The sequence below is a fragment of the Panthera pardus genome, unplaced genomic scaffold (genome assembly GCF_024362965.1).
Source record: "Panthera pardus isolate Hobbes unplaced genomic scaffold, ASM2436296v1 HiC_scaffold_4, whole genome shotgun sequence".
Lineage (NCBI taxonomy): Eukaryota > Metazoa > Chordata > Mammalia > Carnivora > Felidae > Panthera > Panthera pardus.
This window is the reverse complement of record NW_026526969.1, coordinates 20,528,982-20,765,126: the sequence shown is the minus strand read 5'-3', so window position 1 is coordinate 20,765,126 and position 236,145 is coordinate 20,528,982. Positions and strand designations below refer to the sequence as shown.

General features: G+C 50.0%; 10 protein-coding genes, 1 long non-coding RNA gene and 1 other non-coding gene across 39 annotated transcripts; 7 read left to right on the top strand and 5 right to left on the bottom strand.

Annotated features, from left to right (window-relative positions):
- Positions 1-9,951: 9,951 nt before the first annotated feature.
- LOC109278284 (uncharacterized) lies at positions 9,952-14,294 on the bottom strand. Its single transcript, XR_002085578.2, has 3 exons — positions 14,127-14,294; positions 13,358-13,622; positions 9,952-13,081 (listed from the first exon to the last, which is right to left on the bottom strand). It is a non-coding gene; the product is annotated as an uncharacterized LOC109278284 (long non-coding RNA).
- Positions 14,295-15,650: 1,356 nt separating this feature from the next.
- On the top strand, positions 15,651-61,854 carry PPL (periplakin). 2 transcript variants are annotated; one of them, XM_053894016.1, is made up of 22 exons: positions 15,651-15,921; positions 37,045-37,144; positions 42,474-42,628; positions 43,361-43,481; positions 44,026-44,151; positions 44,246-44,284; positions 45,795-45,956; positions 46,064-46,171; positions 47,717-47,812; positions 49,697-49,819; positions 49,920-50,066; positions 50,608-50,759; positions 51,659-51,756; positions 51,949-52,106; positions 52,797-52,975; positions 53,059-53,197; positions 54,003-54,196; positions 55,371-55,521; positions 56,270-56,353; positions 57,022-57,138; positions 57,622-57,714; positions 58,359-61,854. In XM_053894016.1, exons 1-22 carry the CDS (start codon positions 15,860-15,862, stop codon positions 61,017-61,019), a joined length of 5,265 nt encoding a protein of 1,754 aa, XP_053749991.1. In that variant the 5' UTR covers positions 15,651-15,859; the 3' UTR covers positions 61,020-61,854. The 2 variants fall into 2 exon arrangements, with proteins under 2 accessions (XP_053749991.1, XP_053749990.1); XM_053894015.1 differs by having other exon boundaries at positions 15,653-15,921; positions 58,356-61,854.
- A 998-nt stretch (positions 61,855-62,852) lies between these two features.
- On the bottom strand, positions 62,853-101,198 carry UBN1 (ubinuclein 1). Of its 6 annotated transcripts, none has more exons than XM_019468512.2 (18): positions 100,480-101,197; positions 95,900-96,187; positions 92,128-92,214; positions 91,474-91,569; positions 90,981-91,115; positions 90,164-90,267; positions 89,012-89,450; positions 82,579-82,649; positions 80,976-81,105; positions 80,690-80,808; positions 80,290-80,418; positions 79,958-80,104; positions 71,397-71,447; positions 71,260-71,302; positions 68,778-70,100; positions 66,893-67,136; positions 66,521-66,610; positions 62,853-64,220 (listed from the first exon to the last, which is right to left on the bottom strand). In XM_019468512.2, the coding sequence occupies exons 2-18, from the start codon at positions 96,146-96,148 to the stop codon at positions 64,171-64,173; spliced, it is 3,507 nt and encodes a 1,168-aa protein (XP_019324057.2). In that variant the 5' UTR covers positions 96,149-96,187; positions 100,480-101,197; the 3' UTR covers positions 62,853-64,170. The 6 variants fall into 6 exon arrangements, 5 of the variants coding, with proteins under 5 accessions (XP_019324057.2, XP_019324060.2, XP_019324059.2 ...); XM_019468515.2 differs by having other exon boundaries at positions 68,877-70,100; positions 100,480-101,196; XR_002085577.2 differs by having other exon boundaries at positions 64,196-64,220; positions 68,783-70,100.
- Positions 101,199-101,317: 119 nt separating this feature from the next.
- GLYR1 (glyoxylate reductase 1 homolog) lies at positions 101,318-135,227 on the top strand. Of its 2 annotated transcripts, none has more exons than XM_053894017.1 (16): positions 101,318-101,414; positions 102,454-102,490; positions 103,727-103,806; positions 112,373-112,511; positions 113,046-113,288; positions 118,004-118,090; positions 119,011-119,067; positions 119,822-119,872; positions 119,965-120,038; positions 122,575-122,674; positions 126,382-126,474; positions 127,114-127,215; positions 127,841-128,003; positions 128,321-128,500; positions 128,816-128,940; positions 133,056-135,227. In XM_053894017.1, the coding sequence occupies exons 1-16, from the start codon at positions 101,377-101,379 to the stop codon at positions 133,128-133,130; spliced, it is 1,644 nt and encodes a 547-aa protein (XP_053749992.1). In that variant the 5' UTR covers positions 101,318-101,376; the 3' UTR covers positions 133,131-135,227. The 2 variants fall into 2 exon arrangements, with proteins under 2 accessions (XP_053749992.1, XP_019324063.1); XM_019468518.2 differs by having other exon boundaries at positions 126,364-126,474.
- LOC128774772 (U6 spliceosomal RNA) lies at positions 121,477-121,583 on the top strand. Its single transcript, XR_008419240.1, has one exon. It is a non-coding gene; the product is annotated as a U6 spliceosomal RNA (small nuclear RNA).
- A 381-nt stretch (positions 135,228-135,608) lies between the features above and the next one.
- On the top strand, positions 135,609-142,235 carry ROGDI (rogdi atypical leucine zipper). The gene is made up of 11 exons (XM_019468506.2): positions 135,609-135,892; positions 135,969-136,040; positions 137,097-137,185; positions 137,377-137,431; positions 138,127-138,207; positions 139,048-139,143; positions 140,398-140,496; positions 140,852-140,965; positions 141,060-141,109; positions 141,225-141,351; positions 141,670-142,235. Exons 1-11 carry the CDS (start codon positions 135,848-135,850, stop codon positions 141,709-141,711), a joined length of 870 nt encoding a protein of 289 aa, XP_019324051.1. The 5' UTR covers positions 135,609-135,847; the 3' UTR covers positions 141,712-142,235.
- Positions 142,236-142,585: 350 nt separating this feature from the next.
- Positions 142,586-143,524, bottom strand: SMIM22 (small integral membrane protein 22). 3 transcript variants are annotated; one of them, XM_019468507.2, is made up of 4 exons: positions 143,400-143,524; positions 143,068-143,215; positions 142,850-142,950; positions 142,586-142,700 (listed from the first exon to the last, which is right to left on the bottom strand). In XM_019468507.2, exons 2-4 carry the CDS (start codon positions 143,198-143,200, stop codon positions 142,659-142,661), a joined length of 276 nt encoding a protein of 91 aa, XP_019324052.1. In that variant the 5' UTR covers positions 143,201-143,215; positions 143,400-143,524; the 3' UTR covers positions 142,586-142,658. The 3 variants fall into 3 exon arrangements, with proteins under 3 accessions (XP_019324052.1, XP_019324054.1, XP_019324053.1); XM_019468509.2 differs by having other exon boundaries at positions 142,865-142,950; positions 143,400-143,523; XM_019468508.2 differs by having other exon boundaries at positions 143,068-143,212; positions 143,400-143,490.
- Positions 143,525-149,185: 5,661 nt separating this feature from the next.
- Positions 149,186-159,447, top strand: SEPTIN12 (septin 12). Of its 3 annotated transcripts, XM_019468503.2 has the most exons (10): positions 149,194-149,311; positions 149,678-149,869; positions 152,583-152,708; positions 152,794-152,875; positions 154,547-154,684; positions 154,826-154,943; positions 155,032-155,127; positions 157,925-158,021; positions 158,931-158,982; positions 159,056-159,447. In XM_019468503.2, exons 2-10 carry the CDS (start codon positions 149,707-149,709, stop codon positions 159,264-159,266), a joined length of 1,083 nt encoding a protein of 360 aa, XP_019324048.2. In that variant the 5' UTR covers positions 149,194-149,311; positions 149,678-149,706; the 3' UTR covers positions 159,267-159,447. The 3 variants fall into 3 exon arrangements, with proteins under 3 accessions (XP_019324050.2, XP_053750007.1, XP_019324048.2); XM_053894032.1 differs by lacking the exons at positions 158,931-158,982; positions 159,056-159,447 and adding an exon at positions 158,122-158,258 and having other exon boundaries at positions 149,193-149,311; XM_019468505.2 differs by lacking the exons at positions 157,925-158,021; positions 158,931-158,982; positions 159,056-159,447 and adding an exon at positions 155,233-155,423 and having other exon boundaries at positions 149,186-149,311.
- A 13,747-nt stretch (positions 159,448-173,194) lies between these two features.
- Positions 173,195-184,285, top strand: ZNF500 (zinc finger protein 500). Of its 5 annotated transcripts, none has more exons than XM_019468499.2 (6): positions 173,195-173,505; positions 176,852-177,350; positions 178,982-179,165; positions 179,382-179,446; positions 180,459-180,570; positions 182,337-184,285. In XM_019468499.2, exons 2-6 carry the CDS (start codon positions 176,949-176,951, stop codon positions 183,020-183,022), a joined length of 1,449 nt encoding a protein of 482 aa, XP_019324044.2. In that variant the 5' UTR covers positions 173,195-173,505; positions 176,852-176,948; the 3' UTR covers positions 183,023-184,285. The 5 variants fall into 5 exon arrangements, with proteins under 5 accessions (XP_019324044.2, XP_019324046.2, XP_019324045.2 ...); XM_019468501.2 differs by lacking the exon at positions 173,195-173,505 and adding an exon at positions 176,012-176,194 and having other exon boundaries at positions 176,852-177,288; positions 179,025-179,165; XM_019468500.2 differs by lacking the exon at positions 173,195-173,505 and adding an exon at positions 176,013-176,194 and having other exon boundaries at positions 180,462-180,570.
- A 1,436-nt stretch (positions 184,286-185,721) lies between these two features.
- DNAAF8 (dynein axonemal assembly factor 8) lies at positions 185,722-199,281 on the bottom strand. 4 transcript variants are annotated; one of them, XM_053894010.1, is made up of 12 exons: positions 198,932-199,281; positions 198,577-198,681; positions 198,296-198,399; positions 196,243-196,416; positions 194,938-195,066; positions 192,380-192,889; positions 190,490-190,604; positions 189,040-189,178; positions 187,655-187,798; positions 187,185-187,283; positions 186,214-186,405; positions 185,722-185,937 (listed from the first exon to the last, which is right to left on the bottom strand). In XM_053894010.1, the coding sequence occupies exons 3-12, from the start codon at positions 198,359-198,361 to the stop codon at positions 185,760-185,762; spliced, it is 1,746 nt and encodes a 581-aa protein (XP_053749985.1). In that variant the 5' UTR covers positions 198,362-198,399; positions 198,577-198,681; positions 198,932-199,281; the 3' UTR covers positions 185,722-185,759. The 4 variants fall into 4 exon arrangements, with proteins under 4 accessions (XP_053749985.1, XP_053749984.1, XP_019324039.2 ...); XM_053894009.1 differs by lacking the exon at positions 198,577-198,681 and having other exon boundaries at positions 198,932-199,280; XM_019468494.2 differs by lacking the exons at positions 198,296-198,399; positions 198,577-198,681 and having other exon boundaries at positions 198,932-199,279.
- Positions 199,282-199,353: 72 nt separating this feature from the next.
- Positions 199,354-232,917, top strand: ANKS3 (ankyrin repeat and sterile alpha motif domain containing 3). 8 transcript variants are annotated; one of them, XM_019468481.2, is made up of 18 exons: positions 199,363-199,479; positions 199,610-199,726; positions 202,514-202,685; positions 205,112-205,310; positions 205,506-205,627; positions 207,650-207,731; positions 218,170-218,305; positions 223,907-224,065; positions 226,367-226,504; positions 227,056-227,165; positions 227,448-227,624; positions 229,782-229,906; positions 230,456-230,597; positions 231,062-231,234; positions 231,580-231,665; positions 232,123-232,206; positions 232,407-232,498; positions 232,591-232,917. In XM_019468481.2, the coding sequence occupies exons 2-17, from the start codon at positions 199,633-199,635 to the stop codon at positions 232,484-232,486; spliced, it is 2,079 nt and encodes a 692-aa protein (XP_019324026.2). In that variant the 5' UTR covers positions 199,363-199,479; positions 199,610-199,632; the 3' UTR covers positions 232,487-232,498; positions 232,591-232,917. The 8 variants fall into 8 exon arrangements, with proteins under 8 accessions (XP_019324030.2, XP_019324026.2, XP_019324027.2 ...); XM_019468482.2 differs by having other exon boundaries at positions 232,571-232,917; XM_019468484.2 differs by lacking the exon at positions 232,407-232,498.
- A 271-nt stretch (positions 232,918-233,188) lies between these two features.
- Positions 233,189-235,925, bottom strand: NUDT16L1 (nudix hydrolase 16 like 1). Of its 3 annotated transcripts, none has more exons than XR_002085572.2 (4): positions 235,634-235,925; positions 235,227-235,557; positions 234,350-234,572; positions 233,189-233,477 (listed from the first exon to the last, which is right to left on the bottom strand). XR_002085572.2 is itself a non-coding variant. In XM_019468502.2 (4 exons), the coding sequence occupies exons 1-3, from the start codon at positions 235,781-235,783 to the stop codon at positions 234,351-234,353; spliced, it is 633 nt and encodes a 210-aa protein (XP_019324047.1). In that variant the 5' UTR covers positions 235,784-235,851; the 3' UTR covers positions 233,189-233,477; position 234,350. The 3 variants fall into 3 exon arrangements, 2 of the variants coding, with proteins under 2 accessions (XP_019324047.1, XP_053749989.1); XM_019468502.2 differs by having other exon boundaries at positions 235,297-235,557; positions 235,634-235,851; XM_053894014.1 differs by lacking the exon at positions 235,227-235,557 and having other exon boundaries at positions 235,634-235,872.
- Between the last annotated feature and the right edge of the window lie 220 nt (positions 235,926-236,145).

Below are 236,145 nucleotides of genomic sequence, written 5' to 3'. Positions count from 1 at the left end.
GCCCCTCCCAGCCCCTCCCTTCTCCGTAAGATTTACCTCCAACCCCATCCAGACCTGGTTGCCTAGTCTCAGAGCCCCGCGCCTCCCATGGGCCACACCTAGAGACCTTCTGGTTCTGCCCCAAGCCCCGCCCATGCATCATTCATTCACTCTGTGTGCGTTTACAAAGCACCTGCTAAGTGTCAGGTTCTTACAAGTGCTGGAGAGTCGTAAGTGAACAAAACACAAAAATCCTTGCCCTCCCGGAGTTTACATTCCTGGGGGCCGGACGTGAGGTAAATAAGGCAAATATACAGTATGTGAGATGGTGAAAAACACCAAGGACAAAAAAAAAAAAAAAAATAAGCAGGGAAGGGGTCCAAGAAGTGAACGGAGCGAGTGTACAATTTAAGACAGGGTGGATTGGCGCCTCCCAGGGAGGGTGACATTTGGCTCACACCCAAACCGTCTAGCCCTCCCAAGATCCCTAGAGAACCCAGCCTCCCTTCCAAAGCCCTCCCTTCCCGCTCCCCATCTGTTCGGCCTGGAAGAGCCAACAAGCTGGCTCTGGACAGCCTTATAACCCATGTATTCATTCACTGGACACTTACTGAGCACCTACTATGTGTCAGCACTGGGTGACTTCACCCATCACAAGGGGGAATCAACAGATTCGCCTGCCCTCGCGTGGCCCACAGTCCTGGGCAGGGAAAAAGTGTGCAGGGAGACAGACAGTGCTCTGTTTAGCAAATACATAGGTCTTTGCATCCTATGATAACCAGCCCTTGTTTGTTTCCTTTCTAGCCACACTCTGTAATCATTTATTCACGCATTTTATTTATTTGTGCGTTATTAAATATCCCGGGAGCTGTGAGCTCCGTGACACAGGGACTGTGTCTGTCTTATTCATCTGCCCCCCTGGTCCCCATGATCTTACTAGGTACCGGGCACACAATAGTTAGTGTGCAGTGCATTTTCTCAATTAAGATGAACAAGAATGGACGTGGAGCACAAAGTTGCTATCTCTGCCACAAGGTGGCAGCAAACGACAATCCACGGCTCCAGGGTCTGCACACCGAGGGGAATTTTCGGGGGAGATGGGGTCCAGAAATGTTTCGCTGTACCTCGCACTCAGCAAGGAAACCAGCATGCTTGTCCTGGGCTTCAGTGCCGGGCGCGTAGTGAGCCTTAGCACGTAGTTGTTACAGAACGGAAAGCGTTAAGTGGGCATTAAGTATTCATAGAGTGGGATGCTTGCACCTGGAAGGATGGGGCCGAGCAGTCTGTCCCAAACTTTCCAGCTCCTAAGACTCCTTACAGCAGAGTGCACGTTAAAAGGCAGATTCCCGGGCATCGCTCAGAGGAGTCTAGGAATGTACCTGCTTAACAAGTTCCCCAAGCGATTGTTCAAAGTCGACAGGTCTGGCAGTGCTGACTGGCAGATCTTGGAGTTGGGCGGGGGCGGGGGGGGGGTGTCCTTCCAAGTGCTTAGGTATACCAGAGGGCTCGGACTAAAATGTCAACCCTGAGGGGGAGGTGGTGCGCTCAAAAGCGGGGGCGGTCCGCTCGCCAGAGCTCCTCCCAGACGTGGGCGTGTTTCCACTCCAATTCACTCCCTTCCGTTCTGCCAGAATCTTCCCGGCTACCCACCCACACACGTGTCTCCTTTGCCACAGAAGGTGACAGCTTGGGGGAGCAGGAGCGGGCGTGGGAGATGCAGGGAGCGGGCCAGGAAGAGCCACAGGAGCAGAGGGAAGGCCCTGAGACTGCGGGGGAGACCCCAAGTTTCCTTGCTACCATGAGCGCCTCCCCTGCCTCCAATCGGTGAGCGAGCATGGGACTTTGAGCCCGGGGTGGGGGACAACCGACAGCCCAGCCGGCTGGGTACGGAGAGCTCAAAGTGGAAAATGCTGCCCAAAGTGGAGTGAGAACCTAACTCCCTCCTCCTCCAGCTCAAGGGAAGAGAATTAATTAATAATAGCACCTCCCAGCACGTGTTACCTGTTGTGAGCACTGTTTACTAATTATTCCTACCATCTATCGAGCACTTATTTGGCACGGGCTGTTCCAGGCACCGTTCTAAGGCTTTACAAACATTAGATCTTCAAAAACAACCTCTGTAGTGATGAAAATGCTTTGGAACTCCATAGAGGTGGTGGTTGCACTAAATGCCACTGAATTGTTTGCATCAAAATGGTTAATGTTAAGTTAAAATGGTTAATGGTTATGTTATATGACTATCACCTAATTTTTTAATCTTTTTTTTAAGTTTTATTTATGTAAGTAATCTCTATACCCAAGGCGGGGCTTGAACTCAGGACCACAAGATCAAGAGTCACATGCTCTGAGCCAGCCAGCCACCTCACCTAAATTTTTTTTGAAAGAACCTTTAAGGGGCACCTGGGTGGCTCAGTCGGTTGAGCGTCAGACTTCCACTCAGGTCATGATCTTACGGTTTGTGAGTTCAAGCCCCACATCAGGCCCTGTGCTGACAACTCAGAGCCTGGAGCCTGCTTCAGACTCTGTGTCTCCCTCTCACTCTCTGCCCCTCCCACACTCACTCTCTGTCTTGGGGATAAATAAACATTAAATTTTTTTAATTTATTTTTTATTTTAAATTTTTAAATTTTATATTTTTTAATGTTTTTATTTAGTTTTGAGACAAAGAGACACAGAGCATGAGCAGGGGAGGGGCAGAGAGAGAGGGAGACACAGAATCTGAAGCAGGTTCCAGGCTCCGAGCTGTCAGCACAGAGCCCGACGCAGGGCTTGAACTCACAGACTGTGAGATCATGCCTTGAGCTGAAGTCGGATGCTCAACCGACTGAGCCACCCGGGCACCCCGATAAATAAACGTTAATTTAAAAATAAAAAAAAAAAACTTTTAAGATCAAAACTATTTTAATCTTCCTTTTAAAGACAAGGAAATTTTGGCACAGAGAGACTGAGTAACTTGCCTGAGGTCACACAGCTACTAAGGACTTCAGACCCAGGATTCTGGTTCTCCCATGCCTTCTTCTGCCGGGGACTATAGCTGAATTACCCAGAAGATATGGTTTTCCAGCCTGAATTGCAAAGATATCCAGGCATCTGGCTCTGGACTAAGGGGGTACCAGAAGGCTGGACTGATTCCATGGAAGTTCTGAGAAGTTAGTCTCAGGGACAGGAGCTTCAGCCTCTATCAGCTGCTTCCTACCAAAGCTGCCTTTTGTGAGGTAATTTTTTTTTTTTTTTTTAATTTTTTAACGTTTATTTATTTTTGAGACAGAGAGAGACAGAGCATGAACGGGGGAGGGTCACAGAGAGAGGGAGACACAGAATCTGAAACAGGCTCCAGGCTCTGAGCTGTCAGCACAGAGCCCAACATGGGGCTCGAACCCACAGACCGTGAGATCATGACCTGAGCCGAAGTCGGACGCTTAACCGACCGAGCCACCCAGGCGCCCCCTGTGAGGTAATTTTTGAAGATGTCAGAAACCACCTCACAACTCTGAATATCTCCCCCACAGATAGGCCACTGCCACAGGAAATTCAACCATTAGTAATGCATTTATTTGAGTAAAAAAAAACACTGGGCTCAATTGCAGATGTCCTCAGAATGCATCCTATAGGGAAATGTCCTCAGTTGAATAGCTCAGTAAGACACCAAGAACAGGTGGGGTGAGAAGGGGATTGGGAGTGAGAGGGTCCAAGGTCTAGACCCTTGTGGGGACACATGTGGCCCTTGATCTGGGCCCTGGAATACATAAGGGCCCCGGGACAATGCTGAAGCTGGAGACGGTGGGGCATTTTGTTTTTTTTATTGTGGTAAATACACATAACATAAAAGTTACCATCCTAACCATTTTTAAGTGTACAGTTCAGTGGTTTTTAGTACATTCACAAGTTTGTGCAACTATCCACCACTATCTAGTTCCAGAACATTTTCATCATCCCCTCAAGTTGTCACTCCTCCTTTCTGCCTCCCTCAGCCCCTGGCCACCCCCAATCTGCTTTCTGCACCACATCTCTTTTGTCCCGGGGCTGCCTCTAAGTTCCTTCTCCCTCCTCAGAGTGGAGCTCAGGAACCTCCTGGATTTGGTAATCTCGAGGGCCACAGGGGCCCTTGGCAGGGCGGCCATGTACAGGTGTGCAGGTTGTAACCTGCACAACTCTTTGCAGCGGTCTCTGTCTTTGGGCAATTTTGATGGAACAAGAGGCTGAGTCTGGAGGGGCCTGATCCTGGAGGCTACACAGCCAGACCCTGCCCACCTAGACCCTCCAACCCTGCCCCCAGGTCTAGTCACTTCCACACAAGCTTTGGGACTCCACCATGCTCTAAAGGTGGGGCCAAGGTCCAAAGGTGAGTAAAAGGATATCTGAGCCCCAGGAGCTTTCAGTGAGGGGCCGGGAGAGGGAGCAAAGGTAGGGTGCGCTGGGAGTCAGTGCAGTGCTTGGAAGGGGGCTGGGTGGCAGAGTGGTGAGCAGTGGGTGCTGGGGTCAGGTCAGCCTGGGTGTGAGTTCTGGCCCTGCTACCTTGTAGTGTCCCTGCAGTGTATATAACGACAGTGTCCCTTCCTCTAAAGTGGGGATCACATGGGGGCGCCTGGGTGGCTCAGTCGGTTAAGCAACCGACTCTCGATTTCAGCTCAGCTCATGATCTCACAGTTCATGGGATCCATCCCTGCACGGGGCTCTGTGCTGACAGCTCGGAGCCTGCTTGGGATTCTCTCTCCACTCCCCGTCTCTTCTCAAAATACATAACTCAACTTAAAATAATAAAGTGGGGATAATGCAGGCATTGTTAGGCCTTAAAAAGAAAGTCTGCCACATGCTACAATGTAGATAAACCTTGAAGATGTGATGCTCAGTGAAAGAAACCAGTCACAAAAGGACAAATACTGTTTGAGTCCAGTTATACGAAGTGCCCACAGTCCTCAAATTCATAGAGCCAGAAAGTGGATGGGTGGGGGTGGGGGTGGGGGTGGAGGAGGGGGTATGGGGAGTTAATGTTTAATGGGGACAGAGTTTCAGTTTTGCAAGATGAGAAAGAAGGTTGTGGGGACAGATGGTGGTGAGGGCAGCACAACATCGTGAACGTACTTAATGGCACTGAAATGTACACTTAAAAATGGTTAAAATGGTACATTTTTTTCAAGTTTTTATTTTAATTCCAGTTAGTAAAATGTAAGGTGTTTTTTGTGTGTGGTGTTTTTTTTTTTAAGGTTATTTATTTTGAGAGAGAGGCTTGAACCCACGAACTGTGAGATCATGATTTGAGCCACGATCAAGAGTCAGACGCTTAACCGACTGAGCCACCCAGATGCCACTGTAAGTTTTTATTATGTATATCTGACCTTAATAATTAAAGAAATCAAATTGGAGGGGTGCCTGGGAGACTCAGTCAGTTAAGCGTCTGACTCTTGATTTTGGCTGAGATCATGATCTCACAGTTTGTGGGTTCGAGACCCACATCAGACACTGTGCTGATAGTGTGGAGCCTGCTTGGGATTCTCTGCTTGCACACACATGCTCTCTCTCTCTCTCTCTCTCTCTCTCTCTCAACATAAATATGTAAACATTTAAAACAAAATCACATTGGAAAAGTTAAAAAAAAAAGGGGGGGTGGGTAAATCATGTCAGAAGAGAAGGACCATTTTCCATGGAACGTTTTTGAGAGGGGTGGCATTTGAGAGAGTGCAATGTAGGAAAATGATAACTCTGCTTTATTAAAACATAATTCTCGCACCATATAGTACACCCACTTACAGCATACAAGTCAGTGGCTTTTAATATATTCACAGAATGGTGCAACAACCACCACCAATTTTTAGAACATTTCCTCACCCCAAAAGAAATCCCATAACTTTTAGCAGTCACTCCCCATTCCCCACCCCCACTAACTTACCCTGGCGACCACTGATTGGCTTTATGTCTCTATGGATTCACTTATTCTGGACATTGCATATAAATGGAATCATACGCAACATGGCCTTTTGTGCCTAGCTTGCTTCACCGAGCATGATGTCGTCAAGATTCCTCTGCGTTGTGGCAGGCGTCGGTATGGCTGAACTGTTTTTAGTCACGACGCTTCTGACACCAAATGTGGGGGGCCGGGGGGGTTTCTGCTCAACAACCAGTTCTCCGAATCTCTGGACACCAATTGGGTGTCCTATAATTCAACTCGATTCGGATACTAACTGCCTGGACACATCACAAGTCAGGAAGTATTGTGCAAGAAATTCTCCCTGGGCCTGCATCGCCTTGTTGGCCTGTGGGAGGCCACCAGCAGGCTGCCCTATGCTATGGGTCACTAAGATGGGAGAGTGTCCAGGGTGGACGTGCCTGGGAGTGGAGGGGGCGGAGTGGGCACTCCCCAGCCCCTACTCTCCTGCCTTCACCCATGACCTTCCATAGGCCCCAACTTACCTTGCTGGCAGCACAAAGTCCCCCTGTGGGGCTGGGAAGAAGGAAACTTCTGTGTTGATTTCCCACTACTGCTCTATCAAATTACCACACACTTAGTGGCTTTTAAAAACCCACAAGTTGGGGCACCTGGGTGACTCGGTCAGTTAAGCAACCGACTCTTGGTTTCAGCTCAAGTCACGATCTCACAGTTTTGTGAGTTTGAGCCCCACGTCGGGCTCTGTGCTGGTAGCACTGCCTTTCTTTTATAAGGACATCTGTCATTGGATGCAGGGCCCACCCTAAATCCAGGAAATCTCATCTTGAGATCTTAACTTAATTACGTCTATAAAGAACTTTTTCCAAATAAGATCACATTCCTAGGTTGCAGGGGGTTAGGACTCGCACTTCTCTTTTTTGAGGGGCCACCATTGAACCCACGGTAGGGCCCACCTTGTGACCGCACCTTTGGTTGGTTTGCCTCTTCCTTGTGCATTTTCCTTCTTGTCCCTGTTTCCGTGGCCTGAGGTCACTGCAAAAGTAAAGTCCCTGCACCCAGGGTCTGTGCACCCAAACTCTGGTTGGGGGGTCAGGACCAAGACAGCTATGGTCTCTGACTCCTCTCTTTTGGAAGGAGGATGCATTCCCATTGCCTTTCAGCAATTTAAGTGTAACACCATCCCTTCATCCTAGGTTCCTCTGGAACAGTGCAGGGGGAGGGCAGGGATGGGGAGAGAGAGAGGTGGGGCTGTGATGTGGTCAGCCAGATCTGAGAGAGGTTGGACCATGGCGCTGGAGCTGGGCACCCCAATATTAAGGGGTTGGCTCAGGTCATGATTCTGCCTGCCAGGCTGGGGTCAGACCAAAGAGCTAGACGGGTGGAAGGGTAGTCACAGGCACCAAAACCTAGTTTGGCTCTATCAACAGAGCAGACCCCAAGGGACTCCCCTCCATGCCCAGTTCAGTCTCTGAGGCCCCAGTTGACCCACCAGTGCCTCCCCAAGCTCGCCCTGCCTGGGGGAGAAAGCCAGCGTCCTGAGCTGCCCACTCATCCTCTGTACCTGGGCCCAATCTGACTCTCTGGAGCCGCTCAAAGCAATAGCCACCAACCACATGCAGCTGTTTAAATTAATCGCGTGGATATTAACATATCATATTTATATAAATATGAGCGATAAAATTAAAAACTCACTCACACTAGCCTCATTTTAACTGCTCAGTAGCCACATGTGGCTTGTGCCTGCCATATATAGGGAATATTTCCATCATCTCAGGAAGTTCCATCGAACATGGCTTCTCCAGAGTCGGCCCTGGACCAGCAGAGGCTGGGCGCTTTCCGGAGAACAGGATGGACTGAAGGGGGGATAAAAAGGGGGGGAGTGTTTGTCCAGAGCCAACTGGTGTTGACTCATCAGTCTCCGAGGCCTGGGCCCGGGCAAGGGATTAAGCCTGAGCCAGTGACCAGAGAATGGCCTGGGAGGGCAGCGCATGGGGGCTTGGCCACCCAGCTCCCTGGCAGGAATGTTAGACCTCAGCAGAGAGAGTGGACAAAGAGCCCAGGCGAACTCAGACTAGGCAGGCAGGCAGGAGGGATACAGGGGGTCAGCTCTATTTTACATCACAAATGGCAAAAATGGAACAGTGGTGGGTCAGTGTCTTTTTTCACTTAATGCACCCTCCGTTTCCCTCCCTGTGAGGCTACGGGAGCCCCCTCCCCCCGCCCATGTGTGTGTCCTCTTCCACCCAAATGTCCTGTCCATCTCAGCATTGATCAGCCATACCCTCTATCTTTTTCCTTTCTCAGGCTGGGAATGTGTGCATTGTATCTTGTTAGCTGCTGTATTCCCAGGGCTAGGCATACAATAGGGGCCGAATAAATGGATGGGTGAATGTATAGGAGGCACTGTGGAGGCAAGAAGTCAAGATCCTCCCCTGAGGGGTTAGGGGGAGCCTGATATTTCTGGAAATGTCAGTGATGCTTGGGAGGCAGTATGATGAAGGAACCAGGGTCCCTGCAAGCAAGGATCTCCCTCCCCTTCCTTGCCAGGGCTCCAACCACCCTCATCCTTGGGTCTGACTGCTTTCCTCACAGTGTCTCCAGGCCCCTCCTCCACAACTTTGTCTGTCTGGGGTACCCCATCACTGGGGACACAGGACAGGTGTCATCATCCACACACAGGTGGCATTAAACTTACACCATCCCCCATCCCCACCCCTCTGCAGTGAGCTCCCTGACGACAGGAACCTGAATATGTTGTACTTGACCTTGTATCCTGAGTGCTTAAAACAGGCCTTGTCACATAGTAGGTGCTTAATAAATATTTGATGAACGAACGCTTTCTGTTCATCTGAACACCTTTTGTATACCATAGTTCTCACTCAGGACCTACTCACCTTTGGTTGGACCCCCTCTGTGGACCTTCCCTGCGAACACTATCATGCATTGACCCTCTCATTCATTCATTTGTTCATTCAATAATGACATTGAGCGCCTACACTGTCCCAGGCACGCTGCTGAATGGTGGCAGAGGTGGGGGACAAGGGCCCTGGCTCAGATTGCAGGGTTTATTTTTTTTAATGTTTATTTTATTTAAAAAAATTTTTTTAACCTTTATTTATTATTGAGACACCGAGAGAGACAGAGCATGAGCATGGAAAGGGCAAAGAGAGGGGAGACACAGAATCTGAAGCAGGCTCCAGGCTCTGAGCTGTCAGGACAGAGTCCAACATGGGGCTCGAACTCACAAACCACAAGATCATGACCTGAGCCGGAGTCGGATGCTTAACCGACAGCTACCCAGCCTCCCCATTAATGTTTATTTTTGAGAGAGAGTGAGAGAAAGAGAGAGAGAGAGAGAGAGAGACCAAGTGAGAGTGGTGGAGGGGCAGAGAGAGGAGGAGACTTAGAATCCGAAGCAGGCTCCCAGCTGTCAGGAGACACAGAATCTGAAGCAGGCTCCAGGCTCCAAGCTGTCAGCAGAGTCCGATGTGAGGCTCGAACTCACAAACATCGAGATCACGACCTGAGCCGAAGTCAGACACTTAAACGACTGAGCCATGCATGCGCCCCTCACTTTGCAGGGTTTAAATCCTGAGTTCCTTCCTGACCACCTTGAGTAGGCACTTAACATCTTGGAGCCTTGGTTTCCACATGTGAAAAATGGGGAGAGGAAGGAGGGCCAGTTCATCATCTTTGTTGTGGCCATAATTTTACCATTGGTTGCTGACGTCAAAATCCACTGGATGGTATACTTTAAATATATACACTTTATTATATGGCTGTCACACGTCAATTAAGCTGGAATACATAGGCCAACTCCCTAACCCAAGCACTTAGCACAGGGCCTAGCACATAGTGCAGCAAAAGTTGTGATTGTTAATATTACATGTCTTACTTCACTGAATCTTTTCAAGACCCTATGGAGCAGATGCCAGAATATTCCCACTTTTCAGGTGGAGAAACTGAGGCTCAGAGAGGTGAAGACATTTCCCCAGGGTCACATAGCTGGGTACCTGGCAGAGTCAGGATTCAAACCCAGCTTGGCTTCAAGCTAAAACCTGATTGGATTTTGTGTTCTGCCCCTCGTGGCCTAGCTTGTCCATCACTCAGGCCCCCAGACTCTGGAGGAAATGGGGTTCTGACCTTCTGACCTGGCCATTCCCAGGGGCTGTCACACCCTGGACACTGGCCCCAGAAATGCAGCCCTACCGGTCTGGGCAGCATGAGCCCTGGCAGGGCCCCGCAAGGCGGGGTAGAAGGAAGAAAGGCTGGGTGTTTAGGGGAGGATAGCAGTTTTGGGGTAGGGTTGGGCAGCCTGTCCTGCGGGGATCTCAGGCCTGGCAGAGCCTGTCTGGTCCCACCCAGCTCCGCTCTCTGCCCTGATGGCGTGACCTCCTCACTGGGAGGCCCTTACAGCCTGGCTGAGAGGCCCAGGGATGGGCTGGAAATGAAGTGTCTGGAGAGAGGGAGCAGGTTGTACTGGAAAGCAATCCAGGGTTCGGTATGAGGCCTGGATCTGCAAGAGGGACTGAGGGGATAGTAATGCTGGGTCAGAGTGGGTCCCAGCCTGTGGGTGGGGCAGGGGCTGAGAGGTCCCCTGCAGAGCCAAGGGTTAACCCCTCAGTGACTGGGTCCTGAGGGGGAAGGGCCAGGGCTGCCAAGGGACACCAGGGCCTCAGAGTGGCCACTACTCAACCACTGTCAGGAGCTGTTTCAATAGTTGGACAATAGACACGGCTGTTATAGGTATACACCTGCATCCAGAGAGGGCTGGCAGGATGGTCATCTGAGCAATGGCTCTCTGGGAGGGCAGTAGGGTGGGGCTGCCTGGCAGGCAGTGGGGAGGTGGCCAGGATGGGGCAGTCTGCCAGGAGCCCCCAGCGGGTAGGGGCCGGAGGCACATTCTTGGGGGATGACTCAAGGGGCAGGCAGAGTGGGTGACTCACCATGGACCCTCTCCTGCCTCTGCTGCCAGGGTCCAACCTCCCATCTGGCCCCAAGGGCTTTGTGGGGAGCTCACCAGGCCCCCAGCCCAGGACTGAGTGTGAGTCAGCCCATCTGGGCTGGAGAGCCAGCGTGATTTTTCCATCCCTTGCATTGTTCTGCAAGAAAAGTAAATACATGTTACAAAACACAGGGTGAAGCCGGGCCATTCCCCTCTTGTCCCCTTGAAGAGTGGGGAGAAGAGGGGATCCCATGCCAGGTGCTTGGCACGCATCATGGCACCCTGGCTCTTCCCCATTTTACAGATGGGGAAACCAAGATTCCAGAAGGGTAAGCCACCTCTGAAAGGACACACAGGTGGATGTGGCAGAGTCAGGATTCAAACCCAGTTTGGCTTCAAGCTACAGCCTGTGGGCTCTTCCCAGGTGGGTGTAGACCAGGGCCTGAGCATGTACCACATCTTTCTATTCACAGCTGTTTCTCAGGGTGGCCCAGAAACCACCCGCTTCAGTAACCTGGGGGTAGTTGTTTGTTAACATGCAGATTCCGTGGCCCTTCCAGACCCGCCCAACAAGGGGACTCTAGAATCTGCATTTTTAAATGCTCCTCAGGTGGAGGTGAGGTCATACAGTTGGAGACAGGAGATGGCTGTCCACGGGAGGATGGGAGGAGAAGGGGTTGTGGTAAGGAACAGGCTGCTGGGCCATCACACCCCTCTTTCTGGGGCTGGGGGAATGTTGCCCTTCTTGTTTCAGACTGGTTCGCAGGAACACCCCAAACCAGTGAGTGAGTGAGTGAACACCTCTCCAGCTGCTGGGGAAACAATGACCGAAAACAAGGAGGGGGTGGGTGACCCTTCAGAAGGTAGTGGCCTCCGGGGGTCAGCAGCCTAGCCCAGCTGCAGAGAGGGGACAGGCTTCAGGGGCCGAGGGTGGCCTGGTTGCCAGAGAACTGGATGGCCGCGCAGGTGCCCTCTCCGTGGGTTTAACCATCAAGCAAACCCGAGGAAAGCAAACACCCTCCCCCGAAGCCCCCACCCCCGGTCGGCAGAGGGATGAGTCACTTGGCATACGAGGGCTCTGCGGAACCAAACAAATCCCATCTGCCCAGAGGAGGATGCACGGGGCCAGAACACAGCTCCCACCCCATCCGGCCTGCCCACAAGCCAGTGTCGTGCACACGTGTGTACGCGTGTGCACGCACACAGAGCTGCACCAGCTTGGAGCCCAGCTTGGAGAGAATGGAGGGGGAGGATGGTGAAGCACAGCCCAAATTCCTCCCTGAATCTACTAATTCTCCCCGAAGCTCCTGGGCCTGACCCAGCTGAGTCAGCGGGAGGCTGGGAGGGTGGAGGTGGGTGGGGGTCCGAGCTCAGGGCTGGAGCAGGCTCACCCAGGAACCAGCCCCGCTGTGCACTGGGCCTCGCAGGGTCTCGATGCTCTTTCCTGGAACAGGAGATAAGAGAGCTTTGCCCCAGGTGGGGAGGACTGGTCTCCCCCCCCCCCACCCCCAGCTTCACCCCGTGGGGGTCCGTGGGGGAGAAGGAATCAGCTGAGGCATTTTGGGCACATGCCATGTTGCCTGGCACAGAGTCCATCCTCAATAAATGAGACACGGCATTAATATAATCAGTGTCATGACTGTTACTCAGCAGCTGAGCTACAAGCAGGCTAACCGGGAAGCACCCCCAGCCCAGTTTCCTCCCCAAAGCCGACCTTCACCTTTCTAAGAAGTATGGGGAAAGGAGATTCAGAAATTGGGAGAAGTCTAGAGTTTTGACACCGCTTGGAGTTCCTGTAGCTGCTTGTACCCCTCAGTGCCACAAGCATCCAGCCTCCAGCTATGGATGTAACGTCCTCCCATTTGTTGAGCCATCACTAGAGACAGAGGGTGTGCTAAGTGGGTGACAACCCATGGGGTCTCGCTCTCTGAGGTTGATGCTATCATTGTGTGGCCATTTCACAGATGAGGACAACTGAGGCAGAGAAAGGCAAGATGACTTGCCCACGCCCACACAGCTGACAGAGACCAAGCGAGGACCCCAACCCAGGTCTCCCAGGCTGCTCTTCCCCATCTTTGGAGCTCTGATAAGGCTCTTCTTCCTCCCAGACTCATCCAGGTGAACTTGGCAGGTGTATCTTTGTCTCAGCTCTTAGACTATCAGCAACTTGAGGGGAGAGCAGCTTCCTGCTTCAGCACAGGGTCTTTTTTCCCCCAAGTTTCCTATCTTTCATGATCTTTACTCCTCAGTATCTCCTGGTCCAGTAACAAAGTCTGAAAAGGAAAGAGGTTACTTCACTAGAGCGTGGTGGTGGGTGAAGCAGAAGAGGGTCATCAGGGAAGGCTCTGGGAGGAGGGAATGCCAGACTTCAGTCGTTTTTAAACAAGTTTTTAAAAAGTAACTGAAAAGGCAATTCAAACACATATAAAAAAAATAAAATCAAGAGACATTTAAAAATAAAAATAGATAAAAAATAAAATCCAAATACTGTAAAAGGGGATACAATGAAAATTCAGATTTCTCTGTCATCCCCCCCTAAGGGGACTCACAGCTTGTGGATCCTTCCAGAAGCTTTCTGTGCATATACATATGTATATTCTCTTCCTCGCACCGTACTTCTGGTGCCTGGCTAAGTGTGTCCACATCAGGCCCTCATTCTTTTCCAGATGCATAGTTTCGTAGTGTGGATACACCGTGGATTATTTAACCACTTTCTCCCCATGACCATCAGGTTGTCTCCGGAGCTTTCTCCATAGCAACAGTGCTTCCATGAACATCCCTTAAGGCATGCTGAGCTCCCATGTGAGAGCCACCCTGTGGGGATAGGCAAGAGAGAGAAGTAAGGAAAGAGTTTACAGGCAGAGTTGCCACATGGGCAAAAGCAGAGGGATCAACAAGGTTTCCTCTTGAGGCCCCGGCTAAGGCCCACTTGGGACCTGGCGAAGGGGTTGTGGGCGGGTAAACTCTGCTGAGTTAGTGTTCAGGCCCCAAGTCCACCCGCCTCCACCCACACCTGTAATCTGAAACCTTGGCTTCTCCCTGACACCTGTTCCCAATGTTAGCTGGCTGGACCTGAGTTCTTTGGTGCCCCGCAGGCCCCATCCCTTAAGAGAAAGGCCCTTTGCTGTGTTTTGTCTTTTCCCCTTTCTTATCTTGTAGTGGAACCAGGCAGCCACAGCTGGAAGAGTGTTACTGAGTATCGGCTGGATGAGTGAAGGAAGGAACTCGCTGAAAGCAGTAGGCCCTCCCCAAGAAAAATGCACAAATGGGCACATTTTGAAAGAAGCTATAAGGATGCACAGACCCTCCTAAGCTCACCCACAGATGCCTCATTAAGAATAAGGTTTTCCAGGGTGCCTGGTGGCTCAATCGGTTGAGCGTCCAACTTTGGCTCAGGTCATGATCTCACGACTAGTGAGTTGGAGCCCCGCGTCAGGCTCTCTGCTGTCCGTGCAGAGCCTGCTTCAGATCCTCTGTCCTCTCTCTCTCTCTCTCTGCCCCTCCCCCCTCTCAAAAATAAATAAACATTAACAAACAAAAAAGAGTTAGTTTTTCCTAGCGTCTCTGTAACACTTCAAAACTGAAGTCTTTAAATGGTAGGGACAAGAGATGGCCTAAAGGAACCTGTGTTTCTCAGATGCTCTGAGGTCTGGGGCAGTAAAAGCCCTTGGGGATCAACATCCCCACCAACGTCCTTATTTTATAAAGAAAAACATCTGGGGAAGGGACTAGCCTGAGGACTCTGGATCCCCAGTGGGGGATCCTGCCTCCCTGCCCTGCAGACCTCATTGCTTCTCCTTACCAGCTGGGCTCAGACCCCACCCCCAGCACCCTCTAAAGTGGCGCTGAACCTTCCTTCCCAGCTGTCTGGGCCCCATGTGAGCTCACTGCCAGACTGTTTACGGCCCAACTGCAGGCTTCTCGAGTAGCACATGCCTAACCTGGGTGCACAGACGCCCACTGTCTAACCCAGGCACACGGTGGCACACAATTTAACCTGGGTACATGCTGGCAGAATTGTGTAACATGGCTATTTTGAACCAGAACCCAGCTGCTTTTATGACCAGCCACGAAGTGGTTCCATCATGCCAGGGCCTGGAGTTATTCAAGTTTCAAAGGACTTTTTGTCCATCAAGATGGCTTGATAATGACGGCCACACTTCCTGCACATTTGGGCCAGGCACCGTGTTACATACTCTGTGTGAAATCTCAGCAGGACTCTCCTACTAACCTTTTTTGGGCTGGGGGCAGTTGTTATCACTGTTTGGCAAATAAGGAAACTGAGGCTGGGAGCGGTCAGCAGCCTTGCCAGGTGTCAGCTGACCGTTTGTGGCGGAAGTCTTGGGGGATTTGATGCGCGACAGGTGCGTGCTTTTCTCAATCGTCATCGACACTATTACCACCTGAGTGTCATTCACGAGCTATCCAAGGCACAGAGACCCGTCAGGTCTTTGCCACACCTGGCTGGGCGGGGGTGGGGGTGGGGGGAACACCTGGGTGTGAGCCAAGGAGAGGGGAGCGTTGCGCGCCAGGGGCAGCCGGGAGCCAGGTGAAGGCCCTCAGCCAGGGGGCGCGCCGGGGCCCCTGGGGAAGGGGTGTGAGGGTGGGGCTGGGTGTGCGCGGGAAAGCTGGCCGAGCGCCCCTGCCCACCTGCCAGCCACAAGCGTGCGGGGGCCGGGGAGGGTGGGAGGTGTCCGGATAGGACCGCGTGTCCCACCCCCAGCCCTGGCCTGGCACCCCACTCGCTCGCACCAGGCCTAGGGCGCGCGCCCGAGGGGGCTGGAAGCCCCGCCCGCCCGGTGGCCCCTCCTCCGGGAAGGTAAGCGCCACCTTCTCGGGGAGCGGCCGGGACAGCCGGAGGCCAGCGGGCGCCCCGCCCCCCGTGAGTAGTGACCGGTCGCCCGCGCCGCGCCGCACTAGGGGCTCCCGCGCCGCCGCTCGCTCACCTGTGTCCGCTGCCTGCGCCTCGGTGCGCGCCGGGCCCGCCCGCCGCCCACTGCCAGCCCGGCGCCGCGACCCGCCGCCCCCGCCCGCGCACCCCGAGCGCCACCATGAACTCGCTCTTCAGGAAGAGAAACAAAGGCAAATACAGCCCCACCGTGCAGACCCGGAGGTGAGGAGGCGCCGCATGGCGCTCCCGGGACGCCCTCGGGAAACCCGCGCGCCGTGGGGAGCCCTGGGCGGGGAAGCACTTCCCGGAGCGCGGGGGGGAACGGCCGGGCCTGGACAGCTGCCGGGGGCCCAGAAAGCACGGCCCAGGGGGCGGGGAGCTGAGCGGGGAGTGCGCGATGTGCGGGAACGCGGCTCCCGAGGGACCCCCTCCTTGAGCTGGGAAGCACTGCCAGGGTGGGGATGGCTATCGGTTGGGGGCGACCGAAGAAAGACGCGATACTTGGCCCCGGGGAGTTGCAGGAGCCCCGAGGAGCACTCAGTTGGACACCTAGAGGGCGGGGAACTGAGCTGGAAGTAGAGGGGACCTCCGTGTCCCAGGGTCGCCCTTGCGCTGGGGGTTCTCCTGCGACGGGGAAGCACCGCGGGGGTGGGTAATGGTGTGTCCGAGAACCCTACACCCAAGGTAGGGGTGCCACAGGGACTCAGGAAGCTTCGTCTAGGGGCTCACGGGGGAAGGGAAATTGAGTTGGACGGGGGCTGGCGGGCGTCACTAGCGCTTCTTGGAGAACGGGCAGGTGCTTCTGGCTTGGGGGTGGCGGGACAGTGGGGGGGGGGGGGGGGTGGTGGTCTGTGTGCTACCTCCCGCAGCAGTTGCCGGTGTCTGCCACCCGGCCCTCCCGAGATTCAGCACGAAAAACCGGTGTGTGTGGGGTCAGTGGATGGGGGGCACAGGCTGAGGCACCCCTTTTTCCTCCCCGCTCTCTGGCAGCCGTGCTGCGGTCTGCGCGGTGGCTGGGCGGCGTCGGGGCCTCCTTCGCAGATGCATGACTTCTCAGGGGTGTGCCCCACCCCCACCCCCCCAGCCCAGAAACTGGCGGCGTCTCTGAGCCGCTGGTTCCCAGGGCGGCCTGGGAAGGGTATGACCTGTCTTGATGTGTTTGCGTTGAGCCTGCAGCCCACGTCCGTTTTGATAAGCCTGATGTATTCACTTAATAACGGTTTAGGGAAGCCTCTTGGAGATGCTGAGATTGAGAGAAGGGGCGGGACTTTGACCCCTGCCTCTTCCCTTCTCTAGCAAATATGAGGTGGGGGCTCCTGGCTTGGAAGGTACACTTCACCAAGCTTCTCCTGACAAAGGGCTTCATTCAGGTGGGAGACTCCAAACTGCCCAGCCCCCCTGCCTGGGACTATCCACCCCAAGGTATCCTCACCCCCTTCCAGGACCAGCTAAAGGTGAGAAGACTCTGGTCAGGGCTGTCACAGTACCCCTGTGGTCCAGCCCAGGCAGACCCTTAAGACAGGTGCAGGCAGGCCTGGGCACTGGCAGGGGAGTGTGGGCAGTCCGTTGTTTTGAGTTCCAGCCTTTTCAGAAGCTGCACCGCCCTGTGATCTCAGGGTCCCCATCTCTCCTATGTTCTGCTTCAAGCTCGGAGACATTTATTTTCTCCCCTTCCAAAGTCCCCCACTCCCCAGCCTCCCCAGACTTTCACAACCCCAGAGATTGGGCAGGGCCCTGCATGCTGTTTCTCTATGTCTAGGTCCAGCTGGCTCTCAAACCTCGCCGGGGTCCCGTCCAGTCCCCGAGCTGTCCTCTGGGGCATTGCACAATCGCATACTCTGTGCCAGCCACGGAGGACTGTTCTGTTCTCCCCCCACTAAGACTTGGGCCCCTCCAATCCTTCACACATGCACACACCCACACACCAGGAGACGGGCCAGGCCTCACCCTGCCCTCTGCCTCTTCCATCTCTCCGGACCCCAATCCCTCCAGCCCTCTGTCTGGTGCCCCTAATAGAAGGTTGGGCCTAACAAGGTTAGGATGAATTCATACACACTGGGAAGGGCTTGGCTTTCCCAACAGAGGATAGGAAGGAAGGAATTCCCATCCTTTAGAGCTGCTTGGACTCTGAGGGCCTGGGGTGGCAAGGATTCAGTCCTACCTCTCTGTCCCCCACCCTGTCCCCCTCCCCGCATGCTTCTGGCCCAAAGCAGCCACCCTCTGCCCTTGGCTGACAGCCATTGATCCCAGATGTCAGCTTTGAGGTTTCTTTCTCCAGGAAGCCCTCCTGATTCTCTCCCCAGGATGGGATGGAGAGACTCTGCCTTTGGGTTCCATGGCCTGGAAGAGACACAGTCCTGAGTAGGGGCCAGGTGCTTCCGTACATGGTCTCACCAGACCAGTGCATCCCCTCTGCCCCTTCCCATTCATGGGGACAAGTTCATGGACTGAGTTGTGGGCTGGGAGACGGTCTCTTGCCCCGTTGTCTCAGCAAGAATCTTTGAGTGTTACCTGGTGCCTGGCACTCTCCTTGTAGCTCTCAGATGTGGTCACTGGTCATGGGGCACTGACCCTCAAGTTACTCTTTCACCCTGAGTTTTTGGGGGGCCTCCTTTGAGGGAAGATGGGGCTGCCAGCAAAATTCAGCATGGAAAAGTGTGTGGCAGCTCTCGCCCTGAGAGCAGAATGCCTCCCTTGTGATCCCAGCTCAGCTACAGCTGCCGTGGCAAATCGGGGAACCTCTGAGCCTCAGTTTCCTCATCTGCAAAGCAGGGATGGTGCAACTAAGTGTCTGTTGCATGGGGCCCTAGGGGGAGCAAATGTGACAATAGACAGAATGCCCTTGGCACGTAGGAAGTACCAGACAGGGGCTCAGCATCACCGCTGCCAGCTGAGGGGACCCAGGACCAAGAAGCCAGGAGTTGTGACCTTCACACCCAGGCAGTCACAGAAGAGCCCTCCTGGAGAAAACCCGCCCCTCCCTGTTTGTCAGCCTTTTAGCGTCTGAAACTGGGGAGGGCCAGGACGGGGGAACCCCGCTGCTCCTGTCACCCTGGTTCCTAATAACAGGTGTGGGAGCTGATGTTCACACCTGAGCTAATGACAGGGTCAGACCTGATGGTGCAGGTCGCTGAGGATGGGTATCCAGCCCAGTAGGGAAGGTGTGAGGGGACCTGCTCCCACTGTCCTGAACCCTGGTTGAGAGTGCAGCCCCTACCAGCTGCCCCTTCCTGGTTATGCAATCTGGGGTGAGCTGCTTGGCCTCAGAGTCAGTGTTTGCTCACCTGTAGAATGGGCATAAGCATAGGTCCTGCCTGATGATATCATTAGCATGAAGATTAAGTGAAATGACACAGGGAAAGAGTTGAAAGGTGTAGGAGGCCTCAATGTACCATAGCTGTGGTGATTTTAACTATTGAGCAAGTGCAGATAAGGCACCTACCGTGTGCTTGGGATTGAACTGGATGCTGATGGACAGGCTGTGCACTTCACAACTCTAGGTCTGCCATTCCTGGCGGGGGTGGGGTGGGGCGGGGCGGGGCCGTGGAGGAGATGTTGACATTCTTCCTGTACCTGATGGAGTTAAGCTTAATTACAAGTGTGCCTTACCGGACCATGTCTTCGTGGTGGGACAGAAAGCTGGATGTACGAGGTCTGTAGCCTATCGGCTCTGGTGCCCCTGATGGGTCTGAAGTAAGAGCTGTCAGCATTAGGGTGGAGACCTGGGAGATCTGGCAGGACTTCCTGGGGAGGTGTCTGACCTGTCATGGGGAGGAGTGGAATAGTTAAGATTCAGCTCTGGAGTTAAACTGAATTCTGCCTCTGTTTGATTTTGGCAAAGAAATTTACCTTCACTGAGCCTCACCTTCTTCATCTGTAAAATGGGACTAATTTTGCCCCTCCACCCAGACCTGTGTCCCAGTAAGCACCCAGCAGCCTGGCCTTGCTTCTCAACCTCACCGGGGCTGCATCTGGTTTTAAAGGGGAGGTCCCTGTGTGGGAGGCAGGGCCCCAGGCTTTAAAGGCTGCTGAAAGGGGTGCATGCCCTCCTGGAAACTGGCTACGGTGCCCTGAGTCTCTTTGTGGTTAAGAGCACGGAGTCTATTGTCAGCCAGATGTGACTTCAAACCTTAGTTTTGCCCCTTGTGTCTGTGTGACCTTGGACAGGTCACTTAACATCTCTGTCTTAGTTTCTTCATCTGTGAAATGGGATTGATGATAGCAACCCCCAGCTGGTGAAGTTCCTGGGTGCCCTGCCCCAGACCTGACTCACAGTGAGCACTCAATAATACAATACACACTTTTAAGGGTAAGGACAGTGTTGAGCCCATGCAACTAACTGGTCTCCTCTCCCTGGGTGGGGCAGGCGCTCAGCTGACTGTCATCCAGTCCCCTTAACATTCACGTGACCCCCACTTCAAGCAGACGCCTGGAGACACACATGCACACCTTGATCAGTGACAGCTGGAAAGCCTGGAGCCATTTGGAGAGGGTTCTGTCAGAAAAGCTCACCTCCAACCATGTGGGAGACTTGTACTGGAGTGATCTGCCCAGCCATTTCTCAAGCACCTACTGTGTGCCCCACACGGCCATGGGTATTATAGCCTCTCATTCTGACACCGTGACAGCCAGGCTGGTGTTTGTGGCTCCTTTCACAAAGGATGACACTGAGGCCAAGAGTAAAGGCGCTCATCTTGGGCTCATAGTTCACAGGTGGCTGATGCTGGGGGGCCCAGGGGACCCTGGGAAGGGAAACTGGGTCTTCCCACCCACACCTGGGTCTGGTGGCAGCTGTCTCCAGGGACTGCCCCAGGCCAGATGGTGGAGTCACTGGCTTTTGTATTCCCTGACTCCGCCCCAGCAACCCTGTCACACCTCTCCTTTCTCTGGCTTTGCCCTCACTTGCCCAGTCTTTTTTCTTGGCAGAGGGAAGGAGACCTGATAAATTAGATTCAGAACAGAACAGCAGTGAACGTTTAGAATGGCTGCTGTGGCGTTTCAAGCATTGTCAGGGGCAACCATCTAGGGACAGGAAGTTTTGGGGGAGAGGCTTAGCTCAATTCATACCATTTAGGCAACACCCTAAGGAGGGGTGAGGGGCACCCAGAAGGCCCCCAGGAGAAGAAGCTGCATTTCAAAGCAAGGACCTGGGATTCCCAGCTCCTTTTACTCCAGGCAAGGCTACCTGCCAGTCTCCCAGCCTGCCTGCCCCAGCCTGTCTCTGGAGGGGGAAGAAGGAAGTGGCCTCTGGTCTTTGTTCTCTCTGCTTTTGGTGGTCCTGCGTTTGGCCTCCTGAGCCTGGGAAGGGAGTCCCCTGGGCCCCAGGCAGGAGGCTGCTGGGCCAGCCCTGCACTTTCATCCACTTGGCCTGCCAGCGTAGCTGGAAGCCCAGGCCCTCTTGCCTGGCGTACTTGGAGTGGTAGCCTCTTCATAGTTTGTGCTTCCACTCTGACACCTCAGTCCCTTCTCCCCATGGCTGCCAGGGAGCTCTTGGCGATATGCAAATCTGATCTTGTCCCCTGTAGCTTAATCCTTGCCCCAGGCTTCCCTTTGCTCCCAGGCCTTGGTTGCTGCAGCCCTGCATAGCACAAATGTGTGCCCTTCACCCTGTCCTTTCCACACTGCATCCAGCCACATGGCCTTTGCCCACACTCTTCCTCCTGCCTGGAATGTCCTTCCCACCCCTTTTGGCTCATTTCTCTTCCTCTCTCTTGGTTGGTCTCTGTTCCTTAGGGAAGCCCTCCCTAACTTTTTGTCTTGCCCATCTCCTGGGTCTTATCTCAGTAGCCATTTGACCCTGCGCCTTTGGGCAGATGGGAATGAAGCTCTGTCTCCTTCCCCTCCTCGTGTCCCCCCTCCCCGAGACTGGCTGGTGCAGCACATGTCCTGAATGCATGATTGAGGGTGAGCCATGGGGGACTGCTAAGATTCTCTCCCTCCTTAAACCTGTCACAGAGCACACAGTGGCGTGTGCATGCACACACTCACTGACCAAGAAAGTCAGGGGGGGAACAGAATGAGGGCCTGGATAGAGCACAGCTCTGACTGTGGTCCCTGTCCAGACACCTTCTGTGTGCTCCGTAAACAGGCAGCAGCAACAATGCACGGTGGTAAGTGCTAAGATAGTGAAGGCAGAGGGGCCCTGGCCCAGCCAGTGGGTTTCTGGAAGATCCCCCAGGAGGTAGGTGGAACAGGAGACACCGGGGAGAGGGGTGAGGATGCGGCAGAGGAGGTATGCATCCACTCCCACTCGCGTAAGCATGAAAAGTCATCAGTGGATAAAGTTAATGAAGGATACAAAGAGTATGTTTGTGTACATTTTAAAAAACATTCATGCAAAGCAATGTAATGTTTCTGGATGCAGACACAGATATGTAGTGAAAGCCTAAAACAGGCTTAGGAGGAAACCAGCAGCTTTAAAATGACCCTACCCCAGAGGAGGGGGCTGAAGGGATAAGAGGTGATCACATCATATTTCTTTGTAAACAAAACCCAGAGCAAATAGGGTAGTGTGGGAACATCAGCTAAGACTTGGCGGTAGGATTCTCTTCTGTACTTCTCTGTGTGTTTGAGCTAGACCATGAATGTTCAGGTCTTTTATTTTTTTATTTATTTATATTTTTTAATGTTTATTTATTTTTGAGACAGAGAGAGACAGAGCATGAATGGGGGAGGGGCAGAGAGAGAGGGAGACACAGAATCTGAAGCAGGCTCCAGGCTCTGAGCTGTCAGCACAGAGCCCGACGCGGGGCTCGAAGTCACGGACCGCGAGGTCATGACCTGAGTCGAAGTCAGACGCTCAACCGACCGAGCCACCCAGGCGCCCCAGTTCAGGTCTTTTAAAGTGAGGTGTGAGAGCGTCTCAGAGTCCAGTCAATAGTGGGAGAAGGGGTCTCAGGGAAGAGCAGGAGGTACCTCAGGAGGGACAGGTGCTGAGGCCAGAGGAGCGAGAATGGAGAGCAAGCAGGATGGTTCTGGATGGGGAGACACAAATGGAAAGTCTCAGGAAGTGGGGAGGGTACTTTGTTCACTGGTGACCTTTCAGGCTTATGCACGTGATGCCTCACCCTTCCCCACCCCCCCCCCCCACCGTCCCCCACCTTCCCCCCACAAGTGGGAACATACAAGAGGCTCTGGGGTTGAGCTGCTCTAAATTATGATCATGTGTTTCTGAGGTAATAGTACCCAGATCTCTGTCTTCCAGGTGAGGCTCAGAGTTTCAGTAGCTGCCTGAAGATATGAGCTGCTCTAACACGGGCATTCTGAGCTGGGAGCAGTGCTGGAGTGTGCCAGCTGGCTGCCCACCCTTTGCTGGGCGAGGGGTGTGTCAGGTCTAACTTCGCGCCCGGCTGCTCACTGGCTAGCAGCCCCACCTGCTGTCTGCTGACCCTGAAAGGCTGCGTGGCTGCAGGGAAGCAGTCCTGTGCAGAATTCCTTGCTGTCCCAGCAGCCCGGGCTCAGATTTCAGACTCATAACTTTTATGGTTTCCACCCTCCATCCTGGGCACAGGGACATTGTGGTTCCAACTGAAAGTTGAGGAAGCATTCAGAGTTTGTGCCAAGAACTGAGAGGGCTGCCCCAGATAAGCAGCTTGACTCTTCCCAAGTATAAAATGGGCAGCCAATGCCCCCTTGTTCCTGAGGGGGAAGCTGAGGCCCATGGGCAGGGACAGAAGGCATGGTGAGTAGAGTAGAAAGAACCTGAGTTTGGGAGCCGCAGACCTGCCCTTTAGGCCTGGGTGTGCTGCTTGTCAGCTGTGCCGCTGGCCACATTCCCGCCCCTCTCTGGGCTTGATGAAGGCAGTCACTTCATGCTGTACAGTCACTCCATACCCCCCAAGAACGGTGTCAACCACATAGTAGGTATTCAGTAAACGGTGGTGGAAGGTCTGTTTTGAGTCTGAATTGTAGGAGTGTAACACTGTGGAGAGGATTGGCATGTAGTCGGTGCTTAATAAATGGAGACTGGTACTCCTTGACCACTGGTCTTGAACCCAGAGTGATGTCCTGACACCTGGGTGGAATCTGACACCAGATTCCCTGGAGCCCTGTTTAAACCTTGCAAAAATCTTCAAGACTTGCCTTGGTATTACCTGCGGCAGCTTGAACTTCTGCACATGTGGGGTTATGAGAGCCTGAAAGCACATGCCTGACATGGGCCTGGAGGTAGGGTGGCCTTCACTGGGTGGAAACAGATTGGGTCACCAAGAAAGGGAACCACAGTTACTATACCAGCAATCTTCTCAGCTTAGGATATACTTCCCCAGGATTAATAGATGGGTGTATAGGATTTTACTGTCTAATTACCATGGCAGTTTCTAGTAAGGAGAGTATCAGTCAATTGACCAATCAATCTGGTATTTACTGGATGTTTCCTGTGTACTGCTTTCTTACAAGACTTCCTTCCTATAGAGATCTGGGGATTCTAACTCAATCTGCTCCCCTTAACGCTGCGACACAATGCTGTGGTTTGTTTCCTGGTTCCCAGCCCTGGCTGCACATTAGAATCATCGCGGGAGCTTTTAAAAGTGATGTCCAGGCCGTGTCGCAAACTGATGAAGTCAGAATCTCTGGGGTGGAGCTCGCACTTCAGTCTTCTGTTGGGTAGCCAGGGGCACAAACCACACATTTACACTGATTACTTCCACCCCTCTTGTCCTTGAGGTATGCACACCTTGCTTTCCTTTGCCTTTTCAGTAGCAGCTGCCTGGTCTGTTGTGCTGTATTCTTTTACTCTCAAACTTCCTGCATCTTTCCGTTTCAGGTGTGTGTTTTGTAAAATGGCACAGAACTGCTTTTGTTTTGTTTTGTTTTTTGTTGTTGTTGTTTTTTGTATTCTCACCCAAGAGTCTTCTATTTTAATAGGAGAGTTTAACTCATTCATGTTTATTGTAATGACTGATGTGTTTGGACCTATCCCTGCCATGTTAGTTTGTATTTCCTATTTATCATGCTTTCTCTTTGTTTCTTTTTGGCCCTTCTCTGCATTTTATTGGATCAAGCTATATTTTCACAATTAAGATAGGATAGAAGACCTGAATGGGACAGAGTGGATGAAAATACCCTGGCCCAGACAATTATAGTCATCAGGGTGTTTTTTCTAATCATGCCTATTAAGTTATAAAACTTTGAGCTTACATATCTTTTGGGGGGTGGGATGGCTTAATTCAAGGCCTTGCATAGGTTTGGGGTTCAATAAATAAGTATTGAATTGAGCAGATGTTTGATAGCATGCTAATAATTCCTGTCTCAGGGGCTGGTAATGGAGAAGGGCCTATTTGGGGGTGGAGAGATGACAAGGAGTTGGGAGGGGGTGGTGAAAGTTTATTCAGCAATGACTGATTCCCTGGAAAACTGACTGGGGTCACAGTAGTCACCAGTTTGGATTCTTACTAGCCCAGTGGCCCCAGGCAAGTTGCCCCTCCTCCCTAGGCTCAGTCTATACACTGGGAGCAATTGCACTTAGTACCAATCTTGAGGGGTTGTTAGGAGAATCAGAGTGGAAACGTGTGTCAGGCACTGGGGTAGGGTGTGGCCCAGGGAGGTGTTCCTTCTGCGCCAATTCCTTCCTCCCAAAAGGCCTGCTCAGAGAGACAGACTGGGATCCCCTCGTGGTGGCATCTTGGGAGAAGTTCTCAGACTCATTTGCCACCACTGTTACTCAACCAGCAGGATTCATTGTATCAAGGAAGACGCCAACGAGATGTAAATCACTAGGCCTCCCCTGAGTGGTGAACACCTTGTTGATTCATCCTAGATCCCCAGTGTCTCCCTGTCATTTTGTGGTTTGGTATTGATGTCCCCCTTGTTCTGAGAAGGTCGCTCTGGAGTCTATTCAAATCTAGGCACTGCTACTTCCCAGCTGTGTGATGTCGGGTGGGTTTCTCATCCTCTCCAAGCCTCCATCATCTTCATCTGGAAAATGGGGGTGTAGGAATTGCGGCCATGCAATAACACATCTGCTCAATTCAATACCTATTTATTGAGCCCAAGCCTATGCAAGGCTTGGAATTAAGGGCAACAAAGGGCCCCCCAAAAGGTGACTACATTCTTTCTGTCCAAAAGTTTATAGCCTAATGGGCAGGATTTTTTTTTTTTTAATGTTTATTTTTGAGAGAGTGCACGCACAGAGGAGGTGGGGGAGGACAGAGGATCTGAAGCGGGCTCAGGGCTGACAGCACAGAGCCTGATGTGGGGCTCAAACCCACAAACTGACATCATGATCTGAACTGAAGTTGGTGGCTTAGCCGACTGAGCCACCCAGGTGCCTCAATCAGCCAGGCAGTGTTTAAAGAAAACGGGAGCTGAAGGACACCCAGCACCGGAAATAAGCCTTCCACCAGGACTGGATGTTCCTAGGGAGCTGCTTATGCCCTGGCTGGCCCTAGAGGCAGGCAGGACCCAGGCGAGGATGACCCTGGCCAACAGGCAGCCAGGTAACTTCTCTGGGCTCTGGGATGGGTGAGGCTGGTTCTGGGGAGAGGTGTGCACTCCTATGCATTCCAGACATTCCAAAGCTGATGCCTCCTGCCTACCCTTCCCGTACTCCTGTGCACACCCACTGAGACAGAATTAACCCCAAAAGGGAGGGACAGTAGACGTGATCAAGGGGAACATGGGGGGCTGACTTCGGGCTGGAAGACAAGGTGGTCCTGGCCAAGAAAGGAGGGCAGTTCCCACTAGATGTGACCTGTGCCTACCACATCCCATCTCTACACACAGAAAGAGAAAGTTGGGTTGTGACCAGTGGGGGACAGAGCAGTTATAGGCAGGCAGGGACAGCTGGGGCAGGGGCTTATGGCAGGGCTGTGGCACTTCTTGTCTCTGGGGATGTGATCTATTCCCAGAGTGGCAGGTCATGAAAGAGGCCAGGACAGGAAAGAGGCCTGCCTGAAGGGAGGGATGGCTAGGAAGCTAGCCAAATGCCCCTGACTCTGACTTGTGGCCTATGGCCAAGGATGCTGCAGCTCTGGGGGCCTGGAAGGGGCATTGGGCTGTGGTTTATGTGCCCTGGCACTCTACACCCAGGTGCCATGCTCTGCTGGGTACAGCTGGGAGCCCTGGATTGTTTTGAAGTCAGACAGCCAGGAACCTGTAGATAAGGCCTGGCCTTGGGACAGGTGCCTGGGCAGCCCGAGTTGGTCTGGTGGGATAGTGGCAGAGAGCAAAGGGAATGATAATTTACTAAGTGTCCCGAGGTACCAGGCTCTGAGCAGGACCACTAGATGTCCTGAGCTTTATTATGGAAGAACTGACGGGCTTAGAGCCAAGTGGTCCGGAAGGCACAGAATCACCTAAAATTGCACCGTCCTCCTTGGGAACCACTGCCCACATGAAGTGTGCTTAGAACTAGCTCAGATGTGCTGCAGGTTAAGACTACATGCTGGGCTTTGGAAGACATGATATGAAAAAGGCTTGTAAAATATCACATTAATAATGTTCTGGGGTGCTTGGGTGGCTCAGTTGGTTAAGCCTCTGACTCTTAATTTCGGCTCAGGTCGTGATCTCATGGTCGTGAGATCAAGCCCCATGTCAGACTCTGCTTGGTGTTCTCTCTCTCTCTCTCTCTCTCTCTCTCTCTCTCTCTCTCTCTCTCTCTCTCTCCCTCCCTGCCTCTACCCTGCTCGCACACTCTTTCTCTCTCAAAATAAATGAACATTAAAAAAAAAATTATGTTCTGTCGACTACCTATCAAAATAATTTTTTAGATATATTAGGTTAAATAAAATATTGTGTAAACATTAAGTTCACCTATTTCTTTTGACTTTTTTCATGTGGCTGTGAGAAAAATTTACAAACATGGCTCGCAGCCTATTTCTATTACACAGCAGTGCCCTTGAACGCAAAGGGACATAGTACCAAACCCTCTCTTGGGGGCGTTTCCTACCTATTAAGTGTGTCTTTCCGTTTGCCACTCTGCTAGTAGATACCATAACCCTGTTTATGGATGAGGAAATTGAAGTGGGCAGAGGAAACGGCACGTTGAGTTTCGCCAGACGCTGGCACAGCTCATGGACGCGTTGCTGGGACCAGCATTGTGTTGAGACCTGTACACATGGCAATGGACAAAACAGACCAAAGCCCAGAAATTCTGAGCCATTCCCATGGTGCTTTACAGGGATTGTCTCCTTGAAGTGTCTCAACCCTCTGGGGTGGGACCGAGTCTTAGCTCCATTTCACAGAAAACAGGTACAGGGAGGCTAAGGAGCCCCCCACCAGGTCAGACCAACACCAGAGTCCATGTTTGTTTCCCTGCATCAAAATGACTCAGTCTTCCTCCCTGCAGGCAGGATAGAGAGGAAAATGGGCCCGCTGGTTCAGCGTGACTTGGGCACAGAGGGCTGAAGGCGGCAAGGGTGGCTGTCACTGCTAGCTGGAGGGTTGGTCATTCGCAGTGTCCTTGGAGGGCCTGGGTCTCTCGTGGAGGGCGGAGGCTGGGAAGCAGGCTCGGGAAGGAGATAGAGAGGCTGAGCCTGTAGCCAGTAAACCAATGGGCCTGTAGCCAGTAAACCAAGTCTTAGCCAGGATGGTCCCGGAGGAGATCTAGGGACAGAGACCCATAGAAGGCACAGCCGCTGCAAAAGCCCTGAGGAAGAAAAAGCTGGGCACAGGTTGAGGGCTGAGGGTCCTGTAGGCTGTGGGCAGGAGCGTGAGCTCTGGTCTCAGAGCATTTGGGCGCCCTGGCAAGTTGGAGGCCGGACAGTGGTGAGATCTGGTTGCATTGTTGAAATGCACTGACGCTGGCTCGGGAGACAGTTGGGCGTGGACAGTGGTCCAGGTGAGCGACAGCAGCCTTGATCAGGTTGAGACCGTGGAGCACAGGGAGGGTGGAGGCACAGGAGATTGGTTCCCAGGAGGAACCAGGGGAGGGGAAGGCGGGCATCTGGGGTTCTGCTTGAACAACCAGGTAGACAGGCCCATCTTGCCGCTTGTGTGGTTTCCCTCCTGCAGACAGGGGAAAGTCTTGAGAACAACAGAAACCCTCTGGTGGAAACACCCACGGCCTTCAAATCCCACATCTGATTCTAAGCCCAATCCCAAGATAGTTCGGCCCCACCAGGCCTGGGACCCACACCCTCCCAGCAGCCTCACTGCCCGTATATGCACACCAGCCTCTCCCTGCATGGACTGGGGGACACATGTCCAAATGTTGAAGTTACCTGAGAAGCTCCCGTGCCTGGGTGAGGCGACATCCTCAAGGAGGAGCCAGAGCATGTCTTGGCTTGTACAAGGATCAGTGTGAATGGCACGGTAGCTTTCTTTAGCTTCCCGGTGCCAGCGGGTTCTGACATTGGGACTGGGCTGCTGGCTTTTATCAGCTCCTTAAAAGGAGCCCAGGTCTCTGGACAGTGACCCCAAGTGGAAGCAGAGAGCCCGGGCTGTCCCATGCAGCAGCATTTTCTCATTTAACCCCTGGCCCAGCTCGGTGGCATGCGTTTTGTGATGACCCCCACTGACAGATGGGGAAACTGAGGCTCAGAGTAGTGTAGTAAGGACTACAGTGTAGTAAGGACTGAGACAGGATTCAAATCCAGGCCAGCTGCCTTCTTTCTGGGTGCTTTAATCATTAGGCCATACTACCCCTTGAGCTGTGGAAAAGGGTGAGGGACACCTGCACAGAATTAAAGTGGGAAGAGGGGCCTAGCGGTGGGGGGGTGGGGGTGGGGGGGGGTGGGGGGTGGATGAGTGTCTCCTGAGATGCCTGTGTTCTCTTTTCCTGCCCATGTACTCCATCTATGGTGTCTAGATGATCTGGGTGCCACCTCTGTCCCCATTTCTCTGGACAGCACCCCTGCTGGCCAGCTGACCAGCTCCCCACATTGCTGCTGACCTACTGGGCTGTGAGTGGCCACCTGTAAAGCAGGTTGGACTGTGGTTATTGAGTTTCTAACTCCTGGTGAGAGAATGGAGTACCTGATGCCATTTAAGGCTCTCACACTCTCTCCCTGCAGTTCTAATTCTCTGAGTACATCCTGGACACAAAGAGGTACCTGTTCCAGGCTGGCGCCTGCGGCTCAGACCCAAAAAGCCCTTGTTTGTCCCTCAACGTGTCCTCAAACCTGGCCCAGGGCTCTGAGGACATGTCAGGTAGCCCCCTGACCAGCCTGCCCCCCATTTTTCCTTCCTTGTGCCAGGAGTCTCATTCGCAGGCGAGGCCACATAAATGGGGCACCTTGGACAGGACCCTCGCCCTCCTGGGCCCTTGCCAGACTCTGGCTTCCTCAGCCCAGGTGAAGAAAATGAGGGCCCATTCTCTGGAGAAATGGGCCCCAATCTGCCGGTGACCCCCACCTGCTTGTGCAGCCCTCACAGCAGCACCTGGGCTGGGCTGAGGGGGCTGTTGTGGAGACAGCTGTATCCTGAGTCCCACCAGCCTTTACCAGGTGGGGTCTTGGGCCACGGCACCCCACCTCCTCTCTGCCTATCCATAGGGGATTGTCCCGGATGCCATTCCTGTCACCAAGAAGCATCCGCTCCTGTAGGGGTTTGCCGGAAAACCCAGAAATCTGGAAGGAAACTTTTCTTTAAAAACTAAACTATAGACTAGGGGTGCCTGGGTGGCTCAGTCAGGTCAGGCCCGTGGGTTTGGGCCCCATGTCAGGCTCTGTGCTGATGGTGCAGAGCCTGCTTGGGATCCTCTCTCTCCTTCTCTCTCTGCCCCTCCCCTGCTCACACCACACTGTCTCTGTCTCTCTCAAAAATGAATAAATAAACTTAAAAAAAAAAAGCTGAACTATAGACTCATTTCTGACTCCCCAGTTTTCCCCTAATGTCCTTTTTCTGTTCCAGGACCTCACACTGCATTTAGCAGAATCACATCTCCTTGACTCCTCCGGGCTAACACTTCCTCGGTCTTGTCTTTCGTTACCTTGATGCTTTTGAAGAGGGCTGGTCAGGTGTTTTGTAGACCGTCCCGCAGTCTGGGCTTGTCTGCTGGCTCCCCGCCATGAGGTGGAGGTCATATATTGGAAAGGGTTCCTTGGAAGCAATCTTGTGTCCTCCTTGGTACCCAGTGTCGGGAGTTCTACCCTGTCGACATGGCCTCTGTCCTTTCCACTGTGAACTTACTGATTTTTCAGAAGGAACCTGTTCTACAGAACCAAGTGCCACTGGCAGCAGGAGTCTGTGTGCACAGCTCGGGGAGTGGTGTGAGGGCTCAGGAGCATTGTGACTGGCACCCCCACCGTGGGGAGTACAAGTGCAATGAACACGTGTTGTGTGAATGAATGGTCATCCTCACCATTCGTGAGGCCCCTGCGATGTGCTGGATAATTTGAGTTCCTTCACTGAACGAGTACTGTTTAAACGTCTCCTAGGCACCAGATACTGATTAGGCGCTGGTGAAACCAGGGACACCCCACTCGTGCACCTAAATGATCTCTGATCTGCTTTGGGGACTCCAGAGGCTTCCCTGAACCTCTAGCTCGGTCCATGAACCCCAAAATGGTCTTTGAAACTCAATTCAGGTGTTTCTAGAAATGTTCCTGACCCTCCCCCACCCACCTCACTCAGCTAGGGAGGATGGACTATTCCCATTTTACAGATGGTGAAACAGAGGTTCGGGAACATCAAGCAGTTTCTCCAAGGTTATACCAATGGTTGGCACAGTCAGGATTTGAACCCTACCTGGCTCCAGATACCGGCCACCTCCTCTATGAGTTTGGGTAGGGGCCTTTGCTTCCGAGGGCCATGGTTTGCTCGTCTGTGTAATGAGCAGGTGGGGCTGGATGGCTTCCCAGACACCTTCTAGTGCCAAAGGCCACTGCCCTGAGAACCTGTGTCCATGTTAAACTTCTGAGTAAGTAGAAGGAGGCTGGGTGTGTCCCTCTCTAAGCCTGTCACTCAGACCTGCCTGCCTTTTCCGGGGTGGGGGCACCTCAGCTTTCCTGGCTCAGCTGGTGATTGTCATCTCTGTGGGTGCAACAGGACTGGACGGGGGTGGTGGGGAAGGGCTGTATCTTGGTCTCCATCAGTCAGGCTGATGCCCCATCTGGCTGCCCCGGTGGGGCTTATTAGTGAGATGAAAAGCTGGACCTGCCAGGCCAGTTCCCAGCCCTTTGGGGATCTGTGCCCCCTCCCTGCAAGTTCCTGACCTGCCCACATTCCTGCACTCCTGGCAGGAGGCTTTGAGCTCTCAGAAGAACAGTGCCCTGGGCTCTCCTGGCCAAAATGCAGGATCTTATGGGGCTTCTCATTCAGGATCCAAACCCACAAGGCAAAAGTGCTAGGACTGTGTTCCAGAGGCCTGGCTTAGAACCCCAGCTCTCCTTGTTTTCTGGCAATCAGACTGTGGCCAAGTTATTGAATCACTTTGTGCCTCAGTTTCCCCATCTGTAAAATTGGAGAACATTGCTACTGCAGGCTCTGGTAGGATTAAAGAAACGAATCTGTATGTGACTTGCTTAGCACTGATGGGCAAGTGGTGGACTCTGTGTGTTAACTAGCATCTTCCACACAGCTGAGCATAGCCTGGAACTGGTCTAGCTTTCATGGAAAACAGGATAAAAGGCAGGAGGGCTCAGAGGTTGGCAGAAGAAGAAACACGTCCCTATCACTTAAAAATGGCACTTGACAATATTTTTGTTTTCAGTTTTATTTATTTACTTATTTATTTTTCAATGTTTATTTTTGAGAGCATGCAAGAGTGGGGGAGGGACAGAGAGACAAGAGGGGAGGGACAGAGAGAAAGGGGGACAGAGGATCTAAAGCGGGCTCTGTGCTGACAGCAGAGAGGCCGATGCGGGGCTCAAACTCATGAGCCGTGTGATCATGACCTGAGCCAAAGTTGGACCCTTAACCAGCTAAGCCACCCAGTGCCCTGGTATCAGCTTTATTGAGAGATAACCCACATACTGTACCATTTACTCGTTTAAGGTGTACATTTAAGTGGTTTTTAATTACACAACTATCACCACAACCAGCTTTAGAATATTTTCATCACCCCAAAAAGATACCCCATAACCCTTCAGAGCTTATTTGACGGCCCTCCTGCCCACCCCCTCGCCCCCACTCAGCCTGGGCAGCCACTAATACGCTTTCTGCTTCTATGGATTGGCCTATTCTAGATACTTCATATAGATGGAGTCATACTGTATGTGACATTTTGTGTCTATCTCCTATCAGTGTGATGGTTTTGCAGTTCATCCACGCTCTAGCAGGTGTCAGTTTGTGCCTCCTTTTTATGCTAAGTACTATTCCATTGTATGAATCTTCCACATTTTGTGTATCCATTCATCAGTTGATGAACATTTGTGTTTTTTCCATTTGGGGGCTCTTGTCAATAGTGCTATTATGAACATTTGTGTTTGATTCAAGTTTTCATGTGGACCTATGTTTTAATTTCTTTTGGGAAGATACTTAGGAATGGAATTGCTGGGTCATGTGGCAACTTTATGTTTAACTTTTGTTTTCGTTTTGTTTTTTAAATTTTTTTAACGATTATTTATTTTTTGAGAGACAGAGCATGACCGGGGGAGGGGAAGATAAAGAGAGGGAGACAGAGAATCGGAAGTAGGCTCCAGGCTCCAAGCAGTCAGCACAGAGCCTGACACGGGGATCGAACTCACAAACCGTGAGATCATGATCTCATCCAAAGTCGGATGCTCAACTGACTGAGCCACCCAGGCGCCCATAGGTTTAACTTTTTGAGGGAGCAACTTCCAGAATTTCCAAAGCAGCCCCACCATTTTACAGTTCCCACGAGCTGTGAGCAAGGGTTCTGATTTCTCTGTATCCTTGTCACCAAATCGTTACGGTCTTTTTGATTATTACCTTTTTAGTGGGTGAGAAGTGATATCCCATTGTGGCCTAGGGCACTTGGCATTGTAAGTTCATCTGTTACATGCCTAGGATGTGCTGGCAGTCCTGTAGGATTGTCACATGGGGTCATTAAAGGCATCGACTTGGGGGCCTGCCTGGGTTGGAATCCTGGCTCTAACACTTAATTACTGTGTGACTTTAGGAAAGTTACTGAAACTCGTTGGTCCTCAGATTCCACACCTGCAAAGTGGGGATAATAAGATGATTACCCACTGGGCCAACACTTACCTCCCAGAGTTGTCATGAAAATTAAGTAAGAAATGAGTGGAGAGCCTGGCGTGTGGAAAGTAAATCTGAGCTCGTAGTATTTTGGGGACAGCAGTTGTTGCTGGAGGTTGGCTTGTGACTTTTTTCCCAGTGCCCCTGTGAGGAACTGTGAGCCCAGTGTTTGACAAAGTGGCCTGTGGAGCAAGACTGCCTGAGAAGAGAGTCTGGGAGCCTCATTCACAAGCTGTGTAACGCTGGGCAAGCACCTTGACATCTCTGAACCTTGGTTTCCTATAACCTATCCATAAAGTGTCACACAAACCTTCCCAGGGGCTTGGGGTGAGGGTGTTGTCGAGGCGGTGCCTGTGAACATGCCTGATGTCTGGTGAAGCATGTGCATCGTCACATTACCGTGATGCCTTGGTGGTCATCTCCTGTTAACAGATGGGTAAACTGAGGCACCTCGAGGGAAAGGCGCTTGCCTGAGATGGTCCAAGCAGAAAATGCCCTCTCTGGACTTGGAACTCATGCCTGTCTGGCCAGAAGCTCCCACTGAACCCTCCTCTCTTCTCTGCCAGGAACACCAGGTTCCCGGGACTGGCTGTTCGACCCCCTCCTTTGTCCCCTTGTGGTGCTGGGCTTTGGCTGGGTCCAGGCAGGGCCCAAGGCAGGGTCCAGGAGGCGCTTTCCTCACACTGCCCAGTCAATGAAGGGCCTGGTTTGGGAGCTGGCCGCATGTCCTGAGGTGGGGCTGGGCCAGGCCGAAGGCTCCCACCTACTCCACATTGCACCTTCCCCATGCTGGCTCGAGCAGTCATGGGTTAACTCTTTGGGTTCAGATTCACTCCATCTGAGTGCAGCAGGCCAGGCTGAGGATCAGTGGTTCTATGTGGGGAGGGGCCTGGAAATGCTCATGTTCCCCACGTGGTCTGACAAGCCAGGCCGTGGGGGTTCTGGGCTCAGCCCATGACCTGGTAGCCCTTCCTTACTGGGATCCTCTACACATACTCCTTTCTTCTCAGCCTTCCTTGCCTTCTCCGCTGAATACCACCTTTCTGTGCTGCAGGACTGCTCAGAGCCTTTACTGGCTCATGGACTTCTAGAGGGGCCAGGTTTTCCTAACTGCCTTGACTGACAAAGCCTTTGTTCTAGGAGTGATTTACAGGACTGGGGTTTCTGGGACCCTACTTTAGGAAAGGCTGCCTCCTTGATTGACTTAGCAGAGGGTGCAGCCTGGGTCTTGTTTCTTTCCCCTGGTTCCTGTGTGTCCAGGCCTGGCACAGAGCAGGCTCTCAGGCAGGGTTTGAGGCATGGATGGACAGGCTCACAGGTTTTGTTTCCTGTGCCAGTCTCTGACCCCCTCCTCGGCTCTCCCCCCACCCGTACCAGTAATACCTGCAGTGGTGGACCCTGAAATCTGGGGGTATCAGTGTCCCCTGGAGAACCTGTATAAGCAAAAGCAGTAATACACCTTCCCGGGCCCAGCTCTGGAGATGCAGATTCAGAGGGTCTGGGTTAGGGCTTGGGAATCTGAATGTTTCATGCCACAGTAGGTGGGTCCCAGGCCTTGATTTGGAAATTCCACTCTGAAGAGGGGGTGGCCTGACCTGCCCTGGGCTGACCCACCTCGAGGGACATGCCTAGACCCCAAACTCTTCCTCATTCTTCAGAACCTAGCCCCCATACCTCTTTCAGGAAGCCTTCAGTGACCAGTCCCATCCCCACCCACCAGCCAGGAGGCTCCTCTGAGCATCCCTAGCCCTCTATCTCAATCTTGTGACTATTTTTGTAAATGCTGATTTCCTCCCCATCTAGCGGGGTGACCTCTCAGAGGGTGAGGCTTTGTCTGTGTGCAGTGCTGGGCCTGGCATACAGTAGGCGCTTAATGTGTGCAGGTGGAATGAAACTTCTGGGTTCTGGGCTGCCTGGGCTCCTCTGTGGAGTCATTACAAAAGGGTTTTCAATGGAGATTGGGGAATTAAGTGCTAATCTTGACCATTACTGACTGGCTGGGTGACATTGGCCAAGTTGCATTCCCTCTCTGTTTTTTGTTTCTTCCTTTGTTTTTTTCTTAAATTTTTTTTTTTTTAACGTTTATTTATTTTTGAGACAGAGAGAGACAGGGCATGAACGGGGGAGGGGCATAGACAGAGGGAGACACAGAATCGGAAACAGGCTCCAGGCTCTGAGCCATCTGCCCAGAGCCTGACGCGGGGCTCGAACCCACGGACCGCGAGATCGTGACCTGAGCCGAAGTCGGACACTTAACCGACTGAGCCACCCAGGCGCCCCTGTTTCTTTCTTTGTTGAAGGAAAACAACAATAGAGGCGGGGCTGCGTACACATCAGTAACGCTCCTTAACAACTATAACCACAAACGTTTGGGACCGAATAGGTGCCCAGCTCTTTGCCTGCACAACCTCCCTCCCGTTCTAACACCCCACCCAGAAAGCTATGTGGAATCAGAAAACTCTTCTGATTTCAAGTCTCAGTTTGGTGCTAACCCAGCTCTGACTTGATCATGATACATGCCAAGGCCCGCTTTTCAGCAAGAGAGGGCAGGGTTAGGCTTTGATGTGTGCAGGCGACCAAGTGTCCAGGTAGAACGTAATGTCATTGTGTTTCCGTAGAGTTTATTCTGAGTGCATAGATTGAAAGTGCCAGATAATTAATCCTCAATAGCTTGCATGAAAACTTGGGTCGGAATGTTCACAGCAGCATGATTCCTAATGGCCAAAAGGTGGAAACAACTCAAATGTCCATCAACTGAGGACTAGATAAACAAAATGTGATCTATTCATGCAGTGGAACCTTATTCAGCCATAAAAAGGAATGTCATGTGCTATAACCTGAATGAACCTCAGAAATACCATGCTAAGTAAAAGAAGCCAGATACATTATACGATCGCATTTGTGTGAGATGTCTAGAAGAGGCAAATCTATAGGGATAGAAAGTAGAGTAGTGGGGGCTGGGGGGAGAGACAATGGGGAGTGGCTGCTAATGGGGTTTCTTTTGGGGTGACAAAAATGTTCTGGAACTAGATAGCGATGATAGCTGTGTAACCTTGTGAGTACGCTAAAACCCACTGAATTAGAGGTTTTGAAAGGTTGAATTTTATGGTATGTGAATTCTATCTCAGTAAAAAACGGGGAAAAAAGAACACAGTGAGGGTGTTCTGCCAACATGGAAAAATAGAAGCCCTTGCCCCATGCTGCCTCATCTCTGTGGCTTTAGTGATGTCACCCCAGGGCGGGGGTGGGGGAGCTCCCTCTGAGGCTGGTGGGGACCCTGGCCCACCTCCTGTCTTGTGCCCACAGCATCTCTAACAAGGAGCTGTCCGATCTGATCGAGCAGTTGCAGAAAAATGCCGACCAGGTGGAGAAGAACATCGTGGACACGGAGGCCAAGATGCAGAGTGTGAGTGCCCCCCTGTGCCCCCCTGTGTCCCCCTGTGCCGCCAGTCTCGTCTGATCCAGTGGTTCTCACCAGGGGGTGGGGGTGGGGTGGATTCTGTCCCCCCCCCCCCCCCCCCCCCCCCGGAGAACACGCGGACATATCTGGAGACATTTTTAGCCGTCACAACTTGGGGAGTGTGGTGGTTGGGCATCTAGTGGGTGGGGGCCAGGGATGCCGATAAACACCCTACAGGGCACAGGACGGCCCCCCACACAGAGTGATCAAACCCCAAATGTCAGTAGTGCTGAGATGGAGAAACGTCATTATTGCTGTTGATAATGGGCACCCATCAGTGCCCCCAACCCTGGGGGCCAAGTTCCTGCAGTTTATGAACCCTATCTGGAGGAGAATCGTGGTCTCAGGAGCCAGGCCCTGCTTGGGATCCCAGCTTTGCCACTTACTGTGTGACCTTGGGCAAGTCACGTTACCTCTCTGTGCATGTGATTCCCTCTGAGAGGGTAAGAGGGATCATCCCCACCTCCGGGCTGCTGTAAAGATTCGATGAGATTAAACAGGTGTACTTCAGGGCTCAATATTATCATCATATCCTTATTCTTCTTATACTACACCTGCCACTCCTTAGTTGCGTGCTATCCTCCTCTTGCAGAGGAGAGAAAGCTGGGAAAATCATGTTCCCTGTCTATGTCTCAGTTTCCTCGTCTGTGACATGGGCTAACAACTGCTCTGAGCCATACTCTTCTGAGGAGTCTGTACTGTGTGGGACATTGGAGCTGCCCCCACACCTGTGAGCTGCCAAGATGATCATCTTCTCTCTTTTTTTTTTTAATTTTTTAATGTTTATTTATTTTTGAGACAGAGAGACACAGAGCATGAATGGGGGAGGGTCAGAGAGAGAGGGAGACACAGAATCTAAAGCAGGCTCCAAGCTCTGAGCTGTCAGCACAGAGCCCAACGCGGGGCTCGAACTCACGGACCGTGAGATCATGGCCTGAGCCGAAGTCGGACGCTTAACCGACTGAGCCACCCAGGCGCCCCTCTGTCTCTCTTTTTTAAGTTTATTTATTTTGAGAGGGAGAGAGAGGGAATCCCAAGCAGGTTCCATGCTGTCAACACAGAGCCCGATATGGGGTTTGATCCCCAAAACCCTGGGATCATGAACTGAACCGAAATCAAGAGTTGGACGCTCAGCCGACTTAGCCACCCAGGCGCCCCCAATCATCTTCTCTTTGAGCCCCCCACCAGCCCAGTGTGGTTGAGCCTATACCCATTTTGTAGCTGGAGAAACTGAGGTTCAGAGAGGGCGAGGGTGACCAGTCAGTGACAGAGCTAGCCCAAGAAGCATCCCAGAGGTCTGGTTGCCAGATTTAGAAAACAAGAATACTGAACATCCAGTTAAATTTGACTTTGAGAACACTATGGGATATACTTATAATACAAAGTTATCCATCATTTATCTGGAATATGAACTTAACTGGATGGTCTGTATTTCATCTGCATTCCTACCCAGGAGCGTGACCAAGAGGCGGTTCCAGCGGAGTTGGGGATGGAAGGTGGACAGGTCACGGGGGAGCTGTCCCTCCCTGTGACCATGCAGGTGTCCACCCTCCCCCGCTGCTAGCTTTTTGTTCAGGCCGCAGCTCTGTCCCAGCTCCTCTGTAGTTTTGTTTTTTTTTTTTAATTTTTTTCCCCTTTTGTTTTATTTTTGAGAGAGAGAGACAGAGAGACAGAGAGAGAGAGAGAGAGACGGCATTAGCAGGGTTGGGGCAGAGAGAGGGAGCCACAGCTAGAACTCTTCAGACACTTAATAGTTTGAGCCACCCAGATGCCCCTTAATCTTTTTTTTTTTAAGCTTATCTATTTATTTTGACAGAGCAGGGGAGGGACAGAGGGGGAGAGGGGAGAGAGAGAATCCCAAGCAGGCTCCACACTGTCAACACCAGAGCCCGATATGGGGCTTGAACTCAGGACCCTGAGATTATGACCTGAGCCGAAGTCAGACACTTAACCAATGAGCCACCCAGGCATCCCAGGAATCTTTACTCCTCTCTTCATATGGTGTCGTGCTATTTTATTTCCTAAATGAAAACAGCTTTTTGGGTGTGTCCTAATTTTGTCCTAATAAAAGGAATATGGGTTTGTTACAAATATTTCAGAACCAACAAACAAGTATAACAAAGCAAATTAAAATCATGTATAATTCCACCACCAGAGAAATTGATCAGCTATTAACATTTTGGTGTATCTTTTGACCTTTTCCCATGCGTGCACGCAGGCGTGCGTGTGTGAATAGGAGGGTCTAGTGCTCTGATTTTATTTGCTTAATGACTCATGGTAACAAGGATGTGCCTGGGGAATAATTTTGAACTGTTTTTTAACTTCAAATGAACACACCTGATAAAAGAAACTGTGTTCTGATGACCATAGGAACTAATCTTTTTCTTTCTTCTTTCCTTCCTTCCTATCATTTCTCAGAAGAAAACATCACTGTTTAATTACCCAAAAATTCTCTTGAATTTTCCTGTTTTCTTAAATTGAAGTGAGAGTCACATAACATAAAATTAACCATTTAAAGGATATAAGTCAGTGGTATTTGGACCCCTACCACGTCTGTCTGTTTCTAAGACATTTCTGTTCCCCCAAAGGGAATCCCATACCCAAAGCAGTCGCTCCCTGTTCCCCTTCCCTGCAGCCCCCAGAAACCCTAATCTGCTTTCTGTGTCTATGGATTTACTTCTGTATATTTCATATAAACAGAATCGTACAACATGACCACATGTGACCTTTTATGCCAAACTTTTAAAAGTGGAGGAAGTTGAAAGAGTTTCACAGAGAGCATCCATATCTCTCCTCCCCAGATTCCACCAGTAACATCTGCTAGATTTGCTTTATCACTCATCTGACCATCAGCACGTGTATAATTTTTTTTAATAAAAAATTTTTTTTAACATTTATTTATTTTCGACAGAGGCAGAGCATGAGCAGGGGAGGGGCAGAGAGGGAGAGACAGACAGAATCTCAAGCAGGCTCTGCACTTGTCAGCACAGAGCCCAACATGGGGCTTGAACTCAGGAACACTGAGATCGCGACCTGAGCCGAATCAAGAGTTAGATGCTTAACCGACTGAGACACCCAGGCGCCCTGTGTCATTTATTAGATACATCAGTCCGTATAATTTGTTTTTACTTGTAAAAACCTTTTACTTGAGCTATACATTCTGTAAGGTATATAGAAAGTAACCGTGTGACCACTGCTCAGGTGAAGATAGAGAACATGTCCGGAGAGCTGGCTTGTGACCTTCCCAATCCACATCCCCCAGAGGTAACCACCAGGCTGACCCCTATCACCATCGATCTGTTTTGCCCGACTGTGAACTCTTGAACTCCTACATGGCATCTCTCAGCTAGATGTTCTCTTTCTCATCCCAGCTGCCATGTTTCAAGCAGGCCTGCATTCCCACACAGCACTTGCATGAATGAGGTAATGATTAATTTACTTCCCCCTTTTGCAAAATTAATCTTTGACACTGTAAGTGCCCAGGAGAGCTGCAGGTCTGCTGCAAATGATAGAGTGGATAAAATTCCATCCGAGCCAAGAACCGTGATGTTTTGTTGTATTTTTTTTTTTTTTTTAACTGGCCAGACTCAAGCCCCTCCGGGCGCCTGGCCCCACTCGCCCCTCCGTCTTCCTGGAGTTGGGCGGGGACGCATGGGCTGAACACCTTTTCTTCCTTCCTCCGAGGGCTCTCTGGACCAGGCACCACATCACCTCCACTCACTTTTGCTTCTGTAACAGGCTGATCTGAGGCGGAGTTTACATGTCAAAATGCTCTCGCTCCAGGTTTACGATGCATCGATTTTTAGTAACTTCACTGAGTGGTGCGGCCGTTTCCATAAACGGGTTTTAGAACATTTTCACCCCCAAATAAGATCCCTTGTGCTCATTTACTGTTAGTTCCTGTTTCCACCTGAGCCACTGGCAACCGCTCATCTACTCTGTCTCTATGGATTAGCCGATCCAGGACAGTTCACACAAGCACAGCCCCACACCATGTGGCCTTTGGCTTCTCTTGCTTTGCAGTCCCCAAGGCTCATCCCTGACAGAGCCTGTCGGTGGATCCATCTTTTTAGAGGTGAGAAATTCCTCAGTTCACTTGGACGCCTCTCCCTTATCCCCGTGGCAGCAACGGGGGCCCTGAGGCCCAGCTGGGGAGGGCACTGGCTCCTCTGGGGGCCCCCCCGTGTTACTTCCGGTAACTCAACAGCGCAGGCGTTCCCGCTGGCCTGGGGTCCCTGGAGCCCCACACAGCATGTGGCTGGGCTTCAGGAATGTTGACTAAGTGAATTCATAGGCTATGTTTAGACACCTGCTGTCCTGACTGCCAGTTCGTTATTCTTCCCTAAACAAGCAGAGACCCTGGGCTCATCGGCGACACTGATTGTACCTTCCAAATATCCACCCTTTGTTTACTCTCACCATTTCTGCAGATGCCACCCCAGCATCGGCCACCCTCAGCTCCCACCTGGCCCTGTCACAACTCCTGACTGCCTGACTTCTGACTTCACTGCCCTCTTAGGCTCCGCTCCTACCCTGTAGAGCCCTAAGGCTTTGCCTTTAAGGACACAGAGGGGCCTTTTTGCTTGGTGCCCTTCCCACTTCCTCCTCCGGCCTGCCTTCCAGCCATGTGCTTGCCCTTTCCTGCCTCAGAGCCTTTGCACAGGCTGTTCCCTCTGCCTAGAACACTCTTTTCTTTCATCCTTAGTTCTTAGCTGGTGTCATAACCTCCCAGGAGGCTCACTGACCATTGGATCTTAAAGTAGGTCCCCAGGGCACCTGGTGGCTCAGTCAGTTAAGTTTCTGATTCTTGATTTCAGCTCAGGTCATGATATCACGGTCATGAGATGGAGCCCCACATGGGGCTCTGAGCTGAATGTAGATTGCTCTGCCCTTCCCCCGTGTGCACATGTGTGGTCTCTTTCTCTGTCTCGCAAAAATAAAACTAAAAAACAAATAAAAGCAGGTCCCCGCTATTCAACCTCTGGTGTGTTTACTTGGGAAACACTGACATGTTCGAACTTGTAGTCACCTTTGTGAGGCTTATCTCTTGACCTGGTGGTCTCCCTGACGGGGCTGAGCAAGGCTGTGCCTCTTCATTTGCAGCTATGTGTCAGAGCCCCCAAAAGTGGGCACTTGGGCTGTTTGTTGAGAGGCAGAGGAGAGGCGAGGCAGGACCAGGGGGCCCCGTGCTGGCTGTCTCCTCCTTATCCTCCCACCCCCACCACACCCACTGAATCCCCATCTGCTGTCTGCCTCTCTGTCTTGACTGTCACAGGACCTGGCCCGGCTGCAGGAGGGCAGACAGCCTGAGCACCGGGACACGACCCTGCAGAAGGTGTCGGATTCCGAGAAGCTACTGTACGTGCTGGAGGCAGACGCGGCCATCGCCAAGCACATGAAGCATCCCCAAGGAGACATGATTGCCGAAGAGTAGGTCCCCTCCGCTTTGCGTTCCTGACACAGGGCAGGAGGACTGCAGGCTTGCTCAGCATCCCAGAGCCCAAGTCAGGGTTTACTGAGGGCTAAGTGGATGCCACACACATGCCAAACACTTCGTGTTATCCTCATGACAACCCATTTTGTAGTCAGGGAAACTGAGGCCCAGGCTGTTCTGGTCATAGTGTGACCACAGCTCCCTGACCACCATGCTGTCTAACCTCCAAGCTCTTGAGCACTCTGTCACACTGCCTGACGCCCCAGCCAGCTTCCCGTGCTCATGGCTCTCCCCTCAGTACAGATGTGGATAGGTCGGCACCCACGGTGCCTCCCACCTTGTTCTGCACTCCCCACCCTGGCAGGAGCAAGGGTCTCTTGATGCCCCCACAACCCCCTGTGCTGTTCCTGTCACGGTCCACACCACCCCTGTGGTTCCCGCTCGCTGGGAGGCTCCAGAGAGCAGTGAACCTGATCATTTCTTCCAGAACCTTCTATGGTTCTGGGCACACTGTAGGCCCTGGGGAAATGCTGATAGGGGAAGGAAGGATGAGGGAGGGTATCAGTGACTGGAACCCAAGGCTGCCGGGTCATCCTGTGCCTCCAGGCCACTAAGCAGAAAGCCCCAGGCTGGGGTCTGGGGTATGAGGCCCCTGTTGGGGGAAGGGACATGGGCAGAGGGCCTACCAACTGGCCCCACTGACTAGCATGGCCATTCTTCCCACTCAGCATCCGTCAGCTGAAGGAGCGTGTGACCAACCTCCGCGGGAAACACAAGCAGATATACAACCTGGTGGTGAAGGAGGTAGACCCCCAGGTCAACTGGGCGGCGCTGGTGGATGAAAAGCTGGTACGGCCCAGGCTTCAGCTGTGGGCGGGGTGGACCCCGCCATGTAATGGGTACCACGGTCCTGCCTCTGAGTGTGGTGTTCCTGATGTTTCCCGACATCTGTATCGGGGAAAAGGGCAAGGCTCAGAGAGGTGTAGCGTCTCGCCCAGGGTCACCCAGCAGAAGTGGTGGAGATGGGGACCGTCCTGCAATTGTCCTCCAGCTCTGGTCGTTGGGGTCCTGGCTGGCTAGAAGGAGCGGCCGGCTGCTGTCCTTCCTATGCCCTCCGCCACGGAGAAGCGTGGCTGCTGGAGCCAGTGGTCTTCTCTCAGTGGCCTGACCTGGGCCAGGCCTCTGTTTCCCCACGTGTGCAATGGAAACAACCGTGTGGGCCTCAGAGGTGACAGTGAGATTCAGTGAGAGGACACTGTGGTAAAGGGGACAGTGTCTCCCTGCATCTCTCCCAGGGACCCTTGGCTCCCTCCTTGGTTCTTGGTGGGGGAGGGGGGGGCTGTGAGTCCCCCGGCCCTCGCCCACCCTCTGCCGGTCCTCTCCACCCTCCCAGGACAAACTGAGCAGCCAGAACTTTGGGACAGACCTGCCGCTGGTTGATCAGCAGGTGGAGCACCACAATATCTTCCACAATGAGGTCAAGGCCATCGGGCCCCACCTGGCCAAGGACGGGGGCAAGGTGTGCACAGTGGTGGAGCGGGCCTGGACCTGGGGAGGGAGGGGCTCACGCCTGCGGCCCCCACCTCAACCCATTCGCTCGACTCTGTCCGCAGGAGAACAGCGACCTCCAGGCCAAGTACCAGAAACTGCTGGTGAGCGAGGCCCCCAGGGAATGGGGAGGGAGGAGGGCTGGGCAGTCAGGGCTGTGGACACAGGAGGCGTGGGCAGTAAACGTTTCAAACAGAACAAGAGGGGTAAGTGGGAAGGAGGTGGTACCCTGAGTCCCTACCTGAGAAGCATCCCACCTTGCTCTGTGCTCACGGAAAACCCTGATGGAGCCCACGGATATGGCCCGTCCTACAATCTGCTGCTTTATCTCTTTATTAAGCACCTTCTCTGTCCACCAAGTATGATGCCATGTGCTTGAGAAAAAGTTTTCTGTTTCCCACTTCAAAATCCTTAAGGAATGTGCTTTTTATTTTTTAATGTTTATTTTGAGAGAGAGCGAGCATGCATGTGAGCAAGCGGGAGAGGGGCAGAGAGAGGAGAGAGAACCCCAAGCAGCCTCTGCACTGTTAGCACAGAGCCTGATGCGGGTCTCGAACCCGAACTGTGGGATCATGACCTGAGCTGAAATCAAGAGTCAGACATTCAACCGACTGATCCACCCAGGCTTCCCAAGAATGTGTTCTTTTTAAAACTGCACAAGTTAGGGCACCTGGGTGGTTCAGTCGGTTAAGTGTCTGACTTCAGTCCAGGTCATGATCTTGAAGTTTGTGAGTTATAGCCCCACATCGGGCTCTGCCATCAGCGTGGAGCCTACTTTGCACCTTTTGTCTCCCTCTCTCTGCCCCTCCCCTGCTCGTGCCCATTCTCTCTGTCTCAAAAAAAAAAAAAAAAATTAAAAAAATTGAAATAAAACTGCACAAGTGATGCATAAATCCTTCCTTGCTGCAAGGGTTCAGACACCTCAGATGTGAGGATGCCGGGGCTCTGGGGCAGACGCTTCCATCCCGTGTTGGTGGGGACACTTGGAGAGAGCTACTTAGCCTCTTGGAGCCTCGGTTTCCTCACGTGTACAAAAACGGAGTTCCTTTGAGCCCTTGTCTCCTAGGAGGGCCTCAGCTGGGGAGAAGGCCCTACCACAGTCCTGCCACAGGGCGGGCCCCATGGACATGTTAGCTACTGTCCCTGTTTGCTGAGCAAACATCCCTCCCCCTTACCTCTCCTCCCGGCCCCACACCCACCCCTTCTCACGTGGAAAGTGGTGGCAGTTTGCTACTGTCCTCCCAGCCTTCTGTACGGGGATCGTGACAGACAAAAGTGGAAGCTGCTAATGCTCACATTTATTGAGCACCAACCGTTTGACAGTCTTTGTGTCCTACGAGATCAGTGCAGCCGTTATCCCCATTTTGTAGGTGAGGAAATTGAGGCTCCCGGAAAAATGTCAGCTTCGTTCACTACTGTGAACGGCATGTAGCACGTGCCCCACAGACGTTTGCTGAGTGCATGAATGCATTCTGGAGGGTCAAGTGACCGGTCCGAGGGGGTCCGGCCGGGAAGCGTCGAGCCAGGCTTCTCTGCTCGCTGGCCAGAGCTGGGCCCTGGGGGAGGTGCAGAGGGAGGCTCAGCCCCGTCCTTGTCCCCCACCCCCTGCCGCAGGCGGCGTCGCAGGCACGGCAGCAGCACCTGAGCACGCTGCGAGACTACATGCAGCGCTGCACCAACGAGCTGTACTGGCTGGACCAGCAGGCCAAGGGCCGCATGCAGTATGACTGGAGTGACCGCAACCTCGACTACCCCAGCCGCAGGCGCCAGTACGAGGTGGGCCCAGCGGCCTGGGGCGTCTGGGGAGGGGCTGGGAGGGGGCGCAGGGCTGCCGGCCGGGCCCTGAGTGCCGCCCACCCTCCCCCCACCACCCCCCCATGCAGAATTTCATCAACCGTAACCTGGAGGCCAAAGAGGAGAGAATTAACAAGCTGCACAGCGAGGGGGACCAGCTGCTGGCCGCCGAGCACCCTGGGAGGAACTCCATTGAGGTGCGTGTGCCCTGGGAGGGGGTGCTTCCTCCAGGGTGGCCTCAGGCAGCCCCCAAGATGAGGGTCCTGAATCCTGTGTCTCTATTGCTCTGTCGTGCTGTCTTTACTTGCTCGGTCTGACCATGTTTGGTCTCATTGTCTTCCCCTTTACCACGTCCTGCCCTTGGCCCCTGGACTTCTCAAGCCCATGCAGTGTGCCTTGTACTAGCTTCCTGGGGCTGCCCTAACAAATGACCACAAACTGGGTGGCTTTAAATGACAGAAACTGGGGCTCCCGGCTGGTTCAGTCAGAAGAGCGTGCAACGCTTGATCTCAGGGTTATGAGTTCAAGCCCCACGTTGGGTGTACAGATTACTGAAAAAAAAAAAAAAAAAAACTTTAAAAAGAATAGACAACAGAAACCTATGGTCTCACAGTCTGAAGGCCAGAAGTTTGAAGTCAAGGTGTTGGCAAGCAGCTTGTCCCTTCTGGAAGCTCAAGGACAGACTCCTCTTGTGTCTCTCCTTGCTTCCAGTGCTTGCTGGAAGTCCTTGGGGTTCCTTGGCCTGGGGCTGTTTCACTCATATCTCTGCTTCTGTAGTCACATAACTGTTTCCCTTGTGTGTCTGTATATCCTTTTCTTTTTTTTTTTAATATTTTTTGAACATTTATTCATTTTTGAGAGACAGAGTGTAAGTGGGGGAGGGACAGAAAGAATGGGACACAAATCAAAGCAGGTTCCAGGCTCTGAGCTGTCAGCACAGAGCCCCACGCAGGGCTTGAACTCACAGACCACGAGATCGTGACCAGAGCTGACGTCAGACGCTTAACCCACGGAGCCACCCAGGCTCCCCTCATCTCCTTTCCTTTACTTTTTTTTTTTAAAAAAAATTTTTTTATGTTTATTTTTGAGAGAGAGAGAAACAGACAGACAGAACACAAGTGGGGAAGGGGGAGAGAGAGGGAGACAACAGTATCTGAAGCAGGCTCCAGGTTCCGAGCCAACAGCACAGAGCCCGCCTTGGGGCTTGAACTCACAAACCGTGATATCATGACCTGAGGCGAGGTTGGACGCTTAACTGCTGAGCCACTCAGGAGCCCCTCATCTCCTTTTCTTACAAGGACACCAGTCATTGAACTTGGGGCCCACCCTAAATCTAGCATGACTTCATCTTGAGATCCTTCATTAGTTACACCTGCAAAGACCCTATTTCCAAATAAAGTCACATTCTGAGTTCTGGGTGGACATGAATTTGGGGAGGGGAGGGACACCATTCAATTTTCTACAGTGCCTTTGTGAGAATTTTTAAGAGCACCACTTTGGGAAGATGCACGCCCTACTTATTCCTTGTGCAGTAAACAGCCCAAGTACCCGAACACTGCAACCCTGCTTGGCTCCTCACCATGTCCCCTCTCCTCCCATGCCCAAGAAGAAGCTAGGTGCCTCTGTGGGAGCCACATCCAGGGAGATGCCCCCTTCCCCACCCTTCTCTGGTCCAGAACCCTGCCAAGCAGTGACCTGTCCCCCCCCCACCCCCCCCCCCACCCCCCGCCTTGTCTTGGCAGGCGCACATGGAGGCTGTGCACGCAGATTGGAAGGAGTACCTGAACCTGCTCATCTGTGAGGAGAGTCACCTGAAATACATGGAAGACTACCACCAGGTACCCCGCCAGCCCTGAAGCACCATTGCTGGGAGCACTCAGTGCCTACCTGGCTTACTTGTGGCCTCGGCTCTGATTCCTCCGGGAGCCTCCCAGTGCCCTTGCTTTTGATGGCATACGTGGGTGTGCCCCCGAGCTTGCTGGGCCCTGGTCTGTCTTCCCTGGCGGACAGGGCTGGAGAATGTGATTGACCAGCTCAGGAATGAGTGTGGGGTTTTCATTTTGATGAAATATATATAATGTGAAATTTGCCATCTTAGCCGCTTTTAAGCACACAGTCCAGTGGCTTAACATTCAGAGTGTTGTGCAGCCTTCACCTTGGAAAGGTTTCCAGAACCCCCAGACAAGAAGTCTGCACCCATGAAACAACCCCTCCGTTCTCCCTCCTCCAGCCCCCTTGCTCTTTCTCTCTGAATTTTCCTAGTCTACATTTTGTGAAACTAGACTCACATGTTATGTGGACTTTGGTGTCTTTGGCTTCTTTCGCTTGAACCTCATGTTTTCGAGGGTCATCGATGTCATGGCATGAATCATAACTTCATTCCCTTTTATGGCTGAATTGTATTCCATTGTATAGGCAGACCACACTGTGTTTGCCCCATTCCTCGTTGGTGGATACTGTCTGATTTCCATAGGAATGTGGTTTTTTTTATTACATTTTATTATTGAGAGACAGACACAGAGCGTGAGCAGGGGAGGGGTAGACAGAGGGGGAGACACAGAATCCAAAGCAGGCTCGACGTGGGGCTCGAACTCAAACTGTGAGATCATGACCTGAGCTGAAATCGGTCTCCTAACCAACTGAGCCACCCAGGTGTCCTAGGAATGTGTATTTTTAACAAGAGCTGGTCACCTGATTCTGAGGACTGGGGACTCTGGAACTCAGGTGGCATTCCTGTAACTCCTGGTTCAGTGTCTAGACTCCCACTGGGCTGTGAGCTTCACAGGGATCCCTAAGTCCTGTTCGTGGTCACATCCCAGAGGACAGCTGACCAGGAGCGGTTTCAGAGTGGATGGACTGGAAAATGGACAGGAGAAATTTCTAGAGCAAAGTGGCAAGGCTTGTCTTCTGTGTATCGGGACTTTAAAAAGTGTAGCAATATAGGGGCACTTGTACCCCAATGTTTATAGCAGCACTCTCAACAATAGCCAAATTACGGAAAGAGCCTAAATGTCCATCAACTGATGAATGGATAAAGAAATTGTGGTTTATATACACAATGGAATACTACATGGCAATGAGAAAGAATGAAATATGGCCTTTTGTAGCAACGTGGATGGAACTGGAGAGTGTGATGCTAAGTGAAATAAGCCATACAGAGAAAGACAGATACCATATGGTTTCACTCTTATGTGGATCCTGAGAAACTTAACAGAAACCCATGGGGGAGGGGAAGGAAAAAAAAAAAAAAAAAAAGAGGTTAGAGTGGGAGAGAGCCAAAGCATAAGAGACTGTTAAAAACTGAGAACAAACTGAGGGTTGATGGGGGGTGGGAGGGAGGGGAGGGCGGGTGATGGGTATTGAGGAGGGCACCTTTTGGGATGAGCACTGGGTGTTGTATGGAAACCAATTTGACAAATTTCATATATTAAAAAAAAAAAAAGTGTAGCATTTAAGTCAGGGTGTCCCTAGCCCAAAGAGAGGAATGGAACAGAAAAGAACCGAAAGCTTAACGGTATGTATATATGAAAACTTAGTACGTCCTGGAGGTGGCCTCATGGGGGTTGGTGGGAGGGGCCCTGGTCCAAGAGGCCACCCGGAAGCCGACTGGGGGAGGGGGGTCTCTGAGCTGTGGAGAGTGGGGCAGGGACGGCCCTGCCTGGGGGTGAGCTTGCAGCCATAGCCGGATTGTGTCCGTAAGAGGGCCATCTGGTGTCCCCTAGTTCCACAGGGACGTGAAGGCTGCTCAGGAGCTGCTGTGCAAGGTGGACTCAGACCTGAACCAGAAATACAGCCCCGACTTCAAGGACCAGTACCAGATTGAGCTGCTGCTGCGGGAGCTGGACGTGAGTGACGGGCCCAGCGAGGGCGTCCCCACACCCCTCCCTGCACCTCCGGCCTGGGGAAGGCCGTGTCTCACCCCAGCCCTCCCCCTGCTGCATTCAGGACCAGGAGAAGGCTCTGGACAAGTACGAGCATGTGGTGCGGGGCCTGCAGAAGCGAGGGCAGCAGGTGGTGCCGCTCAAGTACCGCCGGGAGACGCCGCTCAAGCCCATCCCCGTGGAGGCGCTCTGTGACTTTGAGGGCGACCAGGTGAGCTGCTGCACAGGTGCCCCTGGAGCCCTGGGCGGGCTGGGCCCAGAGCTGCCCCTTTCGTGTCACTGAAAGGTCTTAGGAGTTGTAAGGCTGGATTCAGGGCCTCACACCAGTGTTTTCTAGGAACCTGTGTCCATCTCTGTGGTTGGGGTCACTCTACCAGTCCCCCGCAGAACCCCACCAGTTGCCCTGGTCTTCTGTTCTACCAGCTTTAAGTCCTGCGTCCTGCCTAAACCAATCACTGTGGCTGGCAGGTGCCATTCTCTCATTGGCCAGGCCTGAGCCACATGTCCAGCCTGAGTAGTCGGGGACTATGGGAAGGGGGGTTCCCCAAAGGGAAACCCAGGCAGATGTTGAGACAGCAAATTTAACACATCCCCGTGCAGCTGCACCCTCCCTAGTCTCTATGCTGAAATGTCTTGGGGAGGGCCACAGAGATGGGCTAAGACCCGGGTGGTGGGGCAAGATGGCAAATGGGCCCCTGGTCACTGGCCAGGGCAGGTCTCTCCATGCCTTCTGACTGGCCTGCCCCTGCCAGGGCCTCATCTCACGGGGCTACAGCTACACCCTGCAGAGCAACAACGGGGAGAGCTGGGACCTCACGGACAGCACAGGCAACAAGCTGACCGCCCCCGCCGTCTGCTTCGTGATCCCCCCGACTGACCCTGAGGCCCTGGCTCTGGCCGAGAGGTAACAAGGCCAAGCGGGGAATGAGCGTGGACTGGCCCCACCCTCTGGGCCCCTCAGGCCCCGTTCACAGCCCTGGCATCCTGACTCAGCCTCAGGAGGCAACTACCACCCCCCACCTGCACCTCCTTGGGGGCTCAAGTGGGACAGGAGCAGACCCCTTTGGCCAGGCTGACCTGCCACATGTGAACGTCAGGCTGTAGGCGGCATAGCCAGTGAGCAGTTTCTCTGCAGGTGCCTCTGGGCCTTTGCATATGCTGTTCCCTCTGCCCAGACACCTGCTCGAGGTCTGGTTGGCTCAGGCCTCTTGAATTAAGACAGCTCCTTGGTTACCTCTTCTGTGAAGAGCTTACTCCCCTCCACCCTGGCCCCAGGAAAAGCGTTGCCAACTCTTGGGTCCAGCACCTTCTCCCACTGCACATTCTGCCCCTTATCATCACCCTGTCAGTCTCATGTGGGGAGGGGCTCCTGGGGACTTAACTGTCTCTAGGGCCTCGTTCAGTACATGGTGCATGCAAAGTATGTACCCACGAACCCTTTGTTAAATGAGTGATTCAGGAATGCCTTCATCTATCCATTCGGCACGTATTTACTGAGCACCTACTGTGTACTTCTACCTCAGGAGTAATGTCTTGGTGGGGAAGACAAAGGAACAAATGATGACTTTAGGTAGTAAAACCTGGTATGAAGAAAAGAGGCTGAGTCACGATGCCAGGCCTCCAGAAGCAAAGAGCCGCATTATAGCAAATTTTCCATGTCTGCTGGGTTTTAGCTTTTCAAACCACTTCCACGAGCCTCGTGACTCCTCTGGGCCACACCCAGCCACAACCTGGAGTCCCGGGTCTGTAAGCACAGGGGGCAGTGGGCTGCCCCAGGCCCCCAGCCCATGTTTGCACCCACAGCTTGGGCAGCCAGTACCGGAGCGTGCGGCAGAAGGCGGCCAGGAGCAGGAACGCACTCCAGCAGCGGCATGAGGTGCTGAAGGCAGAGAGCCCTGGAGGTGGGTGCCAGGGCCACTGTCCCAGGCTCTGGGCGGTCTGTGCTGCAGTTGGAAGGGCAGGGGACAGGCAAGGCAGGGGTGAGGGAGGCTGGGGCAGCCCCAGAAGGCCCCACTTGGTCTCCTAGGCCCTGTCCCTGCACCTTGCTCCCCCCAACCCCCCGCTGCCACCTGACTGCGATTTCCTTCCGGCAGATGCCTCTGACCAGCAGGGGCGGCATCTGTTGGCTGGCTTGGACAAGGTGGCCAGAGATCTGGACCGGCAGGAGAAGGCTATCACGGGGATCCTCCGGCCGCCGCTGGAGCAGGGCCGGGCTGTGCAGGACAGCGCTGAACGGGCCAAGGACCTGAAGGTACTGCCAGACTGGTCTCATCCCCACGGGGGCCTTGGTGCTCCACGGGGACCACCTGCCACATGTCACCAGAAGTCCTGAGTGATGGCGGTGAGGGGTGCTGTGCTAGGCTGATGACCGAGGAGGTGCCAGAGCCCTGGTGCCCCAGACACCACCCCAGGAGAAAGGGCAGGCGAGGTTCACGCTGCCCCCACACAGCTTGCCGCTCGTGGGCTTGTGGCAGTGTTGATGACACTAGTGACCGGCCCCAGCTGCACGGGGCCACACGCCACTTCGGAGTTCCGGAGCCGCGTGCTGGTTGCTTGACCGCAGACCTGCTATTCAAGCCCAGGCCTCAGTTTCCTCAGAGACAGTCAAGGCCAGAGGACGACGGGCACGGGGTAGGGGCGTGGCCATGTCATGCCGCATCCCTTCCTAAGCGGTCATAGGGTCACCTGTGAATGGGGAGAGAAAAAGCACCCCACCTCATGGGGTCGCCCCCAAAGATGGATGAAATCATCCCCGTGACGTGCATGGAACAGGAGGTCTGTTGTCACACACCCTGCGTCACAATTCCCCGGGGTGCTCATTACGGGCTGGCTCCCCAGAGAGGGCTCAGGCTTCCTCAGCTGCTTCCTTTGTCCCACAAGGCCCCTGGAGGGAAGGGGGCTGCTGGGCTGTGGCCAACTTCAGGGGCTCTGGTCCCCACAGAACATCACCAATGAGCTGCTGCGGATCGAGCCCGAGAAGGCACGCAGCACGGCTGAGTGCCAGGACTTCATGCAGGCCCTCCCGGGCAGCGGAAGCGTACCTCTGCTGAGGACCCGGGTCGACGACACCAACCGCAAATACGAGCGCCTGGTGCAGCTGCTGGACTTGGCCCAGGAGAAGTGTGTGGTGGGCGGGTGGCGGGCAGGTCGGGTGGGACCGTGGAGCCAGATGGGCACCCCTCACTCCTGACCCGTGTTGTCAGGGTGGACGTGGCCAACCGCCTGGAGATGAGCCTGCGGCAGGGCTGGGAGGCGCTGGCCGAGTATGAGACCCGGCTGACCCAAGACGACACGGTGCCCGAGGGCAGCCGGGCCCTAGACAGCAAGAGGCAGGAGCTGGTGGTGAGTATGGGGACAGGGGCCTCGGGAGCCTTTCTCTCCAGGTGGCCCCGGCCTGCCAGCTCTGAACAGATGGGGACGGAGGCCCCGAGTCTCAGGGCAGTGAGTCCCCAGGTTTTGAAAGGCTGCGGTGTGCCAAGTCAGAAGTTGCGGCTGGAGAGCTGTGGCATAAATCCCAGCTACTCCTGGGACCTGCGTGGCTTGTGGAAATCAGGGGCCAGTATCTGCATAATCCGCCCAGATTTCCAGGATCTGTGGGAGAGCAGATCCAGCCTGCGGGGCCCGCATGCTCTGGGAGCGCCTGGCTCCCCCCACCCCCAGCGTCTACTTTACCTGCACAGTTGCCACGGGGCCACTTCACATGTCTGCCTGACTCCTGAGGGCACACAGGTCCGTGGGCCCTTAGGAGGCTGCTTATTCACACACCAGTCCACAGAATCCTCGCTCTGTGCTGACATTCTCACCTCAGGGCCAAGGAAACTGGCTCAGACAGAAAGCCTCTGCCCAGGCCTTAAAGCTGGAAAGCAGCTGGCCACTCTCGTCCTGGGCACATGCTGCTTCCTGCAGGGTTTTTACACGTTAGTTTTTCCGGCTTGTGTTCCCGGCGACGGAACAGAACGTTGCAGAGATGACCACCACGTTTAATGAGAAACACAGAGGCAAAACCCCCGTCCTTCTCCTCCCCACCCCCCACCCAGGCTTCCCACCCCCAAAGCCAGAGGCCTCAGGCAGTTTGGGTGGTGCTGCCCTGACCCCCACCCCGGGGCTCTGACCACAGCGCCCACCTTCTGCCTCTCCGCCCCGACAGGCCCTGGCCTCCGCGCTGCAGGCCCAGGAGTCCCTGCTCGGTGATGTGGAGCAGAACCTGCAGGCAGTCAAGCGCTGCTCCAGCTCCCTGGCCAGCCGCTTCCAGGAGCACTGCCCGGACCTGGAGCGCCAGGAGGCCGAGGCGCACAGGCTGGCCCAGCGCTCTGACAACCTCCGCCAGCAGGTGGAGCTCAGGTGAGCAGCCGTGGCCAGGCAGCAGCCTCCGCTGAGCTCGTGTGCTGTGAGGCTGCTGCAAGTGGTTTGCTTTCTCGATTTTCTCATTTTGGAAAAAGCAATCCATCTGCACAGTAAAAACCTCAAGGTGATTACAACGACCAGCCCCGACCCCAAGGCAGGCATGGGTACCATTTTGTGTACACTTCCAGAAATGTTCTTGAGGAGCTGGCGGGCAGGGGGTGGGGGCGGTGACATCAGTGACAACACAGCACATACACCGCGTCTTGCTTGTTCCTGTCCTACGTCCTGTTGGTCTCAGGAGTCCCTAAGTGTGACCTCCTCTTGTGTCTCCCGGAAGAGCTCCTGTAGAACAGATCCTGCTCCCGCTTCTTTCGGTGCTGGGTACAGTTCACCAGGGGAGCAGCCATGCAGGCCTGCAAGCGGCTTTTGTGTGTCGCATGTTAACTACAAATTCAGCCTCTTTAATTGGTATTGGACTTTTCTGGGCCATCTGCCCTGGGAGGCATGTCCAGTAGCTTGTGTCTTTCGAGGAACTTGTCCATCTCATCACGTAGTTGAATTTAGTGGCATAAAATTGTCCTTAATATTGTCTGATTTTTTGAGGGGATGTCCCCCGCCCCCATTCCTGATGTTGTACCTTTCCTCATTCTATTTGTATATACATCCTCTCTTTCCTTCCTAATTCTTCTGAGGTCTATCAATTCACTGCTCTCTGTTGCTCTTCTCTTTCATGGGCATCTGTTCGTTATTTCCTACTGCTGCTTAGGTTTGCTCTTCTCTTTTTTTAAAAAAATATTTTTTTAATGTTATTTTTGAGAGAGAGAGAGAGAGAGAGAGAGGGAGAGAGACAGAATGAGAGTGGGTTGGGGCAGAGAGAGAGGGAGGCACAGAATCTGAAGCAGGCTCCAGGCTCTGAGCTGTCAGCACAGAGCCCGACGTGAGGCTGGAACTCAGGAATGGTGAGATCATGACCTGAGCCAAAGTGGGACGCCCAACCGGCTGAGCCACCTAGGTGCCTCAACTGCTCTCTTTTCGAGCAATGTTTAGGTTATTTTATTAGGTTATATTTGATCCCTCCTGCTTTTAAAACATGAGCAAAGAGGACTTCTTTAAAAAGAGACAGGAGGCATCTTCTGACTGCGGCAGAGGCCTGACAGGCTTTCCTCCGCAGGGCCCAGAGCCTGCAGAACGCCAGGGCCGCGTATGACGACTACCGCAGCAGCTACGACCACGTGCTCCAGTTCTTGTCCCACATCCCCAGCTATGAGCCCCAGGAGACAGACACCCTCAGCCAGATGGAGACCAAGCTGAAGAATCAGAAGGTAAGGCGGTTGCCTCCGTGTTCACAGGTCTACAGTGGCATGGGGGCTGCTGGAGATCGGCAAGGTCCCTTAAGACCTTGGCCCTGTTTGGCTGCCAGCACCTAACTCTGAGAACAAGAATGGCCTCGCTCCTGCCTCAGTGCCCAGCACAGGGCCTGGCCCAGAGTGGACAGTCCACATAGGCTGGCTGAATGAGCAAATGGCTACAGCAACACATGAGGAGCCCTCGTGGTTAAAAAAAAAAAAAAAAAAAAAAATCCCGTTTCCAAAGTTCAGAGTCCTGGTTGGCTGGAAGGCAGCAGTGTCTTGGGAGTGAGGGACACAGGACCCCAACAGCCTAGATTCAAACTCAGGTTCCAACCCTAATGGCCATGTCCTTGTGGGCAAGTCACTGAAGGTGACTATGCCTCAATTTCATTACTCGTAGACTGGAGATAATGATAGCACTTACCTCACAGGACAACTTCAAGATAAAATGAGATCGAAGATATTAGAAGAGTGCCTGACATTTTGAAGCACTCCGTAAATACTGGTTTCCTGGCAAAGACAATGATCTTCCTGGCCCTTCTTCACAGGGTCAGAGAATTGCCTTTTGTGACAAACAACTGTACACAAGGAAGCCGTTCATGAAACTTTGTACTACAGAAGTTGAATTTCAGATTCTGAGGAATCCAGCTACTCTGTCAAGGGTTGTTTTTGTTGGTTTGTTTCTTAATTTTTTATTTTAAAAGTCTCTGTTGTTTTACAGAACCTGCTAGATGAGATAGCAAGAAGGGAAGAGGAAGTCCAGAAAGTCTGCACCTCCTCCCAGCAGTACCAGCAAGCTGTCAAGGTGAGCCGGGAAGCTCCTGCTGAGTGCAAGACAGCAGGGCCTCGTCCTGTCAGGAGGGCTGGACAGAGAAGGGCTAGGCCTGGCGGGGGGGGGGGGGGGGGGGGGTTCGTCCTCGGGCACTGCAGGCAGCCCTGGGAGCGGGCACAGCCCTTTAGGAAAACAGTGTGTCCCAGACGCTGAACACCAGAGAAGGGATTGCTACTGCTTGAAGCAGTAAACAGGGAGAATTTATCCCAGAAGGAAAACAAAACAACAATGGAGGATAAATAAAAATCTTCGTAGCAGCAGCTATTATTCACAATAGCAAAAGAAAAAAACTAGAAATACCCTACACGGCCGATGGATTACGGAGTCAGGAAAGGAATAAAGGGGATCCGAGGCAGCAGGAGAACCGGCTCAAGTGCTGTGGGGAGAGAGCAGAGCGCCACACTCGGGGCCCGGAGGGGGCTCCATCTGGGGCGGGAGGGCACTGCGCGCCTTTCTGTCATGTCCTGGGTTGTTGAGGGACACAGCTCTGGACAGCCGGCATGTAGATGGTTGTCAGCACCTCCTGGCCGTTACTACAGTACGCAGCCGTGCAGACCTCCGCAGTCCGCTACTAGGGGCAGAAGAACACTTCTGTCTCTACTGCGGTTGTCTGCCCTCCACCATGTCTCTCTCTCACCCAGGACTATGAGTTAGAAGCAGAGAAACTAAGGTCCCTTCTTGACTTGGAGAATGGAAGGAGTAGCCACGTCACCAAGAGAGCCAGGCTCCAGTCCCCCGCTGCCAAAGTGAGGGAAGAGGTGAGCGGTGCAGGCGGGCCCTGGGGGAGGCAAGGCACACAGGCCTCTGAGATGCACCCCAACAGGGAAACGGGGCCGAGAGCCCTCCTGGGTGCTCGGTAAGGTAAGACAGGTTTGGTAAGAACAGATGGTAGACTTGTTCTCGGGCAAATGATGAGGATATACCTGGAAAGACAGCCTGCTGCAGGGATCTGGGAGGCTCCCACAGGACTCCTCCTAAGTAAGTACACGTGGAGAGCTGGGGTTACTTCCTTCCGCGTATGAGTAAGTGAAGGCTCCGAGAGGAAGAGCTGCTCAGGGTCATGCAGACTTTCGCCTTCATGCTCTAAATCCAGTTCCTCCACCAGCTGAGACTATAGTTCAACTCCAGGTAGCAAGAGACCAGAAGCTACCCTCTATCCCCAAATGCCAGACTTTTCAAACACGGTCCAGCTCGCTCCCGCTCAGCCTGTTGACTCCTGTTTGCTGACTGCTCTCCCGTAGGAAGCGGCTCTTGCTGCCAAGTTCACTGAAGTTAACGCCATCAACAGACAGAGGCTTCACAATCTGGAGTTTGCCCTGAGTCTCCTGAGACAGGTAATGGATCTCCTACAGGTCAGACATTCTACTTCCAACTATTCCAGCAGGTAAGAAATGAGGCTCATTCTGCTCCCACAAAACAGTCCGTGAACTGGTGGCAGTGTCCCTGGCTATCGGACGGCACCAGCGCAGGTAGTGGCCCAGCCAGTGCTTCCGTGAGCACGAGAGCAGCACGTATTCCATCCAGCAAATATTTGCTGGGTCCCCAGGGCAGGTAGCTTGTTTTCAGAAGCCCAGGTCTGTCCGTCCATACAGTGGAAAATGAAGCAGGGCCACCGTGGAAGCCTCTGTCTGTACTGAGTGCACCAAGCAGGGTGCAGAACAGGGGAGGACCGCTTGTGTAGAAAAAGAAACATGTGGCATGCACTCAAAAGGTACGTCTCAAAGACGACAGCCTCTGGGAACAGGACCGGAGGTGGGATGCTCTGCCGTGGTCGTCAACTACTTTACTGTTCAAAAAAACCTAAACTATTTGTTTCACCATCTTCTAAAGTAACCCAGGAACTCAGTGAACTCGACACCAAGGGAGCCTCGGGCGTCACAGGGTCTGACCTTTCCATGGGGGACTGAGGTGCGCCCCGACCAGGTGGGAACAGGCCAGGCCGCGCGTTAACCATGCACTGTCTTCTCCTTCTCAGCAGCCGGAGGTGGGAGCGAGCCACGAGACCCCGCAAGGTAGCACCCCGGGCTCCGCGGTGGAGGAGACGTGGAAGGTACAGAAGGAGCTGGAGGAGGAGACTGAGCGGAGGCAGCAGCTGGAGAAGGAGGTCAAGAGCGCCCAGGAGGAGATCCAGACCCTGCAGAATCGGAGCCCGCAGGAAGCGGTAGTACAGAAGGAAGTGCTGAAGAAGGTGCCGGACCCCGCACTCGAGGAGAGCTTCCAGCAGATGCAGCGGACCCTGGTGGAGGAGCGGCACAAGAACCAGCTGCTGCAGGAGGAGCTGGAGGGGCTGCGGCTGCGGCTGCGTGCCCTGGAGCAGGAGACCAGGGATGGGGGGCAGGAGTACGTGGTCAAGGAGGTCCTGCGCATCGAGCCGGACCGAGCCCGGGCGGACGAGGTCCTGAAGCTGAGGGAGGAGCTGGAGGAGCTGAGGCGGCAGAAGGGCACCCGGGAAGCAGAGGCAGCCCTCCTGCAGCAGCGCATCGCGGCCCTGGCCGAGGAGAAGGAGCGGGCCCAGGAGAGGGTCACCGAGAAGGAGGTGGTGAAACTGCAGAACGACCCCCAGCTGGAGGCAGAGTACCGGCAGCTGCAGGAGGCCCGGCAGCAGGAGGGCAAGCGCAGGGAGGAGCACGAAGAGGAGCTGAGCTTCCTCCAGGACAAGCTGAAGAGGCTGGAGAAGGAGCGGGCCATGGCAGAGGGGAAGATCACAGTGAAGGAGGTACTCAAGGTGGAAAGGGATGTGGCGACCGAGAGGGAGGTCGGTGACCTCAAGCGCCAGTGTGAGGACGAGGCTGCCAAGGCTCGCACCAACCAGAGGGAGAAGACTGAGCTGCTTCGCAAGATTTGGGCCCTGGAGGAGGAAAATGCCCGAGTGCTGGTACAGGAGAAAGTGCGGGAGATTGTCCGGCCGGACCCCGAGGCAGAGAGGGAAGTGGCCAACCTCCGCCTGGAGCTCGTGGAGCAGGAACGCAAGTACCGGGGGGCCGAGGAGCAGCTGAAGAGCTACCAGAGTGAGCTGGAGGCGCTCAGGAGGAGGGGCCCCCAGGTAGAGGTCAAAGAGGTGACCAAGGAAGTCATCAAGTACAAGACTGACCCCGAGATGGAGAAAGAGCTCCGGAGGCTCAGGGAGGAGATCGTGGACAAGACGAGACTTATTGAAAGGTGCGACTTAGAAATCTACCAGTTAAAGCAAGAGATCCAGTCCCTGAAAGACACCAAACCCCAGGTGCAGACCAAGGAGGTGGTCCAGGAGATCCTCCAGTTCCAGGAAGACCCCCAAACCAAGGAGGAAGTGGAGTCTCTGCGGGCCAGGCTCTCAGAGGAACAGAAGAAGCAAGTGGATCTGCAAAGAGAGCGAGCCTCCCAGGAGGAGAAGATCAGGCAGAAAGAGGAGGAGCTGTCCCAGGTGAAGGAAAAGGTGGTCCAGCAGGAGGTGGTCAGGTACGAGGAGGAGCCCAGCCTGCGCGCCGAGGTGAACGCCTTCACCGAGAGCATCGAGGTGGAGCTGCGGCAGATCGACAGCCTCCGTGGGGAGCTGCGGCGGCTGCAGCGCCGGCGCGCAGAGCTGGAGCGCCAGCTCGAGGAGCTGGACCGCGAGCGGCAGGCGCGCAGGGAGGCCGAGCTGGAGGTGCAGCGCCTGAAGCAGCGGCTGGCCAACCTGGAGAAGGAGGAGGCGGAGGCCCGGGAGAAGGTGACCCTCAAGCAGAAGGTGGTGCTGCAGCAGGACCCGCAGCAGGCCCGGGAGCACTCTCTGCTCAAAGTCCAGCTGGAGGAAGAAAGGCACCGGCGGCAGGTCCTGGAGAGTGAGCTCGAGACCCTGAAGCAGCAGCTCGTCAACCTGGAGAAGATGGAGGTCAAGGAGAAGGTGGTCTTCTCTGAAAGCGTCCAGGTGGAGAAGGGCGACACTGAACAAGAGATCCAGAAGCTCAGGAGCAGCCTGGAGGAGGAGAGCCGGAGCAAGAGGGAACTGGATGCAGAAGTGAGTCGGCTGGAAGCCAAGCTGTCGGAGCTGGAGTTCTGTAACTCCAAGTCGTCCAAGGAGCTGGACTTCCTCAGGGAGGAAAACCACAGGCTGCAGCTGGAGCGGCAGAGCCTGCAGCTCGAGACCCGGAGGCTCCAGTCAGAAATGGAAATGGCAGCAACAGAATCCCGAGACCTGAGAACCACCAGCACGGCGGACTCGGGGACGAACCTGGACTCCAGGCTGTGGTCCCTGGAGAGAGAGCTGGACGACCTCAAGAGGCTCTCCAAAGACAAAGACCTGGAGATCGACGAGCTGCAGAAGCGCCTGGGCTCCGTGGCTGTCAAGAGGGAGCAGAGAGAGAACCACCTGCGGCGCTCCATCGTGGTCATCGACCCCGACACGGGCCGGGAGCTGTCCCCAGAGGAAGCCCATCGGGCCGGCCTCATCGACTGGAACATGTTCGTGAAACTCAGGAGCCAGGAGTGTGACTGGGAGGAAATCTCGGTGAAGGGTCCCAGCGGGGAGTCCTCCGTGATCCACGACAGGAAGTCTGGCAGGAAGTTCTCCATTGAAGAGGCGCTGCAGAAAGGACGGCTGACCCAGGCTCAGTACGAGCGCTACGTCAACAAGGATATGTCCATCCAGGAGCTGGCCGTCCTGGTGTCCGGGCAGAAGTAGGCCCAGCCCGGCCCTCCACCTTCTTGGAAGCAGCCAGCTGGCCAGCTGGCTCCCACCCAGAACCACTGGGTCTTCTCCTCCGTGGCCCTGTGCGGGCTCTGAACCTGTGCGGAGCTGAGCCCGTCACCCAAGCCCGTCACCCAAGCCCTTCTCATGGTCATGCACCCTGGGTGAGGGACCCGCTTCATCCTCTGATGATCGGACAACCACAATGCCCCTCTTCTGTCCCTTTTCCCACACATTTCCATCAGTAGACTCTTCGTGTGACACCTGGAAACGACCCAAAAAACTAAAGCCATGACGACCGAGGCGGACGAGCCACTCCATGCTCCGGCCTTCACACCCCACGTGGAGGCGCCCCAGGGCAGAAAGGCCTCCCTTCCACACACGTGTAGGTATACCAACGGACTGGGCCCCTCAGGGCTGCCAACCTGTACTCGTGGCCCCCCCCAGGATTCTGGCTGAGAGCCCACTTTCTGTCAGAAGCCTCCTGGTGACAGAGATCTGGGCTCTGTGCCAGAAGAGGCGCAAAGAAACCAGAACAGTGTATGGCCTTCGGTGCTAGAGTGAAGGTTAACTGTCAGCCAGACTGTCCACCATCAGAAAATGTATTGTGGTTCTCAAAATATTTTCATGATGGACTGTGTTGCTGTTAGCCTTAGTTTCAGTGCCTTACAAGTCTTGTGTGTTAGCTCACTGGTATTTGGGTATGCTACACATTTGATTCTTCACCAGATGAATTTTATGTTCTGTGTTATCTCACGTATTATGGAAGAAAATGGGATTAGGGATTCTATTTCTAGTGCAAAATAAACACCTGGGTGGCTTGATTCTATCTTCATGGCGTTTCTTCTTTTGCATGCGAAGCTTAATTATTTCCCCTGCTCCTCTTGGCTTTTGGCCAAAAGGGATATTCCACATACACCAGCTCTTAGGGGAGGAAAAATTGGCTCAAATATGGTAAAAAGAAGGAGAAATGATGTTTTGGAAACCTTGAAACAATTTATTGAGTTGCTTTATACAAGATTAACAATTTTCACACCACCCCCCAACACCAACATCGTCGCGCCGCACAAAAGCCACAGCCCCTCTCACACCTAAGGAACGGCTGCTCCAAGGAAAGCCCCGCAGCGCCGCAGCCCCAGACCCCGGGGAGCCCGCTCTGCCAGCCCGTCTGCCCAGCCATGGCTGTTTAGGTCATTCACTCTTTCATTACCACAAATAAAGCATAAAGAAGAAAAAGAAATCTCGTAAACTCCCCATCAAAGAAACGTTTCCCTGAGGCAAGAGGCATCACTAGATTCCTAAAAATGAGGGTTTTCAGCTCCAGCTGCACACTCAATGGTACGTGGGGAGGAGGGTGCGAGCGCTGCAGGGAAGGGACCCTGGGTGTTCTTGGGCCGAGAAGCCTGGAGAGTTCCCACTGCTCAGTGTTCACGGAAGGCCTCTGCACGGCTCTGAGCTCAGCGATACAAATCTCTTCTTTGGCTCTTTTGCTACTACCTAAGACTACTCTGTAAACAAACTGGAAACCCAAGTTGCAAAAAAAAAAAAAAAAAAAAATATAATGAAGGGATAAGGAATCCACTTATCCACTTTAGCCAGATGTGAAACACGTTGGTTCTTACATTAAAAAAAAAAAAAAAAAAAAAAAATGCAGAGGCCTAGCCGGATAACTGAGTGAGGTCTTGCCCCGCTGGAAACGGGGCAAACCTCTGCATAACTGTGAGTTACTGAGCACTGTACCCTGGAAGGCAGGAACCAAGAGAGCTGCCTGTGTCTCCACACAGGTGTACATTCTGAGGAGGCTGTTGACTCTTAACATATTTGCAATCACTTAGCTGAAGCAGTCAGTTCAGATAGGCCTTGTGGGACACACTTCACAGGACAGGCAAGTGCCCTAGACATCCGTGTGAAGCAGCCGCTGGCTGAATGCGCTCCAGGGCCGCTGTCCTGGCCTGTCTCCGGCGCGCTCTCCCAGCTCATCAGCGCACCGCCCTCAAGTCCGCGCACAGCCCTGCTGCCCGGAGAGCCCCAGGACGTCAAGGCCTGTTTCTACATGGCAGATGCTTCACAGGGGCCTGTTCCTGCAGCTCTGCCTGAGAATGGTTTCTAAATAAAACAAACTGGAATGTCTTTGACTTGGAGCCCCTCATATCCTTGGCCCTCAGAGATGAAGGGCTTTGGGGCTCTTCAGTCCACCTGAATGAACTCTGAAAAAACAAAACGGGGGCCCTGGCTATACTGGGACCTGGGGTCTGGGGGCCCAGATGACCTTCAAGTCAGGATGGCAGATTAGGATGTGCAACTGTAAAAAACTCAAACTGGCTATGTCTTAAATACAGACATATCTTTTAAAAAAGTCTTCATCTGAAATCCACTCAGAAGGCCGAATGGACGTGTGTCTAATTCTGCTCCACCATAAAGGCACTGGAATTATGTCTTACTAGAATATGACATGCATTCTATCCAATGCATTAATGGTAATGATGAAATCTGGACCAAAATAAGTGTCTTTAAAAATCCTGTCACAACTGTTGAATCTACAAAAGTCTTTTCTCTGAAAGAGCTTCATTGTCATGTTCAGCAGAGAAGCTGGCCCCCAACACAATGAGCACACGTTAGGTGTTCTGAGTATTTTTCAAAAAGACAAGGTAAGTCTCCCAGCTGTGTGTCAGCCTGGGTTTTTGTCCTGTTGAGCACACAGCCTGAGGATGGGACGGACACCATGACCATCGGGGATCCCACTGTGGCCAGGGGTCCCTGATCAGTAGGGCACCAGGAGGTACTCTGACCAAATGCCAGGGGGTCAGGCAGGTTTCAAACAGGTGCGCCCTGCTCTGCCCTGACACCACAGCTTCGTACAAGACCCACCACGCGCCCCAGCCCAGAGCTGCCCCTCCAACGATTGTCCATGACAGAGCCACGGGGCCCGGGGCACCAGGCCAGTCAGTGCCTCCACAGAGAAGCCCAGGGTTGCTCCCCTCACTGAAGGCACATCACAGTGCCAAGAGACGCTCCACTCAGCACTCACACCTTCGCCAGAAGGAAACCAATTGGCAGAAAGAGCATAGTGATTATCCAGTTTCTGAGACCTACTTGGTCAGCTTCCACCCAGACCTAAGTGAGTCGGGCCTTTCCTCTGCAGAGGTCACAATTTCCGTGGTACACCAGGCCCTTTTCCATGAAGCTGAGAAGCATCTGGAAAAAAATAAGCAAAAACAACACAAGTCTTTCAGGATCTTGGATTCCCTTAAGGCGCCAACAACAAAAATTCAAGGGGATCACTTAACTAGCAAAAGCCCCTGAAAGCTGAGTGTTCCAAGGCTCAGACGAACGCAAAAACCCTTGATGGAGGCTGAGTGCACTGCTGCTTGCAGTAGCCTGCAGTGTGCACGGCACTCGGAGCACCAGAAGGCAGGGGCCCGACGCATGCCTGCCACGGGAGTGCGTGTGTTCTCGGCCGCCACCAAAGTCCCCTGGCGGGCTAGGCTCTGTGTGAGGTCCCAAGACTGTGCTGCACTCAAACAGCTATGAGACTCTCTCACCATCAGAATCCTCAGGTCCTACGAAACCAGCTCAAGGGGCTAAGAAGCTAGCGTTCCGAGTCTGCACGGGAAAGAGAGCAAAAAGCAGACGCAGTCACACAGCTTTCCATTTACAACCACTCAATGGAATCCTCCAACCTGAAGAAGGTGTAAAGGAGACAGAAATGGAGAAATGGTACAAAAAAGCACTTTCCCTTTTTTTTTTTTTTTTGGCACTGAAAATACCACAGGCCAACAGTCATGTTTCCAATGGCTCTTAAATTATTTTCTTTGTTTCAAAGTGTGACGTTCCTGAAAGCAAGCAGAGGCAGGACTATCTTTCAAACCTAGGTCTTGCCTAGGTGGTTCTGTGACCCCGCATTACCCTGTTAGCTACAGTAGCAGCCACCAGTTTGTGAGGTGAGTCCCCTGCAGCTACCGCTTCCCTAGAGGAAAACAGAGCCCTTGTTCACACAGGCTTAGCCCCTCAGTTCTTTTCTCTAAAGAAGCAAAATTTCCACCTTACAAATCTTCAATCCATTCTTACAGGCAAAAGCCTCCAGCATTCACTAGGAATATGTCAGCCTCGGGCCAGGGGGTCAGGGACCCACAGCAAACGTGGAGGAGCTTACACTCAGAAACATCAGGCCACAGGCATGCCCAGCCAGGCAGCTCCCTAACTCCCACCCCGGTACCCGCACACCAGGGCTACCCCAGCCTCAGCATCCTGCAGAATGGCTCTCGCCTGACCGGTGCAGCCTCCCTGGTCCCCTCTGGAGCAGGTCTAGCATAATAAGAGCAGGAAGCCAAAACCAAGACCTGGTGAGCCTGCGCACCAGGGTCCCATGAGGTGTACTCAAGAATCAGGTTCCAGCTGCCTTCTCACAGCAATACCACACCCTTTTCTGAAAACCACTGCTCTATGGAGATGAAAAGCAGGAAAAGAAAAGGAACACTGCCCAGATGTGTTCCTGAATGTCTGCTTTCACCCCTGAACTCAACCGAAGGCTGCTCCCTTGGGCACACTTTGTGGCAGCACAGGTAAGGGTCCCTCCTAAAACCTCACCATTGGACTCTCCCTTTCACATAAAGCTTTAAGCACTTTTTACGGTGCCTGGGTGGCTCAGTCAGTTAAGAGTCCAACTCTTTTTAATTTTTTTTAATTTATTTTTGAGAGCGAGTGAGAGAGTGAGCCCACGTTGGGGAGGCGCAGAAGTGGACAGAGAGAATCTGAAGCAGGTTCCACACCATCATCACAAAGCCTGATGCAGGGCTCAAACTCACTAACCATGAGATCATGACCTGGGCCAAAACCAAAAAGGGAGATGCGTAACTGACTGAGCCACCTAGGCACCCCATTAAGCCTCTGATGCCTGATTTCAGCTCAGGTCATGATCTCAGGGTTCATGGGATCAAGCCCCGCATCTGGTTCCATGCTGACAGCAAAGAGCCTGCTTGGGATTCTCTCTGTCCCTCTCTCTCTGCCCTTCCCCCAGGTGACTTTCTCACCCTCACACTCTCCCTCCCTCCCTCTCTCTCTCTCTAAACAAACAAGCAAATAAAGCCTTGAGAGCTTTCTGTTAGCTGCAGCACCTGGAAGGTAGAGCAACTTAACTGAACACTTTTCAGTTCCCCAATTAACCCTTGGAAATGAGCACCAACGTAAGCACCAAGTTTCGCTAAGGGAATTCCCCTGCTTTGAATACAGGCCATCACTGCCTCCCCTGTGAGCACACAGGGTAAGGCCGACCCAGTGGCAATCCCAAGTGGAGAATGAGGGGAAATTCCAAAGTGGAAGCCTATGTTGATCTCTTGGGAGTCCCCAAAGAGCCAGAGCCTTCAAGGACAAACCAGGACAACACAGTGACAACAAGTAGAAGACACTGAACTCCCTGGCAGCAGACAAGGCATCTGAACGAGTGGAGAGCAGAATGCCGCGTGGTGCGTGTGGCACTCTGACCACCTGGCAATTACCTGGCAGACTCTGCGGGACGTGAGTGGACACGGCAGCGTGTGGGAGAGGCGCTGCACGGGGCGGGCTGGAGTGCAAGCCAGCCAGGAGACCTGAGAGAAAACAGGAGGGGAGAAAAGAACAAAACACACACATTGAAGACAGGAACAGAAAAGATGCTTCAGTGGTCGAGAGCCCAGACAACCTACTGGACTGGTTCTGGGTCAGAACCCCAAGGGGAGGGGGCTCAGCACGGTTCCCAGGAACGCTGCCCAGGGTCACACACCAGACAAACACAGGAACCCAGCACACAACAACAGAACTCATCAATCAGCACAGGCAGTGGGGAACCTTCTGTCCATCCAGCACAAGGAGACAAGGAGAGAAGCACTTACTATGGTTGAGGCCGTGATGGAACGTCCCAGGGGCAGGACCCGTGACGATGGCATCCTTGGAAACCCCTGCTTTGGCAGAGGACTCGGCGCTGAAGGATACCACATGGAGAGGAAACTGGGAGATGATCCCTAGGGAGTTGGAGTTCATGGCCCCAGGCAGCTTCGGGCTGCCAGACTTGTAGGACGCAGACAGCAGATTTAAGGGCGAGGAGCTGGCCAGCAGCACAGCCCCACTCGTTCCTTTCTGGGGAGGAAACACAGCACGGTCAGAGCACCAGCACTGTTCAAAGCTCACTCACAAACCAAAGCTGGGGATGGACGTGCAGGGCAGGGACCCGCTTGTACACCACCCCTTGTGAAGGCAGCCCCTGCACTGCTGCCCTCAAAGGAAGGAAGAGGATGGACTCTAAACTGGCACGGAGAGGAGCACCTGGGTGGCTCAGTCAGTTACGGGTCCGACTTCGGCTCAGGTCATGATCTCACGATTCGTGGGTTCGAGCCCCGCGTCGGGCTCTGTGCTGACAGATCAGAGCCTGGAGCCTGCTTCAGGTTGTGTCCCCCCCTCTCCCTGCCCCTCCCCCACTCGTACTCAGTCTCTCTCAAAAATAAATTAAAAAAAAACTGGCATGGAATGGCTCCCAGGACCATGTTCATTTAAAAAACCAAGTATAGGGGCGCCTGGGTGGCTCAGTTGGTTAAGCGTCCGACTTCAGCTCAGGTCATGATCTCACAGTCTGTGAGTTCGAGCCCCGCATCGGGCTTTGTGCTGACAGTGCAGAGCCTGGAGCCTGTTTCGGATTCTGTGTCTCCCTCTCTCTCTCTGACCCTCCCCCACTCATGCTCTGTCTCTGTCTCAAAAATAAATAAACGTTAAAAAAAAAAAAAATTTTAAAAACCAAGTATAAATTACTCCTTTGTGTAAGAAAGGAAGACCACCTTACGCAAACATCCACAGATGTAGGTACACACAAACACCAGTGTGTTCGTATGTATGTACATTAAACATACACACATACATATTTGTATGTTTTGACCTTTGTCTTTATAAAGAGATGGGAAAACCCTGGAAACTAAGGAACACAGCTAAGCAACACAGCTTGCAGGGGTGGTGCCAGGGTAGAGGTAGGTGAGATCCTGCTGTACATACCTTTCTATAGTTTTGTCTTTGTAACAACAGAGTCATTTTCTATGTTGGAAACATGAAAACAATTGCTCTCTCATTTCCCCAGCCTGCATCCAAACTTCCTGTAATTACCTACCGGCAAGCCTCATCAACCATTGGACTCTGTCAAACTGCCTTTATCTGACCTGCAGAGTCCTTTAAAATCCAACCAAAAGGGGGGCGCCTGGGTGGCTCAGTCGGTTAAGCATCCGACTTCAGCTCAGGTCATGATCTCGCGGTCTGTGAGTTCAAGCCCCGCGTCAGGCTCTGTGCTGACAGCTCAGAGCCTGGAGCCTGTTTCAGATTCTGTGTCTCCCTCTCTCTCTGCCCCTCCCCCATTCATGCTCTGTCTCTCTCTGTCTCAAAAATAAATAAACGTTAAAAAAAAAAATTTAAAATCCAACCAAAAGGGAATCACTCTTACAAGTTACTGATTTCCTGGGGCATGAACATCTCCACAAAACTGATGAGTTGAGAGATGATGCCATTTTCATTTACTTGTTTTGAGAGATAGACAAATAGGAGGCTATGAAATGTGAAAGGAGTTTTGTGGCTCATTCTGTGCCACCCAGGATCATAGCACCTCTGGCAAACCAGTCCTTTCCCTCTGCTCATCCTCAGGAGAAGTTTCCAGCTCTCCCGGGATTCCTACCACTAGAAAAGCAAAAACCCACAAACAGGAAGCCCAGGCCTCCTTCCAGTTTCCGGGCTCACTATTCCTACCTGACCTTCAGTGTCGGATCTCTCTCTCCGACCAGGGCAAGGCAAGCGGCCCTGTCCACAAGACCCACGAGGGGCGGACTGCTGTGCCAGGACACTCACTGGCAAGGAGGTAGACGATGTCATGCTGCTAACTGCGCTGGACTTCAGGGAGGAGGTCAGTAGCTTTGCCACTCCCTGGGTCCCACCACTGGAGTCTCCATTTGGACCACCCGGAGGGGCCACCAGGGTCAGCTTTTGGGAAACGGGTGGTTTTTTCACTGCAGAGGCTGGGACGGGTCTGCTGGCAGACTGTCCTGCGGAGGGAGGCTGTACGCCAGGGAGCAGGTTCCCGGAAGTAGAGGTCTGGACTGGTGTTCCTCCAGAGGAAGAGCTGCTGCCAGAAGAAACCCCATGTTTAGAGACAGAGCTGGCAAAGGGACTATTCTTGTAAGACGGCCCTGAAGAGCCAGCGGAGTGCTGTTTTGCTGGATGGCTTGGGGCAGTGGAGGATGAGACTGGGGTCTTATGAGAGGTGCTGCTGGAGACCGGGGGGCCTCCTGAAGAGGCCGGCGTGGAGGGATGGAAGCTCTGGCCTTTGGTTGCTGTCTTCACAAGCTGGAGGAGGGAACGATGGCACTGTGGGGAGGAAGGCTTTGGGCCCTGGAGCTTATTGACAAAAGGAGCTGGGGGGGTGAAGCTCTTCTGCTGTTGAGCACCCGCGTGAAACACTTTCACCTGGGGGCCGGGCACAGGAGCTGCCGCCTGGGGTGTGTGAGACGTCCGTGGCAAGCCGTGGTGCTTTGCTTTGGACTGGTGCGCTTCCGGCAGGCCCTTGCTGAGAGCAGCCTGACAGGACAGCTCTTTGTAGCCAGAACTCTCCGGTTTTTTCTCCTGAGAGGACTGCCCCAGTGCCAAAGCCTGTTCAGCTAGAAAATTGAGGGGAGACTGCAGAGAACTAGAAGGCGATGGGGCGGAAGGGTTGGGCTTCGGAAAGTTCCTCTTCTCGTCTGTACATACGACGCCTACGATCTTCTCTGTGGGTGCTTTCGAGGGTGCAGGCAATGTGAACTCAGAGCTCCCAGTTGCTCTGCTATTCAGCACAGCCAGTTCCTTGGACACAACCTCCAATGAGGAGGCTGAATTACGGATCAAGTCTCCGTCCAACGAGTCCTCAAGGTTGATAGGAGCAGGATTAGCAAGGCTGCCAGATGCCTGGGATGAGAGCTCCCTGTTTGTGGTCCCAATGCTCAGGCCTCCTCCCGCGTGTTCTGAAGGCAAAGCCAGGGGGCCACCAATCTGACCTGATGGGACGGAAACCTTTTTGTCAGGCTTAGAAGAGGATTCCTAAAGGAAAGTAGAAATTTCCAATGGTTAGAAATGTCCAAAGATGCCAATGCTGGCCCTGTGGTGAGGATGCAAATGTAAGAGCACCACAGGCCCCCAAAACTCAGGCTTTCCTGCACGGTCACAAAACAGGGGAGGAGCAGAGTAGCTGCCATGCCTGCTTGCACTTGAAAATGCTGCTACCCCTTCGTCCTCTCTGGCTCATGTCTGGCTGGCTGGGTCTGGCTTACCAAGCATGCTTTCTTGTTAAGTACACATCCATCCACAAAGAAACTCTTATTCTGTTTCTGAAAAAGTGTAACACTTGAGCAAGAGATGCTCTCTCCCTGTTGGCCTCACATGGTCTCAGAGTGCTCCCAGCTGCACTCAGAAAATGAGGCATGGCATGAGAATTGCCTTGAATTAGCTTTCTCTTCCTCCCTGATCTTCTCTAGCACCTGTCTCTTCAGCTGGGCGCAAAGGAAAAGTCCTGTCACGGGAGCAGGAACAGTGTCTACCTCATTAATGCCACATCCTGAGTGCTTATTGCCATGTGTCTGAGACACCGAAGGAGCTCAACAGATACTTGGGAATACAGAATCTGCACAGCTTACTCCCGTGGACTAGGTGTGTTAAGGGCACAGGAACTGATAAAAATTTTGGCACAATAGCAATTTTTACTACACTGAGAGGTTTCTGCAATGCCTGAGATGGTTCTCGGTCTCTGCTCTCTACCCACCGTACTTCCCTCCATCTCTGCCAGGCAAATGCAACAAAGCCAGCTTCCTCCAGGCTCACCACTTAGCTGGCAGTGTTCTTCCATGAAAAATCTACCACCATGCTGCAAGACCTGAGCATCTGCAGGGGCTTTTCACTCCTCAGAGGGCGGTCAGGAGACCTCACTAAATCTCACCACCACCCCCAGGAACTGGCCAGGTGGGTATGATCTCTTAGAACTAAGGCAGGAAGATATTATGTGGCCCAGCTCAGGTCTCTAGCCTGCCAACCTCCGGCACCTGTAGTGGGGCAGGCTGCCTCTTGGTATAACCTCAAGAATGCCATCCTGGAGAGTTGCCTCCCAGTCCAGCAAAGCTCGACAAGTTGCTATGGTCAACTGACAGGTTTCACGTGCATGGCTGGAGGATGGAGAATGGTACATGACCAGAGCAGGCTGACTCACCTTCATCTTGATTTTGGATGAGGCCATTACTTTCTTCTTGGCCCTAGTAAAAGGAATGAACACAGAAAAGGTTTAGAGGAGATCCACAAAGGAGATGAAAATAATAGTAGTCCTGGGAAGAGAAAACACGGACTCACAGGATTGATGTCAGGTGCCCATGGCCTCGTCTGCTCTCCTTAAACAGAGTCCTGAAATAGAGAACACTGGATGGTTTGCTCAAGCTCCCTGAAAGCAGGCACTCTTCTTCTAGAGCTTTCCTACCACCCCTGGTACTCAGTGGCTATTATGCCTTAAATATCAGTGGACCGGGGAGCTTGATTCCTAGTGAGAGAATCTAAAGTAGCCGCACTGGCCATTCAAAAGCGAAGAGTCTAGGAGTGACCCAAAAAAGCTATGGCTCTGCCCCAATATTTCTCATAGGATTTTTCCCCTAGACACAGCAGTGCTTTCCTTATTGCTGAGTCTTACCCCTTCCAAAGGTCAAATGTGGAGTGACCCACAGCATGTCTTTTCCCAGGAAAACACAACAAAATTTTCTTTGTGACCCTCCCTATGCGCTTTCACAGGGATGCCTAGGTGGCTCAGTAGGTTAAGCATCAGACTTTATGGATCATGAGTGACCTTGGCTTGTAAGTTCAAGGCCCACATCAGGCTCTCTGCTGTCAGCACACAAACCCCATTTAGGATCCTTTGTCTTCCTCTCTCTGCCCCTTCCCTGCATATGCACACGCTCTCTCAAAAATAAACATTAAAAAAAAAAAAAAGAAAAGAAAAGAAAGAAATTCAATCTGTAAAGAGAGAAGAGCAATTCCACCTAAAGAAGGTACAGAGACAAGGAGAGGAAGTTCCATGACTTGAACTCTGGGAAGGTGGTGGAGTAGGAAGCGCCAGAAACTGTCTACCCTCCTGGACAGCAACTGCACTAATAATACAATCTGTCTAAAGGAACTATTTGGGAACGCTAGAGTGTGTTGAAGGCTTACCATGGGGGGCTGGGAGGGGGGGGGGGGGAGGGGACGGGAAAGGCCTGGAGGGTAAACTGCTGTCAATTTCAGCCCTTAGCACAGATGCAGCCTCCTGACCCCAACCCCACGGCAGGGAGGTATACACATGTTCCTGCAGCAGCTTGCACGCAGCTTGTGGGAAGTAGGGCAGGCAAAAAGGACCCTGTCCTTCAACTAATGGCGAAATCTCTGCTTCGGCTGCTAATTGCTGCTTTTCATCACAGAGGTGCAAAGAGGTGGGCAGCCACTGCTGTCCCCTTCTACCAACCATTGTTGCACGCCCCTGCCCCTCTGGCTGAGGTGACTTCCAGGGGATTTGAAAAACCAGTGCCCTTTGTCCCCGCTTCACTTATTCACTTTCCCACTTTTAGGAGACAGACATTAAAAACCAGAACATTCAAAACAACTGCATATATGGGGAAAAATGAGAAAGTGACTATACAAGTCCAAGGAAGGGTTTGGCCAAGACCTGGGAAGAAAGTTCACACCGCAGGCTGCTCCCTGGCACCGAGACCACCCACAACATTCACAAAAATAAAATCAATAAACAGAAAAGTGACCACAGTTACCAATACTGAATTGTAAATTTGAAAGTTGCCGAGTTGATCTTATAAGAGTTCTCGAGAGTCCAAGAAAAGAAAAGAAGAATTGTTACTATGTGAGGTGATGCATGTTCCCAAGAAATTAAAAAAAGGATGTGTGAACAAAATGGAAATAAAGAGATGGAAAACCTAAAAAGAAATCAAAAAGAGATTTTGGAGCTTTAAAGTGTAATAACTGAAACAAAAAATTCCCTGGAGATGTTCAAACACAGATGTGAGCAGGCAGAAGAAAAAATTCACAAATTTGAATAGAGGACAATGGAAATCGCCAAGGCTGAGGAACAGAGAGAAAAAAGACTGAAGAAAAGTGAACAGGGCGTAGGAGACGTGTGGGACACCATCACTTGGAGAAGAATGCACACCACACACTGTACAAGTCCCAGAAGAAGAAGAGGGAGCAAAGGGCAGAGAGAATAGTGGACAAAAACTGGCTAAAAACTCCCAAAATCTCATGAAAGAGATGAACATAAAAATCCAAGAAGCTCGAAGAACTCCAAGATGAACCCCACACAAAGCAATATAATCAAACTTTTTTTTCTAAAGTTTTATTTATTTCGAAAGAGAGAGAGAGAGCGCCTGCGCATGAGCAGGGGAGGGGCAGAGAGAGAGAGGGAAAGAGAGAAGCCCAAGCAACAGCCATGATGTCAGTGCAGAGCCCTATGAGGGGGCTCAATGTCCTGAACCATGAGATCATGACGTGAGCCAAAATCAAGAGTTGACACTTAACTAAGCCACCCAGGCGCCCCTATAATTGAACTTTTAAAACACAAAGACAGAATCTTCAAAACCCATAGAGAGAAGTAAATCATCATTTAAATTATCAACAGATTTCTCAGCATAAACTTGGGAGTCCAGAAGAGAGTGAGCTAATATATTCAAAGTGCTAAAAGAGGGGGCGCCTGAGTGGCTCAGTTGGTTAAGCGTCGACTTCAGCTCAGGTCATGATCTCGCGGTTTGTGAGTTCGAGCCCCGCGTCAGACTCTGGGCTGACAGCTCAAAGCCTGGAGCCCCTTCAGATTCTGTGTCTCCCTCTGTCTGCCCCTCCGCTGCTTGCACTCTGTCTCTCGAATTGTCCTAAAAATAAAAATAAACATCAAAGTGCTAAAAGAGAAGGTCAGACCAGAATCCAAATCCAGTAAAGCTGTCCTTCAAAAGTGGGAGAAATACTAAGATACTCCCAGATGGGGATGCCTGCGTGGCTCAGTTGGTTAAGCATCCAACTCTTGATTTCAGCTCAGGTCACAATCTCACAGTCATGAGATTGAGCCCTGCATCAGGCTCCATGGAGCCTGCTGGAGATTCTCTGTCTCCTGTTCTCTCTCTGCCCCTCCCCCTGCTTATGCGCACGCGCGCGCTCTCTCTCTCTCTCTCAAAATAAACAAAGATTTTAAAATATATATATATATACATATATATATACGTATACATATATATGTACATATGTATACGTGTATACGTATATATATATATATATATATATACGTGTATATATATATATGTATATATATATATATATATTAAAAAAAAAAAAAAAAAAGGTACTCCCAGATGAATAAGAGCTGAAGAAAATCCTGAGCACTAGACTACCCTGAAGGAAATGCTCCAGGGCGCCCTGTGAGGTCAAATAAAAGAACAACCGACAGTAGTTCAAAGCCATGCAAAGAAATAAGGATCTCAGAAATGGAAATACAAGGGCAATTATAACAGCTAGTATTCTCATGAAAATGGTTTGTCACTGTGCTTTTTATTTTCTACATGACTTAAGAGACTAAAACTTTAAGGAAAAAAAGTAATTATTAGTATAAAAGCTAGCATTACTATCAGTTTGGTTTGTAACTCCAAATCTTGTTTTCTACCTAATTTAACACACTAATGTATCTCTAAGAATTATCAGCTTATGTTTTAGAGCACATAATGTATAAAAATGTAATTTTGTGACATCAACAACCAAAAGAGGTGAGGACAGAACTGTAGGGGAGCAGAGTTCACAGGTCGATGAATTTATAGAAGCAAGCCCTTCCTTCCATTAATTACTTTAAATACGAATGGATCAAACTTTCCAATCAAAACACTGAGATTAGCAGAATGGATAAACAACTCAACGCTGTCTACAAGAAACTCACTTAAGATCCAAAGGCAAAAACAAGTTGAAGGTGAAAAGGTGGAAGAATATATTCCACACCAAGAGTAACCAGAGAGAGCAAGGAGGGCTGTGCTGACATCAGGTAAGAGAGACTTTAAATCAAGAAACATTACAAGACAAAAAAGGTCATTATGTAGTAATAAACACCTCAATACAGCAGGAAGATATAATACTCATAAACATTCCTGCAACTGAGGCAAAAACTGACAGAACTAGAGGGAAAAGCAGACAATTTTACATTAAGAGTTGGAGACTTCAGCACCCCACTCACACTAATGGATAGAACAACTAGAAACAAGACAAATAAGACAACAGAAGACTTAACACATAAACCAGCTAGATATAGCAGACATACACAGAACACTCTACCCCACAACAGAATACATATTCTTCTCAAGTGTACATGACACACTTCCCAGGACAGAGGCCACAAATTAAGTCTCAAGACATTTAAAAAGATAGACATTATACAGAGTATCTTCTCTGACCACAAGAGGCTACAGCTACGAATCAATGACAGAAGGAAAACTGACAAATTCACAAAATTGTGGAAATCAGAAAACATACTTTTTAAACAGGCAATGGAGCAAAGAAAAAAATCACAAAGGAAATTAGAAAATACTTGAAAGACAGATGAAAAGGAAAATACAACATACCAAAACTTACAGACACACCCAAAAGGATGTTAAGAGAGTACTTACAGCTATAAACATTTAAAAACAAGAAAAATCCCAAATCAACAACCTAACTTTACAACTTAAGGAACTGGTAAAAGAACAAATTAAACCTAAAGCCAACAGGAAGGAAGCAAACACTGGAGATCAGAGCATAAATAAATAAAACAGAGAATAGAGAAAAATCAGATCAACACAACGGACAAATCTTTAGCTTGATGGGCTAAGAAACGAGAGGAGACTCAAATTACCAAAATCAGGAATGAAAGTGGGGACATTACTACTGATTCTACCAATAAAAAGGACTGTAAGAGAGGCTATGAATAACTGCACACCAACAAACTGGATTACCTACTTAAAATGGACAAATTCCTAGAAACCCAAAACCTACCAAGTAATTCCCAAAGAAATAAAAATTCTGACTAGAGCTAAACTAGCAAGGGGACTGAGTCTGTGATCAAAAATCTCCCAACAAAAGAAAGGCCCAGACCTGATGGCTTCATGGGTGGATTCTACCAAGTATTTTAAGCACTACCAACCCTTCTCAAACTTTTCCAAAACTGAAGAAGAGGGAATACATACAAATTCATTCTATGAAGCCAGCGTTACCCTGATACCAAAGCCAGGCAAAGACACTGTAAGAAAACTACAGACAAATATCCCCAATTAATACCGATGCAAAACTCCCCAACAAAATACTAGTAAAGAGAATTCAGAAGCAGATTAAGAAGATTATACATCATGACCAAGTGAGATTTGTGCCTGGAATGCAAGGGTGGTTCCATATACAAAAACTGACCAGTGTGACACGCCCCATCAACAGAATGAAGGAATAAAGCCCCACGTGAACATCTCAATGGATGGAGAAAAGACGCAGGACAAAATTCAACACCCTTTCATGATAAAAACACTCTACTAGGAATAGAAGAAAACTACCTCCACATAATAAAAGCCATGTATGAAATCCCACCCAACCCCGCTGCCACCCCCAGTGAACACAATAGTCAATGGTGAAAGGCTAAAAGCGTTTCCTCTGAGATCACGAACAAGGTAAGAATGGCTGCTTTCACCACTCCTATTCAACATAGTACTAGGAGTTCTAGCCAGAGCAGTTAGTCAAGAAAGAGAAACAAAAGGCATCCAAATTGGAAAGGAAGAAGTAAGCTTATCTCTGCAGATGATATGATCTTTTATGTAGAGAACTCTAAAGATTCCAAAAAATTTTCAGAATAAATTTTGCAAAGTAGCAGGATATAAAATCAACATAACACAAAAATCAGCTCCATTTCTGTACACAAAAAATGAACAATCTAAAAAAGAAATTACAAAAATAATTCCATTCACAACAGCATCTGAAAACAAAACAAAAACCAGGAATTAACCTCACTAGGCACGTAAGAGACTTGCACAATGAAAATGACAAAATATTGCTAAAAGAAATTAAAGACAGAAATAAATGGAAACACATCCCACCATGGATTGGACTTAATATTACTAAAATATCAATACTACCCAAAGCAATCTACAGATTCAATGCAATCCCTAGCAAAATCCCAACGACTGTTTTTTGCAGAAGTAGAAAAACCCATCCTAAAATTTATAGGGAATTTCAAAGGACCCTGCACAGTCAAAATTATCTTGAAAAAGAATAAAGCTGGAGAATCACACTTCTTGATTTCAAAACTTACTACAAAGCTACAGTAATCCAAACAGTGTGCAACTGGCATAAAGGCAGACACATGAACCAATGGAAGAGAACAGAGAGCCCAGAAATAAGCCCTCACAAATATGGTCAAATGATTTTTCAACAAAGGTGCAAAGACCGATGAGGGAAGCACAACCTTTTCAACAGATGGTGCTGAAAAAGTTGGACATCCACATGCAAAAAAAAATGAAGTTGGACCCTTAACACCATATACAAAAATTAACTCAGCTTCATGACCCTGGATCTGACAATGGTATCTTACATATGATATCAAAGACACAAGCAACAAAAAGTAGACAAATTGGACTTCATTAAATTTAAAAAATTTGCATACTGAGGAGCATCTGGGTGGCTCAGTCAGTTGAACATCTGACTCTTGACTTCCACTCAGGTCATGATATCACGGTTCTGAGACCGAGCCCCACATTGGGCTCCACAATGAGTGTGACTCCTGCTTGGGATTCATTCATATTCTCATTCTCATTCTCATTCTCTCTCTCTCTCTCTCTCTCTCTCTCTCCCCCCCCCCACCCTCTCTCCCCCTTCTGCTCCTCTCCCCCACTCACACTCTCTCTCTCAAAATAAGCAAATAAACATTAAAAAAAATTTTTGTGTGCATCAAAAGATACTATCCACAGAGTAAAACGGCAACTCACAAAATAAGAGAAAATATTTGGAAATCACATCTGTTAAGGGATTAATATTCAGAATACAAGAAGAACTCCTAAAACAATAAAAGAACCTGATTAAAAAATGGGCAAAAGATTTAAACATTTCTCTTAAAAAAAGATATATAAATGGCCCAATATTATATATTAAATGATGCTCAACATCACCAATCACCAGGAAAACTCAAATCAAATATATAGGGAGATACCACATCACATCCATTACAATGGCTACTATCAAAAACCCAGAAAACGTCAAGTATTGGGAAGGATGTAGACAAATTGGAACATCTGTGAACTATTGGTGGAAATACAAAATGATAAAACCACTATGGAAAACATTGATGGTTCCTCAAAAATTAAACATACAAGGGCACCTGGGCGGCTCAGTTGGTTAAGAGTCCAACTCTTGATTTCAGCTCAGGTCATGATCTCGCGGTTAGTCGGTTCGAGCCCCATGTCGGGTTCTCCACCAGCAGCGCAGAGCATGCTTGAGACTTTCTCTCTCTTCCTCTCTCTGCCCCTTCCCTACTCACACTCTCTCAAATAAATTAACATTAATGACAAAATTAAACACACAATTACCATGTGATCCAGCAACTCCACTTCTTGGCATATACACAGAAGAACTGAGAGCAGGGTGTTGAAGAGATATTTGTACACTCTAGTTCATAATAGCATAGCTCACAATAGCTAAAACATGGAAGCAACCTAAGTATCAGCTTAGGATGAATGGATAAGTAAAATGTGATCTATACATACAATGGAATTTTATTCTGCCTTAAAAAGGAAAGAAATTCTGTAATGTGTAATACAAACAAAATCTTGGAAATATTATACTAAGTGAAATAAGCCAGTTACAGAAAGACAAATTTTGTATGACTGCACTTATAGGACGTACTCGTAGTAGTCAAAATCATAGACAGAAAGTTGGGGCACCAGGGTGGCTCAGTCAGTTAAGCATCCAACTTCAGCTCAGGTCATGATCTCACAGTCCATGAGTTCGAGCCCCACGTCAGACTCTGTGCTGACCGCTCAGAGCCTGAAGCCTGCTTCAGATTGTGTCTCCCTCTCTCTCTGCCCCTCCCCTGCTCATGCACTGTCTCTGTCTCAAAAATAAATAAAAACATTAAAAAAAATTTTTTTTTTAAATCATAGAGAGTAGAATGATGGTCACAGAATCTGGGCGGGGGGGGGGGGGAATGCAGAGTTATTGTTCAATGGGTACAGAGTTTTCAGTTTTATAAGATGAAAAGAGTTATGGAGATGGACAGTGATGGCTGCAAAAACAATGTGAACGTATTTAAAACCACTGCACTGTGCACCTAAAAATGGTTAAGATGGTGAATTTTATGTAAAGTGTATTTTCTCCCATTAAAAAAAAAAGAACAGAGCACTAGCTCCAGCTAACTTTCCTGTCCAAGTATTGCAGAGTCCATTTTCATGAAAGGGAAGCTATAGAACACAGAAGTTCAGCACTTAACTCCAATAATCAGCCAGCCCTGTTCCTTGCAAATGAGACTTCTGTTCAGAACGGGAACATGTTTCCAAGATGAATCTACTTCTCTACTTCTACCAAGAGCCAATACCTCAAAACAGGTAAGAGCACAGTGACGTGGGAAGAACATGCAGCCAACTCCAAACTGAGGTGTGACAAAGAATAACAAAGCCAAAACCCCATAGGTAACTTCGCTCTCCAAGGGAACGGTAAGAGCCATTCACAGCAACCAGTATGGCCCCCAATTCCTCTAGTGGGAACAGAGCTGAGTCAGCTAGACAGTGACTCCCTGAGGGAAGGGACCGTGTTGGCCTGGCACAACAGAAGCACTCGTATATGTCTTTAAGGCAAAAACACTCCACCTCATCACCACACTGACCATACTGGCTGCTCACGGCCCTCACCTGGCCTGCATCCAGCCTTTGGGCCAGAGAGGTTTGACCTCGGCATCCAGAAAGGCCTTCACATAGTCCTCCCAAGACTGGGTCTTATTGTTCCTCTCCAGATCGTAGGTCTCCAGTTTTATCTTCACCACGTGGCAGAGCAGCTCCCTGAGGAGGAAGCAGAAGTCAGAAACTTCAAACTACCCCAAATCCTTCTTTCAAGGTTTCAATTATGTGCTTTCAGCAGCCCTGATTAAAGTAAATGATTCTAACCTTCATTAGAAACACGGGAACATGCTCAGACACTGGCCCCACAAACCCTCCAATGAGGCAAGGTCCCAGTTTGGGCACACCTGATTTCATCATTCCATTGGAATTTCTTCCGGGGTCCCATTATCCTCCTGCCCCCCTTTTCTTCATCTTCTTCCTCATCAGAGCAAATCCGCTCCCTCTGCTCCTTGTCCTTCTCCTCTTCCAGCATCCTATAGCATGGAAAGAAATCAGTGGGACCCTAAGGGTCACGGCCACAAAAGAACTACTTTCTCCCACCCACCACCCCCCGCCCCCACTTGCCCATCCCGACCCCGGGCTTCTAAGAAAAGGTCCAAATGCTGCAGAAGAACCAAGAGTCTCATTCACAAATGTAATAATGAAAACACACACACACACACACACACACACACACACACACACACACACACAAGAGAAAAGTCAAGAGGATGATGTCCCGTGAGAGCGATGGAACACACTTACTTGGCGACCTTGGCTTGTGTGTGTGCCTGGCACTCATCCTGGTACTTGGCCATCTGCTCTGGCATTGCCCTTCCAATGGCCTCCTTAAGCTTCTGGAGAGGCTCCTTTAGACGCCCCCCCTGCAGAAAACAGAACGTAGTGTAAGATTGGTTTTTGTATCACTTCTTATACTGAGGACATCCTATTGCACAAGGGCACTACAACAGCAGAGGTGGCATCTGTGAAGACTCAGTTACCCTCTCTGCTGGGCCCTAAAGCCAAGGGGCTCCACTCCAAAGTCACTCACCTGTTCATAGAGGTGAAGTTTCCGAGCACGTTTAACCAGGGTGTCCTTGCTGCAGGGCAGGAATGAGGCAAGATAGGCATATACCCCAGAACGGATTTGGCTACTCAGCTCCCGAGTTTGTACCTCTATGCTGAAGAACAGAACAGAGTCATCAAGGGTCCATAGCTCACTGGAGCTTCTCTTATCATTAGGTCACCCTACCACAGAGAGGAAAACTAAGAGCCAAGAACAGGTCAAACCTTATGTCATCAGTCACACAATGTAACTAAGTGACCAGTGCAACAGATCTCCAGTAGTCACCAAATCAGAACTTCCACACCTGATGAACTCGGTTAGGTAAAGAGGGACAAAACCTTGAGGTCAAAGACAAGACCAAGTCAAAGGTAGTCAGGAAAACAGAACCCGAGAGAACAAGCTCGGAAGTACTAAATATCACAAACAACAAGAACTTAAGAGCTTTCAAAATGGAAAGTGATTGAGTTACTTGGTATGGCCAGGAAATACTTTCCAACAGCATTTCCTTTTTTCCCAGTTCTATCCCTGATTAGGAAGTCAGGGAAGTCCTCACCCCTCCCACTGTCCCCATCTAGATCAGCAGAAAAAATATTTGTCTTCAATCCCTCAAGCTCTCTTTATGTGGCATGCTCCAGCAGGCTACCGTTCACACAAATTTCTCATGTATGCTGACCCTCAGGTGCTCTCTACAGTCCAGGCTTTCTGACCCAAGAGGCCAATCCCAATCCTGCTCATTTGCTAGAATATTCCCAAGTCTTGACAACTATTCTTGCATGTGTAAAATCCTCAGTTGTTGAGGAACAAGCTTCCTCTCCTACATAATGCAACAGAGAGAGAAGCTGGCAAGGCTGGAGGACCTGATACCAAGAACCTGGTTTGGACTTATATGTGTGGTTTTTCTGCTTTTTTAATCCAATTCATACAGTGCAATATTTCAGAGGATCAGGCATGCGGGAGAAATGTCATGGGATGATATGTACATACCCTGGCCTTGGGAGAGGAGAATGACCCCAGGAGAGCAGGCTCCTGAGACTATACCAAGTTACCTCTTACTTTTCTGCACAAGCAAGCAACACTTTCTCTCTCATCTTATACTTGCCAAGAAATCCTCTTCCAACTGCCCATGATCATTATATACAGTGTTCTATTAATACCTGCTGCTTAAGGTTAGTAAGACCTACCGTTTCCTGGAAACAGATATTTGGTGTAAACAACCCCCTTTAAAAAAAAAAAAAAAGAATATGGGCGCCTGGATAGCTCAGCCGGGTGAGCGTCTGACTCTCGATTTCGGCTCAGGTCATAACCTCACAGCTCATGGGTTCAAGCCCCACATCGGGCTCTGCGCCGACAATGCGGAGTCTGCTTGGGATTCTCTCCCTCTCTGCCCCTTCCTGGCTTGTGCTCTCCCTCTCTCTCTCAAAATATATATAAGTAAACTTAAAAATAAATAAATAAACTAAAGGAAAATAATCACCGTTCTTTTCTCTCAGAAGCAGTCATCTTTAGGCAGTTCCATCCACACCCATTTCCCTGGCCTGCACAACCCAGGCATGGTAGCAGCAGACACATGGAAACAAAAGATACTCACTCTAGGAGGGTGCCATTAACATCCTGGGTGAAGAACTTCTGTCTGCTCTCTCCTTCAGCAGCTCTGGCAGCCTGGTTCACAGCAGACAGTAACATCTGTTAGTGCACTTTCCTCAAACAACCACACGCTCACCCACAGGCACAAGGCCAGTCCTTCCCTACAGAACACCTGCCGATTCGAGAAAATCCTCACTCAGCCCTAATCCCAGATTAAGTTCACCTACGATCACCCTATGCTCCCAAAATGGTATATCCAGCTTTTTTCAAATGCTGCTAAAGCATCTATGGACTGTCCATTCTTCCAGGACTTGAAACAGCAGTCACATAAAAGTCAATCATACAGAGTCAAAGCAATCATCACACATTTGATTCAACCAGCTGGTTACCTCCTGTGACCAGCACCCTATCACCTCAACTGTGAGATGGAATTTCCATACTTCCACAGTACAAAAACAACCATAACTGCAACAAACCCTCAAGATTAGAAAACCTTTATCCCCCTCACCCCTAAATAATAACAATGTGCTACTTTAGCACTTAAGGACATTGCAATTCTTGGGAAACTCACAATCCACTTAACAGTTTATCACAAACTCTATTACCAGACTATCTTAACCACTAACATACCTTCCTACCTGTTGACACAAGCCATAGCAGGCTCCTATACAGTCTTTTGCTTCCCACGAGAACACAGTACGCACCCTGCGTGTCAGCCACGGCAGGCCGCCAGGGCACTAAGTGCACAAGTCAGGAAAGCAATCACAGCAAAAGTCTGAACCATCGATTCTCACATTTGGCTGCATATTGGAATTACCTGGCAGTTTTCCCCACCCTAGACCTTTGGTCCAGATTGCATCACAATCTCTGGGGACGAGGCCCAGGAATGTGCACTCTTTAAAAGTAACCCTGGGAACTCTAATGTGCAGAGGGGACTGAAAACCACTGACCTAAACCCAAGAGTTGCTGGTCCAAAGGCTTTAGGTAAAATAAAATATCTAAAATCAGGCTTGATCTAGAATAATGATGGCAAACAAAGGCAGTGAGATTCTCGTCTTACAACAAACGATCAACCCTGATCAACCCCTCTGAGACTACAGGCACTGAGAACTACCCTCCACCTTCCTGTCCCCTCACGTGCCTTCCTCTCATTGTATCCTCTGCGACCCATTCCTACCTCTGGCTGCTCCCTCTCTGTCATTAGCTCTCCTTAATAATAGATGGAGTCCAAGATTCTATCTAAAACTATCTTCTCCCAATACCTTCTACACCTTCATAGCTTCAAAATAACACATAACCCATGTAGATCTCTCAAATCTAACAGTCTAGCTCTAAACCCTTTTTTCTAAGCTCTGGATTAGAATTTCCAATTACTTCTGTCAATGGATGATCTGTTGGTATGGACACACAACTTACCCAAAACCAAACCCACCAGTTTCTGCTCCTCCTCCTGTGTTCCCCACTTCTAATAACTACACTCCATCCTCCTGAAATCCTTCCACTCCTTTAAAACCCTTAGGTAGTTCTCTCCAAGCCCAGAATCAAACCCAAACTCTTTTATGTGGCATTTATGGTCCCCATTCTCCACTACATTCCAGGGGGTCCCCACCATCCAACAATTCAACAACCCCTTGTCCCACCTCAGCCCTATGCCTGGGCTTCCTGTAAGGCCATCTCTCCACTGCGCCAGGCCAAACCTGTTGTTTCCAGTCTGATTCCTACATACCCAAGGAGCTTGTTTCTTACCTCAAGTCTGGCTGTCCACCTGACCATCTGCTTGGCCACACAAATATCACAGAGCTTACCTTATTCTGCTCTGTCCTACAGCCACCTGTTTACATGTCTACTGGTCCACTTACAGAGAACAAGCTCATGGGGGACAAGAACTGAATCTTATTTGTCAATATATTTCCCACAGCTGCCTATTACGTAAAGAGCTTAGTAAATGTCGCCTAAGTGCACAGATGAAGGAACAAACAGGTATTACTGAAAGAATGCAACCAGAGGAAAAAAGTTTGGTACCAACAAACAGAACCTGCAGAGAATACACAAAACTCAAGCCTCTGCAAACCCCTGGAGGGAGGGAAGTGCAAAGGCCCAGGATGAAAGGGGGTGAAATCGATGGATGGAAATCAAAGAAAGAAAGGTTGCAACTTTTAATCCATTCACCTGACGATTTCTTACGTTTTCTTAAGTATTCAGAAGTCTTGGCACTTCTAATATACTGACAGTATGATTTTAGTTTGAGAGAAAATAAACAGGAGTCATTCTTTTGTTTAAGCTTACAAACTGCTACTTCTAAGATCCAGAAGCACTTTCGTATTCATTCAATCTAATCACTGTAACATGTATTTCAAATGCCCCACCATTTGGCAGACCTATCAACTGCTTCGGTTTACATTCAAATTTTACTTTTAGATTATCAGCCAGTTCTTCAGTATGTCGGAGGTTTCCAATGCCTTTTCAATTGTGTAGATAATATCTCTGAGGGTCTGGTTTTATAATGAAGGTAATTAGTCAAGGGCTGTATTTTTAAATAAATCCAACTAAAAGAACAACTGGATTTATATCTGATACTCTTCCGGAAATAAGTGAGGTTCCTCAACCCTAAGAAGAGATACCCTTGCTTAAGGAGTTGTTTCAATTCATCAATCCTAGATTAACTAAGAAATAAAATTAAATGGAAACAGTCCAGTCATGCTATTTTACAATAGTTCCAAAAGCCCTTTAATGAGCTGTTTTAATTATAAGAAAAGTCACTTACAGCCTCTTAGCACCTAGGTCACAGCCTTATATACTGTACCTGTTTTTGCTGGCATGATTTTCTTTTTAAAAAAGACAAAACAGGTTAGGTTTTTTCCTACCCTTTTCTCCTTGGATCCAGGTCTGCCTTGATTTGTGAGGCAGGGGTTCTAAGTCTATAACAGGGTAAGCTGTGAGCAGGTGGAGTAGAAGGGTGACGGACATGAGGTCTCTGTTTTTCTTTTCTCAGTATTGTTCCCAGTTTATGCTTTAGTCAATAGAGCTGCTCATCTGTCTGGACCAGGCTGAGTAGCTGCCAGACTACATCAAGACAGTAACCTGAGGGGGCAACACACGTGAACTTTCCAACAACCAAGACAAAAGGCACAATCAAGGCCTATTCAGTGAAGACAAGGTAAAGCCATCAGATCAAATCACTGGATTCTTTGGGGCCATAAGAGTGTATAGTACAAAGAAACAGGAAATGAAAAACAGGCTAAACAGTGAACACAGTGAACATTGCTTGGGCATCCACCAGGGCAGCCTTCTTGGGGTACCTCTTTAATATAGTTAAATATAGTTAAATATATATAGTTAAATATATATAGTTAAATATATATATATATATATATATATATTTCAAATATATTTTTTCCAAGTTTCGAGCATCACATCTAGTTAGAAAGTTAATCTACCCTCTCTCAAAAATAAATAAACTTTAAAAAAGGGGGGCGGGGAGCATGGGTGGCTCAGTCAATTAAGCATCTGACTCTTGATTTCAGCTCAGGTCATGCTCTCACAGTTAGTGAGTCTGAGGCCCCACAGCACGGAGCCCACTAGGGATTCTGTCTCTCTCCACCCTCCTCCACTCAGGTGTGCACTGCGCCCATGCGTGCTCTCTCTCAAAAATAAACTTAGAAGTCTAATTTTTCCTTCTCAGAGTAAAGATTATTCCCTAAGGGATGGATACATACCAGATTAGGATCTGCTTATAGGACCGTGGTAGGTGACAAACAGGATCCCAGACCCCTTCTCTCCCAGGATATGCATTCTGCCACAAGAAGATGGCCTCTAACTTCCCAACCCTCCAACCTAGTTTGTTGACTTGCGTAACCAATAGAGGAGAGAAGTGATGTGAACACAGAATTTCTATGGCTAGATCTCACGGGCCTTGCAGCTTCCACTTTCATTCTCTTGAAATGTCACCCTGAAACTGCCATGCTCTGAAGAAACCCAGGATGAAAGACTAGAAGGAGGGACAGGCCGGATGTCCTGGCCACCTCGGCCACCCCAGCCATCCCAGCACCCGGCCAACTTGTCAGCTGAATGGAGCCACAAGAGTGAGCCAGGTAGGACCAGAAGAGAAACCACCCAGGCAACCAGAGTCAGGAGAAATGAAATGCTCTTTGAAGCCCTAAATTTTGGGGCAGTTTTTTTAGTTAACAGTAGAAACTGATACATGTTGCATCTAAGGCCAAAATTTTAAAACTAAATAATCTTATAAAAATAAAGAAGAGGAAAAAAGATAACAAGGGGAGTGAAAAATAAAGCGAGAACACGTAACACTACTAATGTTACAGTTATGTACATCAAGTTCAATGTAAATTTAAAAACGCAATGTCCAGTTCAAGATTGAGGACAGGGCTCCTTATTAAGGATCCAAATATCCATGGATGGCTTTTGAAATTATATGCAACTTTTGTGTACATAGGCATTTTCTCCCTGGGAGGAATAGCTTTCCCAGCAGAGTCTCAGTGAGGTCTGGGTTTAGAGCACTCAGCACACATGTAGGAGGCTCCAAGTGCCCGAGTACAGGACCCTGGTGAGAATGGACCACCTGGGGGTCCTCTGGAATGGCATTAAGTAACTTTCTAAAAATAAGCCTTCTTTTTCATGCAACCATCAAAAGTAATGAGGGCTTTACAATAATATTTATTAAGTGAAGAAAGCAGGAAACAATTATTCACAACTATAATTACAACTGCATAAAAACATATACACAGAGGCTAGAAAGGAATATGCAAATTGAGAATAATTTTCAGATTGGCAGAATGATGGGTAATCCCCATTTTCTATCCCATTTCCCAAAGGTTCTTAACGCTCTTATAGTAGAAGAGCTAGGTGATGACTTAAGTATCAATCTCACATATGAATGCTCATTTTCAGTATGTCAATTTGTCCTGGTCACCACCTCCCCACCAAAACCCAACCAAGCCTACCGTATCTATAGGGTCCAGAACCCTGTCTCCACTGTCCCAAGAGAGAACTTGGCAGTCACTGAGGAAGGACAGCTTGCTCAGGGTCCATCCAATGGACTCCAGAAAGTAAGGCTTTCTTGAATCACAACCCAATGCTGCTTCATATTAAGCCATTTTGTTTCCATGGAGTTTGTCCATCTTTTTCCAAGAAAGCAATATAATCAGTCTAAGTTATCAGACTAGAACACTACCTATGGTGGGTGGAGGGGCACATCCAAGAATGTTTTTGACTTTTCTCTAAAAACACGACTGGCTACTGCCGCTTATACCTCACTCAACTTACTTAACAAGACTTTCAGAAGCTACAAAAGAATTAGATTACAAACCGGAGGACTGAGAATGACCAAGAGTAATTTGTTTAAACATAAATTCTGAGAGCAAACACAGAACAGTATGCTCAAACATGCCAAGTTCAGATTCGACTACTTCCACCTACACGTCCTATTCAGATATTCTCAGAAACGCTGACATGACACAATTCATTTAAATCATCACAGAGAGAACACTGCACACAGGTGAATGAGGAAGAACTAGGGATCTGAGTAAGACATTTGATTTACTTCATCTGTTGTGCTCAAAAACTTTTTCAAAACAAGAAATCATTTGTACCAGTGGTTAACATTTTACCCTACCATAAAACACAAGGGATATTACACAGAACAGTAATTCTGAAATGCTATGAGAACCACTAGTTTAATACTTAAGCTAGAGTCTGATGCCACCAGTTGCATTATAAGTCAGGATGCCCGAAGTAAAACGTTCCTTAACTACAAGTCATCATAACTAATGATCTATGTTTGGTTCATAGTCAGTAATACACAACTGAACTGACAATTCTTAACACTCTAGAAAGCAATTCCCAATTGCCAAGGGCTGCTATAGCCCAAAGACCGTTGTTGTTCTTAACGGTTCATAGACAGTATGAATGTTCAGCTCCTTCTCGTTCATTAGGTAGTCCTGTGATCGCTACCTAACAGTGATGATGGGCAAGTCCAGGCAGCAACCGAAACCCAGTGGCAATTAAGCATATACCCTAGGTTTAACATACACTTGCAAACTTTTGTGACTTTTCAAAACCTAATTACTAAAATGACAGATCTGTGCCTCAGCTGCCTGCTGCCAACATTAGCGTCTACTGCACCAAAGGAAAGACATTTGTGAGGAAGGAACGGACAGGCAGGAAATGGAAAGAAATTCCCCTAGGAGAAAGATTTTTTTTTTCGGGAGTGAAAGAACCATGAAAGCCCTAAAAATGATGCCTGATGGTCAGAGCTTACACAGTTTCCTCACTCGGGAGAAGAGAGCTTGGAAAAGCTTACACCGAAACTGCCAACTCACTAAGGGTTGCTCTGGGCAGCGAGCTTCATGTGGTGCAGAACCATTGTCAATCTGCCCAAACTGCTTCCAGGAAAGCCCGGCCATTCTGTGTCACCATACCTGAGCCAGCTCCTTAACGCGCTTCTCCAGGGGCGCGGGCAGGCCTTCGGGGAGGGAAGAGGGCTGCCTGAATTCCTGGTCCAGTCCCACCCCAAGGGAATCGCTCTCATCATCCATATCACGGAAAGGGCTTCCTTCTGGAGACTCACTGAGCAGCTGCTCCAAGTCCAAATCAGTCAGCGAGTCCATGGCAGTGGCCGCCTGGAGCAAGTCGTTGTCAGAAGTGGAGCCGAAGAGCGAGAGCAAGGGGTCAGAGGTGCCCTCCAATTCCCGCAGGCCCTGAGCTTCCGCCGACGAGACCGCTACGGGCTTATGGTCTTCGTCCCTCTTTCTCTGAGCTTCTTTCTCCTTCTGAAATTTCTTTAACATCTCTTTAACGCTCAAAGCCCCAGAATATTTCTTTTTCTTCTTCTCCTTACTGGCATTGAGGGCTGTGAAGCTGCAAGCAAGGAAGAAGTTGGTTACGAAAGCTGCAGCACACCTCAACAGGGAAATTCACGAGAGACTGCCCCTGCTCCCAGCGCAACTGTCTCCAGGAACCTCAGTCACAGGGCCACCCTGTTACTCCTCCTCCCTCCTCTTGGCATATGGAGCTCCTTCTTGCTGGGACCAAAGCTTGAGATTTAATACAGGTTAGCAGAACAATGTCACAGAATGCTAAATATCCGATGTGTTTTTAAAAACCACTGCCAGGCTGAAACAAAAGGTTGCAAAAAAGTGGTGGGGGGCAAGAAAAATATTTAAAGGGAAAAAGCAGGAGCAGCAGAGAACAGCAGCAACTTGAAGGGCAGCTGGGGTGAGACCGAGTGAGGTGAAGAAAGCAGGACCAAAGAAGACAAGGGAAGTGGCAGAGACAGAAGGAGAACTGGGGCAGAGGAGGGGTGCCCAAGAGAACAAGAAACATCAGCAGTCACACAGTGACAGAAATAGCTGCCAACACCGACAAAGGGACAGAGCGAACTCCGATGTCTGACACACAGAGATGTGAGAGCACTGACTGCCCACGGTGGCACTGTGGGAGGCATGATGGGGAACGGAAGGCCAAGCCCTGCTGCCTCTTCTGAAGCTGTGAGGAGGAGGGCACGTCAGCTCCCAGGTGTCCTGCCCTAACAGTTCAGATTTCGTCCTAGCAAAGAAGCTGCTGCCTCTCACCCGGCTTTGGAAAACTTGGACTTTTTCGATTTCTTCTCCTTGTCATAAGTGTCATCTTTTTTCTTCTTCTTTATCTTCTCACCACCTTCCTTCAACTTCCGCTTCTGAGAATTAAAGACAAGGCACAGTTACACGGCTCCCTAACTCAGGGAGCAAGTGCACTACACAGCACTGGCCTTGCTCCGCCCGGGGTTCATCCTGAGAGCTGCCTCACCTCCTTCAAGAGCAACAGCTTTCAGACCAGTCCCTGGACCACAGACCTGCAGCAGGTCAACACAGCAATCCCACTGACAGTGTCTCCTGGAAGCACCCAGGGCTGAGGCAAGAGGCCATTCTGTAGCCTGAAACTTTTCTACTTCAAGTAAGCTGTATGCAGGCCCTACATCTTGTTGTAAACACGCAAGCAGTGGTAGGTAGATTTCAAAATAAACTTATCTTAAGGCTCACTTGTTTTGTCGGGGTGACAGCCCTGGGAACTGAAGTCCTCTACATGTCCACAGAAGAGACACAGCAAGGCTGGTACAAATTCCCCTCACTCCACACTCTTCACTGCCCTAGTCCCTGTCCTAAAACCACCTTGAGAAATGAATCGCTGCCGAGCCTGCTGGGACACAGGCACAGACAGCTCCAGGTTCACAGCACCTTGCCCAACTACAGGTATGAGAAGTGACCTGTCGGCCTTGGCATGGCTCAAGCCTTTCCACCAATCTCCTGAGCCAACCTGAACCAGCACATGTTCTGGTAAGTCACCTACTGATCTTATAAAGTCATGTAGAAAAAAGCAATTCCGAAATCCAAAATCATGTATTGTTCTAACCTTTGGAGATTTTTTCTTCTTTTCTTTAATGAAGTCGTCTTCAGATTCTGATGCCTGTCTAAATTGCAGGGTTCCCGAGTTAATGTAAAATCCTCCATACTTTGTAGTCAAAGAAGCAGGAACAAGCTCATCATACTGAAGGGGGAGAAAACAAATGGTCAGCTACACGTTCTGGTACTCAAATCCAAAGGTGCAGAGTGGGTCTTGACAGAGCAGGTACGACTGTGGTGTTCTGTCACGTTTCAGACAGTCAGTATGCTAAGACCTGCTTCTCGTCAACCACAAATGTCCAAACTAAAGGGTGTTTGGATCGATCTGGCCATTTTCAGTGAGGGAATCAAGGCCAGATCAAGGATGTCACTTTCCCTCTCTCACCAGGCCAGCTCTTTCTTCTTCACACTGAAGGCATGCCCACACTGACCCCATTCCCACCTCCAGGCGGTTTTCAGTAGGAGCTAAGGTGGTTCCAATGACATTTTCAGTAAGGACTTACCGCCTCAGAATTATCGATGAAGGAGTCCGATTCATCATAACCGTACCCCATGTCAATCAGGTCCTGTATCCGATCTTTTCTACGTTTCTTTCCACCCTAAAATTTAAAATAGGTCATGTGCTTTTTCCATGTGTAACTGTGCTAAGAACATATAACATGAGGCCTACCCTCTTAATAAATGTTTAATTCTGAGGTCACATGCTTTTTTTGATACATAGAATTAATTGCTGCCTTGAACTCCATCAACTAGTGACTCAAGGTTGTAAAGCGTGGAACAGTGACACACACACCTACACCCACCCCACACCCCGTTCCCTGAAGACCTTTTAAAATAGAATAGATTTCTATCTGCACAAAATGGCCTCAGACAGAAGAAGGAACGAAGTGGCTTTGTATGCTTTGTATCATAATATTTATTCTAAGCATAAATTCTAGGGGTAAAAGGCCCTTCTTGCTCATTCATCCATTTAGCTTCATACACTAGTGCCTGCCACATGCATTTTCTGTACCTTAATGCATTTATCTAATAATCGCATTTTGTTCTCTCCAACCTCTGCACTTGTTTAGGTGATAATCCACTAAAGGAACATAAAAATGTCTGGAAACCTCTCCCACTCAGTGAGGTTGTTTTGTTGCCCAAGAGAGAAATCTTACATATTTTTCTTCAAATTTCCGGGCAAGGGCCTCCACTTTATGCCTTTCCTTTTCTTCATCATTGAAAGGATCTGAGAGATCTTTCTTCTGTAAAGAGATCATTTCACAAAAGTAAGAGTCACAAAAAAATTCCCACAACCCTATCTGTAATACCTGACTGTAGTACTGACTACTCAATACCTATAAACTGAATAAAAACAACTCTTTTTCAGAAAAGGGAAAAAACATGCTACTGTCCCATCACTGTTTAATTAGTTGTTAAAGTCAAGTTTCCATTCATGTGATTCAATGAAACTTAACTGAATGACTACAATGGCCCACCATAGCACTAGGTCCCAGAGGGCTCCAAAAATGGCAAAGGGCCTATATTCAGGGATATTCAACCTACACAGAACTGTGTTTCAATATAGCTAGTTTCCTCGGTACTCCTAAAAATTATTTTATGCATTTAAAAACACTGTTCTAAGAAGGTCCATAGGCTTCATTGGACTTCCAAAGCAATTAATGGCTCAAAAAGGTTAAGAACCCACTGAAAATAGTGCAAGCTCTTGAGAGCTATTCTGCCTTACTGGTTGGAAGAGTGGTATGAACTTGCACTTCCCTCAGTGGTACCAGAAGTCAAACCCAGGTTCATAGCATTCCTGTTCCTTAGAAGCTTATTTTGATGGCTCAGTACAATATCAATACACATTCCAAATATTTTCACATGAATTTCCAAAGTTTAATTCTACTCTGTAAACTGTTGCATTTTTCTCATTAAGTACGTTTTCCAGAGTTGGGACCTTAGGTTTCTTTGGCAAGGAACCTTCATTTTAATAAAAGTCTCTCGTATCAAATACATTTAAGCCTTCAGAGTAGACCAAAATCACTAAAGATTGGATGCCTGTCTGAAGACAAAACTCAATTGCCTCAGTCTCCCATTTCTGCCTCCTGAAATCCAACCCACCCATAAAAGATCAGTTAAATGATATAGGGTATATGTGCATAATGAGATAATAGGGAACATACATATGATGCAGGCATCACAAATGAGCGGTCTTTAGAACATGCACTCATTTGTATCTTCTAAATTTTCTATAATGATCACATATAACTTAAGTGGTTAAAATAATCTTAAGAAATTCTACCAATATAGAGCAGTCCTGGATTCAATGTGTACTCTTTCATGTCTTGCAAACAGTAGTTGTCCAAAAGCACTACTTCCCGAACATATGAAAGTCCAGCTCTGTCCAAACACATCACCTGGGATGTAAGCTCTCCTCTGTCCAACCCTTCCAGTGCTTTATTTGTACCAGACTTAAACAATTACCACATTGTAACACCTGTTACCTGTGTTGGCATAATTCTAAAATACCTACAAGACTGAAAGTTCCCTTGAGGCTGGGATAGTGGCTTCTCCACCTTTATATACTCCTCAGTATCTAACACAATAGTTTTACATTACAAGAAACATATGCTAAATGAATTAATACATGAATATGTCAGGTTACGTAATATTTTGAACACCACAGAGTAGACACAATGATTCAGGAGTTCTGTATCTGAAGGCCAGGAGAGTGAATCCCCTGAAAATGAATCCAAAGTTCTCTGTGTATGCTCCATAAATTTTTCTCCAATAGAGAAGGGCACTTGGACCCCCAAGAAAGGTGAAATCACAGTACTGGTATTCTAATTTCAGTTGACCTACTAATTTGGTTTGAGCCCATAAATAAAGATTTTAATCAATCTCTGCTACTGTCTCTTCCTCTCAAGGAAGATCATCCAATTCCTACTTTGGAAAAGGAAGCTTGCGTAGATTTGAAATTATTTTTCCTCATCTTGCCCACTAGCCCAAATATGAAAGGTTGACCTTTGGCACAAACTTACTGGCTTCATTCAGCTAATGGAAGATGATCTTAATCAAGGAAACACATTTTTATCTGAGCAAAGAAAGTAGACAATGCTCCTAACCAAAGGCATCCAACCCAAACAACAGTGAATCAGACTGAAGGAGCACTGGCCACTAAGTTCTGCTGCTAGAAATTTTGCCTACATGATCTCATTCTAACCTCAAACACCCTGTGAGCCAGGTACTAGGCTAATCCTTATTTTACTAAGAGTCACTCTAGAGATCAAAATACTCCAAGTGCGGGACCCCACTAACCCTTGCCTCAGAGCCTAGCACAGTGCACCAGGGTAGGTGCTTGTGATCTTCACCTACTTCCTACTCACACTGTAGGATTCCATCTACATAAAATACAAAACGTGCACACCCAGGGGCACCTGCACGGCTGAGTCAGTTAAGCAACTGACTCTTGGTTTCAGTTGTCATGATCTCACAGTTTGTGAGTGTGAGCCCTGCATCAGGCTCTGTGCTGACAGTACGGAGCCTCTTGGGATTCTGTCTCCCCCCTCTCTGCCTCTTCCCTGCTCACACTCCCTCTCCCTCAAAAATAAATAAACTTGGGATGTCTGGATGGCTCAGTCGGTTGGGCGTCTGACTTCAGCTCAGGTCATGGTCTCACCATTTCCGCGTTCGATCCCCGCATCAAACTCAGAGCCTGGAGCCTATTTTGGATTCTCTCTCTCTCTCTCTCTCTCTCTCTCTCCCCCCCCCCCCCTCTCCCCCACCCCCACTCACATCCTGTCTCTCTCTCAAAAATAAACATTAAAATAAGTTAAAGTTAACTAATTTTTTTTTTTAAATGCAAAACTGATCTAAGCTGTCAGAAATCATGGCAGTGGGCCATGTATTTTAGCTAGGATTTTGGAAGGGCAGGAGGATGGTTTCTGGTATCCTGGAAAATGGTACATTTTATAATCCAGGTACTGGTTACTTAGGTGTGTTGAGTTTGTGAAAATGCACCAAGCTGTGAATTTATCATATATGCATTTTTCTTATATACATAATTCAGTAAAAACTTTTTAAAAATTTTTACAATGTTAATGAATTATCAAAACTTTAGTAATAGCTAAAGCTGGTGATGGGTACATGGGCCTTATTACATTATTATCCTATTCTGTATTTATTTGAGAAGCTTCATACTAAAAAGTAAAACAAATATGCCAGGAAAATAAACAGGTCTTTTAAAAAACATTTAAGAGGGGCACCTGGGTGGCTCAGTCAGTTAAGTTTCCAACGCTTTTATTTCGGCTCAGGTCATGATCTCATGGTTTGCGAGTTCGAGCCTCACATTAGGTTTTGTGGCGAGTATGGAGCCTGCCTGGGATCCTCTGTCTCCCTCTTTCTCTGTACCTCTACTTCTCACTCTCTAGCTCTCTCAAAATAAACATTTATGAATAAATATAAATAAATAAATAACATTTAAGAAACCGCACTGATTCTCACAAGACCTGAAGGCTACAACCCAATTCTGGCAAATAAAACAAAACGACAACAAAAAAAAACTCCCACAAAAATAGGTTTCCATTCATCCAGGTAAATAAACTATCTAGAATATCACTGTTCAGAAGAGATGAGCTATCAGTGTCTTTTCTTGTCTGTCCTTATGCTAACTAGGCAGAGTGAGATTTCATTGAAAAGAAAAATGTCCAGCACAAAATTCCAGTCAATGAACAGTCGATGAATGAACAGTCATGGTTCTACAAAGAATTCTATCCTTTCTTACCCAGAGGCACAACGAGCACACCTGTGACTGCTTGGGGCTGAATGCCGTCATCTAGGGGCAGCAAAAGCCTTTCAAGCCTTGTTTCCACCCTCCAGAAGACCCATTTGCACAGGATGTCCCATGCATTCTATCTGCAGATGGAGTCTGAGGCTGCTGGGGTGTACCTTGTCTGTGGGCTGAAGGCCTTTCACCTTCCCTCGTATGTTCTTCACCAGCTCTGGGTAGAAGAACTCTGGGCAGCGCTTGTGATCTGGCTCAAAGAGGGTGAGTGTAATCCGAACAGCTGCTGCAGCCGGCTCAGAGTCCTGATGCTGTTCTGTTCCCCCAACCTCCTCTTTCCGGGATTTCTTCAAAAATGCAGGATTCAGAGAACCTGGGAGAGAGGTGAACTGGACCCTGTGGGGCTCCGACATGGCTACCAACAAGTCTTAGCGGGTGTCACTGCATGGCTTCTGTTAACATTAAAAGAAGGGCCAGGTCAAACCAAGATGATAAAAATGATTTTTCCTGTTCAAGTATACAGATTTAAGCTTAAAAGAATTTCATTGTCAAGAAGAATCCATTGTTAAATTGACCTTAATTACCACTTAGTACTTTTTCCTGCTTCAATTACTATTCATCTTAAATTTAACATTTTTATATGTATATGTAAATCACCCCAAATCCTATCATTCAGAGATAATCAGTGTTCAGCAAACTTCCTTCCACTCTTTTTTTCTGTACCTAGTCAAAGGATCCTTGCTGTTAGAGAATCCATGCTGACAGAGCCTTTAAGAATCCTTAAAACTGCAAAGACCACCATAGAATATTTTTCATTTAATTTATCCAATACTTTTTTTTTTCTGGCTGAGAATAATCTCTTTCTTAAGATCTCTATACTTTCATCACCAGCAGTACACTTTCATTAAAAGCCAATCTTCACAATGACAAAGTTTTCAACAGCTCACAGAAGGTACTGCCTCCTCTGGGATAAGCAAAAAACAAGTGTCTCAGGAGAAATCTGGCTCAGCTCATTTCCTAATACACCAGCCTCTTCCACCCAAAACTGGGCCTTGGCAAAGTGAAAAATTATCACATGCCGAAGACTTTCAAAGCTGCCTGGGAACGGTCAAAACAGATTGTAAAGCCCAGAATTGTAAGGGTTTACAGAATATAATCATATACCATATAAATATATATAAAAGTATACATACGTGCATGTATGTACGTAAACACATGTATATGTAGAGATTTCTGTGTGTACTTTGTTGTATAACCTTATGTCTTCCTTTTTCACACTCATACTTTAGTATGAACTTTTTTTTTTCTGTGAACTTTCTACCATGATAATAAGTAAGGATATTCATTGCAGACTAGGAAAAATGATAAAAATCACCTCAATATCCAGCATTAAGGGAATGGCTGTCAAAACTGTGATTTTTAAAAACTGATTTGTAAGCGTTTCGGTATCTCATAGATATATAATGCCTGCCATACTTTTTCCTGATGTTATTTACTGTTTTTTATTTGAGTGAGGTATGATAAAAAAAAAAAATTATTTTACATGTTGAATTCTAACTTGGCTTCTTCCCAGCATCTATCACTAACCTTTCTTTCCAATGCTGATTTGGCATGTAGTGTGTAGAAATGTATTTGACATCCTAAGATCTATTACTGAAATCCAACCTGTTAGATTAGTACTGTAAAACCGGACATTGTTTAACCAGTACTACACTGTTGTGAAAAATTTTATGGTGTATTTTAATATCTTCAATCCAAAGTTCATCTTTATTATTATTCTTTTAAAAGTAATACTTAGATACCATATGTTTTCACTCTTATGTGGATCCTGAGAAACTTAACAAAAGACCATGGGGGAGGGGAAGAAAAAAAAAAAAAAAGAGGTTAGAGAGGAAGGAAGCCAAAACATAAGAGACTCTTAGAAACTGAGACCAAACTGAGGGTTGATGGGGGGTGGGAGGGAGAGGAGGGTGGGTGATGGGTATTGAGGAGGGCACCTGTTGGGATGAGCACTGGGTGTTGTATGGAAACCAATTTGACAATAATTTCGTATTAAAAAAAAAATAATACTTAGCTATTCCAGCCTGTTTATTATTTCAGATCAATTTTAGAATCATTTTGACAAGTTCCCAAGAAAAGCTCACTATATTTTGACAGTAACGAGTAAGTAGTGACTAATTCAGGAAGATTTACACATATCATACACATCCACACATAGGAATGTATACTAGTCCATAGGCAGCATTTGTTCTTTCTACTATGACCAAAAATTGTGATCTCTAAGACCAGGGAGTAAAATATCCAAAAATGAAGAGTTAAGGGGCACCTGGGTAGCTCAGCTGGTTAAGTGTCCAACTGGGTCTCGGCTCAGGTTATCGTCTCACAGTTCATGAGTTCCAGCCCTACATCAGGTTCTGTGCTGATGGTGCAGAGTCTGCTTGCGATTATGTCTCTCCCTCTTTCTGCCCCTCCCCCACTTGTGCTCATGTTTTCTCTCTCAACATAAACTTAAAAAAAAAAAGTTAAAATAATTCTAAGTAGACAGCCAAGTGATTAGCAGCAAAACAGGTTTGCAGTGCAAAAAACCATTGTGCACTAAAATACTGAAAAGAAATCCCCTAAAAGAAACTTTCAAGGCTCCCAAGACATTCATCATGGACTGGGTTGTAAAAATAAATCACAGCTGAAAGCTGAGGCTTAAAGATCCCCCACTGACACAAGCAGTTGGAGTCTCACTATAGGGAGGCAATCTGTCAAGTAGCACATGGGATATAGGAAGTTAACTCTGGAAAGGGCAACCAGGTCCCTGTCCAGGCAATAATTTAAAAAAAATTTTTTAATGTTAGAGAGAGAGGGAAAGAGAGAGACAGACACACCATGAGTGGGATAAGGGCAGAGAGAGAGGGAGACACAGAATCCAAAGCAGGCTCGATGCTGTCAGCACAGAGCCCGATGTGGGGCTCAAACTTATGCACAGTGAGATCATGACCTGAGCTGAAGTCTGACACTTAACGGACTGAGCCACCCAGGTGCCCCCAGGCAGTAATTTTTAAATGTAACTTTATCATGATCCACATTTTACATACTGTAACTTCATTCACTTAGATGGTAAAACTGTTTCTCTCACTTGTGTGACTTTGCAGGCCTAAGAAGTTACAGAAATAAGACTAAAGTAAATCAAACCTATAGCATATTAACACTTTGAAGTTAGAGTTTGGATTATATCTTATAATCATGACAACTGCTTGCTAGTTGTTACTAAATTATGTGAAATATTTAAGAGAATCAGACATAATAAGGACTGAAATGTTAGACTTACAATTTTAATTTGAAATGCTTAAACAAAAGTTTAAAAGTGTTCGTTTAAAACTGATTTATACAGCTATCAGACATATCAGAGTTGGGTCTTTGGGAAGATTTTACTATTAAGTTTACAAGTTCACCATTTTAGAAGTTTGAAGTACGTGAGAGAACATATGGACTTTAAGTGTAGTTTAAAACACTGTAAAAAGTTCACTGTTTAGGGGAATATAATCTGTTAAACTGGTACCTTAACTGAAACTCTGTCAAGGATCAAATACTCTTTACATCTCTATTCTTAAATTTGCAAATAGAATAATTTAGGGGAGTAAAACTTAAAAGGCTTAAGAAAAACTAAGTATTTAAATAGTCAACTTTAACAAGTTGAACATCAATCTAAATAAAAGCACAATATCGTACACACGCAAACATCCTTCTTAAAAAACTTCAACTGGCAATTATCCAAGAAATGCTAACTGTTGCATCTCGGTTCTCAGAAAATATGTATTTTTTAATATGCATCCTTATAACTATTGTACTTTCAAACTGATTATCAGTGAAGAAAAACTTAATTTTTTTTTGCTAGTTTTTTAGTCTCTTTACTAAACTCATTTACTTTAATGGCTTTCCCTTTTTTTTTTTTTTCCACAAAAGGCTGTCCTATCATCCCCAGAAATAAGAATTCTGTCTACTTTCTGAAGTGTTTACTTTTGTTTCATGTCTTATTGCATTGGCTAAAACTTCCAGAATAATATTAAACGTATATTCTTCACCATGTTCTGACTCTCATGGGAATACTTCTAGGTCCAATGTGATGTTGACTTAAAATTCGGATATTTTATCAAATCATTAAGATCTCCTTCAATTCCTCAAAATTAAAAGTTTTTAAATTAAGAACATATGTTGAATTTTATGAAATCATTTCCTGGAATCTTAAATGTGCTTCCAATTATCGGTTTGTCCTTAGGACAAAACAGTAAATGACAGCTCCTGAAACTAATTGTCGGCACTTTAGGGAAACCGAAGTCTAAAAAAATACCAGGCTGTGGACAAGCCAACTCAATAAAAAACAAAAAAACAAAACACTCTCGAAACCAAAGTCTGTAGGACAAAAACGCCTACAGGAGGTGCGTGTGGATCCGCCACCTTTTCAAGCAGAGGACGACTCAAGAAAAACTCTTAAATAGACACTTAAGACTTACTCGGAGTCTGCAACTGCGATTGGGACCTTTCCAAACATTTTTATTTTTTCCCCGGGATGTGCGTGTGGGCCCTGTGCTGAACTGATGTGAACAAGTTCCCCATTCAATGACTTGGTTTTCACGTACTGAAACTACGCGAGCATTTGCCTTCCTGTTGTCACAACAGCCACTCCCAACTTCTCTAAAAGTGTCAAACTACAACAAGGCTTACGTGAGAGCCCGGTCCCGACAAAGACACGCACCTTTGTCCCCGGCGCGACGCAGGCTACGGCCCCACGGGCCGCACTCGTCCCCCCGCGGCCGTCCTCATGCCGGCCCGGGCGCCCGGGCTGCGGCGCTGCTAGCGGCCGGCCCCCGAGCCATGCCTCCCGGCGGGCGGCCGGCCCGCTCCGCGGCCCATGGTTGGGTCCTCGCGCGCCCGGGGGAGCCTCGCCGGCCGTGTCGCCGCGCCGGCCCCGGAGGAAGCGGAGAGACGCCGGCTCCACGTCGGTCGGGCAACTCGGGACCTTCGGCGGGCTGCTCGGGCGCCCCGGGAGAACTTGAGAGGCGGACGCGGGCTCCGGTCCGCTCCTCGGACGCCGGCCGTTAGAAAGCGCGCACGGAAGGACCCGTCCGCCCTCCCGGGCGAGGCCACGCAGAGCCCGCCGGGTGCGGGCCCCGGGCTCGGGCGGAGGCTGGCTTCCAGGCCGCGCCGAGGTCCGTCAGGGCAGCTCCCGGAGTGGAGACACGGCCGGCCCCCGCGCCGGACTAACGGCCGTAACGGAAGCGCGGACGGGAGGGGGCTGGAGGCCGGAGCCCAGGGGCAGGGCGGGCCGCAGGGCCGGCTCCCTCGCGCACTCGGCCGGCAGCACCTTCACCGCCGCCTCCGCCGCTTCAGACCGCGGGCGCTTCGTTGTCACGAGCCGGAGGGAGGGGGAAGGAGCCGGGAGTCTCCGGGCTCCGGCGCGCCGAGACCGCGGCGCCCGGGTCACGTGCCGTTCGGCCGGCCAATGAACCCCCACGGGCGCGGTGACGTCAGAGCAGCGGCGTGGCCGGTGACAGCCGGTCCCCGTCACGTGGCCGGGCGCACTCCAATGGGCGGCGCCGGGGCGACCTGATGTTCCCGGCGGCCCGTGCGTCGGCTGTGGTTGGGTGGTAAGATGGCGGCTGTGAGTCTGCGGCTCGGCGATTTGGTGTGGTGAGTCCGGGCGGCCAGGGTAAAGCGAGGTGCGCCGGGGAGCTCCCTCACTGGGCGCGGGGTTCGCGGCCAGCCCCGGAGCTGCCTTTCTATGCACTCCAGGCTGCTGAGAGAGGGCGAGACGAGGTGCCGGCGCTGGGAGCGACGCCGGGCGGAAGGGGCAGCCCGGCCCCGGGGGACTGAGGCCGAGAGTGGCCACGGCGGGCCGGGCTCTGAGCTCCAAGGCCGCCCGGGGGAGGGCTTCGCTCCGCACCTGCACGCCGGCGGACACCGTGAAGGGAGTCACCGGCGCCGCACAGCTCCCGCGGACACCGGGTTCTCGGGGTCTTGCGGAGGCTTCCCGGAAAGCGGGAGAACCGGGGAGCCACCGGGGCCATCTCGCCTGGGCAAGCCCGTCAAAACTCCCGTTGCGATGGAATCGACCTGTGCGGGCGGCTTGGCCACGGGTGTCGAAACCGGACTGCTGGCGCTGCCCCGTGAAGAAATGAAGGGAGACTTCTCCTTTACGACCGAAGGCTTGGCAGTGACCAGTGCCTTCTTGGGTGCCTCTCGTGGTGTGCTTCTGTGTCTCAGACTACCGCTCGAACCAAGACTGATCGTCGCCGCTTCCCTCGAGCGACGTAGCTCTCTTCTCGACCCAGAGGAAGGTTTCCATTAGCATTTGTCAAAGTCGGGCTGGTCTCGCGGTGAATTAAACCAGACTTTGTAAGGGGAAGTCTGTGTTTACAGAGCAAACTGCCCCCCGACCCCCGTCATGGGGAGGCTCTTAGACAAGTGACTCTTGATTGGTTTTGTTGTTCTGTGTTCCTTGTCACCAAAAGAATGCACAAATCTTAAGCACTTGTGCATTCTATTTCTGAAGAGTTTGGGCTTCTTGGGCCCAGCTGTGGAAGCCAAATTAAGAACTCCTGTTTGCCAGCTTTTGTTTTGGCACTTGAGGGTGCAGGTGGAGAGTTAGGAAAATAAATTTCATGCTGAGTGGGTTGAAGGAGATGGACTGGCTTTTCCAGGGCAAATGCTGACTCTGTGTTTTCTCTAGGGGGAAACTCGGCCGGTATCCTCCTTGGCCAGGAAAGGTGAGTGTCTTGCTATTAATGGAAGACATCTGAAATTGGGTGTGAGGAGGTGAGAATGTAAGATGTGTTCCCCTCAAATTTAGTTAAACATTTAGTTAAACTGGACCTACTTGGGGGGGAAAAAAATATTTATTTACTTATTTACTTGTTGTCGTAATGTCTGCACCCAATCTGAGGCTGGAACTCACCACCCAGAGATCAAGAGTCCCATGCTCTTCGGACTGAGTCACCTAGGCATCCCTGAACTGGACTTATTTAAATTAACACTCAGAGTTTTTCTCTTCCTACTCTCAGATTGTTTAGAAAAGGCAATATAATATAAACCAGGTTATTTAATCTGCAGTAAATGCTTATCTCTTGAATCAGAGATGGTTTTGGTGAAGTTTTTTAATCCTGGAAATCAGTTTTAATTTGAATTTAGCTTTACACTTAAATGTAACAAAAGGAGAAGAAAATAAATTCTCCAGGAAGAGAGAAATCTAAATGTAGGTTAGCGAAAAGTCAAAGTATTTTTGTCCCAACTAAGTTTAAATCTTCTTTCCATGTTACCATATGTGCTGCTCCAGTGCCTCTTTGCAGAAGTTGGCATTCCAGATTTTGCATGAGGCGATCCGTCATAGCTTTCCAAATGTTCTGTTTTTATATTCTTGCTAGGAGCCCAGGAAATGTCTTTAGACTATCTCTGTGCAATATGGCATATTCATTGCCTCAGTTGTCCTTCATTGTCATTATTACCTGTCTCAACTCTTCCTACACAGATTTTTTTATTTTTATTTTTTGAAGCATAATTGATATACAACGTTACAATAGTTTTAGGTGTACGAGGTATTGATTCAACAATTCTATACCCGATGCTTACCATGAGAAGTGTAATCCTCACTTGACGTCATTACTTCACAGAAGTGTTTTTAAGAACGTTCTCTGCATTTCTTCAGTGATTTAAGGGTCACATGGTTGGGGGAGTTGACATTGATGTTAGTTTTAACTGCTTTTAAAACAGGGCCATTGCAGTGAAAGGGATTTTCTGTCTACCAAACCCTACTACATGGTAGATGTATTCTAGAAGTTCCTAGAATATTTGCACATTTCCATACATCTCAGTATATAAGTGCCAGATTTGGACATGCACTAGGCCCTGGGTTCTTTTCAAGCATATTCCTTTTCTTTTATTTCATTTTTCTTCTTACCAACTTAGAGGTACGGAAAAACCTTTTTTTCCTCCCTTTTACTCCCCAGATTGTTAATCCACCCAAAGACTTGAAGAAACCGCGTGGAAAGAAATGCTTCTTTGTGAAGTTTTTTGGAACAGAAGATCAGTGAGTAGTGCTTATCAAGAGTTTCACTTTCCCTTTGGGCATTATCCTGGATCTGAGCTACTTGCAGGAATATTCTAGGGACCCTAGTTCCTTTTTACCGTAGTCTGTCAGAATGGCATATCGTTCTGGCTTCATACCTAAATACCTAAATAAAAGATGCTATTCTTAGCTCATAGAAATTATTCTGGGGCCAATAACAATGTCAGTCAAGTGAGAAATAGGATTCATCATCTTCTTAATATGGTAATCACAATAAGATAATTTTTCACATCTTTTTATCCAACTCCATAGGCAGTTCCTTTTATAAGGGCCACGTTTAGTTCTCTTTTAATGGCTGTTTATCATTGTGGTTCATGTATGAGGTATACACTGGAAACTAAAATCTTGTTTATTCTAAGAGGAGTAATTGTTTAATTCTGTTCTCATTTGTAAAACTAGATGACTTTCTAATATTGTAGCAGTAGAGCTTTTCTAACCAGATCTGTCCTAGAGTTGAAATCAGGACCATTCTTTTGAGATTCTTTGATAGGCAGTAGAGGTCACAGTGAGGGGGAAAATGGAACTTGAGTTTCCAGTGATTTAGCTTTCTCATTGTTACATGGGTCTGATTACCTGGATTTAGCTAGATGGTTTGATTTAAGTAGCTGTATTTCCACTTAAGATTCTTAGAGAAAAGTTTAGCTTTGGCTTTGGAAAATGTGTGTGTGTGTGTGTATGACCTAAGGAATCTAATACCAGTGGTTAAAATATACATTCCTACAAAGCGATATATGATATTCTATAGCAAAATCTCTTATAAACAGTGTTACTCTTTCTGGAGTTTATATGCTGGGTGCTTATCCCAGTTGAGAGTTTAAATGGTATGTGTACCTTCACCATGCAGATCTACCCATATATTCAGCCCCTGTTTTCTGTCACAAAACAACTTAACGACCTTTTGATGACAATATTTTAAGGGAGTCACTGGCCCAGAGCTGTGAGAGCCAGAGACACTCTGCAAGCAGGAATGTTCTGGTAATGCTATTGAGTTGATGAGAAAGATTGTCCTGATGCATAAAACAAGTGCTAATTGTTCTCTTAGCAAATTTGAGTTTCTGACACCGAAGGGAACTACTGGAGAAAAGTGAATGTTGTGGCGCTTGCTTTTCAGGAACTTAAGTAACAAGACATAAACATTTCAGACGGGAATACGTGCAGAATGAGTGATATGGGTGATTGATTATTAAAGCGTTCTAGAACAAGGAAAGAGTAGTGGAGAACAGGCAGGTCAATGAAGGCTGATGGAAGAGATGGGATTAGAATCCACCTCTGGAGGATGGATAGAATTGAAATAGGCAAGAAGTCAGGCATTGTAGGCAGTGGGAAGACCATGAACAACTGGGTATTAAATCGGATGTGTGGGCAGAGGGAGGCCCCCACCTGGAGTGAAGAACGGTACTTGAGAATAACCGAGGCAGTATGGTTGGTCCAATTGGTTAGCTAAACGAAGATGCACACAAGTCTAGAACAAAAGTGGAAACTCATGGAAAGTGGGGGCTTGATGAAATTACAAGAGGCCTGAAAGCCTTTGTGTTCTTATAATTTTTAAAATGTTGGAAGGTCAGAAGAATAACCTGATATTTCTGTATAACAAATACTACAGATAAGACAGAAAATTGAAGTTGAGTGTATTTCAGCACTTAACCAGGTATACAAGTGAAGCCAGTGAGAAGGATACACTTACCAAACACAAAATAATCTAACGGTGTTAGTAGTGGTGGAGATGATATGATTTCTAACTAAAGAGTTTTGAGGGGATTCATGAGCAAGTGGATTTGGGGCAACTGTTAGCTATAATATCTTTAAGCTTTTCAGACTCCCTTGGTAGAATTCGCGTAAAAGGGGCACCTGGGTGGCTCAGGCAGTTAAGCATCTGACTCTTGGTTTCAGCTCAGGTCACGATGTCACAGTTTGTGAGTTCAAGCCCTGTGTTGGGCTCTGTGCTGACAGCGTGGAGCCTGCTTGGGATTGTCTCCCTCTCTTTCTGTGCACCTCTGTCTCAAAATAATTTTTTTTTGTTGTTATTTTTTAAAATGTTATTTAAAAACTATGTTACCACAGGCTAACATGTTACCTTTTTGTGGCCAGGCAGTTGACAATGAAAGGAAACAAAGGGTAAGGATCTCCAAGCACTTTTGAAGGGAGAAGGGTTCTTAGTGACCAGTGATCAGCAAATGTTATTTAGTGTCTTTATGTTATCTGAAGGTGAAGTATCCAGACCATTGGGTACCAGGGAATTACTTTGGGGAAAGTATTTGGAGTTTGGATTTGATGCTGGCCTACTCTGCCTTCACATGCCAGTTGTACCTGCCCTACAATTTGGGCAAGCTGTTTTCACCTTTCCAAGCCTTTGTGTCCTTGCCCACACGTGGGGGTGATGCTACCTACCTTGCAGTCACCAAGGAGAAGGGGCGGCACTTGCTCATAGTGTGGTTTGGCATATAGCAAGTGTTTAGTAAACTTCAGGTCAGGGTAGAGATGTGTTACAAGAGACAAGCTGGTAAAAAGTGGGTGGCTTTAAGTAAGGGAAACTTAACTGAGAGAGAATCTATTTGAAAAGAAAGGCATCCAAGAGTTGGAAATTCCTAAGGACTTCAGCCAGGTCTCCTCTTTTGGTCAAAAGGCTTCGAGCACAAAACAGTAAGTTTGCCTTGCCAGGAGTACTGTGTGCAGTGCAGTCCATGCTCCCAAAGGGATCTGATGGATCTCATCAAGATCAGAAAAGGGGACCAAATCAGATGAAAGAGTAGGATTCTTTAATTCGAAAAAGCAAAGTCTGAAAAAGAGCACAATCAGAATTGATCAAATGATGAATGGCCTTAAGGAGGTAAACCCTGTTGTGTTCATCAATCATCACACATTTCAACAAAGGGCAGTGTGAGTAGAAGAAGTGTTGTGGTGACTGTGTTTAGGGCATGCATAAGGAGCGCTGTTGGAAACAGACATTTGAGAAGTGGTTTAGACAGGAAGTACGAGTGGATTTTTAGAGGTGAGAACTGCTTTGTACAGGGCAGGGCCATAAGTGGCTCCAGAAGAAATCGGGCTCTATCTACCTCACCTTTAATGCTTGATGTCAGGGAGAGGTCCATATTCTCCTGGCACAACCTGGGCTAGAGACTCTGTTGGTTCCTGGGCCTGACTTTGGTGGATAGGGTCTGACCCCATGGTGCTGTTCCTAAATTCCTAAAGAGTATTAGGATTCAATCAGCGATATTCAGTTTCAAAACTGACATACTACATATGGGAAAAAATATTCGTGGATAAGGTTGTTTGTTTTTTATAGTAGCAAGGATTTTTATTAAAGAGTAAGAAGGGTAGCCCCTTAAACCAAGATTTCAATCTTTTAGAAAACTAATTTCTCTCTCTCCCTACTTCTGCCAAAACATCTAACAAATATTTTGACATGCCATTAGAAAGAGAGGACCAGACCTTCCTGAGCAGCCTCCCCTGTAAGGGGAAGGACTGAGTAACATGGTAGATGGAGCTCTCTGAGCCTGGATGGTCACTATGGGAATTACCTGTGGTTCCTTTCTGTTTCACGGAAATACGGAAGGAAGAATACCTTCAGCATTAACTTTGACAACTCCGCCAGGTGACCACTCCCAAAGATGAAGTCTCAGGCCTACGAGGCCCACCCTGGACAGATGGTTGCCCCTCAAAATAGAAACCGAGCTCAGGGTTTAAAAATTTCATCAGCCGCTGTGGATGGCAGAATGGAGGGAGCTCATTTAGTTTGTGGGTACTCAAAACCCCCAGAAACAAACAGTTCAGGAGAATACTGCCAGCAAAAGTGGGTAGATCCCAAATGACCACCTGTGAGTTTCTGTGGCAGTTTTCATATCTGAACCTACAACAGCCCTTTCAAGAAACGAATAGGATATTTGTTCTGGTTCTCTCTCTTTAACAGACATAGATAATGAGAGGCAGGACATTTGTGGAGTTAAGTGATAAGATGTCCAGGATCCCAACCTGAGGTACTTTTTACATCAAGCCAGATATAAGGTATGAAGTGTGTGAGTATGAAAGTAAGTTTTGGAGAAAAACCCGTAGCTGGTCATTAAAAGCATAGCATATTGGAACTATCTGAGCATCCCTTTTTCTTTTCGCCTGGCACCTGATTGGCCCACTTTCCCTACATCCAACACTGTGTCATAGTTGGAGAACGGAGCCAAGAGGATAGTGAGTGCTCTGCTCCGGGTATTACTTGGACTGAGCCGGCACTGTCCCTCTGCCAGGGCTGGACAGTCCCTATCCTAGAGAGCATTGAGTAGATTTTCCTCTCCCAGCACCAGCATCCATCCTGCAGGTGACTCCCTTCGTGGCTGAGACAGTCGACTCCAGGAGCAGGTGTCATGCACCAGAATTAAAGAGTCTGGCACAAAAGAAGCATCTGGCCATACTGGCATGGGCAACGCAGCTTGAAAGCCTCATCTAGCATTTGGGAATGTTGTCAAGGTTTGAAAACAGAATCTTCTGAATCTGTCTTATCTGCGAGTCTTTGTTGATGTTTGTATGATAAGCGTTACTTGAAATTAACTGAGGAGCTCTAACTTTCTTTGTGGGGTTTTTTTGTTTGTTTGCTTTCTTTGTGATTTCGGAGCAACTTAGGCTTGGACCTGTAACAGCTACCCGTCACCCTCAGCCTCTTTCATTGGTGTAAGGTGTTTGGGGGGAAAGCACAGAACTGGTTTGTCAGTACTACACACCCAACCAGATGGAGAAGCAGACCCAAGTCTTCTGACCCCATCTTTGTTCTCACCTTGGACTGTGCTCACCATGTACCTGTTCTCTCTCTCCACCCCTACTCCCACCCAAGTCATCGTGTCTTGCAAAGTCTGAGACACATATGTGAGAGTTTTGGAGATTGGTCCTAGAGCAACATATTTAATGTGATATCTACATGATGTGATTTTAACTTAAGAGTAAAGCAGGTCAGAATTACAGAAGTTTTTGAAAACGTGAGGTGTTTAAATTCATTTTCAGGGGGGGGAATAAAAAAAAAAAAATTCATTTTCAATGGAGCGTGTAATCTGAGGGTGGCTTGTAGTAGAAGGTTTATGTTTGCAAATGAAGAGAATTTATAGGAGGTGTATCAGAATACCAGGGTAAGTTTGCTGCTCCTGGCCGTGGTACAGGTACAGTGACAGTTACACCTGCAACCAGGCAGTAGCTACCTACCTGAGCAAACCTACAAACAAGGAAATCGTGGGGGAAACCCCCTGAGTAGAGTAGCCAATATTTTATAGTAGTGACCTTTATTATTGATTTGTTTTTTTAAGGTGATGCATGTTTAGGGAGACTGGGTGGCTAAGTCTGTTATGCGTCTGACTTTTGGTTTCGGCTCAGGTCATGCTGTCACAGTTCCTGAGTTCAAGCCCCGTGTCGGGCTCTGTGCTGCTGGTGCAGAGCCTGCTTGGGGTTCTCTCTCTCCATCTCTCTCTCTCTCAAAATAAATAAACTTAAAAAAAAAAAAAGATAATACATGTTTATGGTTCCCCCGCAAAATCGAACTATGAACTGTGAAAGGGTTCCATTCATCTCCATCCCTCAGCCACCCAGTTATCAGCCGGTGAGCATCCAGTTATACTAGTTTCTTATGGCATGTCCCTCCAGAAGTACCGTGTACAGAATCAAGAGGTTACAGATTCCTTTTTCCTTATTTTTACATAAGTGATAGCTTACTACACACAGTGCTGTGCCCCTTGGTTTTTCCACTTAGCCGCATATCTTAAGAGACTTTCTGTTTTGTTTTTAGTAATGACCTCACTGATTGCCGCTACAAACAACGTAATTAACTTCTTTGTATATAAAAAGCAAAGGCCTGTACTTGACACACCACTTGACTAAGCTTGATTTTTCTGATTTCCAGCCTATAAGCAAATTAGGAAGAAAAGGTCCTGCTCCATCTAGGCATTGGGAGGATGATGGGAAAGAAATCACAAGTCATAGCTTATGTCACAGAAACAGAAGTCTCTTAAAAATAAACAGGGGCACCTGGGTGGCTCAGTCAGTTAAACCTCCGACTCTTGATTTTGGCTCAGGTCATGATCTTGCGGTTCATGAGTTTGAGGCCCACATCAGGCTCGATGCTGAAAGCACAGAACCTACTTGGGATTCTCTCTCCCCTCTCTCTGCCCTTCCCCTCCCTCTCTCAAAAATAAATAAACATGAAAAATAATAATAAACAAATACGTACAGACAACAGCAACAACCACAAAGGGCCACCAAAGCCTGACGACATTTAACCAAGAGGCCAGCGTTTCAGCCCCTCTGAATGTGCCAGGAAGGCATCATTTCCTCAGTGATTATTTCTTGAGCACCAGTTGCATGCCAAGCCCAGCTGATGGGCCTCAGTGTATTGGAGAATGGCACATTATTGAAGTTCCAGCTGAAAAGCATACTCTTTAAGGAGAGAGGGTTTTGCAATACAGGCTTTAGAGAAAAAACTCTATTCAGATGACTAAAGTGATTTCAATTTGGCTTGCTTTCAAGAGGTAATCCTCGTAGGGCTCGGGTGAGCTGGGGTTTTATTTACGGTTTCTCTGATGGGACACAATGCTTCAACAACAGACTAATTTCTTAGCCAGATTAATATTTCTTGCATTTATTTTCTTGAAGTTGTGTTTATACTCTCCATTCATTTAGCAAACCATTTTCACTTTCAAAAATGGTCAGAGAGGAAATTTTCATTTTAGTGTTCAAATGCCAGTCTTCAGGATGAATGGAATTTTCACCACACCATTCTGGCAGAAATCAGTAATCCACTTAAAATGCTTCAATGAAAAAAATAGGCATAGGTTGTTGGTGCTTCCTCCAGATGTCCTTACCTCTCCATTTCTGTGAATTGGAGGTTCGTGTGGGGTAGAGGGAGGCAGGGATTAGGATGCCTGGAGCATACTGTCTTATCTCAGGGGGCTCCATAAAAACCACCCCATTGGTCTAACATCGGAACTTGTGTAGGTCTCAGCTTCTAACCTGAGGCTTGGAGAAGGAAGAGGCATGTCCAGAGCACAGAGGCTCTTTAAGCTTATCACTGACACTTGTGTCATCTCAGTATGACAGTTTAACCTGCTTTTCAGGGCTTGTCTGGCTTTGCATCTGCTCTATCCTTAGAAACCCTAAAAGGGGGGAGAAGCAGGAGGGTCTGTTCAGTGGTTTACTTGCCAGGTAAAGTAAGGGCAAAATTTAATTCCATTTTTCCTCCCCATAGTTTAGACCAATTGACTCTATCATGTCAACTTTCAGACTTTAAGTTGAGTTGGTCACTGGAAGGTATCTGCTTATCTCACCTGGTTGGAGCTCTATACAGCAAGACCGTGTCTGAGTCCTTGTTTATCGTTCCATTCTCTGTGGGTTTGGCCATAGATATCCTGCTTAGTCCTGATTTGCTGCCATATTTGCAGGCTGATGGCCCGACAGCTATTGTGTTTGTACAGGTCTATTGTCACAGTTATTAACATGACCCTCAAAGCATAGGTGGCTGTTGGTGTGTTGGTCACACTATTTTTATGTACAGAGGTAGCCCTTTTACTGTTGCTAGTGAATATTCTCTAGCTTTCGGTAAAGGAGAGGCCCCTAAGTCAGAGTGATAGCTCAGTTTCTCCTTTAACCCAACCTACTTTTTCAGAAGGTTATACCATGAAACCTATGAGCATTACACAGAAGAAACATTTAAGTTACTGTTACCTCGCCAAGCCCATAAAAATCATTTCCTTTGTGCTTGGAAGCTGAATGTCATCTAGGGAAACCACAGGAAGGCCAGCTGGGACAGATTTGTTCAGGTTAGTGTGGCAGGCTGGATATTCCAAAAGTGACGATAGATGGCTTTTTTACTTTCATGTGCTTTATGTTGATGGTGGGAATTAAAAATTAAATATCATAAGGGTATGTTCTGCCTTTAATCACGAGCACAATCTGGTCTCTAAAGACCTCTTGTTACGAATGCTGCCCTCATTCCAAATCACATGTCACACATTTTGTGTGGTTTAGCAGCCACGGACACTGTCGTTTATGAACAGGTACCTATAAGGACAGCAAATTCCAGATGCTGCATTTCTTTAGCCTTGGGAGCATCGCTGATTCTCAGCTGATTGTCAGGTTGTCGTTCTGGTGTGAGTGTCGACTGGGTGGTGATGTCGCTGTGGTTGATAATGCTTCCTGATGCTCTGTGATGAGAATGGAAGAACATCTCCGGGCCACCTCTGCCCTCCACCAGTGGCAGGCAGTGTGTGGTTCAGTGTGGTAGGCTGCTGAACAAGAGTGCACATAAATAACCTGCAGTTTTGTGTGGAGGATATTCTGGTTTTGTTTGTGGTGGTGGTTGTGCTTGACTTGTTTCAGGAAACTTGCTTTTATAACACCCCAAGAGTTTGGGGTGGTTGATAACTTGTTTTAAAAAAAAATGGCAAGCCTGTTTCAAAGTCCAGTTAAACCAAACCGATATCTGCATTCTGTTGAGATGAGGTATTTGATACTTTCTGGCATAGGCATTGTGGATCATATGCTTTCTGTGTGTGTTTTCTGCTAGTGCCTGGATCAAAGTGGAACAGCTAAAGCCATACCATGCGCACAAGGAGGAAATGATAAAGATTAACAAGGGAAAACGGTTCCAGCAAGCTGTGGATGCCGTTGAAGAGTTCCTCCGGAGAGCCAAAGGGAAAGACCAGGTGAGAGACTGATTCTCGCTTTATGCCAACCTCAGACTGGTTGTTTTGGCATAGTAACTGACAGATTAACTGTTGCCCAAACCCAAAGCTCTATTCTTACGAAACGTCAGTGGAGAGAACACCACTTTGTTTCTAAGGTATCCTTGTTTTGCCAGTCACCTTGAAACTCCATGCATGCGGCTGAGTTTTCTGAAATAGATTGCTGCTTTTAGGAAAGTCACTTGGACTCAGGAGAAAAATCTCAGCTTTTAAGTATTTTAAGCCATTTCTCTCTTCTTTTATATCCTAAAGATTAGGGCTTAGCTTCTAGGATATATCCACTGCCTGGGTGTAAATCCCACTTAGCTTTGGGACTATAGGCAAGTGATACGATTTTTTTATCTGCTTCTCCAAATATCAATGGGAGCAATAGCAGAATCTATTTCGTAGGATAGTTGTGCGGATAGCCCATGTAAAGTGCTTCTCATAAGGTGTGGCTGGTGTAAATGGCAGTGGCTGCTTGGGTGGTTATCATGATTATTATTAAACTTTCAGACATCGTCCCACAATTCTGCTGATGACAAGAATCGGCGTAATTCCAGTGAGGAGAGAAGTAGGCCAAACTCAGGTGATGAGAAGCGGAAGCTTAGCCTGTCTGAAGGGAAGGTGAAGAAGAACATGGGAGAAGGAAAGAAGAGGGTGTCTTCAGGCTCTTCAGAGAGAGGCTCCAAGTCCCCTCTGAAAAGAGCCCAAGAGCAGAGTCCCCGGAAACGGGGTCGGCCCCCAAAGGATGAGAAGGTTTGTTTTATTTCTGCAGCTTCTGGGATTAGTGACTTCCTTCTGTCTGTGGCAGAGTTGAGCTCCACAGTGTGCCTCAGCTCACTGAGTGGACACAGAGAACCAATGCTAAGCGCTGCCCTAAAGAATCCTGCAGACCAGGGGAGGGACACAGCCTGGATGCACAGGCGTGAAATACGCGCAAAAGTCAGCGAAAGGTGTCGCATTCAACTAGGCAGTCAAGGCAGGAGAACAGTCCACCTCAGCCAGCCTGCAAGGGCTGGCACTGGACGGGGCTTAGGAAGAAAGAGGGGAAGTCATTCCAGAGACAAAGGGCATAGCCCACATGGGGCTTGATGTTGGTGTGGATATTCTCATAGGTAGGGGACAGGGGAGAGAGCAGAGAGATAAAAGTGGGTTGTCCCTGGATTGTGGAGGGCCTTGAGGTCTACTAAAGCAGTAGTTACTGTCATGGAATCAGGGGGCCATGAACATGTCTGAGCTGGGTGTCAGTGTGGCAGCGTGCTCCAGGCTGTGTGTTAGTGGTGGAGGCCAGAGAAGAAAGGCTAAAGCCGGTTGGAAAGTTAAACCCAGGTGTGCATTTATCGAGTGCTATCTTGATAGCAAATACTGGAAAGAACCACCTGAAAGGCACTTAAGAGGAAGGGCTCATAAGATTTAGCAACCGGATACATAGGGTTGAGTGAGGAAAGGGAATGGGAAAGGATTTCAGGTGTTTGCCTGGGAAATGGTGATGCCATTCTCAAGAGCAGAAGAGTCAGGAGTAGGGCTGCCTCTTGGAGCAAGAGGACTTGGTTCTGTTTTGAGTGTGATGAATCAGAGATGATGCTGAGACCGTCGAGGAACCCTGGAGTAATGTCAGGATGGAACACAGATGTGGAAGGTGAATATGTAGGTGTGTATTGGTGAGGCCTGGCGGGATCTGTCTTCAAGGAAAGTAAGGAGAGAAGGACAGAAGTCTGCTTTGCAGTGAGATTGTCCATAGGTCAGAGTTGCGAGGGGTCGGAGGATCGTCATACTGAAGTGAAACAGAAATGATGTGCCTTCCACCTTCCTGAAAAGATTTGGGTCAAGTCTCCAAAGCCAAGGGAAGAGAATTCGAGATGGAGGAGGTAGTCTGTCAAAACACAGGGGAGGATTGTTAGAGCACAGTCGAGGGGACAAGAGCCAGATGTCTGGCAGAAACAGTTGGGTGATAAGGCCATGATGAAACACCAGACATCATCAGATCAAGGCATGCAAATTCAGACACCAGCGAGACCAGACAGGTAATAGAAGGAAGCAAAGGGAGCTGGCAGAGGGTCCACATCCCCGATCTGCCTCCGTGCTGAGAGCATGAGGTGTGGCAGCTGGCGCTCTGGGGAGGTCATGCTCCATCCATGGGGTTCCAGCCAACTTTTGCCAAATTGTCTGCTTTTTCTCAAGAGAAGCTGAAAATACAGATTTTTATGTGAAACATTCCAGTTTTACATGTTACAAACCAGTTTAAAATTTTAAAATACATTTAGGTCCAAAGGAACATCTCGGGGCTAGACTGAGCCTGTGGGCTGCTACTCAGTGACCTCTGCATCACAGAGGGTGCTTCTTGCTGTCAAATAACCTGCGATTGAGAGTAGAGAGAGTTACTGGCGGTTGTGCCAGCCCTGGCTGACTGTGAGCACAGGGAACCACCAGCCAAAGGTGGAGAAGGTTTAGGAAGCTAGCTGTGGTGCATGAAGAACTTTTTAGGGGGTGTGATCTAATTTGGTCCAATTAGATTGATTTCCTGGGGATCCAGAGGAATCTGAACTGTCGGGTTTTATACTGTTCTCCCAATTCCTGTTTTCTGCTTTCTAAAGCTATGGAGCCTGCCAATTCCTGTGCTAGCCCCAGACAGAAACAACTTCTCTTTGGATCAAGGGAAGTGTACAGGAGAGGTTAGGAGGAGGTCTCAGGCTGGCCTGGAGTCAGAGCTGTGACTCTAACTGGTGCCGCTGTGTGACCTTGGCCAGCTACCTTTGCTTTGCTTTCCTGGTCTGATCATGATACCCTTCCCCCCACTTTGTTATAAGAAGGAAATGAGCAAAAAAGAGCAGAGTACCTAGAGGAGTGTGTGCAGTGCACTCACATTTGGTCACCGGCTTTACCTTTGTCAGTGGCCCGTTGTACAGTGAGAGCATAGTGGTTTTAGCTGAACCAGAGGCCACCGCTGGCTTACTGCAGAGACTCTTCTCACAGGCTCCCAGGGAAGAGCAGTTTGCCCTTGAATCTGAATTATTAATCAGGGGTAGTAACACTGCTGCTGGCTGTTCTCCGAGCCAGGTCCTCAGCCAAGGGCTCTGCCTACTATTTACCTTTAGCAGAGTCCTTTCTGTAGCTTCCTTGCTTGGCCCAGCCTCTAGTAAAGGATTTGTCAGCTGGAGAGGAAGGAGCCATGGCTAGTGGTGCAGGGCAGACTCAGCTGTTTTAGTTGGGACTGTTGGTCTTAATCAAGCACCTTCAGGGATGTAGAGAAAATGGGCTTGGAATTTTGGTACATCTTCTGATCTAATAGGTCTTATAGTTTAAAAAAGAGTGTGTGTTGCTACACAATTGTCATTTGGCTGTCAGACTTCTTTCTGAAACAGCAGTAGCCTAGGCTGATAACTGGGCAAAGCCCTGGTTGTTGGCTGTTCTGAGCCGTAATCCCCTGCCCCATGAGGATTAGTGGAAAAGGCTGACCTTGATGGTGGAGGTGTCAGTTACTTGCACACAGGGGAAGGCTGGGTTCATGCCTAGACTCTGGCATGAGAGGTGTGCTCTCTCCTCTCTCAGGGGCTCTTATTTCTGAGTCCTGAGCCGAGAAGTAAAACTGCAGCTCTAGGCACACACGAGCCTGACAGAACCGTCAGTCCTGTGGCTCCTAAAATCCCTGAGTAGTGCAGAGAGTGATGATTTGGGAGTCGGGGCCTCTGGTTGGTGCCAGGTAGAGAGTCAGTGCGCTCCACCTCACCGTCCTTCTGGGGCCTGAGGCAGGTCACTGGAGCTGTGTTGCCCCTACCCACAGGGGACAGACGTGGAACGTGTCCATCACGGCGGCACTTTCTTTGGACAGTATTGCACTAGGCCTCATTTTTCCCCAGAGCTCTTCATTCAGCAGATGTTGTGCAGCTCCAACACAGGCCAGGTGTCTAGAGATAAAGCAGCATGATAGTTAGACAAGGCCTCTCTCATGTTCACTTCTTCCACAGTGAACATCTTCTCTGCCAGACATGGCTCCCAGCGAGGGGTACAAGGTAAACAAAATTGGAAAAGGTCTTGCTTTCATAGAATTTACTCATAATCACATCAGCATCATATTCTAATGGGGGAAGACAGAGAGGTCAGGGAAAGCATCCCGATAAGGTGACACTTCAGCAGAAATCTAAAGTGAGCATGTGAGCCAAGCACATAACTGTTGGAAGGGCATTCCCAGTATTGCAAAGGCACTAGGGCAGGCATATGCTTGGTGTGTTCGAGAATGGGTAGCAGGCGAAGGAGTTGCCAGTGAGTTGGAAAGTGGTGAGGGGGTAGAAAATAATAGGACACGAGGTCAGGGATTAGTGTGGAGTGGGGTTGTAAAACTTGTAGCGCCCCATGGTAATAAAGCTTTTAGCCTGACTGTGCGAGACCAGACGTCGGTTTTCGGCAGAGGAGTGACATGCTTCATTCTGGCTGCTATGTACAGTCTACAGTGCAGGGTTTCAGACCAGCAGCAGAGAGATCCATTTTTCTGTTGTCCAAGTGACAGGTGATGGTGGCCTGAGCGTGGGTGTAAGCAGTGGGGCAGTAAGGAGGGGTTGCACATCCCCAATTGTAAAGCCATAATCGTTGCCAAGAGATAAGAGGAAAGAGGAGGCAGGATCAAGAAGGAGTACAAAGATCTCAGCCTGATAGAACGGAGCTGCTTTTCTAAGATTGCGAAGACATTGTAAGGAGCTGCTTGGGCAGGAGATCCAGAGTTCAGCAGGCCAAGAATCCCATTAGATACCAAGTAGAAATGTCAGGGGGCCACTGTGGCCGGAAGATCACACATGTGGAAAGTGAGCGTGAGGTAAACTCAGTGGTGGAAAGGATGAGAGCACAGCAGGTGTGAAGCTGAAGCAGCACCTCTGCCCAGGATGAGTGTGGGCCAGACTGTTGGTTGAGGGGGCGCACCCCATTCCACTGGGTCCTGCCCTTGCATCAGCCTGGGGAAGGAGTGGAACTCTTGGCCCCCAGTTGCCCTGGGTTTGAAGTCTGGCTTTGTCATTTAGTAGCTAAAACGTTGGGCACATTTCCTCATCAGCACCGTGTGGTTTTCTCAGTCTTTTCGAGATGCAGTGGATTCCCTCTAAAGCTGGTACTGTTTTCTGAATGTTCGTTACTGGCCGTAAGGAAATCTTCCCTGTGACTTGCTGATAACACCGCACACCATAGTTGAGTTTTCCAGTGATATCTGTCCTCGTGAAACTTGGGCACAAGAAGATATTTTGTTATCTCAACAGAGAAGAAAGGCTCAGTCCCTGTCGATGGGAACTTGCCTGGTTCCCTGCAATGGACAGTCAGAACCGTGCCTGGGGACTGACGCTGAGACCATGGAGCTGGGTAGGGGTTTAGTTTAAGGTGGCATGTGACTAAAGGAAGCAGATCAGTGAAGAAGTGCTTCCTGATTTGGGGCAGGAAGACATCTACTGAGGTCGCCACAGTGTCTTGACCATCTGCCTTTCCCTCCGTAGGATCTCACCATCCCTGAGTCTAGTACCGTGAAGGGGGTGATGGCTGGACCGATGGCCGCGTTTAAATGGCAGCCAACTGTGAGCGAGGTAACACCCCCCCCCCACCCCACCCCACCCCGCCCACAGGCCAAGATAAGCCTGGCCTCCAAGCTAGTTTCCTGACCTGTGTGAGGCACTTGTCCTTTCCCCCTTTTTTAAATGGCCAGACGGTTCCGAGGTGTATGATGGGGAAATTGCAAGTCTCCACCCTCAGGGGTGCTCACTGTCAGGTTTGATGCAACTTCTTCCAGACCCTTTAGTACACTCCCCCAACTCAGCCATCATTTATAGAATTACAGACCCACATGGGGTTTTTATTGTTGGAAATAGGGTTGGTTTTCACAATGTGAGATTGGCCCACAAATTTTTTTCACTTGATGCTTTATAGACAATCTTTCACTGCAACTCTGCTATTCAGTAGCTGCACATTGTTTCATCCTTGGAAAGGATGCCCTCATCTCCTGTTGAGCCTAATTGTGAAAAAGCCCTTGAAAGGCCTGCACTCATTGCCACTGTGTTTCTGTTTATATTGATCCTCCGTGAGACGAGACACTCGAGGGGCTGGCACCAGACACAAGTAGGCTGAAACCCTAAAATTGGAAGAGTCCTGAGAATTGATTTGGCCCTGTCTGCTGGGTTATCCAAAGGGACTGGTGAATGCTGTTTTAAAAATAGCATTGTGCCTCTTAAATATTTTCCTACAGTGTTACTGGAATAATTTGTATACCATCCTGACAGAATTGTTTCTCCTTTTCCACTTGTAGTCAGTTTCCCTCTAGCTGAAATAGGGGTCCTTTGTAAAAAGGCTTTGACCAACAGTGGGAAGGTGCTTCCAGGCCATCGTATAGTCGAGACCAGTTCCCGAAGGGGTTTCAGCCAGAGAAGAGTCAAGTTACCAGGCAGTTAACCATGCAAGGTGATCTCTGGTGGGAAATAACTTGTTTTATTTCATCATTTTCTGGTTTTAGCCTGTGAAAGATGCAGACCCTCATTTCCATCATTTCCTGCTCAGCCAAACTGAGAAGGTAAGTTGACCTTTGACATTTTTGATCCTTGGTCAGGGGCTGGCCTGAGGGGACAATGTGGCTCCACGGCTCCCTACTAATCTGAAAAGTCAAGCTCTGCCTGTACCACTGCCCAGAGCAACGAGTTAAAAAGTCACATAGAGACTCACTCATGAATTAGGTGTTATTAAAATTAAAAGTAAACCAAAAAATAAAAAAAAGCATTTAAGACTCAGCAGCTGTGTGGTTGAGACATTTGTGGTTACCTTCAGAGTCTAGGGCAGAAGCCAGACCTCATGAGCTGTCAGCACCCGTCAGGTAGCCCACACTGTTGGGTGGGCACATTCTCAGGTTTAACTGGGGAGACCATCTCTCTGGACCATTGGGTTGTGGAGGGAAAGCTTCCCAGAGTATCTGCAAGGCCATGAGTTAGGCTGAGTCTTGATGGGACCTGATAGGCTACGGCTTTGGAGATGGACAGATGTGGGTTCCAAGCCTAGTTACACTGGCTAGCTTTGTAATTCTGGGCACATGACTTAATACATCTGATCCTTAATGTCATCAGCAGCAAAAGCACCTTGCAGAGTTGTGTAGATAATTGAGTGAGGTAGTGTGTGTTCACTTTCTAATGTGTTACTTGGAAATCAGTAAAGTCGAACAGCAAATAAGTTTTCAGTGTTAATGCCACATTTTAGGCCAAACTTCTTAAGCAATTTATAACGAAGACCAGTTAAGCATTCGGTTTAATAAATGGTTTTTTTCCATCGTTTATTAGCCAGCTGTCTGTTACCAAGCAATCACAAAGAAGTTGAAAATATGTGAAGAGGTACGTAGGTTCCATATTACCCTATTTTTTTCTTCCACTGGGGCCCTTGCCGTGGGCAGACTGACCTGATGATTTGTGCTTCCTTTCCCTAGGAAACCGGGTCCACCTCCATCCAGGCAGCAGACAGCACAGCCGTGAATGGCAGCATCACACCCACAGACAAAAAGTAAGACCTTTGATGAAAACGCTTCTTATGATTCTAGTTCTGTTAGGGAGTTGGGGATGACTCTTTAAGGGGGCTCTTTAAGGGTTGTATCCCAGCCATTGCTGGGACTGAGTGGAAAGAGGGAGAAGGTTGTAACTTTTAATGACATTGTTTTGCCTGAGGGTAATTTTACCTGCGGTAGACCCTGGTCCTATAAATATACAATGGGGTTGGCTTCATAGCTCACTGGTGGCTCTTCGAGTAGGAAGAACACTCAGTTTGGTGGTTCTCAGACTTTCTTGTGCCTCAGAATCACCTGGAAGGCTGCGTGTAAAGCGCCAGTTGCTAGGGCCCCTCGCCCCTGGGTTTCTCAGTCACTATGTCTGGAGTAGAGCTCGAGAATTTGTGTCTTGGACGCCTTCCTGGGTATGCTGCCGCTGCCAGTCAAGAGGCCACACTTTGAGAACCACTGGCTCAGTAGAACAGTGATGAAAACCCAGAAATTGGCTGTGGTGGAGGCAAGTGGGGGGTGAGAGGTGAAGATGTTTGGAGTAAAGCCCATTGTCCTGCCTTTCCCAGCTCTCCCTGCCGTCGCCACCTGGTCCTTCTCGTGCACCTGTCAGCACCTCTCTGCCCTGCCTGGGCAGGTACGAGAGCCTTGACTGTGATCCCCAAAGCTTAGCTTGTGCCCACACACACCCCTGCCCTTACTCTGATGGTGTTTGTGGTCATGGTGATGAAAGTGCCAAGACGGACCACTCCCTTGAGCAAGATGGCCCAGTCTGAAGCTGCCGTCTGTATCTCCCATGCGGTTCTTTCTCAGACAAAAACAGTACATCTTTTACTTGATTTATGAGTTTTCATGCTGACAACACGCTTGATCCTACTGTTTATTTTGGGTGAACGTCCCTGGGTGGGTGGAGTGCAGAAGACACAGGCATGTTATGTGCTAATGAAAGGGGAGGTGGGTATCACCCACTGATTTCAGGACTGTGTTGATTTTTTTACGAAAAGACAAGGACAGGGCTGAGGACAGAGTCCAGTGCTTCCACCTAACGCCTTTGTTGCCCTGTTAGCCAGACCCTTTTTTGACACGAAGATAAGCCAGCTACAAGGTGAAGCAGCTATGTGGTCTGCTGGGTGTCCTCAAATGCCAAGAAAAGGAAAGAGAATTAGTCTGCCATGGTTTAGAATCCTAGGGGAAACTGGCGCTACTCAGACAACTGTGAATGACAAAAGATCTCCTGGTTTTGAGCTTTGGCTGAAGCTTAGTGGGCGAGGGTGCCATTCGGTGAGGAAGGTGGTAGATTCTGTTTTCATCATTGGATTCAGACTGGGGGAGCATGTGAGAATCTGTATCCCAGCAAGGATGAGGGGACCCTTTCAGTACAAGAGCCAGTTTGCAGAGGTGGCTGTGGATGTGACCCCAGGAGACCGAGAATACTAAAAGGCTAATAGGGTTCTCACTGCGGCAGCACATGGACTAGCATTGGAACGATACAGAGAAGGTTAGCACGGCCCTTGCTCAAGGATGACAGGCAAATCCGTGAAGCTTCCATATTTTTAAAAAAATTAAATTAAAAAAAATAATAAAAGGGTAACTCAGGTCAAGTGAGGTGGAGAAGCTGTGGAGAGAAACCCAAGCCAAAAACCAGCACACCAAGGAATAAGAAATGAAGAAAGAGGCATTGGTTAGCCATATCACATACAAGGAGTGAAGTGCAAGAACCAGAAAGAGACCTTGGGGTAAGATAAAATCACCTGTAAAAGCAGTAGAAATGGGAATAGTAGCCAACAGCCCCCGAGTTCTCGGGGTTGCACAAAGGAGCAGGCTACCGGGCGTGAAAGTGAACAGGCATGCTGTCCACCTGAACTTTACTCCCCAAAGATGAGGATGGGCCTACAATTAGAAGGGTGTGGTGGAGAACTGTGGACAGGCCAGTGGAAAGCCGTGACGGGGTCAGGAGAAGGCAGGCGTAGGAAGAATTCGTGCTCTGGAAAAGATTGGCTCCAAAGGAAGCTTTGAAGAGGGTCAAGACCCGTCTCTGCTGGTAGCGGGAAGAACACAAGTGTAGTGTCAGAAGTAGAGCTGGACAGGGAGATGAAGACCGATCCTGATTCCTACAGTTGAAGAAGTTTGCTGATCCTGAGCACATCACTCCAGTCACTTGTCATGGATGCTGATGTGTTTTAAAGTGGCATCTGAAAGCCAGGCATTTGAAGGGGTCGATCAGGAAGCTGTTGCAAGAGCCGAAGACAGAAGCCTGCTTTTTTGCTCTAACGGAATTAAAAGCTCAGACCGTCTATCACAGCAGTAAGGAAACAATTTGGGAGACTTGCCCTAAACCATATGAGAGGCACACCTCTTTCTGTGGCAGGCAAAGGTCTAGAAAAGCCCATTTCAATTGAGGGACACTTTTAAACAATGGCAGGGTAAGAAAAGGCACAACATACACACACTGCTTCCGGCTCTGCTGTGGTGCTGCCAGCCGCTGAGTGGTTTCTGGTGACCACGGTCCCACTCCACCCTGAACCGATCAGTGTCTCTCTTTTTCAGGATAGGATTTTTGGGCCTTGGGCTCATGGGAAGTGGCATCGTCTCCAACTTGCTAAAAATGGGTCACACAGTAACCGTCTGGAACCGGACTGCAGAGAAAGTAAGCATTCGTGGTGGTGCTTGTCAGGCGGGGTGGGACAAACCCTTGACCCTTGGAGTTGGAGTAACTAGTAACTGAGGATAGGAATCTTCCTATTGTCTCCGCTCAGCATTTTGCATGTGTAGAGTAGCCAAGTATAGAGCCAAGCTCTATAGTTCAGGCAAGTAAAGATGGAGGTACAGAAGCTTAGGATGTTATTTATAAAAGGATATAAGCTTAGGATGCTGTTTATAAAAAGTAAACACTTAAAAACATACAGGCCTATAAAAAGAAGTGAAATTCTCCCTTCCTTGCCATTAGCTGAGGTAGCTCACATCAGGTGTTTGTATCCTTTTGTTCATGCACGTGCAAATACATGTGTGTTAGTAATTCATTGATACCGAATGTGTGGAGATAGATTTATTTCTTCCTTTTGCATGGCTGCACTGTATTCTGTCGTTGGGATTGTATTAACAGCACCTTGCAGTAGAGCATTCTGCAGTGATGGAGATGTCCAGGATTTGTCCAGTGTGACACCCACTAGTCACATGTGGCTCTTCAGCACTCGAATCAATGGCTAGTACGACTTAAGAATTGAAATTTTAATTTTACATCACTTAAATGTAATAGTCTCCCATGGCTAACGGCAACCAAAGTGGGCAGGACAGGTTTAGAAGTTCTTAACCTAGGGTGGTGGTCCATCACTTCAAGGGTCTGTGCATCCCCTGAAATGGAACTCCAGGTCTGAATGTGCACCTCTGCACTGGAGAGAAGCCATGGCTTCTCCCATCAAGTTCTTATCCAAGAAAAGGTGAAGAACAGTAGTCTGAGTACAAGAAACTAAAGCCCTGTACTCACCAGGAACACAGGAAGAGACTGAGGAAGGACCAGCCTGTTGGGAGCCTGTGTGGCTGAACATGTGCTTACAAAGTGACTGGATGAGCACCCCATGTGCAGCTAGATGCAGCTGTGGTAGGAGAGTGGTTGCTGAAGGAGGTGGCAGGCCTAATGGATTAGAATTAACAGAAATGTTCTTGGCAAGGTAAAAAAAAAAAAAAAAAAATCACTCTAATGAAACAAATGCCTTTTCAAGGATAAAAGGAACTGGTTGGAGAGTCAAAGGGTCTGTGGGGGAAAGGGCACTGAAGGCCCTGAAAGCCTTACTGAAGGATTTGGGCTTCAGCTGCTGGGCATTGGGTAGGGGCTGTGGGGACCTAAGTCAGGAGGGTGATCAGGTCCCATCGGCAGTATTGCTTGTGATTCGAGGCAAGGGTAACCAGGAAATGTAGATGCACAGTTGTAGAAGTTGGGAGAGTCAGGGTTTTCCTTATAAGTGCCTTCCCCTTTGATAGAAGTGCCTCTTGCCATCCTGTATTTTGATTGGAAAACCTAAATGTTATGTAAACATGGCCATTCTTTCCAGATTAATTTATGGGAAAGCAGAGCATAGCAGTTAGGAATCTGGTGTGGAATCAGACAGACCTAAATCCAAGTTACAGCCATCCTGCTCACCTTCTTTAGCAACGCTGTTTATCTCCCTAAGTCTCAGAGTTGTCATCTGTGCAAAAGATTAAATGAGATGATGTAAAGTACTCAGCACCATGCTTGGCACAACTTAAGTAGTAAATGTCATCTTTAAAAACTTGTCTAATTCTTTGGGGTGACTGAGTCGGTTAAGCATCTGGCTCTCTTGGCTCAGGTCATAATCTCATGGTTTGTGAGTTTGGCTCCCACATTGGGCTCTGCACTGATAGCGCAGAGCCTACTTGGGATTCTCTCTCTCCTTCTCTCCCTGCCCCTCCCCAGCTCACATGGGCGGTCTCCGTCTCTCAAATAAATAAACAAACATTTTTAGAAAGCCATCTAATTTTTGACCATCCCTGTAGAATTGTTTTAAACTATCTTGGCAAAAAAAAAAAAAAAAAAAATTACTCTCTGGTTCTTCTGGAATAGCTAATGGAAAACATATTTTCAGAAAAGAAAGTAATGAGATCTCTCAAGCAAAGTTTAAAACATAAAGCGATATACTAAAAGGCTGAGTTGTTGTGTACCGTGATAAAGAAGCACACCCATCAGGTAGGCTGGACATGGACAGCTGGGGCTTCATCTGATAGAGGTGGCTCTGTACGAATCAGTGAGATAGGAGAAAGGTCAGTCAGTAAATTCTGTTCAGGACAACTGATTGCAAGTTTGGGGAAATGCTACTCTCACCTCCTACCACATACTAAAATAAATTGAAAATAGACTAAAGTGTACATCAACCAAACGTGCTTATAGCAAATATGATACACACAATAGCTTACAAAAGAAACAATAAATGAAGATAGTAAATTTAAAAGGTTCAGTAATTGGAGCACCTGCCTGGCTCAGTTGGTGGAGCCTATGACTCTTGATCTCATCTTCATGAGTTCAAGCCCCACATTGGGCATGGAGCCTACATAAAAAATTTTTTATGAAATTAAAAAATATGTAAAAGGTTCAGTAATCAAGAATAATCAAAATATATATCAAACAAAAAGTTACTGGGTTTGGCTGGTTAAATCATCAAGTAGGGCAGAGTTTTTATGTATTTACGGATGCTTGTTTGTTGTTTTTAAATGATGTACTCAGTGCTGGTGATGTGATACCTTGCCAGTGATCATTATAAATTAACATGGCTCCACTGGAAAGCCATTTGTCTACGTGTATTAAGAACTTGAACACCATTTGGAACCTGTTTATTCTACTTTCGGGGACCTAGATTCAAAACATAAAGGAAAAGAATTGTACATAAAGATATTAGTTGGAGTCACTTTTTTTTTTAAGTTTGTTTATTTTGAAAGAGAGAGAACGAGCAGGGGAGAGAGGGAAAGAGAATCCCAGGCAGGCTCCATACTTCCCACTGAGCCCAATCCAGGGCTCAGTCTCACAATGGTGAAATCATGACCTGAGCTAAAATCAAAAATCGAATGCTTGATCAGTGGAGCCACACAGGCGCCCCTGGAGTCATTTATAATTAAAAGCAGGTTTGATAGTGAACTTCGGGAGAGCCATTAGGTAAATTCAGGTGTGTCTCAACGGGATATTCTGCAGCCATCCATTATAAACAATAATTAAGAAAGACTGTAATGTGGATAAATGTAAATCACACATGATATTAAAAGTTGGTTACAAAATAGGTTCATGTTATTCTAATTACTTCTTTAAATGATTTTGGAAAAGGAAAAAACTGAAATATTGATAATGTTTTGTTATGAGGTGGGTAATTTTAATTCTCAAGGAAGAAAAGTTAAAGCTTTTAGGCACCCAGGAACATCTCGGTAAGGAATGGCAGCCTCCCAGCCCCAGACCTGCTTCCCCGCACAGTGTGGGTAGCCCAGGACACTGGGCAGGTTTTGCCACAGCCAAGACAGCCACAGAGGGTTGCGGACAGGTGCTATTTACATCCTGTTCTTGAAACAGGAAACCTTTAGCAGACACTTGTTTTGTGCCTACTATGAAGTAGAACTTCGTTCTAGGCACCAGTTATGCAAAAATATGAGACGGTCCTTAAGGGGCCCAATCTACTTCCTTCAAAAAGCTGGACCACCAACTCTGGTGTCCCCAGCTCCTAGCCTCAGCCTCTTCCCTTGAGAGGCCAGCCAGGAGGACTGGGCAGGGTGTCTCTGGCCTGGTTGTTGTATTGGTTGTGCACTGCCTGTAGCTCACATTAGGATCTGTGACTTTTGCAGTGTGATTTGTTCATCCAGGAGGGGGCCCGCCTAGGAAGAACCCCCGCTGAAGTCGTTTCAACTTGTGACATCACCTTCGCCTGCGTGTCAGATCCCAAGGCAGCCAAGGACGTAAGGATCCCCTCTTCTCCCATCATGTTGTGGCCAGGAAAACTGTCTGGCCTCCCTCTCCCCCACCCTATCTCCCCTGCCCATGAGTGAGTATCTATAGCATGTGGGGGAGTTGAATTTCCCATCTGGGGCCATCCCCCATTGTGAAAAATATTTTTGTAAATTGAATACAGACTTCCTTTGATTCAGAACAAAGAATAAAAATGAGGGTCCCTGAGATCTGTGCTGACGAGCCCTGTGTATTCATATTGCGTCCATGTGCCCAGATCCTCTGTTTAGCTGTGGCTCTATTTGTATGTTTTCACATTTCAAGTACAGTAGTCATCTTGTTAAACTGGTGACTAGTTTAATCCGGGTAAATCCAATGAAACCCAAGAAAATACTGAGGTTATCATTTAAATGGGAGGTTTTTAATAAAAAGGAACACATAAACCCTTTTACAAGATTGTTGGGAACGTACTAGAGGTATTTTTCATTCCTACGCTTATTTCACTTGCTTTCCCCCTTTTCAGCCTCAATATTTAGTTCCTAATCAGTAAGTGAGCCAAAAAAGCAACAGAATTCTAACCTGAGGTCTAAGGGGCTCCTGGGCATCTAGCCAAGAGCCTGGGCTATTGCTTCTCCCTTGTGTCTCCACAGCTGGTGCTGGGCCCCAGTGGTGTACTGCAAGGGATCCGCCCTGGGAAGTGCTATGTGGACATGTCAACAGTGGATGCTGACACAGTCACTGAGCTGGCCCAGGTAGCAGCCTCGTTTGTGGTGGCCTTCCAGCATCCTTGTGGTTGGAGCCCAAGACTCTAACTGATCACTCCTGTGTGGGCAACTTGGTTACTCTAAAGACAAAAGCAGGGAGAGAAAGAAAGGCCTGTAGCCTTGGGACTAGGTTGTCTTCGCTCTTTACTTTCAAAGCCACAGCTAGTCTGAATAGCCATGAGAGGAGAGGTGTTGCCCAGCTGGGATGGGCATTAGGTCCCAGAGCTGTGAGACCCACAGTGAGAAGCATTCCAGGCAGCTGGCAGGACCTTTTTGGTTTAAGCAGCTATCCACATTTGATCCTAGCAGTATTCTTTCCACTAAGCTGCTGGGCCAAGTGGTGACTTCTGGCCCCTCTGTGCCCTGAGGGTGGCTGAAGTCAGAGAAGGGAAGTGTCTGGAGGAGGTATGGTCGGCCAAGCCATGAGCATGGTCATGTTTGGTCTTTGTAAGAAATTGCAAGTAAATGGGAGCAGGTGGGGAGACCTCAGCTTAGCTGCATGCTTCCTATGATTCAGGCATCTGTCTAGGGCCTCGGTGTGGAGGGCCAGGTGTTCCCACTTGAAACCCCAGTGAGGTGCAAGGCCTTCAGAAGCTATGACTTTCCTTTCCAGGTGATTGTGTCCAGGGGGGGCCGCTTTCTGGAAGCCCCGGTCTCAGGGAATCAGCAGCTGTCTAATGACGGGATGTTGGTGATCTTAGCAGCAGGAGACAGGGGCTTGTATGAGGACTGCAGCAGCTGCTTCCAGGCAATGGGGAAGACCTCCTTCTTTCTAGGTAACATGCCTGCCCACCTGTCGGGCCACTGCAGGCCCGGAGGCTGGGTGGGCCACATCCCCTCTAGACTGCACTGATGACAGCGTCACTCCCGCACGGCCTCTCTGCCTGGGGCCCCCGTGGGAAGGTTTCCTTTGACTTGCACAGTCAGTGCCTGGAAGGAGGAAGAGCCCGAAGGGTCAGAGCCAGTTCTGTCAGGGGCAGGTGAATGGGGCCTCCCCTGGGTGTAGAGGTGGGTCCGAGCAGGGATGAGGGTGGGCAGAAAGTCCCTGCCCTCAGATTCTTGAGAAGTGACCGTCATTCTCTACCCTGGCCAGGTGAGGTTGGCAACGCAGCCAAGATGATGCTGATCGTGAACATGGTCCAGGGAAGCTTCATGGCCACCATCGCTGAGGGCTTGACCCTGGCCCAAGTGACAGGCCAGTCCCAGCAGACACTCTTGGACATCCTCAATCAGGGACAGTTGGCCAGCATCTTCCTGGACCAGAAGTGCCAAAGTGAGTTGCCTTTGGCCTCTCTTGCATTTTAGTTCTGATAGGAGCTGAGAAACTGAGTCAGGCAGCTCTCACAGAGGAGTCTCTTCTTCAAGGGCTCATTGGGTGTGAAAGACGCACTCTCTTCATTCATTCCATGCCCTTGGTCAGAGGGGGTCCAGAGACCTGGCAGGTGGGATTTGGGGGTACTGGTTGGGAACTTGTCTCTTCAGTGTCCAAGAGGGAGGAAATGCCAGGTGTTGAGGCCTGACAGTATTACAGATAGTTTCTTAGTTAGAGTTTATTCAATTTGCCTGATAAGTGGCTTTCCTTCCTCAGATATCCTGCAAGGAAACTTTAAGCCTGATTTCTACCTGAAGTACATCCAGAAGGATCTCCGCTTAGCCATTGCCCTGGGTGATGCGGTCAACCATCCTACTCCTATGGCAGCTGCAGCCAACGAGGTACCTGCCAGAGGCGAAGCACAACCCTGGCCATCTTCCTTTTGTCTTTACTATTCGCTACCCACCCCACCCCACCCCCCGCCCATCTTTATTTTGCTTTGTGTCTCATCTCTTGGGGTGGAATCTCAGGTCATTGTTTCTAGACAGGAGCATGTAAAACTGTACGCTTCCTTCTTAGCCATGCCTACTTCCCATGTGATTTCTTCGACCTGTGGATTATTCAAAAGTGTATCATATAATTGGAGTTGTCCTACATATCTAATGATTATTGATTACTAATATGTCTCTGTTGTGGTTAAAAAAACACATCCTGTATGATTTTTGGTTCTTTAAATTTATTCAGACTTGTTTTGTGGCCCAGCAGATGGTCTGTCTTTGGGTGTGCTGTGTGCACTTAAGAGGACTATGTCCTGCAGATACCAGTTAGGTTGAGGTTGGTAGTTTTTTCGGATCACATTTACTGGCCTTTTTCTCTGGTTCTTTCAGTTGCTGAAAGGTCTTAAAATCTCTAACTGTGATTGTGGGATTGTCTGTTTTTCCCTTTGATTTTGTCTATTATCTTTGAAACTCCTGTAATTTTGAAACTCTTAGCATTTACGATGGCCACATCTTCCTTATGAGTTTGCCCTTCTGTTTTTATAAAATGTCGCTTTCTGGTCTTTGTCTTGAAGCCTATTGCCCAGTTTTACTATAGGTGCTATTGTTTTTATATTTTTTTTAATATTTATTTATTTTTGAGAGAGAGAGAGAGAGAGAGAGCGAGCGAGTCAGGGGAGGGGCAGAGAGAGAGGGAGACAGAGAATCCCAAGCAGGCTCCACTCTGTCAGCGCAGAGCCCAATGTGGGCCTTAAACTCACGAATCATTAAATATGACCTGAGCTGAAATCAAGAGTCAAACGCTTAACCAAACTGAGCCACCCAGGTGCCCCATTGTATATTTTTTTCCATTCATTTGCTTTCAGTTTGTGTTTTTATACTGTATCTTTTGTATACAGTCTGTCATTGGAGCTTGGATTTTTACCCATTCTGAAAGATTCTGCCTATTAATTGGGGTGTTTGGTCATTTACATTTTTTTGAATGACAACTTTATTAAGCACCTACACATGCACTTTTTGAAAAGCTGTTTGGAAGTGTAGCCTTAAAAAAGCTGAGCACTATTTCTTTACTGTAGAGCTACAATAAAAACTACATTTGTAGCGCGCCAGGTAGTTCAGTTGGTTAAGCATCTGACTTGGCTCAGGTCATGATCTCCCACTTTGTGAGTTCAAGCCCCACGTTGGTCTCTCTGCTGACAGCTCAGATCCTGCTCCGGATTCTCTGTCTCCCTCTCTCTCTGCCCCTTCCCCAAGCACATGTGCTCTCTCAAAAATAAACAAACATTTAAAAAAACAAAAAACAAAACTCTACATTTTGTGTAAAACACATAAATTCATTTATTTTAGAAGCTGTATCTTCCAAGTGCTAAAAAAAGGATATGCATCACTCAAGTTAATTAGAAGTCTCCAGTGGCTTGTTCCAGTGAAGAAGTAAAGAAAGACGGTTCTGGGGCGCCTGGGTGGCTCAGTCCGTTGAGCGTGTGACTTCAGCTCAGGTCATGATCTCACGGTCTGTGAGTTCAAGCCCCGTGTCAGGCTCTGTGCTGACAGCTCGGAGCCTGGAGCCTGCTTTGGATTCTGTGTCTCCCTCTCTCTCTGCCCCTCCCCCACTCATGCTCTGTTTCTCTCTCTCTCTGTCTCTCTGTCAAAAATAAATAAACATTAAAAAAAAGGAAAAAAGAAACACGGTTCTGCTCTTTTCAGACCTACCTTTTCATAATCTGTAATCTTCTGTCCCTGAATTCTGTGTTTTCTGTCCCTTCCTTGTCTGCCTGAACATGCCAGAGTACTTACTTCACTTTTTCAGGTTGCAGTACAATTTCGGGTTACTCATGTTTGTTTTATCTTGGATTCTCTCTTAGCAGCGGACTTATTTTTGTATTTTGTATAATTTTTTTTGTCAACAAGCTTGTCTTTAACTGAAGTCAGTTCTAAAGGGTTCTATGTGTGGTTTGTGTGGGCAGGTTTCTCTGTGAGGTGATTTCTGACTTGCCTCTGCCCTGAGTCTACAGGATTTGTTGGCTTGAAAACAAATATTTTAGTTAATTTCTCAATGGAACGTGGTGCTATCTGGCCATTTGGATGGTGTGAATTTAGGCTCCTCACTGGTGCTTACTGTTCAGGATCTTAAGGTTAACTAGTCCAGTAACATTTAGTCCTTTTCTTAAAGTCTGTTAATGTATGGTCAGATTTGGAGCCACCGTTTTATCATTTGATTGCTGCTTGTCTCTTCTGGCTTTTGACTGTCCTTCCTATTTTACTGCCTTTTGGATTATTTGAATCTTTTTTAGAATTCCATTTTACCTACTGTCTTCTTAATGACGCATTGTTTCTGTTTTATCTTTGCTCTAGGGATATCAATATGCAAGAATATGCAATATCCTTAAACTTCACGGTCTACTTAGAGTTAATCTTGTACCTCTTCACATACAACATAGATACATTTCCATTTCCCTCCCCCTCTACCTCCTCCTTTAAGGCAGGGTTTCTCAACCTGGGCACAATGACATTTTGCTGTGGGAGCCATCCTGTGCTTACAGGATGTTTAGCAGCATCCCTGTCCTATACCCACTGGAGGCCAGCAACACCCCCTCAGTTGACACAATGTCTATAGACGTTGCCAAATGTCCAGTGGGGGCAAAACAATCCCTGGTTGAGAACCCCTGCTTTAGGGTACAGATGTCCTCTGGGTTACATCTGCCTTTGTTTTAAACATACGGTCAATGTTGGAATGTTTTAAGTAGTCTTATGTATTTTATTTTAACGAAGAGAGAAAATAATTGTGTATTTCTCTTATTTACCATTTCCAGGGCTCTTCATTCTTTTCTAAAGAATTGAATTTCTCTCTGGGATTGTTTCCTTTCAGCTGGAAGAACTTGCTTTAGCATTCCCTGTAGTGCAGGTTTGCTGGCAATGATTGGTTTTCTTGTATCTGAAAAGGTCTTATGGAGCCTTCGTGTTGAGTTGACAGCTACACCTGAGCTGTAATGGACACTTAACTATGGTGGCTTCAGCTGGACTGTTTGAAAAAAGACAAAAATGCAGCTTGTATGGGGGAACCTTGTGTTCAACTGCATTTCCTCAGTGTGCCTGGATGCCATACTGCCTTTGTCGAATGGCTTTTTCATTCTCTTCACACTCGTTCATAATATTCACCTAGTGTCTCTGGAGTGGCTGTTGATTGCCAGGCACTATTCTAGGCTCTGGGGACGTGTTCAGGAGCAGCCCGTTCCCTCCCTTGTGGCGCTTACATGTTAATGGAAAGAGGCACAAGACAGGCAGATAAGTATTTGAACAAGAGTCTGTAAAGGTCAGAAGTATGAGTAAAATACAGCAGAGTGAGTGAAGCGGTGCGGCCACTGTCTCAGGCTGCTCGGGAGAGGCCTCGGAGCTGACTGGGAAGGGGCCAGCTGTGCTGAGGGAAAAGCATCCCACGCAGAGGGAAGGACGAGGATAGCGGCCCAGAGCATAACACAGGAAGACCCTGGAGGTAGGAAGGGACGTGATTATAATTGCTAACAATGCTCTAAGCACTTTACCTCCTCAGTCCCTTTAAACCTCATGATAAAACCTTGTCACCTTCTCCATGACATCAAGTAGTAGTGGTGACGGCAAAGAAACACTGAGGCACCTGGCTCAAGATCAGTGGGGGGCCTGGGTGGCTCAGTCGTTTAAGCGCCCAGCTTTAGCGCAGGTCCTGATCTCACAGCTCGTGAACTCTAGCCCCGCGTAGGGCTCTCTGCTGTCCGCACAGAGCACCCTTCAGATCCTCTGTCCCCCTCTCTCTGCCCCTCCCCTGCTTACACTGTCTCTCAAAAATAGATAAACATTTTTTTATTTAAAAAAAAAAAAAAATCAGTGTGGGGGTTGGCCAGGAGTTGTACCTAGATAGCCTGGACTCCAAAGGCTGCCTGCCGCCTGCCTGCCTGACCACATCTAGAACTGCCTCCAGGAAGCAGATTGTGTTTTTAAGTCAGCTCTGTGGACAGAGTGTGAGCCTATCTCCTTTTTTTTTCCAGGTGTACAAAAGAGCCAAGGCACTGGACCAGTCTGACAACGACATGTCTGCCGTGTACCGAGCCTATATACACTAAGCCCTCGATACCCCATCCCTGCCCCCCAAGTCTTCCCTCTGGCCCCTCCTCCTCACATGGGGTTGGGGTCCTGGGACTTAGCTCTGGACCAGTCCACCTGTCTCCATCTCCTTTTCTACAGACTTTGAGACTTGCCATCAGCACAGCACACAGCGTCACCCCTCCCCTGGAGGTCCTGGGGAGGGGAGGGGTGTCGGCAGGATTGGCCTTTGGGAAAGCTCTTGAGCTGGGCACTGGCCCCGGACTAGGTGGCTGTGTGTTCACACACACACACACACACACACACACACACACCCTACACACCACACACTGGCTCTCACCCCAGGATAGAAGCTGCCCAGAAACTGCTGCCTGGCTTTTTTTTCCTCCTGAGCTTGTCTTATCTCAGACCCTTTCCAGTAGAGGAACTAGAATCAGCAGTGAGAACTGGAAGCCTTCCCACTGCTGCCGTCCCTCAGAGCAAAGAGGCTGTGGTTACGTCCACGTCCCCCCACTGGATCCCCCATGTGAGAGAGAGGCTCTGGGTCAAGATGAGCCAGCACCGACTCCAAACAGAGGGTCCCCATGGGCCCTCCAACCTCAGGTGACCAGCTGATGAGGATTGTCATATTTAAGCTACCAATGTGCAACTCTCCGTAAATGCCTTTGTGAACTGAAAAGAGATTGGCAAAGTTGAGCGAACACAGGGCTCTGGCTCTCCAGGGAGAGCAGCAAATCGCCAGCACGTTAGGTGAGCCTCACAGAAGCCTGCTCTCCTCGCCGCTCTTGAGCACCTGTCCCAGAAGTCACCATCACTGCAGAGCCCTGGGCTGGGATCAGACTTCCTCACTTTGGTGTAGGGGGAGCTCACTCCTCACCAGGCTCTTAGTATTTGGATTTGCATTCCAGCCCTTGGGAAGGGGATCCTGAGGGCCACCAGGGAGGAGCAAAGAGGGAGGAGAGTGGGGTTCCTTCCTGTTTCCGTTATGCTGCAGACTCCACCTGGAGCCACTCTGACTGGGTCCCCTCACAGCAGTCCCATCCTCTCCAACCTGCTCCTGCACATGTTCCCCACCTGCCTACCTTTTCATTCTCCCTTCCTCCTCTTCTTCCCATGGAGACAGTGTTTCTGTCCCTTCTTTGGCCCAAACCCAGCCTGACCAACGATGGCCATTTCTTAGGCTCAGCTCTTGAAACAGGATCGAGTGTCTTCACTTCAGCCAGAAGCATAGCCTTCAATGCTTCCAGGGCCCCAGGGTCTTTTGGGAGGGAAGAGAACTGAACCTGACCCAACCTGAACTAACTGACCTGAAGAGGTAGATCTAAGACATCTTTGAGACCCTAACATTTCTCCTTGGATAGGGGACCAGAGGGACTTGCGATGTGGTGTAAAAACAAGGAGAAGTCACCCAAAGGATGTCCATGTTCTCTCCCTCTATATGGGTTGAATTTTCCAAAGTTATACTTTGCAGGTCAGCATTTCTAGTGAATATATATAATGAGGAGACCACACTGGTGTGGGCCCCTCCCCCTCACAAATTTGGCCCTTTTCCACTGATAGAACCCAGGCTAGGGGATCTCAGAAGACATAGGGGGGAGGGCAGGGAAGATGCCTGCGGGTTTTTGGCATAATTTCACTGGGATTTGGAATTCTTTTCTGTCTGAACACAAAGCCTGTTCTAGTCCTAGCCGGACACTCGGGGTTGGGGGTGGGAGGGTGGGGGTGGGGGAAGATGCTGTAATGAAACTGGTTAGTCAATGTTGTCTTAATATTGTTGACAATTCTGTAAAGTTTCTTTTTATGACTATTTCTGTTTAAGCTATTTCACCTTTGTTTTGAAATCCTTCCCTTTTAGAAGAAAATGTGACACTTGTGAAAAAGCTTGTAAGAAAGCCCCTCTTCCACCATCCCTTTTTTTCCCCCTTTAAACCTACTTTAAATGACAAATCTTCTAGGTAATTAAGATTGTGAATTTTTATTTTTGCTTTGTTTTTAATGAGCATTTGTCTTTCAGAATAGGATTGTGTGATGTTTAAATGGCAAAAACAAAACATGATTTTGTGCAATTAACAAAAAAAGCTACTGCAAGCAAAATAAAACGTTTCTTGGTAACACAACTGTGACTGATTACCTCGGCAGTGGCCTGTGCCTAGACCCAGAGCGCTGTGTGGTGGAGGGAGGAGGGCCGGGAGCACCAGAGCGGCCCCGCAGCCCTCGCGCCGGGACTGCGCCGTGACTGCCTGGTTATCCGGCTGGTTCCTCCTGGACCAACGGAACTCGCGAGCTCCGGGGGAGGAGGGCGAGGCCGAGCAGGAACAGGCTGCCACGCCGGCCAACCGCCGGGCGCGGCGAGAGCAAACCATCCCTCTGGCCAATCAGTGTGCGCAAGCGGAGCAGGGCGCCCTATCAGGGCCGGGGAGGGGCGGGACAAGTGGCCGAAGGGCTCCAGCGGCAGAGCGGCGGTGGACGCGGCGCCCGAGCGCAGAGCGCTCGCGGTGGGTGCCAGCGGCAGCCTGGGAGAGCCGGAGCAGGCGGGTTCGCGCAGCCGCCAGCCTCGATTCGGAGCGCAGCTCGGCCGGTCGGCGGCGGGAGAGGCGGCCCGGGGGCGGGGCGGACGCGCGTGCGGCCAATCGGCAGCGGGGGTGGGCCCGGGTGCTGCTAGCGCACTGACGGCCGGTGCACCGAGCCTCGAGCTGACGGCGGGTGCCTGACGGTCGCTGGGCGGCGAGCGGCGGCGATGGCGACCGCGATGGCAGCGACGGCGGCGGAGCGAGCGGTGTTGGTGAGGCGCGCGGCCAGGGCAGGGTGGAGCCGGGGGCGGTGGGCCCGGGAGGCTGACAGTCGGCCTGTGCCCGCAGGAGGAGGAGTTCCGCTGGCTGCTGCACGACGAGGTGCACGCCGTCCTCAGGCAGCTGCAAGACATCCTCAAGGTAAGGCGCCTGGCAGGCCGGCCCAGCAGCGGCTCTTTCCCGGGCCGATGCCCCTGCCTTCCGAGCGCCTCCTGTGGGCGCGATGCGCGGTGTGCAGACCAGCCCCTGCCTCGGGGGACTGGGAGTCCAGTCGGGGTACCAACGCATGATTGTCCACTTAATCACAGGCAGCTGTGTGAGCGCAGTGCGTCGGGCGTGGAATGAGCTCCCGGGCGGGGAGTCGGGGTCAAGGAAGGCTTCCATTGAAGCTGTTATCTCAAGGTCTCCAGCATCATACTCAACATCTGGGGGGGCTCCCTTTCGCAAAAAGATTGCAGTACCAGCCTCACAGGGCTATTGTGAAATAAGGCAACTCACAGAAATGTCCAGACATTGCCTGGTAGGGCAGAAATTGCGAGTTGTCATGACTACTAACATTTTCTGACTCTGTCCCCACACCCAAGCGTCTTTTTTTCCCCTTTTTTTTTAAAATTTACATCCAAGTTAGCATATAGTGCAACAATAATTTCAGGAGTAGATTCCTTAATGCCCCTTACCCATTTAGCCCATCCCCCCTCCCACAACCCCTCCAGTAACCCTCTGTTCATTCTACATATTTATGAGTCTCTTATGCTTTGTCCCCCTCCCTGTTTTTATATCAGTTTTGTTTCTCTTCCCTTATGTTCATCTGTTTTGTCTCTTAAAGTCCTCATATGAGTGAAGTCATATGATATTTGTCTTTCTCTGACTAATTTCACTTAGCATAATATCCTCCAAACCAAGCATCTTAACCAAGCCAGGAGGCCATCTCTCTGTTCTATATCCTGGAGTTGGGCTTGAGGCAAGTTTCTGGGGAATGTGGAAGGAACAGCTATCCATCCACTCTGGTAGGACCTGAAACCCAGGTGAGGGCGGAAAGGCCTGAGAAATGGGAAGGTGCCCTGGAGGCTTGGATAAGGTGCTCCGGTGAGACCAACCCACTTGACCCTCCCCTGGCCAACCTAGGAAATGGGGCTTCTGGAAAGACCGTTGAACTGGATTGGATGAACTTTACCCTAATCCCCTCTGCCCTTCCAGGAGGCCTCTCTCCGCTTCACTCTGCCCTGCTCTGGCACCGGCACGGAGGGTCCTGCCAAGCAGGAGAACTTCATCCTTGGCAGCTGTAGGTGAGCAGGGGCTGAGCAGAAATGAGGGCGATGAAGCTGCTTGAGAGGGGGACACCTGGGATCCCTCCAGGAGAGGCTGCATAGCCAAGGCCCAGCGGGCCATCCTGGGACAGCCAGGGGCAAGCTGCCGGGAGGGCCAGGTGGTGGGAGAGGGCAGCCACAGGCACTGCTCTGACCCCCACGTGTTGCAGCACAGACCAGGTGAAAGGCGTGCTGACTCTGCAAGGGGATGCACTGAGCCAGGCGGTGAGTCCCCCAGCCCCTCTCCCCTTTCTCTGTTGCTGGAGGAACCAGCGGGAAAGAATATGGGAGCCTCCTGCTGGCTCTGCCACCAGTTGGCTGTGTGACCCTGGGCAGGATCCTTGACCTCTCTGGGCCTCAGTTTTCTCCCTTGTAAAATACTCCCCCCACCCCCCAGCAGCCTCCTCATGGAATTGGCATGTGGCTTCTGTGTGAGGTGCCGAAGGGAGATGTTTGCACACGGCCCAGCCCTGAGTCTGGGCCCAGTGAAGCGTGGGCAGCAGCGGGATTAAGCTGGCCCCAATTCAAAGTGAAATCGGCCAGCATCTGAGCTCCGTTGGTGCCAGGCACCAAGATGTGGGGGAAGGTGCCTCTCCTCCAGTAGTGGGTGGGTGCTCAGTCCATTGCCCTGTACCCGTGTTCCCTTTTGCCCACAGTCACAGCTCCTCCTGGCTGAGGCCACCTTCCCCTTTCTGTTTTCCCTTTCATTTCTTTGTGGTTCCTCTTGGGCCCGAGTTCCTGTTTCCTGACCTCCCTGTTCACACTCCAAATGGCCACTGTGCTGGGAGACCTTCTGCCCTGTGGAATGACGGGGGCCCGAACCACCCCATACACCCCATTTCTGGCCCCCTGCTCAAGGGCTCAGGGTGGCCAAAAGCAGGAGGGTGTCATCCTTCTGCTTATCCACTCTTGCCTGTCAGGATGTGAACCTGAAGATACCCCGGAACAACCAGCTGCTGCACTTCGCCTTCCGAGAAGACAAGCAGTGGAAGCTGCAGCAGGTAGTTGGGCCCTTCCCCTACTGGGGCTCAGGCCACAAGGGCAGGCAGGGGCAGGCCTGAGAGGCACTGAGGGCTCCAGGCTGGCCATGGGGATTTGAAGCCGGAGCAAGCCTGGAAGGGTGTTTCCTAGTAGCAGAGCTGGGGCAGGCAGTGCCTGGGGCTCCAGAGCCTAGCCTTGAAGGAGGTGGAAAACCTGTCTGTAGGCCCCGGGGCCCCAGCAGGAACCACTGGGGTCCTCTGGAGCCAGGAACTCCCCTTCCCAGAGCCTCCAGGGGGCTTCTGATGGCTCCTGGAGACAGAGTCCATGTTCCCTACAAGCTCCTGTGTGATTGGATTGATCCAAGCCCCTTCCCCTCTCACTGGACACCAGCTGGTCTCCACCTCAGGGCCTTTGCCCATGCTCGGCTCTCTGCTTTTCTTGTCACTTGGGTGATCCTCAAGAATCACTTCCCTGGGGCCTCCCTTGACCTCCATCCATCAAAAGAGGCTCCCCCCTCCCCCATCCTGCAGAGTCACCCTCTTTCCTTGTGCAAGTCAGTCTTTTTATCTTAGGCCTTTACTCTGCGATCACCTGCCCTCCTTTAGAAGGTGAGCTGTGTGACAGCAGGCCTGCCACAGTCTTGCCATGTGCCCAACACCCAGCCAGGACCTGGCATTCAGAGGACACGGAGCTGGCAGCTGGTGGGGAGAGAGCAGGCAGGCGGTTCCCACCCCACCCCTCCAAGGAGAATGGCCCCTCATCGTGATGACTGGGGCCGGAACTGCCCACCGAGAGATGAAGTTGGCATCTCTTCCTCTTGAGGCCCAGCCCGCTGACCTCTCGATGGGCACTGTTTTCAGATCCAGGATGCCAGGAACCATGTAAGCCAAGCCATTTACCTCCTTGCCAACCGGGATGAAAGCTACCAGTTCAGGACGGGAGCAGAGGTCCTCAAGGTGAGCTGCCAGAAGGGACAGGAGAACTAGGTTCCCTCCCCCTGGCCCTGACCAGGCCCCTGGAGAATTCTGCCCCCACATCCTCAGGCGCAGCTGATGGCCCACCCATCACCTCTCAACGCACCCGTGTCCATCCAGCTACAGTCAAATGATTCATATCCCAGGTTCCAGACTCAGATTGAGATTCTGATTCCAGGGCCTCCGTTGTAAGCTGTGCAACCTCAGGTTACTTTCTTAGTCATTCGATGCCTCAATAGCCTCACCTATAGAGGGGGGACTCACTGCAGTGACGACCAGTTGTGATGATGCAGGTAAAGTAGCCTCTAGCAAATGCTCAGGAAGTGCTCAGCTACTACTAGTAGATGCTAGTAGTCACATGACTAGCACTAGAGGAACTCTTATAATTAGCAAAGGGAATCCACATGGTTTGCAGGGACCAGCTGCGCTCATATGCCCCAAACTCATGCTTAAACTCTGTCCCTGATTTGCTATGTGTCTTCAGGTGATTCAGTTTCCTTCTTTGGACCTCTGTGTCCTCATATGAAAACTTACAACTAATGGCCTAAGGTCCCTCCCAGAACTGTGACCACCCTGGGGACAGGGGGTGTAGTCCCCATGCCTCCACCCAGATTTGCCTTTCCTGGAAGCAAGGTCACCCCCATGCCCATGGCAATAGCTGGAAGCAGTGGAAGTTGGGGCTCTGAGGAGTCCAAGCAAGAGTTTTAGTCATGGCAAAGGAAAAGGATGAGTTCCAGATGGTTCCACTGTTCACTAGCCATGTGACCTTAGCACTTGGGACCTTCTCTTTCCTCAACTGTGAAAATGGGGCTGGTACCCCAGGCTAAGACCTGAACCTAGCCGTGCCATCACTGTCCCTGGCTCCTTGCACCCAAGCTGGATTCAGGCCCCTTCTTCTAAGCTCCTTCATTGCCTGTACCCCCATCCACAAAGCCCTCATGCCCCTGAGACTGACGCTCAGGATCTCCCATGTTCCATTCCCCACTGGACCAGCACCCAAGATCCCATGCAGTAGAACCTGCTGGATAGGTGGTCACCACTGCAGACGTCCTACCCCCACCCTCAGCTGGAACCCCAGTACCTGCACCTTTAACAAGCCCCACACAGCAGGGGTTCAGGCCTTGAGACCGTGAGCACCCAGGGCAGGAGCTGGGAGCTTCCATGACTTTGTCACGCTCTGATGTGGGAGGGCAGGGGCTGCCCTCGAAGCAGCTCTGACCAGCCCCCTGCCCACAGCTGATGGACGCTGTGATGCTGCAGCTGACCAGAGCCCGCAACCGGCTCACCACCCCGGCTACCCTTACTCTGCCTGAGATCGCTGCCAGTGGCCTCACGGTCAGTACCTTAGTCCAGCCCCTGCTCCAGGAGAGGGAATCCCCACTGAGGAGCCCAGCTTGCCCCTGGGAGGGACACGGGTGTGAAGGGGCCCTGGAAACCCCGAACTGCTGTCTGAGTCCTCTGTCTATGCAGTTTTCTGGGACAAGGTCCTTGGCTTCCACCCTGCGTCCCCCAAATGCTCCTAGTCTGCATCAGTGCTTCTCAAGCCTGGTGCAGAAAGCCACCCAGGACACCTCGGAAAAGTCTAGAAGCCCCAGTGCCTGGGTTGGGGAATGGGGTTGCCCAGGTGGTTCTGGGAGGCCTGCGCCTGCGCGACCCTCATCCGACCTGCTTGCCCGGTGCTCGTCCCCAGCGGATGTTCGCCCCTGCCCTGCCCTCTGACCTACTAGTCAATGTGTACATCAACCTCAACAAGCTCTGCCTCACCGTGTACCAGCTGCACGCCCTGCAGCCCAACTCCACCAAGGTGAGGGAACCCCACCCGCCCCCACGTGCCTGGCAGCCTCCAGGGCCTGACCAGCCTCCAGGGCCTGACCGGGTCTGGTCCCCTTCTTTCCTAGAACTTCCGCCCAGCTGGAGGCGCCGTGCTCCACAGCCCTGGGGCCATGTTGTAAGTATGCTGCCGGGGAGCACCCTGCCCTCCCCAACCCTTTGCACCTTGGGGCCTGGGGGGCCAGGCTGGTCAGCACCCCCTGCCCAGGGGAGACCCTCCCCTCTCCCCACAGCGAGTGGGGCTCCCAGCGTCTGGAGGTGAGCCATGTGCACAAGGTGGAGTGTGTGATCCCGTGGCTCAACGATGCCCTAGTCTTCTTCACGGTCTCCCTGCAGCTCTGCCAGCAGCTCAAGGATAAGGTGGGCCACGGGGGACTGTGGGGTCGGGGTGGGCCTCCCTCTCAGACACATTGGGCCAGCCAGGTGGCAGGCTGCTAAGCCTTTTCATTTTGGGGGGATCCTAAGGGCTCTGGTCATACCTCCAAAGCACCCCCAAATCTCCATCGTACCCTCCACACACACCCAGCAGATGGGCCACAACGTTGCCGAGCAACAGTACCCTCTCCCTAACAAATTGCCCTTGGATGACCTTGAAATCTCACCCGGGTCACAGGGTACAGCAAGGGAGGCTCCCTAGCACCAGCACTCACCATGTCCCCCCCCCCCCTCCCTCTCCAGATCTCCGTGTTCTCCAGCTACTGGAGCTACAGGCCTTTCTGAACAGAACCCCCAAGAGTCTGTCCACCTGGGAAATGGCCCTTGTCCCTCTCATCTATCCCCTCTTGGAGTGTTGGCCAGAGCCGGGCAGCATGGGCTATTTATTTTCGTCTTTACCCCATCCTGCCCATCATATTTGCACAGATGGAAATGAACACTGGAATCACTGAAAAGAAGGGACGAAGGCTTGCTTTTCATTTTGCGGAGGGGGGTGGTCAGGAAGGCGGAGCAGAGATGTGGCCCACATTCCAAACCCTCCCTCCCTGCAGGCAGAAACCTTTGGACTCTGGGTGGGGCCAACCCCAGGGCTCTCCTTCCGCCTCCTTTTTCTGCTTTCTGAGCTGCCCTTGGATGGTGAAGGGTAGCCACGCACACCCCCTCCATGGAGGGTGAGGAGTGGGTGGCGACCCTAAACTGTGAGTTAGGAGAGCAGACAGAAGCCACCCACCGTGAGCTGTGGTGTCCTAGAATGCGTTTGCTCAGCATCCCTGACAAGGCCTCTAGGAAATAAAGATCACCCGACTTTACCTGGAGCGTCTGTCTGTCTGAGTGAGGACCAGGCTGGGGATCCCTGATACTCAGGACCTGAGTGGGGTACCCAGTGACTGAGCCCTTGGCCTCCCCACACCACCTTTGAGGGGGTCCTCTGGGCTGCCAAGGGGCTGAGTGGGATGGGAACAAGGGTTCTGCCTGGGGGTCCCGGCCCCTGAGTTGGGCCCCAGCTTCCCCTCCCATGGGCAGTCGCTGGTGACTCAGGGTCTGGTGGCCGTCGTGTAGGCTGAAAGCTGTGAGGGAGCAGGTGGGCATCTGGATAAAGCAGTGAGTTCCCAACTGCCCACCCCTTGACGGGAGGCTCAGAACACACTCCAGACTCAGGTTCTGGACAAACAAGGCATTGTTCCTGTTGCCCAGCAGGACACATGGGCAGAGGGGCTGGGGGGCTCGGTGTGTTAAGGTTCCAGGGCCAAGTTATCCACACCCCTGCGGTGTTCCTACAAGAGAGGCACAGGAATCAGCTGGGCTTCACTCATGTGTCCCCTGCCTGCCCCCTGTCCACAGGAGGCCCAGCACCCTCGTCTCCCCAGTGCACTTCCAGGCTGCCCCTCGCACCTGCCCAGCCCAGGAGGCCAGTGGGGCTCACCTGATCGGGGCTCACCTTCTGGGATCTGGAGGTGCGGCGGCTGCAGCAGCTATAGCAGCAGCAGTGGATGCAAACAAGCAGCAGCAGCAGCAACACAGTGCCTGGAGTGGGCGGGGGGGGGGGGGGGGCAGTGACAGGTGTCCAGAGAGGGTCCTGGCCACGTCTGGGTCAGGAGGTGCGGGGGGGGAGGGCGGGGCAAAGGCCAAGGCCACACTCACCAAGGAAGATGAGAAAGATGATGAAGGCAGCAGTGTCCCACCTGGACTGGAACAGCTGACCGCTCCTCAGTTTCCCCAGCACTTCCTGGGCCGTGGTCTCCAGCTCCTTCTCCAGGTCTTCTGCCAAGGCCATCTCAGCTCCAGCCTTCTGGGTACCACCAGCCCCCAAGGGGCTGCCTCAGAACTCAGCCAGACCTCTCACAGCCCAGCCCCTGCCCTGCCCCTGCCCCTGCCCCTGCCCCCTCCCACACCAACACCCCCAAAACCCTGCCTGGTCCCCTCCCACCACCCCCTGCCCCCCGCCCCCAGCAACTCCGCGCCCAGACTCCTACCAGCCTCCAGGCTCCCCCAGTCAGCCAGTTGCCAGGTCCTGAGAACACAGGCTACTTCCTGCTTCCGGATCCGCAACCCAAGATAGCTGCTACCTGAGGCCTTGGCACCTTGGCAACCAGCCCCACCCTTCCTAGGGGTGGCTAGCGTCCAGGGGGGTGGGGCCTGTGCCCTAACAGGTGTGCTTACAGCTTCCCAACAGGAGCAGGTGCTGCGGGACCCAGGAAGGTCCCCACGGGCCTGTAAGCCTCTTCACTCGGGGATTTTTCACTGTTTTCTCAACAGGCCAGACATGCAGGTTGGAACACAGTATGGCCTGGGCCTCTGTTGACTTGAGTGAAGAGAGACAGACAGGAGGGAGGGACAGGGAGGGAAAAGTGGTTTCCATTTCCCCTCCACTGGGCAGATGGCATGTGCCTGGCACTATACTAGGAGTCTTTGTGGTCCTTGTCTCCTCTATTCTTACCCTCAGCGTGGTCGTTACAAAAAGATGATTATCCTCTCTCAAATGACCTCTTCCTGGGGCCTGGGGCCCCGACCCTGTCCAGAAAGGCAGCTCTCACTCTCCCTTCTTTCAGCGCAGACGTGTCCAGGCCCACCAAGGGCCAGACGCTGCTCAGCACTTGAGGTTGGCCGTAAACCAAGTGGACACAATATCTTAATTCTTGTGGTGCTTGTGGTCTAGCAGGGGAGAACGTGTCAGCTGATGTCAGGCTCCGCACCTAACACCATCCATTCATTTCCTGATTTGTCCTCAGGGCAAGCCTCAACTGGCATCACTGTCCTTTCCACTCACAGATATGAAAGGTGTGGCCTTGAGAAGCTCAGCGACCAGCTCAAGTCGCACACCTAAGGTGCTCCTTCTCTGTCGCTGCTGTGACATACGACCACGCACTTCATGGCTTCAAACCATACAAATTTATTGTCGTAGGGTTCTGGAGATCAGAATCTATAACAGGTCGGCAGGGCTGTGTTTCTTCTGAAGGCTCGAGGGGACAGTCCGTTCCTTGCCTTTTCTGGCTTTCTGGTGGCCACACCCACTGGTCATGCCAGTCTCTGCCTCCATGCTCATATATCCTCTGGCCCTGACCCGCCTGACCTCTCTGCTACAAAGACCCCTGTGATTACATTGGCCCACAGGATAATCCCACCCTCTGAATCCTTAGTCACATTCTGCAAAGTCCCTTTTGCTGAGCAAGTTACCATACTCTCTCAAGGGTCCGGGGATTAGGATGGAAACATCTCTGGGGGCCATGATTCTGTCAGCCATCCCCAGAGTGAGCAGAGAAGCCAGAACTGGGGCCCAGGCATTTAGACCCCAGAGCCCTTCCCCACCACATTCTGGGGCTCCTGTCCTGGGTCCCCTTCTTCCACCCTACCACCCCTCCGTCCTATTCCAGATCTCAGACGGCTGTTGCAGGAGCAGAGGAGTTTTGAAACAACTAGAGTGTTACTGCAGAAGGAAAGGAGGAGGGTGCAGTTTGAGGTAGTTCCTCAAACACTCACGCATGGTGGGGGGGCGGGGGCAGTGCCTGGGTGGCTCAGTCGGTTGAGGATCTGACTCTTGATTTCAGCTCAGGTCACGATCTCACGGTTCTTGAGTTCGAGCCCCGCATCAGGCTCTGTGCTGACGGCGTGGGGCCTCCTTGGAATTTCTGTCTCCCTTTCTCTCTGCCCCTCCCCCTATTGTGAGTTTGCTCTCTCTCTGTCTCTCTAAAAACTAAATAAATATTTAAAAAAGTTAAGGGGCATTAAGGAATCTACTCTCGAAATCTTTGTTGCACTATATGCTAACTAGCTTGGATGTAAGTTAAAAAAGTAAAATTAGGGGCGCCTGGGTGGCGCAGTCGGTTAAGCGTCCGACTTCAGCCAGGTCACGATCTCGCGGTCCGTGAGTTCGAGCCCCGCGTCAGGCTCTGGGCTGATGGCTCGGAGCCTGGAGCCTGTTTCCGATTCTGTGTCTCCCTCTCTCTCTGCCCCTCCCCCGTTCATGCTCTGTCTCTCTCTCTGTCCCAAAAATAAATTTAAAAAGTTGAAAAAAAAAATTAAAAAAAAAAAAAAAAGTAAAATTAAAAAAATTTTTTTTAATTTTTTTTAACATTTATTTATTATTGAGAGACAGGCAGAGCATGAGCATGGGAGGGGCAGAGAGAGGGGGAGACACAGAATCGGAAGCAGGCTCCAGGCTCTGAGCTGTCAGCACAGAGCCGGACACGGGGCTCAAACTCACGAACTGTGAGATCATGACCTGAGCTGAAGTCGGTCACCCGACCAACTGAGCCACCCAGGCACCCCAAAATTTAAAAAAAATTAAATAAATAAATAAATAAATAAATAAAAATAAAAAAATAAAAAGTTACACATGGTGATTGCATATGGCCTAGCAATTCAGCTCCTAGGTATAGATAGACCCATGAAAATTGAAAACAAGTTCTCAAAGACTTGTACACAAGTGTTCGCAGCAGCACCGATCACAAGAGCCAAAAGGTGGAAACCGCCCCAGCGCCTGTCAACCGATGAATGGATGACCACCACCAGGTGATTTGTCCATACAGTGGGATGTCATCCAGCCGCACAAAAGGAAGCAGTGACACCCGCTACAACACGGATGAACCTCCAAAACGTGACGCTCAATGAAGGAGACCACACACAAAAGACCACATGGTGTGTAGGTCTGTTTCTGTGAAATGTCCAGAACAGGCAAATCCATAGAGACAGGAAGTAGTTAGTGGTGGCCAGGGGCTGGGAGAGGGGGGAAGAAGGGGAGTGACTGCTTAGTAGTGATGGGATTTCCTTTGGGGTGATGAACATGTCTTGGAACAGGATGAGGTGGTGGTTGAGCCACATTGTAGGTGTACTAAATAGTGATCTGCCACTTACCTGTTCTCTTTAGAGTGGATAATGGTTAATTTTATGCAAATTAATTGTATGCAAATTTTGCCTAAATTATGTATCTATACATATGTATATATATATTTTTTTATTATTATTTTTTTTTAATAGGCTCTATGCCCAATGTGGGGCTTGACTCACAAACCCAAGACCAAGAGTCACATGCTCTACTGACTGAGCCAGCCAGGTGCCCCTTTACCGCAATTTTATTACTTCGTTAAGAATTTTTTAAGTTTATTTATTTATTTTGAGAGACAGAACGCAAGAAGGGGTGGGGCAGAGAGAGAGAGAGAGAGAATCCCAATCAGGCTCTGCAGTCAGCAAGGAGCCCAACATGGGGCTCAAACTGACAAAACTGTGAGGTCATGACATGAACTGAAATCAAGAGTTGGACGGTTAACTAACTGAGCCACCCAGGAGCTCCTTTCCACCTCATTTAAAAAAAAAAAAAAAAGAGGATGGAGGTCCACAACTGTGGCCCCTGTCCCCCCACCACTTGGCCTGGCTGGGTGGGCAAGAGGCCCTCTGTCGCCTCTGCTCCCCACTGACCCTCAGCCTTCCTGTCCAGACCCCTGGGTGCCTTGTTACTTGTTTTTCATTATGAAAGTAAGACCTCCTAGGGGTGCCTGGGTGGCTCAATCAGCTAAGCATCCAACTCTTGGTTTCAGTTCAGGTCATGATCTCACAGTTTATGAGTTTGAGCCCTGCATCAGGCTCCGCACTGACAGTGCAGAGCCTGCTTGAGATTCTGTCTCTCTCCCTCTCTGTCTCTACCCCTCTCCTGCTCATGCTCTCTAAATAAATAAGTAAACTTAAAATAATAATAATAATAATAAAGTAAGACTTTCTGATGGCAGGGGCGGGGGGGGGTGGTTGCTCTTTATTAGGGAAAATCTGGGAAATTCCAACTTGTTAAAAGACAAAACCCAGAGCACCTGGGTGGCTCAGTTGGTTAAGCATCCAACACTTATTAAAATCTGAGAAATTACCACGTTACTAAAAGACAGAAACCACCTGTAGAGTTCTAAGATGGGAGCAGAGCAGTGATGGGGAGGCCATGTCAAGGCATATTTCAGGTGGGTCAGACCCCCCTCAGACTTAGATCCTGCTCCCAGCCCTTAACACCTACCCGTGTGTGGCCTTGGGGCACAATCCTTGACCTTCTCTGCCTCAGTTTCTTCTTCTGTAAAATGGATGTATAAATATCATTCCCCTTATTCTTGGGTTAGATTGAATGGAATGATCCATAAAACACTTCCTTAGCGCAATGAGGTGTTCTAGAAACATGCACTGAATGGCTATGTATTACTCACCCAACTTATGGGTGTGATTCCCTTCAGTCTTCTGTTCTTTGTATACATTTGGACTCATCTGCTGTCCTCACACTGCTCAGATCACTTCACCCTGGGCTTTTCCCAATCAACACAGCCAAGAGCGCCATGCAAGTGACCACTGCTTTCTGCAAGCACGGTCATGACGCTTGCAATCCTAGTGGCTACCCACTGAGGCTCGCTTTTCTTTTTTTTTTTTTTTCCTCTCCCAGTTGCTCAGAATCCTACTGTCACTCACGTGGGATGGTTTTCCTAGGAAGCAGAATCTCCCGCTCAAGTTCCGTCCACAGGCCACCAGTACTGTTTGGTCATCCATGTACAACGTGCCCATTCGCTTTGATGAGGAGGCCAGCCTCCCATCAGCCTTGAGAGCTGTGGACTTGTAGCTTGAGAGATTTCTCTATTGGGAAAGGAACCATGTTCCAGGGCAGGCTTTGCCCAGCCCCACCCAAAGCCTCAAGCCTCAAAGATGAAGTTTAAGCTCTGTCATGAGATAGGTAGAAGGTAGGGAAGCACAAGGGCACGGCCAGAGAGGGACAGAAGGCTCGTTGGGGCTCAGGACAGTTGAGGTGAATGGACTGGGGCAGACTTGGTGAGTTTCAGCAAGCAAAGCAGGGTTGGCAAACCACTTCCTGCTTTTGTAAAGAGTTTTACCTACACACAGCCACCCCCTTCACCTGTGTGTGGCTGCTCTCACACTACAACAGCAGGCCTGAAGAGTAGGTGTAATAGAGATATTATGACCCACAAAGCTCAAAATAACTCTTTATCTGGCTTTCAGAGAAAATGCTCAGCATCATGAGACAGAGGACTCCTCATGTGCCAGGAAACAGGTGAGAAAGTAGTGAGTGAGATGGATTTGTATAAGAAACGTCGTGTCAGGGACACATCGGGGAGGGGTGAGGACTGTGGCACACTGGAGAACTCATGGCCCAGCCAAAGAGGGCAGCTCATCAGCCATCAGAATTGCCAGGGCTTACAATCTCTAAGACACACTGGAAATCTAGATGTTCCCGTGAACAAGAAAAGCATTAGAGGGTAAGCACGTGGACGCAGATCCCAACCCGCCACTTCCTTACTAGGTGACTTTGCGCAACTGGTTCAGACTCTCTGTAACCTGGAGGGAGTAACAGCACTAGCTTGATAGCACTGGGTTGATTGTGAAACAAGCTGCCATCCTACAGCCCCAGAACAATGTTATGCACGGACTAAGTGTGGGGTAAATATTTCCTAAATCAATCTGGCCATTGAAAACACTGTGGCCCCAGCGGTGGACAGAGCAAAGAAAACATGGACGTTCTGCTTTCTGGCTGCGGGTCATGGGTTTGCTTTTGCTAGCAGAGTCATGAATTTGGAAGTCAGAAGGACTGATTGAAGCCCACTTAGCCCAGACCTTGGGCAGGGGAGCTGCCCAGAGGCCCTGGGTTCCTGTCTATAGCACTAGGCCAGGGTCATTGTAAGGATTTAGGGTAAGTGTTCCAAAAGGACCCTGGAAGAGCTTACCTGCCCCTTCCCTCAGCTCCCCACTGTAGAGGAGGCCCACCCCTTGCCCCTCCCCCTGAAGTCATGGGGAAGGGGATGGAGTTCAGATTCTTCAGTTAACTGTCACCTTGTCTCCTCCCCCCTCACCACACACACCAGCTAGGACAGGGAAGCTCCTTGAAGCTCCGTCAGAGACCCAAGGCCATCAGGTGCTAACAAAGCTGCTTCTCTCTGTCGCCATGGGTCCAGACCCTGGGCTTCACCAGTCTGGCCTCATTCTTCTGGGGGGAGTGTCTGAGCAAGGATACTGCCTGGGCCAGGGGTGGGGGTAGGGAGGAAACTGGGGTGGGGGAGGAACAGATTACTGGGCTGGTGTATCTCTGGGAAGGGATTCAGCCTCCTCTGAGAGGCAGCTCCTCCCTGCACTTCTCTCCAAAGCCCTTAGGCCCCGGGGCCTTGGGGGATAATGTGTGGGAGTGCCTGGTGGCAGAGCTCAGGAGCCAGGGTCCAGAAATGAGAACTCAAGAGGGTCCCCCTCCAGAGCCCCAGTAACGCCCTTCTCCCCACCCACCCAGATGACAGACATTACTGTGCCCTTGACCCCATGGACCCGCTGAGGCAGTCCCCCTCCCCCTGCTCATCAAGACCCTCCAGCCCCAAGACCCCACCCTGCGAGATACATGGTTATGTGGGTATTGAGGACGTGCTGGACCAAGTGAAGATCAAGGCCATGAAGATGGGGTTTGAGTTCAACATCATGGTGGTGGGTGAGTGAGGGGCAGGGGCTCACGGGAGGACAGACCAAAGGATGCAGACTTGTGGGTGTGGGCGCATTACTTCACCTCTCTGAGCCTCAGTCTCAAAAGTGGGTCTGTTAATAGTCCCTCACCAGGTGTCATAGTTTAAAATCTGGAAATACTGAGGCGTTAAAAGACAAAAATCATCCATGAAGCCCCAGCCAAACCCAAATAGAGCAATAAAAGGGGAGGCCATGGTAGAAAGTGGTGAATACCCAGACCCAGATCCTGATCCGGGCCCTTAACACCGGCCAACGTGTGACCTTGAGCACAGTCCCTGACCCCTCTCTGCCTCAGTTTCCTCACTGGGTTTAGCACTGTCCTGGCGTTCAGGAGGTTCTCTGGAATTGCATTTATATGGGTGCAAAATTGATTCTGTAGGTCAAAACTACACCTTTAACAAAATAAACTAGATAATAGCAGACTATAAAATGTCAGAGTGGGCAACACCAATTAAGGGCATTGTTCCAAGGCAGTGCTGTCCAATAGAAGTATAATGTGAGCCACATGATGTCATTTTAAAAATTCCCAGTAGCCACCTTTAAAAAAGGGAAGAGAAACTGGAGAAATTAATTTTAACCATTTATGTTACTTAACTCAGTATATACTATCCTGAATGACATGTAATCCACACCCAAAAAAAATTGTCCATGAGAACTTTTACATTCCTGGGGCATCTGGGTGGCACAATCGGTTAAGTGTCTGACTCTTGATCTTGGCTCAGGTCACGGTCTTACAGTTTGTGAGTTCGAGTCCCAAATCGGGTTCTGCGCTGAGGGCGCAGAGCCTGCTTAGGATTCTGTCTCTCCTTCTCTCTGCCCCTCCCCCACTTGTGTGTGCTCTCTTTCTCTCTCAAGGTAAATAAACTTTTTTTGAAAGTTTAAAAAAAGAACTTTTGCATTCTTTTTGGCACACACCAAGTCTGGAAAATCTGGGTTGTATTTTCCATTGATGGCATTCCTCAATTCAGATTTTCCATATCAACCATGCAGGAGCCAAGTGGGACTCCCATATTGGACAGCACAACCCTTCGGACAATTTTTGTTAAATACAAAAATACGTGTGCACCCTGCATTGTGATGTAGGGTGTTCCCTTCTGCAGATGTGGTCCACCAAGTTTGAGAAGCTCCCACGGCAGGGAAAATGGACCATCTACAACCACAGACGGTTTAGGTCAATCTCACCAAGTAGTGTCAAGCCAAAGAAGCCAGACGCGAGAGACCACATGCTGTGTACTTCCCTAAATCAAGGGTGGGCAGAGATGTTCCCTGCTGATAGAAGCCCGGAGAGTGGCTGTCCCTGGAGTGTTGGGTTAATAGTTACTGAGATGGGCATGATTGGGCGTGTGGGGAACTATATGCTCCATCTCTGGATCTGGTTCTGTATACATGGGCCATTTAATTTGTAAGGTGCATTGAACTGCCCATCAGGATGAATGGATAAACACAATGTGATCTCTCCATGCAATGGCACATTATTCAGCCATGAAAAAGAATGAAGTATTGACACCTGGTAGGACTTGGATGAACCTTGAAAACATTACGCTTAGTGGAAGCAGCCAGACATGAAAGGACAAATATTGCGTGATTCCATTTCTTAAAAAAATTTTTTAATGCATATTCATTTTTGAGAGGGAGAGAGAGAGAGAGAGCATGAGCTGGGGAAGGGCAGAGAGAGAAAGAGACACAGAATCTGGAGCAGGCTCCAGGCTCTGTGCTGTCAGCACAGAACCCAACAAGGGGCTCGAACTCACACACCGCAAGATCATGACCTGGACCAAAGTCAGACACTTAACCAAGTGAGCCACCCAGGTGCCCCATGCATGGTTCCATTTCTTTGAAATGTCCAGAGTAGGCAAATCCACAGAGACACAAAAAATGGATTAGCAGTTGCCAGAGGTGATGATGGAGGGAGAATGGGGAGGGGTTGCTAATGAGTGTGAGGTTTCTTTTGGGGCAATGAGCATGTTTCTTGACGGTTAAAAAAACAACGTTCAGCCAAGTACATTTGAAGATCTAATTGTGACAGGATTCATGAATCGGGCAGCACCTGGTCAGCAGGTAAGAAGTGAGCTCCAAGGAGTTGTGCAGAATGCAAGGTTTCTAGATAGAAAGGAGGATGTGAGCAAGGAAGTTATTAGCAAAAGGAAAGGATTATTCCAGGCAGGGTTGCTTTCCCTTAGAGGACAGGCAGAGGGTCTTAGGTGGATGACTTCATCTTCCTTTGGGGGACAGTGAGGGCCCATGTGACATGACTCACTGGTGCTGACCAGAAAATCCCTGACGGACCAGTTTAGGCTACGTTTCCGGGGGAGTTTGGAACTGCAGTTAAGTTAGATATTAGGCACCCATTTGGAGACTTGGCCTAAGTTCCGCCATTTGCGGCCTGTGGATTTCTTTCTAATAGGAGCTACACAGAATTGGTGGGCGCACAACACTGTGAATGTACTAAATGCCACTGAATTGTTCACTTTAAATGGCTAATGGTTAATTTTTTTATTGTATGAATTTTGCCTCAATAAAAATGGGTGGGATAAAGATTGAGGGGGAACACTGACGATAGCACCCGCTTTTCAGTATTTATGTTATGCTTAGAAAAGAGTTCACTTTCTAAAACTGTTTGACAGCCTGAGAAGCACTGCCTAAAATGTCCACCTCTGTTGCTGTCGTCTGGTTACCCCCAGGGCAGAGCGGGCTGGGCAAGTCCACAATGGTGAGCACCCTTTTCAAGTCCAAGGTGTGGAAGTGCACGCTGCCGGGCCTGGGGATGCCCATACCCCAGACGCTGCAGCTGAAGTCAGTGACCCATGGTGAGTGGTCCCCCACCCCCACCCCACCCACCCCATCCCCACCCCACCCAGGCCAATCTCTCCCTACTCCACTCTCCACGCACAGTCATCGAGGAGAAAGGTGTGAAGCTCAAGCTGACAGTGACTGACACGCCTGGCTTTGGAGACCAGATCAACAATGACAAATGGTGGGTCCTTGACAGTGGGGGCCGAACCCTGGTTGCCCCCCTGCCCCTGCCCCTCCAGCCCCTGGGAAACATCCCAGCCCTGAAACACCTGACTGTGGCATCTTGGAGCCTCAGTTTATTCATCTGTATAATGGGTGCATGCAACCAGCCCTCCCAAGATTGAAGGGAGTCAAGTACATAAAGGTCAAGGCTTCCTGCCTGGCACACAGTAGGTATTCAGTCAAGGTTATGATATAGCAGAAGTTAGAAGCCCACACTACAGAGTCAGGACCACAGAGTTAGACCACTTTCCAGTTATGTAACCTGGGACTGGTCGTGGGAGTTCTCTGAGCCTCAGTTTCCTTCTTTGTAACTTGAGGGTGATGACACCCACCTTGCAGAGTTGTTCTAGGCTCTCAGTGACAAAACCCACGACAATAGTTGGTCACACACACACACACACGCGCGCGCGCGCACACACACAATCAGGACTGGATGCATAATTTGTGGGACCCAGTGACATGAAAATGTGGGACCCACTGTTCAAAAAGTATTACGAATTGTAAAACCTTGACCACAGGACATTGAATGAACTGCAAGCCCTTCAAAGCACGGAGCTCTGTGGAAATGGTCTGTTTGTGCTTGTATGAAGCCAGCCCTGCATACAATGCTTCATTGAGCACTTGCTTTGTGCCAGCCCTGTTCTAGACATGGGGATACAGCAATGAACAAAACAGATGAACATCTCTGGCTACGTGAAATTTACATTGTCGTGGGAAGGGGGGCTGAGCAATGAACACAACAAATCAGTTATGCATAAGGTGGGCCTAAACTCTATCATTCAAGGAGGACATTTCTGAGAAGGAAAAGCATAGGGAGCTGTAGAAGTATTGCAACTTTAAGCAGAGTGATCATGAAAGACCTCCCGGATAAGGTGACACTTGGGCGGATTTCCAGGATATAAGAAAATGAACATTGTGGACATGCAGGGGAAGAGTGTTCAAAGTGGATAGTGGCATGTGCCAAGGCCCTGCGGTGGGCAGAATGGTATGTTCATGGAAAGCTGGTGTGGCTGGAGGTGTGTGCCTGGTAGGGAGAAACGAGGAGGGGAGGGCAGGCAGAAGCAACAGTGATATGCTGTAGGGCCTGGTAGGGCAGTGTAAGGACTTAGGCTTTTCTGTGGCCACTGTGGGCAGGCTGGGCAGAAAAGGGATGTACTCTGACTCCTGTTTTTAAAAGGATCTTTAAAAAAAAAAAAAAAAAAAAAGGTGGAGGAGTCCTTTTGGCTGCTTGGTTGACAATAGCCTGGCAGGGGAAGGGACCCAGGGAGAGGACTCAGGAGATCCTTGCAGCAATGGGGTGAGTGCCCATGGTGGTTGGAACCCGGCTGTGGCGATTCATCTCTTTTAAGACCACACCCCAGCAAAGTTGGTGCTCTTATTCTCTCCATTTTATGAACAAGGAAGCCAAGGCCTCAGCTTGAGAACGGCAGGGGTCTCTCCGATAATTCAGGGGAGCGGGGGGAGGGTGATCAGGTAACCACAGGTCTCAGCTCCTACGGGAACGGAGGTCCTGTGTCCTCGGCCAACTGGGGCAATTGGTCTTCCGAAGGGGAGACCACGCAGAGGACCTGGGGAGACGGGGTGGGGCTCCCAGGGGCGGCTCTGAGGTCGGGTCCGTCTGCCACCCCAGCTGGGACCCCATCCTAGGCTACATCAATGAACAGTACGAGCGGTACCTGCAGGAGGAGATCCTCATCACCCGCCAGCGCCACATCCCCGACACGCGGGTGCACTGCTGTGTGTACTTCGTGCCGCCCACTGGGCACTGGTAAACGGCTGAGCCAGCTGGGGGAGGGACCCTGGCCTGGGGCAGAGAGGAGGAGGAGGAGTCCCTGGCCTGGGCTGCAGGCCGGCACCCCCTCACTCATCCACTGCCACTGCCTCCACTGTTGCTGCCCTGCCTGAGCAGCCTGCGGCCTCTGGACATTGAGTTACTACAGCGGTTGTGCCGGACCGTGAACGTGGTGCCTGTGATTGCCCGGGCCGACAGCCTGACCCTTGAGGAGCGAGAGGCCTTCAGGCGCAGGGTGATCTGGGCACCCGGGGTGATGGGGCTGGTGGGGGCACGGAGGAGGCCAAGTGCACAGGATGAGATGAGGTCACCTGCGTCCCCAGATCCAGCACAACCTGAGGACTCACTGCATCGAGGTGTACCCACAGAAATGCTTTGACGAGGATATCAATGACAGGATCCTCAACAGCAAGATTCGGGTAGGAGGCCACGGGGTGGGGGTGGGGGGCAGGCTGGTGTGACCACGGCTGGGCGATTTGCTTTCCACCTGCTCTTTCTGTCTAAAGATTCATCTCCCTCTACAGCTTGGGGAAAGTTCACATACTTCTGGCAGGTATGAATCTCCATACATACGTAAACTCAAACATCAACAACCTACAGAAATGGGAGGGAAAAAAGGCTTGCAAATGGTTTATCTGATATGGGACTTGTATCCTGAACATAATAAAGAACGCTTACAAATTTAGAAATGGGCAAAGGTTTTGAATGACATTCCCTGAAAGAATTTGGACAAGAGGCCGATGAGCCCACGAAAAGATGTTGGTCCGACATCACCAGCCATCAGGGAAACGCAAAGCAAAACCGCGAGGTACTGCTTCATACCCACTAGGGTGGCTGTTTGCAAAATGACAGACAATCCCAAGTGTTGGTGAGGATGTGGAGAAGTTGAACTTGCAGGCGGACGCTGCTGACGGGAATGTCAAACGGTGCTCCCACTTTGGAAAATAGTCTAGCAGTTCCTCAAAAGGTTAAACGCTGAGTTACCATGGTACCCAGCAGCAAGCCCACTCCCAAGAGAAATGAAAACCTATGTTCACATAAAAACGTGTACACAGATGTTCATGGCAGAAATACGTGTAATAGCCAAGGAGTGGAAATAAGCCAAATGTCTATTCACTTATGAACGAGTAAATAAATACACGTGGTCTGTCTACACAATGGAGTGTCCTCCAGGTATAAAAACGGATGGATGTAGCACTGACACCTGCTGCAACACGGATGAACCTTGAAAACATGAAGCGCCTGGGTGGCTCAGTCGGTTGAGCGTCCGACTTTGGCTCAGGTCATGATCTATGGTTTGTGAGTTCGAGCCCTGCACTGGGCTCTGTGCTGACGGCTCGGAGCCTGGAGCCTGCTCTGAATTCTGTGTCTTCCCCTGTCTCTGTTCCTCCCTACTCACGCTCTGTCTCTCTCTCTCCCTCCCTCTCTCTCTCTCTCCTTCCCCCTCCCTCTCTCTCAAAAATAAACAAACAAACAAAAAAAGACAAAAGAAAAGAAAACATGAAGCTCAGTGAGAAGCCAAACACAAGAGGACAAATATTACATGATTCCATTATATGAAACGTCGGAATAGGTAAATCGTATAGAGACAGAAAGTAGATTAGTTGTTGCCAGGAGCTGGGGGTCAGGAGCAGTGGCGAGTGACTGCTGATGGGTGTGGGGTGTCATTCTGGGGCAGCGAAAATGCCCTGGAGTTAGACTGTGGTGATGGCTGCACAGTCTTGTGAGCTGCACCTTTCAAAGGGTGAATTTTATGGTACGTGAATTACATCTCAGTAAAGCTGTTTCAAAAGAGAAGGAAAGAGGGAAATAGCTAACCTCTTCTTTTTCTCCTAATCAACTGAATTCCACCTCCAAGCCTCTATCTTGTCGTCCTGGTGGTTTGTCCAATGTCAGTCTGTCTGGATCCTGCAAAGGACTCAGGTGAGGGCTGAGATTCATCATGCATTGACCCCAGGCCTTGAATCACTCCCTCAGGGACCGTGTTAACCTGCACAGCGGTGCTGTTGCCTGGATTAGAAGCAAACAACTCTGCCTTCACAGACATGGCCCGCATGTGATTTCAGCCCCACACAGATTCATGGCCAGTTCCCTTTGTGCAGTAAACAAACCACATCCGGACATGGCCCTGTTTCCCATCTCAGACCCAATGTCTCCACCATTCCCTCTTTCCCCTCCCCACTGGCACAATAAACAGGATCTCCTGTGAAACGTTCAAAGAGCCTTGACCTTGACCAGTTTCTTTCTGTCCTGAGGCCTGAGAAGGCAGCAGCGTGGCCGCAACTGAAACAGACCTGAACATACTGACTCAACATCTCAGTAAATCGTCCAGACATCTAACATTTATTGAGGGTTTGCTCCAGGCTGGTGCAGGATAAGCGCAGAACAGATAATTATGATTGCCACCATCAATTACTATTCCTCATCACAAATTAACTCCTAGAAATAAAAGCAAACCCCTAAATAGCAGTTTGGAGTTCAGGAATTTGAGTCTCCACTTCCGGCCATGAGCAAGTGAACCACCAGAATTTTCAGCAGGGCTCAGCAAGCTTTTTAGTGAAGGGCCACATGATGGTAAGTATGTTAGGCCTTGTGGGCCAACTGGTCTCAGTGCAATTACTCAACTCTGCTGTTGCAGCACGAAAGCAACCTAGACGTGAGTAAATGAATGCATGGGGCTGTATGCCAACAGACTTTATATGGGAAAACAGGCAGGAGCCTGATCTGGCCCATGTACCATAGGTTGCCAACCCCTGGGTTGCAAAGTCATGTCATTTAACCCTGTTGATAACCGATGAAGGTGATTGCAGGTCATCTCTTACCCAGGTAAGAGATGGGACATCCCCAAGATTATATTATTAATGTGGCTCTGAGTAACCTTCCCAAACATTCACAAAGCCCTGTGTATGTACTCTACTGACTCCCATTTTACAGATGAGAACACTGAGGCATTGATCAGACTTTTTTTTTGAAAGATTTTATTTTTAAGTAATCTCTACACCCAACGTGGGGCTCGAACCCACAACCCTGAGATCAAGAGACGCAGGCTCCAGCAACTGAGCTGGCCAGGTGCCCTGTGTCTTTTGACTTCAGATCTCTCTGCTCCTTCTACCACTGTCTCCCGCAAAGGACATTGTGCCTCCCCCACCCCACCTCCGTGATTTCTCTACCCACCTCCTAGGCAGGGCCAACCCTTTGTCTCCTCTCCTCCCGCAGGACCGGATCCCCTTTGCTGTGGTCGGGTCCGACCAAGAGTACCTGGTGAACGGGAGGTGTGTCCTGGGCCGGAAGACCAAGTGGGGCATCATTGAAGGTCAGTGCAGGGATTCTGCAGAGAGCACAGGTGAGGGTGGGCTGAAAATCCAGGCGCATCCTGCTGCCTCCTCCTGCTGCACCCTCAACACTCATCACAGGGCCCAGAGTGGGCAAGCCCACAACCAGGAAGCAGACAGACCTGGAAATCAAGTCCCTCCTTGCAGCGGGGAGGACTCAGGCAAGTTACCTGACTCTCTGGGCCTCAGTTTCCTCACAGTAAAATGGGCATCAACCTCATGCATGGCCATTTGCGTCTGTGCAACCAACAAACTGCGCATCTGTACATGGAAGGTGGTTGGACAGGGCAGGCCACTGCTTTGCATGATGCCCACCACCCAGAGGACACCCTATGCATTTGCCAGAATTTGTTGTGGGCCTTCTATGTGCCAGGCATACTCTATGCGCTTCCTCAGGGGATACACTGAAAGCAGGACAGACAAGGTTCCTGTCCCCAGAGAGCTGATGAGACAATGACAGGTGGGAGAAGGCAGGGCAGGAGGAGAGGCTACCTGAGAGGGTGGAGGGAGGCCTTTTGCTGAGGGGGGGTGGTGGTGGTGGGGGATGGGAAGTGAAGGAGGAGCAGCCAGGGCCTGCGCCCCCCCATTTATCAACATAATCAGTAAAATATAATATATATGGTATCATACACATAATGTACTGTAGTAATTATTAAGTGGACAATAATTGATTAGTGGATTCATTGGCTCAAGTATCGGTAGCAGCCTTCTGTACCAGGTGCGGGGGGCACAGCAATGAATAAATGGGACGTGAGAAAAGACAGTGAGAAATGTGGGCGGAAAGGTTGCGGTGGATATCAGGGGTACACAGCATACAGTGGGCACTTACTCGGTGCTCATCGAGGGCAAGGCAGGGGGACAGGGCCAGCGGTCCGTGTCGTGTCTTGCAGTGGAGAACATGGCGCACTGTGAGTTTCTTCTGCTGAGAGACCTGCTCATCCGGTGAGGGTGCAGGGACCCCGGGGGGCGGGGGACGCTGTGGCCAGCCTGGGCTCAACTGCCTCCCATCTCCCAGCTCCCACCTCCAAGACCTGAAGGACATCACCCACAACGTCCACTACGAGAACTATCGAGTTTGCAGACTCAACGAGAGCCACGTGCTGCCTCGTGGGCCCTGCTGGGTGAACCTGGCCCCGACCCCACCGGGGCCCCCTGTCGCCCCCGGGCCCTCCAAGGTGTGCAGGCAGGCACGGGAGGACTCTGACGACGACGAAGATGACTACTGAGCACGGGGCGGGGGCGGGGGCGGGGCACCCGGCAGCCCCCAACTCGGGACTGTGTACGAGAGGGTGTATTAAAGGCAGACGTTGCTTTTAATGAAAAGCTGTGCTTTGAAAACAAAAGGCGTTTTGTAAATGAGTTCTTTGAGCTATCCTCAAAATAAAAGCACGGTTCTTTTAAAAATAACCGTGTGAGGGGCGCCTGGGTGACTCAGTCGGTTAAGTGGCCGACTTCGGCCCGGGGTCATGATCTCGCGGTCCGTGAGTTCGAGCCCCGCGTCAGGCTCTGTGCTGACAGCTCGGAGCCTGAAGCCTGTTTCGGATTCTGTCTCCCTCTCTCTGCCCCTCACCTGCTCATGCTCTATCTCTCCCTGTCTCAAAAATAAACAAAACGTTAAAAATAAAATAAAATAAAATAAAATAACCATGTGAGACCCAAGGCCCTCGGGGATCCTGAGGACCCGGGAGCTCGTGCCTTGGACAACCGGCCCCTCCTGCCCCATTCCAAATGAGGCTCTGCTGTCACTGCCGACCCTCCTTCCTGGCACAGGGTCAGGCCCTGTGTCGTAAACACTTACCAATTCCCCGTCTTCAGCTCTCGTCCCCAAGCTCTGTGCTCCCCGCTCCTGTCTGCCTCTCCGCCCCGCCCTGGCTGACCAGCAGCGGGGAGAAGATTGTCCTCTCAGCTCACGCAGGGAGAGGAAATCCATTATTCCTCTGCCCTTTAGCTCTTTTAGAGTCCTCAGCAGATTGGGTGATGCCCACCCAGTGCTGGGGAGGGAGATCCTCTTTACTCAGTCTACTGAATCAATGCTAATCTCTTCCGGAGACATTCTCACATGCACCCAGAAATTATGTTTTGCCAGCAATCTGGCCAACCCTCGGCCCAGTCAGGTCGACACTTAAAAACATTTTTTTAATGTTTGTTTTCATTTTTGAGAGAGACAGAACATGAGCAGGGGAGGGCCAGAGAGAGAGGGAGACACAGAATCTGAAGCAGGCCCCAGGGTCTGAGCTGTCGGCACAGAGCCCAACGTGGGGCTCAAACTCACCAACTGTGAGATCATGACCTGAGCCGAACCTGGACGCTTGACCGACTGAGCCACCCAGGCGCCCCTCAGTCAAGTTGACACTTAAAACTAACCATCACATGAGCTAAAAGTTGCCTCCTGCATGATGCCCTCCTTGACTTCCCAAGTCTGACGTATTCACTGCCCGACGTACTCTGTATGTATCTCATGGTTTCTTTTCAGGTCAGTGTCCCTATCGGGCTGGGACCTCCGTGAGGATGGAGATCTATCAGACAAGTGCTCAGGACCCAGCTGTTAAATGAATGACCCTTGGAGCCCCTGCCTCAGCTATTAACCCCTCAAATTCACAAACCTACCTACCAGGCTTGACGATCTCCCAGGGCCTGTGGGGACCCACACCTAGCACGCCAACATCTCAGAGGCAGTGTGCTGCTACATAGGGGCCGAGCACATTCCTAGGGTTAATATTAGCCCTGAGCAATAGGGCAATGTCTACAGCACACACCCTTTGGCTCAGCAGTTGTATTTAGACATTGTAATTAGAAATTCTATCTCTAGGAACAGATCTTAAGGATAGACCAGAGTTTCTCAACCTTAGCACTGCGGACGTTTGAAGCTGGGTCATTCTTTGTTGTGGGGCTGTCCCATGCATTATAGGATGTTTAGCCCTGGGCCCCCACCACTGGATGCCAGTAGCACCGTCCCTCCTGCCGTGACATCAAAAATGTCTCCTGGGGCACCTGGGTGGCTCATTCAGTGGAGTGGAGTGTCTGACTGTTGATTTTGGCTCAGATCATGATCCCAGGGTCATGAGATCAAGTCCTGCATCAGGCTCTGCGCTGAACTTAGAGCCTGCTTAAGATTCTCTCTTTCCCTCTGCCCCTCATCCCTGCTCATGCTTGCTCACTCTCTCTCTCTTAAATAATAATAATAATAATAATAATAATGATAATGATAATGTCTCTAAACATTATTCACTGACCCCCCGGAGACACAGTCTCCCCTTTTGAGAACCACGGCTCCTGGCACCCAGTATAGTAAAGACAGAAAGCAGCCTACCCGTCTGCCAGGAGTGGGTCAGGAAGTAAATCATGGGGCATTCACACCACATGCACTCGTTTGTTATGGCTGCTGTAACAAATTACCACCAACTGGAAAGGCTTAATTTTTTTCAGTGTTTTTTTTTTTAATTTTTTTTTAACGTTTATTTATTTTTGAGACAGAGAGAGACAGAGCATGAACGGGGGAGGGCCAGAGAGAGGGAGACACAGAATCTGAAACAGGCTCCAGGCTCTGAGCTGTCAGCACAGTGCCCGACGCAGGGCTTGAACTCACCGACCACGAGATCATGACCCGAGCTGAAGTCGGTCCGACTTAGCTTAACCGACTGAGCCACCCAGGCGCCCCTCAGTGTTTATTTTTGAGAGAGAGAGAGAGACAGAGTATGAACTGGGGATGGGCAGAGAGAGAAGGAGACAGAGAATCCGAAGCAGGCTCCAGGCTCCAAGCTGTCAGCACAGAGTTGCACACGGGGCTCGAACCCACGAACCATGAGATCGTGACGTGAGCCGAAGTCGGATGCTCAACCGACTGAGCCCCTCAGGCGCCCCTGGAAGGCTTAAGCAACACACGTTTACTTTCTCCCGGTTCAGGAGGACAGAAGTCTGAAATCAATACGGAGGTGGCAGCAGGGTGGTGCTGGGGGGAAATCCATTTCCCTGCCTTTCCCCAGCTTCTAGAGACTGCATTCCTGGGCTTACGGCCCCTCCCCTTTCTTGATGCAGGTGCCATGTGCCTTCTGGAGTCAAATTTCCCTCTACAGGTGTCTTGTGAAGACACCTGGAACTACAGTGGGCCTGCTGGGATAATCTGGGATAATCTCCCCTCCTCAACATTCTTTTTTTTTTTTTAATATTTGTTTTGCTTTGTTTTTGAGAGACAGAGAGTGCAAGCATGGGAGGGGCAGAGAGAGAGAGGGAGACACAGAATCTGAACCAGGTTTCAGGCTCTGAGCTGTCAGCACAGAGCCTGACGTGGAGCTGGAACTCACGAACAGTGAGATCGTGACCTGAGCAGAAGTCGGACGCTCAACTGACTGAGCCACCCAGGTGTCCCAGCATTCTTTTTTTTGTTGTTGTTGTTAACTTGTAAGTATTTTGAGAAAGAGCGTGCGTGTGAGTGGGAGAGGGGCAGAGAGAGGCAGAGAGAGGAAGAATCCCAAGCAGGCTCTGCACCATCAGCTCAGAGCCCAGCACAGGGCTCAACCCCATGAACCCTGACATTATGACCTGAACACCTAAACCGAAATCAAGAGTCAGGCACCCAACTGACTGAGCCACCCAGGCCAGGCCGAATACCGGTCAACATTCTTAATTTAATCATATATGCAAAGTCCTTTTTGTCATAGAAGGTAACATACTTAACATATTTATAAATTCTGGAGGAGGGACTGGATATTTTGGGGCATGGGGGGGGTATTCTTCAGCCATCACAGCATAGAATATAATATGGTCCTTGAAGAGAATGGAGTAAGACAAACACTGTATGGTCTCACTTATACGGGGAACCTAAGAGAGCTGGATTCATAGAAACGGGGTAGAATGGTGGATGCCCAGGGCTGGGGTGTGGGGGAAATGAGATGCAAGTCAAAGGCTACAAAGTTTCAGTTATTTGATGAATAGCTCCAGAAGACCTAACACACAGCATGGTGATTATAGTTAACAACACTGTATCTTATACTTGAAAGTCACTAAGAGAGCAGATTTTTTTTTTAAGTTTATTTATTTTGAGAGAGAGAGTGGGAGAGAGGCAGGGAGAGAGATTCCCAAGCAGACTCCATGCTGTCAGCGCACAGCAGGATACAGGGCTCGATCACAAGAACCGTGACCTGAGCCGAAATCAAGAGTTGGATGCCTAACCGGCTGAGCCACCCAGGCGCCCCTAAAAGAACAGATCTTAAATGTTCTAACCACATTCAAAAAAAGATAACTATGGGAGGGACAGATGTGCTATCGGGGGGAAGTGAGGACAGAGAAGTGGCGAAGGGCGGACCCACAGTCTGTCGAATTTGAGCTGCCCATCATGACTCTGTACGGATACAGACTGATTGCCTAAGGATGTTGATGAGAGGAAAACAAGGAGCAATAGAGGGTACAGCGGAAGGCAGCTCATGGGGCATGAGTATCTCCATAAAGTACTGAAGACTGGAACAGATGGTTGCTTCTGGGGAGGTCACTTGCCCTAGAGGTCAAGAATGGGAAGGAGATTTAATTTTTACTCTGTGTCCTTTTGTACTGGCTTGTTAACAGGGGCGTATATCACCTACTCGGAAAACATCAATACATTTATAATATTAGCTCTTGTCCCTTCCCTGAAAGTTAGGATCTACTGCAACCAGGGTCACCAGTGGGCGGGCGCTGGTGGAACGCTATTAGCCTGGCTCTGCCGACCCCCACCCGGAGGCTCTCCTGCAGGGTCCCTCAGGCTCCAACCACCTGCTCTCACGCATTGTCACGCATCCTGTCCTTGCGTGTTCACTGGGGCAATCTTCTTCTTTGGCCGGGGAGGGGTGTTCCAGTGTTGATATTTTGCAGAGTGTTGGTTCCTGCTCCCGGTGGATGACTTTATCTCCACTTGTGGAAGCCTTCGCCATGCTCTGGCCCTTTAATTTTTTTTTAATTATTTTTTAAACCTTTTTAATGTTTATTATTTTTGAGAGAAAGAGACAGAGAGCAAGCAGGGGAGGGGCAGAGAGAGAGGGAGACACAGAATTCGAATGAGGCTCCAGGCTCCGAGCTGTCAGCACAGAGCCTGACGTGGGGCTTGAACTCACAGAGTGCAAGATCATGACCTGAGCTGAAGTCAGCCACTTAACTGACTGAGCCACCCAGGTGCCCCAAGCTTTGGCTCTTTTCAACTGCGGGACCTAGGACAAGTCACCTGACATCCAGGAATAAATTTCCTCCTGTGAGAAATGGTAATAGCAACACCAACCTCCTACCCCAGGGTTGTGTGGGGATAAATTGCTTTGTTTTGTAGGTGTCTGGGGGCGCGGGGAGAGGGGGTTTGCATTGTGCAGTACACCAAGCAGGTTCATGTCATAATGATACAGTCACAATATTAAATAACAATAGTGAGCATTTTTTTAATGTTCACTTTTGAGAGAGAGACAGAGCGCACAAGTGGGACAGGGGCAGAGAAAGGAGGGGACAGAGGATCTGAGGTGGGCCCTGTGCTGAGAGCAGTGAGCACGGTGTGGGTGGGGCTCGAACTCATGAATTGTGAGATCATGACCTGAGCTGAGGTGGGCCGCTTAACCAACTGAGCCACGCAGGCGCCCAGTAGGGATCATTTTTTACAAGGGGAATCACAAAATCAGTGACACGGTACCTGGTTCAATAAAACATCTACCAGATTACATGAAACTTATTCATATTTATTGAAGAATGTATTCACAGTAGCCCCAAATTGGAAACTGTAAATGTTCAGTGACAGGACAGTGGATAAACTATGGGATAGTCATACAATGAAATGCTCCTTGGCAATAAATATGAGACAATTACTTGTGCATGCAACAGCGTGAAGGAATCTCACAGACATAATGATGCGTGAAAGAAGCCAGACAGCAAATAGAAAGTACTATGTGGATGCCCTTTATGGAGTTTAAGAACAGGGGAAAAAAATCAACCTAAGGTGATAGAAATCAGATTTGTGGTCGGAGTTGGGAGTATTGACTGGGGAGGGGCATGAGGGAAACTTCTAGGGTATTGAAAATGACCTATACCTTGATCTGGGTGGAAGTTACACAAATACATAGATTGTAAAATTCTTTGAGTCATGCACTTCAGATATGTGCACTTTACCGTGAGATATTTGTGCACCCTACTTGGTATATGTCATGCCTCAAGTAAAAATCTTGGAAGGTAAGAAGAAATGTAAAACAATTAAAATAGAAACAGCGTACAACCGGGGTGACTGGGTGGCTCAGTCGGTTAAGCGTCCGACTTCAGCTCAGGTCATGATCTCGCGGTTGGTGAGTTCAAGCTCCGCGTCGGGCTCTGTGCTGACAGCTCAGAGCCTGGAGCCTGTTTCGGATTCTGTGTCTCCCTCTCTCTGACCCTCCCCCGTTCATTCTCTGTCTCTGTCTCAAGGATGAATAAACATTAAAAAAATTAAAAAAAAAAAAGAAAAGAAACAGCGTACGACCAATAATGCCTGCTTAAAAGTTAGCACTGCATTTATTTAAAATTACTTATGAAAACTTTTGCTGGGTTTCAATATTTCAAGAATGCAAATTCCCAATAATAACTATTTTGATGCTGTTTAAAAAAGCATATTAAGGGGGAAAAAAAACATTAGGGGCGCCTGCGTGGCTCAGTTGGTTGAGCATCCAACTCTTGATTTCAGCTCGGGTTGTGATCCCAGGATTGTGGAAATGAGCCTCCACACTCAGTGCAGAGCTTGCTTAAGATTCTCTCTCTCTCTCTCTCTCTCTGCCCCTCTCCCCTGTTTGTGTGCTCTCTCTCTCTCAAAAAAAAATTTTTAATAAAAAATTTAAAAAAACATTAAAATTTGCAGTTTATTGCCTGCTGCAAGCCTTATCCATCACATCTCTCTCCAACTCCTGCCCCCACTGCCATGAGCAATCAACAGGCTGAATTTGGTGTGTATCCAATTCCTAAGCATTTCTTCACACTTTTGCTACATAGGCATATATCCCTAAGTTGCATGTAGTATGTTCTGCATGTTTTCACAATTTATGGAAATGTTGTATTACTATTCTCTCTCTCTACATAAATGAATAAACATTAACAACTTTTTAAAATGTATTTATTTGAGAGAGAGCATGCGCACGCAAGCAGGGGGAGGGGCAGAGAGTGAGGAGAGAATCCCAAGCAGGATCTGCGCTGTTAGCATGGAACCTGACGCAGGACTCAATCCCATGAACCCTGAGATCATAATCTGAATTGAAATCGAGAATTGGATGCTTAACTGACTGAGCCACCCAGGCACCCGTTTTGCCTCTTTTAATCAAAATGGTACCTATAGTGGTAGATGTTATGGTCCCTGTTTTACTGATCAGTTTTTCTTGCCCTCTCTTTCCTTCAGCCCAGCCCAATTAACTGCTGATTCTGCTTCAGGAATCTCAGTTAGCTCCACACCTTGTGACTACTACCTTCGCTAGTATTACCTCATCTCTGAAACATTCCAGGAGCTTCCAGCTGGTCTCATTGCTCCTTCTGTTCTCTCCGAGATCTCTACTCCACAAAGCTTCCTACCGTATTGCAACACTATCCTACTTAAAACCCCAAACTCTACTGATTTCGCATTGCTTTTAGGATAAAAGCCTCAATCCTCACCAGAATTTCCAAGGCCCTCCTGCATGATCTCACCTCTCCAGCCTCTCTTCCAAGCTTCATCTCCTGATCCTGGGCCATACTTGTCTCCTTTCTGTCCTTTTTTTTTTTTTTTAAGTTTATTTATTTATTTTGAGAGAGAGAGGGAGAGAAAAGCCCAAGTAGGCTCCACACTGTCACTGTAGAGCCCAAAGTGGGGCTCAAACTCACAAACCATGAGATCATGACCTGAGCCGAAATCAAGGGTCAGTCATTTAACTGACTGAGCCACCCAGGGGTCCCTCCTTTCTGTCCTTTTTTTTTTTTTTTTTCCAGTGTTTATTTTTGAGAGAGAAACACAGAGTGTGAATGGGGGAGGGGCAGAGAGAGAGGGAATCTCTGAATCTGAAGCAGGCTCCAGGTTCCCAGCTGTCAGCACAGAGCCCATCGTGGGGCTCCAACTGGTGAACTGCAAGATCGTGACCTGAGCTGAAGTTGGACGCTTAACCAACTGAGCCACCCAGGCGCCCCATCCTTTCTGTCCTTTATTTTTTTTTTTAATTTTTGTTTATTTTTGAGAGACAGAGAGATAGAGCACAAGCAGACAAGGGGCAGAGAGAGAGGGAGACTGAGAATCTGACGCAGGTTCCAAGCTCTGAGCTGTGAGCACAGGGCCCACCGTGGGGCTCAAACTCATGATCCGCAAGATCATGACCTGAGCTGAAGTCAGACGCTTAACTGAGCCACCCAGGCGCCCCCCTTTCTGTCCTTTAAATTCACCCCAATCTCTCAGGCCTAGCGACCTTCACACTTGAGGTTCCTTCTGTGTAGAGCTCTCCCCCCGCAACTCCCTAGGTTAACTCCATCCTGCTTTAACACCTCTGCTCAACTATCACTTGAACCCAAAGGCAGGATGTGTACCCTTGTATGCTTGTACACTTGTATACCCTATGGCAGGATGTACCAAGGATATAACTAACTTACTTGTGCAGTGATTTCATCACTGTATGCCTCTTGTTACCAGATCCCAACTTCAGCTGCCCTCCCCTCCAAAGGCCAACACTCAAGAGAGGAGTATTGACTGGAAAGGAATATGAGCTTTATTCAGGAGGCCAGCCATCTGCGGGAGAAGGTGGCTCTTGTCCAAAAGCCAGTTCCCTGGTTTCTGCCTAGCCAAGAGGGTTTTAAAGGGACCGGGGGCTGTTCATCACTGAGGGGCTGCAGTGGTCTGTAACATTTCCTGCTTCTGTGCAGATTTAGTGGTGTCTATTTACAGCCTTCGGTGCTTGAGAGTTGGGCAAGAGGTCTAACTCCCATTCTGTGACCTGCGAGGGCTTTTCTCTTCTCCTTCTAGAAAGGAATGTAAGATTTCTAGATACCCAAGGAGGATTAGTAAGTCAATCATATGAACTTAAGAACACCTCTTAGGGGTGTCTTGGTGGCTCTGTCGGTTGAGCATCTGACTTAGACTGAGGTCATGATCTCACAGTGGGTGGGTTTGAGGTGACAGCTCAGAGCCTGGAGCCTGTTGGGGATTCTGTGTCTCCCTCTCTCTCTGCCCCTCCCCCGTTCGCGCGCGCGCGCGCGCAAAAAAAACCTTTTGGGATGAGCACTGGGTGTTGTATGGAAACCAATTTGACAGTAAATTTCATATATTAAAAAATAAAAAAAATAAAAAATAAATAAATAAAAAAATAAAAAAAAACCAAACACCTCTTAAAGAGCACCATGCTAATGAAGATCAAAGCGACTTCTCTTGGTAGAATTTGAATTTCAAGAAAATAAGCGCCTGCTAACCACTCTGGTAACCCCTGCGCCTAGCACAGGGGAGGACTCAGCATGCTCTGAAAAACGTGTTGAATGGTTTTGAACTTGTTACAACCTTGAAGGGCTAACGTCCCCATTCACAGATGTGTTAACTGAGGCTCAGAACCCCCCAAGACCTGGCACGGCCTCAGCAACCAAGACGCGGCCGCCCTGAAGACGAAGCCCCACCCTCTGAGGCCCTGGCCGAGCCGCCTCCTGTGGAGACCCCCAAAGACGCGCTGCACCCCACTGTAAGCCGGGTGGGCCCAGGCGTCTGCCTTTCCAGCGCGGCGCTGGGCACTCTGGGACGTGTAGTCTCGTCCTCCCTTCGGCTCCGGCGTCAGCGACTTCCGCCTCCGGCAATCACAGACCTCGCGCGATCCTTGGCGAAAGACTCGCGAGACGGCGAATCCGGTTGGCAGCGGCGCCAACGTTTATTTGCGCGCGGGCGGTGCGCTCAGCGCTTTTGCAGCCACTAGTGCAAAGGTGGGATTCGAACCTGAGCGGACGGTGTTTCCCGGTCTCTCTGGGCGGAGGGGTCCGGGCGCTCCCCAGACAGGCAAACGCGGCAGAGCGTGTTCAGCCGAAGAGGACGGGGAGAGAGAGTCCAGCGTAGCACCCGAGTCAGACCTTAGGAAGCCTGGGTTATTATTACGGGCTGAGTGCTCAAACCTGGTGCTTCGGGGCTGGGGTTCTGGAATCAAAGACGTGGGTTTCAGGCTCATTTCTGTCACTTCCTGACTGTGTGACCCTCCTTGGTTTCAGTACTTAAAACTCGGAGCTTCAGGGGGTTTTACCTGTAGAGATCACACTACCCCTATTATTACTAGATTAAGAATAGACGGAGAAATGTGTATTGCCAGGTGCTCAGAGATTGGTGGCTGATATTATTTCAAAAGCAAGCAGACAGGACAAGGAATATTTGGGGTTGGATGTTGGGTTGGGGCTGTGCATTGACCTGGAAGGTCTCTATCTCTTAGGTAGACGGTGGGCGGGGGCCCTTGGCATCTTTTGAAGTCTTTTCTTGAACAACTTGTGCCTTTAGAAACCTAAAGGGCACTTCACTTCCTATTTCTGGAGATCAGTCTTCCTGTCTGAGAGAGAGAGAGAGAGAGAGAGAGAGAGAATCCGTTTACTCTGGTGGTGGTGGCAAAGGTTCCTCGACCAAACTCTACTTAGGTTACTCTGAACTCTCAACAAGGCCTTGGCTTTGGACTTCTGTATTCATTTATGCATTGCCCAATTTTAGCAAGAATCCGGCAGGGTCACTTTAGCCAATACCCCAACCCTTTATACCTGATTGGGTTCTTCACGCCCCAGCATCCCTCAGGTGATGTCTGATCACCCCAGCTTGCCTTCAGGAAGAATCCTACTAGGTTGATTTTGTCAGAATCCCTCGATGTCTCCTCTTACTAATTTTCCATCCTCCTCCACCTTGGCTATAAAGCCCCACTTTTCCTTGTTGTACTTGGAGTTGAACTCAGTATCTCTTCCTTACTGCACACCCCCTTGCAGGGGTCCCTGCACCTACCTTTGGTCTGGATAAAGCTTTACATACCATTGTGTAACACATGAGTCACTTTTTCCTAAACAGTGATTGAGAAAGTGCACTCCTCATCTGTGCCTTTCTCCCTCTTTGTGTCTGCCTCTGTCTGTCTTGCACAGGCTGGCTCTCCTCTGCATGGCTGGCTTCAGCCCTCAGTAGGGCTGAATGGATTTTTGAGGGGAGACAGATATTTTACCTTTGTTTCTCTACCTTTAGCTTTGGCCTCATGCCCTTTTGGAGAAAGCTGTTGAAGAAAATATTGAAGCTAAGGAGATGCTGGTGGAGCCCAGGTGAACGGAGGGTCTTTTTGTGTAAATATTCTCCACCTAAAGGAACAACTGCATCACTCTCTCTCCTCCACTATCAGCACCTGCATCATTTTATACGACTATGTATGTACGTCTATGTGTGCGCCAGACTCGACCTGGAAGCATGTTGGTGGGTTTTATTTATCTCACACAGGATTTATTCTTTTAACGTTCATTTATTTTGAGAGAGAGAGAGGGTAAGCAGGGGAGAGGCAGAGAGGGAGAGAAAACCAAGCAGGATCCACACTGTCAGCGCAGAGCCCATCCATAGGGCTTGAATCCATGAACTGTGAGATCATGACCTCAGTCAATGTCAAGAATCGGACGTTTAACCAGCTGAGCCACCCAGGAGACCCCCACATAGGACTTAAAGCCGCTTTTGAGGCTACATTCAAAATTAGGAGTTTCTACCTAAACCTCCATATGTCAGACTTCTGAGAAACAGTCAGACTGGCTGGCAGCATGGGGCCTGCGCCCCCCACTACTTCCCATGTCCCTGACACTGCCTTGCATCAGCAGCTGTCTATGCCAGAGCTGCTCTGTTTCTTGTGGTAGGGAGAAGTTCTCCATGCCCATGTCACTGTCCCACATGGTATACACAGAAGACCAAGATGGACATGTGTTTTAAGAAAAATGGGAGAAACGCGCCTGAGTGGCTTAGTTAAGCATCCGACTCTTAATTTCGGCTCCAGTCACGATCTCACAGTTTGTAGGTTCGAGCCCCACATCGGGCTCTGCACTTAACAGCACAGAACCTGCTTGGGATTCTCTCTCCCTCTCTCTGCCCCTCCCCATCCCTCTCTCTTGCTCTCAAAATAAGTAAACATTAAAAGAGAGAGAGAGAGGGAGATCACTGTCTCTACCATGTGAGGGCACAATGACAAGGTAGCAGTCTGCAAGCCAGAAGAGAGCTCCCTTCAGGAACTAAATCCACTGACACCTTAATCTTGGACTTCCAGCCTTCAGAACTGTAAGACATAAAAGTCTGTGGTATGTTGTTATGGCAGCCTGGCAGACGAAGACACTGTGTTTCCCAAAAGGAGCGTGTGGAATCTTCACCCCATTCTGAGTGATGCGTGAGCTGACCACACACAGGAGAGTCTAGCAGATGTCATCCCTGGGAGTAAGGATTTCCAAGTAAGCCTGGTGGTCCTTGAATCCCCCTTCCTCCACACTCCAGCCTTTCTCCTTTATCCTGGAGCAGCTCTCTCGGAGGAATAGTCATGCTTTGCAAGGCTGTTCTTACTTGTCTGGTTCTTATTTGGCCTGCTGTCTGTAGGGACAAGAAGATAAAGTTTCAGAGGTGCCTGGGTGGCTCAGTCGGTTGAGCGTCTGACTTCGGTTCAGGTCATGATCTCGTGGTCTGTGGGTTCGAGCCCTGTGTCGGGCTCTGTGCTGACAGCTCAGAGCCTGGAGCCTGCTTCAGATTCTGTGTCTCCCTCTCTCTCTGCCCCTCCCCCACTCATACACTGTCTCTCTCTCTCTCAAAAATAAACATTAAAAAAAAAAAAGATAGGGGCGCCTGGGTGGCGCAGTCGGTTAAGCGTCCGACTTCAGCCAGGTCACGATCTCGCGGTCCGTGAGTTCGAGCCCCGCGTCAGGCTCTGGGCTGATGGCTCGGAGCCTGGAGCCTGTTTCCGATTCTGTGTCTCCCTCTCTCTCTGACCCTCCCCCGTTCATGCTCTGTCTCTCTCTGTCCCAAAAATAAATAAAAAACGTTGAAAAAAAAAATTAAAAAAAAAAAAAAAAAAAAAAAAAAAAAAAGATAAAGTTTCAAATGCTGGGTGATTCAGGGTATAAACAATGGCTGTCTCCTGCCTCCTGTTAACTGATGTGTCCTTCTCGTCTGTCTCAAATTTAATAATGGAACCAAAACACAGCCAGACTCCAAGGAGAGGGTTCCCAGCATTCACAGCTTGTCTCTCATCCTTTCTGTTAGTGAAAACAGTGACAACACTAATGCTTACTGACTGCTTCTTTGTTTCACCCTAGTGTGAAGTATTCTAATGTACTAGCTCATTTAATCCTAGCAAGTTTCCTCTGGGGCGTAGGTCATGTTTATCCCCCTTTATGTCACCATCATCAGGTTTGTGAATCAAACTTGTATAAGGTTGGGAAGCACAGGTCAGTGTCCGAAGAACAAGTGCTTCCTATTAATTTATTCAGTCATTCAGCAAATATTTACTGAGCACCTACTATGAACCAAGCAGATTTTCCCACTATGTTTAGAAAAACAGAGTGGGTATTCTGGCCCAAAGTAGCCACTTTAAAGGATAACCTCTAACCTTATCCTTTAAAGGATAACCAGGGGCGCCTGGGGGGCTGAGTCCGTTAAGCATCTGACTTTGGCTCAGGTCATGATTTCACGGTTTGTGAGTTTGAGCCCCACATCAGGCTTTGTGCTGACAGCTCAGAGCCTGGAGCCTGCTTCAGATTCTATGTCTCCCCCTCTCTCTGCCCCTCCCATGCTCATGCTCTGTCTCTATCTCTCAATAATAAATCAATGTTAAAAAAAAATTTTTTAAAAATTAAGGATAACCAGAATCTTCCAAGAAATCACTCGGATATTTATTTCAAGGCAGAGCTCTGATTACCGGGCTGGCGTTCAGGAGTGCCTTAGGTGAGTGGTTGGGGCAGCAGGCTCTGGAGTGGACTTGCCGGAGTTTGACTTGGCTTTGCCACTTTCCTAGCTGTGTGCGGCCTTGGCAGAGTTCTGCACCTCTCGGAGCCTCAGTTTACTCATCTAAAACATGGGTCATAATGATATCTATAAAAGAGAGTCATTGTGAAGATTTCAGTAGCACAGTAAGAAAATCCCATGGACTTAGGAAGTGCTTTAAAAACATTAGGTTTTATTATTAGCTCATAGAGGCCTTATAAAAAGTAACAAAACACCCATTATATATCAGTTTTGGGGCATGGTAGCTCCATGACGACTCTCTTAGATAATGTAGTCAAATTAGCTAAACTATTTGACTTGTATATTGAATTTTTTTCTTACTCATTTGGATACTGAGAAATTGCTACCAAAGATGACAACTTTTGGAGAGCTTGATTGTAAACCCTCGTTTCCCTGCCACAGTTAAACACCAAGAGCAAATGCGAGCTGAATCGATGCTTTGTCTGTGACGATGGAACCATGGCATCGGTCTGAAGGGAACTTCCCCTCTGTCTTCCGAGAAGCATATGTGTGGGTCGCTCAGTTGCTTGCAAACTTCTGTGAGTAGGAGGCTGCCGTTTTAACTCAAACGGTCTTGTAGACTCCATAACCACTACGAAAACAAGCTACAGTTAGAAGTATAAATATAGTGATATGTGTGTATAACGATAAATACTTCTCATTCAGACCACGAACAATGCTTGGGACCTTAGTAGCCCCGTGGGCCTCTTACAGGAACTCCACGGCACCAGGCATCTGAGACCCACGCACTGAGACCGCGTACTCCATCTCAGAGTAGCTACAAGTCATGAAGCCTAAGGAGCGTTTGTCACGTGCTGGATATTGTCACGGGTGTTTTACAAACGTAATCTCATCTAATCCCATCTCTCAGCTCCCTGAAGCGGAAGCTGTGGCAATCTTCATTTTACGGGTGCGGAAGGCAAGGCACACCTTGTTGACAAGGGGTGGAGCCAGGATTCGAAGCACTGGCTTGGTGTACGTCTTTGGAGGCCCCAGTTCACCCCGATTCACATTTGTTAGGGGCCGCCTGTTTGTGTCTCCCCCCATAATAGAATTAAGACCGAAATACTAAACAGACAAGCAAACATGAAATCCTGAGCAAAGGAGAAATTTGTCCTTTTAATCTCTGTCGGTTGTAGTCACTGAAAATTGCCCAGACAGGAGAAGGCCAGAGCCTGGGTCACTACATAGACTTGGTAACTTCTGTGCATACGGCTCTGAGGAGGAGATGCCTGGTTCCCACAGCTAACCAGGAGGCAGTCAGAAAGGGGAAGGCATGGGACAGCTTTGAAAATGCTGGCGTCCCCACACCTGTCCCCTTCCCTAGATGCAACCCAGCACGTTCTGCAACTAGATGATGGTTGTCAGCCCTACAGAACTTGCTGACTGTCCCTCAGATTCTCCACCAGCCTCTTCTGTTTTCCTCCTTTTCCCTCTCCCATTTTATTTGTCCTTTCTTCTTCCTCTCCTGCTATATGCTCCCTGTGACTTGTTCAAAGTTCCCCTTTGCACATTCTGTTCCCAAAGCAAATCAGTTGGCAGGCCTCTTGTGTTGGACTTAAGTACCAGTTCTCTGAATAGCTCCACATGTTGGTGTTAGTTTATTCTTAACACCCCCGCCTGTCCTGACCAGCACCCTCATGTTGAAGAAGAAACTGAGGCGTATATCATCCTGCCTTTCTTCAGACCCCACCACAAGGCTGTGGTGGTCTTGAAGGCAGTCCTGAAATCTGCTCTTAAAGATGCCTCCCACTCAGGGGGCGCCTGAGTGGCTCAGTTGGTTGGGCGTCTGACTTCGGCTCAGGTCATGATCTCGCAGTCAGTGAGCTCAAGCCCTGTGTTTGAGCTCTGTGCTGATGGCTCAGAGCCTGGAGCCTGCTTTGGATTTTGGCTCCCTTTCTCTCTGCCCCTCCCCAGCTCATGCTCTGTTCTGTCTCTCAAGAATGAATAAATGTTAAAAAAAAAAAAATTATTTTAAAGATGCCTCCCACTCAGGGAGAGGCTGTCTCCAGAAATAAGTCATAGGCATCCCAGTGCCTTGTTCCGCTTGGTGTGCTCACAATAAAAACTGGATGCTGGATGTAGCAGGGGAAATGAAACATGAGACAGAATGCAGAGTAGGAGGGGGAGAAAAGCTAGTGGGAAGATGGGGTTAGGTGCTAGGTCTGGGGATGCCAGAACTAAAGGACTCAGGGATGGCCTGGTCCTTATGTCAGCGATAATGCTGATGGAGCACTTACCATGTGGTAGGCAGGTTACCCTCACCAAGACCCTTTACCTGCTTAAAGGGCCAGGGGCTTAGTGTTCTCCAGTCTGGACAGTAACACCAGGGACCATTTGTCTAGTTCACTTCCTGTTCATGGTGCCTGCCTGTTACAAAGCAGAGCCCAGTATTTGTTGATTAAATTAACAAATAAAAGAAATCAGCCATTGGTATCCAAGATGCTCCAAATAAGTAACTTTCTGGGTCTTCAGTTCTTAGTCTCTAAAATTAAGGAGTTGGACTAGGACAGATGCCTGGATTCCAACCTCACCTCAGCTCTCCACTTACTGAGGGTGTGTGACCTTGGTCTGGTCACTGAACCTCTCTGCCTCCTTTCCTCATCTGTAAAATATTGCTAATAGTACCTACCTCCCGTCTTTGTTTCAAAGATGAACTGTTAATAAGTTGCAAAGTATTTAAAAAAGAGCCTGGTACATACAAAGTACTATGTAAGTAGAAACGTAAATTTACAAAATCCCCTCCCACCGTGGACCTTTCTCAGGCTAGGGGAGGGCGAATGGAGGCGACACGGGTAGCATGGCCCAGAAGCTACGGGACCTCGAAACGCTCCCCTACTCACTGAAGGTGCAAGGACTACGATACCCATAATGCTTCCTGTGGTCCCGCCCACGCGGTCTCATTCCCACGCGCTTACAGGTAGTCGGCCAGGGGTTCGAGGACTACGTTGCCCACAATGCATCTCGCGGGCCTGCCCTTCCAGGCTTATTCCCACCCTCGACAGCCGGCCCAGCTAATGGCGCGAGGACTACATTACCCACAGTGCTGCGGTGGGTCCGCCCACACGGCCTCGTTCTCTAGTACCACAGCGGGCTCAGCCCGTGGCTGGAAGAGGACGTAGCTTGGGTTCCGCTTTGTGCAGGTTGTCGGTCTAGGGTCTAGCCGGCCCGCCTGCTGCACTCCCCGCGCCCACGGTCCTGCCCCCGGCCCGACCCGCCGCGCTGCCGGTGAGTGCGGGCGCGGAGTTCCGGCCCACGCCGCTTGCGTCCCGCAGCCCTTCTTCACCAGAACCCGGGGTTGTGCTCGGCCTGGGCCACCGCTCACCCTGCACCTGAGGACGAAACCGGGGAAAGCATGCCCGGCCGGGGAGTCCCTACTCTCTCAGGACCCTGGAGTTGGAGGGGTCGTGGTGACCCATCCACCGAGGGTACCCGGCGGGCTTTCAGGGCTTGCCGAGCCCGAATTGGAGGGTCAAGTCGTGACGGAACCCGCGTCCCCTTGGACACAGAGGGCCCTGGTTCTATTTCCAAGGGGACCCCATCCTAAAAGGGCCAACCGTAGTAATGAAAACTGCACTTCCCAAGCTCTGGCCCCGTTCCAGTCAGTGCTCAAAACCCTTTGCAAAATCCCGGTTAGTCCTTTAAAAAGCCTATGTGTAGGAATATCATCATCTCTACTTTTTGAACGAGGAATCGATGCCCTGAGAGTTTAAGCAACTTGCTTAGGAATTACCAGGGGGCTTAGAAGCAAGGACAGTTTGATTTACTTCAGGTCTTTTGCCAATGAGGGTGAGTTGGCTCTGGGGCTAGGGCAGGGCCTTATGGGTGTGGACACTTAACTAGCCCCAGTGCTGCACCCCAAATGATTATGTTGTTTCTCCACAGAGCCCTGAAAACATCACTTCCAGTGTCTGGCCAGAGGTACAGGGAGAGACAGATTTGACCTTTCAGGCACAAGAAAGAGCAAGACTTGCCCCAGACAATGGCGACCACACCTGGTCTCCAGCCTCCACCACCCCTGGAGCAAGACGAGATCCTGATCGTGAAGGTGGAGGAAGATTTCTGCTGGGAAGAGGAGCCTTCCCTGGAGACAGAAGACCCCAGCCCTGAGACCTTCCGCCAGCTCTTCAGGCTCTTTTGTTACCAGGAGGTGGCCGGACCACGGGAGGCCCTGAGCCGCCTTTGGGAGCTCTGCTGCCGCTGGCTGCGGCCTGAATTGCGCACCAAAGAGCAGATCCTGGAGCTGCTGGTGCTGGAGCAGTTCCTGATGGTGCTGCCTGGGGAGATCCAGGCCCGGGTGCGGGAGCAGCAGCCGGAGAGTGGTGAGGAGGCCGTGGTCCTCGTGGAAGGGCTGCAGCGGGAGCCCAGGAAGCAGAGGCAGCGGGTGAGGTGGGGGGCAATTTGGCCCTAAGGTGAGGAGATGGGGCCCCAAGACCTCAGGGCTCTGCTCCTAAGATCTGCCTTTGGAGATTCCTTGGGCTGTGGAGACCGAGGCCTGCCTTGGCCATTGGGAGGACCTGGGGCTGCCTGTACCTGTGAAACAAGGCAACTGCAAAGTGTTTCTCAGCCTTGGCCGATGGGTGTAAACCTGTCGATTAAGCACATGTAGCCCCACTAGCTCTCTTTGAACTGTGTGGTTTGGTTCATTCACTTCACCCCAGCATAGGTCCTACACAGGTTTTGATGGGAAAGAGGCTGGAGATCTTCCAAGGCAGGGCCCTGGGGGTTGAAGAGATTCCAGAAGGAGAGGAGCACTGGGAAGAAAGAGCAGGGGCTGGTGGGTGTCCCAGTTAGAGCTCCCCCCCACCCCCAACCTCTCCAGAGCTGTGCTGGCCAGTGCAGTGGCTATCAGTAACATGTGATTTTTTTTTTTTAACGTTTATTTTTGAGAGAGAGACAGAGTGTGAGCAGGGGAGAGGCAGAGAGAGAGGGAGAGGAGAGAATCCCAACCAGGCTGTCTGAGCTGACAGCCTGATACAGGGCTCCATCTCATCAACTGTGAGATCGTGACCGGAACCAAACTTGGGAGTTGGATGCTTAACCGACTGAGCCACCCAGGCGCTCCCACGTGTGATTTTTTTAATTAAAACTAAATAAAATGTCAGGTGTAGTTCCTGAGTCACACTGGCCACATTTCAGGGGCTCAGTTGTCACACGTGGCCAGTGGCTACTGTACTGGACAGCGAAGATATGGGACACTTTGTTGTCATGGAAAGTTCTGTGGACAGCACGACTCTAGAGCATGCTCCCAACATCTTGTAACCAAATTGGAGTAATAGGGAAGTCTTAAATTTTTCTTGCTCAGATTAGATTAGTCCTACTGCATAGCTCTTAGCTCGGATTGGATTAGTTCTTTGGCATGCCTTTCCTCTGTCTCTATGCACCCCATAACCTCAGGGGACTGTCTCTTCTTAGAAGTGTGGGATGTCGAGCTTGATGCAGGGATCCTTGGCACTGGTTTTAAAGTTTTCTTATCCCAAGTACTATTGCAGAGCTCAGTAAACGCTGAGACCCAAGTTGATCGCGTTCACCTGTTCTGGAATTGGGACGTAGATGGTCTCAGAGCACTTGTCACTGGCTTCAGGAAATGTAGCACGTGCTATAGTGTGAACTTCTGAAATGAGATCTGATTCAGGGCCTTTCTGGTCCAGGGTCTGTGGGGAACACCAAGGAAGGAGGGGTAAGAGAGTGCAGTGTGATGGGGAGACAGTGGAGTCTCACTCAGGGGCAGAGCAAGCCTCCGTTTGTCCAGGTTGGGAGCCTGACCTCTTCCCAGCTCACATTCCTTCTCCCAGAACAGTCTGGAGGGAGGACTCTGTGCGATGCGGAGGGCTGTGGGGGCAGACCTGGGGAGGTAGCCGGCGGGGGTGGTGGTGGTGAGGCACAGCTGGGGGGAGCCTGGGAGCCTGGGAAGGGAGCATGGCCAGGGGTGCCTGAGGCAAAAGTGGTTGGGGACCTTGTGGGTTTTCTCCCAAACTTCTGGGAACTGCTGGGCAGATCTCCATCTGCATGCAGGGCCTGGAAGTGCTCCCTGATGATGTACTGCCCCACGGGACAGGAGAACAGTGCTTGAAACACCAAGTGGAGGCTGAGCCAGAGGGGCTGTCTCTGGAGGAAGGGTCTGGATGCTCCAGCCAGCAGCCCCCAGCCCAGCTGAGCCACACACCAAAGAGGAGCCCCCAGCTCTGGCCAAAGAGGGGTGAGTAGCCATCCCTCTGGATGAAGGAAGCCCTGCAGGGAAAGGAAGCAGAGGGAGGAGGTTGTCACAGGAGGCTGGGCCACTGCATGTGGGAAGGACAGGTTCCTGCCCAGGACTGAGCGTAGGTGCAGAGTAGTTGGCCCTGTCTGGGCCTTTGCTACTGTTTCCACACCTGAGCTGTGTGGCCTTCTCTGACCACTCTGTGTCTTTCCCCAGGCCCAGTGGCCTCCCAGCATCAGGAGATGGCACCAGCCACGTCCTTCGTTTCATCCTGGTCCCAGGTGAGTGGGTGTTCTGCTGCATCCCTGTGTGTCCCACGCCCTTGTTACAGGGACACTTTCTCCATGGCCAGGTCCAGCTTTCGGAGGTGCTCCTCGTGGAATGACCCCTTTACCCTTACTTTCACCTCCTGGAAGTCTTCTCTCTGATGCCATCTGGGTATTAGGTGTGTCGCAGAGGATTCCGGGGCTTAGTGGTGGACTGGGGCAATTGCTTCAAACCTAGCTGGGCGCTAGATTCTTGGGACCTTGGGTAAAAATATAGATTCATCCCCCAGCCCTGGCCTGGAATCAGAGCCTCCGTAGCTTGTTTAAATAACAGCTTTATTGAGATATAATTCATATACCACACAACTCGGCCATTTAGAGTACTTAACATTTAGTATACGTATAGAGTTATGCAACTATCGTGATGGTTTTCAAAACATACTCCTCTTCAAAATACCCGGTTCCCGTTAGTGGTCCCTCCCCACCCCTGTTCCCCAGCCCCTGGCGGTCTTCTTTCTGTCTCTGTGCATTTGCCTCTTCTAGACATTGCTTGCTTGGGTTTTAATGTGCTCCTCAGGTCACTGTGGTGCTAGATTTGGGAACTACTGGCCTGGAGGCATCCTGAAGTTCCCAAGACACCCGACTCAGGTCCCAGGGCTGCTGGTTCGACCTGAGGCAAGGCATGTCTAACTCGTGCCCCTGAGGAGCATGGGCCCCAGTGGCTGAGCGCGCAGTGGACCAGCTGCTCCATACGGTGGCTCTGTCCATGGTGTCTCTGGGCCTGCAGCAGTGGGACACGGCTTGGTGGTGACGGTGTCCTCCCAGCTAGCAGGATTCCGCTGTTCTGTGAGCGGAACTTGAGGAGCAGGAGTGGATGACCGTATATGGAGAGGGAAGGTGTAGGAGAGAGGCAGTGGGGGAGGCAAGCAGGATCTGCCGTTGTGTTACAGGTGGAGGGGGTGGGTGAGCCCGCTAGGCCGGCCGCATGAAGGAGCCGTGGCAGGGGACTGAGTGGGTTGCACTCCAGCAGGTGCCGGTGACCTTGGAGGACGTGGCGGCATACCTGTCCCAGGAGGAGTGGGAGTGCCTGGACCCGGCTCAGCGGGGCTGCGTCTGGGATGTGCTGCCCGACAGCGGGGGTAACGTGCTCATCAGTGGCATGTCTGTGATGTGGGCCAGTCTCAGGGAGGGTGGCTCCTTCCCTTAGGCTGGCTGTGGCCCACTTGGCATCTCCCAGGCCGTCCCCCTGCCCAGTACCGTTCCTGTCTCTCCACCACAAGCCAATCCTGTCTCTCCACTTACCCAAGCCAATCCAACAGTTGTTGGACTGCAGTGGCCCAAGGAATCCCTGGGGAGCATGTTAAACTAGGAACTCACACCCCGCACCAGGTTGGTTCCATGGGCCGGGCACACTCCCTGGAGAGCCTGCTCTGCACCCAGCTGAGTGCAGCCTGCAAAGGCAGGGTTGCTAGAGACCCGTCAGAGGCCCAGCTGCAGTGGGGAGAGTATGGCTGCTCAGCTCATCCCAGGCAAGTGCCCAGAGCTGTCCTGGGTTCCTCCGTTCACACGGCTCGTCCAGTTTCACTTAGCCTCTGTGCCGCCCGTGACCCCTGTGGGTAGAGCTGCTCCTGGCAGGGCCTTGGCCATCCACAGCCTCTCCTTTCCAGCCCCGTCCCCAGCTCATCCCCCAACACTGTCTGGTTTTGAAGGAATTGAGGTGCTTGTTTGGTATCAGTTGGATTTCTTCAGAGAAACAGAACCAATTGTGTGTGTGTGTGTGTGTGTGTGTGTGTGTGTGTGTGTGTGTGTGTGTGTGTGTGTGTGGTGTGTGTAAGTAAAGGCATTTATTTTAAGGAATTGGCTCATAGGATGGTGGAGGCTGGCAAGCCTAAAATCTGTAGGGCAGTCCTGCAGGCTGGAAATTCAAGTGAGAATTGATGTTGCAATCCTGAGTCTGATGTCTGCAGGGCAGGCCAGCTGGCACGAAACCCAGGCACAATTCCTCTTCTGGGAAACCACAGGTTCTGATCTTAAGGGCTTCAGCTGATTAGATGAGGCCCATCCACTAGTACTGAGGCTGATCTGCTTTACTTACAGCTGAGTGTAGATGTTAAGTAGAGAGTATAGCAACCTGAGAGGATTTTTTTAAGTATATTTATTTTGAGAGGGTAGGGAGAGAGTGTAGGGAAGGGGCAGAGAGAGAGAGAAGGAGAGAGAGAATCCCAAGCAGGCTCTACGCCATCAGCACAGACCTTGATGCGGGGCTTGAATTCACAAACCATGAGGTCATGACCTGAGCTGAGATCAAGAGTCCGATGCTTAACTGACTGAGCCGCCCAGGTGTCCCAACCCAAGAGGTCGTTTAGCCTGGTTGTGGTGCCATTGTTCAGTTAAACACCAAAACACTGTTGACATTGGGGCTGGATAATTCTGTTATGCCATCCTGTGTGCCATAGGGTGTTCGTCAGCCCCCCTGGCCTCCACTCAGTAGATTCCATTAGCAACACTCCACTGCCTGGCTGTGACAACCAAAAATGTCTCCAGACATTGCCAAGTGCCCTCTGAAGGCCACCATTGCCCCAGGGTTAGAATCCCTGGCTTAGAGCCTAAGAGCCTAGACTCCAGAGCCCACCCTGTAACTTACTAGCCAAGTGACTCTGGGTAAGTTCTTTAACCTTCCCGTGCCTCAGTTTCCTCATTTTAAATGGGGTCATAACAGCACCCACCTCCTTGGCATGGTGAGGGTTTCACGAGCTGCTGCCCATGGTTAATTATCTCCATCCAGGGTCTGACAAGCACTTCCTGCTGAGTGTTCTGAGGCTCCGCCCAGCCTTTGCTTTCTTTCTTATCAGGAGCATCCCCTCGCCCCACGAAGGCCTCAGGGACTGTGCTTTCTCTGTCTCAGGGCTTGGGCTGCAACTTGAGGATGGAGAGGGCGCCAGGCAGGACGTGCCAACGAGAAGGGAGCAGGACCGAGAGCTGGTTGGGGGCATGACCAGGCCTGAGCAGTCTCTGGAAAGAGGAGGACCCCGGCGGGGTGAGAAGCCGTACGCGTGCCCTGAGTGCGGCAAAGGCTTCAGTAAGACGTCCCACTTGACCAAGCACCAGCGCACACACACCGGGGAGCGGCCCTACAAGTGTCAGGTGTGCGGGAAGGGCTTCAGTGACCGCTCCAACTTCAGCACGCACCAGCGGGTGCACACGGGCGAGAAGCCCTATGCGTGCGCGGAGTGCGGGAAGCGCTTCAGCCAGAGCTCCAGCCTGGTCATCCACCGCAGGACACACACCGGCGAGCGGCCCTACGCCTGTGCCGAGTGTGGGAAGCGCTTCAGCAACAGCTCCCACTTCAGTGCGCACCGGAGAACGCACGCGGCTGAGAAGCCCTTCGTGTGCCCGGCCTGTGGCAGGGGCTTCCGCCGGGGCACCGACCTCCACAAACACCAGCGGACCCACAGCAGAGAGCAGCGCCCCCCAGGCCAGCGGAGCCCCACAGCGCGGCTCCGGGAGGCCCCTGGGCCAAAGCCTGGCCGCCGCTCATTGAACTGTCCATTTCCGGGATCCGTTTCAGAATTTCGAGGTCACAGTTCATGAAGCTGCTGGAGTTGTTTCTGTTTTGGAACCAAAATCCTAACCTTAAGGCATTTCACACTGATCCCATTTGCCCCTGGTGTGGGCCCAGCTTGTGGCAGTGGGACATTTCAGGTGCTCAGGCCCAAGGAGGAATCTGGACACGGAGTTCGGCAGTGGCGGCTAGACACCAAGCCGGGTGTACGTGGGTCCTGGGGCTGCTGTACAAATGGCCACGACCTGGGTGGCTCAGCACCACAGGGACGGACTGTCACAGTTCAGGAGGCCAGAAGTCCAAAACCAAGATGTGGGCAGGGCTGCCTCCTTCTGGAGGCCCGGACGGAGAGACCATCCCAGGCCTCTCTCCTGGCTTCTGCTGTTGCCGGTGTTCCTGGTGTCCATGGTTTGTGGCCACAACACTCCCATCTCTGCCTCTCCCGTGTCTCTGGTGTCCTCTTGTAAGGGCACAGTCGTTCCATTTAGGGCCCCTAATCCCGAATGACAGCATCTTAACTCATTACATCTGCAAAGACCCTGTTTCCAAATCAGGGCACATTCTGAGGTTCTGGATGGACATGAAGTCGGGGGACACTCGTTAGTCCACTTCAGGGAAACCTCAGTGGCTCCCATTCCTTACAGCATTAACATACCCCAGCCTTCCCTGGTCTCCCCCCTTTCCCCTCCAGCCTTGCCACATTTTCAAAACATAGCCTGTGAGAACTTGTTCCGTATCCCAGTGGTGTCAGCGGGCAGTGGGATGAGTTGCGGGTCACCTGCCTAGAGCCACAGCTGTTCTAAAGGACAGATGACTCATGTGAGTACGCTTCCCTGATAGCCCATCTTCCGACCTCCGCAGGCGTGTGAGGAAGCCTGTGGAGATGACTGACATCTGTCCCCACAGCAGGAGCCAGGGCCGCCTTTGCTCCATCCCCAAGTGGCCAGGACAGAGGCAGCGTTGGTTGCCCACTTTGTCCTTCTGCGGTGGACATGCTTCTGATCTGTGCACATCCACTATCTCCTGGGTGGCTGAGGGGAACAGTATAGAGTACTTGTTCCATTTAGTTATCACTGAAGTCTTGGGGGCAGCTGCTGAAACCACTGGGTTCCGGAACATTCCACGCAGGGAGTATGGCAGTTTCCCATGGCTGGGTGGCCTTGGACCTCAGGCTGTGCTCCATTCTATTTGTCACCCAATCACTGTATATATTTTTACCTTCCAGCATAACCCAGGTTCCAGGGTGCATGACCTACTCTCTGTTTCCCTAATAAACAAAGCGGGTCCTTCTGGCCTCGTGTGCTCTGCCCTATGTGTTCTTTAGAGAAGGGGGGCCACTCAGTTTAAGCATGGTGTTTACCTTCTAGGCCAGCTTCCAGAGCTCCAGCACTGCCGGTAACCCAGCTTCCCTAAGTAGCTGCGAGTCTGCAGGCTCACTACTGTCGTGTCCAGGCTGGTGCCAGAGGTGGCCGCCTGCTTCCCGGCCTGGGACCTGGGCCTGTTGATGCCTCTTCCAGAACATTCTCTCAAGCAACCCTGAGACATACGGCTTTTGTGCCTCTCCTTTTACAGAGGGGAAACTGAGGTCCTGAATGGTTTTAGCACCTTGTTCAGGTGGCAGAACTGGTTTTGAGCTCGGGTCTACCACGTCATCTTCTTGACTTGCCTTACTGGTGGTTCACTGCGTTGAACTTGGAACAAAGAAGTTATTTTGTGTCACTGTTTGTGAAGCATCCCAAATTTCTGGCATTTGAAAGGGATAGAGATGGGGGGGGAAAGCTGGCCATTGCACTTGACAGGCCGCATGGGTGGAGGTGTGTCACATTTGGGCTTCTGTGGTGGAGCCCCGACCACACTGCATGTGTCCTGGAGCAGAGGGTGAGGGGTCTCCGTGGATGTGCGAAGAGCCAGGAGCGCAGGTGACGCAGCCTGGCCACCTTCCCTGCAAGTAGGCCCACCCGGGGCCTCCTGTGGCCTTGGTGGAAGCTGTCTTGCACCTGGCCCCTTGTCATTGGGCCACGTCAAGTGGGGTCTGTGGCCCCGATCGTGGCTATCTGTGGCTGAGGCCAGGCAGAGCCTGCCTTGCCTAGGGCAGGGCTTGATGACAAGAGACCCTTGGCCAGCCTCAACACATGCAGCAAGTGATGACCCCAGCTGAATACTGGAATACATTCTTAAATGCTAAGGACCCTGACAAGCTGCTGAGCCTGTGATGTGGAGAGACTCGAGCTGACTGCTCTTACCAGGGAGCAGGGGCAGAGACAGAATCCTGGAAACAAGTTGGTGAGAGAAGAGAGGTGCCACAGATCAGGGCTGCAGCCTATTGGGGGCTGCAGGGCTGAGAACTGGAAGAAATGACTGAATATGGAGGACAGTGGAGGATAATGTTCACAAAGTAATAGGGAAGGATGTCGCCCACGAGGTGGGGCCCCGCTCTCTGTTCCATGGGGACAGTTTGGGTGTTAAGACACTCAGTACTCTATCTCCACGTAAAGGTCAGCCCCACCCGAAGTCAGGAAGGACCCTAGAACAGATGTGTGCCTTTGTATCTTGGTTAAAGAAAAAAACAGTCCAGTCTTCACCTCTTTATCAAAAAGTCCATTTGGTGTGTGTGTGTGTGTGTGTGTGTGTGTGAGGGGGTGTGTGGTATGTTAATGCAAGCACATAAAATAGCAAGCATCCAGGGACTCAAGATCAGGCTAAATTCTCTTCAAAGACCCTTTCAACCTTGAAATTCTCTAAATATGTTTTATTGCAGTTTTAGTTTTAAAAAAGACCTCGTATGATGGAAAACAACAGATGCACCTTAAAGAGAAGACTGCAGGAGCAGTGAACAGGCTGGACAGCCCCCCGTCCGCACAGACTACTGTGTGCGGAGTCTCCCTCCAGACGCTTTTCAAAGGAGTTGTCATCACGCTCTGTGTGCAAATTTAGCATCTTTGCTCTGAGGGCATAGAATGATCACACCACATTTTAACAGAGGTCTGGGTGACAGCCCCCAGTCAGAGGGTCCCTGGGCTACATAAGCACATTCTCATGGAAACACGGGAGAGCCAGGGGACCACCAGGGCCCGGGTATGTCGATGGACAGTCGAATCATCCCGCCAAGCTCCTTCTCAGACCCAGTCCTGGAGGCAGCTACAGCTGGCCCAGAGGAGGCACCCGGGCCTCCTTGGCTGTCCCTGGCCCAAGAGGGTCCTCCAGCGCCCTGGGGCAGCACCTGGTCTGGGTGCTCTGCTTCTCAGCCCGGTGTGTCACATGTTGCTTCCTCCCAGTTCTGGAGCTGGCTGTATCTTCAAGGACTTGAGCCTTCTGGCCACCGGGACCCTCAGTGGCTGGCAGATTGGGCTGAGCTGTCCCCTTCCGAAATGCCCTGAGCTGCTGGAGAAGCTGACTCTTCCCAGTACAGTCCCTGTGACATATGACAAGCAACCTCAACACCAAGTGGAGCCAGACCCCCCCTATCCAGAGTACTTCCAGAAGCATGTTCACTGGTTCTCAAGACAGTTAAGATTTTGGCCTCTCAGCCCTTGCTGGGTCATAGGGCATGTTAGCATGTTAAAGGCCTGTGGGAGGAAACCTATGTGACGCTTCTCAACTCAGATTTTTCTTCTTTTTTCCCATACGCCTAATGATGTTCCATTTTAGGGGGAACACTGCCTTTGACTCTGACAGTCCCACAGGGTAGGATCCACAGGCTTTTCAATTCCAAAAACTATAGATACAGCATATAAGTCTAAGTGGCCCCATGACCACCATGTGGGGCCTCTGCATGTTGGAGAGTGGAAACTTCTCTGAATTTAACATTGCACTTCTTAATTCACACTGGCCTTTCCTTTCTAGCTAATAGCCATCACTTTACTCCATCCTGACAACTTCTTTTCACTTCCAATGCTATCAGCAGTAGGGACCAAATCAATTTGGAGAGCTATTTTTTAGAAGGAAAGTACTAATCCCTTCTCAGGAGCGAAGTGAGGTATCCTTGGTGATGTCAGGAGGACAGCAGCCCAGGCTGGGCCCCAAGTGGGCTCCCACGGGCCACCTCCCAGACCACCCCTAGGCCCACACGTGCTGGCCCTGTGGGTGCAAGACAAAGCTGAAAGCACAAACATCAAACGTGCCAGGCTGAGGGCTTGCTGTGGAAAGCAGAGATGGACCATGCCCAGGTGGTGGGAGCCCCTTGGTGGTTACCGTAGCCCCTGGGAGGAATGACGCTCCTGCTCTGCTGGTCCCTGTTGGTCTCCAAGAGCCGCTGCCTCTTCCTCCTCCTCGCTGTCAGAGGAGCTGGAGCTGGAGCTGGAGGTGATGAAACCTGGGTTCACAGAATGTATCCCACACCACCCGGGCCTCCCTACTGACCCAAGACCACTGAGGTTTCCTGCCAAGTGGTGGAGGGACAAACTCCAGGGTGATGTACCAAAGCCTAGACTGCTGGCTTTAAGCTCTGCCTGGGTTCTGCTCTCCCTGCAGGGAGACCCTGCTGATGGGACCAAGTGGGACTGCCGGCCGGGCTCAGCTCCTGGCTACGAGCACTTCACCAAGCAGTGCTCTGGTACTAGCCCACATGGGCGCTGTCCCACACCGTCCCACCTGTCGAAGCCCCTGCTCCTCCTGAGGCCAATGTGGCTAATGCAAAACAGGGCTGTCACCACTTCCAGTACCTTTCTGAAGACCCAAGGTCCGATGGCTCCGTGGGCCGCAAATCAATGAAAACAGTAGGAGGCTCTGCTGGGCCCCTTAGCTGCAGGCCGCTGGCCAGCCTTAGGCCCAGCTCAGCCTGGAAGCCCGGCTCCATCGGAGCAGTTCTGAGGTAAGAGAGCAGGGTTTTCTGAGTCACTTCTGGGTGATTATGGTATGACCTGTGCTGGGCTCAGGGCTGCCCCCAACTGGATGCCCACCATGTGCAGGGCACTGAGCTAGGCCCTGTAAGTGCCCTTGTTCTTTTGCTCTTCAGAACAACCCTCAAGATTTGGCCAACAATGCCCAACAGAACCATCCATGGTGACTGACATGTTCAGGGTCTGTGCTTTCCCAGTGGCCAGTAGCCATTGGCCAAAGGTAGCTACTTAAATTTACATGTTAGCTAATTGAAATCAAATAAAAAATTAAAATTAAATCATTTCCTTGGGGCACCTGGGTAGCTCAGTCATGATCTTCGGCTCAGGTCATGATCTTGCAGTTTATGAGCTGGAGCCCCGCATCAGTCTCTGTGCTGACAGCTCAGAGCCTGGAGCCTGCTGCAGATTCTGTGTCTCCCTCTCTCTCTGCCCCTCCCCAACTCCTGCTCTGTCTCTCTCTCTCTCAAAATTAAATAAACATTAAAAAATATATATAAAAAAATCATTTCCTCATTTGTACCAGACATGTTTCAAAGGTTCAGTAGCCACATGTGGCCAGTGGCTATCAATTGGACAGTGCAGGTCTAGATATTTCTACTGGACACTGGGTTGCTAGGAACGGAAGCCCACCCCAAGTAGCTCAGGTGAAAAGGGGGATTCAGTGGCTCTCAGATTCCTAAAAAGAGTGGAACAACCAAAGTGTGGGAAGCTAGGCTTTAAGGGATCCTGGTGCCCTGTCCCCACCTCTTCCCTTCCGGCTTCAGTCTTTCTCACTACAGCTGGCCTTTCTCAGCCCTCCCATCCGCATCCGGACACACTGAGACTGGGAATTCTCAGGGAAAGGCTCTGATTGGCCTGGCTTGGGTCACTGGCCAGTGCTAGCCTAACAGTCTGACAAGGCAGGTCCTTGTCTGGGGAAGTCATGTGGGTGAAGGAGGGAGGGTTCCTATAGAGTGTGCAAAGAGTAGGTGCTCTGAGGCTCGAGTCCCAGCCCTGCCATCTATGGCCTAGACAGGCCAACCTCTGAGCCTCAGTTTCCCCATCTATAACACGGGGATAAGATAATAGCAGCACCTACCTGATCAGATTGTTGAGATGAAATGAGAAATATACATCAAGTGCCCCCGCCCCCAGGTAGGCTAATAAATGCTGCAAGTCCGTGGGCCACTTCCACAGAGGACAGGGCTGTAGCTGGCAAGAAGTCCCACCTGCTGCTGGTCTCCCGCTGCTTGGTGTCCTGGGGCGTGTCAGCAGGTGCCTTCCAGGCAGAAGAGGCTCTGGATTGTGTGGCACCCAGGAGGGCGAGCCGTTCCATGAGCCTGTCCTGGGTGTTGAGCAGGGTGTGGTCTGAGGGCAGAGCGGGGAGGCTGCTTAGTGGGGACACTGCCCCTGTTTGATTTACAGTAGCCTGAGCTACTGATTCCCCTTGGAATCCTTTGTGTAGACACACCTCACCTTGTGCACGTCCTCTGCCACTCAGCCCTGTACAAAGACCCCCACCTCCAGCTCAGCAGGGCCAGGGGAGTGGTATGTACACAATCCCCATAAAGAGGGAGTGACTTACTGCTAACAGTTTACCTCACTCCTCAGTCCCACATGTCAGAGGGAACCATAATTAACAATTAACACTTAAAAAAGGCAACAGGATTATCCTCTGTAGATTTTTTTTCACTGTATAGATTGTCTTTCCATGTTAACATAGATAGATTCCCTTCATTGGGTTTTAGTGCATTTTGTGCTGTAACTGCTTTAGCTTGACTCCTATAGAATATTGAATATGGGTCATTTCCAAATTTTCACAATTATAAACAGTATTGCAACAAACATCCTTGAATACACACCGTCACCCACTGGGGTATTTAGGATAGACTTTAGCAGTGATGAATAAGTGGATTGAAGGCTTAAGTGCCTTTAAAATAGAGAATGGATTCTGCCACATTGCCCTCCAAAACAGGTGCGTGGATTAACAGCCACTGCCTTACAGGAGAGAGGGTTTCTCCACACCCTGCTGTAAGGCGTTAAATTACAAACAAACAAGCAAACAAAAAAACCTTGTTGAAACAGTACCAGGGGCTCAGTCACAGAGGGAGTTTGCTCCGGAATTGGAAGCCGGAACCCACAAACCTTGCTCCTTTGCTTCACTCACCTTTGTGGCCCGGGATGGATGGAGAGGGAAGAGGAGCTTTCCTTTTATTTACAGAACTGCCCAGAGCGAGCCCACAGGTGCAATGGCAGTAATCACATCCCTGGCTTTCTCGGTAAATGGGGAGATGAATGGAAGCAGAGTTTGCTTAGGAGCTGGGTGAAGAAGCACAAAATGCAGGTTGGTTTGCTCTCAGAGAGAGAGAGGAAGGCCCGAGGGGGTGGGCAGGAGGAAAAGGTGAGGGTCAAGGGTAGGGACCGTGTCTGAAGGCCCCCCTGGTATCTCCAGAGCCTCTTCCACTCCAGACACCAGCAGGGGGTCATATGTATAATGAATGAGTGAGTGAATGAGTGAATGGGTGAAATTTCCACGGACTGGCACCTGACCTGTGTGGGACCATGAGGGCTGAGCAACAGAGAGGACATGGTGGGCTCCCAGGCTGACCCTATTTTTGAGAGCCCCTGGAAAGAGCTGCTTATGGGGATGCACTTGGGCCCTGGCGTTCAAGATCAGACCTCGGCCCAGGCGGTCAGCTGCCCACCACGTAGCTCCAGGCGCGCGATCTCCCCTGTCATCTTCTCGCCCTGCCAGACTTTGAAGGATGTGATCCAAATCCCACTCTTCAAGTTGCTGAAATAATTAAAGGAGTGATTAAAATGCAGCCACAGGGTCCTGGCAGCAGGAGTGCCTGCTTCCACAGCTGCCGTGACCAACAGAGGCCATCGTGGGTTGTTATGGGTTAGAAATGAGGGTTTGGGTGCCTGCCCACACTGGCACAGGCTCCCTCTCTCACTCACACCTCCATTAAGGTGGGTGGGGCCAGCGTCTCCTGCCTTCTCTTTCCTATGCCTTTTTTAGGCAACACTTTTGTTTTTGGCACAGAGACACTGTTTGACCTGGAAACCCCAGTGTTGTCTTAAAACTCTTTAGGTTCATACAGGTTTAGAGAGTTGGGAGGTTAAAACGTTTTGCTCTCTTAAGGAACAGATTGTTCTGGGCAGGTGCTCCCACGCAAGGACTTGGAAAAGAGCGCTGGGGGCCTCCGGGTGTGGCGAGAGGAGGGAGGAAGGTAATTGGGAATTGATGTTCCTTGTAGCTCCTTGTGGCCCTAGGGTGAGTGAAAACAGAAGTGTTTGGGGGCCAGCAGAATGGAAAGAATGGCTTGTTTAAACCACAACTGATGAGAATGAAATTGGTAAAAATGACCTCCATGTACAACCTGATACCGTTTTTCTATGTTGTTAAAATTATCAAAATTTGAAAATAAGGCAAAAAAAGGAATTGTGTGATGTTTAAATGTCATGCAGGAGCTTTTGTGACAAGCCCACCTTTCTGGGGACAGTAATTTGGCTTGCACAGTTGACCAGGGCCCACCTATTTTACAACTTTGCAAACTGAGAACAGGTACAGTGGGTTTTTTTCTGTCTGGTAGAGGTGATAACCCCAAAAGTAACAACAACTTGTTGTTACTTTTGTTAGGATGTTGACCAATTTTGTACTTAGTATAGCAATTTTATCTCAGCACTCCTTTCTTTTTCCCCAGTTTTACAAAATCCCAGTTTCTCATAATCTCTTTGACCTGGCTTTGTCTTCCTGCCGGTTCCCTCATTAATGAGCTAAATACAACGTTAACAGGTGCTCACACTATTTGTGTGAAAGTGACAGCCTTAAGATTTTGGGAATTGTGCTTCAACAAAGTTTGTTCTATATCTTATATGTGGTTGTCTGTCTTTATAAACATGCTTTAGATTAGTATTCCTACAGCCCTTCCTTCCTCCCTTCCTCCCTGCCTTCCTTCTTTCCTTCTTTCCTTCCTTTTAAAGAAGGATGGAGTCTCCTTGTTCTTCCTTATTCTCGTTAACTCTACCTAAGGATGGTCTGTCTGTCAGGACCACACACCCACTGAGACAGGCATGACTGACGGCTGGGGGACCTAGGACTATGTGCCTAGGGACTTAAGGTCATTGCTGTAGACTGAATGTCTGTGTCCCTCAAAAATCCACACGTTGGGGGGGGGGAAGAAAAAAAAAAATCCACACGTTGAAATCCTAATGCCCAATGTGATGGTGTTTGGAGGTGGGGCCACCGGGAGGTGATTATGTCATGAAGGTGGAGCTCTTATAAAAAGGCCCCAGAGAGCTCCCTCGCCTCTTCCACCGTAAGAGGACACAGCCAGATGTCAGGAAGAGGCTCTCACCAGACACTGAATGTGCTGGCGCCATGATCTTGGACTCCCCAGCCTCCAGAACTGTGAGAAATGAATTTCTCTTTAAGCTCTCCGTCTGTGGCATCCGTTATGGCAGCCCAGGTGTAGTGGGCAAGCCCTCAGGTTGTCCTGTGGAGGACCAGCTCACGGCCAACGTGCAGGGGACGCCCTGAGGAAGCACAGGCTGGAAGATGCCTACCTTGAGGGAGAGCACCAGCCGTCCTTCCCGGGGCCCCTCTGGTGGCGTCTCTGGTCTTGGAACTGCCACTGCCGCTGCACAGGGTGCCTCTTCCACTTGACTTTGGTCACTGCAGGCTGGGTCCTGGGCATCCCAGGTGACTTTATGGAGTATGTCCTTCTCAATCATCTTCCTTCTCTCCTTTCGGAGGGCTCTGCGGTCTGCATAGTCTGCGGCCCAACCGGTTTGTGAGGCAGCGCTCAGGGGCTCTGCTTTCAGGTCACCTTCCCAGGGGGACAGGGTGGCTTCCCCCTGCAGCCCCTGGTGAGGACCCTGGGTGCTGAGGGACACAGCCCCATGGTTGTCTTCCTGCCACTTGGGGGTGTCCTTGGGCACCCTGAGAAGAGAACTGGTTTCCCCACAGCTGTCTATAGGCCCGCCAGGGTCTCCACCTTGCAGAGAGGCAGAAGCCTCTGTCCTTGGGCCCTCTCTCCAGGGTTCTGTGCTGGGTTCCACAGGCAGTGCACCTGGCTGTGGACAAAATGGGTGTCCTCAGCGTTCTCAAAAACATACTTGAGGGAATTTTTGTGTGTATGCAGTAAAACAGGTATGTAACATAAGATTTGCCATTTTAACCATTTTATCATTCTGTGACATTAAGCACATTCATAATGTGCAATCGTCACCACTATTTCCAAAGCTTTTTTATCACCCCAAAGAGACTGCACCTTCCCTCCCCCCAGGCCCCTAGTAACCTCCAGTCCACTTTCTGTCTCTATGGATTTGCCTGTTCTAGATATTTCATATAGGTAGAATCACACAATACTTGTCCTTTTGTGTCCTTTGGCTTAGCTTAGTGTTTCCAAGGTGCATGGAGGTTGTGGGTCAGTACTTGATTCTTTTTTATGGAGTGCATAATATTCCATTGTATGGACTATGTTTTGTTGACCCATTTCATTTGTTAGTGGCCATTGAGTTGTTGTTACCTTTTGGCCATTGCAAATAGGCCACACAGCTATTAAGGGGTAGACAAGATGAAACCCAGGCCCTCTGACTCCAGAGCAAGCCCACAGCCTCTGCCCCCATGAGTGAGGACAGACTTTCCTGTCCCAGGTTGGGGAAAAAAAAATTCTCCAGGACAGTTGCTGAGGTAATTGTAGAAATGAAGAAAACGCAAGATAAACTCACGTGGACATCCCTGCACCTAACTAACTAGAGGTCTTGGCAGGCCTGGGAATTTCAGACCTTCTTCTAGGTGTAGCTGAGTGGGGGAGTCATGATGATGAACGTTCTGTAAGATGACCCTGTATCAGTGCTTGCACTGAGATTTCCAGAGCTCTCAGCACACAACCCCTGCCTCTAAACTGGCACTGAGACTTGACCAAACTCTAGAATGGCTTCTAGCAGCACACGGCTAGCATGATCCCGTCCATGAAAACATCTGCCTGAGAAAGCTCAGTGCTGTGGGGAGAATTCAGTGTTTGTTCCAGCCAACACCTGATGAGAGGCCCCTGACCTCCCTTTCTTAAGAGCATTTCCTAAAAAGGGCTTCAGACTCGGAGCTACGTGTCTCTTACAACCCAGAAGCATCTGTCCTGGGCCTGAGAGCCTTTCCTTTGGAATGTTCTCGTCAGGAAGGACATGGCCTCTGTCTCCCTTCTTCCAGGGAGGATAGACTCCCGACTTCCATACCTGCGAGCGGACACGCCTGGCCTAGTCACACCCACGCTGGCCTGCTCTTTGTGATCGTTCACTTCTCTGACTCTAGTGAGCCCTGTTCTCCCCCTCCCTCAGTCTCCCTTGGAAACCCCGGTCACCTCTGCACAAGTCGGAGGGAACTCAGCTCTTTCCCTGCTGTCAGCAGTTACCGAATGAAATCTGCCTCCCCTGCTTTGACGAATGTCTGGCTGTGCTGGTCTGTGACAGCATACCCACTTCCCCTAGTTAATGAGTGACAACTAGTCATAATAATTACAGCAGAGGTAGGCCTGTCTCCCGGACCCTTTAAGAAGAGCCGAAAGGCCTGATCAGTTGGGGACCTGCCCGGTGATGAAAGTCTATTGATGGGTTCTATTTATAAAGCCAGCAATTAATTTTAAGCATCAAGCCATTTTTTTTTTTTTTTAGCAGCAGGCAAAAGTTTATTAGAATATAGGATTAGAAAGGAAGAATAGTAGGAAAGCTCTCTTTACAGAGAGGGGACATTCGAAAGTGAATGCCCCAAGCCATTAATTTTAGATAGAGTTTTTGGTCTTACCTGGGGCTCTGGGAAATGAGAAAAGAAGATGGAAAATTTGCTCTGACAGTTGGCGATGACTGTGATACGTGGTTACAGAGTGTGCTTTGGCATTTCTAATTGTTTCTTGTGTTCACCTCACCTCTCCAGTGAGGGGCACCTTCTTACCTCTGAACCCCACTGTCACCCTTATTAAATCAACAAATGTTTAGGGAGTGCCGCAGTTTTGACCTCTTTGACCCACACCATAGGGTCAGGTGACAGCACGGACACCCACACCCACACCCCATTCTGCCCGCAGGGTCCCAGCTTTGTGGATCCTGGGGGCCTGACTTCTACAGACCTCAGAAGACCCATCAACCGTAGCAAGCCAGGCCCCGGCAGCGTCTTCGGCCAGCTCCTCCGACAGGTCTGGGATCAGGGCAGTGTGATCTCGCTGGAAGATGAACAGCTCCTCTGCCTCGAAGTCTGACTGTGACAAATGAGAGGACTTTTGAATTATAGGGCAGCAGGCAGAGCCAGGAGGGCCTCAGCCTCCGTCTGCCCTTGCCCTGCTGCTCAAGAGTGATCTGGGGAGATCAGCTTTCTCCCAGAGGTCTTTGGCCTGGCTGGTTCCTGCCACTGATTTAGAAAAGGGCTCGGCTGCACAGCCTCATGAAGTGAGATCCCGGGCTCCGGTTGTGCACATACCTGCCACCCCCTAAGACCTTGAACATAACAGGTGCTCAGATAACACCTGGCACTGAACGAACAGGGCAGCAAGGTGGTAGCTGAAAGAACAGCCCAGCTCTCCCCCTGGCCTGTAACCTTTAGCCATCACATAAATGACACAGTGTCTTAGCGCCTCTAAGGGGAGATGGGGCACTTAGAGTCACCAGCTCACCTTGCAAGGATATCTGAAGATGAGAACAAATGAGGCTGAAGACATGAAAAGGTACTGGGGTCATGTTATCTACTCTCCGTTAGCTTTGTCGCATGCTGGAAGATACCTGAGGCCCAGGACTCTCTGTTTGTCTTTGTAGGCATCCCAGGAAGGACCCAAACCTGTCAGGTTACTTCTAAATGCCTAGCTGCAAACTGTGAGCTTGGCACCCACTACTAGGGAGCTGCTGCCCAGGGCCTTGTCTACCTTTCTTCATCGATAGGGTCACTGCCATTCTTGTGTGTGTGCACATGCCCACTTTTCACTAGGCGGAGAAGCTGGCACAGCTGATTTAAGACTGAATTCAGAGTCACTCTTGTCACCCAATGTTCTCGGTTCAGTGTTCGATATCAGTCAGTAGAAACTAGAAACACAATTACGATCATGGGTAGGCAGGGTCTGCCAGGTGTGTAATGTCACAAAGGGCTTCTTATTCTTGAAGAGGCAAAGTAGGCTCCATAAATGTTTGTTGAATGAATGCATGCCACCATTTCAATGCATCACGATAAGCTCTTGGAGGAATTCTCCGGTCATAATTTCAGGTCACTGAAATGGCCCGTAAGGATGCCAAGTATGAATAAATGTATTCGGAGGACAAAAAGCAAAATTAGGACAAATGCAGGAGCTGATAAGCTCCAAAGCTGTTCTTGGGTCAACATTGTGCTTGCCGTGGGAAGAAAGGGCAATCGGGGCCCAGGAAAACGTAGGAAGAAGGCGCTTGCTTACCAAGGAGGAATCGGAGTCCAGAGATGGGAGCTGCTCCCTGACAGCCTCAAGGATGGCATCCCAGGGCCCTGTCTGGGAGGCCCAGGGAGGTGGGGACTCCTCATCTTTGTCCTGGGACGCCATGAGGACCCAGGCTCCAGGGATGCTGCTCAGCGTGCCATCATCCAAGCACCCCTGCAGAGGACACAGGGTGAGGTGAGAGGGTTCCAGGGGCCAAGGGCCAGAGCTCAGGGTGGGGCAGTGGGAGAGGGCTGCCTTTTCAAAGCGTCTACCACCCTGTGGGGGGTGAAAACAGACTGCCAGACCTCCCATTGGTTTCCCTTCTGGTTCTCCAGGTTCCTGTTCCTGTTAGTCAATGTGCCCACACACGTGTGTGTGTGTGTGTGTGTGTGTGTGTGTGTGTGTGTGTGTGTGTTTGAACAACACAGGTTGGAACTGCATGAGCCCACTTATATGCAGATTTTTTTTCAATAAATGCAGTCAGTACAATAATGTATTTTCTCTTATGATTTTCTTAACATTTTCTTTTCTCTAGCTTATTTTATGTGGGAATACTGTATATAATACATGTAACATACAACACGTGTTAATCGTCTAATGATGTTATTGGTAAGGCTTCTGGTCAACAGTAGGCTATTGTAGCTAAGTTTTTAGGGAATCAAAAGTTATATGTGGAGGTGTGCCTGGTTTGCTCAGTCAGTAGAGCATGTGACTCTTGATCTTGGGGTTTTAAGTTTGAGCTCCAAATTGGGTGCAGAGATGACTTAAAAATAAAATCTTAAAAAAAATTTTTTTTAATGTTTATTTTTGAGACAGAGAGAGCATGAACAGGGGAGGGTTAGAGAGAGAGGGAGACACAGAATCCGAAGGAGGCTCCAGGCTCTGAGCTGTCAGCACAGAGCCCGACACGGGGCTCGAACTCATGGACCGCACGATCATGACCTGAGCCAAAGTTGGTCACTTAACCGACTGAGCCACCCAGGCGCCCCTAAAAATAAAATCTTAAGGGGGCACCTGGGTGGCTCAGTCAGTTAAACGTCCAATGTCCAACTCTCTCTCTCTCTCTCTCAAAAAAATAAGCATTTGAAAAAGATTTTATTTTAATATTTATTTATTTATTTGGAGAAGGGGGAGGGTGTGCATGAATGGGGAGGGGCAGAGAGAGATTGAGAGAGTGAGAGGGAGGGAGGGAGACAGGGGATCTGAAGCGGGCTCTGTGCTGAAAGTGAAGAGCCCAATGCAAGGCTCAAACCCGCGAACCATGAGATGATGACCTGAGCTGAAGTTGGATGCTTAACTGACTGAGCCACCCAGGTGCCCCTAAAAGAAAGAAAATCTTAAACATTATATGTGGATTTTTGACTGCGCGGGGTATTGGTCCTCCTAAGTCCTGTGTTCAAGAGTCAACTGTATGTGTGTATGTATATCTATATATATCTAGATGTATATATCTATACCTATAATATATAATGTAACCATATACATACATATATAATGTAACCATATACATACATACATGTATATGTATATGATAAATAGAATGATATATGTGTATGATATACAGATTATGTAAGGTATTTATATCCCAAGTAACATAAATACCATTACTATCTACATTTTATAGACTCAGAGAAGTTACATTGTTAGTAAATGGCAAAGACAAAATTTGTAGCAAAGTTAGAAAGGATTTCAAGCCTCACTACACTTTACTGCCCCCTTTACAAAGGAGTCCCCAGGAAAGTTTTTTTGGAGTCACCACTTAACCCCTGACACCCAGGCACTTAACCAGCCCCTTCCATCTTTTGTACTCCTAACAGGAGAAGGCCTGGGCCCTCAGGGGTCAAGGTAGCTTTAGGAATGTGGGATGATGGTACTTCGGAGCCAGTGTCTGGACATCCCCTGCAGCCCCCCGATACAGCCCGCTGTGCCTATACTATGAGAAGAGAGCACTTCCGCCCTAGCCCTGCCTGGCTATTACTCTGTGTCAGGGCCCCCATGAAGGCAGCAGTAGCAGATGTGAGTGGTGGGGTACTTGCTTTTGTGCTCACAGAACCTGGAGCAGGAGCTTGGTGCACCCTGAACTGTGAACAGCAGGGTGGGGACGCAGCTCATAACACATCAGCGGATGTTTTTTGGAACCGGGCTCTGTAGGGCAGACTGTGGCGTAACAGATTCGCCAGATATTCTAGGTTCTTCAGACAGGCAAGGCAACAGGGTAGGGAAAGGCATTACAGGTTGCAGCAAGAACATGTACAGTGGCTCAGGAGAGTGAAAATTGCCCAACATGTTGGGGTAAGAAAGTATCTGCTGCGAGAATATGCGGTGATGACAGACCAGATCGCGGAGGGTCCTGAACACCACGGCGAGTTCACTTTAACCTGCTGACTGGGGTTAACGCCTAAAGCTAAGCGGCGGAGCTGCTCGAGTCTCCTCCGAACCCTGGAGCAAATTCCACGTCCGTTTCTTCGCGGCAGCCCGTTAGCCCCGCCCCTATCTCCGCCCCCGCCCTTCTGGCCTAGGAGCCCCGTTGTCCTGACAACTGGACGCCAACAGCCTCCCGGACCAGTCTTTTAAATTCTAAAGCTGGGAAACAGGAAAACACGTCGCTCGTCTTCCCACCCGTCCCCACCCACCCGTTTCCCGCCCCGTCCCATCAAAATCCCGACATGTACCTTCGGAGGCCACTCACCTCAGGCCTCTACCTCCCCTCTCTGCGCAGTTTTGACAGGACTATAAACAGTTCCCAGTGCGTTCCCCCGGACCCGTTCGCTCCCCCGGGCCGCGGCGCAACTACTGAGGCTGTCACCGCCTTTGGAATCCCCCCTCGGCAGTTTTACATTACTGGACTGCCAACCGCACTTTTTCCCCCCGCTCCTCTTTCGGGACTTGGCGCGTCCTGCCTCTCTTGAAATAGGATTGGTTTCCCTGGCTAGCGGAGGGGAGGGGCAAGGCGAACTCCTCCTGTTGATTGGCTGCCGCGGGGGTCACACAGCGAGCCGGGCGAGCTGACCGGAAGGCTCGGGTGCGGGACGGACAAATTCCACAGCGCCGGGAGCGCCCCGCGGCCCGGCGAGAGTCCCGGCGTGCTCCGCGCCTCCCGCAACCACTTCCGGGGCGGGAGCGGGGCCGCGGTGTCCGGGCGCTGCGGCGGCAGCCCGCGCGGAGGGAGCCCGGGCGTGCGTGGCGGAGAGCGCGCCCGACTGAGAGAGTGCGGCGGCGCACCGGGACTCAGCGCAGGTACGCTCGGTGGCGGCCCGACACCGCCTGGGGCCGACACTTGCCGTCTGCCTGTCTGCCGCCAGGCCGGGCCCGCCGCTTGGTAGCCGCGTGAGTTTCTGGCGACGCTTCCGCTATTGCATCCTTGTAGAGGCGACGGCAGAGCCACGTGCCATGTGGGATTACCAGGAGGAGGTGTCAGGGGATGTCTGTGCGGTCTGGCCTGGCGGTGTTCTCGAAGGACCCACCCCGGGGCCTGACAACCAGGGTGGGTACCCCAGTCTGCGCGAAAGGCTCACGCGTCAGGACGAGACAGGCTGCCCTTGGGCTTTTGCAGACTTCCTCCCTGTGGGCGTGGCGGCCGACCCTCAGCGTCATTATTTTTTAGTTAAGGTTTTTGGGTTATTGGAAAGGTAATGGATACTAAGCAAGTGTACAAATGTATGGATGAACGTAATCGTTTTATTCATAACAAATACCCCATCATTGTAGAGTGTGTGGCATGTGGCATGGTGATAAAAGAAGTACCAGTCGCTTTATGGCCCCGTGGCATCCGAGTTCTCCCTCCATAGGCTCCTAGAGCCGGGCCTGGTTGTGATTGCCGCCTTGGAGGGTGAGGGACACCTGAGCCTCTAATAATAAGAGAGACCACATAGGGGCACCTGGCTGGCTCAGGCAGTTAAGCTTCCGACTCTTGGTCTCGGCTTATGACCGGCTGAGGTCATGATCTCATGGTTTGTGAGTTCGAGCCCCGCGTGGGGCTCCGTGCTGTGGCTGGAGAGCCTGCTTGAGATTCTCTCTCTCCTTTCTCTGGCCTTCCCCCACTTGTACTTTCTGTCTCTCAAAATAAATATATAAATAAACTTAATTTTTTTTAATGTCTTTATTTTTGAAGGGGAGAGAGACAGACTGTGAGTGGGAGAGGGGCAGAAAGAAAGGCAGACACAGAATCCGAAGGAGGCTCCAGGCTCTGAGCTGTCAGCACAGAGCCTGACCCGGGGCTCTAACCCACAAACCACGAGATCATGACCTGAGCCGAAGTGGGACTCTTAACCTACCGAGCCACCCAGGCACTCCTGTAAATAAATAAACTTTAAAAAATATATGAGAGACTGCATGGACTCCACTCTGGAGGAGGCATTTGGAGTAAAAGAGACCCACCTATAGGAGGCTCGAGGGATGTGTGGAAAGGGGCCCTGAACCGGCACTCAGCTTATTTGGGTTCTTACCCAGTATTTGTTGGCTTGGACTATTCAGGTTGGGGTTTTTTGCCTGCAGAGTGAGAAAGCTGGTTGATCTCAGGCCCTGCCAGTGTGAGGAGGTGGTGGTACCAGAACGTTGGGCTTTGCTCTGAACTTGGTTACCTACAGGCCCCATCATATGTACACATATTCTGGCCAAGGGCTTACAGATTCTTTGTCCCTCAGATTGGTGGCTTGTTGGTTGTTTGGCCATCTCAGCTGTTACCTGGAGTGTGGAAGCATTCTTTAGTAGAGACTGAGGTCCTAATGCATCTGTGAATTGCTGGAGTGCCTTTAGGCCATCTGAATGGACGTGACCCTCCTTTTCTCTTTTTGCTATACTTGTTTCCTTGTTCTCTCCCACCCATAGTAGGTAGGAGACAAATGTTACTTGGGGACCTTAAGGTTCTAATAGGAAGCTAATGGCCTGGCATTGATTTGGTTAGGATTTCCAGAATAAAGGTGTTTCATGGACTCCTCATCCTGGTATAGTGGCTCTCCAGGAACGTTCCACCACCCCACAAATTTTCCAGTGTATCACTCTCCCATCCCTCCTGTTTTCAAGGAATGTATGGGTGGATTCCTAGTCAGTCAACCTTTGCCAAACACCAATCACATCATAGTTTCTGTGCTGGGACTTACTTGTCTTTTCTTTTTAAAGATTTGTTTAAAATTTTTACATTAGGATGCTCCTGGGTGGCTCAGTCGGTTAAATGTCCGACTTCGGCTCAGGTCATGAACTCACCGTTCTTGAGTTTCAGCCCTGTGTTGGGCTCTGTGCCGAGAGCTCACAGCCTGGAGCCTGCTTCAATTTCTGTTTCCCTCTCTCTCTGCTCCTCCCCCGCTCACATTCTGTCTCTCTCTCTCTCTCCCAAAAATAAACAAGGATTAAAAAACATTTTTTTTTAAATAAAAAAAAAATGTTTACATTAAAATTCACTCATTTGGTGTTTGGGTCTATGAGTTTTGATTAACGTATAGAGTCAACATGTCTATCAACCAGTATATAGAACATTCCCCCCCAAATTCCCTCTTGCTGTCCCTTTGTGGTCCCCCCATTCCTAACCCCAGTCCCACTGATCTGTCCTCCAGCCCTTCCATTTTGTTTTTTCTAGAATGTCCTGTAAATGGAACCATAAAGTAGGTAGCCTTTGAGTCTGACTTCTTTAGCACAGTGAGTTTGATGTTCATTCATATGTTGTGTCTATTACTGTGTGTGTCAACTGTTTGTACCTTCTGCTTATTAGTAGCGTTCCAATATACGGCTGTGCCACTGTTTACTTATCCTTTCGTCCATGTGTGTTTAACAACAGCCCCTTGAGCTATGTCCCCATTAGCACAGAAGTAAAGACTGGAGATGGTAAATAGCGGAGCTAAATTTTGATATAACTCCCAAGTCCAGGCTTCTTTCCCACCACACCCAGGAGTTGATTAGGTCCAGTGACCCAATTAACGTTTCTTAACTGCCCATCCAAGAGGTTGTCAGGCTTCCTGAGTTCCTGGGGAATTCCCTTTGTAGAACTGGGGCCTGAGGGTTGGTGAAGGAAAGTGTCCACTGCAGTGTGTGACTCACCATATATGCTCCTTTCTTTGTGTCTGGTGACAAGCTCACCGGTATTAGAAGGATGGAGCTGCCCAAACCATATAGCACTTAATGATAATCTTCTAAGTCTGTCCCAGGAGTTGGCTGCATTGAGTGGCAGTCTGCTAGGATAGTGCCCAGCCGCCTACTGCAGGTGGGAGTGTGACCATCCTGTTCTGTTCCCTGGAACAACCAGGAAGGAACGCTCTAACCCCTCGATCTCCCTCCACAGTGATGTCGGAGCTCAGCGATGAAGCCAGTGAGCCAGAACTCCTGAACTGCAGCTTGTCCATGTGGCATGGGCTGGGTGCTCAGGTCGGCCGGGAGGAGCTGGCCGTCCCCTTGGATCTTCACACAGCTGCTTCCATTGGCCAATATGAAGTGGTGAAGGAATGTGTGCAGCGGTAAGAGACCTTGGGAAATGTTCCTGCTCAGATTTTGAGTACCGTCTCTGTGGCTTCAGATCCCAGGTAGGGCTGTCAGTGAGCTTATGGGGCCTTGCACACAGTCGCAGACATGGAACACACCGAGATATGTCCCTGTCTCTGTCGGACAGCTGTCACTAATGATTTAGGCTGGACACGAATAAGTCCGTTTTTACTCCTAAGAAGAAAACGACAGTTTGGGCTTTTTTCATAAGCTTATGAATCATTTCAGACTTTTGTTAACTATAGTCATTTTATGGTTTTTACTAATTGCAGAAGTGCTCAGACAAAACAAAAATAAAGTTAGAAAGTGATGCCCTGTGGCCTCCTTTCCCCAGGAGATTCATTTTTATCCCTTGTGCCTTCCTGTCACTCTGGCTTCTACCATAGAGGAGGAGGAGGTGGGGTTCATCTTCCTCTCTGGGGATTGCCACCTGACTGCCACCTGCAGTCTTACACATGTGTTAATTTAGTTTTTGGAAAAGGACCAATCTCCTTGCCTCCACCCCCTTACATCCACCTCATTGTTTCTGTTTCTCATTGACAACTAGGAGAAACCATCTATGTCTATATCTACGTGTGCCTGTTTCAGTTCCTGGGGAGCCAGAGCAAAGCCTTGTATAAGCCCTGGGTTTCTGGTTCCTAAGTCATAACTGCCTCTTATAAATATGTGGCCAGTTAAGTACAAGTATAGCACTGTGGTAAGACATAATGTTTTGTACTCCTGTACCAGGTGGCTTTTGGAATGTTAGCTGGATACACAAGCAGCACATTCCCTCACGGGGTCACTGAGACCCCAGTTACAACTTTGCTCCTTTGGCGTTCTTGGGTTTTTAAGCCTTTGGGTGTACTGTTTAAATGCATAGTCCAGGAAGGCGCCTGGGTGGCTCAGTCGGTTGGACGTCCGACTTCGGCTCAGATCATGATCTCACAGTTTGTGGGTTTGAGCCCCGCATCGGGCTCTGTGCTGACAGCTCGGAGCCTGGAGCCTACTTCAGATTCTGTGTCTCCCTCTCTCTCTGCCCCTCCCCCACTCTCAGTCTGCGTCTCTCAAAAATAAATAGAACATTACAAAAATTAATAAATGCACAGTCTGGAATGGCTCCACAGGGGAGAGGGGAAGTGTTTGTGCTCTGGTTGGGACTGTAGCCCTAGCTGACACCAAGGCTGCTGACAGTAAGCAGACTGGGACCTGAAGCGTGTAGAGGCATCAGAAGGGAGGCTTGGGCCCAACTGGACATGTCAGAGCCTCAGAGACACTCTGTGGAGGGCTGGGCTCTTCTCCACATGGAATTGAGCCACCAGCGAAGGTCATCTGGCCAGGATGGACTGGTCTCTGTGCGCTCTCCCAGCCAGTGGCTACCATTGCATTCCTGGGATCAGGACCTTCTGGAATGGCTGCATGGGTATCCCGGAGTGAATAGAAGGTGCTAGCAAATGGAACATAATTGTCTGGCGTGGCTTCTTGTGTCCAAACCTCTGAGAGGTATAGACTGTGGGTTGACTGTCAGACTGGACTGCCAGATGCTGGCTTTCAGCTGTGGCAACGAGAGCATCGCCTACCTCCACTGGAGGCTGGGATTGTGCAAGAGGAAAGCTGTGGGGCATGAACCATGCAGGGTGTTCTGGAAGTAGATGTTATTTCTATGCCCCAGGCCCAAACTCTGGGGTAGGAAGCCCATAATTTTTTTTCCTGGGGGAAATGCTTCTTTAGAATTTTGGTGGAAATCAATGAAAAAGATAGGATCCTCTGGGTACTGATTTTCCAAGAATGTTTTTGTAGGATGAGGTGACAAGGGAGAAATCTTACCCATTGTCTGAGTCCCTTCTCCTTTCCTTTCCACCCAGCACCGGACTAGCAGATCCTGGTCTGTTGGAAGGCAATCAAGGCTCCGGGTCACAGTTTCTTGACCTTGGCACTCCTGACAATCTAAGCCAGATCATTCTCTGTTGGGAGGCTGACTTGTGCATGCAGGATATTTAGCGGCATCCCTGGCCTCCACCCCCTAGATGCCAGTAGCTTTTCCTTATGCACTTGTGAACCAGTAATGTGTCCAGACTTTGCCAAATGTCTCCTGGGGGGCAGAATCCCCGGTTGAGAACCATCTGTGTTGCTGGGGGTAGGAAAGAAGAGAATTGCTGGCCTTGGGATAGGAGGAGGGGCCAATGAGATTGTGCAGTTGGAGGAGGAAGATAGCCCTGTGGACTTTGCAGAGGCAGCTGTACAGCAAACCTAACTGTTCCCCTGTCTTCCTCCCCTCCCCTATGATGTCCAGCGTGGCAGATAACTTCTGCTTCCTGGCTGTACTTCCCCCTCTTTGTCTTGGCCTGGCCTTGCCACTGGCTTTGGTAAACCTCACACGTGAGATGGCGGGACACGTCTAGCATATCTTGCATTTGTTTAGGAGAGAGTTAGATTTGAATAAGAAGAATGGTGGTGGCTGGACCCCGCTGATGTACGCTTCCTACATTGGACACGATACCATCGTGCACCTGCTGCTTGAGGCGGGGGTGAGTGTGAATGTGCCGACCCCGGAAGGGCAGACTCCACTGATGCTGGCTTCCAGCTGTGGCAACGAGAGCATCGCCTACTTTCTCCTCCAGGTGAGCTACGAGGGGACTCAGGCTCAGAAATGTGCGGGGCTCCCGGCTCTGGCAGAGACGTGAACCACCGCAGACCATGGTGTGCGTGTGCGTGTTCGTGTAATCACTTTGATTCTTGCAGTGTGACGGCCTGGAGGGCGCCCGCCCCACACAGAGGAGCTGAGGCTGTAACGAGCATTCTGTGTTCTCTTGAAGCAAGGTGCCGAGCTGGAAATGAAGGACATTCAAGGCTGGACTGCCCTCTTCCACTGCACCAGCGCTGGGCACCAGCAGATGGTCAAGTTCCTTTTGGACAGTGGAGCGAATGCCAACGTGAGGTGATTACCAGGTCTTTGGTGGTCGCTCTGACTCTGAGGAGGGCAGCTGGAGAGGCTAGAGTGCAGAGTAGCCCCTGCCTTGGGCAGAGGGGACAGTCCTGTCCAGGCATGGGGAGCTTGAGGATAGGCTGAGCTTTTTCCTGCATCTGTCAGGGGACATTGGGTCCAGCACTTTAAGTGCTCTGAGTCTCATTTTCTTCCTTCCTTCCTTTCTCTTTTTTTATTAACTTTTCAAAATATTTATTTATTTTTGAGAGACAGAGACAGAGTGTGAGCAGGACAAGGGCGGAGAGAGAGGGGGAGACACATAATCCGAAGCAGGCTCAGGCTCCCAGCTGTCAACACAGAGTCCAAACCCACGAACTGCGAGATCATGACCTGAGCCACAGTCGGACGCTTAACCGACTGAGCCACTCAGGTGTCCCTCTTTTTTTTTTTTTTTTTTTTTTTTAATGTTTATTTATATTTGAGAGAGAGAGAGCACAAGCAGGTGAGGGGCAGAGAGAGGAGGACAGAGACTCTTAAACGGTCTCTGTGCCAACAGCAGGGAGCCAGATGTGGCTCAAACTTGTGAACCGCGAGATCTTGACCTGAGCCGAAGTCACTTAACTGACCGAGTCACCCAGGCGTCACTGAGCCTGAAAACTGGAGATGGCAATACCTGTGTCATGGAGTTGTTAGAAAAATTACATGTTCTGTCACACATCAGGGGCCTGGGCCTGGCATTGTGAATGGCACTCCGTTTACATGCATTAAATGCTAACTCCTTTCTCCTTCTTGCCTTTGTCTGTGTTGGGTGAGGTGATGCTTTGAAAGCAGTCATGAGTTTTGTAAGCCGGAAGGGGTGTTGTCGTCCAAAGCATGTCACAGCGATAATCCCCTTTCAGCACAGCAAGTACCACCCCGCATCCACCTGACACTGCGCACGCCCCTGGCTGAAGCCATCTCTTACAAGATACACACCACCGTTTCATATGCCACTGAGGAAGAAGCGCCACTGATTGAAATGCCACTTGCCTGTTGATTTTAAGATAAATTCTGGCTTCAGAGATGTTAAAATGCAAAAATGGTGTATCTTACAACGGATGAAACCCAGGATTTAGCTTGGTTCCTGTCTTCTAGACCAGTCTGAAGGGAAGTGAGGGTCAGAGGGCAGCTGTAGGCAGTGCTGAGCAAATTGTAAGCAAACCCCAAAATAAGCATCAGATACTAGGCAAACTAAGGACAAGGTAGATGGTTGGTCCTGGAGCTTTTGGGAGGGTTTCTGGAAGATGTTGAGCTCAAGGCATAGGATCTGGATAGGTGGAAGGGAGACGCTGGCTTTCGGTGTGCAGTGAAGGGCAACAGTTGCTTTCGGCTTGTAATTAAAATGGAAATTTAAGAGGTGGCAAGTGGAAGCAGCTTAGGAGTGATTATCGGGGGCACCTGGGTGGCTCATTCAGTTAAGCGTCCTACTCTTGGTGTTGGCTTAGGTCATGATCTCACGGTCATGAGATTGAGACCCATGTTGGCCTCTGTGCTGACAACGTCGAGCTTGCTTGGGATTCTCTCCCTCCCTGTCTCTCTGCCCCTCTCCTGCTCTCTGTCTCCCCCCCTTTTTTTTTTTTTTTTAATTTTTAAATTTATTTATTTACTTTGAGAGCGTGAGTGGCAGAGGGGCAGAGAGAGAGGGAGACAGAGAATGCCAAGCAGGATTGAACTCACAAAACCATAAAATCATGACCTGAGCTGAAACTAAGAGTTGGACGCTTAACCGACTGAGCCACCCGAGTGCCCCCTCTTTCTCTGTCTCTGTCTCTCTCAAATAAATAAACTTAAAAAACGGGTAGAACCAGAAGAATTTATGAGGCTGATGTGTTAATGTGAACTTTTTCACATCTCTCTGTTGGTTCTGGGGAGAGGGAGACCTCTGTGCTTAGGGAAGGGTGACTTTGCACCGGCTTGGTCTTGTCTGCAGCAGGGAAGCTTCTGCGTGGCAAACTTCTCTCCAATAATTGTCTGACCATGGCCTCTGTCTTGTAGGGAACCAGTATATGGATTTACTCCTTTGATGGAAGCAGCTGCCTCTGGCCATGAAATAATTGTGCAGTATTTTCTCAATCATGTAAGTGACCCTGATTGTTAGCTTACACTTTAGTCACAGCAGGTGAGGAATCCTCTCCTTGAAGTATGAGCCATCAGAGTTTTCTGCTGCACAGAAGTAGCCGCTTTCTATTTATTGAGCACGTTTTCATCGTATCTGTGGATGCCAAGTGTTGTGTGGCACTCAGGTACAGTGGTGAGTAAAAATAGACACCTGTTCCTGTAATGCCATCATTTCAAAACTGTGGAAAATATGTTTTAGAAAGTAAATAATTTATCCCATTACTTAAAAACATTAGAGTAAGAATGCTAAGATCTTCGTCCCTTTTCAGCCACCCCCTGCTTCTCCCCAAGGTGCCCACTTGGTTTCAGGCAGCCCCAGACTCTTCTGCTTAGGAAGGTGTACCTGTAGACAAGTATAAACACAGTGCTTTCCATTTTGAGCAGAGTGGGATTCTACTGTGTATTTACTCTGCAGCTTTTAGAAGATCACTTAATATGCAATAGACCTTTTTTTCCTTCTACAGTATATATGGGTGTAACTAATCAGTTCCATAGTAGTTGAGATTTAGGTTTCTTACATTTTACAGTTATAAACAGTGCTCTAGAGACCCTCTCTGTACAGGGAACTTTGGCTTGCGTGCAGGTATTTCTGTATATTGTATTTCTGTAGGAGGGGTTGCAGGCATTCACATGTTAATTTTTTTAATGTTTTTTTTTTTTTTAATCAATTTTTGAGAGAGTGCAAGTCGGGGAGAGGTAGAGAGAGAGGGGGACAGAGGATCTGAAGCAGGCTCCACGCTGACAGCAGCAAGCCCGATGTGGGACTTGAATCCACAAACCGTGAGATCATGATCTGATCCAAAGTCGGACACTCAATGGACTGAGCCACCCATGCCGCTCCAACTCACATGTTGAATTGTAAATCAAAACTACTGGGACGTCTGTAACATAAAAAGACAGACAGTAATAATTGGGTGAGGATGTGGACAGTTGGAAGCCTCACACACTGCTGACAGGAATGTAAAACGATGCAGCCTATTGGGAAAACCGTCCGGCAGTTTCTCAAACAGTTAAACATAAAGCCACTCTCCTCCGTATCTACCCCCAGGGAATTGAAAACAGGTCCACACAAACACTTAACACACAATGTCCATAGCAGTGTTTTTTCGCTGTAACCAAAAGGTGGAAATCCACATGTCCATCAACCGATAAATGGATAAGTAAAATGTGGTCTTTCCACACAATGGAATGTTATTGAGCCATAAAAAGGAGTAAAGTTCTGACACCTATTACAACATGGACCTTGAAAATACTACTGAGTGATAAGAGCCAGGCACAAAGGACCACATATTGTATGATTCTTTATATTTGAAATGTCCTGAATGAGCAAATCTGTAGAGATAGAAAGTAGATTAATGATGGCCTAGGGCCAGCAGCAGCGGGTGGGAAGGGATGATGAGAGATGGGAGTATTGGAGAGAGGGTAGTATTTAAGGGGTACAGGATCTCTTTTCAGGGTGCGGGAAATGTTCTGAAATTGATTGTGGTGATGGCTGCGTGCCTCTGAATTATACATTGTAGGTGGGTGAATTGCATGGTACGTGAATTATATCTTAATAAAGTTGTTAAAAAAGTTCAGGAGAAATAGAAGTCCTAACAAATTCCCACTGAAGGGTGGTCTCTTGCCTCCCCACCAGTATTATGTGAAGGTGCCCATTTTCTCACGTCTTCACCAGCTCAGGAACTTAGTCGTGTTAAGTTTCCGCCAATGTGGTGACAGAAATGTGGTATCTTGTTTGGGTTTGTACTTATTAGTGAAGTTGAGCATTTAAAGATACATTTATTGGCCAATTTGTATTTTTTTTATGAGTTTTTTCTATTTTGGGGCCTACTTTATTGGATAGTTTGTGTTTTACTTACTCATTGGTAGAAACTTGAACATAATACAATGTTAATAGGCTGTTTTTCTTTGAAAAAGAATTTGGGGATAGTACACTTACATGAGACGGGGGTACAGGGAGCTGCCTGCCCCCTTTGCTGCAACCTGCTTCTCAGCTTGATTTTTTTTTTTTTTTTTTTAACTGTCTGTTGGGGAGATTGTTCTGTATTAGTGTATGTTAAGCTCTCTTCTCTCTCTCTTTTCATGGCGGCACAGCACTCCCTTGTAGGGATGGATCAGAGATTTGACAGTGGTCTGTGGATGAAATTAGGTCGTTGTCAGCCATTTGGTGTCACACACAGTGCCGTGGAGACTTTCTGCACATACATCTCTGCACACGTGTGTGACCACATCTGTCTGGTTGAGTACTGAAGGTGGAATTTTGCGTGGAGTGTAAGTACAGTCTTAACATAGGTGTTGCTCACTTGCCATCTGAAGAACAAACTGTACAAGCTTCCATTCTCTCCACAGTAGCAAGAATTATGAACCTTAAATTTTGATTACTTATTTTTGAGAGAGAGAGACAGACAGACAGGATGCAAGTGGGGGTGGAGCGGAGAGAGAGACACACACACAGAATCTGAAGCAGGCTCCAGGCTCCGCGCTGACAGCACGGAGCCGGACACAGGGCTTGAACCCATGAACCGTGAGATCATGACCTGAGCTGAAGTCGGATGCTTAGCCAACTGAGCCACCCAGGATCCCCTCTTTCCTTTTTTTTTTTTTAATGTTTATTTATTTTGAGAGAGAGTGCATATGAGTGGGGGTGGGGCAGAGAACCCTAAGCAGGCTCCATGCTCAGCACAGAGCCCGCCGCAGAGTTTGATCCCACAATTGTGAGATCAAGACCTGAGCTGAAATGAAGAGTCGTATGCTTAACTGACTGAGCCACCCAGGCCCCCCCCTTGAAGTACTGTCAACATACAGAAAAGTACAGAAGATAAATCTAATACCACCCACATGATCCCAGGGTGACCTCTCTGCAGATGTTGCTCTGTACCTTTCCTGTCCCTGAGTTTATACTTTCACCACGCACTGTGTGACCTCAAGGAATGCACAGGTTGTTTTATATATTTTATTTTATTTTTTATTTTTTTTGTTTTTTATTTTTTAACGTTTGTTTATTTATTTTTGAGACAGAGAGAGACAGAGCATGAACAGGGGAGGGTCAGAGAGAGAAGGAGACACAGAATCTGAAACAGGCTCCAGGCTCTGAGCTGTCAGCACAGAGGCCGACGCGGGGCTTGAACTCACGAACCGCGAGATCATGACCTGAGCCGAAGTCGGACACTTGACCTACTGAGCCACCCAGGCGCCCCTGTTTTATGTATTTTAAAGATACATGTAAATAACATGTCAGACTGTTACATGTCATTCAACAGAGTTCTGGTACTTGGAGATACAGTTCATTCATTTTGACAGCTCTGTGTATGTTGAACGTAAGAGTATTTTACATTTTATTCATTCCTTAGTGGACATTTAAGTTGTTTCCACTTTGCTATTGTTGACAGGGCTGTGGTTCTCGTTTTTTACTTGTCCTCTTGAGCATGTGTGGAGGGATTTTAAAGAAATCAGAATATATTCTTCAAGTAGAATTTTTTTGTGTGTAGGGTGGGTGAATCTTTACCAGACAGTGTTAACTGACTTTCCTGATTTATGTTCTGATCGTTGTAGCTCTCATCCCCTATGCCCTCAATAACACTTGGTACACTGTCAGATGAGCTGTCTCCTGTTTTTGCCTTTCTCTGATTTCTGGTGAGGTTGAGCATTGTTTCACATATCTATCAGCCATTTGGGCTTTCTTTTTGCAAATAATTGTTCTCTGAAGGTAATTGCACTCTTAAGACCTAGCATAAGGTGAAGAATAGATGAGTATGAGCTCAGACCTGTAAAAAGCATAACCTCTGCTTCTGAGTTGAGAGTTTGATTTCAAGTAAGGTAGAACTGGAAGTCATGAGACATTCACATAGTTTTTTAAGTGGAAAACACATTGGAAAGTCAGAGACTTTAGGTGATTTGTCTACCATGCAGATTATGCCCCTCACTTGGTACCTTTATTCCCCAGCTGGGTGTGAGATTGTCTGTTGTAGGCAACTTGTTTTGAGGGGCAACAAATTGAATTGGATTTCTTTTGAAAATTTTTTGAAATTTTGAAATAATTTCAGACTTAAATGTCAAAAGAATGCAAAAAATTTCTGTGCCTTCATTAGATTCCCCAAATATTAACATTTCATCTCGTTTTCTTTATTTAGTCTCTCTTTATATACATATTATCTTTTTAGAACCATTTGAAAGTAAGTTGCTGACATAATGCCCTTTTTCCCCCTCAGTACTTTAGTATGTATTTCCTAAAAAACAGTTTTGTCTTTCATAATCACATACAGCAATCAAACTCTGGAAATCAACTCTGAGTTCTCCCTCTAGAGCACTAATCGGGAGTAGAAGGTGTTGGTCGATTCAGCATGATTGCTTTCTGGCTGATGGTGGTGGGCACTGCTGGGAGCCTGTGGCTGATGGCCAGGTTGTTCCTCTGCTGGCGAGGCCGTGTGGCTAGGCCTGCATAGATGCTCCTTTGCTCCTCATTCCCTGTAGATTGCCTCCTGCTCAGTCATGGTTAGATCTCAGGGAGCCAGAGGGGCGGGCCCTCCAGAGCCAGTCCCCGGTCCTGGAGACAGAGAACTGCATGAGGCTGGACACTCTGTGCTCTGCAAGGACAGGAGAGGGCTGTAGCTGCCTCCCTTGTACCCCGTTCCCCTTCCTTCTGGGAGGGCCGGGCCCTCACAGCTCCACCAGTCATGTCCTTCTCTAGTAATATGTTACGTACATTATAAAAGAGGAAGAAAAACCAAAACATTGTAAAGGATGGATAAAAATATCATATTTTCTTCTCTCATCTCAGGGACCTTGTCCTGAGTTCTATTTTCTTCCTCATTTAGTCACTAAGGAATAGCATTACTGCTTTTTTCCCTTTCCTGTAGTCTGAGGTTGAAGTCTTCCAAGCTTAAAAACAAATGATAGTTGAAACCCTGCAGTAAAGATGGTGTCGTTTGTTTTGGTTGAAACGTTTGGGTTCTTTCTATCAAATTGAAACTAGAAATTCTCCCTCTTTCCCTCCCCCAGTTTTACTGAGCTAGAACTGACAAACATCCCTGTTGTAAGTGTAGGGTGTGCAGTGTTGTGATTTCACTTCCATGGATTGTCAAGTGATGACCACGTATTCGGCGAGCGTCCACATCTTACGTAGACACAGACACAGATTGTTTCCTTGTGACGAGAACTCCGGATTTACTCTCCACAACTTCGATATATGTCATATGGCAATGTTCACTGCAGTCATCGTAAACTGCTTATAACTGGAAATTTGTGCCTTTTGACTACCTTCGTTCCATTTCCCCTTCTAGACCCGTCTAGAAATGATCTTTGAAGGCTGAAGGTTTCATAGCTGATTTCTAACTAGAGCTCTTGAAAGTGGGGGATTATAGAAAGTAAAACTCAGTTAAGGTCTTGTAAAAATGCAGTTTTGTCCTACTAGGGGACCTGTGATAATCACCTTTTATACTAGGCTCAACCAAGCTTGTCAGTTGATCATGGGTTTTCAAAATAAGGCAGAAGAGTACATAAATGAATGTTTATTGTACAGTGGTATATACCTGCTATAAAAGAATTAGAAAGTACAGTGAAGCAAAAAGAAATCCAAAACTATTCCTAATCTCATCACCCAGATATCACACATGTTAATAACTCATTGAGTATCCTGATTTTTTTTTTGTAAGTTTATTTATTTATTTTGAAAGAGAGAATCCCAGGCAGGCTCTGCACTGTCAGCACAGAACCGATACGGGGCTCGAACTCATGAAAACTCTGAGATCATGACCTAAGCTCAAGTTTGGACATGTAACTGACTGAGCCTCCTGGGTGCTCCCTCCTGTTTTTTTTTTAAATAAATATTTTAAGTTAAAGTGGAGTCCTGTTATACAAAACGTTTTGTAATATGCTTTTTTTTTTCTCTTCACGATGTCTTGGGCACCCCGTCCATATTAATACGTATATACTTGGACCTGTCATATAAATGGGGGACTGGTGTTCCACTTTACAGATCTCACTTAGTTCACTGATTTCTCATTTTAGGGTCTTCATGGTTTTGACCATGCTAAATGCTGATGGGAACATCCCAAATGTTAGCGTATGTCCTTAATTATTTCCTGAGGCCAAATTCCTGGAAGTGGAATTGCTGGGTCAGAGGTGTGTACACGTTTAATGTTTGCTGGTTTATCCTCCAGAGCACTGAGCCTCATTGGTTCCGCCCTCAGACACCAGACTGCTGGGTTGAAGCTTTTAAAATGGAAAGCTCGTTTTTTTATACTTTTAAAGTAAGCGTGCTCATGAGTAGTGAACTTAGAAACGAAGGAAGATTAGGAAGATGGAAGATTATTTTTGAGAGAGAGAGAGGGACAGAGCATGAGCAGGGGAGGGGCAGAGAGAGAGGGAGACACAGAATCCGAAGCAGGCTCCAGGCTCTGAGCTGGCAGCACAGAGCCTGACATGGGGCTTGAACCCATGAACCATGAGATCATGACCTGAGTGGAAATCAAGAGTTGGGCACTTAACTGGCTGAGCCCCCCAGGCACCCCTAATCATGTTCCTTTTTGCTTAATCTTTTATTTTTAAAATATTTTTTCCACTCTTCTTGAGATAAAATTGACATACAGCATTATGTAAGTTTAAGGTGTGCTACATAATGATTTGAATTTTGTGTATATTGTGTGTAATACCACAGTAAGTTAACATCCATCACCTCTCATAGTTACAAACTTTTTCCTTGTTAAATAGCTTTTGTTTGTTTGTTTGTTTGTTTGTGAGAGAGAGAGAGAGAGAGAGAGAGAGAGAGAGAGAGAGACTGAACACAAGCAGGGGAGGAGCAGAGAGAATCCCAGGTAGTCCCTGTGTTGTCAGTGCAGAGCTCGACATGGGGCTCGATCTCATGACCCATGAGATCGTGACCTGAGTGGAAATCAAGAGTCGGACACTTAAGTGACTGAGCCCCACAGGTGCCCTTAAATAGCTTTTTATCAATGATTTAATAACTTCTTTGTGCCTTTCCATGAACCTGTAAAAGTGCATAAACAAATAAGGTCTGAAAAATATTTTAAAATATAAAACTTGTCTTAAATCCTCAATAATAGCAATATGGTGTGGAAATCCTCCTATAATTTATGAATGTGCAGGGACACCTCATTTTATTGTTTTACTGTATTGAATTTCGCAAATGCTGCATTTTTTTTTCAGATTGAAGGTTTGTGGAGACTCTGCTTCAAGCAAATCTGTTGATGCCATTTTTGTAACAGCATTTGCTCACTTTATGTCTCTGGGTCACATTTTATTTTTAGTTTTTATTTATTTATTTATTTTGAGAGAGAGAGTATACAAGCTGGGGAGGGGCAGAGAGAAGGAGAGACAGAGTCCCAAGCAGGTTCTATGCCACCAGCAGAGAGCCCAGTGTGGGGCTCAAACTCACAAACTGTGAAATCATGACCTGAGCTGAGATCAAGAGTGGGACGCTTAACCAACTGCACCACCCAGGTGCCCCTTGGGTCACATTTTAGTAGTTCCCACAGTATTTCAAATTTTTTCGTTACTGTCATACTTGTTATGGTTATCTATAGTTAGTGATTATGACTTGCTGGAAAGCCAGTTGATACCTTTTTTTTTAGCAGAAAGTGTTTGTTTGTTTGTTTGTTTGTTTGTTTGTTTGTTTAAATAAGCTCTATGCTCAACATGGGGGTTGAACTCACAACCCTGAGATCATGCTAAACTGACTGAAGCAAGCAGGTACCCCAATAAAGTTTGTTTTTTTTTTTTAATGTTTTAAATGTTTATTTCCTTTTGAGAGAGAGAGACAGACTGCCAGCTGGGAGGTGAGGGGAGGTGGCGAGCAGAGAGAAAGGGAGACACAGATTCTGAAGCAGGCTCCAGGCTCTGAACCGTCAGCACAGAGCCCAATGTGGGGCTCGAACCCACAAACTGCGAGATCATGACCTGAGCTAAAGTAGGACGCTTAACCGACAGCCACCCAGGCGCCCCTCCCAATAAAGTATTTTTTAATTTAGGTATATACATTGTTTTTTCGTTTTGTTTTGTTTTGTTTTGTTTTGTTTTCAGAGAGAGAGCGAGCACTGGGGGAGGAGCAGAGGGAGCGGGAGAGAGAGAATCTTAAGCAGGCTCCACTCCCAGTGCAGAGCCCAACTTCGGGCTCAGTGTCACAACTGTGAGATCATGACCTGAACCAAGATCAAGAGTCCAGCTCTTAACCAACTGAGCCGCCCAGGTGCCCCCATGTTGTTGTTTTTTAGACATAATGCACACTTAATATACGACCACCGTATAGTGTAAATACAACTTTTATATGCACTGGGAAACCAAAAAATTCACTTGACTTGGTTTGTTGCGATCCTTTCCCGCAGCAGTCTGGAACTGCACCTGTGGTGTCTCTGAGGTGTGCCTGTATAATGTATACATTGTCATGATTTTTTTTCTTATTTATTTTGAGAGAGAGCAAGCAGGGAAGGGGCAGAGAGAGAGGGAGAAAGTCAAGAGTCAGACACTCAACTGACAGAGCCACTTAGGTACCCCCATATTTTCATGATGTTAAAAAATCTATGGGGGCACCTGGGTGGCTCAGTCGGTTAAGCGGCCGACTTCAGCTCAGGTCGTGATTTCGCCGTCTGTGAGTTTGAGCCCCGCGTCGGGCTCTGTGCTGACAGATAGCTCAGAGCCTGGAGCCCGTTTCAGATTCTGTGTCTCCCTCTCTCTGACCCTCCCCGTTCATGCTCTGTCTCTCTCTGTCTGAAAAATAAATAAACGTTAAAAAAAAAAAAAAATAATCTGTGGGGCGCCTGGGTGGCTCAGTTGGTTGGGCCTCCAACTTCGGCTCACGGTCATGATCTCATGGTTGGGGTCGAGCCCTGCACCGGGCTCTGTGCTGACAGCTCAGAGCCTGGACCCTGCTTCGGATTCTGTGTCTCCCTCTCTCTCTGCCCATGCCCCACTTGTGCGCTCAAGCTCATGCTCTCCCTCTCTTTCTCTCTCAAAGAATAAAAAAACATATAAATGAAAATAATATAACCTATAGGCTTAAAAACAGCCAAACAATAAAACTTACAGGAAAATCAATAGAAATTTTAGGAATATGCATTAAAAGACTTCTGTAGGTTTTCTCACACTTCCCCATCCCAGAGTGTTAATAACTCTGAACAGACTTCTACATAAGTGAAATCCTGCTACGTAAACTGGGATACATAGACTTCTGCAGTGTGTTTTTAAATGTTAGCAAAATATCACAAACGTACTTCCACATCACTAGAGAAACCTGCCTCATTCTTTCTGATCCAGTACTTGATAGTAGTGATATGCCTTAATTCATTTAACCATTCACACATTAATGGGTGTATTTGTTTCCTGTGGCTGCTGTTAACAATTTACTATAAACTTGGGGGGCTTAAAACACAGAAACTTATTTTCTCACAGTTCTGGATGCCAGAAGTCCAGGATCAAGGTGTCAACAGGGCCACATCCCCTCCAAAGGCTTTGGGGAGGAATGGTTCCTTTTCTCTCTGAACTTCTGGTGGCTCCTGGTGTTTCTTGGCTTGTAGACGCATCATTCAGTCCCTGCCTCTGTCTTCACATGGCTGTGTCCCCAGTGTGTCCTTGTCTTCTTCTCTTCGTCATAAGGACACCTTATATCTTATATGTTGTAAAGACATACTATGGTCCTTTCAAAAACTTGGTTATACCAATTATTTGTAAATACCAGCGTTTATGGCCATAACATAGCTGACTCCTCCCCCATTTACACTGTCTCCAGGTTTCTGTTACTGCAAATATGTTCTACCAGACACCTATGTCATACAAGCTTTCTCTGTTATTTGGGGTAATTTCCTTAGGAGAGAGTCATAGGATTGGAAACATTTGTGCTGAAGACCAGAAGTACATTTTAGGCCTTTGGATAAAAACTCCCAGACTCTCCTTCAGAAGGATGGTGCTGTCATTGTGGTTGTGACTTTTAAAAGTTGCTTCCCTAGTGAAGCTGTTGTCTGCGGTTTTCTCTGTGTGAAGAGAAGTGGAATGAGTCGGGCATGGCCAGATTCAAAGGGTGAAGGTCAGGCTCTGGCCTCATTGCCTGCAGTGCGCCCTTCCCCACCTGGGGCAAGTGCCTGCCTCTCCCTTAAGTACCTGTCTGCCTGGCTTGGAAAGCCCAAGAATGAGGTTGGAGAGCTGCCACGGCTCTCTGGTGGCGAGACTGCTGCCAGCAAGCCCCTCCCCAGCACCCCCCACCTTGTCCTTAAGGAGCCTTCGCCTTTTTCTTACGCAGATGTGGGGCTGTTAAGGGCCCAGGGCAAGACCTTTCCAGGGTGGTGAGAATCCAGTGTACTTTTTGGTTGGAGTCCAGAGTCTGCATCCAGGGAAGTGAGGGTGCTTTACGGGGGAGGTTCCTAGTACTTGTTCTTTCATGAATTTCACAGGGAGTCAGAGTGGACACGAGAGACCACAGTGGAGCCACAGCCCGGATGCTGGCCAAGCAGTATGGACACATGAAGATCGTGGGGTTGATAGACGCTCACTCTCCTACTCTGCCCAAGAACCTCTATCGGAGCCCAGGTATCTGCTTCTGTGCCCTCTGCTGGAGTTCTGCGGGGCGGGAGGGGAGAGGGAGGAAGACCCCCCCCCCCCTCCCCCGGCCCCAGCTCCCACCTCTCCTCCAGAGATTTGGCTCTCGCAGCCTTGACAGGAGATCTCTGTTTTCCCTGTGACTCCACTGTACAGTCGAGGTTGAGGCTTGCTGGTCTGATAGGAGAGACGTTAGAATGTAGAGCGGTTCCTGCCAGGCTGAAGGTGTGCACAGGATGCCGGGGTGCCCGGGGAGAGGTGGCACGGCGGCCACACGAAGGGGATTGCTTACAGTTTCTTGACTTTGCTTGTGGTGCTTATTGCCACGTGAAATGTTTTAATTTTATGTAGTCAAGTTGAGTCTTGTACTGCCTTTAGATTTGGGGTCACAGAAGGTCTTTGTGCCTTGGTTGTGTATGAATTTGTCCGTTTTCTTCTGGTACTTCCATGGTTTCATTTTTTATATTCAGCTCTCTGATCCATTTATACTTTATTGTCATGCATGGTGTGACGTGTGGTTTTTTTCAGATGGCTTCCCCATTGTCTTGGCTTCATGAAATTATTCAACAGTCCATCTTTGACCTGGTGATCTGAGAAGCTATCTTTGTGCTATATTCTGAATTTCTTTTTGTGTCCAGGTCTGTTTCTGGACCTCTGTTCTGTTCCCCAGGTCTGTCTGTTCATACTGCAGACCTCCGCTGTTGTAAATATGCAGAGGCTTTTTGCCTCTCGTCCGGCCAGTCCCCCCTGCAGCCTTTCCTTTTCAGTATTCCATAGCTCTTGCTGTTTTGTGTGTGTGAACTTGAACACCAGCTTGTCTAGCTGCTTAAAAAGAGCATGTTATTGAGATTGTGGCAGATTTATAAATGAACTACCTTTCATGCTGTTGAGTCGGACTCTCTAGACAAGGGACATCTTTTGTGTCTATTGGAGGGTTTAAAATCTTTCCTCATAGACATTTTGCATAGAACTTTTTATTCCCAAGTGTCTGATTTTCTTTGTTGCTGCTTTGGGTTGGGTTTCACTGCCATTTTATCCTCTGCTTATTGTCTGTGACTATGAAGGCTGTTGATGTCTGTACACACCAGTTTTATATTCCGCTGAATTCTTTCATTGTTTGAATTTATTGATTCTGTAGGGTCTTCCAGGTATGCTACCATATAATCTGTACATAGAGATAGATTTACTACTTCTTTCTGATTTTTGTACATCTGGTTTCTTTCATTCATTTACATTGGCTCCTACTTTCGGTTAGGTGTCGAACAGAGTGGGGATAGTGGGCATTCACCAGGTCCTGACCTTAGCAGAAATGCCACCTTAGGTAAGACGCTGATTTTAAGAGTAAGGTGTGCATATATTTTATCATGTTGAGAAAGAGTTTGTCATTTTCTATATTCCTGAGTGTTGTTTACAGCCATCAGTGTTGAATTTTGTCAAAGGCTTTTTTAGCGTCTGTGGAGATGATTATTAATTTTCTCCTTAAATCTACTAATAGAGTATATTAATAAATTTCCTAATAACGAACCAACTTTACTTGCTGTGTAGAAATCCCATGTGGTATATTATTTCCTGAATGCAATATTGGATTCTGTTTGCTAGTATTTTATTTAGTGTTTCTGTATGGCTGTTCATTTATAAATGGTATTGGTCTGTGATTCTCTGTTTTGTCTTTATCAGGTGTAGGTATCAGTATTGTACTTCATACAAAGAATTTGAAAGTTTTCCTTTTTGTGCTCTGGGACAGTTTATGCAGTATTGGTACCTTGTGGTGGTGGGTTTGGTTTTTTTTTTTTTTTTGAATTTTTAAAATTTTATTTTATCTTATTTTTTGATAAAGAATTTATTTACTTTTTTTTTCCTTTCATTGACATCCAAATTAGTTAGCATATAGTGCAACAATGATTTCAGGAGTAGATTCCTTAGTGCCCCTTACCCATTTAGCCCATCCCCCCTCGCACAACCCCTCCTGTAACCCTCAGTTTGTTCTCCATATTTATGAGTCTCTTCTGTTTTGTTCCCCTCCCTGTATTATATTATTTTTGTTTCCCTTCCCTTATGTTCATCTGGTTTGTCTCTTAAAGTCCTCATATGAGTGAAGTCATACGATTTTTGTCTTTTTCTAATTTTACTTAGCATAATACCCTCCAGTTCCATCCATGTTGCTGCAAATGGCAAGATTTCATTCTTTTTGATTGCCAAGTAATACTCCATCATAATATATATACCCCATCTTCTTTATCCATTCATCCATCGATGGACGTTTGGGTTCTTTCCATAGTTCGGCTATTGTTGATAGTGCTGCTATAAACATTGGGGTGCATGTGTCCCTTCGAAACAGCACACCTATATCCCTTGGATAAATGCCTAGTAGTGCCATTGCTGGGTCGTAGGGTAGTTCTATTTTTTTTTTTTGAGGAACCTCCATACTGTTTTCCAGAGTGGCTGCACCAGCTTGCATTCCCTCCAACAATGCAAAAGAGATCCTCTTTCTCAGCATCCTCGCCAACATCTGTTGTTGCCTGAGTTGTTAACATTAGCCATTCTGACAGATGTAAGGTGGTATCTCATTGTGGTTTTGATATGTATTTCCCTGATGATGAGTGATGTTGAGCATTTTTTCATGTGTCAGTTGGCCATCACGATGTCTTCATTGGAAAAGTGTCTATTCATGTCTTTTGCCCATTTCTTCACTGGATTGTTTGTTTTTTGGGTGTTGAGTTTGATAACTTCTTTATAGATTTTGGATGCTAACCCTTTATCTGATATGTCATTTGCAAATATCTTCTCCCATTCTGTCGGTTGCCTTTTAGTTTTGCTGATTGTTTCCTTCACTGGGCAGAAGCTTTTTATTTTGATGAGGTCCCAGTAGTTCATTTTTGTTAAACTTTATTTTTGAGAGAGAGTGTGAGCAGGGGAGGGACAGACAGAGGGGGAAAGAGGATCTGAAGTGGGCTCTGCCCTGACAGCAGAGAGCTGGATATATGGGGCCCAAACTCACAAACCGCGAGGTCATCACCTCAGCTGAAGCTGGAAGCTCAACCAGCTGAGCCACCCAGGCGTCTTGGTAGCCTGTGGTTTGGGAAGGTTTGGAAGGATTCTCCTGTGAAACCATCTGGGCCTGGTCTCTCTTTGTGAGGTGGCTCCTGCTAAGTTTTTGTTTCTTCTGCAGAAATTGATCTGCTTAAGCTTTCTCATTTCACAGGGCCAAGTTTGGTAAACTGTACTTTCCTAGGAAATCCTTTCATTTCAGGATTTCAAGCTTACTTAGGTCTGCCAAGTTGTTTTTGTCTGCATCCTTCTAAAAAGTTCCATTGGTTATTTTCCCCTGTCATTTTCCCATCTTGCCTGTCTTCTGTCTCAGTCCTGTCTTACATTTTTGATCTCATTCATTCTTTGGTGATTTTCTTCCTGAAGTACTTCTTTTCCATCCAAATCTCTTCTTCCTTGGGCACCTAGTAACTGAGTCTTCATTTTAATTTTTTGACCTTTGGTGTTTGGATGTTTGTTTTTTTTAAGATTTTATTTTTAAGTAATCTCTGTGCCCAACGTGGGGCTCAAACTCACAACTCTGAGATCGAGTGTTACATGCTCTACCACCTCAGGCCAGCCAGGTGCCCCACTGACCTTAGTTTTCCACTTACTTCCTGGATTCCGTTTTCCTTTCTCACAGTTGTGTGCACATGCCTGTGTCTTTTTGGTCTCAGTTTTGGATTTCTAAGTCAGGGTGCTTTTTCCTATCCTCTGATGCTTGTTTAAGGATGTATCCGCCTCTGGGGCACCTGGGTGGCTCAGTCTATAGAGCTTCCAACTCTTGATCCCAGGGTTGCCCCGTGTTGTGTGGAGAGCCTACTTAAACAAATTATCCACTCAGAGCGTCACAGAAAGTGTTAGAGTTTTCTTACCTCCTCCTTTATGACGGTGGTTTGGGGAACTAGCGTCTTCAGTCGCTGGTGTCCAGCCTGTCTCTGCCTCCTCCCTGGAGTAGTTGTGCTCATGGATCGCTGGAGCACTTCACCCACAGGGCTTGGTGGTCCGGCTGCAGTGAGGGCCCTGCTTCGGGACTCCCTCCTCCCCAGTGTCTCGAGAGGAGTCCTTACTGGATGGGTTTGGTTTGTTTCTTGTGGGTTTTCTTGGGACGGGGATGTAGTTAGGCCAAGCCTGTGTGTCCTTGATATGTTTTTGTCTTGTCAGATCCTGAACTTCACCTGCTCGCTTTTTCTGTTCACTGTTCGGTTTCCAAAAGGTGCCTTCCAGGAGTGGGGCCGTTCTGCCCCCTCACGTCCCACGTACATTTTCAAGTTGGTTCTCCAGGGCTGTGCTTCCCCTCCGCCGGGACTCTTCAGTATTCCTGCCACAGAATGGACTTTTTCTGGGGGCAGCGTTGGCACTTCTCTCTCTTGTATGTGGTAATCTTCTAGATCTACTTGTTCCCTGCGGAGACCAGGTCTGCATGAGCAGGAAGTCTCTGCGGGAAGAGAAGTGGGTGTGTCTCCTCTGGGCTGGAGCAAGGAAAAGGGGTCAGCGGTGCTCCCTGCCTTCCTATTCTGTGGCAGCGTGGGGATCGCTTGGCTCTGTCTGTAGTCCTTGGTGATTCGTCAGCTTTCAGAGGAGGTGTTGGGGGCAGGTGCAGATTCACAGAGCCGCCCTTGGCCTTGCTTGTCCCTCCTCTCTCGTCCTTTTATTCCTTCTGACTCCTCCATCTACTGACTGGGTGGGACCATAGTCTCCAGGTGGCATCGAACCCAGAGGGCAGGGAGTGAGCTGAGTCGGGGAGAGAGACGATGGCCCGCCTGGGGTCCCTGGTCACGTTTGGATCCTGAGTCGGTAACTCCCTCGCTTGAAGGCCATCGCTGCCCCGTTCACGCCAGACTGCACTGCTCCCCTCCCACCGCCTGGCTCAGCCTGGCTCCCTTCCTGGCCTCGGATCATTTGTGATGAACTCCAGTTCCCAGGGCGGTTGTGGGGGGCGGGGGGTGGGTGGGGGGTCCTGCAGCGGCTGAGCCCCAGCGTACCAGCCCAAGAGTGAAGTGTTACCCGATGGCAACCTTATGCTGATAAATTCATGAGTTTTGCCTTGCAGGTGTGATGAGATCCGGAAAACTGGCGAGCTGTAAGATGGCTGTGAGCGCACCGAGCCCTCGAGCTCTGACGGGCGGTGATGCGCGGTGCTTCCCCACACCTGGCACACACGGCTGCCGTGTGCCACTTGCTTCCCCAAAGTGCAGGTTGAGAATATACAGTCGTGAAGTTGTGATTTTGCCGTAGGTCTGTGAAGAGACGCTTGTTAAGAAATTCTGGAAACCTGGACAAAAAGGAATAAGAACTAAGACTCCCTCATCGTGACAAACTTGTTCAGTTCAGACTCTTGCTTTAGCAAGCTTGCTTTCTGCCCAGATGTCCCCGTGGCCCATCTGAGCAGTGGACTGGCCCATTGTGGTATTTCTTTCAAGGGACATCGTGGGAAACACACTTTTTTTTCTTCTTAATTTGTGAAGATCAATAACGATGATTTTCTTCCAGTGTGTACCATGAGGATTCGTCAGTTAGTCCATCACTGAACAAAATGTCTTAATTCTGGTGTTTGACCCACAGAAAAATTTGAAGATCTAAGCTCTTCGGATGAATCCTGCCCTGTTCCCCAGAGACAGAGGCCCTGTCGGAAGAAGGGCCTCAGCATCCATGAGGGGCCGCGAGCCTTGGCCAGGATCACAGCCATCGGCCTCGGAGGCAAGATGCAGCAGCCGTGCTGTGGTGAGCTCTCCCACTTCCTGATGGCTCTGTGGCCGTGCCTCCTGAGAGGCCGGCCTGACCGCAAGGGACCGTTCTCAGCCTTCTGAGATGTGGGCCACCGGCGGGCGCTGCAGCGCCAGGACTCAAGATTGATTACAGTGATAGAAAGACTAACCTCTAGCTAGTTTCTGGGTTTTGGTTCGTCCTTTGATTTTCCTTTCCACTGGTTACAATCACAAATAGAACTTTCTCTTTAGCGGTGGAAATATAGCAGAGCTGGGATTTCATTCATCACGTGGTGGGACAGCTAGTACCAGGAAGATGTTCAAGTCCAGTCTCTGCCCCATCGCCAGCCAGAGCTGGACCGGCTCTTGCTCTCTTTTCTCAGAGTGCTGGATTTGAGAATTGTCGGATGGTGCACCTGGTGGGCTAGAATCCGAGCCCTGAGTTTATTCACGAATTGTCAGCTCCTCAGGTTGAGCTCAGTGCTCTCGAGGAGTGCAGGGGGTGCTCGTGCTCTTGTTCTGACCCCAGTGATCAGACTCCGTGTAAGTGAGATCTTCTAGTTACATCTTCCCTTTTTTAAAGTTCGTTTTATTTATTTTGAGAGAGAGAGCACACGCGAGCAGGGGAGGAGCAGAGAGGGGAAGAGAGAGCGAGAATCGCAAGCAGTCTCTGAGTTGTCAGCTGGAGCCTGGCTCAGGGCTCAGTCCCACAAACCGTGAGATCATGACCTGAGCCGGAACAAAGCGTTAGCCGCTTAACCTGCTGAGCCATCCAGGCACCCTGGTGTGTTACATCTTCTTTAGCATCTGTCACCCGCAGTGGCCAGGCCAAGCCTGCTGGTCCATCAGGCTGCGTGGATGGGCTCCTCTCATGAGTGATCACCCCCAGGCTGGGAGACAAACTTTTCCAGTCACAGGAGACCATGTTTCAGTGAAGAGTATACAGTAGCTTGATTCCCTTCTCTGCCCCTTAGAGAGGAGTCTTGGCGCCGGTCTGGGAGCTCCAGCCCCACCTTCTCCTGTTACCCAACGGAGGGGTAGGCTGACTGGGCCACTGGGGAAGCCACCCCCCAGCTGTGGACAGGTTGCTACAGGATGAGAGCATGCCTCCTCTCTCCTAGAGCGGTGCTTTTACAAACACAGAGCTCTGGGGCATTTGGCTGGGCCGTTGTCCTTGAGTGGCAGAGTGTGTGTCTTCTGAGGAGTCCGTTGACCTGAGCCGAAGTCGGACGCTTAACCGACTGAGCCACCCAGGCGCCCCACACTTTGTGCTTTTTAAATTTTCTGTAAGTGCATATTATTCTCTTTACCAGCAGTGGAAAAACACTTCTTTAAAAATGTTTATTTACTTATTTTCTGGAGAGAGAGAGAGAGGGCAGATGAGGGGCAGAAAGAGAGAATCCCAAGCAGGCTCCAGGCTCAGGGCAGAGTCTGACACAAGGTTCAATCCCAGAACTGCAAGATCACAACCTGAGCTGACATCAGGAGTCGGGAGGTTTACTTGACTGAGCCACCCAGGAGCCCTGAAAAAACACTTCTGAATGATAAATAGCACGTGCTGATCTTCCTTCCTCCCTCCCTTCCCTTTCTTCTTATTGTAAATCTTGATTGCTTCAGAAAGGTGTAAAGAAGGAAATAAGTTACCCATGTCGCCACCAGCCAGTCGCCTCTCGGCAATTAAGTATACTTTCTTTGGGGAAGAGGCAGGGGCAAAGTCGGAATTAAACCCTCTGGTTTGTATTGTCTTTTCTCCCATTTTCTTCCTGGCAGATGCACTCAGAGGTTATGTAACTTGGTGTTACTGCTGTTAATTTTTAGCCCAGGGCCTGCCACCTTCCTGCTCAGCCAGATCTTGCTGGTTGGGGTTGATCGACCCAAGGAGGAGCCCCTGGATGCCTGTGTTGGAAAGTCACAGGAAGTGTGAAGGCTGGTGCCTGTGAGATGACATTTCCCGCTAGTGCTGTGGTTTCCCTTTGGCTCAGAAATCTGTAAACACAGCTGTCCGTTTCCTGCTTCGTCCACTTGGGAAAGCAACAGCACGGTGTGGTGGAGCGGGTGCCGGCCCTGACCCACATGCGCTTGTCCGGGGACACACATTGGTCTCCAGACCTTCAGAGTTCGTTTCCCCTCCTGCAGACTGCATGGTTGTGTCCAGGTTACTGCGGTGAGCGAACGGGAGGGAGAAAGGCCAGTTAGGAGTTTTCTTTCAGCTTTTGCCTGGATCCTGGCCATTCCCCCATGCTGCAGGTCCTCTCGGGTGGTTGAGTCTGTCTCTTTTGTGCTCATGTGGGCTTATGGCCCCCCCTCGTGTCCACAGAGCAGGTGCCTCCGCGGGGCTATGTCACCTTCAACAGCAGTGATGAGAACCCCCTGGAGGCGGGCGGACTCTGCTACAGGGACGTCACCTCCCCAATCAACGACCGGGATGTGGAGAGCAGCAGCAGCAGCAGTCGGGGTACGTGCACCCTCTACACCCACCCCGGCTGAGGGCTCACTTGGAGTTAGGAGCTCCTGTGTGCTGCCCCCCCTCCCCCCCCGGGGGCATGGGACTGTGGTGGGTCCAGCTGGTAGAGAACGGTGGGGCGAAGGGTACAGAAGGGCCCTGGCTCTTGTGAGGACCCAGAAGCCGGCAGGGGACAGGTGGGGTGCAGCTTCTGGCCCAGTGTCTCTCCACGCGGCGTCTGGGGGGGTCGTCCCAGACAAGGTTAGCTCCTTGACTGGTGAGCCATCAGGGAAACGTCTGCTGTGTTACCTGTCGTTTGTTCAGTAGCCGTTTACTGAGTGCCGAGTGCGCCAAGCGCCGTTCTAGACGCTTGGCTTTATCAGTGAACGAAATGGGCAAACCCCCCGTCGCGTTAGGTGCGAGGGCTTGGGCCAGGCAGCCACGTGAAACAGAAGACACCAGTGAGCTGTTTCAGGAGCTGGTGAATGCAGTGGACGCTGGGCTCTGGGGAGTTCCCGCGAGTGAGACCTGTGGTCAGGCTCTCCCATCTTCACTGTTTTCAGAGGAGCACGCCTTCTGTGCCAACCTGGGGGTCGCAAGGCGCAGCAGCAGCAGCGAGGGCCTGGCGAGAGCCCCAGGAGTCAGCAGTGAGGCCTCTCTGGAGAGCAACGAGGTGAAGCTTCTCCTTTCTTGATCTCCCGCCTCCCTCCCCTTTGCTGGTGTTGCGGGTGCTGCCTCCTTGGAGAGGGCGAGTCTGGAGACCGGTACTTTGTGCACATCAGACACGCAAAGTCCTGGCTGCCCTCCACGGATCTGGGCCACGCAGACCACGGTGCGGGTCACCAGCGAAGCCTCTCTGGCTGCTGGGGGCGTTTCACAACTGGGATCGTGGGGCAGAGAGTAGAGTGGATGCGGCCCCTTGGTGTTAACTCTGGACACACCCTTCTCACCACAGGATTCGGATCATGCGTGTCAAAGCTCGGTTCGCAAGCAAACTAAAAGTTACATGAAGACCAAGAATCGTTACAGCAACAGTGACGGCCAGTGGCCCGCCAGCACTGGGCCAGCTGGTGCAGCCTGCTCCCCAGGATCTGTTTCCCAGACGGAGAGGTCTCTCTGTTCAGGACCCCAGGTGAGATCGTCTGTGAAACTGGCAGTTACGCAGTTAGAAACGTGGCACGTGTAGTGCTTCACAAGGCCCTTACTGTGCACTGAGGATGGGCTGGGCCCCGTCGAGAGAGAGTGTGGAGATGGTTTCCCCCAGATGATCTGTGAGGCTGCTCAGGCCGAGAGGATTCCTCATGGCCACGAGTGCCAGTGCAGGGTTTCTGTTCCATCCCTTTCCATAGGAGGGATCTGTCTCTCTCCTTGGTTTCTGTACTCTCCTCGGCCTCCCTGAGCCTGGAGAGGAGAAAAAGTGGACCGATCTAGATCTGCTGTCGGGAGTCAGTGAGGAGATGCACGTGAAGCGGAGATGAAGTGGCACTTGATGAAAACTGCCATCTCTGCCTCCCTCGTGGGTTGCTGTGGCTCACCCAGCTTCTTAGGGGTTACTGGTATGGCACAGCCGCCCACCGTCTGTTCATCATGTTCTCTTACTTTCTGGGAGCATAAGCGGTACAAAGATGAAAGAATTCATTTTTTGCCATTTGTTCACGTCACAGCTCTGCTGTTCACTACAAGCTGGTGATCTTGTTGGCTTCTCCTTGTGACGCCTCCCGGGAGCCGTCTCCGGCGCCTGTGTTCCCAGGCCCACCGAGGGGCTACACCTTTCAGTTTCTTAAACGCGTCTTGATGGGAGAGTGGGCGATAGGTTCTTAAGGATGTTTTAGAAAGTAGGTTGAGGAGATTGGCAGAGTGACAACATTTGAAAATTTACTCCTCCATTAAAGGCAACAAAAAACTGGCAGAAGTGGTCAGAGTAGCAAAAACGAATCAACCAAAGGCTTTGAGCAACTTGAACATTTTTATTCATGAGAAGTGGCCGACTGTCCGGAAGAACGGAAAGCTCTGTAGCGCTTTAACCTGCCCTGTTCCCATCCTCACCCCAGTACCAAGGTAGCTGTGACAGCCACCGCAGGGGGCAAAATGAAGCTGGGCTCTTTCAAGGTTTCATTCTCTATTTTGAGAGTGAGCATGCGTGTGAGAGCCAGGGAGGGGCAGAGAGAGAGAAATCTAAGCCTACTCCGCACTGTCAGGGCAGAGCCTGACGCAGGGCTCAAAAACACAAACCTCTCAAACCGTGCAGTGATGACCTGAGCTGAAACCAGGAATTGGATGCCGAACCGACTGAGCCACCAGGCACCCCAAGACAAATAGTTTAGATCAGCTTCTTAAAATATGTTCAGTGAGCTAAAGGGAACCGTATCTACATAGAGAATATTAACAAAATGATAGAAATAAAAACAGAAAATCTGTAGATGAAAAGTAGAATCACCGAAATGAAAGCTCCAAGAGAGGGCTCGAGAGCAGATGGGAGTGCACAGAAGGACCCACAAGCATGATCTAGATCCATTGAGATTATCGTGTCAGAGAAGAGAGGAAAGGATGGACAGAAACCTAGGAGACGCCATCAAGCAGCCAACGTACACATAATGGTGTTCCAGAATGAGGTCGGGAGCATAAAAAAATGTTTCAAAACAGCCAAGCCTTCCCAGATTTGATCAGAAACATGAATCTGCACATCCAAGAAGCTGTGTGAACTCTTAAGTAGGTTAGACTCAGATCTACGCCTAGATCTATCATAATTAGTCCAAAACCAAAAGAATCTTGAAGGGAGTGAGAGAAGGGAGTCTTTATACAAGGAACCCCCATGAGATTAACTGCTAATTTCCCATTAGAAACCATGGGGTCTAGAGGGCATTTGATGACAGGGTCAGATTAATGGAAGAAACAAACCAACCAAGAATGCTATAGCCAAGCAGAAACTGTCCTTCAGGAGTGAAGGAGAAATTAAGAAGGCCGCAGGTAGAAAAAAGACTTAAGAGTTTGTTGCCTGCAGACCTGCCCTATGTGAACACGAACGGTGTCCAGGCTGTAATGAAAGGACACTGGCTGCAGGGACACAGGCAGGTGGGAAGTATCTCTGGACCACCTGCTCTGCCTGAGGCTGCAGAGGAGGGGGCTGCAGTCAGAGGTGACCCACCGCAGAACCTGGGGGGGTCCACAGGGCTGACCCGGCTTAGGTGGATGCGGTGACAGAATCTGCACCAAAGCAGTGTCTTCTCTGGCCCCCGTGTCTTGGTGGCCCACCCATCCTCTGACCCACCCCGGCTCCTTTGCTCTCCAGGACCTCGCCACACTGCTGGAGCAGATTGGGTGTCTCAAGTACTTGCAGGTGTTTGAGGAGCAGGACGTGGACCTCCGCATTTTCCTGACCCTCACCGAGAGCGACCTGAAGGAAATCGGCATCACGTGAGTGCAGAGGGGCCTCTGTGGCCACGCCCCCCTCGCTTCAGCCAAACATGAGGGGGTCGCTTAGCTCCCAACTGCCCAACGCTCCGATGGAACCACCTGTCCTGTCTGGGCGTCCCCTTGCTCTCTGCAGCCAGCTGTCCTCTCTCTGGTCTTCCGGCTGCAGCTAGCTGAGGTGCCGAAGGCCTGGGTCTGGTGCCCCGGCTGGCCTGGCTGCCAGTGCTGTGATAAGGGCACCCAGAGGTTTTCTACCATTCACTTTGGAGAGCTTCCCGATTGGTAGGCGGCCAGTCACAGCCTAGCCCCGGCCGGCCTGAGCTCCCTGTTCAGGGAGAGCGGCAGCCAGGCCGGGGAAGGAAACGGACAGGGCAGCCCAGCCCCTGCTGTGGTCACTTCTTAAGACCCTTTGTTTCTGTCATCTGTCCCAGGATCCGGGACCACTGTGCCCTTTCAAAATCGGAATCTTTCCTAGGGGGCTGTCTTGGTGGAAGGCTGGCCTCCCTGGCAACTCCACACACAGCAGATCCTCATTCTCTTTCACCCTTGCAGCTTGTTTGGGCCTAAGAGGAAGATGACCTCTGCCATTGCCCGCTGGCACAGCAGTGCCCGGCCACCCAGCGATGCTCTGGAGCTGGCGTATGCCGACCGGCTAGAAGCTGAGATGCAGGAGCTGGCCATCCAGCTGCACAAAGTATGTGGTGAGCGGAGCAGGCACCTGGACACCCACCTGCAGTGAGGGACGACACATTTGTGGAGACCGAGTGGTGGGGACAAATACCCAGGGGGAGTAGGGAGAAGCAGCCAGGGCGGGCGTTGGGACAGAAAGCATTACTGCTTGTGTGTAAATGTGGAGATGCACAGGCAGGCCTCCAGGAAGACGGCTCACAAAGGCAGGGGACGTTGGACAGGAGGTCAGCTGGACATAGGAGAGAAAGGGTGAGGGCAGAGCACAAGCAGCTGGCATGGATGTCACTGGGCTTAAGCGTAGGGATCCAAAGCAGGGGGTGCTCCAAGGTGGAGACAGGCGCTCCCTTCCTCCAGCCCAGGAGAGTGGGAGTTGAGAGCGAGTGGGTATGGCACAGAGAGGTTGAGGGGGACCCAGCCTGAGTGGCCCTGGTCATTTGCCACCCCCCCTCCCCGCCTCTCCGTCTGCAGCGCTGTGAGGAGGTGGAGGCCATGCGAGGCCAGGTGTCGCAGGAGCAGGAGCTGCGGGCGGTGGTGGAGAGCTGCCTCCTGGAGCAGGACGGTGCCCGGAAGGACGTGCACGCCCAGCTGCAGGAGACCTGGGCCCTGGCCCGGGACGCTGCGCTCGTCTTGGACCAGCTGCGGTGAGTGGGCATCTGAGCTGCTCCCGGGCCAGACCCTGAGTCGCCGATTCCTCCAGATTCTTCAACCAGGTGGTTGTTCTTAAAGGCGTCTTGGAGTACTCGCCACCATCATCCGTTTCATTGTGGCTGTTCCTTTCCACAGGGCGGACCCAGGCAGCAAATGGGGCCCCAAGCATCTGCAACGAAGCGCTCGGGCCCTCAGGGCTTGTCCCCGAAGGTGCCTGGTGTGCTTGCCCTGAAGGCAGAGCCCCACTGGCCACTCAGGGAGGTGGGGGTACGTGCTGCCCTGCTGGGGCCAGGGAGGACACCCTCCCCCTCACCAGCACTTGGCCTTGTGTCTGGCAGAGCTTGTCAAGCCGAGTTGTCAGCCAGAGTGAAGCAGGAAGAGTCCACCCGAGGGCTCCCCCAGGGCCCGGCCCTCCCCACGGCTGGTAAGAACGCTGTCCTGGTCCCGGATCGCATGGATGCTGCCCCAGGCCAGGTTTTACCACCCGTTCCAGCAGTTACCACACTGACCCTCCCACTCCCTCCCTGCAAGAGATCCAGGGTGAGGGCTTCCTATCCAGCCCATTTCCTTACCGTGCCTCCCTGGGGTGGGACTTAACGTCCTCCACAATGTTGTGACTTCTTCAGCCTGCAGTCGGGGCTACCCAGGGTCAAGCCTGACTGTCAGCCAGGGACCCTCACACTTTCATTCCTGGGGCTGCACCCTGATTGACCCTCCAGTCAGTGCTTTGGAAAAATAAGCAGGCGAACACATTTTGATAGAACAGTGTCAAGCAGGTACTGACAGTGGGTGGGTCCCCTGGCGTCAGCAGCCCAGGACAAAGCGGCGGGGCCTGTGGTGACCACACAAGCCCTAGGCCCACCTGGCTCTCTGCCCCACAGATTCCAAAGGCTGGCAGGCTTCCCTGCAGGCTCTGAGCCTCCCCGAGCTTTCCGGAGCACTGGAGGATCGAGTCCAGGAAATGGGTGAGTCTCCCAAAGTGTCCGACAGCCGGTGGCCTCATCCCCATCCTGGGGCCAGAAGTGGGTAAACGGGGAATCCTAGTCAGCTCAGACCCCCGAGACAGCTCTTACCATAGCCCGCTGTCCTCAAGGTCACGCATTCCTAGGCACCTCCCCCACCCTCCCACACTCATGAAGCAGCAACTAACTGCTCCCATCCTCAGGGCGAGTGCTATGCTCAGTGACCCAGAGCTTGGAGAAGCTGCAAGTGCTGAACGGGAAGGAGAACTGGCGGGAGCCTTAGCTGGGAGGGACGGTGAGTGTCCGCCAGCCCAGGACCCAGGCCGGAGAGCAGGGTGTACCGGGCAGCAGCGAGTGCCCACTTCAGTCTTCCCTGTCCCTTCTCAGAATCTGACGTTGGGTGACCGATCCACCCTGAAGCTGTGTGCCTGGAAGACAGGAGGGCAGTGAGCAAGCGGCTGCAGCAGGCCGGGCCCGAGCGGGGGCCAGAGGATCAGGCCCCCGGAGCAGCTGGCAGAGGCAGGACAGGGCAGTGAGGCCCACGCAGAGGCGGGACGAGGGCCTCTCGCCCAGAAGCGGGGGGTCAGGCCCAGAGCAGGCAGGGCCACGGGGAGACAGCGGGCCCCCATACACCACAGGCGCCACAATGAAAGGACTGGGCGCCTGGGTAGCGGATGTCATTGCTGGAAAATAAAATTTAAGATCTGCTGGTGAGGGACTCTGTTCTGGTCATGCGACATGCAGTACTGGCTGACAAACCAAAGCAAGGGGCAACCCTCCCCCCTTCAGCAACTCACTGGGACCCAGCCCCCTCTGCCAGGACAGAGACCACCACGCTAAGAGCAGGGCAGACTGGTTGCCCTCTCCTGTTCTGTCCCTCCCCTGGGGCTAGAGCTACGTGCGCTCAGAGCCCCCTCGGTTCCACCAGAGCAGTCTGAAGGGTGACGCACGCGTGACCCCGGTGCCCCAGGAAATGAGAGAGGAACGAGGTACAGGTATTTTATTTACAGAACGAAGTGCCTTTGCCCACACGTGCTGACCGCTTCACCGAGGCTTTAAGGTGGAACAGACGCTCAGGCTGGGCCGGAGCAGAGCTCTCCTTACCAGACCAAGCAGGTGCCGTGCAAACTGGTTTAGCTTCACTGAGGAGTCTTTGCAGACAGAGGGCCGTAGGAGACGGCCAGTGGTGACCTTCCCATCTGTGGTGGCTCTGCTGTTGTCATTCTGCACACTCGGCCAGTGCTTCCATACCAGGTCCTGGAGCGGCCTGTGGACTGTGATGGGAATGGAGAAAGGGAGGCTTTCAAAGCCAAGGAAAGGGCAGCGAGCTCAGCCCAGGTGTAGCCAGGAACCCCAGACCAGGCACAGGGCCCAGAGAGGTCTGAGGGGGCAGTGCCACAGTGACCAGAGGGACGGGAGACCTGTATCATCAGCTCCGTGCTGAATGGAACACAGCACTCAGGCCTGGCTCCCACCCTGAAGTCCGTGGGCAGTGGGAAAGGGGGACCCCTCATGCACCCAGCCCTGGGCCTGTGGCCAGAACCAGAGAACACAGAGAGCAGCCAAGACCGGACTTTGCTTTCTTTCACCAACTCCATCTACGGCTGGGCTTCGTGGCCCCAACTGACCTGGGGGGGGGGGGGGGGGGACTGGGCCCCAATGGGGTAAAGGGGCTTTGAAGCCTCACCGCTCAGTTGACACAGCTCAGAAAACAAAGCTAATGACCACCACCAAAGTTCACAATACTGGGCCAGCTCTTCTCTAGGCCCTGGGGCTGGCTGGTGACAGGACTCAAAGGCATCCCTCCACAAGAATAAATGGACTTAAGGGTGTGTGTGTGCACCTACCCACCTGGGTAACTGGGTGGTCCCTCCACCAGCCCATGTGTCTCATGTGGAGGAGGGTTAGAGCCTTGGAGTAGGAGAGAATGTCCTGAGCCTGGAGAGCCAGGTCCAGTGCAAACAAGCCACCTCCTGATCGGGGTGGGCTGAGCTCCCACTAACCTGGCCACCACCCAGTAGCTGTTCGGGGTGGTGGGGTGATGGAGAGGACAAGATGCCCCCTCGCCCCATGCAGTCATTCCCCCAAGAGTTTAGGGCACAGATAGGACCAGGGGAGGGCAGGAGACAGGCAGCATAGAATCAACCTCAGGAGGAAGATGGGAGGAGCTTCTCCAGGGCTTTCTTCTGCTTCTCTGTGGCAGCAGCCAAAGCCTCAGCCAGCTTCTCCTCGGGCATCATGTTGAGCACCTTGAGGGCGAAGAGCAGCTGGTACTTGGCAGTGCTGGTAAAGGCGTTGCTCAGAAAGTTGGGAAAGCCACCAACTCGGTCCTTTTGGGTGTAAAGTGGAACCCGCACAAGCCCCAGCACCTGCATGGAGAGGACACCAGAGTGGGACCAGGCCCCACGCCAACGGTGCAGCCCTAGCAGGAGGGGCCTGTGAGCTGCCAGGCCAGGACAAGGCCAGCCAGGTTGCGAAGGACGTAATGGGAGACCCAGGCGGGGTCTAGTGAGGCGCAAGCCAGCGGCACCCTTGGAGCAGTGCAGCCCCTTCACTCCCCAAGCAAGTTTCAAAGCTGACCCCATGCATCTTCCACCCTCTGCGTCCTCTAACTCCAGCCCCCATCCACTGGCAGGAAGCCCCCCCAGTTCACACCCCATGCTCCCTCTTCCACTCGTGAATCCCAAACACCCCAAGTGTGACTCCCAGTTCTCCAGACTATAAATAAAACCCACAAACCGTTAAGAGCCTTCATCACCCCAACCATGAGGTCCCGGCCCTTGAACGCAGCCCTAGGTTCCCACCTCCCCAGGAGCCACCACCCTCTCCCATCCCCCCACCGATCCCACTCCCCACTCCCAGGATTGGCAATGGCAGGCAGCAAGGCAGATGGAACACAGCCCCGAGGGAACCCCGGGCCCCCCTCTCCCACCGCTGCCCTCAGGTCCCTCTCCCCACCCTGATGCTGGAAACAGCGACACCCCACCCAGCCCGGCCAGGGGACCCTCAGGGGGACGTGTTACCCATCGGTGCCTTCCACGGGGCCAGAGCCAAACCCCGGGGCGGGGGGCGGGGCCCGGGCGGCGGCCCCACCTCCAGGCCGTGGTCGCGCGAATGCACCGCGCTGATTTCCACGGCGTGCAGCTGCTCCAGCGTCAGCTGCCGTGCGTACAGGTGCGCCACGACGCGGTGCGGGCCCTCGGTCAGGTGCGAGCTCAGGTAGTCGGCCTCCGTGAGGCGCAGGCAGCCCAGGCCCAGGCCCAGCACCCGGTTCAGACCGTCCTCCAGAGACCAAAAGCGCCGGTCCACGAAGCCCCCGGGGAAACCCAGCAGCCCGTCGAAGCGCATCTGCATCTGCAAGGGAGCGCCGGGTCACGGGCGCGGGGTGCGAGCGGCGCCCTGATCCCCGCCCGTCCACCCGCGTCCTCACCAGCACCGAGAAGCGCATAGGGATGCGGCCGAAAAGCTGCCCGGGGTTGGCGGCGTACAGCATGGCGTGGCACGAGTGGCTCCAGCCCGGCCCCAGGCGCATAGCTTCCACACGGCTGATCTGCTTCAGCTCCGGCACTGCCGCCGACATCTTGGCACTACCCCGGCTCGACCGGGGCGCCTCTCCTTAAGTGCATGCGCGGGCCCGCCCCCGCCAGGTCCGACCAATCCGCAGGCAGTCGCGTCCCTGGGCCCCGCCTCTCCACCAATTGCTGATGCCCGTCGGGGCCGAGCCCATCCCGGCGCCCCGACGCGTCGTTGAGGCGCGGAAGGGGCGTGTGCAGAGGCAGGGACGGCACGCGCTCCCACCCACCGGCCCCGAGAACCACAACGCCCAGGGGGCTCCGCGCCAAGCGAGCTCAGCCGAGCTCAGCCGAACTCAGTCGAGCCCAGCCGAGCCGAGCGCGGTCGCGGGGGCCTCGGGCAAGCGCTGCCTGCAGGGCTGGGGCTCCG

What these genes read in the sequence shown, in the direction of transcription:
- PPL (XM_053894015.1), top strand. Translation starts at nt 15,860, where the DNA reads ATGAACTCGCTCTTCAGGAAGAGAAACAAAGGCAAATACAGCCCCACC. An exon ending in CGCTGGTGGATGAAAAGCTG is followed by an intron (nt 43,482 to 44,025) that starts GTACGGCCCAGG and finishes CCACCCTCCCAG; the next exon opens with GACAAACTGAGCAGCCAGAA. An exon ending in ACATGGAAGACTACCACCAG is followed by an intron (nt 47,813 to 49,696) that starts GTACCCCGCCAG and finishes GGTGTCCCCTAG; the next exon opens with TTCCACAGGGACGTGAAGGC.
- UBN1 (XM_019468512.2), bottom strand. Translation starts at nt 96,148, where the DNA reads ATGTCGGAGCCCCACAGGGTCCAGTTCACCTCTCTCCCAGGTTCTCTG. An exon ending in AACTTCACCTCTATGAACAG is followed by an intron (nt 80,809 to 80,975) that starts GTGAGTGACTTT and finishes TGTTTTCTGCAG; the next exon opens with GGGGGGCGTCTAAAGGAGCC. An exon ending in GATCCGACACTGAAGGTCAG is followed by an intron (nt 67,137 to 68,777) that starts GTAGGAATAGTG and finishes TTTCCTCCCCAG; the next exon opens with AAAGGAACGAGTGGGGCTGT.
- GLYR1 (XM_019468518.2), top strand. Translation starts at nt 101,377, where the DNA reads ATGGCGGCTGTGAGTCTGCGGCTCGGCGATTTGGTGTG. An exon ending in GGCCCCCAAAGGATGAGAAG is followed by an intron (nt 113,289 to 118,003) that starts GTTTGTTTTATT and finishes TTCCCTCCGTAG; the next exon opens with GATCTCACCATCCCTGAGTC. An exon ending in CAGTCACTGAGCTGGCCCAG is followed by an intron (nt 127,216 to 127,840) that starts GTAGCAGCCTCG and finishes TTTCCTTTCCAG; the next exon opens with GTGATTGTGTCCAGGGGGGG.
- ROGDI (XM_019468506.2), top strand. Translation starts at nt 135,848, where the DNA reads ATGGCGACCGCGATGGCAGCGACGGCGGCGGAGCGAGCGGTGTTG. An exon ending in TCGCTGCCAGTGGCCTCACG is followed by an intron (nt 140,497 to 140,851) that starts GTCAGTACCTTA and finishes GCTCGTCCCCAG; the next exon opens with CGGATGTTCGCCCCTGCCCT. An exon ending in GCCAGCAGCTCAAGGATAAG is followed by an intron (nt 141,352 to 141,669) that starts GTGGGCCACGGG and finishes CTCCCTCTCCAG; the next exon opens with ATCTCCGTGTTCTCCAGCTA.
- SMIM22 (XM_019468507.2), bottom strand. Translation starts at nt 143,200, where the DNA reads ATGGCCTTGGCAGAAGACCTGGAGAAGGAGCTGGAGACCACGGCCCAG. An exon ending in CATCTTTCTCATCTTCCTTG is followed by an intron (nt 142,951 to 143,067) that starts GTGAGTGTGGCC and finishes CGCCCACTCCAG; the next exon opens with GCACTGTGTTGCTGCTGCTG. An exon ending in AGAAGGTGAGCCCCGATCAG is followed by an intron (nt 142,701 to 142,849) that starts GTGAGCCCCACT and finishes CCTCTCTTGTAG; the next exon opens with GAACACCGCAGGGGTGTGGA.
- SEPTIN12 (XM_019468503.2), top strand. Translation starts at nt 149,707, where the DNA reads ATGGACCCGCTGAGGCAGTCCCCCTCCCCCTGCTCATCAAGACCCTCC. An exon ending in GCTGAAGTCAGTGACCCATG is followed by an intron (nt 152,709 to 152,793) that starts GTGAGTGGTCCC and finishes CTCCACGCACAG; the next exon opens with TCATCGAGGAGAAAGGTGTG. An exon ending in CTGAGAGACCTGCTCATCCG is followed by an intron (nt 158,983 to 159,055) that starts GTGAGGGTGCAG and finishes CCCATCTCCCAG; the next exon opens with CTCCCACCTCCAAGACCTGA.
- ZNF500 (XM_019468499.2), top strand. Translation starts at nt 176,949, where the DNA reads ATGGCGACCACACCTGGTCTCCAGCCTCCACCACCCCTGGAGCAAGAC. An exon ending in TCGTTTCATCCTGGTCCCAG is followed by an intron (nt 179,447 to 180,458) that starts GTGAGTGGGTGT and finishes GTTGCACTCCAG; the next exon opens with CAGGTGCCGGTGACCTTGGA. An exon ending in TGTGCTGCCCGACAGCGGGG is followed by an intron (nt 180,571 to 182,336) that starts GTAACGTGCTCA and finishes TCTCTGTCTCAG; the next exon opens with GGCTTGGGCTGCAACTTGAG.
- DNAAF8 (XM_053894010.1), bottom strand. Translation starts at nt 198,361, where the DNA reads ATGTGTTATGAGCTGCGTCCCCACCCTGCTGTTCACAGTTCAGGGTGC. An exon ending in TGGACTCCGATTCCTCCTTG is followed by an intron (nt 195,067 to 196,242) that starts GTAAGCAAGCGC and finishes CATTTGTCACAG; the next exon opens with TCAGACTTCGAGGCAGAGGA. An exon ending in CAGCGGGAGACCAGCAGCAG is followed by an intron (nt 187,799 to 189,039) that starts GTGGGACTTCTT and finishes CTCTTACCTCAG; the next exon opens with AACTGCTCCGATGGAGCCGG.
- ANKS3 (XM_019468481.2), top strand. Translation starts at nt 199,633, where the DNA reads ATGTGGGATTACCAGGAGGAGGTGTCAGGGGATGTCTGTGCGGTCTGG. An exon ending in GGAGCGAATGCCAACGTGAG is followed by an intron (nt 205,628 to 207,649) that starts GTGATTACCAGG and finishes TCTGTCTTGTAG; the next exon opens with GGAACCAGTATATGGATTTA. An exon ending in TGCAGTATTTTCTCAATCAT is followed by an intron (nt 207,732 to 218,169) that starts GTAAGTGACCCT and finishes TGAATTTCACAG; the next exon opens with GGAGTCAGAGTGGACACGAG.
- NUDT16L1 (XM_019468502.2), bottom strand. Translation starts at nt 235,783, where the DNA reads ATGTCGGCGGCAGTGCCGGAGCTGAAGCAGATCAGCCGTGTGGAAGCT. An exon ending in CTATGCGCTTCTCGGTGCTG is followed by an intron (nt 235,558 to 235,633) that starts GTGAGGACGCGG and finishes GCTCCCTTGCAG; the next exon opens with ATGCAGATGCGCTTCGACGG. An exon ending in CGCGCGACCACGGCCTGGAG is followed by an intron (nt 234,573 to 235,296) that starts GTGGGGCCGCCG and finishes CTCTCCATGCAG; the next exon opens with GTGCTGGGGCTTGTGCGGGT.